The sequence below is a fragment of the Eptesicus fuscus genome, chromosome 16, assembly GCF_027574615.1.
Source record: "Eptesicus fuscus isolate TK198812 chromosome 16, DD_ASM_mEF_20220401, whole genome shotgun sequence".
Lineage (NCBI taxonomy): Eukaryota > Metazoa > Chordata > Mammalia > Chiroptera > Vespertilionidae > Eptesicus > Eptesicus fuscus.
The window spans coordinates 41,270,200-41,513,992 of NC_072488.1; the positions used below are offsets into that span (position 1 = coordinate 41,270,200).

Sequence of the window (243,793 nt, forward strand, 5' to 3'; positions counted from 1 at the left end):
TGCTTCCTTCATAGCCCCACTGGGGATCGAGCCAGCAATCCAGGCATGTGCCCTGACCAGGAATCAACTGTGACCTCCTGGTTCATAGCTTGACACTCAACCACTGAGCCATGACGGCTGGGCTCATGTATTTCATTTTAAGGGCCATGTAATAAACCACTTTGTTAATGATCCAAAAATGTTTAAATCATTCTCCTAATATTAGGCATTATTTTATATTTTAATTATAACTGTGTATACATTTATGTATGTATATATGTACATGAATATTAAACAGAGCATGTAGTAATTTACAAACATTGAAGACAACACTAAAAATCACATATATGTAATATACTTTGTGTATACATATGTGTAGATATGATTTTTGGTGTTTCTTTCAATATTTATAAATTACTCTGTGCTTTGTTTATTTTTCAACCTTTTTTATTTTTAGCCTTATTTTATAAATATCTCCATGTATTGATATCTAGCCCATGTGATTGTTACTTTTAAAGACAACATGGCATACCTTTGTGCTAATAGCCCAATATAATAAAACAAACTTTGAAGAATTCCTCAGCAGAATTTTTAGCAAAATATGAAGCCTCTTATTTTAAAAAATATTACAAATTTATATTCAAAATAATAAAAGCACATAGTTTAAAAATCAAACTGTCTAAAAGTCTTATAACAAAACTAGAGGCCCGGTGCACAAAATTTGTGCACAGGGGGGGTCCCCTCAGCCCAGCCTGCACTGTCTCTAATCTGGGACCCCTTGGGGGATGTCTGACTGCCTGTTTAGGCCCGATCCTGCGGATCGGGCCTAAACTGGCAGTCGAACATCCCTCTCACAATCCGGGACCACTGGCTCCTAACTGCTCACCTGCCTGCCTGCCTGATCACCCCTAACTGCCCCCTCTGCTGGCCTGGTCACTCCCAACTGCCCCCTGTGCCAGCCTAATCACCCCCAACTGCCCCTCCCTGTCGGCCTGATTGCCCCTAACTACCCCCCTGCTGGCCTGGTCGCCCCTTACTGCCTCACCTGCTGGCCTGGTCACCCCCACTTCCCCACTCTGCCAGCCTGGTCTCCCCTCACTGCCCCCCCCCACCGGCCTGGTTGCCCCCAACTGCCCCCCCTGTGGGCCTGGTCACCCCACACAGCCTGCTGTTCAGTCGTTTCATCACTCCTCACTTAAACCCCCTGCCGGCCTGGTTGCCCCATGCAGCCTGTTTGGTTGTCCGTTGGGTTGTGATGGTCGCTTAGACATATATATATATATTCGCATTTCTTGCCCCACCATTCACCACAGCTCCTAGTCCCCACCCCTTTTAACTACTTTAGGTAATTCTCCTGACATTTATACATTTCCATGTTTCTAAATGATATGCACATTGCTCTATTTTGGTTCATCAAGCTCAGACATTATCCATTGACTTTCTAGTTTAAAGGTGAGATTTAACTCTCCTGTGTCAATCACATTGAGGTAGCTATCAATTCTCTTTCCCCAGTGGCAGAATCCTTCTAGGAGACCTTTGTTCTCCCACCTGGATTGGCTGCACTCTAGGCCATCTCCATACCTGTTATCCTAGAACATCACTTTGCTGCCATCCTAAGAATTCTCTTTGCCTCTATCCTGAGCTGGTGCATTAGTCAGAGTTCTCCAGAGAAATAGTACCAAAAGGATGCATAGAAAGAGAGAGCAAAAGAGAGGAATTTATTGACTCACACAATTGTAGAGGTTGGTAAGTCCAAAATGTGCCGAGCAGGACAGCAGGCTGGAGACCCAGGGAAGAGTTAATATTGCACTCTTGAGTCCCAAGGTGGTTTGGAGGCAGATTTTTTTCTGGGTACCTCAATCTTTTCTCTTATGACCTTTAACTATGTGAATGAGGCCTACCCATGTTATGGAAGGTAATCTGCTTTACTCAAAGTCTACTGATTTCAATGTTGATCACATTTAAAAAATATCTTCACAGCAACATCTATGACTACATGACTAAACACTAAGGCTTAGCCATGTTGGCATGTAAAATTAACCATCATAGATGAGTTCCTTTTTTCCTTGGTATCATGTCTTCATTTTTGGGGGGTTACTTTCTCATTTTTGGTGAAGTTCCTCCAGCACCATCTTGAGAACATATTTGTGGCAAGTAAATTTCTTGGGATCATGCATGTCTGAACATGTCCTAATCTATCCTGGCACTTCATTGATAGTTGGGCTGTGTATAAAATTCTGGGTTGCAAATTGTTTTTCTTGGGAAGTTTGAAGGCTCCATTACCTACTAAACTCAATATTGTTGTTGAGGAATCCAAGGCCATTCTGTTCCTTTATGTTGACCTCATTTTTCCCTGTAGAGTCTCATGAAATCTGCTGTGTCCCAAATGCTCTGAAATTTAATAAGGGAATTGCTGGAGATCTATTTTTAGGTCTTGTTTCAGATAATCAGAGCTCTTTTCAAACTAGAAATTCTTGACCTTCATTCTAGGAAATTTTCTTTGTGATTTTTTCTCCCTATGGTCTATTTCTTCTCCCTCACTTTCTGTAATTTGTTATTCAGATATTGGACCTCCTGCACTTGTCCATTATTTAGCATATGTTTTCCCCCCTCACCTTTTTCTTATCTTTTTACTCCCTGAAAACAGTGTTTTCAATCTTATTTTTTATTTATTTGGTTGAATTTTTTCAATTTTACTATTGGTGCTTCAATTTTTTAAACTCAAATATTTTTAAATTTTTAAGAAATATTTTCAATTACAATAGACATACAATATTATATTAGTTTTAGGTGTACAACATAGTAATTACAAATATATATTACTTATGAAGTGATCACCCAATAAGTCTAGTACCCATCTGACACCATATTAGTTATTACAATATTATTGACTATATTCCCTGTGCTGTGCTTACATCCCCATGGCTGTTTTTATAACTGGCAGTTTGTACATCTTAATCATTTTCCCCCTTTTCACCCAAACCCCAATCCATGTACTTTAATTTCTAAGAGTTCTTTTCTTTTCTGTGATAATACTTTTTTTCTAGAATCATTTCCATTAAGCTCCTTTTATAAAGGTCACCACAAAACTTCTAGTTGATAAATCTAATTTCAGTTCTGTTATCCTTACTGTCTCCACCCCAATTGATACTCATGACAATTTCTTTCTAGAAATGTCTTATTTCCCTTCTTGATTCCTCTTTCTCTATCAAACTGTATAAAAATACTGATGTTCTCCTGGACTCCATCCTTAACCCTCATTTCTTATCACTGTATTCACTTAGCCCAGCATGCTATGCAAGCACATTCATAGTTTCAATTTATATGCTCATGACTTCCAGAGCTCTTCAGACTACTCATTGTTCCTGAGTGTAAGATTAACATATGTAAATGTCTTCTGGATTCTAATTTCCCAATTCAATATGAAACACCAATATCAAATATGGAACAACCAGTTTGGTTTAGTAGAGTGTCAGCCCAGGGACTGAAGGGTCCCAGGTTCAATTCAGGTCAAGGGCATATACCTCATTTGCAGGCTCGATCTCTGGCCCTGGTCGGGGTGCATGTGGGAGGTAACCAGTCCATGTGTCTCTCTCACATTGATGTTTCTCTCTGTGTGTTTCTTCCCCTCCCTTACACTCTCTCTAAAAATCAATGGAAAGTCTGACCAGTGTGGTTCAGTGGTTGAGCATAGACCTATGAACCAGAGGTCATAGTTTGATTCCTGATCAGGGCACATGCGTGGGTTGGGGGCTTGATCCCCAGTGGGGGGGTATACAGGAGGCAGTCAATCAATGATTCTCTCTCATCATTGATGTTTCTCTTTCTCCCTCTTCCTTCCTCTCTGAAATTAATAAAAATATATTTTAAAAATATATATTAAAAAATCAATGGTAAAATATCCTTGGATGAGGATTAACAACAACAACAAAAAAGAGACTGAAGAAGAATATATTGGAAATTTTGAAGAAAAGATATAGAGACATCTCAGAGAGAAAGAAAGTAATCCAACTAAAGATACATAGTAGGACCTTCAGTATATACCTGAACTGTAACAACAATGAAGACTAGAAAATTATGCTTCTTGTTTTTTAATTTCATATTAGGAGAACATGATTAATGGGGAATTATCCATATGTGGAATAAATATTTGAAAAATGCTATCACATATGCATAGAGTTTGCTGAATTTATATGTTTTTCTTTCTTTGTCTTTCTCTTTCCCAGAGTTCCTGAATGACTGCATGATTAAGAATTGTATTTTAGGTCGATCCCATTACTTACTAAGTTGATGAACTCTCTCCATACTTCAGTTTTATAGTTTCTGTTTTCAGACACAAAATTCTAAAGCCTTCTTACCTATCACCTGAGGTTTTTCATCTGTCTCTGAGCAAATTTTATTTCTAAAAGACAGTGTTTTGGGCATGTCTTTATTTCTTCCTTGTTGACTCTTAGATTTGTAATAATTTCACTGGGTTTTTCCTCCATTTCCACTCAAGATGAAAATTCCCCTATGCCATAGGGGCCCTTGTTGTCTTTATGTACTTATTGATTGACTCCACTATTTTCTATGTGTTAAACTCACACTTTAAGTGCCTAAATTTATGATTGTGATGAAGATTTCCTACCAAGTCAGTCCTCAACCCTGAATGGGAATATCATAGAGAGGAAAACAAAGCCTGGGTAGCAGCACCATCCTCACTTGAGCTCTGCCAGTTTTTAAAGGCATCTGCTCTAGCTTCAAGAATCAATTCTGTCTCAGGAGACATAGAGGCCCCTTCATAATGAATGACAAATGACTTTATCAGTGTTACTTTGGCCACTGTATGGGAAAATGCTGTTATATTTGAGATTCCAGGGTGAGCCTGCTTCTTAGACATCCATTTTGGACACATGCTCAATGGAGCCTGAAAATCTATTACAAAAAACTCACCCAGATCTAACTGCTGCTCAAGCAGTTCTCTAAAGAGTCAGCACTCAGAGGCAAACGTATCAGGTAGATGCATACCTTGTTGCTAACTATAGCTCAGCCCCCAAGCCCTTCAGTGCCCTGATGATTCATGGTGGTTTATGAGTAGGGACAAGGATCCTGGGAATTCCTTTCACCCAGACTGGAGGCAGTTTAAGTAGTCCATATCTTGATCTCTTTGCCATGTGCTCCCTCCTGATCACTTTTGGATCTTCTTAGAGAAGGAGTATCTCGTTAATAGTAGGAAGAGGCATTTGTCATGTCTTAACTCATTCACATTCTGGGACAAGCCATCCCAAAGAGTTATGTTCCAACTGCATATCACTGAGGATTCCCTTATGTCAGATCTACTTCTCCTTGGAATTAGCATGATGGGGTAGAGGGGACATGTCGAGTTTCCTCTAGAAGATAAGTTAACCACACTGTTGTCCCAATACCTGCTTATGCATTTGTGTCTCCCAACTAAACTCTCAAGCTCTGTGTTGTATTCCTTTATTTTATCTTCAGTGTAAGCTCAAGGCCTACTCTATATTATATATCAAAAAACTATTTTTAATTAATTAATTAATTAATAAACCTAACAAATAATAAGATTTTAATGGATTATTATATCTCAAAATTGTTAGATTATAATATTAGATTTTGAGGGGGAAAAAAACAGTGTCAGAAAGAAGCATCTCTGAATATAACCATTTTCTCAGACATTTCGTTAGAGTTTAGCTATCTAGCATTCTTGGCTTGCAGAAGAAGCAATGCTGCCAATAGATTATTGATAGTCCCAAAGCATGTTTTCTATTTGTTTTTTGCATGCATCCTAGGAAACCATCAACTCCCAGAAGTTCTAGGATGAGCTTGAATCTTCATCTTTGCATTTCTCAAAGTTAACAATATGAATGTCTATGGTACAGAAACAGTCTTATTTCATTGTTATTAGAAAAGCCAAACAATCTGAAAGTTGTTCTTTTAAATTTATTATTTTCATCTCTAGAAGAAATTCACATGCAATTTCCCACAATTCCCCAATAACAATGAAAGCTAACACACATTGTTTGTTTCCTCAGGGCCATACATGACATACCTTATCTCACTGAAACCACATGACAACACTTTGAGATAGGTAATATTATTATCCCCGTTTTGTAGATAAGAAGGTGTGTTACGGGCAGGTCATGTCATTTGTACAGTCACCCAGTTAGTAATGGCGGAGCTGTGCTTTGCCCCAAATGGCCTGATGTGTGATCACTCTATAATTAGTCTGTTGTCCTGCCTAGTAATCAAAGAGTTTATGGAAATTACCGTTAATACTGTTAACTTAAATAGAGCTGATCAGAGAAGAGGAGTGTATGAGGCATGAGGGAAAGAAACTGGCCACTGTAAGGCTGTGTTAAACTACACATGTTCCTGGAAACTCAGCATCTATTCCTGGTTGCTACAAATATATGTATCTTGAAAAAGCTCCATTGGTTATTCCAGAGTGAGTAAACCTCATTTCCATCACCTTCTCAGTGCCTCTTCCACACATCCCATCACACACTCTGAGAACCACTGCTCTTTCTGGCTTTGGATTTGGACACAATAGCCAAAGTGTTGAAGGAGTTATGGGTTTGGTGGGTCTAAGTAGATTTTCTTCTGGTATCTTAAGTTGTACTGGTCGGAGGTCTCTGAGAAAGATCCTGGTCTTAGATATACTTAAATATCCCAGGGTTGAGCAGGACAGGACAGAAAGGGGATGAATTGATCTTGGACTTAGCTTTGTGCTAGTCTTGAGTTGTCTGATATAGTCTTCCATTAGGTGTTTGTAAACCCTGGGTTTGTCAGTTCCCTGCACTGTCCATTTCATTCCTTGTCTGTGCTCTGGATTGAATTGGCCTGGTCTCTGTTTTAGATGAAATGAACATTTTGTTATCAAGGCTTTTCCTTCGTAGGATCTGGAATGTATTTTTTAGGACATGCTGGTATGAGTTACATATTGTTCTCTTGTCTGAATCTCTGTAGGAATGTGCTCTTCATAAGACTTGCTGTGCTAGGCTTTGAGCTTTGGCTAGATTTTAGCTGGATTGGGCTATAAGGAAATTGGTGATTAAACTTCACATTGTGATGGGTTTGGTTTAGGACAGACTGAGATGGTTTGTGGGTATAGCTGAGCTGGGTTTCGAACCAGATGAAACAGAATTTGTCTTTGGGCTGACATCGACTTATCTATGAAATTGGCTCATTTTTTTTCCGGATTAATCAGAGTTGGGTTGTGGCTGTGTTAAGTGAGCCTTATCTCTGCGTTTGGGTTAATAGGGCTTTGGGTGGGATTTTAAATGCCCTAATTGAATCAAGGAATGTGTTGGACTACATTTATTTTATAGCCAGACTGGGCTGTGCTCTGGATAAGGTTATTAATGGGATGTTGGGTTCAACCAGGCTCTGGGCTAAAGTTGTGAATGACCTGGGCTCTCAGATGCCATTAAGGTATCTTTCTCTAGACCATGGTTCTGCCTCTGGGCTTAAAGTTATTACCAGTACCTCTGCTTTTTCTATGGCCAAAAGCCATTATTGAACTGATTCAGATTCTTTAGAAACTCTGTTTTTCCAGATGATAAATTGTTTCTGGGAATGCTCTCTTGACTTCTTGCAAATGGTGGTTCTATGAAGGACAAGCATGAAGGAAATCTAATAACAATGAAAAGAGACTATTTTTACTAAATAATGGTTTGCCTTAAAAGGTACCACCAAGGACTCAAGTATCAGTGGGAATTCCAAGAACTTGGCAAACACTGGACCTATTTGATTGACACAGATTTGGTGGGGAGTGTCAGATCTGTTCATATTGTGGACAAATATTTCTATGTAAAACTTTCCCCTCGTTTTTGCCCTAGCTGGTTTGGCTCAGGGGATAGAGTATCAGATTGACGACTGAAGGGTCCTGGGTTCGATTCCGGTCAAGGGCACATGCCTGGGTTGTGGGCTCAATCCCCAGTAAGGGGCATGCAGGAGGCAGCCAATCAATGATTCTCATCATTGATGTTTCTATTCTTCTTGACCTCTCCCTTCCTCTCTGAAATTGATAAAAATATATTTAATAAATTTTTAAAAGTTCATTAGAGCAATTTCCTTAACCAGTGAACTAAAGGAAAGCTTTTAAAAAAATTTCCCCCCCAAGTTTTCTTGGATAGTCTGTGTTATCTGGAGCATTTTCTGAACTTTTACCAAGAACCCAGATAAATGGTGCTTTAGTACCCAATGAGATTCTTGGAAAAATAGATGTCCTGACAACAGCAAACTTTGTTTTAGACAGTTTTACAAAAGGGGCTCAGTCACATCTGTTGGAGAGTGGGGGGAAAGTAAGGGAGAGTGAGTCATTGGTGGCCGGTATACAGGCAGGTCATATTTAACAAATTTTATCTCAAAAAAGGAAGTCTGGCAAATTCAGGTAGAACAGTAATTAGGGTGCAAGACTAAAGTTTTAACATGATCAGTCTAATAAAATAAAACAACTCTCTAATCTTTTGTAAGGCAAGGAACTTGAAATTCCTGGCATCTTTAGATATCTTGGGGTCCTTCCTGGTAGCATATAAAACATTTAAAAGTTACCCCCTCTCTCTTCTTGAAAGAGAAGTTCCCCTTCCCAGTAACCCAATGCAATCTAACATCCCCTTGTGCTACTCCACTGTAAGGTTCTTTGGTAACACAATGACACTTGTGTCATATCAGTGGAATGTTCTCAGGGCTTATCTTCTTCACATCCTACTGTTGACAAGTAGGCACTGTTGACTACTTCTCCTTCCAAGAATCTCTTCCCTGCCTTGACTTTCAGGTTATCGTTCAAACAGTTCCACACGCGTATTAAATTTGCCTTTGTGCTTCTCCAGCCTCAAAAATATCAATCCATTGCCCCAACATCACCATTTATATTGTTCTTCTGCTGACTTGAGTTTGAGAGACAGAGGAGTTTCTTACAAAACTCATGTATCTATCTCTGTGGACCTTGGGAAGGCCAATTAATCTCCTCCAGAAACACTGGGGTCCTTGGAAAGGGTTAGAGAACCAGACACCCTCAGTCCAATCAGAGCATCAGGGGGTCCCTTGAGAAGATGGTAAGATTTGCATAAGGAGATTTTGATACTTGGATATCTCTGAGCTGTAAAATTAATCTGGGAAATGCAAGCAGGAATCCATTGAAGACTCTTCCCCAGCCCTCCTCCAACTTTAAGTGACATCTACCTCTCACCTTTTTCCCTACATGCACTAATCTATATACTATATATAAAAGCCTTAGTGACTGTTACGAGCAGTTGACCGAACAACTGGTCGCTATGGTGACACACTGACCACCAGGGGACAGATGCTCAATGCAGGAGCTTCCCTCTGGTGATCAGTGCACTCCCACAGCCAACCTCCTGCAGCTGGCCAACCTCCTATGGTCCCTTCCCCCAGCCGGCGGCCCTGAGATGAGCCCCAATGGCTGGCCAGGCCAAGGGACCCCATCCATGCACAAATTCGTGCACCAGGCCTCTAGTTAATTATAAGGCTGCTATATCCCACAAACAGAGAAAAATGTTTCCAATTCAAAGAACCTGATAATATCTCCTCTTGCAGACCTGCTGAGCCACCACGTTGAGATCATACTAGGGGCTTCATTTACCTGTTATAAACTCTAGATATCTTTGTTTTGCTTCAACCTTTTATATCCGTAGCTCAATGTCAAATTCACTTCATGAGCATATTTGGATGATACCTCCCCATAGTGAGTGAGGCTGACACAATTAGAAGAAGTGCCTGGAATGTATTTCTCTGAACTAAAGGGAAAGGAAGGTAGAGCAGATTTAAGATCTATGAAATGGTTATCATGTATTAATAGGCCTCTTTCTAGAATATTGGAGGAAGGTGGACATTCAAATGTCTAAATCCCTCTAACTATCCCTCTGCCTGATAAAGCATCATCTTTGTCCCAGGGGAGCCTCTTCCACTCTCTCCCATTCCCCACAACTTTGCTTTATATTGAATTTCCTTCCCCCTTGGAGAGCTGTGCTCCCACCTCTCTTTAATAATGGTGTCTTTACAGTGATGTAAACACTCATTATTGCATAATTTCTGTGGGTCAGGAAGCTGGGAATGGCTTAGCGAATGGTCTGGCTTGGGGTTTCTCGTGAGGTTGTAGTCAAGATGTTGGCCAGGGCTGCAGTCATCTGAAAGCTTGACTGGGGCTGGAGAATCCACTTCCAAGATGAATCACTCACATGGATGGAAAATTGATGCTGACTGTCAGAGGGGAATCTCAGTTTCTTGCTACATGGACTTTTCCATAGGGCTGCTTGGGTGACCTCCTGACATCGCAGTGGAGCCCTCTCCTCCTGAGCAAGTGACCCAAGAGAGCAAGAAGGAAACCACAATGACCTAACCTCAGAACTTACACACCTTCATTTCTGCCATATATTATAAATTACACACAGATCAGTCCTATTCAGTTTGGGTGGTGGTGGTGAGTTTCTTATTAGGCAATAAGAAACATTTTGGAGGAAGGCTAGTGCAATGCATTACAATCTTCAAAACTTGTGACAACAAAATTATTGTTTAATGGATTATTCCAAGACAGTAGGATTCCATGATACATAAGGTGGGGGAAACCACCATGGATGGCCCCATCAGGGGAGTGAGGGTCTTAGAGGGTCATAAGTGAGGGGTCGATGTGTGTCTGGAGAGATCATCCTGAAAAAGGAGTATGCATTGAGGACTCCCAGACTGAAAGACATATGAAGCCAAAACTGAGTTCCCGCCTGGAACTGGGGCTCGGGGGCCACTCTAAAGATCTCTCACTTTAGAAAGGCTACACAAGACGTCCCTGCCAGTCCCAAACTGGTTGAAAGGTCCATACCCTTGTAAGCTGTTTATTTCCTCTGTCCTACATCAAAGATAGGGTGGGGGAAAAGGTCAAAGTTCATAGGCTGAAAGAATTATCACAGAATCTCTAAAATCTGGAGATGGAGATAAGGTAGAATGCTCAGTCTTTCCCTGCCAGGAGGGAGCAGGCTTCTTTGTGGGACTGTTCGTGCTGTTCTCAGCCACGTGACTGGACCCCAGCAGTCTCTTTTATGATCTGCGCTAAGAGTACAGTAAAGGCACTTGGGCGATGCAGATCACAAAGGCCCCGTTCTTCTCTGCTTAATTTGCACAGTGACTTGTTCGCAAAGGCCCCAGCCTGGGGTTGGAGGAAATAAGTTCTCATCCAATGTTTACAGGGATTATCAGAAGACCCAGCAAAGGAGATGAAAGGGCAAGCGGGGGAAAGGCTAGAGAATGAGAACGAATTTAAAATAGGGGAGAAGCAAGGGGGGAAGGGACGGGGAGGGAAGGGAAGGTGCGTGAGAAAAAGAAAACCTGCTCTCACGAACGCCGAAGAGCGCTTTCATCATCTTGGGCCACAAGGGGGCACCCTTTGGACTCTCTTCCCCCATCAAAATAAGAAACGGGGTGGAGAGGAGGGAGTAAAGGCAAAGCACTCCCCCAACCAAGAACAATTTGAAAACCCACCCCATAATATTTAAAATCTGGGACAAAGAACCGTCTGGACGGAACTGCTTCCATTGCAAAACCTCAGCGCAGCCTCGGGAGCGCCCCGGCGGGCCGGAGTCAGAGCAGCCCCTTTAAAAAAAAGCGGAGTACAGTATTGGGATTCTTGAAACCTGAAACCTAGAAACCGAATCGAAGCGGAAACCAGAAGGAAAACCTTGAACTCCTCCAGACAATTGCTTCCGGGGAGTTCCAGGAGAGCGTGGGGGAATAAAGGGCCCGAGAGGAGGGCCCCTCGGATGGCGCGTCCCTGAGGGTCCCGGCGAGTTCGAGGAGCGTGGGAAGGAGAGGACCCTACCCTCTCCCTGGGCTGCAGGTCATGGCCACCGTGGAGCCGAAAGCCCTCGGCATTGGCTTCAAGTGGCTCTCTTTAGCCACTTTTGTGCTCCTCTGCGCCGGGCACGGGGGACGCAGGGAGGAAGGGGGTCCAGCCTGCTACGGGGGATTTGACCTGTACTTCATTTTGGACAAGTAAGTGCCCTAAGTTGTTCCACGCGGGGCTGAGCTGAGGATGCTTCCTCCCCGGGCTGGGCTTGTGGGCAGGGTGGCTTTGGGACCGGCGCGCCTGCCCAGGGACCAAGAGGGGACCCAGCGCTGCGCCTTTGTCAAGGGAGCGCGCCTCCCATCCTCTGCCGCCGGCGTCCGCGGGAGACGAACTTCTTTTCTGCCTTGCTTTCTGTGACCGAGGAGTGTGCAAGGGAGTGTGAGGATGCTGTTGACCTACTACGTTTCTGTCGATCCTTCTCATTTGCTGCAGAAACCTTAGTGAAAAAAAGCTTGCTTTAGGAGAGGCAGAGCTTTGGGGCAGCTCTAACACAAGGCGTGGGCTGTTCAAAGTCTACCGGCTCCTTTTAAAAAACGCTGCCCTACTTAGTGCATTACCTTTGTTCCTGATAACATAATGCATGCTGACTGGGCAGTTAGTGGAAATATAGGTCGATTTCTCAATCTCCCCATTCTGGAGCTTCAGGCTGGGAAATTCTTTGTTGTGGGGCGGTCTTGTGCATTGTAGGGTGTTTATCAGCATCCCCGGTCTCTACCCACTGCTGCCAAGTGAGGATGCCAGGACCACCCCTCCTTCCTCCTCCCTCCTCCCGCTTTCCCACTCTCTCCCTCCTCCCCCCGCCCCCAGTCCCAAAGTGGAGACAACCAAAAATGTCTCCAGACATTGCCAAAAGTCCCTTGCGGGTAATAAACAGCCCGGGACTTGAGAACCACTGATGCAGGCGAATTCAAGTTCTTGGCGATTTGACTGGTGGGCTACCAGGGAGGTGCAGGAGCCCTGGTTTCCTTACGAGAATGGATACTGGTTAGGCATCTGGATTGTGCTCAAGGGAGAGCTGAACTCCGATCGATTAAAAACACTTTCCAAATCCCCTTAGATTTGCCAAGCAGCAGGCATTCAAGGAATCTCCGTGCTACCTACTAATAAACAACTTCAACAATAAAAAGGCCCCCAGAGAAGATCCGAGCTCCTGAGAAACTGAGCTCCTGAGCGCCAGGAGAGGCGCTTCGATGTTACAGTGGTGGGGAGATGAATTTCACAGACTGGAAAGTATTTGGGAATTGGAAAAAAGAGTCCTGCAGAATAAGCTGGCCAGCTAGAAACCAAATGTGCTTTGCAGTTGCCCCTAGAGTTTGATTTTTTCCGTAAAGGCTGTTTTGAACTCCAGATTCTTTGGATGAAAAGTGAGATCTTTCTTGCAGATTTATGAGAAGGTGGATACTGAAAATATACTCCAATGCTAAGAAATGGAATTTCTTTTGTTACTTCTAGTGGCTGGGAGCACCAGCTCACAGGTTCAGAGACTGTCTGAAATCAGTCAGAGGTCCATCAATGAGCTTTAAAAAAAAAAGTTTTTTGTTTTTTTTTAAGCCAGTTGAGAAGGATATACAAGGAACCTTGAAAAAATGGGCAGAATCACCATGTCCCTAAATGGTACTGTAGAGATACTGTACTCCAGTCCATACTGTAGAGATAATAAATTCTCCCCAAATCAATTTATAAATTGAATTCGAGTTTTCAATCAAAGTTCTGAATGAATTTATTTTGGTGGTGAGAGGACTTTAACACAATAAGTCTAGGTTTATCTTGGGGGGGGGAAGGCAAAAGAGCTAAAACATTTTTGAGTAAAAGAATAATGAAGAAATGCTTATACCTCTGAATATTGAAATGTATTATAAAGCAAATTAATAAAACAGGAATGGTAAAAGCCGAAAAATAGGTGGACAGAGTAGAAAATCAAGACATAGTTCCAAGGATATGTAAGCATTTAGAGAAAGTTCAAATCAGTGCGAATTAATTTGTTGTTTTAAAATAAATGATTCTTGAACAATGGTTGATGACATGGGAAAAGAAAAGGCTATATTTATTTATACTCCACACATCAAAACGAATTCCAGGATTGGAAATTTAAATGTTTAAAATAAAGTGATGAAAGAACTAGACTAAATTTTAGATGAATATTACTATAATCTTAGTTTTAGAGTTTTTAAAACAGGGCAGAAACAACAGAGAAAACTATAAAAAGATTTAAGTATATTAAAATTTTAAGTCTCTATAAGTGAAAAAATGCCATAAATAAAAGATACTAACCAGTTGCAAAAACTTTTGCAATGCAAGTTACTCTTTAAATATATATAAAAAGCAGTTTTTAAAAGATCATCCCAATGGAAAATAGGATTACTATATAAATAATTCATAAAAATATGTATCAAAGGCAAATAAATTTAAAAGTTCAACTTTATTAGCAAGCAAAGAAATGAAAAATCAAGATATAATTTGTATTAAGTTGGCAAATTTTTAAAAAAAGAATAACAATATTTAGTGTTGGCCAACTTGTAAGAGTAGGCACTGCCATATTTTACTAGGGAAAATATAAATTTGTACAGTCTTTCTAGATTTGTGCTGTGCAATGGAACTTTCTGTAATGCTGGAAATGTTCTTTATCTGTGCTGTCCAATATGGTAGCTACTAACCATATATGGCTGTTGAACACTTGAAATGTAATTAGTGTGATTGAGAAAGCGAACTTCTAATTTTATTTAAGTTTAATTAATTTAACTTTAAATAGCCCACATATGGTTACCATATTGGATAGTGAAGACAAGAAGATAATTTAGCAACATGTATCAGATACTTTTTAAAAATAGGTTTCTTCTTTTCCATCTCACAAATCCATGTCCTAAAGAAAAAAAACCAAGAGTCACATAGAAGTGCCTATGTGTGTGTTCATGGTGGTGCTATTTGTAAATAAAGCTGAACATTAACTAAATATTCAACAGGAGATTATTAAGTAAGGCATGATAAATGCCTACTATGCATATTTGTGAGATGTTTTAGGAAAAATATTTAATGCTCATAATATACTCTTAGGTGAAAATGCAATTACCAAACATTATATACATTATGGTTCTACCTTTGAAAAAAAGCTTAACAAATGCCTATATTTACCCAATATGTAAATAGTATTTCTCTCTAGAATAGTTTTGAATTCTGTTTTTATGCTTTTCTGAATTTTCAAAAGTAACAGTGAATATGTTACTTTTATATTCAACAACAATAAGCTATTACTTTGAGTTTTTAAAAAATCATTTCAAGTGTGAGGAGGATTTCTAACTAGTGTGCTGAGCTCTGAGCCTCTCACCATTGTAGAGGATGCTGCTTATTGCACATAAAATCCTGGAATAAACTTCTAAATGCACCATGTCATTATGGACCCAAAATGCTTCGGGAAACAAACTGTGGGGAAACCTTTACAGGTACCTACTTTACATTTGCCTGGACCCCTCTGACTTCCTTTAGTTGTCCTATTGCCCGCCCGAAGTGAGGGATATGGTGGTGCTGAATGAAAAGCTTGCTAGGACAGCTACCTTTTGGTAGCTAGGGCAAGCGCTGCTGTCCATAACTTCCAGATGAGACAACTGTTCAAGCTTTGTCAAGTCACTGGATGAAGTGACCTACCCAAGAACCTAGGATTAGATCATGACAGAGCTGGGACGATGTCTACTCTTGATTCCCAGCCCAGATCTAGCTTGCCATCTGGATCCAGGCGAATTTCCCCAATTGTGGAGCCCAGAGCCAGAAGATAGGCCAAAAGGTAGTGATAGCTAACAGGCCCCTGGGTGAGCCCTGAAGACATGGTCTTCTCTTCACAGATAAGAACTTCCTCAATTAGTGCTGTCCAGCACCCAACCACAGCAGAGCAGAAAGAGCAAGAATGCTAACTTGTTTTTCCCTTGGGCATTTAAGGTCCTTTGTCCAGCAAGACATTGTCTTCAGGCTGAAACCAGTGGGTCACAGGGCCCTGAATTCACCATTCTTCTCCCCACCCTTCAAGTCCTTTTTTCCCAGTGGATGGTTCTCTTCTTTTTTATAACATTGAATCTCAGCTCATTTCAGCTTTAAGCAGGATGCATCTCTGGCCTGGAAGGAACCCAGATTATACATTTAATGGAACGTCATGTTTTCTCAACCAGGAGCAAAAGACTTTATAATGATAACCTAGGCTACCACAGTAACACAATAGGGCATTATTAGCGGCTTTGGCGATGGGGTTGGTGGACTGAGCTTCACAAGGCTTTATACCGATGGAATTTCATGTTCATTTAAACATGCTTTTCTGGTTACAGTCAGGAAAAGTAGATTGCTGGAAATTCAATCAGGGATTTGAAAAGGCAGAGTTGAAAGGCCTTTATCCAGAGAAAAACAGTCAAGGAGCTTCCTTTAAGTCTTCCAGGGGGTCCGCTAAGATTAATGCACTCCGTTGACCAATACACAGACATGACTGTACCTCTCCTCCCTCTCACAGGGCTCTTCTGCTACCTCACTGTGTATTTATGTATCATATATTGGTCTGTTTTATAGAGAGCTATTCATCATTTAAATGGAAAAAGGGGGAGTCTTCATTGTGGGACTTAGGAAAGTGCTGGCTATATTCATGTGTGCCCTAAAAACTTTAAAACTAGAATGGTGGCATGGAGAGTAGAAGGAATGGAGGAGACAGTGAACTGGAGGGAGACAGTGAGCACTGAATAGCTTTATTTATAGGACTTGCTAAAGCCACAGCCTGTCACCCAATAAATCCCTACATTTGTAAAGGCCCCCCACAGGCTTACCAGGTGCTCCTTCGTCATTAGAGCCTCTGTACCCCTCCCTCTGCCACTTCCTTTTTATCCAGCACCAATTTTCTCTCTCCCTTAACCCCACACAAGGGGACCTTGTCTTGCCACTCAGAGTTCCAAGCCCGGACCCACCACTGAATGATCCCCTGGCGGTAATGAGCGATCATTACCATGCGTTATACTTCAGGACCATGGTCATTAAACAGATTTTTATAACATTCGGCTGGGAATCTCACCACCAGGTATACTATTGTTTTTCTGGGAAAATACCTTCTGGATTCCCAACTGCTAACTTACAAAAGAAATCTTTCGAGTCAGAACTAAAGTTTCCCAATACGTATGCCATCTCCCAGATGTGCCAAAGACAATATTGTTTGGTAGCTAGGACAAGCACTACCGTCCTTAACGTACAGATGAGAAAACTGTCAACCTTTGTCAATTCACTGGGTGAAGTGACCTACCCAAGGATCTAGGATTAGATCATGACAGCTGAGACGATGTCTGCTCCCAACTCCCAGTCCAGCTCTTTCCACTCATCACTGTGCAGTTGGGTCATAATGGGAAGCACATGTCAATACAACGAGAGGTACTGGGTGAATTCCTGGAATTAAAAATCCCTGCATCAGAGTTCCAGTAAATGGTGGTGTATAAGGCAATTAATATGCTTAGTTGAAGAACTACCACTCTGCTCTTAAGTCAGCTGTCTTTGGTTGAAAGCTTTAGGACTCGAATCCCCTGCCCTCCACCCTCCCAGCCCCCCACCCCCTACTCACAAAGATGCTTCCAAGATCTGGAGGGATGGATTGGATTATTATGATGCACTTAAAGGTCAAATAAAGTAGTAATTTGTTCAGATTGAACCTGATGGAGAAGGGCAATTCAACTCTGTCGATGTATAAAAACACACCGATGTTGCTTGTTTTCAGGTATGCTTTGGAAGAGAACTTTGAGTAGTGAAAATGTGACCTTGGCTCTGAATAAGGAAAACAGAGTTCATTAGAAGGCACCTTTAAAATGCTACAATAATGATTGTAAGGAAAAAAAGTGTTCTGGGGCCAGGAATATGTGTGTGTGTGTGTGTGTGTGTGTGTGTGTGTGTGTGTGTGTGTTAGAACTGCCTACAGGTTGGAAGGTTTGGCATATGGGTCAAAAATAAATAAGGCAAAGTGTTTTTGTTTTGTTTTGTGTTTCTGTCTGGGTCAGTCAAGTAATTAGCTCCAGTTTCCTTAGCTGTGGAGACCTGGTAACACTCAGTGTCGAGCTGAGAATAGAATCCAGGAGTGTTGGAGGAAGGCACCCGTCCTAAGATAACCCGTAATTATCTCCAAATGCTAAAGGACTCCCAGTGGTCTAGGAACAAACTCTGGCATCCCTTAGTGAGACTTGGCTGTCACATAAATGCAAATTTGCTTTATGCTAATTTAGAATGGTTTGTCTTTTTTATGTGTGACCAAGTGACTAGATTTCACCTCTCCCAGCCATTACTCGCCAACAAAAGACCAAGTGAATATTTGAACATTTCTGACATGTTTCTCAGACATGCCAGGTTCATAATGAAAAAAAAGTAATTAGATTTCTTCAATTTGGTTGAGCATATTCTTTCACTCATTTGTCATAAATATCTTCTCAATTCCAATAACAAATATGCAATCTATTAAAGGCATGGGTAACACTATGCCTACTGCAAGCAATGCCCTGTTCTGGGAGCCTCAAGGGATGTAAAAAAAAAAAAAAAGGCAGGAAGCAGTGCCAGACTTCTTACTTTTTAGGCAGAAGGACATTCGAAGGACTCCAGGCAGCCAAAGCTAAAGGCAACAATGGGGATTTGGGTGAGGGGCCTGGCAGAGAAAAGTTTTGATCAACACCAACAAGAAATAATAAGTAACATTTACTGAGCCCTGGTTAGCTTCCAGGCACTGTGGTAAGTGCTTTGCCTGTATGATCCCATTTCCTCTTTGCAACCACATAAGGTCAGTATAGTCATCATTTGACACATGAAGACACTGAGTTTTAGAAAAGTTACCCAAGGTCACTCTAAGTGATGAAACTCAACCTCAAACCCAAGTCTGACTTGTGATCTATGCACAAAGAGAAAAAGAATCTTAACTTGCAAAAGAACATTGAGTCAATCAGGGTAGGTAAGGTTATGCTGTGGTAACAAACAATCCCCCAAATCTCAATGACACAAAACAACCAAGTTATCAACTTTGCCTAGTTCTTTGTGATGAGGGTCAGCAGGGGACTGCTCGTTAGTTGTTCGGGGAGTCAAGCTGGTGGAGGAAAACAGAGTTCATTAGAAGGCACCTTTAAAATGCTACAATAATGATTGTAAGGAAAAAAAGTGTTCTGGGGCCAGGAGTGTGTGTGTGTGTGTGTGTGTGTGTGTGTGTGTGTGTGTGTGTCTGTTAGAACTGCCTACAGGTTGGATGAGGGTCAGCATGGGACTGCTCATTAGTTGTTCATGGAGTCAAGCTCTGAATAAGGAAAACAGAGTTCATTAGGCCAGTGGTCGGCAAACCGTGGCTCACAAGCCACATGCGGCTCTTTGGCCCCTTGAGTGTTCTAACGCCACTTCTTCAAAATAGACTCGCCCAGGCTGAAAACCGACTTCTGCACATGGGCCACGAAGTTTCAATCGCACTGTACGTGCGCACCCGCACGTGGTATTTTGTGGAAGAGCCACACTCAGGGGCCAAAGAGCCGCATGTGGCTCGAGAGCCTTGGTTTGCCGACCACTGCCCTAGGCTGGAAGGGAAGAAAATGCCAGAGGGTCTCTGGCTGGCAATGAAATGCTCCAGCCAGAAGTGACATGCCTCCTGCCACTCACAGCCCATTGGTCAGAACTAGTCACATGGAAAGAAGATGAAAATAATGTCATCCTTCCATGTATGTAAATGGAGAGGAAAGCCAGACATGGGTGGGCATCAAAAGCCTCTACTGCAAGCATGTAATTATTCACTGCTTTGGCCTGAGTGAGCAAGAAGGGAATAGTCATGAGAGGGTCAAGAGATAAGAGTCTTCTAGAAAAGAGTCCATTTGGAGCTATACGTCTTAGATATCCTTATCAAGGTGGAATTACTATTAGACATGACAGTTCAAATCCACCCAAGAGGCAGTGAGGGCTCCTGTTCTTTTCCTCCCTTCCTCATTGCTCCCATACTTTAGGTGAAACATTCAATGCAGTGGGCAAAGGTTTAATTAGATGAAATGGGAGGTAGAAATGGAGATCAGACATGCTTCCCTGCTACCTGTACGTTACAGGAATGTATTGGAAAGCTAAGAATCTCTTTGCACATAGTCTGTGGCATATGAGGGAATTTGAAAGGCTGGGAAGGGAGAGCAGCCCCTGGAACTGCAGCAGCTGAGCCGAGAGGATGCCTGGATATTGCAGAGGCTGATTCAGACGGAGTTTGAGAATCTGGGCTGCAACTAAATGTATTTCTGAATGGGAGTGCTGTAGGCATTTTTGGTGGGATGATTTTTCCGTGCGGGATGCTTAATCTTTCTGATATCTGCTTTGTTCTTAGCCTTCTTGGTCAATGAGATAACCAATAAATAAATATTGCCTATACATTTGTTTTTAAATACCCTGCCATGAGATGGTACCACCCCAATTGAGAACCCCTAACTGAGAGACTGCAAGGCAAGCCAATGATGCTGATTCCTAGCATCCCAGGACTACATCTGAGCAGGAGGAAGAAGGAAGCTTTAGTGATAATTAGGCCAGTAGAAATTGTAGACCTTGGAAAGGAATATGCTAAACCAGTGAATGACATCACCATGAATCCAGCCACTTAAGCAGAAGATCTGGGAGTAATCCTTTCTCATACTGCCTGATCCTATCTGCTCCCACATTTCTCCTGTGTCTACCCCATTCTCTGCCTCGTCATTGCCTTAGTTCTTAGCTCAGGCCATTTCTCACCCAGTTCACTGAAACATTCTCTAAATTGGTCTCTTTATGTCTTTTCTTAGCCACCCCCCTCATACCAAAATTGACCTTTTTAGAACACAAATTTAATCTTCACATTATTTCCCCTAACCCTTTAATCTTGAAACACCGCCAAAGCTCTTTAATTTTTTTCAACTACAAGAGTTTACTATTGATTAGGAAAGCCTTCCAAGTCTTTGGAAGAACCTTCACATCTTTAACATTACAATGTATTTAACAATGGTTCTTTTATTGCCTCAAAGGTTGTTTCTTAGCAAGGTACTCAAGAACCTTATTGCACAAGCCACTGTATATTCCCTAGCTTTATCTCTTTCCACACTCTGTGGTTTCCAATAAAGCCACACTATGAACTAACCCATATCCTCTCTTGCCTTTAGCTATAATACCCTCCATGACTCCTCCTGTCTTTACATAATTGTCCTCTTACCCTTTGAGATGATTACTAATACTTAGTGCTCTCTCATCACTAGTTGTGGGCTGCCTGAGGTAATAAAAATTAAAAATAATCACCTCTTGCCCTGGCTGGTGTTGCTAAGTGGTTAGAGCATTGACTCGTGCACTGAAGGGTCATGGGTCCTATTCCCAGTCAAGAGCACATACCTGGGTTGCAATTTTGATCCCCGGCCCCAGTGGGGGTGGGAAACAACCAATCAATGTGTCTCTCTCACATTGATATTTCTCTCTTCCTCTCTTCCCTCCCCCCTTCCTCCCTTCCACTCTTTCTGAAAATCAATGGGAAAAATATCCTTGGGTGAGGTTTCACACACACACAAGGAATTATCACCTCTCTACATCACATCATTCAAAATTCATTCTCTTTTCAGACTCTCTCATCCCATATCTCCAGATAAGCAGTAGATTGTCCATTATCAAGAAATGGAGAGGAATAACTTCTGGTGTTGTTGTCCTTGGGTCATATTTAGTGACCTTAGCATCTTTTCCTCAAACTCGGATGCTCAACCATATGCAGTTTCAATTAAAAGTAGCTGTAGGAACCACCTGGCACAGGACTTTCCCAATATCTTGGTGGCAAAAGGATTGTGATCAGAATCAGAGTCTTCCTGCTATCATTCCCTACATAAAAGATAATACAGATATCAGGTTTAAGGAAATTATATAGCCAATAAAAGTGAAGCATTCTAACTGTAACTGTACACCAGTCACAGTAATAATGTACGGCCAAGGGATTACAAGATACTATTGGACAGCCATAATCTAACCATAAATAGACAAATGTATGAGTCAGGACATTCCTGGTCTATGCTTTTTGTCCCAGTATAGCTATTAGTTGCTTCCTAGTTTATTCTTGAAAGTATCTCAGTTTAGATTTTAAATTATATGGTCATCTTGATTATTAACTGCCATAAAAGACTATCAAATGAACAAAAAGTGTGAGGATTGAAGGCCAAACAGGTGAAGTCCTTGTAAGCCTTATTCCATTAAAATAAGCAATCAGCTCAGCAATCCTGATTCCTATTAAGTGCCTCAATTTTAAGCTTTTCCTGGTATCCCTGCTCCCAAATTCCCATAATCGTGGAAAATCTCTAGTCCTTCTCACTATCTTAGCACCCATCACTATGAATTATATACATTTCAATACCCTCCATGGGGAGGCAGTGTTGCATAGGTGTTAAGAGCCCAGGCTTAAACAGCAGAAAGGAGACTATGAGTTTAGTGTTTGGACTAAGAACATGGACAGTAGGGCCAGACCACCAGCATTCAAGTCCCACCCCTACCACTTACTAGTTGTGTGTCCTTGAGCAAGTTACTTCATCTCTTTGTGAACTCGGTTTCCTCATCTATAAAGGGGAGCTAATCGAATTATAATATAGGGTTGTTGTGCTCAGAACAGAGTCTGATGTACTCATCGAGTGCTAGCAATTATTATTAAATGGAAATGAATATGAAATGCTCAGCACAATGCCTGATGCTTAGTAGGTACTCAATAAATGTTGAGTTATAATTTTTAATCTTTATAGATTCTAAAGAACCTACCAGGCATTCAAAAAATCAGTTTGCTGAATCATTAAATATTATGTTATATTTGAACCTACTATAAATAGATCCAGCAGGAAAGAACAGAGAGGGGCCATATGCTTTGGCAAAAATAAAGGCATTGCTGACTTTTGGAAGTGCTGTGTCTTCAGGGAATCATAAATGCAGAAACTGAAATTGAATGAGTTAAAGGGCTTTCTGGGAGATGAGAAAGAAAATTTGTTTCTGACTTCTGAAAAAAAAACAACAAAAAACTAAAAGCTGAACATAGACAGTTAGCTTCTCCTTCACTGCCTCCCTCACTGTCATCTAAAACTGATCCCCTTCGAAGACTATACTTTCAGGGATCATTTCTATAGTTTGCTAAAACTGCTCCCCTCCCCCAAAACAGAAAGTTTTAAGGAGGTGACTGGGGGAATCCTGATTCAGGTCTAAAGACAAAGGACAGGACACTGACCTGTAACACACTTGTGAGAAATTCCACCAGAAACAAAGCAGATGGATTGAATTTGAAGGAGGTCAGCCAAGGTCTACTTTCAACTCTGCTTCCAAGTTGTAAAAAAAAAACATGTAGAGGAAGATTCTAGAAGAGTCCCAAGAATAATCCCAAATCTGGAAGTGAGTTTGCAGTTCTGAGTGGGAGGAAGAGGGATGAGAACCATCCCCTTGTGCCCTGCCGCCGTGTGCCTCAGCATCATGCAGAGGCAGCTGCACTGGGCAGTTGAAGGGGCAGTTTCACCACAAAAGAGTGAGTCCATGAACACCAGGCATCTTTCTGGTTTTGCCCTCCCCCAGTTCAGTCCAGACACATGAAGAAGGACTAGTTTGCTCTTGTGAGTATGCCCTTTGGTTTTAGACCAGGTGGTTTCATGGAAAGTTGTAGCACATCTTCAAGGAACAGAAAATTTCAGTCTTAGTTAAACTCTTCCAGAAAATAGAAAGAGTTGAAGTTTCCCAATTTGTTTTAGGAAGCTAGCATATGTCTGATCTCAATATCTACCAAAGATAACACATTCAGATGCAAAACTTCTGACCAAATTGGTATAAAAACTTAAATCTGAATCAAATATAATCAAAGCAAAACTAACAGTGTACTAAGGAATAATACATCAAGGCCATCTAAAATGTTTCCTAGGAATGCAAGAGTGCTTCAGTATTTAGGAAACATATTACAGTAACTCACATCTACTTTGCATGCTGAAGATGAAACCAAGTTATTTCCTCAGCAGAATCTGAAAAAAACATCTCTCCAAATACTTAAATGTTCAAAGGATACAGAGGATATGAATAATAATTAATGAGGTTGATTTAATAAATATATTTTGAATCCTATACCCCACAGAGAATAAACTTTCCTTTCAAATGCCCATGAAATATTTATTAGGTCACAAAGAATGCCTCCCTATATATCCCAAGGCACAATTTTTCCAGTCTATACTCTCAGCAATAAATAACAGGAAATGAATAGCCAAAGTACACTAACCCTCAGCTACTAGGAAAAAAATTTTTAGATTTTTATATTATCTTGTCATGAGGAGGACTGAAAGAAAGTGACTCTCTAGGACGTAGGACGGCAAACTATGGCTGGCAGACTGTTTTGGTAAATAAAATTTTATTGTAGCACCACCACACCCATTTTGTTCAGCTACTATCAATGGCTACTTTTGTGTTACAACAGCAGAGTTGAGTAGTTGCCGTGGCAACCACATAGCCCTCAGAGCCTACACTATTTACTGTCTGGCCCTCCACAAAAAAAGTTTGCTGACTTCTGGATTAAGAAAACATTTGCACCCCAATAGAAAATGGGCAGAGAATGTTGGGACCAAGGTCAGCCATTGCCCAGGGACCTGCACTCAGTTTAATGCTCTGCGTACACCATCTTTAAATTCTTAATAATTTTTGTACAGGAAGGCCCTGAGTTTTCATTTTGCACTGGGTTCTACTAATCATGTAGCTGCTCTTAACTGATACTCAATGTTTTTAAAACAAAGAAAATCAAATGAACAATAGATATGAAAAAAATCAGTGGCTTATCCTATCTAATAAAGAGGGAATATGCTAATTGACCATTATGCCATCCCAAGATGGCGGGGCCCACAGCCAATAAAGAGGGAATATGCTAATTGACTGCTCACGCCCTCACAAGATGGCAGTACCCACAGCCACAAGATGGCGGCCCCCAATCCCCTCAGTCCCACCTCATCCAGCCTCAGTCCCCCCTCATCCATCCTTAGTCCCCCAGTCCCCTCAGCCCCACAGGGGAAGGCAGTTGGGGGCAATGGGGCTGGCAGGGGAGGGAAGTTGGAGGCGATTGGGCCAGCAGGGGAGGGCAGTTGGGGATGATTATGCCAGCAGGGGAGTAGTTAGTCATCAATCAGGCCAGAAGGGGAGCGGTTAGGGGGCTATCAGGCTGGCATGCAGAGTGGTTAGGGGCAATCAGGCAGGCAGACAGGCGAGTGGTTAGGAGCCAGCAGTCTGGATTGTGAGAGGGATGTCTGACTGCCGGTTTAGGGATTGGGCCTAAACCCCTGAGGGATCCCAGATTGGAGAGGGTGTAGGCTAGGCTAAGGGACACCACCCCCCATGCATGAATTTCGTGCACTGGGCCTCTAGTAATAAATAAAATGCATCCACATAAAAACTATAATGAAAATCTATATTCACTTAGTAAATGTACAGATATTTCAGCAGGAGCTAATCCTGAGTGTGGGTGAAGGGTAAGAAAATGAGTCTTTCCAATCTTATTCCTGAGGGTTTAATAGTCATGAGGGTGGGAAGTGAGTTCCAGCAGCTACCAAGTCCCGCACTGAGGTCACTGTGTTCCAAGCAGGATGTTTGTCACCTTATAAACATTAGATTTAATCCTCAAAACGATCTTTAGCAAATAGGTACTATTACCTCCATTGCATAATGGAGGAGGCTGAAGTTTTAAAAGTGAAACATCTTGTTCAGATGTCACTCTAGAAGTGGGAGAATAGGAGTTTGAGCTCACATCGGCCAGCCAGTTGGTGCTCATAACTGCTGGTCTGGGAAGTCTCAAGGGTACATTGTCCCACATTGCTGGGAGAGTTTGGTCATAGCTACCCAAGACTCTGAGAATTTGTATAAACTTTAACCCAGAATTTTTTAAATCCAGTATGGAGAAATAGAGTTATCAAAAATACAAATGTCTCAAGGTAGAAAAACTTATTCCCACTGTACTAAAATTTATAGAAAATAAGTTAAAGCTGCTTAGCTTATCCTCGAAAGACTTTCCTGCTGGGTGCCAGTGTGGTGAGGAGAGGGAGCAACTTTCTTCCGAACTGGAACTCTTAGTCCAATGCAAGAATTTAAACACCCAGTGAATTTGTCTTTTTAAGTTTTGCTCCTACCCCCTTCTCTCGCTCATACAGATGCGTGTTTGGGGGGAGGCTTATTGTGTCCTTGGGCATTCACGTGAAGGGGGCCTCTGACTTCCCTTGTCTGGTCGTGGTCTCCTGGTGGTCATCCATAGATCACACTGGTGGCTTTGGCTAGTGACCCGTGGGTCTCATTTATCACATCTTGGTGTACATTGCAGTTATGAGAAATACCTTTGGGCAGCTAACCAGTTTTCTGTGTGTTTTTTAACAACAATGATAACAATTTTGTGTTGCATTTGCACGAGAGTACCAATAGATATCAGAAAATATTTTCAGACTTTCTTGGTGTGTGTGTGTGTGTGTGTGTGTGTGTGTGTGTGTGTGTGTGTTGAAAAAGGGGAATTAGTGGAGGTGAAAGGAGACCGTATTTTGCTAGAATATCCTCTTGATCTTGAAAAAATACAGTTTACATCTTGACACAGTATATATACATTACTTACACATAATTGGCCAAAAATTTCACATAGTATACTTTCTGTATGCAATGTATCCTGATATTTCTAGTGTATTCTTTTTTTTTTTTTTTTTTCAAAATGTTGGCAACATCCCACCAAACTGCTTTCTCCAATCACTAATAGTTTGCATTCTATAGTCATTCTTTCCATAGCCATCTGTTGGATTGACTGAAAGGGAGATTCCTCACAAGTCAGTAGGGTGGGCAGGGCACCCTGGGCTGGGGTCTGCCTGGCACTGGCAGGAGCAGGGTGAGTAGCCTCAAACTCAAAGTACAGTGCTTCGTGGCTTGGTTTGGGTCTGGACTGGTATCTGAAGAAGTCGGAGTGGAAGCAAGAGTTGAGGTCAAGCTTTTTGAGCAGGAAGGAGGCTTGGCCATGACCCCAGACAGTAATAGGAGGGTTAGGGCTGAAGGCCTGGGCTGGGTTTAGGGTTCCAGCCAGTTAGCGTGCAGTGTGAGGTTAGGAGGAAGGAAGAAAGACCAAGAAAGAAACCGGGGAGTGGAGGGAGGGGGCAAATGGACTTGGGGTCGGTCTTTCATGGCAGAACTAATTGCTGGTCCCCTTAGTGGTGCCCGAGGCTGCCATACCCTTCAGGATTAGCTGGGGACCTGGGAGGGTTATTGAGGACATCAGTGCCTTCAGCGGGGTGGGGCTAAGGAAAAGCGGGGTCTGACAGTTTTATAATTTCCTCCCTTAAAGCAATTCTGCCCTTCCAGATTTATAAGATTCCTGGGTGAGGGTTCCAACTATGGGCTCTCTTTTTTCCCTTTCGTTTTATTCTAACCCATGTGCAAAAGAAGGGGAAACAGTTTAAACTCAATTAGGCCCACTTGATTTTGACTCTGGTTGTGTGTGTGGCTAATGGAAAGAGCCTGTGTTTCTAAGGAGCTTAACCACAGGGAGGTTTGGAAACTCACATAAACACAAAAGTATGTATTTCAGAAAACAAATCAGAATGAGACTCAGAGATCTTATTTTTCTTCTACTCTTTGTATATTAGACCCTTGGAAGTAATTGAATGGCAATCTGAAGGAAATGCAAAAATCCCTCACTGGGAACACACAGTGAATGCAATGAAACAAAAATTTGTTGACTTATTTTTTTAATATTTTACTTATTGTTCCACTTAGTCGTGCATTCATTGGTTGTTCCACTTAGTCGTGCATTCATTGGTTGCTTCTTGTATGTGCCCTGACCAGGGAACCAAACCTGCAATCTTGGCATATCAGGATGATGCTATAACCAACTGAGCTTCCTGGCTTGGGCTGTTGACTTCTTACCATGTTCCAAACACTAGAGAGAGCATCTAAAAACAAAAAGATGTAAGAAATGCTGGGGCTTCCCCCAGCAGTGACCTTCTTGAGGGCTGATGGCTTTGCCTCCCTATGATCCGAGAAGTCCTCAAAGCCAAGATAGAAGGTGTGGGAAGGTGTTGACTCTGATCTTGAATAGACCCAGGTATACTGAATGAATCTTCCAGCACAGAACTCTGTACACTGTGTTCAAGCAGAATTCCTGGGAGGTTACATGCATTCCAAGTTTTGTTGAGATTTATATTTGTGGACACAAAATGCCAAGAAGGGACCTGAATCCTCTACACCAGTGGTCGGCAAACTCATTAGTCAACAGAGCCAAATATCAACAGTACAACGATTGAAATTTCTTTTGAGAGCCAAATTTTTTAAACTTAAACTTCTTCTAACGCCACTTCTTCAAAATAGACTCGCCCAGGTCGTGGTATTTTGTGGAAGAGCCACACTCAAGGGGCCAAAGAGCTGCATGTGGCTTGGGAGCCGCAGTTTGCCGACCACTGCTCTACACCATCCTGCTACCCAGCTGGCCCATTGGGCTAGAATTATATTTGAGGTAGGATTTAATTGAGTCAAATATCAGGGACCTTTCACATCCACTGATTTCTAAAATGAGCATTTCAACTTTCTGTGGCTATAGTTTGCTCAGCTATAGTGTGTTAAAACAAATTATAAAAAAACCAATCCACAACAGAGTCCAATGAAACATTTCCTAGTACCACTTATATTTGGGTTATGAAAGAGTTTTTATTTTTTCCTTGGAGCTTCATTCACAATGGCTGGGAGAGCCATTACTACCTGAAGAGAACATCAGGATTCCTTAGCTGGGCTTTTAAGATCATTAACTCTTAAACTGGTTGGCAGATAAATGAGGTATTTTACACATTGTAGGGTGGAGAGATGCTGGAATTGGATCCATTCTCTGCACTTCCCCAACCAACACCCTACTTCTGGCTGTGACCAGGAGTCCACTTAGGTCCTCGGGGTTGAGAGGAAGCCAAGGGTCTGAACATGGACACACTACCCTGGATCGATTGTTCTGGGAGTAGCTACTAGGGCAGATTTCAAACCAGAAAAATCAGTTTACAAGGCAGAGTGCAGATGATGCACGTGTGTTTTAACATAAAGTCCAAACAGAGTCCAAGGCCCAGCATATCCACCCCTGTGGGAGAAGGGAAGGAGGCTGATTGAGGTGCCAGTGGGCAGGTGCCAGAGGCCCGGGGGATGAGGTAATTAGAGTTCAGGGTGGTGGTAAGGCAGAGGAGAGGACTGTGGCACCAGGCAGGCAAGCAAGCCTCTTGCTCCTGGGGATTTGGGTAAAAGAAATATAAGCAGCATCCCCATCAGGGCTCTTTCCTTTTCCATGGGGTGATTTGATCTTGGGGGAGACAGAGCATGGGTTAAGACGGCTCAGTAATCAGGACTAGAAGAAGTCCAAGGTGCAGATCTAGATAACCCTATACTCTGCCCCTTTAGTAGCTGAGGCCCCTTGGGATCTCATGGTAACCCAGAGAACACAAAGCCAGTTTGGTTCCCAGAATCTTAGGAGATTATATTTACCCTCAATGCTTGAGGGAACAGGCTATGTACATCTCAAGTGTGTCCCAGAGGGGTTATATTTTGGTCGAGGCTTACATAATTGTGTAAAGAGTGATCATGAAACAAACCTCAACAGTAATAGGGCAAGTATGATCAGAGTGAAACAAGCTGGGCAATACCTCCTCGCCTGTAGTTTTGTCTTGGAGGCCTCATTTCATTTTCTTCTTGAGAAACTACCTACCCATTAACGAGAAAGATTTCCGGATAGATCTAAACTTTTCTCAACACCCCAGTGTATTTCTTGACTCTTCCCTATATCTAGCACCAGCAAATTAGATGGATACCAAAATTGTATAAATTTTACATGTTATTCAAAAGAATAGTGAAAATGAAATGTTTTAAGACGAAAGAAAGTGAATGATTATGGGGTGATCCTTTTTAATAAATAAAGGAATGCAAGTTGATTTGTGGCTGTGAAATAGAGCTAGTCCTTGAAACAAAGAAGTAGTAAACCAAGAAAAGATTGACTCCAAACACTTGCTCCTTAAGCTGAGAGTCAAGAAAATCTCTCCATTCGAGTTCAAGTCCCCATTTCACCAGCACTTTGCCTCCCCTCCCAGTATAATCCCCTCAATGCACAACTTCTCTACTGATCGAACTCAGGATTGGGGAGGTATGGGGATTTTTCTCAAATCAAAAGGCATCTTACAGTCCCTCTCAGTAACCAAACTTTCAGGTAGTACTTATCCTGGTCATATGGACCAAAGCACAACGTTGCACTTCAGAAGTGGACCCAGATGACCAGTGTCCAAGGAAATCTCTTGATTCCAATGGAAAGGAGTTACAGAATTCTGGATTGGATCATGGCTTATAGTCAGTCATCTGTTGCCTTTTCTGAGGCACTTTCACAGCATTGGGCCATATCCACGAGACTCTAACCAGACCCTCGGAACCAGAGCATCTCTACCCGATTGCTGAAGAAGAGCAGCCGGGACCAGTTTTCGAGATTTAAAGTATATAACTGAATGCTTTCCAGGATTATGGCTGAGATTCTAATGAATGAGGATTTCCAAAACATTAAAAGCCCAAGGGTAATATATGCAGTTTTATTAAGCTCTTAGGAGACTTTCAGCTGCCATGAAGCTCAGAGGTCTATCACTGATGATTAAGTAGGCGCATTTGCCAAGGAGCTGTGCTCTAGAATCATTGGCCCAGCTGTGAAGGCTCCTCAGGTTCACATAGGGTCATGGGAATTGGCTGAAGTCATCTGAGCCCAAACCCAGAGTATTTAACCAAACTCTGGGAGGGAGGAAGAGGTGATGTCCAGCTGGCCAAAGATCAGGACCTTCCATGAGCAATAGAGGTTTCTCCTCTCCATGCTCTTCTTTCATCCACTCAACAAACAGATAGATGCTAGAGAGGTAAATATCCCTAAGACCCCCACAAGGGAAGCTTGACAAAAAAAGTGATTGCAACCTAATATCAAAGGTTGAGCCGAAACCGGTTTGGCTCAGTGGATAGAGCGTCGGTCTGCGGACTGAAAGGTCCCAGGTTCGATTCCGGTCAGGGGCATGTACATTGGTTGCGGGCACATCCCCGGTAGGAGGTGTGCAGGAGGCAGCTGGTCGATGTTTCTCTCTCATCGATGTTTCTAGCTCTCTATCCCTCTCCCTTCCTCTCTGTAAAAAATCAATAAAATATATTTAAAAAACAAACACACAAACAAAAAAACAAAGGTTGATGACTGAGAGACATACACTGTGCTCTGAACGCAGGAGGCAGGGACAATGAGCCCACCTTTGTTGTCAAAGGCATCAGACAGAGCCTGAGTTGTGTCTTGAAGAATGAGTAGGAGTTTGCCAGTGTGGACATTGAGTGTCCCAAGCAGAGGGAATATGTATAAAAGCTTAGAGACTGGAATGGAAAAGATTTACTGGAAAGGTTTATTTTTGACAGGAGTGGCCCTATCCCTCTCTCCACACTGACCTCTTTCCCCATCTCCCAACTTCTCACCCCCTACTCTATGGGCTGCTGCCACATGAAACTGCTGGCTCTTCCCTAAACAAGTATTTAAATACAGGGTTGGGGGAAAAGTAGGTTTACAGTTGTAATACAAATAAATAGTACAATAATTAAATAATAGCACAAGAATGAACTCTGTTTCACGTATAACTGTAGACCTACTTTTGCCCTTTCTCTATGCATTTCTATATGTACTTTTCTAGAAGAGTTGAATGATTTTTCAAATACTGATTTACCATCCATCAGGGGATTGCCTGATCTGATCCTTTGTCTATTTTTCTATTTGCCTTTGAAATGTTTACTTGTACCAATTATTTACTAGTACATATCCTGAACTTGAAACTTTTGCCTTTTATATGTGTTGCAGACCAATCTTCCCTCATTCTTTTCTTGTCTTTGAACTTGTTTATGGTATATTTTGTAATTCAGGATTTTTGATACTTCTGGAGTCAAAATATCCTTTTCTTAAAAAGTAATTCCTACTTCCTGCATCTGGGTGAAGAAACCCTTCACTAACCTGATGACATAAAAATCTATAATCTGCTAAGTGGTATTAAAGGTTTGTCATTCCTATTAGGCTTTCATACATCCAGGGTTACATTTGGTATGAAATTGTGATCCATTAGTTTTTTCCAATTAGAAATACATTGTCATAGCATCATTTATTAAAAGGCTTATTCTTCCTCCTCAATTTGAATCACCTCTTTCACTATATAGCAAGACCTCACACAGGTTGAGGATTAGGATCTCTGTTCTATCCCATTGGCTCTGCTGTTATGTCATGTATTCTACATATGGGGTCATTATAGCCAATAGGGCAAGCTTTCTAATCTTGCTCTTCATTTTCACAATTGCCCTGATGACATTTAGACCTTTAATCTTCCTTTCATTTTTAAAGTCAGTTTTCTAGTTTCATAAAACATCCTATCAATTTTTTTTCCTAGAATTGAACTTATAGATTGACTTGGGTAAAGTGAGATATCCTTATGATATGGAGTCTTTCACTGTAGAATTGTAACGTACTTTATCGTTTGTGTTCAAGTCAGACAGACATATCTATCTAGATGAGGGGCAGAGGAAAATAAATTCTCCTCATAGAGCTGGAATACATTCAATGAGAATTCTTAGGGATTTTGTACCGTGAAGAGGAAAGCATAAGATCTACTTTGCACAGATTCATCTTAAATAGTCTGAAACAAAGGAAAATGGTCATAAATAACTCTCTAGAAGTTAAAATTAAGGTAAATGAAATTAATCTGAAACCAGTGGAAAATGTTTGCAGTAGAAAATGCCAGACTAAAAGGAACAAACTCTAACCTCAACAGTTATTAGAATGATAGGCAGAAATGCAGAGCTCAGCTGAAATAGATCCTTAAGTGGAGAGAGAGACATCATAGCTTCAGAAAACAGTGGGTTAGAAAAGAAAAATATACTATGAAGCCATTGCAACAAATTGAGTACATGCACTATGAAAATAATTATAAGCTAAATTGAAGCTATAATAAATAGTAGTAAAACAGAAGTCAACCTTGAGAAATAAAGAAGCCCCTGCCAGATTTAAAATTCTATAATTTAATGTGCCCTAGAGAATAGTTCCCTCTTTGTCCAGTAAGGGGTTTCCTTTTTATTTATTTTATTTTTTTTAATTTCTTTATTGATTAAGGTGTCACATATTTGTCCTCATCCCCCCATTCCCATCCCACCCCCCTCCCCACGGATGCCCCAACCCCCTGTTGAACTTAGCTATTGGTTAGGCTCATATGCATGCACACAAGTCCTTTGGTTGATCTCTCCCCCCTCCCCCCACCCTCCCCTATCCTCCCTCTGAGGCCCGATAGTCTGATCGATGCCTCCTTGTTTCTGGTTCTGTTCTTGTTCATCAGTCTATGTTGTTCATCATTTCCCCTAGATGAGCGAGATCATGTGTCACTAGAGATATACTTATAAGAACTGAATGTGAGACGAGCAATAATAGTTATGCTGACAGGCAAATGAATCAGTCTGTAGTGAGTTTCTTTCTGGACCAACAGTTCTTTTGAGACCCAATTTCAATGTCCACCAGTTCCTTATGTGTACATGTCGGCACTGACCCCTCAGCTCCGGATGGTGGACAAATGGTGGTAATGCATGTCCAACTCCCTCTGGTTTGGTCTCGGCCGGACCCAGGGGCACAGCTTCACCTGGACTCAGGGGCACGTGGCCTCACCTGGACCCAGGGGGCGCGTGGCCTCACCTGGACCCAGGGGCGCGAGGCCTCACCCGGAAGGGGTTTCCTTTTTAATAAATAAAAGGATGTGTAGTTGTTTTTTTTTTATTTATTAGAATGACTTTAGACTTCCTTACATATCGAACTGTCAATACATTCCTGAAATAAACTTTGCCAATTAATCAATTATTATTCTTTTGGATTCCTGTGGATTCATTTTGTTAACATTTTCTTTGAAAAATTTGCATATATATATATATATATATATATATATATATGAAATTGGACTGTTTTTTGAGGAGGGGGATTTGTTTACCTCTGTGTCCACTGGGGCATCTAATTTGTGCTAATCTCATTCAACTGAATTGCTGTTGTTTTCTTTCCCTTATCAAAGGAGTAATTTAAATAACACACAAAAATAACAGTTTCTTAAAGATTTGAAACTAACCTATAAGTCTGATTGAGCCCCGGGTTTGTTTGTTTTAGTGAATGAGTGTGTAGCATGGGAATGGGAAGGAGTGGGAAGTGCAGTGAAGGAGTTCTTTAACAAAAATTTTAAGAACTCTAACATTAACTCTAAACACCATTTCAGATAATTTCCAAACTCACAGAAGTTTCAGAGAATGAACCCAGTTAATAGATAGGTCCAGTATCAATTAATAGAATATGAAGAGAAATGATGAAAGGTAAAGACAAATGAATACCTGATTAAGTAATGTCTGCTTTTGTTTTCCTAGATCAGGAAGTGTGATGCACCACTGGAATGAGATCTATTACTTTGTGGAACAGTTGGCTCATAAGTTCATCAGGTGAGAAACACATGCATAGTTCTTTGCCATGAGCAAAACCAGCCTGTATTTGCTATTCTACCAATTACTACTTCAGGGATGCTTTTTGGCAAAGGTAGATCCTCAGATCTTGGATGAGACTTTGTTTTTATCTTTGCCACATATTAGACTATTAGCTTCATGTTTTCAAGAGGATCCCAATTTAATTGAAAAACCAACATTTTAACCTTGTCCCTCTCTTGCTGAAGAATATATTCTTCTAGAAGGATATATTGCACTGTGTATCAAGCTGGAGCCATTGGCTCATTGTAGGAGGGATTATAGGTATATGTAAAGTGACCAAGTCATCCCAGTTTGCCCAGAACTTTTCCAGTTTTAGCACTGAAAGTCTCACATTCTTGGAACTCCCTCGTTCCTGGGCAAACTAGCTACGGGCCCTATCAGGTAGGATTCTCTGAGCATTCTCAACACTGCTTTCCAAGAGAGGACAATGCAGTTTTGAACATCATCACTCTAAACATTGTAGGGACCTTGGAGGTCCCACTTTCCAATAAGTATAGACACCCACCAGTAAAGGAAAGGAGGCCATTTCAACCTCCTTGGGATAAACAACTGTAATAGTTTTCATTGAAGCCAGCTGTCAAGGTCTTTGGTAAAATTGTTTCCAATTGTAAATTCTAAAACAGCTCCTCTCATCCTGGCCAAAGTGGCTCTGTTAGTTGGTTGGGCATCGTCCTATGCACCAAATGTTGTGGGTTCCATTCCCAGTCAGCTTCATCCCTGGTAGGGGGGTATGCAGGAGGCAGCCAATTGATGTTTCACTCTCACACTGATGTTTCTCTCTCTCTCTCTCTCTCTCTCTCTCTCTCTCTCTCTCTCTCTCTCTCTCTCTCTCTCCCCCTCCCTCCCTCCTTTCCTCTCTCTCTAAAAATAACTTTAAAAAAATAAAAAAATAATAATAAAGCAGCTCCTCTCCTGCTGATGGCCTCTGTAAAGTCTTCCAGCCAATATGAGTAACCATACACTTTTTGAATGAAGTTCTTTATCTCTGGAAGACAGTTCTTCTCTGAGATCAGGGTGATGACAAACATGTTCCCTCCAAATTCAGTTAACAATCTCAACATGTACCTGCCTGCCAGTTTGGAGGGAGATGTCCTCTCTGTGATACCAAAAATTGGAAGCTGCAGCAGGAAGCAGCTACACCCCGATGAATGAGAAAAACAGATGCTGAGAGGAGAGAGGTGAATGGGGGGAAGTCGAGAGAAAGGAAAGAAGCAGATACATAGGTGGCATTAAATGCAAAATATTTAAGAGACTTCTAGAAGCCTAGAATTGAAAGGAACAACCTACCAACTTATCTATTCCAAGAGGCATTCCCTCTCAACTTTAATAGCTCTGGTGAGAAACTGCTGCCCGTTGGACAATTCCAGTTTCCAGAAAGGTCTTTTTGTCATTGAGCCAAAATATCCTTTCCTGCACTTTTATCCATTGATCCTGTGGAGTGATAGAAAACAAATCGCCTCCAGACACTCGACAGTATCTGCTGTCTCTGCCCTTCTGGCCTTCTGTTCCCCCAGAAGCAGAGGAGTCTACTGGGAAAAGCTTTGAAGTTAGGCAGATGTAGATTTGAATCTAAGCTCCATTGTGCAACCCTAGTAATTAACTCGGCTGAACCCTAGTTTGCATGTAAAAATTATGGGAGAAAACATGTGCAAACCAACTAGCCCAGCACCCAATTTAGAGTGGGTGCTAGACACTTCTCTTTGCCAGTTCCTTCAGCAATTCCAGACACTTCAGTATCTTAGAATCAAAGGAAGTTAGAGGGAGGGGTTAGGGGAGCTATGAGACCACTTAATCCAATCCTCTCATTTTATAGATAAAGAAACTGAGGAGCATTGACGTGACCTAACCCAGACCTCGAGGCCCTTTCCTCTGGTTATCTCCACTGTCCTCCCTGGCTATGGGCCCCATCCAAGTGTGGCACCAAGACATTACTGTCATGCCAACTCCAAGCAGGAGAGACTATTTCATTGATAGCTGCAGCCCACGTGCCCCTAACAGTGCCTGACACATTGTATGTGATCAGTCAATAATTTTGAGTAAGTGAATACATTTTGAAAAGGGATAACTGGTTTTTATTTATTATTGTAATAAATAGTCTAGGAAGCTGATACTGCAGAGGGGAAGTTTATTCAATAACAGTGATTGATAACGGTATAAATATGTATATCATTTCTCATTTCAGTGAGATCCTTGAAATTTCAAGTCCTATTATTTGTCTTTATTCCAACCCCCTCCCGTTGTCCTAATAGTGAGTCTTAACTTCACCATTTTCTTTAAGCCTCCAAGCTACACCTCACACCCATCACTCTCAGCAAGGAGCCTCACTTCCTATTTCACCAGGAACCTGGAGAATAGCAAACAACTGATTATCTCAAGTTCCATGCATTATCACAAGATGCATGCATGTCCTTCCCACCGTCTCTGAGATTCAAGTACCCCACTGTTTCAGGCCAGTTCCTGCATTGTAGTCCATTTTATCCCACTGTTTCCAATCTCCTCCAGGTCTTTATTTCTTTTTTATGTTTTCTCTACATCCCCCCTGCCTCCATTTCCACTGTTAATAGACACAAACTAATCTCTAATAGACACAAACTAATCTCTACTGCCCCTCGTCTAAAAAGGAGAAGCAACAAATCTCTTGGTCATGTGTTCCTGTCAATACTGACATATCTTACTGGTGTTCTCACTCAAATATCCTTAAAGACTCGCTCTGTCTCCATATTCTTCTTTTTTTTAATTTATCCTTATTATTGAAAGTATTACAGATGTCCCCTTTTCTTCTCCCATTAACCCCCTCTACCTACTCCTGCCTCCTCCACAGGCCTTCCTTATATAGCATATAAGTTCTTTAGTGATCCCCCCACCCCCACCCTCTGAAATAGTCTTTTGCATGCTTCTATGACTCTGGACCTATTTTGTCAGTTTATTTGGTTCATTAGATTCCACATACAAGTGAGATCATGTGATACTTGCCTTTCTCTGACTGGCTTATTTCACTTAGCTTCTTATTCATCCCTTGACTCACTGCCAACTGGCTGCTATAGCCACCTCCAGCTGCTGGTTCTCGCCAAGGCACTACATGGTGCCCTAGAGGACAGAGCCAGTGAGCGCCTTGCAGCTTCTTCAGCTGGATAGAGGAGCCCCATTTGAGTCAGGTTTATCTTTTCTTGAAATTCTCTCTTCCTCTGGCTTCCAGTTCTCCTTTCATCTCACTGACCAGAGCCAGGCCTGTAAATGCTGATGTTGGTTTTCAATTTGGCTCACATTCCTCCTTGCTGTTGACACTCTCTTTGAACAGTTTTACTCACATGCTGAGTATGCTGAGAACTCCAAAATTATGTCTCTAAGCCCAGACTCATATACCAACGGCCTCTTGGAGACCTACGTTTCCCACATCTACACTGTATTCTTTCCAAGAGCTGAGCTCTCTATAAGGGAGGCAGTGTCCTACAGCGCTTAAGAGCCCAAGTTCTAGAATGAGAATGTTTGGTTTCAAGCCCCAAATCCACCGTTCTCCCACTGTGTGACCTTTATCTTCCAGGGTCTCAATTTTCTGTTGTGAAAAGTAAGAACAATAACAGTACTGACCTCACAAAGTTGTTCTAAATTTAATGAGACAATACTGGCAGATCACTTAACATAGTGTCGGGCACAGAGTAAGCACTTGATAAGTTTGGCTATAATTAGTATGATCATTATTATTGTTATTTAGGACATGGTATCCTGCTGGGCCAACACCGGTGAGGTAGTAACAGGTAGCATGGTGTCATGCACAGAGAACCTAAGTCTATTTCACGAAACCGATATTCAGTACACCAGGTATTGCTTGGGCTCCTACCAAGCGTTAAATACCGTGCTAACGGTTTCCAAAGATGCTTCAAACATATGGTGGGTAATGAATGTAGACTTCATCCTGGAAGCAATAGGAGCCATTAGAGGTTTTATTGCAAATGATTGACAACATCTGATTTATATTTTTGGAAAATAATTCTGGGGGCAGGGAAACAAGGAATGATGATAGATAAGGGGTCATCCCTAGGCAATAACTGCAGTGGTCAGATAACTGAGGTCAAGTTCTTAAGCTAAGAGATGGAAAAAAAAAAAAAAGAGGGACATTTAGGAAGTGAGAGCTATAATAGTTGGGGCCAGATCAGGTTTGGGAGGTTATTGCATTGTGAAGAAATAGGTTGGTGCTATTGGATGAACCAGTTGGCCACCCAGCGACAGCCCTGCAGTCTGACAGTCCATCCTGCAGACAGAAGCATATTTGGTCCTTAGCTGAGAGGTTGTTCTGACTCCCAGAACAGGTAAAATTTGTCAGTTGTACATTGACAAAGCTTCTAAGTACTGCTGTATAAAAATCATGCCAATATATTAATTACTAATGAGAAATATAACTATCAACTGGAATAGATATGCTTGTGGCCCATCAGCACATTCTCTCCTTATCAGATAACCTCCTTGGGAAGCCAAGTAGAAATCAAAAGCTGATGGTGATCCTACTTTCAGAGCAGAAGGAGCTCACATGTGATCTTAATGGCTGATGGGAACTAGCTGCAACTATCTGAGACACTCTCTTCCTTATAGGGTACACCAGATGACTGTGGAGACGCTCTCAAATTCTGTCTATTGAGATCCCCTTTTTGTAGACACCATGCAGACCAGTCCTCTCCTACGGACACACTTCTTCAGACACAGCACAGGCCATGATGAATTTTAGCTTTCTTCCTTATAATCCGCACTCACTGAGTGGTGGTGTTGAATCAGAAGCAGTCTCCAGGCAGACAACACGGGTCTTCTCTTTGGTCCATAGCTTCAAGTCTGCTGCTGGCTAAATGCTTACACCAACGATGGAAGCCCCTTGGGTTGTAGGTCCTCAGTTTGGGCAGCCTTAATATAAAGGGCAGGGCAGGGAGGAAGCCTGGACGAGAATGGCATTCCACAGTCTTTCTATTGGCCCTAATAGAATTTCTTTTCCTTTCCAGCCCACAGCTAAGAATGTCCTTTATTGTCTTCTCTACTCAAGGAACAACCCTAATGAAGCTAACAGAAGATAGGTAAGCATGCCCCTCCCTGTCATAAAAATGCTCATCTTTCCTTGAGTAGTTCTCCTATTTCTGCCCTACTGCCAACCTTGACCTGTCGATCATTTTAATCTAATAGTTCTCTATTTTCACTTAAGCCTTGAACTTTGCATGTTGATCCATCTGCTAGTTTACTCTGTGATGATTTTGATAGAATTTCCTGATGTTGGTGAAATTTTATAAATGACTAAATCACATTAAGGTAAATCTTACATTTGATTGGTGACTCGGTCTGTTAACTTGGAGCAAAATGTTAGCAAAACCATTTCTTTGGGGACTATATTTTCTTTTCTTTTAATTAGATTTATTTTGTGGGTTAAGGTTTCAGACATATAATAAGCACACTGTGAGAGAGGGAAGAACTTGAAATATTGTCATACATAATTACTAAGGCAGGAAAGAGAAAGGGAGGGTTTATAATACCACAAAATAAAAGGAAATTTGAATCAAGTGTGGGAAAATGCTGTTGACATAAAAGGATTTGTTATACCTAGCTTAACAAAAATATTATTTTGGATTTTACCACCTGTAGATGAATACTAGTGCTTACAGAGATGTTATCATTCATTCATAGTTAGCATGGTATATAGAGAGTAGAGATGACAGTTTTGAGTTAATGAAACTTTGTCTACTTTTTAAAAATTAATGTGGTCCCCATGAGAGACGCACCATTGGGTTGGGGTGGGGGGAACATGTGGGACTTATGAACAGACATATTGGAAAAAGGGAAGGAGGAAGGGTAAGTCTAGGGAGGGCAGGAAGAGTTTATTCTATAACATTCTTCTAAAACTAACAGGACAGAGTAAGGTGTTCTGGATTTTGCAATGACACAGCAAATCGGAGCTAGTCCCCATTTTTCTCCATATCTTTGTTTCCTATCTGTAACAAAAGGAGTACTTCATACCATCTAGATGCTTTCAACCCCTATTTCTCTTTCATCAGTATCTATTACCAGAGGCCCGGTGCATGAAAATTCATGCACTCGGGGGGGGGGGGGGGGAGTCCCTCAGCCCGGCCTATGTCCTCTTGCTGTCTGAGACCCCTCGGGGGATGTCCACCTGCCAGCTTAGGTCCACTCCCCAGGGTATAGGGCCTAAGCTGGCAGTCAGACATCCCTCTGGCACCCTGGGAGCCCTCGGGGGATGTCCGATTGCAGCTTAGGTCCGCTCCCTGGCTTAAGCTGCAGTCAGACATCTTTAGCGCTGCCAAGGAGGCAGGAGAGGCTCCTGCCACCACTGCTATGCTCGCAGCCCTCAGCCCAGCTTCTGGCTGAGCGGAGCTCCCCCTGTGGGAGCACATGACCACCAGGGGGCAGCTCCTGTGTTGAGTGTCTGCCCCCTGGTGGTCAGTGCACATCATAGCGAGACCAGTCATTCCTGGTCATTCTGCCGTTAGGGTCAATTTGCATATTACCCTTTTATTATATAGGATATGCATATATGCATTTGAGATTAACAGAAACCTATTTTAAAAACAGGAGTTTCTGCCCTGTCTGGGTGGCTTATTTGGTTGGAGCATCATTCCGTGCACCAAAAGGTTGTGGGTTTGATTCCCAGTCAGGGCACACACCTAGGTTGTGGGTTTGGGGTGCATATGGGAGGCAACCGATATTTCTCTCTCACTTCAATGTTTCCCTCTGTCTCTCTCTTCCCCTCTCTCTCTAAAATCAATAAAAAACATATCCTCAGATGAGGGTTTAAAAAACCTCACACAGGAGTTTCTTATTCCTTATTAATAAAAGGAGAAACTGAAGCTATTATCAGTGAAAGTGGAGGATTACTTTCCCCACTTGGTGCTGGGGGTCGGATCCTTAACAATATCTTGAGAAAAAGAATTTTCTGAGACTCACACAGGAGGATGAATAATTTTTATTTGCATGGAATTATATCTCTTGGTTTCCAAAGTTCCATTTCCCTTAATCCAGTCCTGGAAGATGTGCAGCTGGGAAATCAGCAAAGCCAGTGTCCCAAGTTTTCCTTCCATGGTGAAGCGGGTTCCAGGTTAGCATTAGGCTAGTTGCAGTCTATCAGTCCTGTGTGTGTGGGCCATGTGGGTGAATGCAAGGGAGCCGAGAGAACTTACTGCCTGCAACAAGAGTCCCAAAAACACAAAAGCGCATGAACATGAACCAGGAGAGCAAACTCCTTTGTTTAGGAGATTCAATATCTTATATCTTCCCACGCTTGTAGTGGCTGTGCCTACTCTGGCCAATGACCAGTTCCCAGGTGTGACTGACAGACAAGTACCTTCCCTATTTCACCCTGAATTTATTGGGCATGCATCTAAACTGCAGCTTCCTGGTGAAGCTGCATAAATGGCTATAATGTTTGGCCTTCCCTTTGCCCGTGTGCATTTATTAATATGTATTTTCCGGCGTATAAGACGACTTTTTAACCCAGGAAAATCTCAAAAGTCGGGGGTCTTATACGCCAGAAAATACGGTATTTGGGTTTTAAGCAATGTGATAAACATTGTCAGAGATTTTTCTAACCTACCGTATTTTCTGGCGTATAAGACCCCCTACTTTTGAGAAGATTTTCCTGGGTTAAAAAGTCATCTTATACGCCGGAAAGTACGGTAACTAGGCTAAACTACAACGGTATCAAAGCCATATCTTGTTCCTAAGGATAGCAAGCAGAACCCACACTGGTCGCAGGCTCCACATTTTCCCACTCTATTTTGCTGCCTTACATTAATAAACAGAGAATCACAAAGCCCAAGAAACCTATGACCTTTTTAAAAAATATTGGCCAAGGATTTTAAAAAGCTCTGAAAAAGTGTCTCTCATCCGTGGGGTCTCTATTCAAGACTCCTAATCTTTCTCAGTCTTTGAATCTTTCTCAGGCATTGTTTTGTGGAGATGTCTTTTATTCAGAGAAAATTTCCCTTTCATCCATTCTTCACATTTTCCTACAGCCCGGGGCTGCCTACTGCTGCTTCTTGGTGATGATTCCACCCACTCCATGACTAAGAGTTTGGCCAAGAGACCAATTCACACATCACATCCCTTGAGGATATTTTGTGTGCTACTGCTCACGACCTTTGGGAAGTTGGGGAGGGCAGAGGGAAGGTCACAGATTTATAAACACTCATGGAACACCAGGTTTTGAGATCCATTTTGGTTCTGCTAGTTCAAAGTACTCATCTGAATCCTACTTTCAATCTAATTTTTTGTGCCTTCACTTCACTACCCCTAGTTTCCTGTGCGAAGGAGAAGACAGAGGTTAGAATGTGCTGTTTGCTAGAAGCAGGATTTAATAATTAAGGGCTGATAATGTAGTAAACAACAGCCAGAAATGCTTTCCTAAAGGCTGTAAGGGTTTCATGTGGTGACTGCTTAGCCTAACCTGTGAGTCAACTAACAAAGCATGACATGGTTTCCTGACACATCCCCAACCTTATCAACCTCGGTGAAAATGGGGGCAAGCCATCTCTCTCTAAAATACTTTCTCATACGAGTGGCTACAAGAATTAGGCTCTCAGAACTTCTAAGCTGGTACTATTTCTGAAATATATGACTTTCAGTGTTTTAGTTGGTCACAGAAATTTGTATATTTTTTCTATATCTCATTTGATCTTCACAATATCCCTATAAGACAGTTTAAAATGCATTATTATATGTAGTGATTGAGGAAACATACAGAGTTTTTAAAACTTGTTTAAGAATAAGACATGAATTAGCAGAGATTCTCATTTCAACAATAACAAAAGATTTGGGGTAAATAGAAATAATATCAAAGGTATATTTGCATCCACTTCTTGGGATCAAATCACATAGGGGGAACCATGAGAAGGTTGAAGAAATAGAGTGAAAAATAAATGTGAGGTGCCAAAATGTAGATTTACTATGAGAATCAATATCATTTGTGTCTTTTATATGCTAAGTGCTTTATGTATTATTTCTTATCTTATCCCTATATAGCCATTATTACTTCAATTTCTAATGCAGTCTCTGTGGTCATTTGATTCACTGTTTTATATCTAATATGCCATTTTTCACTTACTGTTTTTAATATTTTATTTTTATCTTTAATTCTCAGCAGTGTGATCATGATGTGTCTAGGCATGATTTTCTTTGAGTTTACTCTATTTTGGCTTTGATGAGCTTCTCAAATCTATAAACTATGTCTTTCACCAAATTTGGGGAATTTGTAGCAATTTTTTCTGCACTTGTCATTTTCTCCTCTTTTTCTGGGACTCCAGTGGCACAAAAGTTAGACCTTTTGATATTATTCCACATGCCTCTATTTGGTTCTTCTTCAATCTTTCTGTTCTTCAGATTACATCATTACCATTGATCTAGCTTCATGTTCACTGACTCTCACCTCTGTCATCTCTATTCTGCCATTGAGCTCATCTATTTAATTTTTTTTACTGCAGATACTGTGTTTTTTAGTCCTAAAGTGTCTATTTGGTTCTTTTAAAAATTTTTATTTCTTGCTGAGAACTTTTATCTTTCTATTTACTTCACGTGTTTATCTTTACCTCATGCAACATAGTTATTAACTGTTAATAACAACATAGTTAATAACTGTTTTAAGTTGTTTGTTAATTCCAACAGCTCAGAATTGCCATCTTAATTGTCTTCTCCCTTAAGAATTGGTCACATTTCTAGGTACTCAGTATGTCGAGTAATTTTATATTATATCCTAGAAGTTTGTGATATTATGTTGTTTAGACTCTTAGTCATATTCAAATCCTCTGGAGAAATTTTTTTTCTTTGTTTGCTTGGTAAGAAATCACCCTGGCTAGGTTCAGACCACAAGTTCTTTCAATTCTTCTGTGGGTGGTTGTTTTTATCTTTGCCCCATTTTCAAAGGCTTTGCTAAGCTGCACTGGGTCTATCCTCTACATGTGTAGTTCAAGATGAACCTGGGACTTACATAACTTCATACACAGAATTAAAGGTACCCCCTTCTCCAGCTCTCTCCTCTCCAGCATTCTTCAGTACTATCTTACCCACTGAGGCCCCTCTTTCCAAGTCATCTTCTAGCAAGAAAAATGGGGTTTCTCCTGGCATTTTGGCCATCACATTGCTTCATACAGTTCTCTACTTGGGCCACCCTTGGAGCAAAGCCAGGAGTAATAAAATAGAAATAAAAATGGAGAGTTCCTCTGCATTCTTTTAGCCACAAGGTGCCCTTTCACCAGAGGCCAGAAATATGGGGACTTTCTAGACCTTTTAGGTAACATCCCAGGCCACTGCCATGTACTGAGACCACACTCAGATTAAAGGCATGAGAAAAAAGAGGAAAACAAATTGGGGTTCATGTTTGTGTGCATTATTCCTCCAGGTTTTAACTGCTTTCCTCAGTCCACCTGCTTTGTTTACTTTGCAGAGCCCTGGTGTGTTTGCTTTTTAATCCTTTTCAGAGTTTTGTTATACTAGTAATCAGCAGGAGTGATAGGCAGGGGCAAGTTTGCTCCATCTTACCTGCTGTTACTTTAATTTTACTGGTAATGACACTGAGATTTAGAGAGTAGATAACTTGCTAAGGTCAAATAATAAAAATGGCAGAACTAGTATTTTGATTCTGGATTCTGGATTTGGTCCAACTCATGTGCTTTGCTCTTCCAAGATTTCTTAGCTTCATCAGTTTGCAAAGCAATAAACAAACTGTAACAAAATTTTTAGGCTTCTTCATTAGCATAATAAAGGATAGAATGTTAATTTAAGTACTATTAGAATTGATTATTTTAGTGTTAATTACTGCATATAATTTCCTAAAAACTCCCTGGAATGTCTTTTCCTGATCTTCATTGAAATACTTTAAATGTTTCATTTGGAAATGAGATCACATCAAGGAAGTCCAACTTTTACTTTAAAAGAAATCAGGAATAGATATTAAATATAATCAAATGCATTTTTGGCATCTATTGAGATGATCATATTTTTCTTTGACCTACTAATACAGTGAAATGCATTAATAATATTTTTTAATATTGGATCATTCTTGCATTTATGGTTATACTTGGTTGTAATATATTATTATTATAATGTAGAGCTGAATTCTATTTCTGTGTTTTATTCAGAAATTTAGCACCATAATTGTGATTGGGCTGTTATTGTCCTTTTATGACTCTCTTTACTTACAGTATTTTCTGTAATTTTTTTACATTTAGATCTTTACCTCTTCTAGAATTTATTCTGATGTACAGTGTAACACCAAGATGAATCATATTTTCTCCAAGTGTTTAGACAGTTTTTCCAATACCATTTTGCTGAATAATCATTTGCTACCAATGTGAAAAGTTAAACCCTTCCATAAACTTGGCTCCATTGCTATGTTTTCTATTCTGATGTACCGCATTTCTGTCTGTTCCCATGTTAGAACAAAATTACATATTTTAATTAGTTTTAACATCTGGAAGACTAGTCATTCCTCACTTCTAATGTTGGGTGAAAATTTCCCTGGTGTTTAGTATTTTGTTCTGTCTGTTGTTTTTTACAATGTGTATTTTAAATAATTTTTATTATGTTCCAAAATATTCTGGCGACTTTTCATTTGAATTGTATGAAAAAATATAGAATAATGTTAGCAAAATGGCATTGCATTTTACTATATCTAGCTTATTTAAGGATATGTCACTGCTCGTTTATGTCCCTCAGTAAGGTTTTGATATTTTCTTTAGATCAGTCTCATACAATGTTTCCTACGTTTATTTCTAGGCACTTTAAAGATTTTTCCCCCCACTGTGAATAATTTATTTTCTGTTGTATTTTTTAAATTACCACTTACTATAGAGCAATTAACCTATAATTTTGGAGTCCATGGGCTTTTATTGAGCTCCGTGAAATTATTTTTTAAAATTTGCAAGTCAGAGAGATTATAGTTTGTATCAGAAAAGGCTTATGATCCCAAAATTGTTAAGAAAAACTGGTTTGGGGAAAAACTATTGGTTTTATACATTTATTTCTCACTCCATATTTTTAAAATGTTTAAATTTTTTTATTGATTTCAGAGAGAGGAAGAGGGAGGGAGAGATAGAAACATCAATGATGACAGAGAATCATTGATAGGCTGGCTGCCTCCTTCACTCCCTCTACTGGGAATCAAGCCAGTATCCCAGGCATGTGCCCTGACCGAGAATTGAACCATTGACCTCCTGGTTCATGGGTCCATGCTCAACCACACTGGCCAGGCTTCCATCATTTTAATGAAACATTTTATGGGTTCCAATACTTTCCAGTTAATTTTGGAGTGGTTTTTAGGTAAAATAGTTGAACTATTTGTAATTAATAATAACTTCTATTCTCTTTTCCAATATTTATAGCTGTTATATCTTCTTGTGTGTCTTATTACAAATAAAATTTTCAAATTTTAATGGGGATGACTTATATTTCATAATTATGTACTTCATTGGATATTGAGTTCATAGAGATATTTCATTTACTATATTTAGGAATTATTCTCCCAATTTTATTTAATTTTTTTGTATTAAATAAATGTTGTTTTATTAAATACTTTTTGGTCATATCAAGATAATTATAGCTTTCTTCTTTTATTATCTTTGTCCTTCCTCTCCATTTGAAAAATTCAAATCAAATGATTTCCTGGTGAAAAATTACATTCATGGAATAAATTTTATTTTTCATGGTTTATTTTTTCATTATATTTCTGGATTTGATTTACTATAAGCCTGAAGATGTTGCTTATCAACATTTAATACTAAGAGTGTTCAGGAGTTTTATTTTATACTATCTTTGTCAGCCTAGGGGTAAAAGGATTATGTGAGTTCATTAAAATGAATTGGCAGTCTTTTCATATGCTGTGGAATATCTTAACTAATGTAGAAAGTATGTGTTTGTTCAAGGTTTGATACTACTCAGAGGAAAACAATCTAAGCCTAGATCATTATTAAAGAAGCTCTTTGACAGTTATCTTAAATTCTTATATGACTTATGTTACCATATTTTTCACCTTGAGAAGTGGTAGAAAGTACCAATGTATTGATATTTTAAGTTTATAACACACTTTTTTAGTTTTCAAAATCTCTTATGTACCTGTGGTTATATTCCTTTTCCTACATTCATGTAAAGGTATTTATTTTCTCTTATTTCCCCATTCAAATTACTCAATAGTTTGTCTCTTAAACTTACTCATCAGTTCTCTTATGTATTTGTTTTGTTTTATGATTCATTATTTTATTCTTTTACTTCTATTAACTCCTGTCTTCTGCTTCTTATTTTTTATTTCATCTGTTTTTCTGGCTCCTTGAATTGGAAATTTATTTATTATATTATTTCTTATTTAATAATAAATGTTATTATTAATATAAATTATATTCTAAATCTCATTCTTGTTGAATATCACATACTCTGACATGTACTGTTCTCATTATGTTCTAAATAGTTTGCATTTATAATTTTATATTTGATTTAATATGATTTACAAAGTATTTCACAATTTCCACATAATTTTAAAAATATTTTTCTCAATTTCAAGAGTCATTGCATTTTATTAGAAAATGTGGTTTATATAATTTCTGCTTTTAAAATTTATTAATTTTGTTGGTGGACTAGTTTATGATTAAGTTTTGTTTATCATCCATGAATGTTAGAAAATATGCATACTTTGATGAATAAGAAGTTTTATGTAAAATCGTATTAAATTTATCAAATTTTTTTTGTTTACTTGATCTGTGAAGACAGAAATAATTTTAAACTTTCCACTATGTTTCACTTGAATATCCAACACATTGTTTTATAATTTATATTAAATTATTTAGCTTACATGTATTATCATTATGGAATATATTTCCAATCAACATAAAATAACCTGTTTGTCCCTTTAATGCTTTCTGTTTTGTGTTATTTTCTCCTCCTGGATGCTTGTAAAAATTATTTTTCTTTATCTTTGGAATTTTTAAAAAGTCTAGAGAATATGTCTAGGTGTGGGTTCTCTTATCAATTTTGTGTAATACTTTGTGTAGGACTTGAGCTATTTCCTCTGACAATTTAATAAGCTTCTTCAGCTTACAAAATTTTTCTATTATTCCTTTTATTATTACTTTTTCTTGTCTGTGCATTATAGTCTTGAATTTATCCAATAACTCTTTTATATTCTACTATAATTTTTAATCTCTATCATTTTTCTTTGCATTCTTGGCAAATGATTCACTCTGGTCCTGTAATTCTCCAGTTTAAGTTTTGTTTTGTTTTTGCAGTATTCCACTTACTGTTCATGGCTTCCATTGCATTTTTTTATTGTGGTAAAATTCATGTATCATAAAACTTACTATCTTAACTACTTTTAAGCGTGCAATTCAGTGGTATTAAGTTGTGCGATTATCCATCTCCAGAACTTTTCCATCATCTTAAACTGAAACTCCCACCAGCCCCTGGCAATTTCTATTCTACTTTTTATGTCTATGGATTGCCTATTCTAGATTCCTCATATAAGAGGAGTCATATAATATTTGTCCTTTTGTGTCTGGTTTATTTCACTTAGCATATTTTCAAGTTTCATCCATATTGTGGCAGGTATTAGAATTTCATTCATTTTTAAGGCAGAATAATATTCCATTGTTTGTGTATACCACATTGTGTTTATCCATTCATCTGTCAATGGGCATTTGGGTTGTTTCCACCTTTTGTCTGTTGTGAATAATTTTGCTATGAACATTGGCATGTAAATATCTGTTCAGGTTTCTGTTTTCAGTTCTTTTGGGATTATATGTAGAAATGAATTGCTGTTTGATTTTTTTTTTTTTTTTTGAGAAACTGCCATCCTGTTTTTCACAGTGGCAGCAACATTTTACATTTTACCAATAATCTACAAGGAATACCGCAACATCTTTTCTGACACTTGTTATTTTCTGGGTTTGTTTGTTTTTTATAACAGCCATCCTAATGGGTGTGAAATGGTCTCTCATTATGGTTTTGATTTGTATTTCCCTAGTAATTAGTGATGTTGAATGCCTTTTCATGTGATTATTGGTACATTTGTATATCTTCTTTGGAAAAATGTTTATTCAAGTCTTTTGTCCATTTTTTATTGGGTTCTCTTTGTCATTGAGTTCTAAGAGTTCTTTATATAGTCTGGATATTAATCCCTTATCTAATATGTTACTTGCAAATATTTTCTCTCATCCAACAGGTTATCTTTTCACTCTGTTGATAGTGTCCTTTGATGCACAAAAAAATTTGCTTGTACTTGATGTCATATCCCAAGAAATCACTGCAAAATTCAGTGTCATAAAACTCTTGCCCTATGTTTTTTTCCTAAGAGTTTTATAGTTGTGTCTCTTACATTTAGGTTCTTGATTCATTGTGAGTTATTTTTGTATGTGGTTTAAAATAAGAGTCCAATTTTATTTTGTTGCAAATGCATATTTAATTTTCCCAGCACCACTTGTTGGAGAGCTTGCCTTTTCCCCATTGGATGGTTGACACTTTGTCAAAAATGACTTGACCAGATATGCAAAGTTTTATTTCTGGGTTCTCTATTCTATTCCATTGGTCTATTTTGTCTCTCCTTATGCTGGTACCACACTGCGTTGAGTACTGTGGATTTGTAGTAAGTCTTGAAATGAGAAAGTGTGAGTCTTTCAACTTTTTTACTTTATCAAAATTGTTTTGGCTATTTGGGATCCCTTAGGATTTTATATGAATTTTAGGATAATTTTTTCTATTTCTGTAAAATGCCATTGGAATTTTGATAAGGATTGCATTAAATCTATAGATCACTTTGGATCCTATTATCATCCTGATAGTATTAAGTCTTCTGATCCATAACACAGGCTGTCTTTTCACTTATTTATGCCTTTAATTTCTTTCATCAATGTTTTATATTTTTCATTTCAAATATTTTAAGTGACAAATGTCTTTCAACCCTATGAATATTTTCCTGATTCTGAATTTTTTCTTTGTGTGTCCCTGATATTGTGTAGAGATGGAATAACTTCATCATGAGTATGAATTAGAAATGTTGTATGTTTCTTACAATAGTTTATTTCAAAGGGGAAATTTTCTCAAATTCCTCAAATTGGTCCTCTTCTTCCCAACTTCTGAGACATTTCCTTGGTATAGTGACTCAAAAGAGAAACAACTATGTTTTTCAGTACTGGGTTTTGGGGTAAGTCTGTCCGACATCATGTAAATCTTTGTTGAAAATATGAAGATCCCAGGCTAAAAGAAGACAGGAACATTTAGATGTACATAATGTAGCTTTTTTTTTTCCTGGAAAGTCTGAAGACCCAGTAGTATATCCAAGGTAGGGAAGAAACTGAAGCCAACGGAAGATGATCAGGTGTAGATGTTGGATCCCTATGTTAAGAACCTATCCCATCACCAATCTCAGGCTTTTCTTCTCATGTCCGGGAATTCCAGGCTGGTAGCTCCTTCCTTCACCGTGATGTCAGCCACTCCAGTTTTGCAGGAATTCTTCCAAGTGTCTGGCACATATATGGCATCCTTACCTATTTTCCAGCAATGACAAACATTTTCTCCTATTATGTTAGGTTAGCTGTTTCTACATCATTTTGGACAGAAAGGGGGGAGTTAAAATGTGTAGACATAGAACACTATCTTTAACTGAAAATTTCACCTTTCTTATAAACTTTGCAAGATTATAAAACAAAGCATAACAAAACAACAAGTCAAGCAATTATTATGTCTTATCCAACCCACTGGCCTCATTTTGCTAAGGAAAATCATTCTCAGAGAGATGGAATTATTTGCCCCAATTCATATTAAGTAGTCAGTGGCAGTAGAATTTTTTTTATACTCACAAAATTAAAATATTTAAATTTAGTGATTGTTTCCCCCTACTCCATTAAATAATGTACCCAATTCACTGCACATGTATGCATGCTGCTATCTTGTTCCTTATCTGTGGAATACTTAAATGGAAGCAATCGCTATGTATATGTGCAAATGCATAATGCATATGCATTTTTAGTCTATATACAATCTTTTATTAATGGCTTCTTATGTACCAATATCTTAAAATATTTTTCTCAGCTATAATAAAAAAAATGATAATACCTACCCTGTGAGGTTGTTATGGAAACTATATTATTTATTATATAGGTGGGGATACTGAGTCAGAGAAGGCCACTCTGCTGTAAAAGTGTAGAAACCTAGACTTTAACCCAGGCATCATGACCTCATCCCCACCCCTCAACCACTATACTATAGGTTTCCCATAATTTTACTCTTATGTATGGTTTTAAGTTTTAAAAAATCCAATTCACAATTCACTACCCTAAACCCCGAAAAGAGCAGTTCCCCGAGAACATATGCCCTCTACACATTTTATCTTCGTGGCCTCTTAACAGCTTCAGCTTGGAAATACTCCTCACAAAGAGAGAGGTAAGGAGGTAGCATCAGCATTTCGCAGATGGGGTGAAGAGGTTAAGTGTCTTGCTTACTGCTTAAGAAGTTGCAGTGAGAGCCAAGAACGCTTGGCTCAAACTGCTGAGTGGAAACCAAGAGACCACACTTCTCTATCCCTCTCAGTCATCTTCTGGTTTGGTTGGGAGTGTGGTTTTGCCATTAGTGTCACAGGGGAAAATGACATATTCTGAACACACCGCTTGATTCCTGGAGCAGAATGATTATAGGCTGTTGTTACCAAGAGACAGTTCTAAAAGCCTTTTCTAAATATAAAATAAGAGAGAAAAAGTCTTCAGATACTTTGTGCTTGAAAAACCTGGGATTCGTTCCATTTTGAGAAATTATTCACTTACATACAAGAAGCTTTGATGACAAAATTAAGAGAAATAGAGCAGAGCATTTATTCTCCAGTCTGTTGATTAAAGGATCATATCATGGGGTCTGAGTTAGTTGCCTTCAGCCTTCTCTGACTCTGTGTCTTTGTTTCTTATCTGTAAAATCAATGTAATGGCCCAGCCAATGTGGCTCAGTGGTTGAGTATTAACCTATGACCCAGGAGGTCACAGTTCGATTTCTAGTCAAGGCACATGCCTGGGTTGCTGGCTCGATCCCAGTAGGGGGCATGCAGGAGGCAGCTGATTGATGATTCACTCTCATCATTGATGTTTCTATCTCTCTCTCTCCCTTCTTCTCTCTGAAATCAATAAAAATCATATTTCTTTAAAAAATGAATATAATGATAGTCCCTATCTCATAGAACTGTTAGAAGAATTAACAATGCCAGGCATATAATAACAAGTGTCCTTGTTATTATTGTGGTTGTTGCTGGGGTTATGACAAACAGCTAAGGAATTACCCCAAATCCTCCTGGATACACCCCCACTCAAATCACCCACATATCCAACAGTAATTCAAAGAGTGTGTCCCCAGCTCTGCCTGGCCTACCTCCTTCGCTGAAGCTTTTGGCTGTCCTGTCACTTTATAGAGGCATATAGGTAGAACATTCTGCTCCAGCATGAGGCCACGTAAAAGTTAGTGTTTCCTTTGTCTGATGGTTCTAAAGAGGCCTCTCCTACATAGGAGCGCCCAGGCAATACTATCTCTGGAAGCAATTGTTTAAGGAGGGGTGAGGAACCTTTTTACTGCCAAGGGCCATTTGGATATTTATAACATCATTCGTTTAATATAATTCACTTAATATAAATTTATGTTACTATGAAAAAAGCTTCTAGATTTATTGAATTTTGAGTCCCGTCTGCGGTTGCCTTGGCAGGGCCAGACCAAATGATTTTGTGGGCCTTATACTGCCTGCAGGCCAAATGTTCCCACCCCTGGACCCAAAGGGCTACTCATACTGAGTCTCAACGATGGTAAAGAGACCCCACCGTGAAGCAGTTGAGCAGGTCGGGGAACAGACCGATTTGTGAGAGAAGAGTGGGCCAGTGTTTCTCACGCTCTTCCTCTAGAGTACCCCCTGCTAGTAAAAGAAAGTAAAAGTGGACCTCTCAGGTATAGTTTAAAGTGGTTTATCAAAAGCAAGAAAATTCTTCAACATCCTTTCACCTTAACAATGTATGTGCATTTGTAGTCTAGTCTACAATGTTTGATTTTATATGAAAATCATGTTGAGTTCTTTCTCAAATTTTGGAGTACAATTTATACTCCAGAAAATAGATAGATGATAGATAGATGATAGATAGAGATAGATAGATAGATAGATAGATAGATAGATAGATAGATAGATAGATAGATGTCTATGTATATTAGGTAGGTTTCCTGTATCTTTGGGTATAGCACAGTGTCCTATGCCTACTTTGGACACCACAGATGTAATAGAAACCATGCAGGGTTTGTGCCAGGACCAGTCTGGGTTCCAGTCTGGGCTCCACGTTACTGCACTCCCCTGAAACTGTTTTCTCATTTGTACAGCCAAGATAGTAATGCCCACCATATAGTGGTGTTGGGACACTTTTGTGAATTACTGCATAAAAAGTGCCCAGCAGAGACCCTGGCACAGCATAGAGACTCCGAAAATGTTGCCTCCCTTCCTCACCTACTATCTCTCATGTGGGAAATACATTTAAAGGATAAAAATTGACAAAGCAGGGTTCAAAAATAGTCTTGTCTGGATGAAGCCAGCAAGGCAAACTGCAGAAGTAGCCAACAGAACCAAAAAATGGTAGGTAGAGTTCTGAAGCTACACAGCCAAAACTACTAGATTTTCTGTGACCCAACAAAATCGTTTCCACAATTGGTCAACATCAGGCAGGTTCACAACTATCCCTCACCTAATTCAACCCCAAGGTGTTAGATTTAGCACTGCCTCCTCGTGAACTGCAGGTTTAGCCTTTGCTTCTCATCCTCAACAAATTTGTTAATTATTAATTATTTGTGTGCAACAGAAGTGTACAAAGGATAGTGAACAGTCATTATGCACCACAATGCTAATGAAATAAAATTTGCAGGTATTAACCTGCCTTGTGTATACTCCCCTTTCTCTTTTCTCATCAGAGACAATCACTATCGTGAATTTGGAGTTTATCATTTTAATGGATGTTGGATATTTTTATACAACTGTGACCAGTATATGATATATTTTTCATATTAAATTTTATAATTAATGGTCATATTGTATTTTTCTTGAACTTGCTTTTTTTATGCTTAACATTATGTTTCTGAGACTTTTTCTACATAGATACATGCTTCATTTACACTGTTGTGCATTGGGTTTTCTATTATAATAATGTACCATCATATACTTATTTGTTCTCTTATTCATAGACAGTTAGTTTGCTTCTAATTTCTTTGCTGTTATAAACAAGGCTACAATGAACATTCTTGTACCTGTATCCTGGGAGAGTAAGAAGCAAGAATTTCTTTATGATATACAATTGGGGATTGATTTGCTAGGTCTTATAATATGTGAATATGTAACTTCATTGGGCATGATTTAGTTATTCTCCAAAGGGGCTGCACCAATTTGTACTCCCACTAGTGGTTTATCAGAGTTGTCATTGCCTGACATTCTCCCAATGTCTTATATGATCCCCCAACTCTTCTTCTCAGACTGTGTCCACATATGACATGTGGGTTGGATTATCTGGTATGGAACAGTGTACATCTACCTGCTCCCACCTGCAGCCCGATATTGCTCCAAAGGGTGGTAGGGAAGTCCTTTGGCGAGGACTGCAGCCTCTGCCAGCGTATGCTAAAAAGGTGTGATCTGACCAAAACAGATCATCTGCCCTAGGGCTGTGCACTTTCTGCTTCCATCCAAGACGGTGGGTTCCACAGTCTCTGTTCACAGGACTTGGCAGAGTGTCACTCTATCCTATGCTCATTGTGGTCAGTAATACTGAGCTCAACTATACGAACCTGAACATTTTATATGTTGCCAGCACCAGAAGAAACCCAGTCCCTATTGAACTAAGAAGAGCATGAAACTGAAGGTTCTCATGGGGGGGAAAAAGCTACAGATTTGGGCAACCCTGGGTATAGAGTCCATTTCCATCTCCTGCAAAATATGGTTCAACTGGGGGGAAAAATGTTAGTGATGGGGAATGTCTTACAGGGATTTATTTCAGAAGCCAAGTGATGCCATAGGAAATGCATGGTGAAAACCACTGTGCAAATGAATAACCAACCAAAATAGAGTTGTATGAAGAGGAGTTTGTACAAATTCATCATGTTGTCCTGTGATTAAACTATCACTCCTGTCCTTTATGCTAGCTTAGGCTGCAACCTTTGGAAATTATTGATGGGTTCCTCTCCATGAACTTCAGTTAGTGGTCTGCACTTGACCCCATGTCCTATCTGCCAAGTATGGCCTCTCCACTTCCCAGCCGATGTCCAGGTTCTGTTTCTACTTATCCTTTGGTCCCTATATAAAATCTGATGCACCATTCTGAGCTGAAAAGGAGCTGGTAGATCTTAACAGTTCCACACCTTCACTTTATATTTGAGAACTCTGAAGTTGAAATGCCTAGGAAGTGGCAAAACTAGGATTAAATTCCAAGTCTCTCTTCTTCCAAAGTCCGTGCGACATTGAATGGCACTGAAGTCTTGGAAATAATGAATTTACCTTAAACCTGTAGGTATGAAGATAGGGAGATCTGGTTGAATTCTGGGGCACTCCAATTTTTAGAGTTCTAGAAGAGAAGGAAAAGCTTGCACAGAAATGGGAGAAAGAACCACAGATGAGAATATCCTGTAATGGAAATCAAGAGAAGAAAGCATTTTAAATTGAGGGAAAGGTTAACTGCGTCTGTTGCTGTAAGGCTTTGAGTAATGAGTCCAGAGAAGTGACTATGGATTAACAATGGGGAAATCACTGGTGACCTTGACAAAAGCAGATTCAGCAGAGTTGTGGAGACAAAAAGGCAGAGCAGAATGGGTTAAAAGGTGAGGGATTTCAATTTTAAAATAAGGGGAAGAGACATTTTTGGTTATTTGTCTCACAAAAAGCACCCCGAACCAGAAGACTATGAAACAAAACCACAATGCCCATCATTGAGGACACTAAGAAATAGTTCAACCATAAAAACACTGTATGGAGACTAGAAGAAGACACAGGAGCGGGAAATAATGTAAGCAGTGTGGAGAGAAGTCAGATATAGTCTTGCAGAAGAAGATAAGAGGAACAGGCCTTGAAGCCTTCCAGAACCCCGGAAAGCTAAAAAACTGGAGGTATTAGATACTATAAAAGTCAAGGAAGGGCTATATGAGGAAAACTGGAATATTGTTTACAAGTTTATCTGAGGAAGGTATTCAACCTTCAGAATTACCCACCTCCACTATGTTCTGAAAACTACCCTTTCTGTAGCTCCACCAGAGAATTATATTCTCTGGCAAAATTAAACAAGAATGGTTTTACAGTCAGACACTAGATGTGGGAGATTATGGAGACATCTGCATAACAAACATTGTGACTTTCAGCTCTCATCCTTGCCAATTTCAGACAGAACACCCAAGGAAAGAGTTTGAAAACTAGTTATCTACAGAAATAAATACCTCTGAGAGGGAAAAAATTATATACGCTCCACACAAAAAAGCCTGTGGACAAAAGCTGGTCATCGACCAATTGGCATGTCCCAACATGCATTTCAGAGCTTCTAGCAAATCTTATAATCTCGCTCATTCACTATGAAAAATAGCCAAAGGTCACTCCACATTTGAAGAACGTCTCCACCATGAAAGACAGAAGAGTGCAAAAGTGAGTACTCTTTCAAGAAGTTGTGTAATGAAGAGGAATGCAAATAAATTGGTCAATAGCTGGAGGGAGATGTGGGGTCAGAGAGGATTAATTTTTTTAAGATGAGAGATACTTGAGTATATTTATATGCCAGTAATCAGTCAGTAGCATTTTTCTTCCTGATTTGAGACAAATGTGTAGTTACAAACATTTAGAAAACGACTGTACAGTATGCCTGCTTCTAGTTAGGATGTGAACAACCTTCATTTCCATGGTCAACCAAAAAGGTCCAGACAAAATAGAATGCATATGTTTCTATGGGGCCAGTAGAGAGAGGAAGCACTGATGAACTGAATTACAGAGAAACGAGCCCTTTAGAGCTGAGCAGAGATTTCAGAAGCTTCCATTCTTGGGGTGGATGCCTGGTCTGGGTATGGGCAGTTGGAAAAGTAGGTCAGCCTCCAATAGAGACTCTGCAGAGAGGAGGAAAAGCCAACTGAACCTAGGACAACAATGTGTGCCAGAGGGATTGATTATGTGAAAGATCCCCAAATGAAGAAAGAAATCTATCATCCTTGCAATTCTTCTGCCTCACCCATACCTCTTTTCTGCATTGTTCCAAGAAATTAACACGGGAGAAGTGGCTGAAAAGTAGAGAGAAATTGCATAATCTTGTGAATTCTTGTGTTGCTTGGATTCTGGATTCCTACCAAGGTTAAATCTAAAGGTCAAGCAAAAATCTATGAAGCTGCACCTAACCGCCTCCCAGCTCAAACACTGAACAGACCATAAAGGGCTGGACAGGCAAACGGCTGGGAGTTGGGTTAATAACAGGAAACACACTCTAATTATAGCTGTGGCCCAGTCCAAGCTCAACCTAACTTAAAGAGGATCTAAATAATCAGTCCTTCATGATAAAAAGCTTACACTCTGCAGTAAGTAAATAAAACAAATCAATATTACACCTAAGTCTTCATTGCTTTGTTTCCTACATAATGTCTGAAATACAAATTAAGTGATTATAAACATTGGAAAAGGCAGGAAAATGTGACTCATAATCAAGAAAAACACGGCAATGGAAGCAAACCATGGATGACTCAATTATTGGAAGTAGCAGACAGAGAGTTTAAACCAACTATTATAGACATTTTAAGGAATTTAACAAAAAAGGTGAATATAATGTAGGAAGACATGGGAAATCATAAAAAATCTCAAAGAACCAAGTGAAAACTGTGGAACTGAAAAATACAATATCAGCAGAAAAGAGATCAATGAACTTAAAAACAAGTTAATATAAATTATCTAAACTGAAAGAGAGAAATGGAAAAGACCGGGAGGTGGGGAGTATGAACCAGTTCTATAATTTGTGAGATAATATCAAGTGGTCAAATGTATGTGTAATTGGAATATCAAACATGGTGTTCCACACAGAGATCCAAGAAGCTCAAAGAATCCCAAGCAGGACAAACACAATGAAAATATCATCTAAGTACATCTTAGTAAAATTTCTGAAAAGCAGAATAAAGAGATAATCTTAAAACCAGTCAGATGGGAAGGAGAAAAGGTATATTACAAACAGAGGAACAACAATGAATATCACTTATTTTTCACCAGAAAAACAAAACAAAACAAAACATGCAGACTAGAAGATAAAAGATTAATATCTTTGGGAAATAAAGTCAACTTAGAACTTTATATCCAGTGAAAATATCCTTAAAACTGAGGGCAAGATTAAAACATTTTCAGAGAGTGGGGAGAAAACCCCTAAGAGAATCATCACCAACAAGTCTGCACTACAAGAAAATAAATGTTAAAGGAATTCCTCAGGCTGAAGGAAAATGATACCAGGTCTAAACTAGATCTATAAAAAAATAAATAAATAAAAATAAAGGAAGAGTAACAGAAATGATAGATATTTTCTGATTCTCATAAAAAGACAAATAACACTGTTTTGGAGTTTATTACATAAATGGAAGTAAAATATATGGCAGTCATAGCACAAAGGATGAGAAGGGATTATGTGGAAATATAATATTAAAACTTTCTTCCATTATATGAGAAGTGTTATATTAAAGTAAATCCTTGATTTTGCAGACTGTGATTTAACGCACTTCAAATTTAACGGACAAAATTTCTGGTCTGTATGCCATATGTGAAAATTAACATGCTGTTAATTTTAAAATGCTTTTAACCAAGATTTGCTTATAATTAAATTAGCAGGTTATTTTTTGTTGTTGTTATTAATTCACTGTTATTTTTAGCAACTTTTAGCAAATAGGCCATATGTTGGAAAAAACACTGCAGTAATTTTGTCACCACAAATAAATATTACATATCTACAACTATAGTCTACATATTTAAATCCAAGAATCATCACTCAGAAACAATGTTTGGCAAATGATTAGCACATGATCACACCACATCGCGCCAGGTAATTGGTTTTGTTTTCCTTTGTCATGACTTTCTGCAGCAGTTTTAACAGTGTGCTAAGCCACACCCAAGTTGTGTGCATTTGTTACTTGTGGTGATGGGTGAATGTATGCATTTACTAAACCTATTCAGTATAAATTTAACATTCCTCTAATATACCTAGAAAACTTTTCTGTGAAATTAAACTTTTCATGCATACTTAATTGTAATTACACAAATGTGTCTGAATAAGTAAAAACAGGTAAATTAATTTGTCAATTTTTTAACATACGCATTTAGAAAACCTACTTTATTATGTAACAGACCTTTGTCTCTAACGAATTAGTCCATTATAGTGAGGTTTTACTGTATTAACTTATGGTAGACTATCCTACCTAATAATAGACAAATATGCAAATTGACTGTACCTTCGCTATGCCCACGATTGGCCAGGAGGCGCGGGGGGGCGGGACTCGGGGTGGCCAGGGTGGCTGATTGGGCTGGCGGGACACTGAGCTCACGTCGCCAGCGGCGGCGCGAGTTCAGCGTCTGCGCCATGGCTGTGCTGCGGAACAGAAGGGGCCTCTGGGGCAGCGAGCCCACGTCCCGCCGCGGACCATCAAAAGTGTGGGAGCTGGGTGCCTGTCTGCTCCGGCACCAGGCCTTTCAGAAGCCTCCGCCTCACCAGAGGCTTCTGAAAGGCCTGGTGCACCAGCGGACAAACACCCAGCTCCCCCGCGATTGAAAGCGAAAGCATGGGAGCTGGGTGCCTGTCTGCTCCGGCACCAGGCCTTTCAGAAGCCTCCGGCGCAGCGGAGGCTTCTGAAAGGCCTGGTGCACCAGCAGACAGGCACCCAGCTCCTCCGCGATCGAAAGCGGGGAGCTGTGTGTCCGCTCCGGCACCAGCGGACCCCCTGCCATCAAAAGTGGGGAGCAGGCTGCTAGCAGTGTCCGCGGAGCGTGCTAGGCTTTGCGGGGCAGTGGATATGGCCCGGATGGCAGGTTAGGCCTAGGGGACCCTACACATGCATGATTTAATAATGCACTGGGCCTCTAGTGATGAAATAAGAATGAATATTGTAATCCATAAAAGAATCACTAATATGGAACCAAAGAGAGGATGTTACTATAGATCCTACAGTTAAAATATCATAAAGGGATATTATGAATAACTTTATAGAAATAAATTTAACAATTACAAAGGAAATGAATAAATATATTTGCATGTTACTGTATGTAAATTATACCTCACTTAAAAATACATAGAGCCCTGGATGGGTGGCTGAGTTGGTTGGAGCATCATTCCATACACCAAAAAGTTGCAAGGTTGATTTCCAGTCTTGGCACATACCGAGGTTTGGGGTTCAACCACTGGTTGGGGCACTTATGGGAGGCAACCGCTCAATGTTTCTCTCTCACATCAATGTTTCACTCTCTCTCTTTTCCTCTCTTTCTAAAATTAATAAACATATTCTCAGGTGAGGATACAAACATATTTTCAGGTGAGGATATATAAACAGTATATCTATATTATAATAACCCAGTGGTTCAAACGCCGGAACGACCAAAGACTGGTCACCAGGAGGCTGCGTGCACCGTGAGGCGCACATGGGTGGGCGGGGCTACGTGCATGGTGAGGCCTACGCGGGTGAGCAGGGACTGGACTCTGGGTCTTGCAGCATGATAGGACTCAGGGGAGTCTTGCAGCACGGTGGAGTATGGGGTCCCAGGTCTCCCGCGATTTCCTGTGGGTCTGGGTCTGGGTCTGGGTCTGGGTCTGGGTCTCGCGCGATTTTGCACGCTGGGTCACTAGTATATATATATATATATATATATATATATATATATATATATATAGAGAGAGAGAGAGAGAGAGAGAGAGAGAGAGAGAGAGAGAAAATTCTCATTGATTCAATATATACCTTCATGCATTAACCATGTTGGCCTATTCTTAGGGAAAAGCCCAAGGAGGCTGATTTACATACATTATAAACAAATGACTACGGCCGGTTGTGGAATTTCATGACTCCAAAAGTAGCAGCAGCATGACTTTAATCAATCTATGTTTTTGTTTGGTTCACTTCATGTTTTGTGGAGGCAACACTAGAGTGCTAGGCCATCTGGAAATGCGAATGTAGCATTAGTGGTAATAAGCAGTGTTGTGTGTTTATGTATAAGTTGAGGCTGCAAAGGCTACAACTGCAGGGCATTTGAGGGAAGTCCAACTCCACAGGAGCTCTTTTATGGGAGGCAAGAAGTCAGCAATGCAAAGCTGATGTTGGGTTATTTGAGGGGGGTGGTTTTTATAGACTGAAAATGGGGTGGACATTGCATAACCCCAAGGAGGATTTTGCAGTAGGAGCATCACTGAGATACTTGGGATAAATGATTATTGAAGTGCTTCTTGATGTGCTTATGTGTGTCTGTCCTTTCATCAGCAAATATGAAAATGTTGCAAGACAGCTGGAATCCCAAAAAGTAATCTTCATGAAGTGTAAAAAACCTCCCAGGGCCAACGAAAAGTCCAGCAGACACCATCCCACTTCTCCGAACCCCCCATTCCTACAAACCAGACTAATGCTGAGTGCATGATGCATGATCAATAAATAGTTGTGGAAATGAATGAATGGATTAATGAATGTGCCCAAACCAGGATCATTCATTCAACAACATACAACCTACTCTAGGCCCATACTTAAGTGCTGCAGGAGTTGCAAAAGGAACACAAGCCATATGGCCTGAGAACCCTTAACTTCTAAGTAAGAACACTGGCAGACATGTGAAACCACCAAGGAAAAAACAGGAGACTCTTAATAGCAGCCTGTCTTCCTAGATTCCCGGCCTCTCTCATTTCCCAGGAAGATAACATTTCATTTGGTAATAACCAAGTCTTCAGAGAGGTTCTTATCGTCCCCTTTAACAGATCTCTCTCCCAATTTCTTTCATTTCTAAGAGAGCATTAAAAAATGGGCCTTTATTAATAGTTTTATTGTCCCAGAATTTAAATGGACCCACCATTCCCATGAAAACATCTGTTTCATTTGCTTCGATGTTGTGGGTGCTTAGAGAAAGGGCAGGGGTCAGGGAAGTGGGGCATAAGTCATTTGGTCTTTGGAGAAGTAAGGGTGGTATCTGGGAGGTTGTGATCACTGTTTGGGATACTGAATTATAGCTTGCCAGACACAAAGCATCAAGGATAAGGACAGTTTCCAAACCAGCCTTTGCTTGTTCTGGTACCAAAAATATAGAAAGCTCAAGAAAATACTTGTAAAGAAAAGGAAATAGGCTTAGAGGAAACACCCCAGTTCCCAGACTTTATTTGGCAGGGAAAGAATACAGTGAAGCCAAGGAACCTTTTCCATTCCCCTAATATGCCTTTTTTAACCTCTCTTTCAAGCTTCAGTCTTAACACACTATTCCAATTTTAGTGTTACCCATATAGCCCAGATCTCACTAGTCCATGATCAAAGAGTAAGACCACAATACTTTTTTTTTCACATTTACCTTTAATGTCCAATCTCCTACCCCTTAAGTGTGAGAAACTAGCTCCCCCTCCCCCAGAGTGTCCCCCAGTTATTCTGAAGGTTCCATGATACCACGTCTGTGTGCTCAGGAGCAAACTCTGATTTTCCTATCGCAGCCTCACCCTCATCCTACCTGGTCCTTGCCATTACCCTCATGAAATTGCCAGCCTTTTAGGACAAAGCTGCTCTCTGCCAGATGGCTGACAGGGCCTCCCTCTGTCCTCCCAATGGTGGCCTTGGTGGAGGACACTGCTCTCATCTTTACCCTTCCTTCCAAACCACAGAGACATGCCTTTTTTCATTACTCAACAATAGGGTTGACATTAAACTATGCCTTTTGGTGGGGGTAATGTAAAGGAGTACAACATAGAGAATGGTTTATAACCACCACAAAGGGCACACACCTAAAGTCCATTACCAGGTCAGTTCCTGCCTGGCCTTCCTCCACATGCCAAGTGAAGCTAATCCCTGCCCCCAGGGTTGACCTCTTCACAGGATGATTAAAGTGGAGACATCTGTTCCCTCCTCTCACCTCTTCAGTAAATACTTGTTGACTATCTAGAATGTTCCAGGAACTGTAGTAGACATAGAAGATACAGTGGAGACCAAACCAGACATGGCTCAGCTCTCATGGGGTTTAAAGCCCAAAACTGGGGCGGTGAGGGGGGGGAGCCTTACAAATAATTACACAATCAAGTGTTATAAAATGTTGCAAGTGCTATGAAGCAAAAGTTGTGGGGTTCCAGGAGCAAATTTAGTTGAGGGAGCTCATTTGAACTGGGGAAGTCTAACAAGGCTACTTTGAGCAATTGAAGTTGGGACTGAAAGCTGGGTAAGAATTCGCCCAGTGCCGAGCTAGGCAAAACGTCTCCCCAGTCCATGGACAGCGGTGATTGCAGGCGGGCAGTCTGTTGGAGAAGGAGCTTAGGAAAGCCCCCGGGGCTCCAGCGCAGAGAGTGGGGCGGAGTGGTGCCCATGCCGCTGTCCGGGAGGCACAGGAGTCATCATGGAGGCACTCGAAGGCCAGGGCAAGGATTTTGGGATTTATCCCAAGTATCATTGTCTGCTATTGAAGGGTTTTGAGCAGGGGAGTGAGTGGCATGTTTTGATCAATATTTTAGAAACATTCCGGCAGCCGTGTGGAGAGTGAATGGAAAAAGGGAAAGAGGGCAGCGGAAAGATAGCCAGTGACTTTCCCAGGGGTCTAAGCCAGAGGTGATAGTGGCTCAGACCATGGCATTGGCAGAGGAGATAGAGAGGTCTCATGATATGTTTAGAGTAGAACTAATGGAATTTGATGATAGATTATGTAGGGGAGTGTAAAGAGAGCGGAGAGCCAAGGTAGAGGGTCAAGGAAGGGTTCCAGTTTTGATTTGTGCAACTGAGCATGTGGTCTGATATTTGGGCACTGATGGGACAATGAAACAATAGTCAGTACATTTCCCAGAGTCTGAGTTACCTGGACTTCACTATTCCACCTGCGAAACATCAGTAGCCTAGGCCAGGGGCGAGCTCAGGTGAACCCCTTTTCAGTTTGTCTTTTAAACCCTCCAACAGCCTGCAGATCCAGCCTCATCCATGGCTACGCCATTATATCAGTTTTAACAAAAGGTTAATTTTGCATTAGACTTTCTCCCAAGCAATTGCCAGAATAGACCAGCAATAAATGTCATTCATTCATTCAAAAGAGAGACAGCTATCATGGTTATTGAGAACAGGGTCTCTAAGTTCTAATCCTACCTCTGTCATTTAGTACTTACAGGGCTTTGGGAAAGTTCCTTAGCCTCTCTGTGACTCAGTTTCCTTCTGTGTGAAATGGAAATAACAGTGTTATTTATTAAAAAGAGCTATATTTTATAAGGCATCAGTGAATTATTGTGTGTGGTGGTTGTATTTCGAACAGAGCTTGGCACACTTTAAGTACTCAGATGGTGTTAGAAATTGCTATTGCTCTTCACTAATTCAAGTGTTACTGAAAACTTCCCGCTTCTCCAGCACTGCTGTGTGCTAGCAGGCTGCTTGGCAGAACAGAACGCCTTTTTAAGTCAGACAGATTTGAATTCAAGTCTCTGATCTTCTACCTAATCTCAAAACCCAAATGGTCTCACCTATCATATGTGGTCAATATTACCCACTTTGCATGGTTAGTGTGAGGATGAAAACAAACCTTTGAGTAGGACCTTATACATAGCAGATGCCTAATAAATGTTGGGTTCTTTGCCTACTCAAAAGAAGCTTCCCTTCCTCATGTAAATAGTGCACCCCCACCCTCTGTCACTAAAGAGACCCCAGTGAGAAGAAGGTAATTTCAAACTTTCCATAGGCTTACAGTTTATGAATCAGGCTAATGTTTTTTCAGAAATTACACTTTCGTGCCCTTTCGTTACAGTGGGGGGCTATTTAAAAGACAGGAACCTATCTTACATCCCAGAGAGATGGTCCACAAAGATTCCATTTGGTCCCCAGACCATTCATGTTTCCCACTTTCAGTCAGACCCTTTCCTAATGCCGTAACCCACTTCCTCTTCCCGCCCCAGGGCCACCTCGAGCAAACCAGAGTAAGAAAACACAGGCATCAGCCACAGAAAACACTCGCTGTTGTCCTGGAAAGCATAGCTTGCCTAGACTTTTGTTTTCAAAGCTGACTACACGGTTTCCTTTGGCACAGCTCTGCGGGTGGCAGAGTCCACGCCGGACGCGTGCCCCTCCCACCCGTGGTCCTTGTGGTGGCCTTGCCCTGGTTTCTTGGTACTCGCCTCTTTCTGGTTCACAAGAGCCATTTGCATCTTGACATAAAGGTGCTGAAGTTGCTGTGTGTCCCCGCAGGAGCAGTTGCCTTTTAAGGCTCATTTCCAGTGTAGAATGAAAACTTTGTCCTGTTAGAGAGATGGAAGCCCTTCCTGGGGAGCTCAGTTGGGTAGAGTGTCGTCCCCATAGCCAAGGTTGCAGGTTTGATCCCCGGTCCAGACACATTCAGGAACCAACCAGTAAATGCATAAATAGGGGAAACGACCGAACAACAAATCAATGTTTCTTTCTCTCTCTCTCTCTCTCTCTCTCTCTCTCTCTCTCTCTCTCTCTCTCTCTCCCTCTCTCCCTCTCTCCATTCCTCTCTCTTTAAATTTAATAATAATTAAAAAAAGAAATGGAAGACTTTCATGAGCAGATGGAGATTCCTGAAGAAGGGGCTTTAAAATCTCGCTCATCCTATGCTATGGCTGAATGGCTGACCCTGCATGGGTGATGTACTACAAAGACTTTCCCCTGACAGGCTTTTGAGGGACCATTGGGGCAGTATAGACTACCCACAGAGATAAGGAAAAGACTAATGCACATGTACACAGCACAATTAAAAAAAAATGCTCTAATATGACTAATCGGGTGTCTTTGGATTTCAGGGAACAGATTCGTCAAGGCCTTGAGGAACTCCAGAAGGTCCTGCCAGGAGGAGATACTTACATGCATGAAGGATTTCAGAGGGTAATTTTATAACAGTTTTCAACTCCAAACATAAAGTGTGACACGGAAACATCAACCTAAGGATGGCTGATGGTGAGGCACATGCATTGAGGGAACTGAATGACACCCAATGGCAAGAGAGTAAGAAAATTTCCCCATAAACTTATACGCTGATAACGCTATCCAAAAGAACTGGGGAGATTTCCTTGCTCCTTCCCTGACACTGGTGAAAGGTTTGTGGGCTAATGCTTGGCTGACAGGAGTCATGCCACATGCATGTGCTCCCCATTCCCACGGTCACCATTTCTACATGTTGCTTCAGTGACTGAGACAGAAATTCAGTGACTTCAATCTTGAAGAGAACAAGTCCCAGTCTATGAGAAGTAAGACATCAATCCATGTTCACAAGTATATTGGTTAAATGTCAAAGTAACTTTAGATGAAGGTGATCCATTGATATCTGTGTGAAGCGTGGGTGGATTCCATGAAGAATCAAGACTGAGCGATGGCTGTGTACCCAACACCAGAGCCCACTGCCCAGTATTGGATTTGGAGTAGCCAACAGTGGCTGTCTGTCTAATGGCTCTTTCATGTGTTTTCCAGGCCAGCGAGCAGATTTATTATGAAAACAGTCAAGGTGAGACTATCTTATGAACTACCATGATGAACTAGTTCACTTTTTTCTGTGTTTACTTCTGAAAAAGTGCCTCAGTAATTTGTTTCAAAGACATATTTGATATTGCCTAGAATCCTTGGACACACACTTCATCACGAAGAAGGAAGGCTTAGAAAGATGACACGTACCAGGCCTAATGCTACTATCCTGTTGATGTCAAGAAAAGTGATATGAAAGTAATTAGATCCCATTATGGGCCCCAGTCTGCAATGTCCGGGAATAGTTTTGCATCTTGAATTCATTAAATTAGTAAATACTTGGATGGGTTAGTAAAGTCTTGGATTTTTATGTCAACTGTAATTTTCATGTCTTCTCTGGGCTCCAAGCCCCTTCACCCCTTCATTACTGTGATTGGATATGGTGTTAAGATTAATATACCAGTTCAGTTTGAAATTTCCTTTATTTAATTTTTTTTAATAAAAGCAAAAATTTTACTTAATAGAGTGCCTAGCACATAGAACTAATATTTATTATTATTATTATTTTGGCTATTATTATAATTACTATAGTGTCTTTTATGAATAGCCTTTCTTTATCTGAGGCAAATCTCTTTTAAAAGATTCAATATTGCATTGGGGATTTTTCTCCTAGGCCTGTAGAGATGTCCACTTCTGATTTCACTCTAAACTACAACAAATAAAACAGATCCAACATCAACACCAACACTTGTTAATATATTTCAACCATCAGCACTGTTACTAGATGCCTAACAATTACTGGAAAAACTCTAGTAGGTTTTGCCAACTGCTGTGATTCAGTCAGCTTGTAAATCACGACGACTAGGACTCTTTGCCCAGCTCTTCAAGGGCTGGTGCATGTGGTCAGCTACAGCCTGTGAGAAGGACTCCTGAACAGCCCAGGTGGTAGAGTTTGTTCCCAGAAATAAGAGTCACTGGAGTTATTCCTAGCTCAGTCCAGAAACCATTTCACCAGGTTTAGCCATTGGTTTAAGATAAGACTGAGAAACCCAGAAACAAAGCCCCTAGAGTCTGTCTCAGCACTTTTCATGCTGGAATTGCTTCCAGTCCCAAAAGAGAAGTTGCTGATTCTCCAGATATTGACCTCGGGTGGTTGAGCTTAGAAGAGACAGCCTCTCAGGGCTGAGAGAGGGTTCCCTTGGTGTGGCAGGATGGACTGAGCGGGTCTGTGTTGTGTTGAGCAGGATACAGGACGGCCAGCGTCATCATTGCTCTGACTGATGGAGAACTCCATGAAGATCTCTTTTACTATTCAGAGAGGGAGGTAAGCGACGGTCCGGCCTGTGTCTGTCTAAACAGACATGGAAAAGGGCTTCTTCCTTCTGAGATGGGCTGCAATCTTTCTACTTGGCCAAAATGATAGTTACTCTTGATAAAAAACACACACACACACAAACAAACAAAAAAAAACCTCCTAGATAAAGTAGTGTCTTATACATTTAAAAAATAATAATTTATTTTTTAAAGTGAATCTTCATGTCTTATACATGGTAGATATTTTTCCTCTTTAAAATATTTCTATATTACTCTATGTTTGGGGGGGTAAAATATATCTAGCATACTTTTATTGGAAGAACTATATTGATTTAGCAGTTTTGAAACACTATCCTTTTTAAGCAAAAACTTTTTTTTACTGAAATTTTCCTCATATCTTCTACTAAAAACAGGAGGGGAAAGAATTACTTGACATATGTAAGAGCCAATCTTGGCAGAATGGATTAGTCAGTGAGATTCTCACTCGAAGAACCAAAGTTGAATATTAATTGGAGGCAAAGTAAATTGTAATTTCTCCTTTGATAATTTCTTTTTTCCTTTTCTGTGTGTTCTCATAAAATACTCCTCAAAGCAAGTAAACGGATGCTCTTTAAATGAAACTTTCAGTTTGCATAAAGAGATTCAGAAAAGGGAATTTATTCAAAACTTAAAAAATTGTCATTTATATTTAAGAAAGCCTTTCCTTTCAAGTTGTAGATGTGAGAGCTATATGTGTAAGTGGACCAAGGAAACCAGTTAACCGTGGGAATGTATTAAAGCCTCATTGGTGACAAAGCCTTATTCAGGCCAAGTTAGAAAGAAACACAATTAGGCAGTGAGGGAGGGACTTTCTGGCTCCCAGGGAGGAGTTAATGAGAACATTACACTTACCTCAAGCTCTTGACTACTATTTAATTTAAATTTATCTTCCTTAGCAAGCAAGAAGTATATATTAATCCATTCATTCATTCATTCCTTCATTCACTCAGTGATAAGTGAGACAGTAGCTGCCCTCATGGGCCTTACCATGTAATCATGTTCAGCTTGTTGAAGCCTCTGCTGGCAAAGGGCAATGATCAGATTATGTAGGTGAGCACATTACTCACCTGCAATGGGAAACACAACGGGATAGTTCACAATGGGAAACACACAGTAAGTATGACAGGCACTCCCTGAGCATTTGGGAATAGATATCATTTCTATTCTCTAAAGTCGACACTATGTAACGGGAATGCAGGATGTCTTATCTGGGTGCCAAACAACAGTCACATGAAGTAAAAGCCCTAATAAGGAAATATCTGAATATAAAATAAATGATAGTTGTCAGATGAGTAAAATAGGGGTTAGTAGAAAAGAATTTTAGGTATGGCACATACAAACTTGGAAAAATAGTTGGAGTGCCAATACTAATAGAAAGGGGGTTTCTGAAAAAGAAAGATAAAACTCAAGATATATAACGCAAATGAGCCTTTCCATTTTTGATAATTCTATATTAAGTCCAACTGGAGGAAAAGGGTCACAGAAGTTGTTGCAGATAAGACTGGGGCTAGACTGTGTCTAAAAGCTTGTTTTATCCTGAAAGCCTCAAGAAATATTTCTAACATGAAGGAAAAAATATGTGTTTCTGTGCCTTCTAAAATTCAATATTAGTCACAAGTGGGTTTGCATACTAACAGAGTGGGGGAAAGAACACAATTCACATCAATATGCACATATTGAGCACCTAATATATCTTTACTATCGATTATTTATTAAGCACCTACTGTCTATACCAAGGGTTTCCAATTATTGTTTTCTGTTCTGAAACGCAGAAGAACTTTGAAATCTGTTATCAGAGCCTTTCACAAATCAAATATTAAAACCAAGCCAAAACCTGGATGTTGTTTTTTATGTTGCCTTCTTGATACTTAATTGTTAAAAAAAAAAAAAGTCATGTGTTCACCTACTCAAATTTGGACCATAATTCCCATACCATGAAACCAATGTGTTCTGTGGCAATGAAAATGGCTTTATTTCTAAAGGGGACTGACATTTATGAGCACCTGCATCCTCCTACACCTTGAGTGAGGAGCTCTGCACTTATTATCTCATTTAATCCCCATCACACTTTCTAGAGCAAAGCCAAGTGTCAATCCCAGGTATATCAGGTTCCAAAGACCACATCCTTTCTATTACACCATGCTGCCATCACAGAGGAAGAAAAAGTACGCCAAAAAAAACTCATCAGAGAAATAGAAAAGATAATCATTTCCCCAGGTTATTTCATACGACTTACCCTAGCCTACAGTTTCCTTTTCCTCTCCTTGTCTTTCAAAGACTCTATTTATGTGGCTCTTTCTCATCACTTCCCATTAGACTAATCACTTCCCTCATGCCCACAATGCATTAGGTTAGAGTGGGACGTTCACTGGGGTATAAGCTCTTTGAGGACAGGGATTACCTTCTCCATTGTGGTATCTGACATATAGTAAGTAGGTGCTCAGTAAATGCCTGCTCATTGCAGTTAGTCTGGCTAATCCAAAAGGAGTATGTTTGCCTCTGCTTCTCTCTCTAACGTCTTTCCTCTCATTGCCCCAGGCTAACAGATCCCGAGACCTTGGTGCAATTGTTTACTGTGTCGGGGTAAAGGATTTCAACGAAACACAGGTATGCTCTTGGTTTTCCTCCAGTTTGGGAGCGTACCAAGTTTGTGAATGATTCAGTGCAGAGGGTGCAGCAGAGCATAAACAGCTCTTAGATGGAGTATTTTTCCAGAAATGCTAATAAGCAAGAAGGGAATTGTTGGACGAGTAAGGAATGGAAAGCCATTTGCTGATGCACGTGGGGGCCTTTAACACAGACCATCCAGGCAGCATCTTTCTTGGTAGATGCTAAACAGCCAAGGTGTCAAAATAGATCTGAATTAACTTGGAAAACTTGTTGTTGCTGTTTTTATTTAATGTGATGAATCTTTTTTTTTTTTTTTAATGGCAAACATCCCTTTCTTCCATTAAATATGCAGTGTATTTTCAATGCAAAAAAAAAAAAAAGGAAATAATTAGCAAGTGGGCAAAAAAGTATATATACAAGTATATATAAGCAAATGGTGAAAATTTGCTAACAACCTAAATGAACGTTACTCAGTGTAGTTTGTAATTTCTTTTTGTTTTAATAACATGGGACAGTGCTCATGATATGTAGTTAAGTAAATAAATTAGGATTACAGAATATGGGGAATAGCATGAGTCCAGCGTTTAAGTAAATATGTGTATATTGCCTAGAAAAACTATGAAAGACAATGTATGTCAAATGAACAAAAATAGAAATGTGATGGATGGAGGGATAAGTGGATGAATACATGGACGATAAGTAACTTTTTATAAATGTATTTTAACTATCCTGGGTTTTCTGAAATTTCCCAATGACACTGAGGTGCTTGTGCAATCAGTAAACACCCTGGCACCGGCTGTGACCGCGGCAATTGTAGAAATGTGCGGAGATGGGGCGGGGGTAGTAAAGCTCACAGAGCGGCTTTTCCTTCCTCCGGTCCTCGGCTCCTTAAAGCAGGAGCAGCCACACCACGGCCAGGGTCCTTTCCTCACTGAGCAGGTTGCGTGAAGATAAGGGCCCCCGTTCGCTGGCCTTCCCCAACACCAAAGCTTGAATTTATTTTTAAAGTTGCTCGGAAAGGAAACGAGTTTGTTTGGTTCGAAAACAGTTGCCAACAGAAATTGGGGTGGAATGGGAGAAAAATGAGCCAACGGCCTGCCCCCAAATCCATAAATACACCAACCCAGGCCAAATGTTCATCTAGCTGGGCAATGTTACCTCTGCTCCCAAGGAAAGAAGTATTACAACAAATGTAAGAGCTGGCGCCAACCCCCCGGGCTCACTCCAGGGAGGCCGCTGGTAAACTCATTATTACTGAGGGCTTTTCAGTGAGGCCCCTGAGCCCAGTCAAAGCCTCAGGTTCCTCTGGTTCTAAAAGGAGATGGAGTCCCCTAAGCCCAGTGGCTTTCCTGCGTTCTCCATATGTGTTTGTGTTTGTTCTCAGCTGGCCCGGATTGCGGACAGCAAGGATCACGTATTTCCCGTAAATGACGGCTTTCAGGCTCTGCAAGGCATCATCAACTCAGTGAGTAGAGCCTCCTTTGAGACTGGGCGTTCGAGCCCCTTCTGCTCCTGATCTGTTGTAAATACCCCAACCCCATCCTTCCGAGGCTGGCGTTTTCCTGCTTGAGAGAACATTCCTTTGCAGATCTTCGTATCTGTCCTATCCCACTTCTGCCTCCTGCCTTTCACACCTGTTTCTTTCTTCATTCTCTGTGCCAGTTCTACCCTACAATGGGAAATTCGACATGGAAGGGAACCCTGCTCTGGCAGTCGGGGACCGAGGCTGACCCCAGACTGTGGCTAAGGGTGCGCAGTTACAGGCCTCGGTTTCCCCAGCCACAACTGAGCACAAGCTTGTCTTCAGAGAATTTGCAGGTTCAACTGGTCGCACTTGGCCATGGGAGGCACTTTCAACCAGTGGTTCTCTACCTTCGCTGACCATTGAAATCACCTAGAGCAGCATTTTTTTAAGATCTTCCCAGGTGATTTTAATAGAACCACTGCTTGAAACCTATAATCCCCAAATATTAAAGCTTCAATGTTCTCCAGGGTTTGTACAATCACCACCTTTCCATCCCAACCTGGATTTTCACCACCCTTTCCTGTCAGTAAACAGGAAACACTGGCTTCTAGAGCCTCTCCTTTCCACCTTCCATACACAGGCCAGGCCCTCGGTCTACCTGGCATATTGGCTGACACTGGTCTTTAAAGCCTCAGCCAGAAGGTCAGTCAGTGTGTGTGCTGCACCTGTAATGAAGTCCAGCCTGTGCCTTTAAGTTTGAGGACCAGGTAGACAGCCAGTGGTTTCTCCAAGTGGATCTCACCAGGCTCCAGCCTCAGGGTTTAGGATGTAAATTCAGAGCTCAGAGAATCACTGTCCTCTTAGATGTCAAGGAAGTCTTGACACAGAGGTTATCAGCCACAGTGTCAGGACTTGCCCAGCTCCCCCAGACTGACCTAGGAAACCTCCAGCATGGATGTGTCTTCATGCTTCCTCTCCTTCCCTCCTCCAGCAGAGTGAGAAGTGAGAACTTTGGAGCTGGTCAGCCCAGAGTTTAAATGCTGGCCCAGCAAGTCACCCTTATAGATCCTTAGATGAGTTATTTCACTTATTTTCTTATTTGTTTAAGGGATTGATGATAAGACATATCATAGACTTGTTGAAAGATTGCAGAAGCTAACACTGATGAAAATACTTAACAATTGGTTCTCAAGGTGTATGAATTATTTCCTCTTCCATTTCCCTTCACCATCATATGAGAGACATTAATGTCAGATTCCCCCATTCCTCTAGATTTTCTTGAATAAATATATATGTAAACTAGAGGCCCAGTGCATGGTATTCGTACACTGGCGGAGGGCATGGCCTGCAGGGAGCAGCCTCTCATTTCAGTCAGCCAACCGGCTGTGGACCTGCCGTCTGAGTGGCTGCTCCCGCTATGGGAGCTCCACTCATCCCAGTCAGCTGAGCAGCGCTCCCACTGTGGGCATGCACTGACCACCAGGGAGCAGCTCCTGCATTGAGCATCTGCCCCCTGGTGGTCAGTGCGCAACATAGCGACTGGCCAAGCAGTCATTCTGGTTGTTCCACCATTCAGTCGCTAGGCTTTTATAGGATCACCTGAGAATCTTGTTTCTAATACTCACTCCCAGGCCCCATTCTAAGGGGCTTCTTTTGTAGTCAGTATAGGATGGAGCCTGGAATCTGCATCTTTTGAATCTGCACTTTTTAATAAATGCATCAGGTGTACTTTCAGAACATTGATACATGAGACCTTAAGTTTTCAGATTTGTGAAAAATAATCTCTCCTCTGGCTGGGCATTCCTATCTTAAGCATGCACATATGACAGCCATCTTCTTCCAGATGTGTTTGTTTGCAAGGAACAAAAACTCACTCAAACTCCCTTGACCAGAAAGTGGAAATAATTGAAAGAATAAAAAAGTATCAGTTACAATTATGGATCCCCAGGTGAGGGGCCGCTGCTGTAAATAATATCTGGGGTCAGGGTGGTATCCTTGACAATATAAACAATAAGAACTGCAATAATATCTGGGGTCAGGGTGGCATGAGTTATCCATATCCCCTTTAGATAACAAATAAATAAACACCATAAAGAAGAAGAAAAATCAATAGGATTTGTTGAGCATCTTCAAATAAAACAACATCCAAATGGTGCAAGACAGGATTAACAGCGGGATTGGGTCTGACCATGAATCCTTTGGAAGCTCAGAGGTGGATGATACTGGGCTGGAGCCTTCATGAGAAAGTGGGGCAGACTTGAGCCCCTGAACCACCAAGGTGGGGTGATGGGTAGCACCAGAGAAGAGATGACATGACGTCAGCCCAGAGCAACGCATTTTCCAAGGACAATAATAATGCCTGTCTGTCTGGTGGGAGAGTTTGAGTAAAGGAGTCAGGAGTAATGGGACATAAGCCGAGACACTGGGTTGAAACTAGATTGACAAGAGCCTTGAAGAGGCTTTAACTTCAACTTAGAGGATGTAAGCACTGAAACATTTTGAATGTCTAACAAGTGATGTTTAAGAAGAGAATCTGATGGCGGTGTGTATCTAGATGGGAGACTGGGGACAGCCAGGGGCAGGAGCTCTAGCATGAGGCTACTGCAGAAGTCCTGCCCCCAGATGACTGGGTTCTGAACAGGGACATGTGCCTACCTCACTCAAGAGTTGGTTCATCCCCAAGTACTTTGGACTATTTTTATTACATAATAAAAATTATAATTTTCATTTGCATAAGTCACTGTTGTCCTTAAATATTTCAACCTAACAACTCACCCAAGCTCAGCTTGAGCCAGGATGTTTATAAAGCTCTCCTCGCCCCCAAATGGAAATGACGCCAAAGATGTTTAAGAACTTTTAGCAAAATATGTCTCCCAAAAAGGGAAAGAGAATAATAATTTGAGACTCCAAACTTTTAGCTGAATGATAGCATTCTTAGGGGCTTTTATCTGGGAGTTATGCTAGTGGTTTCGATCCTTCCAGTACGTGAACCCTGTATTTATGGTAGTTGTTAATGTGTTTGCTTGGACAGGGAAACAGGGACAAGCGCAGCAGGGCGCATCTTTCTCAAGTCAGACAGAAATAATTATGGCCTAAAAGTTGGCTATTTTTAAGAATTAGGTTCATTTATCCTTGTGGGTACTGAAAAGAAAGTTCTCGTTTTTCCCCCCATCTAAAGCTTCTAATGCAGCTTGTGCCCATGGATGTTGCGTGGTGGCTGCTTGTTTTCTCATAATAAAATAGGAATGGGCTTAATTATCCAAAATAAGAGTGCAGGGCAGCTTGCAATAAGCTCAAGTGGTTTATAAAGGTCTCTGCCCATAATGACCTTATTTTTAAGAAGCAGGGGCTAGTATTTATTTACTCATCAAGTGCTTATTGAAAACCTCTTAGGGTGGACTCTGGCCATTCAATTACAAGCAAAGCAGACAGAGAGACTCTAGTCTAGTGGAGTTTATCATCTAGAGGGAAGGACACATAAAAACAAGCAAATCAATATGTATAATTAAAATTGTGATATGTGGTATAAAAGAAAGAACATACTACAGTTCTGAGATTAAGAGTGAAGGGGGTGGCAAAGAATCCAGGCTCTTTTGAAGAGATGACCTGAAGGATGAAATGGAACTATTCATTGAAGAGCACGGGTAGAATATTCTTGGCAGAGCGAAGCCCTAAGATGACGCATAGCAGAATTCAATTTCATGACCCAAGAGTCTATGCCCTCTCCCAACTCATTTCCTTAGGAAGGTGAAAATAAGAAATGCCACCATTTTTTTTTAATTCTCCTGTGCTAGATACCATGCAAATCATTTTACACTATCATCAAATTCTCATGACCACGATTTAATGTAGATATTATTACTCCCTCTACAGAAGCAGATAGTCTAAAGCACAGAGAGATTAGCTAACTTGTCCAAGGCCACACTTCCGTGGGCTGTGATCTGCATCAGACTCAAGTCTGTCTCTATGGCCATGAGGAGAATGACCACAGGACACTACTGATAATGTGGCCAGGCCGGGAAGCAGCTCCACGTCAGAGAAGGAGGCACTGACAAGCAAAATTGTGAAATGGCTTGATGCAGTTCGCCCAGTTACAGCGGCGGCAAGACCAGAATGTACGTGTCTGACAGTGCGCCAGCGTGGGCGGGAGAGCCCCTTGCCTTTCACTGCTCGGTGGAGAGCATCTCTGAAAATCCCAGGTTCTGTTCGGCGGATGAATTTCCATCATCCTGAGAAGCTGGAAGCCTGACACGGGCTGGAAGGAACGTCTTTCTCTCACACTTGATCAGGATTCTACCTGTGAGGACCGTATTCCTACTTGCTTTTGCAGAATCTGGTTGATAAAATTACAAGACAAAATTTGGTTGGTTGGAAGATCGCAGCCCTTTAAGCCAGTAAAACGGGGAAGGAAGAAGCTATTCCTGTTACTGTGGCTTCTTCAGGGACATTCCAGGGACCACAACTGGTAAATGCAGCGCCAGCCCTCGAGTTAAAGTATGTCTAACCAGGCTCCAGGTCTTGGTTTGCTTTATCAAAAGTGCTGCAGGCAGGGAAACGGGAACCTGCCTGAAAGCTGGGCTCAGATAACACTGAAATGGTCTGCAGTTTTGAATCCCGGCACTTGGCCTTTACTGAGAGGCCAGCTTCTGCTCCCAGCTGTCCCCACTTAGCGTGCAATTGAGGGCAGTGCCTGGAACCACGCGCGCTGTCTATGAGAAGAAAAAAACCAGCTCCTGGCACCAAGCCACCTCCATCTAGGAGCATTTCCCTGGAATAAATATTTGAGCTTGCATCAGGCTTCCTATTAGTGAGAGGGTGAGTCAGTGTTCAGAGCTTCCTGCGTGTTTGATCAAGTATTGAGCAAACAACTGTATTTGCAAGAATTTCTTGCAAGTTTTGGCATGAACATCCTTGTTAACGAAGAAGCTGTAAGATCAGCAAAATTGAGGAGCAAATCTATTCCATGGCGTATATGTATTTATTTTACTTATAAAACCATACCCTGTGCTGACCTCCACCTTCCGCACACGGGGATGTGAAAGAAGTGTAGCCCCTAATATGGTCCAGGTCCTAGCAAAGCTATGACAAAAGGCAAAGCCCATCTTCAGGCCTTCCCTCCCACTTACTCTTCCAAGATCCCACTAAGAACTGCTCCGGGCTTCCCTCCAATCACAGTTTAGCACATTCACACAGTCCTGGAAAGTACCTGTCTTTACAGAACTAAGCCTCTTTCCAGAGCTCACTGGGGGGGGGGGGGGGGGGGAGGGGGGGCTGGGGGAGGGGAGGGAGGCAGGGGAGACCACTTCTGCAGCAGCCACCCTCCTTTTAAGTCGGGCTTATTTGATTGGAGGAAGCTGCTTCCTCTCCTTTGCCACATCTGAATGCTGTCTCAAGTCCCTGCTTCCGTCTTCTCCATGGAGCCTGCCCTGGTGGCTCCTCCACCATGAACCCTTCCTGCCTCCAGCAGCACCAGTTGGAACCACTTGCCTGGCTCTTGGGTCCTTTTCGTGCTCAGTGCTGCTCCTCCGGGTCAGTGGTAAATTGTGTGATGACAGAGACTGCCCCATTTGTCGTATTTCCCATGGTGTCCAAGGTCGTGCTGTGCTTATTTATTCATTGTACAGCAGCCTAGAGGGTTGCATGCCCTACACTGCATGATGAGGCGGCATGTTTGTGGCTCTGTGTCATATAAAATCCTCCGTCCTTCCCCCATCCTCTCTTCCAAGGCCATATCTATAAAAGATGGCATTTTGGACTCTGTGCACATTTGCCTGGACACAGAAATAGAATCAATTATAGTTTCTATAGTGAGCAGAATATCTGTTTTAAAAAGTATTTGCCCCAGAAGTCATTAATTAGGCTCAGACTTTGCAGGCATTCAGGCCGGTCATTTCAACTAAGCTATTATTTCTGTTTGGCTTATTAATGAATCCAACTGTAATAAAAATAATAGCAGGAAGAGGCTACAAAGATCGCAGAGAGCCATGCTCAGTTAACCCTCAGCAACCAACCCCACCAACTCCCCCAGCTCCTCCTCCTGTATCGAGGAATCTGTTAAGATCTATTACAAAAGCAACAGCAGAATTTAGAACAAAATCCAGTGAAACACTCCCTACAGGGGTCAGTTCTCAAGGAGAACCACTGCCTTCGCCAATATTCAGGTCAACAAGCTCATCTTACTAAATAAACTACGTTTTGAAGTTCACAGTTATCTGAGCGTTCCTTCTGAAAACAAGAGAGGAAAGTGATTTCCTGGAAAAAAATAAAAGGATTTCCTCTGTTTCAGAACCTTGTTTGTCCTATACTCCTTCAGAGTGAAATTAACCAAGAGAAGAGGAGCATTTATTTCAGTGAGCTGGGTGCTCCCACCCAGACAGAAACTTTTGCTTTACTGTCCAAAATTCAGTAAAACTTTCAAAATGTTTCTTGCATGTTAGAGTGTTTAGTTGGTATAATGTAAGAGTATATATAAAGTCATATATGAATCCCAGAAAGATGTGTGCATAATAGTACATTTTTATTTTATTAATAGTAACTCAGATTCTGTAGAAAAGACATGGATCTGGGATAATGTCCATAGTTGATAATAAGTGTGATGATTGGTTTAAATTATGGAGTGGAATTTAGTTAGGAAAGGTGATTTCTTTTTTCTTTTTTTCTTTTTTCATTTTACTAGAAATCAGATACAGTAAGTCCTCAATATTGTAAATAGGTTCTTAGAACTGCAGTGAAATGACATTACTGAAACCAATTTTACCATAGCTTAGCTGATATAAACAAGAGTTTTTACAGCATTGCAAGCATAATGAAATGACGTTAAATGAATCGATGTTATTAGAGGATCTGCTGTAGTTTCAAAATTCATGGGGGAAACATTGACAGTCCTGAAGGCTTGGAGGAGCTGGTTGTGTATCCCAAGGTGCCTGGCCTTCTAAACTAAAAGCAATGGTCCTCAGGCCTATCCAATGTGCATTCTGCCATCAGCTGTAATAGTGCATATGGTCTTTCTGTGGGAGCCTGAGCCTTGCCCTCTACACACAGACCTCTACATGTTTTTCCAAGTAAAGGCATCAAGGGCTTTTACAAAGCAGGCCAATCTAGATCTTAGACATGGACGTACGATAAACCCACAGTGTTAAAATAGGTACCCCGAGAAAATGGTCCCCAAAGATGGTGGTGTGTGATAAGAAGGAGGAGGTGTTAAAAGATGAGGAATAAGACCCTAAGATTCTAACTGCAGGGAAGAAGGAAGACCAATACATCATATGCTAGAATGCCAGTCATGCAGAAATTGTCCCAGTTATTCAATAAATATTTACTTTTTTGAAAGTGCCTGCTATGTGCCAGGTTAGGCATTGTGGATATAGTGGTGGGTAAAAATAAGTCCAATCCTTGCCCTCATAGAGTCTATAGTCTAAAGAGGAAGATAGACAATGAACAAACAATCCAAAAATAATTAGATAATTACAAACCAAGACAAGTCCTCTGAAGGATGGTAATGTATACTAAAATGTTGGTGGATGCAGAAATATTTCACTGGTAAAATCATTAGGACTTAGGTGGCAAAATCCACATTGGACAGAGAGAGTAAAATTAAGGAAAATTGCTAGGTTTTATCTTAGAGAACTAGACAGATGGGTTTGGTCAATAGTTAACCACCTGTGGACTAGCCTGTCCCAAGCCCCAGATATCTTAAAAGCAGATCACATTGTGCCCTTAACACCAAATAAGACACTAAGGAACATGCTCTGAAAGATGTGTGGCAGCAATGAATGAATAAAAGAGCCTGGTCTTTTATACACACACACACACACACACACACACACACACACACACACACACACACACACACCCTCTATCAGAAAATGGCCAAGTAAATGAAAATTGCTTGGATATTGGGGAAGGAGACAGAGCAATTAGGAAAAAATTTAGGTGTGCCTATGGCAAAGGAGGTGTTCCTAATACTCCATGCAACATTTATAATCCTTTAAGGATTCTTGCAAAATCTCTGTATAAACTGAGAATTTTATGAAAAAGGACCTTGGGTTTTAGAGTCCAAAAAATAAACTCTTATATACAACCTGCACTGGTCCACAATGGATTTCACTTTAAATATACTGAGTAGCTTTTATTATTTGGCAAAGCTCTGCTGCCTCTCTCACTCTGCCAACATATAATGAGATGTGCAAAAGTAACTATACCAGTAGCAACACGTCAGTTATATAGTTCTTTATGGATTTTAAACATGTTTCCCCATATAGCTCCTTTTTGAAATCTTTCCAAAAGTTTACAGGAAAGTATTATTAGCCATCCTTGGTTTTTTTTTTTTTTTTGTGTGTGTGTGTGTTGTTTTTTTTTTCAGGAAATTAAGCCTGAGGCCAGTGTTGGGTGATGGGATGTAATCATCTATGAGCTACCATCTTGGCCCAACAGTAATAGCAGTAGTGGTAGTGATCAGAAAAGTAATAATTACAGCTATCATTGTTTGAGGACCAAATATATGGGGTGGGCAAAAGGTGATTTTCAGTTGTTTGTATGGAAAATAATAAAATAATTAAGAAATAATAATATAAGAATAAACTCTGTTTCACACACTCACAACTGTAAACCTGCTTTTATTTGTCAGACATTCTCCTAAGTGCTTTACTATTAAGGATGTTCTGAAGACATTTCTTGGTGAATTTTTTTCATGAAGGGTACATTATGGCTGGTGGCCCAAGTCTTGTGAATAGCTATATATTAACCAATCACATCTGTTTGTTCTGTCCTCAAACAAAATCCTTGTCAGATTTCCTTGAATTTCACTCTCTTCCTCACCCTCCAATCCAATATGAGTTTTGTCACCTAAGTCCAACTGACTTTACAAACTAAATATCTCTCCTTTCATGCTGTTACCATTTTGCCATCATACAGCCCATTCAGGTCAGTGTTTTTCTTATCCCCATTTTATAGCAGAGGAAACTGAGGTTCAAAGTTTTAATAACTTTTCCAAGTCCACAGGCCAGTACAGGGTGGAGCTTGGGGCCCAATAATAAGAGCTACCATTAGTTGAGGACTTACTTATCTGAGTTCAGGCTCTGTGCTATGGGCTTTATCTATGTTATCTCATTCAATCTTGCTAACTCTACACACTTGTGCAATAGGTACTGTTCTTATCCCACTTCTACAATTGAGGAACCAGAGACTCAGAGAGGTTATGCAACTTGCCCAAGGCCACACTGCTCATGAATGAGCTGCCCAAGCAATTTGATTTCAGATTCTAAGCTGTTACTCAGTACGTGAAATTGCTCCCCAAAATTGGGGTTCAGGAAAGTTTAAAGGGTTTGTCAAGGACCATAGGAAGGGTAAGTCCAGGACCAGGGCCAGGACCTAACTCCTCACATGGATTATATTTGAGGCATGTAGTGGTCTTAACCAGTCTCCATCACAGGCCAATTATACTGTCAGCTCTGACATCACCACGACTCTATGTGAGGCCCTCCCACTCCATCTAGTGATTTCACTCCAGCGATTCCCCAGTGCTGTGTCCACACCTCTTCCATGGCTACTACTGTGCTGACGGGGGACAGATCCTTTGCCTTTCCATCCTCATCTAGTCTCCAACCCCTATGCTGATTTGCTGTGTGGGGGAAGTTCAGGCAGAGTGTTTACCGTGCAGTCTGGGCTGCTAATAAACAAGGAAACCCCCCAAATCTACCCAATGCTATTGTGACTTCCTACCTTTTGAAACCAGACATTTCACATTAATAGAAGCCACAGTGCCAGACAAATCCTGCCCATCCCCCCTCACTGATAAATTTTACTCTGTTGGCGGCAATGCATTCCTTCCAGATGGTTTAGGTTAAGATTGGGAAAGTTGTGTTTTTACTGGATTGAATCACAGCACTTGGCTGACATTTTTTGGCCCTTCTTACACTCCTTAGATTTATCAGCTAATTGCAGACACTTTGGGAGAATAATGCAGCATGTGTTTATGATGACAAACCCTGCTAGTGTGTCTTTGTGCTCAAAGATTCACGGGTGTTGCCTTTACTGACCCCTGGTTAAGTATTAGAGTTGGATCAAAAACATTGGTTCAAAGTCAAGAACTTACATGGGTGAAAATATTTCATTTATGTGTTTTGGTGGAGTTGGGGATGGAGACAAAGTAGATCCAATAGCTTGATCTTTATTCTTAAACTGTTTTGGATATCTTTTGTTGTGGATGATAAAATGATTTATTAAGGGATGTCAGATGCCTTAGGAATTTTATTTAACACATCAAAAAATAGCTACATGGTTGTTCTAATGCCACTATTTAGTAAGTTTCTCCATGTGGGTGAATTGTTTCTTCCATTGTGGCCGGTTTGAAGACTTGCCTGCGGACATGTTGAAGGGGGTGGCTCCATCATAGCAACCACTGGCTGAGGTGGCCCTTCCGGCAGGAAGACCAAGGATAGCAAATGGGGGAAGAGGTTGAACAATCAGCACCATTCAAGTCAGACAGCTGTCACCTGGGATTTGAGTCCCTACACATCAAGATTTTGGTAAGCCTTGATCCTAGGACATCACTGCACACATAAGAGACCTAGAGGACCAACCCTAGGAAAGGGAAGGACGGGGAAGCCAACAGGGAAACATGGATGCCCTGGATCTATCCTTGGGGTGCCTGGTCCCAAGTCAGAGGGACAATGAAGGACACTCAGGCGCTAGTGGTGATTCCAGGTCCCCAGAGCCAGCTGGGTAAGGACCACTGACTCTCACGAAGGTGGGCACTGGATTGTGGGGGTTGGGGGCACACGAATCATTCTCCAATTGGAACAGGTTTAGGCATTAGCAAGAACTGAGGCTGATCCTGTGTTTGGGGTGGGGGCAGAGGTGGCTGGGGAAGCCAGAGGCCCAGGAAAGAAGGCAAAAGCTGACAGAAAGACAAATTGATTCCTACTGTGAAATCAGGGCGAAACTGAACACAAATAGCAGAATCAAAGTGTGAAAATGCCTTTAAATTGTACAAGAGTGGGAAGGAATGTCAGGAAAAGTAGCTGGAAATCTGAATTTCAGAACTGTCAAAAAAAAAAAGACATTCTGTTTTTTATGACTTTCAGGTATATATTACCTAAAATACATGGTGGTGAGGGAACCTGTTTCAGGGGATACATTTTAATGTTTTGTCATCTGCACATGAGATTTCTGAAGCGTGTTGTTCGTTTCCTTTCACAATGCTTCTCTATGCGGACGCCCAGCTTTCTCTCTGGAATGGGTAAATATTATCTCTTCAGAGAAACTAGCTTGTTTTCATTCTACAGCTTGAGAATCTCATAAATATTGTCTGTCCTCATTTGCTACTGGAAAGCTTAGAACTAAATCCATGAGCCATTCTTAGCAAGGAAATAAACTCTGCACAGTATATTTTTCCTGTGATGTTCTCACTCCTTATTTCATCTCCCTCTTATTTTCCCTTTAATCCATTTCCTCCCCTTTTGCAATTTGTGTATCTTTTATTTTACTGTAACCTGTGATGTATGTTTTAGTTAAGCTGGAACAAAGTAGCACATGCAAATAAATACATCAACACAAGAGTGTTTCCCAATGCAAAAAGATGCTTTTCCTTTTACTGACTTAGTGTTATAATTTCACTGTCAATTCCTCTAACAAATGCCCCTTTCATAAATAGAAAAATGACTTCCTTCAGCCCTCTGAACCATCTCTATTTCCAAATTAAGGCCCAAATAAAGATAGTGCATTTGCTTGGTAAATCAATTCAGTATCCTATACTTGTTTAAAATGCCTAGTTGAAATTTTAAGAAACATGACTTAGAAATGGTGGAGAGAAGCTTAAATCCTACCAGTCAGATAGATACCCGGCTTTGGCCAGAAGAAGCCTTCTTTACTGACTCCCTAAGCGGTCATGGGGTTCCTCTATAACTCCCCCAACCTTACAGGACTCTTATTTGGGAGAAGACTACATATCCACTGAAGTAAGGCATAGGGGGTCCTGCTGAAGAGGGGGGCACAACAAAGCAGCCCTCAAAACCTTCTTCCTCAACTTCTTGCTGGACTTTTCTAACAAAAAGGGAACTGCATACAGTCATGTGAAAATGATCCTCTAGGGTTGGCCATCTCCATCCTACTCTCCAGCTTTATCTATTATCACTCTTTCTTTTGTCGATTTTTCAAGCTCCTTATGTTCCAGCTAACGAGATTTATGTATTTCTACTTTCTCACCTTTGTTAATGCCATTCCCTGCCTGGACCCCAACCTTCCCCTAACTCATTTCACTCCACTTGATTGAGTCCTACCCTCAGCACCCATGGCTTCCATGAAGTCCTTCCCAATGTACCAGACCTCAGTGATCTCTCCCCATTCTCCCACCCCCGTGAACTCCGTAGCTCCCTCTGTTTGCCCCTTCACACTGGCACCTACCACATATGACCAGCCATTGTTATTTATCTTTTAAATTATAAGTTCTATTTCCCCAACCTCTCTCCATAGCTAGGTCTGGCATATCATAGACTCAGTAAATATCTGCTGAAAGAACCAATGAATGATTCCTATGACTTTTGGAAAAGCATCTAACACAATATTGGCTCATTGCATGTTTGATATTAAGGGTACTAGTAAAGCACTCCCCAACCAACCAACTGTTGCAACATAATGTCCTTGACTCTTCCTATCTTGGTAACTAAAAGCAAACCTTACTTCTCTCTTTGAACAAAATAAGCTGTGCTTTGACTGTTTTATTTCCTCTCCTTCTAGATTTTGAAGAAGTCCTGCATTGAAATTCTAGCAGCTGAACCATCCACCATATGTGCAGGAGGTAAATTGAGATTAAGTGCTAATTGCTCTCATACAAATGATATTTTGAGCTCAAATCACATATTAGCTTCATTAGTGGGAGAGAAGGGAAGAAAGCAGGAAGAGGGAGGGTAGAGAGAGGAGTAAAAAATTGCTAAATACATTTGCTTTTAGGAAAAAAAAAAAAGAAAGAAGCAACATGTCAATTGTTTGAAACTTTGAAAAAGTCTGTCCAAACTCTTTTCATGGGATTAATTATTCGCACACATCACCAACAACAACCCTGCTTTGGATAGAAGTGGAGTCTAACCCTTCATGCTCAGGGCAGTCCTACAGGTACCAGATGATCAGGGTGATCACAGGCCACCCCCGAATGCTAATCTATTTAATTATTTAATTAGTGCTGGCCTCTCTCCATAGTTAATATATTGATATTAATTAATTGCTCAATCTTCCAGTCCTCATAAAATAGTGTCAGCAACTCCAGTTGTCTTAGTAAAAGACCATTATAATTTTGTCCTTTATACAGGAAGTCTCTGCTTATACAAAGGACCAGCCTTTTAGGAATCACAATATTTTCTCTAACTGATCCAAATTGGGGTCTCATTCTTGTCTTGTATTGTAACAGACTGCAAACTTCAGCTATGCTGGCTCTTTTTGTGTAATTGCTGACAGGTTTCCCCTCACTCTTATTTAAGTACCTACTGAATGTCAGGCACTGTCCTGGGTGCTGAAGATACAAAAGGGTAAACCCTCTCCATGAAGGCTGGTACTCCAGGAGCTTGAGTCTTTCACCCTTTAGAGGTCACTGTCAGTGTCACCTTTCTAGTCTCCCAAATACCAGTGTCAGTTATTATTTATCACAGAAAATGTATTATATGATCCTATAAGCATTGAAGAACACCTTTCAGGCTTTGTCAAATACTGTACATTTTGATTCTTTATGACATTGTACTGGTATAAATGAAATAATTCCTTAAAGATTTCATCCCAGTTTGTTGGCTATGTTTTAGAATAGCTGAACAACTTTCAAGGAATTAGAGGCCCTGAATAATATTTGCCAACAACAAAACATTAAACATATATGTAAACATATAAAGTTGGTAACAATATACAGAGATATGTGTACATTTCCTAAAGAAAAGCAATCAATAAAGATTATCTACTGACCTTTAAATAAATTGCTACCTGGTAGGACAGCCAGCAGGGACAATTGTGGTTGCCACAGGGCCAGATCCAGGAGAACCTCTTTAAGAAAAGGAATTGAGGCCCTGGCCAGGTAGCTCAGTTGGTTAGAGTATCATCCTCATATGTCAAGGTTGCAGGTTTGACCCCCAGTTAGGGCACATACGACAATCAACTAATGAATACATAAATAAGTAGAACAACAAATCGAACTTTCCCCTTCTCTCTCTTTCCCTCTCTCTCTAAAAAGAAAGGAAGAAAAGGAATTGAAAAATCTTACCTTTGCAAATTTGATAAAAGCATATGACCACGGAACCCAGTGCCAGAGCCTTGAAATGGGTCTGTGCAGTAAGGAGCCCCCAGCAGGGTTCATTAGCATCAAGGTAAACCCACCTCCACAGTTTCTATAGTTCCTTCTTTTAAAAATGATGGGGAAATAGGGGAGTTCCTCAATTGTACAATTATCCCATTCATGAGGAAAACCCAGACTTGTAGTTCTGCCATCCTACTGAATGTGTTCCAACCTTGTAATGAATCAGAGAGTCTAACAACAATGAATACACTTCTATTAATTCACCAGCATAATCAAGTCCCCTCCTGCAGGGTTCTTGAGGACAAGTAAGGAAATTTATTTCTCTCCACTTCCTAATGGAGTAAACAACACTTAACAATCCTATCTAATAATAGAGTAACATGTAAATTACCATCACTCCGCTACGCCCATGATTGGGCTGCGGGAGGCTGGGGGGCGGGACCCAGGGTGGCCTATCCGGCCATTGAGAGGCATGGATCCGCTGCCACTGAGGGGGGCTACCCTGCTGTTGAGAGGCCAGATCCACGGCCGCTGAGGGGGCCTGCCTCGGACACCCAGCTGCGCCTCTCAACAGCAGGGTAGCCAGGTGTCCGCAGCAGGCCCCCTCAGCGCCTCTCAACAGCAGGGTAGCCCCCTCAGCGGCCGCGGACCATCAAAAGTGGGGGAGTTGGGTGCCTGTCTGCTCCGGCACTGAGAGGAGGCTTCTGAAAGGCCTGGTGCACCAGTGGACAGGCACCCAGCTTTACCGCGAAAAGCGAAAGCGTGTAGGGGACCCTACATGTGCATGATTCAATCATGCACTGGGCCTCTAGTTAGTCAATAAATCTTGACTGAATGTCTTGATTCCTATGTTCCTTCAACAAACAATGCTCTGATTTTTGCCTATTTGACCCTTATTAACCCCTTTCACTTCACCTTAAGAAATTATCATATCTTTGAACTATCTTAATTAAAATGAACAAAGATTGGAAAATAATAGCCAAAGACAGAAAGAACAAGGACAAAATAAAATTTCAACTTGGATGATAGAAAAGTATCTTCCTAAATAATACTGGAATCAAAGATTGGGAAATCAAAATCTCCTTTACACACCATTGAGATATTCGAGACAATAAAAAAAGACCACACGTGTAAAATGAATATGGCACAGAAATATCAGGGTCCACAAGAACTGATGCTAGCTAATTCATTGAGTTCATTATATTATTAAATGGCAAAGAAAAGTAAATTAGTAAAATATATTTTTAAAGTCAAAGAAAATATTAAAATGCATTAATAAAGTTAAACAAGTTAAAGCAATTCAATTGGTAACTTTTCCAAGAGCTGTTTCTTTGGTAGAATCAATAAAGTAGACAAATCTCTGGCAAATCCAATCCAAGGAACCTTACTGTAGACATTGTTTTGAATCTCTGGCTTATGTGCAGAATGACATATTTTATAGACAAACCATCGTTCCCTACGTGGGAGTAAACTATCCAATTCTATTTCCTTTATTTCTTATAAAGAAAAAATTAAACAAGACACAGAGATGGAAGCTAGCCCTGGGTTTTGAAGAGCCAAGCTCCCATCTCTCTTGAATTAGAATCAAAATGGCTAAAACACGCCGGTTAGAGAATAACTTCACTAGGAAGACAATGAACCTTTCAAAGGAAATCCTTACACCAAAAGTTCTTCCATGGATTTCTTTCAAGGTCTGTTGCTGATCATCCTCTGGAGACTATTTGATTGTTCATGACTAGGAACTCCTGTCAAGTAGACCCATGCAGACCCTCTGTGTTTTCTTTAGGCTACTGCCAGGACTCAGGGTTTGGAGGCTATGAGTTTATAACCTCTGATAGGGCTTTGAAAAGCATACACTGTTATACAAAACAAGGAGGCATTATTATCATCACTATCACTTTAAGGCAGATTAAAGGTCAATGTAAGAATCTTAATGTTGATAACATTACACCTACGTGAGAAAAACATGCTATAGAAAAAAATATTGGGGAGGACTTTTTGAGTTCAGAGTACCTACAAAAGGATTAACTCGTGTGCGAGAAGAGAAAGTAAACAAGGAAATAACTGATTGTTCATATGTCTGAGTCCAATGGGGAACCAGGCCCTAGACAGATTTGTGGAAAAAAAGGTAGAATTTGCTTTCGTTAAAAACCTTTTCTCTTAGCCCCCTCCCCTCTCTGTGAATAACTTCCCTTCCTTGGCCCCCAGAGCAGCCCCTGCTGCAGCCTCACTCAGGCTTGTCCACTCAGGACACTCATGCTGACTATTGCATTCCCCCAAGACCGTGGTCGGCAAACTGCAGCTCTCGAGCCACATGTGGCTCTTTGGCCTCTTGAGTGTGGCTCTTCCACAAAATACCACGGCCTGGGCAAGTCTATTTTGAAGAAGTGGCATTAGAAGAAGTTTAAGTTTTAAAAATGTGGCTCTCAAAAGAAATTTCAATCGTTGTACTGTTGATATTTGGCTCTGTTGACTAATGAGTTTGCCGACCACTGCCCCAAGACAATAATCTCAGCTCCTTAACCAACAACTCAACCACAGCCATAGTTCTGACAGAAAACAGCTCTGAGAGAGGCAGAGAGATAATGCACTGGATGGACAACAAAACTGAGACCCAATGCAGATCTTTATTATGTTGGGCTGCAAATAACAGGGTGACATTCAATGGAGCAAATATAAAATGTTGAACTTGGGTTCAAATAGCCAGTTTCACAATCCAGCAGGTATAGGGAAACCTGACTTAGTTATTCAATATGAGGGAAAAGAACAAAATAAGAAGAATCATAGCTATCTTGATATCCAACCAGTTTGATTCTGACAACAACCAAAAAAAGGCTGATGTAGTCTTAGGGTGAATCAATAGTCATCCAGTGTCCAGGTCAAGAGAGCTAACTCCATGGCCTACTCTTCCAGGTTCAGACTATGGTTCCAAGCCCATGTTTTTAGAATGGCATGACAAAGGCATGTCCCTACGAGAAGAGGCGATCTGGAAACCATTGCCAGAGGTTATAAACTAGCAGCCTACAAACCCTGTCTGGTCTACACATATGTTCTTTTTTTTTTTTTTTAAGAAACTTTAAAATTTATTGCTAACATTTTAAAATCTGATTTTACCTAAAAATTCAGATTTTCATCTAGTCTTGAAAAATAAGATCTAGCAACATTGGGCCTGTATTTATTGCAAGATAATAATTACTGAATAACTTCGTTTAAAAGAAGTATGGACGCTTCTCAGTTCACCATACTCCTCACCACTCCCTACTGTCACCTAATACTCAGGCCAAGCATATGGTCACCATTTAGCATGGTGCTTCTGTCAATGTTTTACAGTCCCTGTTCTAAAACATGTCGGAAGCCATCTGCTGTGTGGAGAGCCTTTATAGCACCTTTCAGAGTACCTGCTTCCCTTCTCATACAGACTCATTTTTAGAGCTCCTAGTTAAATATTTTTGCAGATGAGTCTCTGTATAATTAGAAGAATTGACCCATTGTTGGATTGGCCCTGCCTAGCTTAGCTCCTCTGTAGGAAATGCACCCTTTTGCCTAAGCACAATTTTCCTCAGGCCCCACTCAGTTGGCCGTAAACTTGGACACTTCACAGTGTACTATGTCAGCAAGTAGTTCAGGAAGGAACTAATTGGAATCAAGTGTGCAACCTGCCAACTGCTCCACATTTAAGTTTTTGTTCTCCAGAAATGGAAGGAGGTTGTAATTAGCTCCTCATATTGTCATTTCAGAAGCAGTTGTATTATTCCTGCTGTGTTGTTTCCCACAGTTTGTAATAAAACTGGGTGGGGTAGCAGGAAAGGAAGGTAGTTTTAGGCTTCACGTTTACCCTTTGGAAATTAGATGCTTAAAAACAGACACATTTAAACAACATCAGTGGTTTCATTTCTTTCATTTTTCTTTTTTTTTTAATGTATATTTTATTGATTTCAGAGAGGAAGGGAGAGGGAGAGAGAGATAGAAACATCAATGATGAGAGAGAATCATTGATCAGCTGCCTCCTCCACGCCCCCTAAAGGGGGTTGAGCATGCAACACAGGTATGTGCCCTTGACCGAAATCGAACCCTGGACCTTTCAGTTCACAAGCCAATGCTCTATCCACTGAGCCAAACCAGCTAGGGCTTCATTGTTTTTCAAAACACTCACGCCAGGCCCTTAGGCACCTCTCTGGATGGATTGATTAATTCTCTGTTCCATCTTTCTTTTCATTTAAAGATATTTCTATCTGGAGGAGGGATTTTCATGTACTGTTGGTGGGAATGTAAAATGACAAAATAATTTTGGAAAACAGTTTTGACAGTTTATTAAAAACTTAAACACATACCTCCCATATGGCTTGGTCATTCTAGTCCTAGGTATTCACCCAGGAGAAAAGGAATTCTATATCGAGACACATACATGCATGCAAATGTTGAAAACAGTTCTATTTTAATAGCCAAAACTGTAAACAACTCAAATGTTTATTAGCAGGTAAATGGATATACAAATTGTGGTTTATAATATACATTATATATATATATATATAGATATATGATATATAGATATATATATATATAGATATATATATATATAGATATATATAAAAGGCTAATATGCAAAGTATCCCCTTGGGAGTTCAACCAGGAGGCTGGGAGTTTGATCACTCACTATGACGTACGCTGACCACTAGGAGGCGGTGCGGAACAAAGGAAGGCCCAATCGGCCCTGATTGCCAGCCAGGCCTAGGGACCCTACCCATGCACGAATTTCATGCACTGGCCTCTAGTGTCCATATAATAAACAATAGTCACCAATAAATAGGGCTAGATTATGCATAAATATCAAAATAATTACAAATACGTCTTAAGATAATTATGCCAAGTAAAAAGAAGTTAGACAAAAAAAAAAATAGTTCCTGTATGAGCTCATTTACATAAAATTCTAGAAAAATGCAGACAAATCTATGATAGAGATCTGATCAGTGGTTGCTTGGGAGTGGTGGTGGGGAGGAGCAGGAGGGAGAGCTTACAAAGGGCACCTGGAAACGTTTGAGGTAATGGGTGTGGTCACTACTTTGACTGTGGAATTGTCCCATGATTGTGTACATATGTCAAAATTTTTCAAGTTGTATACCTTACATGCGAGTTATTATGTCAGTGGCACCTCACCAAAGCTGTTATAAATAAATAAATAGCTATAGCATTTTAAGAGTTCTAGAACAATTTAGTCACTATGTTATATTTTAGATGTCACATTGAGCATCGAATAGGAGAACAAATGCAAACTGACTCACAAGATGACATATGACTAACAACAATTTCGTAGGAAAGTCTTGGGAGACCAACACAAATGGAGAATATAGAAGTGTCTCATTTTCAGATACAGTGAATGAAAGTCAGTCTTTATTAAGGTCATTTCAAATTTATGTGTTCCACATTTCACAGAAAGAAAATATACAAAAGGCCAGAATGGAATAAGTTTATCAAACTATTCACTGACCTTAATTTTTTTTTAAGTTGAGCTAAGATTCACATACCATAAAATTCACCCCTGTAAAAAGTACAATTCAATGGTTTTTAATATATTCACAAAGGTGTACAAGTATAACTACTAATTCCAGAATATTTCCATCACCCCAAAAAGAAACCCAAAGTAGTCACTACCTGTTCCTCCCTTCCTCCAGCGTTGGTAACGCCAATCTATTTTATGTCTCTATGGATTTGCTAATCTGGATTTTTTATAAGTGGAATAATACAATATATGGCCTTTTGTGTCTGGCTTCTTTCATTTAGCCTAATGTTTTCAAGAGTCGTCCATGTCTTAACATGTCTTGAAACTTCATGGGTGAATAATATTCCCTTGTAAGAATAGTGTCGTCAGTCAGTTGATGAATATTTGGATTCTTTCCATTTTTGGCTATTATGAATAATGTGAACATGTACAAGTTTTTGTGTAGACATACATTTCAGTTCTCTTGGATATATATACCTAGGGGTGGAATTTCTGGGTCATGAGGTAACTCTATGTTTAATTTTTTGAGGAGCTACCAAACTATTTTACAAAGCACATACACCATGGAATGTAAGAGGTTTCTAATTTCTTCACCAACACTTGTTGTTGTCCATCTCTTTTATTATAGCCATTCTAGTGAGTATGGAGTGATATTTCCTTGTGGTTTTGATTTGCATTTCCCTAACAACTAATGATGTCTTCATTCATTGATCTTATAAATCCTCAGAAAATAAAACAGGATTAGACCTGGCTGGTACCCGAATAAAGGACCACCTTGTCTTTCCTCTTTATTCCCTTTCTAAACCAAGATGTCATTTATTATTCATTCAATAAGTTTATACTGAGACTGACTCAGCCCTGAGTTAGATGCAGTCAAAACTTCTGAAGAAATAGAAATGATGGCCTCTCCCATCACGAAACTTAAACAATTATAATTAAGAATGACAAAAATCATAATGAACATATGTCTTAAAGATACCTTAAAAATCTGTATCTTAAAAGATTAGATCAAAGATCATTTTCAAGTGGAAATTCCTTCCTAAAGCCCTACAATCCCTAAGCACTTCTTAAGAGCTGTAACCCAATGTGCACATTGCCCGAAAGCACTTAGCTGTACATATTTTGAAGGGTAGGCTCAGGGCTGTGTGGCTAAATGGAGTTAAATCGCTATGCCCTGGTGCTCACTTGCTGGCGCGTTCATTTGACAGGGTTTTGTTACATAACTTGTGTGTGTGAAGAGCTGACATTCTAGTCGGGCTGCTGAGTCAGATGTTTGGGCTCTTCTGGAAACCACATGTGCGCACTAACACAGAACCTGCACCGGCAGGGTGGGAGCTCGCCTCTCTCCTTCTGTGCTTCCCGGAGCATCACTTCCTCCATCTCCTCAGGCCCAGGGGGTTAAATAGTTGGGTTTCCACCATGGCCACGTCATGGATTGCCGTTGTCTTTCTTCCTAAACACCGTGAGGTCGGGCCAAGCAGACGTGTGGGCAGCCGCTTCCACAGAGGACTCGGCCGCGGAGCTGGTAATGCTAGAACATGTGATGTTGTTAGAGAGGAGACGTCGGCGTGCAGCCTGCGATGCCAGGGTCTCCTTTCTCTCCTGATCTTGGAGGAAACCAGAGAAGGGGGCACAGAAATGAGGCAGAAAACCTGTTGAATCAACAAAAGCGTTCCGTGGCAGATTTCTGGAAGGCTAGCATTCAAACTAAAACCAGAAATAGGTTTCTATAGGTTTAATTTGAGTAACTAAGATACAAAAAGGTTCTTCCACAATGTTGTTGAACCAACGGCATCGTAAGTCATGTGCCAGGCAGACATCTCAAGAAAACTGTTAAATCCATCCTTCCAAACTTAGCAAGTGTGTATGTGCACTAACATGCATGTGTCAATACTTCATAGTCATAGGACTTAGGGTTCTGGAAAACCATGTGCCCATGACCTTAATTAATATCATTTCAAACTAAGGCAGTGAACACTTGGATACAAGTCCCAGTTTGGCTGCTTACTAATTACATGACCTTGGGCAAGTCATTTAAAATGTCAGAAGATCAAGTTCCTTATTGTCATGGTTCATGATTCCTGTAAAAGGCATTCTGTTCTGATTTGTGCTCTTTGTGGCACACGCAGTGCCTCTGACTTCAGTTTTGGTTTCTTGCTTCCCATCCAGGCCAGCTCCACTTTCCTGCAAAATGGGCAAGCCTGCCTAAAATAAGCTTTTAAAAAATCACAACGTCAATCTCTATCTTAGTCATATGTCACAAGACAATGAGGATGCAGTTTCGCCGAGTGGTAAAGAGCATAGTGGCGGAGTTCTGAGGACATGGCGTTGGATTCCGGTTCTGATTCTGACAACTACTAGCTGTGTGACCTTGGACGGGTGACTTACCCTCACCAACCTCAGTTTTCTCACTTGCACCTCCCTGGGCTGTGGGGAGGTTTAAATGACCTCAGACACATACAATGCTGAGCACAGGGCCTGGCACATACGGAGGGAGCAGTTACGTCCGTGATTATTCTCTTGGCAAACATCACCCATCTCTAAATTAGTTTCCTAGGAATTAAAGTGACATACACTCATAACATTTATTAAAGTTTGGAACAGTCCCACATGCTAGTCTTCTAATTCCATTCTTCCTCCAACAAAAATCGCTACTTGGAGAGCAATTTACAGTTTAAGATCCACTTTCGCAAATATTGCATTTTTTTCCTATGACTTTTAGTTGAGTTCTTTTTTAATATGCCACGCAGCATTAGCCCAAGCCCCAATTTTTTACACACAGTAGGATGACAAGAATAAAGTGGAGCATTGACTATTAGCTACTATCAAACTTAAGCAACTATTCCTAAACATTTAAATGAATTAATTTGCAAGAGCTGTTTCCTCCCTCCATCACCCACAGCAAGACTATTGTAAAAGGATCATTATTTTTACTTCATAAGGATTTTTTACCATGAATTGATTCAACATGCATTATTCACATGTGAAGTTAATGTGTAGGGCCGGAGACCTGTGACATGTATTCTCTATTCTGTTCAGAGAGAAGTGAGTACTAATTACAGTAAGGGGCCAGCGTCAATTCAAACAGGTAATGCTAGACAACTGGTCACCTATAAGCAAGTCTTTGATGTTTTGCTAACTATAATTACCACGACACACCACGAGGCATCAGTACTGTGTGCCCAGCAGAGGCAGGAGGGCCAACGCAGTATCAAACAATTCTCCACCAAAAGGCATGTATTTCTAGTTGTGGAAGAAAAGGCAAAAGAACAACGCCAGAGAGCACATAATCACATGCTACATTGTTCAGGACAGACTGGGCATGCCAATGCCATACGTCAGTGGTTTCCAAAAAATGTTCGGCACCTTGAGCTCTAAAGAAATCCTTTCGCCGAAACCGGTTTGGCTCAGTGGACAGAGCGTCAGCCTGCAGACTGAAAGGTCCCAGGTTCGATTCCGGTCAAGGGCATGTACCGATTGGAGCGCCTCCCACCAGCGTGATCGGCCACCTCGAGTTCCTCCAGCACCAGTTTTCCTCTGGCCACCCTCTGATTGGAGCGCCTCCCACCGTGGCTGGCAGGAGGCACTCCGATCGGTAGGTGGCCAGAGGAAAACTGGTGCTGGCGGAAAACTGGTGCCGGTAGCCATGCAATTGGGCACATCCCAGTAGGGGGTGTGCAGGAGGCAGCTGATCGATGTTTCTTTCTCATCAATGTTTCTAACTCTCTATCCCTCTCCCTTCCTCTCTGTAAAAAAATCAATAAAATATATTTTTTTTAAAAAGAAATCCTTTCAGGGGCATCCAGTGTGTAAAAGAGACATGAGAATAAGAGTTGATGAAATGGAGAGCCCATTCTTCCCCTGTGGCCCTCAGCTGCTGAGATCACAGTTTTCAAAGTTGCAGGGACTTGAGGAATGGGGAAGATTTGAATGACAGAGACGGGAGGAGGGCATTGCAGGTAGAAGGAACAAGAGCGAAGGCAAGAAGGGGAGAATTCAAAATAAGAAGTCTTCCTTGTGGACGCCTTATAAGTGATAAAAGGCACCTACAAGGTCACTTTTGGTTTCCAACCTGAACCAATTTTTCAAATATTTGAAGCCTGGTGAAATCGTTAACCAACACCCTAAATCAGAGAAGATGGGAAGCCCAAAGTTAATGGCCTGCAGTCAAATAACGTGCCTTGTCGTTACTCTTGATTTCAGAATCATTTCAAGTGGTCGTAAGAGGAAACGGCTTTCGACACGCTCGCAACGTGGACCGGGTCCTCTGCAGCTTCAAGATCAACGAGTCGGTCACGCTCAGTAAGTCCTTGGGAGTTGGTGGGTTTCTTCAGCCTCTCGGGGAAGGGAATGCCAGCCCCACCTTCCAGCAAGGCCTCACTCGGGAAACCGTGCAGAGAAGGGTCTTCCCTGCAGGAAGCGCATGGCAAGCCCCTACCACACCCTGGTTCTCACTGAGTTACCCCTTCCCGGTTGTCCGTGGTGGCGCTGATTGGTGAGGGGACATGAAGCTTGACAGTCCTTAACCAAGTATTAGGGCCTCTCAAGCATAAGAGTGAAAAACAGAGAGTCTAAACTTATTAATTCAGAATGAACCAAAAGCCAAACTGTAAGGCTTGCATGTGTAGATGCTGGAATTTTTTTTCAGTCTGGATGATTCTTGCTTGGAGTTGCCAAGAAACTCATCATGGTGAATATCTGACATGAAATACAGGAATATGAAAGCAAAACTAAGTGCATTGCATGCGAAAAAAAAGGAATTATCATAACATTGGCACTCTCACAAGACATTTGTAGCAGGCAAGTTCTTAATTTAAAGACTGACTGTGGGAGGACAGATGTCCAGGAAGCCTGGTTATTATTTGCACCTGGCATCCATCCCACAGTTAATTATTGATTCAGCATCTGCAGTGATGAACAGTAAAAATAGATTGCCTTTTCCACAGTGCCATGTCCTTTTAAATGTTTCACATCTTTTCACCACAACAGCCCTGGGAGGTAGAAAGAGAATGGGGGGGGGGGGCGGGGGGGAGGGCCAGGGACACATCCACACAATTCTGTCCTCCTGTTCGCCTTATTGAGTAGGCACTGTCCTGTTTTTAAAAAGGAAGAATTGAAAGGTATGCCTTGTTTTTTCTCCTTACCATCTTAAAACCCGCTTGAATATTTAAACAGATATGCAATGGCTTCCTTACAAACATCTGGAATTCCTGGCCTTGGAATAATTCCAAACATTTGAAACATTCAGTGAGTTTTCTTCAGACGTGGAAATACTTTCCCATCTCCAAAAAATATTTGCTATTAGACAACGTTTTGAAATATCCCTGAGCAGCCACAGTGTGAAAGTTGGATGTGCGCCCCCTACAGAGTTCTTCCTTTTTCTCCCTTTCCATGGTGATGTCGCTCAAGTCTGCCTTCCCTCTCTCCTTAACCAAAATCTCAAACCCAAGACATCAGCGCCTTCCAGACTTCCCAGATGCACGAGAGCCTTTGCACCAACCCCTCTCTGAAGATGACTGGAAATGGGGATAGTGTTGCCTTTGCTTGAAAGGTGACACAGGGGAGCTGCATTAGGATAACACGAAAAGCAAATTCACTATGGATTTGCAGAGTGACGTTTTGAAAGCCTGTTTTCCAGTTTCTCCATGGAATTTTATTTCTTGGGAAATCAGCTTATCCCTTTTCTCCCTCTTCCTTTCCTAACACCTGCATAGCCCTCCACCTCATTCATATAAAAAAAATAAATTAAATAAAGGCTGTTGGGATAGGGATTTGGCTTAAACCACAAAGCTAACCGTGCTTCCAGCACAGTGCTGAAAGTTTGGAGAAGAGGAAGGCAGTGACTCAATTACATTATATGCTGCATGCAACACTCCTAAACTCAGACATATGGTTATTTAAAATAACTAAGGGAGAAGTATTGGAATTTGAAAAAATACCTGTCCTTTATTTATTAACTAGAAGCCTGTTGCATGAAGTTTCGTGCAATAGACCTTCCTTTACCTGGCTGCCGGCACCAGTTTTCCTCTGGCCACCCTCTGATCGGAGCGCCTCCCACCGTGGCTGGCAGGAGGCACTCCGATCGGTGGATGGCCAGAGGAAAACTGGTGCTGGCGGAAAACTGGTGCCGGCAGCCATGCAATTGGCCACCCCGAGTCCTGCCACCAGGCGCCTTCTGCCGGCCCCATGGGTCCTCCCGCAGTGCCGGCCCTTGGGGCCAGCTGGAGGAACAGCTCCTCCCGCCAGCCCAATCAGCCACCCCGAGTCCCGCCCCCAGCCTCTCACTGGCCCAATCATGGGCGAAGCGGAGTGATGGTTATTTGCATAGTTCCCTTTTATTAGGTAGGATTGGCCCATTCCTTAATAATGTGAGCAAGAAACTATGAAGGACAGAAAAAGTAAATAAGTTTTTAAATGCAGCATATTCAATCTACATTTTTCTATCAACCTTACAAATGTAAGTCTGTTGAGTTGTCACTGTAAAATAAATTTATGTTCCTTTACTTTTCCCATTCCCCTTTTCTACTTCTATATCCCAAGTTTTAAAGTTTTATCTATTTTCATTTTTATAGTATATATTTCCTCTTTCTAGATTTTCTCCTAAATGCTGCATTGTTTTATAATAATAATATGTTATTAATCAGAAAAAGACTAATTAAAGGCTCAATGATGGAGGTAAGGCTTCTGTGGCTCTCTAGCCTGTTCAAACATGATACAGGCCTCAGAGTTGTCAACAAATAATACAGTAGCAGATTCTAAGAAGCAAAACTGTTAAACATAAAAGAACAAGTTGAAAAATAATATTTATAGTGGGAGATATTATTGTGACTTTCTGAGTATTTAAATGGGTAATAAAAAATGAAAGATACACATACCTTTTTAAAAGGCTATGAACATCCTTAAACATTTATTATACTAAGACACAAATAAAATGCCAACATATTAATGCCAAAAATTTTAAATATATTCTTAGATGGTAAATATAAACAAAATAAAAACCATAGGATAATACCTACTTCTCCCCACTTTCCTTGCCTTTTCATAAAAATAAAATCAATGAATCAACCACTTAGAAATCTAAAACAATTTCTGGACTTGTGATTGATATAATAGGTCCAGAAATTCTGGATAAAATATCGTTTTAAAAATTGTAACATGTGGCCTTGTTCAAAGGAATGAGGAGGAAACCCTCATGTATAGAAAACAAAAAATGGAATGCAAAATCTAAGCAGAAAGCTAAGCTGTGTGGGCTCCAGGCTTGGGGCTCTGCAGGTCATTCTCCTGATACTGATCCAAACACAGAACCACAGCCTATGCCTGGCAGTGGGCAAGAGCAGGGCCCCCTACAGAAATTAGGCTCCAAAGACCTGCAGCACACATTAAATGGGGGCTGGAAAAGCTGCTCGGTGACTCAAGGCAAGAGAATAAAGGTAAGATATTATACCACCCAAAATGTGTCCATGACCATCCTGATCCCTGTGGCCCTGGCAGAGGCAATGAACATTCAACCCAACCTACAGCATTCCTGTAGTTAACAACCTCCTCTGAAGATGGGTTCACGGTACTGAGTGGCAAACAATATGAAGATGGATGAAAGAAACAGGAGAGTAAGCAAGGAAAGAGAACCAGAGAACAATTTGAAGGAGAATAGATAATAAGCACAATTAAAGTGTGTAAAGAGATCAAACATACCGAAGGGGAAGAATGTTCAACAAAGGCAGATTTGCAGAAGAGCATAGTGTAAATTCTAGGACTGGAAAAGTTTAATCACTGGAATAAAACTTCAGGGATGAATTAAGCAGAGTGATTAGACACAGATGAAGATGAAATGCGTGAACTGGAAGAGAGATATGAGGAAATCCTACCCCACCCCCACCCCCAACCAAAGCACCAGACCCAGACTTTTTTCACCCATGTTTTACCAGACATTAAGGGACAGATGGTCAGTATCTGATATGGGTCCAGGTATTTTAGCCATAAGCATCTTTGTCATAAATATCTTGACCACAAGCATTTTCAACTGCAAACATCTTTGCTGCACAACTAATTGGCAGTTAGGCAATTTTGCTGTAAAAGATAAAAGAGCTGGCTGATAGTTTGATGTGCATCTGGCAGACTTAATGTGTTTAAGCTACTTGTCACTTAGTTTCATTTGTCCATTGGTGACGTTCTTGCAGTTACTCCCACTGTTATATTATGTCTAAATCTTAGCCCTCATAAAGGTCTATCCAGTGACGAGTAGACCTGGTCTTAAAATAATGAACAATAACAACTACTATGAAGCCAGATTGCATAGTATTCTAGAAAATGATCACACATCAGTTTGGAAATACTTTGGGGAGCACAGTCATCCCTCCCATCCATCAAAATCAAAAGTTTGCCAAGCTACGGCAAATATAAAAGAGGCGGCTACTAATTCACAGTCTTCAAGATGTTAAAATCAACTATTTCATTGGAAACTCATACCTTTCTTAATGAAGTAAGAAATTGCAGCAAAAAAAAGAAAAATGCTATACCAAACAAGAAGACAAAGCAACAAACAAAAAATGAATAACATTGTGAACAAAAGACTTCAAAGACAATGTATTTTTATTTTTCACAGTAAAATCTTTTTTATTTTGTTATTAATTTTTTATTATGTCTTTTTTTAATTTTTCATTATTTTATCTTTTCTGGTGAAATTGCCATAGGTCAATTAATGTTTGCAACAAAGATGTCTACAGCACACATGCTTATGGCAAAAATACCAGACACGAGTATAAACACTGGAACCAAAACAACTAGGAAAAGAATCCTAGCTCTGTCTTAAAGCTGTGTGATCATGGTATGTAATTGAACATCCTCATGCCTTAATTTCTCTAATAATATGGAAATAATAGCAACTCTATCGTGTATTGTTAAGAGGTTTAATGTGGGAAGTGGGGCATAGAACAGGACCTGATACACAGCAAACTGTCTATCAATGTTGGCTACTGGTATTAATTTATTATTATCATTATCACTATTATTAAATGGAGCAGCAGCTATTATAAAAACATCAATTGTCTTCAAATTAATATTTACTTTTAATACAATCCAATGGGATTGTATTGAAAGTCAACAAAATAATTCTAAAGTTTATATGTAAGAATAAACATATAAGAATAGCCAAGAAAAATATGGAAACTTGCCCTAGCCAATTTTAAAATGTATACAAAAGCCCTGGCCAATTTTAAGATGTATACAAAGTAATTGAAACAATGCATGGCTGGTGCCACAAAAGGCAAATTAAGCATTGGAACAGGAAAAGCAAAGTCCATAAACAGAGCCAAACACTTATGTTAGTTTAGCATAAAATAAAGCAATCTTTCTAATCAGGGAGTGGCGGGGGGGGGGGGGGGGACGGGGAGGGGTGGGTAGTGTATTATTCAAACAATGATGTTGAGACAACTGGCTAAGCACTTGGAAAAACAATTAAGTTCATTTTTATCTCACACCTTAAATCTAAACAAATTCCAGATGAAAAAGTATAATGTGAAGATGAAACTATAAAAATTCTAGAAGGAAACAAAAATATTTACATAGTTTACCAGTGGAGAAAGACTTTTTAAGCATAACACTGAAGGGAGATACTATAAAGGAAAAATTTGAAAGTTTGAGTACATATTTTTAAAATTTTTCTGGTTACCCTCCCTACAAAATCTAAAGGGAAGCAGAATACTGGCAAAATATTTATAAGACATGTAATAAAGAAAGAGCCAATAACCTTCATACATAGACAGCTCTTAAAAGTCAGTAAAAATAAAAGTGACCACGTGAATGGGTAAAAGATATGAAAAGAGAATTTACAAGAAAAATAATGGTCAATAAGCATATAAAAAAATGCTACCATAACCAAGGAAAGGCAAATTGAAATAATCTATCAAACTAACAAAGATTAACAAAACTACAGTGCCCCGTATAGGCAAAGATAGAAGGGAAACAAGTATTTTTATTCATCATTAGTGAGAGACCATTAAATCTTTTGAAAGTCAATTCTTTTTTAAAATATATTTTATTGATTTTTTACAGAGAGAAAGGGAGAGGGATAGAGAGTGAGAAACATCAATGAGAGAGAAAAATCGATCAGCTGCCTCCTGCATACCTCCTACTAGGGATGTGCCTGCAACCAAGGTACATGCCCTTGACTGGAATCGAACCTGGGACCTTTCAGTCTGCAGGCTGACGCTCTATCCACTGAGCCAAACCAGTTAGGGCAAAAGTCAATTCTTAAAAAGAATCAACTGCTTTTATACATTTTTTACCCAGAATTTCAACTTCATCAAAAGGAAATGAATGGGAATGTTTACAAAGACTTGGCTATAAAATCATCATAATACTGCTTATGATAGCAAAAGGAGAGAAGAGTGAAAGAGAGGAAGGTAGGAAAGAAGGAAGGTAGGAGGGAGGGAGGGAAGAAGGGAGGGAGGGAGGGAGAGAGGGGGGGAGAGAGAGAGAGAGAGAGAGAGAGAGAGAGAGAGAGAGAGAGAGAGAGACAACCAAAACATTGAAAGAGTAACAAAAAATGTTTAATAGATAATTTGTCATAAAAATTATACTTTATTCCTAAACAGTTAAATAGTATTGTGTGAAAGAAGAATTACTGATGTGGGAAGATGTTAATGATGTAGCTTCATGTGTTAATAAGTTACAAAGGGTATTTGGAGCTATTTCTGTTTCATACACAGACATTTGTATGCAGAGAGACTGAAAGACACACATGGAAATGTTAACATGAGTAACCTCTGACTGAGACCACTCTTCATTTTTGCTTTCTTCTTTCTATCTGTATTTTCTAAGCTTTCTACAATCACATGCCCTTGTGTAATAAGAAAAAGCCCCACAACAGTTATTTAAAATTTAATTTTAAATTTTTGTTAATGACTTAGGCCTAGTACACATCTTAAGTTGGCATTTGGTTGGTTCTCCAATGACCAGGCTGCTCTCACTCCTGGCCAAGAAAATATCTTGGAAATCTTCACACAAACTTTATTTATTCTGGCTGCACTTTTCCTACTCCAGTATTCAGTGTATTGTGCCAAGAAAAGATCCACTTTCAATTGGAAATCCATTTGCGAAGAGATTAGAATACTAAAAAGGAGACACGGGTATGAGCTGAGAAATGATCCATTTTGATGAACAGTAAATTTTCAAAAATTGACTTTTTTTACTAACACAATAATGAAAAACATGCTAGATTATCCCCAGCCCTGGTGTTGTGTGGAGACGTCTGAGATATGGCCATAAACCAAAGAAACTGGTTTTTAACAAACTCACTAATGTTCAATTCATAAGCCATGTGAGAAATCAGATGCCTGGATTTATAGGCACACTTCTTTTTTTGATGCAACATTTTATTTCCCAGCTTGATCTCCAACAGTATTCACTAGGCATGGCTCTGGTTTACTTTTTGTTCACTCTCAAAGGATGAAACTTGGCCCCCTTTGAAGATCATTTTTCAAACTGAACATTAATCATGAAGGCAATTCTAGGCGTTCCAAAGAGCAGCTCAAGCTCCCAGGAGGATGAGAGACATTGCTCACTCACATGTAGAATTCCCAGTATGTTTGTTTTTAAAAATCTATACTTTATTATCCAGAAACTATACTTTATCTTAGAAAACATCTGAGCCTGGGCTGCTGTGGGCACCCTCAGGAGATCACTGAAGTGCACGGCAGATGGGCAGAGAGAAGGAGAACACAAAACTTACCACACAAAAGCCTGTTGTTTCCTTTCTCCCTGGTTAGAGTGTTGCATCTGTTGGTCAAAGGTACGCAGTGCAATTTGGATGCATACCTGGGCGTCTAAAGTCAAATGAAGATGATGGAATGTCACTGTGCAATTTAGAATGAAGAGATACAGGGGACCACCTCATCTGGTGGTTCTTAATCGGGCTGCACATCAGAATCACCAGGGAGCTTTGTCCCAGTGAGAGTAGCCCCTGATTGAGGAGCACCTACCATGTGCCCTCGCCAACCTATCCATTCCATCCCTGCAGCAGCCCAGTGAAGGAGGACTTCATTGTAGCCCCGTTTTGCTGACATGGGAACTGAAACTCAGAGAGATGAAGTGCCCAAGGTCACCCAGATGGCCGGAGGTGGAAGTCATTTGGATCCCAAATGGTCTACTTACCCAAGCTTTTGACCTCTTCTCTACATTGCTTCCAAAACACAAATCCCCACGGAGCCTTTGGTCCCCTGACCCCCAAACACCCATGTCACTCTGAGCACTGGTCCCTCACCAGCCCCCCTTATTTTGCAGACAGGAACCTCAGCTCCCAAAAAGAGCTTCTTCCTGAGGGGAGGGGGGCAAGTTTGCACAGTCCAAAGTTAACTCAGCAGCAGACGGCCACCCTCTACGTTGCCGCTGCTCTATCAAGTATGCAGTTGCCTCCAAGTGCAAATTTTAAGCTGCATGTGGACTCAGGCAAGCAATGGCTGGGGGAAAGATTTGCTTGTGAACTTCCTTAAAACTTATTTTCCCCAGCCCTGCTGTCCTGATAGGGAAAGCTGGGCCCCACCCCCACCCCCACCCCTACTTCTGCACCACCTGGCTGGACTTTCAGGGACTGTCCCTTCCTCGTGTAACACTGCTTCTCTATCACTTCGATGGGATGAAGGAGGAGAAAGTGATTAACACAGAGGTGGGCCAGACTTGTGGGAACTCCAGGCAAGAGAAGTTAATAATCGATGCCCCCTTATAACTGCCATTCTTTAAATATTCGATCAACATTCATTTAGAAGAAAAGTTGGGTACTGCTGAAGGAGCAGAAGAAAAAGAGTGCTATCTGTGGTTTTTCTCCTCCATGCAATTCAGCTCTGGCCCCCAACGTGCATACCACAGCAGCTTAGTACCATCCACTGATACTCCAGTGTGTACATGGGGTCTCCATCCCAGCTCTCCTCTTAGTTTCTGTGTAGGTTTGGGTTCTTTAAGAGCAGTCAGTGTTTGCTCAATTCATGGCCCTGATTGTGTGGAAGGTTTTAGCCATCTTTGTAGACTTGCTCCTCAATCCCAATTCCAAGGTAAAATCCTTCCAAACCTAATTGTGCACAGCTGCAAGAGTTTGAGTGTCAGGAGACACATACCTTGTGCATGAATCCTGAATTCACTTCAACCGAGCAAAAACAAAGCTTTAAAAAGTATATTTACTCTTAGTCAATTGCAGCTGTCTTGAGTGCACCACTTATTCGGACCTCAAGCTGACAAAATTTTTAAAGGTTGATATTTTGCTTAGAAGATAATTCGTAAGTTTTATAAATGTCAACAGTCAAGAATTTTCTGGTGTAGATTTATTGAGAGGATCAAGTATTTTGCAAGAGCCCTGAGCCCCATTATCTTCATTTAGTTTCCTTGCAATACTTAAAACTGTCCCATTAATTTCAGATAGCGATGAATGCCATTTACCATGACATTTTGTATAATGTGATTCAAATTATGTAAAAAAGTAATATGCATGGAAAAATTCTGAATAGTGTACCCCAAAGCATTAACAATGTTTATCACTGGAAGTTAGGATTGCCAAGGATTTTTGTTTCTTTTGGTATACTTCTCTGTATTTCTGATTTCTCACACTAAACGTGTATTACTTTTATAATTAATAAAGCCTTAGCTGGTTTTTCTCAGTTGATAGTGTCAGCCTGTGGACTGAAGGGTCCTACGTTCAATTCCTGTCAAGGGCACAGACCTGGGTTGTGGGCTCAATCCCCAGTAGGGGGTGTGTGGGAGGCAGCCAATCAATGATTCTCTCTCTTCATTGATGTTTCTATCTCTCTCTCCCTCTCCCTTCCTCTATGAAAAAAAAAAAAAAAATCAATAAATAACACTAAGTAGGAGAAGCCAGGTTAGCTGTACTGAGGACCAGTTCTAAAAGCTGGTTTGCCCAGAACAGGGGGGATCACAACCTTGTGGGGGACCAGGGAATGTGTAAACCAGAAAAAGACAATCCAGAGACCGGCAGGGCTGCTGGATCCCCTCCCTGAGCTCCTCTGGGAATGGACTTATGGTCCTAAACCTTTTACTTTCTCTCCTGGGGTCACCATGTAAGCTTGACCCTCACAGACACGGTGACCAAAATAACCCACTTTGTTTTATTGTAAGGCTGTGCTCAGCTTAGAAGAGTGCTATATTGCTATTTATAGATACGGTATTCTGACTCGACAGCCTTCCCACCCACCGCAGCTTAGAACTCAGCAGCAATCTACGCCCCACTTCTGGAGTACACGACTTCAGTTATAAAGCAGAGTGGCTCAGGTGCTATGCCACTAGGCAAACCGGGACCCATCGAAACCCACATACAGGAATTTACCAACATCTCTTTCTTACTCCAACCAGGTGTCTTCCAGTGGCCAGAGCTGTTACACCCTGAACAGCTACCCACCATCCTATAACACCTCTGAACTTTCCTGAACATTCTACCAGTACCGTGGGGGCTGTGAACCACCCCATAGTATCTGTAAGACCCTCTCTAAGGCGCAAAAGAAAGATATAAAGCCATGGTAGACATTATACCGGAATTTCAAACCTTAACATTTTGGGCCAGATAACTGTTTGTTGGGGAGAGAGGGATGCCCTGTGCATTGAAGGGTATTTAACACTATCCCTGGTCTCTACTTATTAAATGCCAATAACACTCCTTCCCCAGCTTGACAATCAAAACTGTCTCAGCCATTGTCAATTGTCCCCTGAGGAATAAAATCACCCCCTTTGAAGAACCACTGCACTATCTACATGTCCACAGATCCTTTCTGGATAGATGACTTTCTTCTTGTCACATCTATACCATGTAACCCTGACACAACCCAGTTGATAAGTTGCAAGGCCTACTCAGTTTGCACACACATTCACATCTTGTGTTTTATAGGTGCCTCAGACAATGAGCCCAGCAGGGCCCTGGTTTAGTAATAACAGTGACATGTGTCAAGTGCTTGTTAAGTGTTGAGCATTTAATCATTATCACCTCATTAAAATTTACAACCACCTATGAAATTAGTATTGTCCCCATCTTATAGGTGAGAGCTTTGGGTTATGGCCAGGGTTATATAGCCTATGGGTGGCAGCGTTGTGATGGGACTCCAGAGTCCTGCTCTTAATGTACTCATTGTTTTTCATTTCTCCAACCTGCCCCAAAGAACAGGAAGGGAAACCAAAAGCCATATCCCCAGTATCTATAATAAGCAGGAACTGGTGATATAGTTAGGTATAGGCCAGGGAACTTCCCTGGAACCCGCTAGCCAAGCTCATCACCTAATCTCATGGTCACTAGCCAGTGACAACTTCCAGTGAAACCTGGCAACAACGTCAGGCCAGGAAAGGAGTGGGTAGGTGTGGATCGTGTCTGTGGAAACAGATGGTGGCCAGCTTGGTTCTGCCATGTTATAGGCATCCCTCTGGCTTCAGCTGGGCAATGGAGGACACTGCAATGGCTATGCTATGTTCTAAGGATTGTTCCCAACTTGGCTTCACCCACCTGCACTTCACTACCATCTCTCCCCATTCTGTTTTGACTCTTGCTTCTCATTGCTCCAAACTCAGAACCACTATTTAGCCTTTCCAAGAAGTCACTCACTCCACTTTCATAATCTCAGTTTTGTCCCTTGGTGTAGAGTTTAATGTCTTATAACAACAACAAACATCCATAGGCTTATTATCTCACCATCTATGAAAACTTTCCAGCCCACGGCCTGACACGTAGTACATGCCCAATAAATGTTAATTTCTTTCTACTCTAAGCAACGGATCCCCTCTAGCTTTGCAGTAGATAACCTCCCCCATCTCCTCACGTTTGTGAATTGTCATTGCAGGAGCCCCAGTAGGGCAATCAACCATCTCTGTTCTGGCTGGGATTCCAGAAAGCTCAACCCAGATGCTTTGAATTTCAATATCATTTTATTTCAGGTTTTTGTATAATATTTGAGAAGCCTGACATTTTTTTAAGCTGCCTACTTTTGAAGTCAGTGAAAAGGTAGAAACATCCAGCCTAACTTCAGCCTGTCTGTTCTCATTCAGGGACACATTCCCAAACCAGCTGATAATTTAGTGCCGAACAGTTATACTTGGCGCAGGGATGCCATAAAAATGCTCCTTCGACCCAGGGGAGATTGAGAGAAAGAGCAGGGTGAGCTCATTTAGTCCCCAACCTCCACTATTTTGTTCACAGTAGGAATGTAAACTCTACTTTGGAGCTTACATCAGCTTTTGGAGAGTTTCAGCAAGCTCCCCCAGATAAAACTAAGGGTTATTTTTCTTTTTCCGTTTGGTCAGAAATAAATATTTATATCAAGAAAAGATTGCCAAGACTTGGAAAGTATTTGAATTATTTAACCAGCCCTATAAAAGGATTCACTGTGATTGGTGTTTGAATTGGCTAATGAATTTTAATCCTTGTTTTTATCCCACATCCATTCGATAGTCACCAACTGCAGTGAAGCATTCTGGGAACTTCTTTGCCAGTCTGAAAAGAATTGCATTGATCCAAGGTCAAAACCTGGGAATGGACACATTTGACTGTATGGTTCTGGAACATAAGTTCATTATAGTAGATCAGGGCCTGGACCTCATCACAGAGCTTTTCAACCCTGGTCCCTTTTCATGGTAGATATACCTTCTACTACTCTAATCCCACTTTAACCTTGGAGAGTCTTGACCATTTGCTTCCAACGTGGTCAGGTATAAATAGACTCAGCTCTAGGGTGCTTCAGGCTACATCATAAAACAAGCTGTGCAATTATGACAATATAAAATGCTGACTAATTTAAATTACATCTGTAGAAAAATTAGCTTTGTTGACCTTGGCAAGTTGTTTCAATAAAACCTGAGTCTGAATTCCAGCTCTGACATTTACTACTGATTCATTAACTAACCTCTCAGAGCCTGAGTTTCCCAAATTGTAAATAATAAAAAAGTAATAATGTCAAATGAGACCATGGGTATATAGTGTTAGACAAAATCGGTCTAGATATAGATCAGTGATTTTCAACTTTTTTCACCTCATGGCACATATAAATTAATTACTAAAATTCTGTGGCAAACCAAAAAATATATGTTTTTACTATCTGACAAAAAAAATAGATATAATTTTGATTCATTCACATTGGACAGCTATTGTGTTGGCTGTTGTAATTTTTTTTTTATTTGACAATCTAAGGGAAAAGAGGTCAGTGACCTAGACTAAGTAGTCAGGTATTGTATATTTTTTAAATTCTTATAGCACACCAGTTGAAAATCACTGATATAGATGATGTAGATATAGATAGATAGAGATATAGTTATAGATGATATAAATATAGATATATATACTAGTAGATTAGATATAGATAGATATAGTATAGTATAGGTATAGATATATATAGATATATAATGTATGGATATGGATGGATGTGTGTATGTGTATATATATATGTGTGTGTGTATATGTGTGTATACATATAGGTACACACATGTTCACTAACACTTTTTATTTCCTAAGAATTCATAATGCCTAAAAAGATATTAGTTTTGATAGAACAATGTAATTAAGCAATCAGAGATTTTGGAAATTTTAATTCCTCTTATTTTAAAGCACACATTCATATAGGCTATTGTAAAGGTGTGGATGTTTGTGTAATAATGTGGAATAACATTTACTGAATGGTTATTAAGTGCCAAGTAACATGGTTTGCACTTTCATGCACTCTTATTTACTCCCTACATAGCCCCATGTAATGATGTCATCATCACTGTTTACAGATGAACAACTTGCCCCCAGTCACCCACGAGTAAGAAGACCTGGGATTTGAACTCTGATCTGCACTGCCCCATTCTATGCCTTCTGCATTCATCCTCAGGGATACCCAGCTCTCAAGCTTGGGTTGTTTGGCAGTTTAGCATAAAGACATTCATAGTTCCCCAAATCCTTATTTAAATCAAGCTTCTTTTTTATTATCAGACTCTTATAAACAAATGCTTTAGGTCAGTGGTCCGCAAACTCATTAGTCAACAGAGCCAAACATCAACAGTACAACGATTGAAATTTCTTTTGAGAGCCAAATTTTTAAACTTAAACTTCTTCTAACGCCCCTTCTTCAAAATAGACTCGCCCAGGCCGTGGTATTTTGTGGAAGAGCCACACTCAAGGGGCCAAAGAGCCGCATGTGGCTTGCGAGCCGCAGTTTGCCGACCACGGCTTTAGGTTAACCTGTCATATGTATGCACTGAATTCTGAATACCTTTGGTAAAAGGCAAAGAACTTAACTTCTGGTTTCCAACGCCTGCCCCTCCCCAATTTTCTCCCAGTTGCAAACAAGCCAGCACTGGTCTTAGCTCCCGTCCCGTTTGCCCAGCCCACTCGGTGCTAATGCAGTGAAATGGCTGCTGCCCGGTGGACAGGGGAGCTCGGGGGGCCACAGTCGTCCTCGGAGCGGATCATGGCCCCGTAAACATCACAGCACCACTGGCTTTGGCAGAGGTGGCAGCGAGGTTGGCCTGGCACCTGAACCAAGCGCGGCCCAGCCCTGGAGGAAGGCTTTATGCCCTGCTTCCCAAGTGGACGTTCCAGGAAGGAGTCAGATGATCTGAGTTATGGAAACCAAATGGCCCTCCTTTGTTTAGAGAGAGAGGGGGAAAAAGTCACTCATTTTTGTGGTGAAGTGAAAACAGGCTCCAAACCAAACAATCCCTCTCCGAGCAGAAAATGCCAGCTCCCCAGAGCGGGCCCACAGCTCGGAGGCTGATAAACTGATGCAAGGCTGCGTCAGGCCCATCCTGCAGCCTCGGCAAAGCCCTCAGTCCTCCCAGCCAGCTTTTCCTCTGCTTCGCTCCAGAAATATTTGGACTCCCAGGCAGGAAAGGAAAAGGAAAGGAGGGAGAAAGAGAAATGTCTGCTTGGCTAGGTCAGTCTCGTCTTTTCCCTCCTTTCTGGGATGGAGAAAGGGAGAGGAGCAGAGCAGAGAACGCCCCAGAGTGAGTGTGGGCACTAACAGCACGTGGACATGCCGGGCCCTGGCATCTCCTGGGCATGTCACTGCAGGGCGCCAACTCGGAAGCCTCCTCAGAGTGACCCAGCTCTTCCCACAGAATGCAGCCAGGAGTCACGAGGCCTGCTGTGGCCGCTCTGTGGCTGCTCCGTGACTCTGTGGGCAGGCTCCGTGGGCAGCAATCTGCACTCCCAGGTATTAGCAGTGCATGCACAGTAGGGTAAGCCATGGCCAAAAGAAAATAAATGTAGGTGCTAGTCAGCCACGCCTGTCCCGATTTCAGTTTATTCTCTAATACAAGCCTTCCTGGGATGGAGAGCCTCTTGGCAAGGAAAAACCATGGAGAATTCAGTTCTAGTCCTGGTGTTGCCTCTGACTTGCTGTGCTTCCCTGGGATGGGGTTGCCTCTCTGAGCCTCCATTTTGCATCTGGAAAATGAGCCTAATGAACCCTGTCTTAGTTCACAAGGTCACTGTGCAGGAGATAAAGCAGGGCTCTTATCAAGGGGTGGCAATGGGACTGCCTGGATATGGATCCCAGCTCTCCTTTGTAACATTGGGCATGTTTCTTCTATGTCAGTTTCCTGCCTTTAAAATGAAGGGACTAACATTCTCCCTGATAGCACTCCAGGTTAAATTTGGTTATGTGATGTATGTGAAGCACTTAGAGAGCATGTACACACAGCCTGCCCAGGGAGTATCACTGTCATTATTGACATCATAGATGAGAAAACATCCTATATAATAAAGAGGTAATATGCAAATTGACCCTCACACCCTCACAAGATGGCTGCATACAACCAGGCAGGCCGTGGGGTTAGTGAGGGATGACCAAACGACTGAACAGCAGGCTGTGTGGGGTGACCAGGCTGGCAGGGGTGGGGGCAGTTAGGGGTGATCAGGCAGGCATGCAGAGACAGTGAGGGGCGATCAGGCCAGTGGGAGGGGGCAGTTAGGGGCAACCAGGCAGGCAGGCAGGTGAGTGATTAGGAGCCAGCGGTCCAGGATCAGGCCTAAACTGGCAGTCAGACATCCCCCAAGGGGTCCCAGATTGGAGAGGGTACAGGCTGGGCTGAGAGGACCCCCCCCCACCCCATGCACGAATTTTGTGCACCAAGCCTCTAGTCCTATATAATAAAAGCCTAATATGCTAAGTGTCTGACCATTCGACCAGTCTTTATGATGCACACTGACCACTAGGGGCCAGACTTTCTGACCGGTAGGTTAGCTTGCTGCTGGGGTCCACCGATCAGGACTGGGTGAGATGGGCTGGACACACACTGGAGCCAACCTCCCTCAGTCCCTCCCTGGCCTCTAAAATATTTCGTCTAATTAATTTCCTTTCAATGTGCATAAATACATGCACCGGGCTTCTAGTCTTAAAAATAATAATGCTCAGTTCAGGCACTGGGTGACCTGCTGTCATAAGATTCATAATTTCATTCAACACATCCTCACTATTCCGGCAACATTCTGAATCTGCCAATGCTAATTCCACATTGGAGGGAACCTCCAAGAGCTTCCTGTTGCTCATATGAAAAATCCCCAAAGCCCCACCCTGCCCTACAAGGCCTCGGTCATTTGGTCCTGCTGCCTTTTCTAGCCTCATGTTGAGCCATCATCTCACTCCAATGCAACAGCCTTGTTGGCCCTCTTTCAGCTCTCCAGAGTCCTGGGCTCCTTCCTGCCCAGGATCTCTGCAGTGCCACCTCTCTCCCACTCCATCTACTCTCCCCACTACCTCCAGCCTCTACAGCCTTTCCTCAGGGAGGCAGCTCCTGACCTTCCAGATGAGAGCCGGCCCCCTCCTTCTCCTTCTTTGGTATCACCACAGTTATAATTAAACTAAAGGCCCAGTGCATTCGTGCACCAGTGGGGTCCCTCAGCCTGGCCTGCAGGGATTGGGCCAAAGCCGGCTCTCTGACATCCGCCGAGGGGTCCTGGATTGCGAGAGGGGAGGGCAGTTCTCGGGTGACGCACCTTGGAATCGGGGTCCCTCCTCTGTGCTTCTGGGTGCATCACCCAAGAACCGCAGTTGCCAAGTCACTGCAGCTCGGCAGCTCCTGCGTTGAATGTCTGCCCCCTGGTGGTCATTGCGCATCATAGCTACTGGTCAGACAGTCAAACGGTCAGATGGTCACTTAGGCTTTTATATATAGAGAGAGTAATTTGTGTAATTACCAGCAGGTCAGCTCCTTGAGTGAGGTGCTTCATCTCTTTTGTTCAGTGTGAGGCCTAGCACAGTGTCTGGCTCATGGTAGATATTCAAAAGAATATCTATATAATAAAAGGCCTGCGGCCATAATGCTGTGATGCCATAATGACCAAAGACCGGTCACCAGGAGGTTCATGGAGCACCTCTTGGTCCCGCGGCCCATAGGCTCAGATCGCAGCAAGGCGGGCAGTGGGCGGGCGGGGCTGCACAGCGAAGAGAGCGCAGGGGATGGGTGCCAGGCAGGCAGGGGTGGGAAGCATGGCGCAGGTCCCCAGGTGGTGAGCGGAGGTGCTCCCGCCACGGGGGGGAGGAGTGGGGCGCATGTGGCCAGGGTGGGGGGAGGCAGCGCGTGGGGAAGGGCGCAAGGTGGGAGAGGAATTGAGGCAGAAAGTAAAGCTGTTACTAAGGGAAAGAGCCAAACAGTTCAGAGCAGCCAACTGTTCAGACACTCAACACTGGGGAGAGAGGAATGAGGACCAACCAGGCACAAACGAGCTGGAGAGGTCTGCAGTTGTGGAGGTGGAGTCTGGGGTCCCACACTCTCCCCACCCCTATCTCCCAACCCCCCCAGGGCGCCCACAGTGTCAGCAGAGCATCGCGGGGCACCAGCAGCATCTGCAGAGCGTGGGAGGTGTCACAGGGCGGCGGACACAGCCCTGATGGCAGACTAGGGGACCCCACATGCACACGATTTAATCGTGCACTGGGCCTCTAGTTTTTTAATAAAAATGAATGTGTTTAATAACTATCTCCCCTGCAACTCCTATAAAGTCCATGACAACAGAGGCCAGATTCTCTCCTTGCATTTCTAGCACACAGTAGTCCTTCAATAAATATTTGCTGGATGGATGGATGGATGGATGGATGGATGGATGGATGGATAGACGAGTAAATGACATGGAATAACTTCCCTAGCTTTTCATACTGATAATTTCCCTAGACATCAGGGGATACTGTAATTGACCATTCTCTTCCTCTTCCTTCCATGAGGACATAGTGCTTAGCACTCAGACATGTCCTCTAACTCCCATCCCAGGTGTGTCTGCTCCTCAAATCCAGGCATAGAAGGCATGGGGCTTACTAATCTCCACTCGGGCAAGTGTTTAGTGTCAGCCACATTCAAATGTCATTAAGAGACTTCAATTTCACAACAAATGCCAATAGTAGAGTATTGTCTTGCAATTAAACCTATGTCCAAATCCCTGTCTAACTCAACTTGGACCAAACTTCTTCCTATACAGATCTTTTAAAATCCTATTTATGTCCTACCCTTGAACAACTTTTCATTTTGTTCTGTTTTTGCTCATGTCATTCCTCCCACCAGAAATGCCTCCTCCCCATCTCTCCCTGGAACACAGCTCAAGTTTTGTGTTCCCTGTGACCTCACCACGTCACCCACTAAATGGAGCTCTCTGTCTTCTGAAGCCAAATGCTATTCTGGCCTTGCCACTTTTTGTTTGTCAGTGTACTTTCTCCATAAATATGGCTTTCCTCTCAAACTAGACTTCGACCCAAAGCTCCCTTAGGACCAGTCTAATATTTTCTTATTTCTTCTCAGTTATGCCTGGTCTATGGTAAGAACTTGGTCTCTATTTGTTCATTGATTGACTCGACTGGTCATACAGGGTCAGAGACTAATATTTAGGCAGGAGACCTTGAGTTCACTCTAGTGAATTTTACAGCTCAAGATGAATTTCTGTTTCATAGAGTCATTGCTTTTCTAGTGTCTCTCAGGACTTGGATAACAGTCCTTGGGAGACACTGAATTTGAAGTTATAAACTTGCCTCACTCCTCTTAATCCAGTGACTTCCCTTTTACAGATGAGAAGCCCTTTGCTGTGGAAGATACTTATTTGCTGTGCCCAGCACCCATCCTAAAAGAAGTTGGCATGTAAGTTTCCACCAGCAACTAAACCTCAGAGAGGAGCAAGGAGATAGAGGGGACAAAGGGAAAACAAAGAAATATCTATCTTCATTGTCATAATGGGGCCTTTCTCTAGACTCCTCCAAGAAATGATGATGAATGATAATTCCAGTGAGCCAGGCTTCAGGGTAAATGTTTTACAAAGGCTGTCTCACTCCATCTTCCCAAGTTCCTGACAAGATACTTGTCATCTTGAAGATACTCACATCTTCCCAGTTTTACAGATGTGGAATCAGTGGCTGAGAGAATTTAATTCATCTGAATTCTGCCTTCAATCATTTGTTCAAACTGTAAGCCTCCAACCCTGGTTGCCTAACATTGGCCTGTGATTCATTCATTCTGTTGACTCCACAAATACCCCTGTGCCCATCCTGCAAAACGCAAGCTCCTGATTCAGTGAATCTCATATAGATGAGGAGGTAGAAGGCAAATTAGTTCACCTATTACTGTACTTTGTTCACTGGATAGTAACAAAGCCGCCTCCACCAGAATCAAATCTCTGAGAATCCAGATAACAACAACACAACATTAGGTTTACGAGTGCATTCAGCCCCTCTTGGGACCATTTTTTAAGAATCCTGCATCTTACTACAATGTGACAAGTAAAGTAAATGGCAGCAGGCTTTGACCATTCAATGCAATTTGCTGCAATGCAAGAGGGGCTGAATGCACTGCCTTGATATGGCAGCCAAGTGTATCCTGACATCTCCCTGGAGTTTCAGAGGTAGGAACGGCCCTAGAGACCATGCTGTTTTGCAAAGGAGACAGCTTAGGCCCCAGGGGAAGAGACTACAGTCCAAAGAGTAGTTGCGAGCAGAGCCCATAGGGGACCAACCTGTCCAGTTCTCGGTCCCTTGCACCCCATGCTGAGTGTCTCTGGTTCCCTTGCTGTCTTTGCAGGAAAGCCGCACTCCAGGTCAGCATGAACGATGGCCTGTCTTTCATCTCCAGTTCTGTCATCATCACCACCACACACTGTGTAAGTCATCACCTGTCCTTTTACCAAAGGCTTCATTGTCATTCTCATGTCCCTGGAAAGTTGTCTGGTTTGCATTCTGTTCTCTGAGTTTTCATCCCGACACTGCTAGGCCAGCTATGGGCTGGGTGAGGGGTGTGCTGCCCCCCAGAGTGTGTCAGGAATCCCTATGTCCGGCTTCTCCAGGCTCCCTATTTCTGTGACTGTGGGTGAGACCTGAAGGCACTGGCATGACCAGATGGCAAGACAGGCCAGTGTCTGTGGAGTAGTGAGGGGGGATGTCTGGATGGAGTAGGTTTAGGAGAAAATGCACAGAAAGAAATTGGACAGCATATACAGAAAGCTTGTCTGAAGGAGTTTTTCACTAAAAGGGAACAGGAAAATGGGGCAGTAACTGAAGAAAGATGTATAAAGAGCATAAAGAGAGTCTTATATTTAGAATGGGAGAAATTGCAGCTTGTTTATATGGCTATGGAAACAATCCAGGAGAAAATGGAAAATTGATGAAGCAGGAAAGAGCGAGGAAGGGGCCCTATGCCACAGGGATTGGGAGGCAGCAATAGGGACTGCGTCCTCCCTGCCAGCTCCTCCAATGCCCCTTCTCTGGATCCTGCTGTCAGGTAGCTTTGGTTTCTGGCTACACACAAAATCACCTGGAGAGCGTTTAAAAAACATTGCTGCCCTGGCCTCATGCCAGAACCATCGAAACAGTCTCGGGCTGGGCCTGTGTAGTTGCTCCCACCCACTGTCAGCGTCTGAAGAGTTCAGCCCGTCAGAGGGCAATCTGGGCGTGATCAGCTTGAATACAGATCTCAGCCCCTGACATGAGCATTTCCAAAATGACCTTTGTCTGAATATTCAGATTCTGCAGCCAAATGTGCTTTTTCTTTTAGATCATTTTAGAGACGAATGAGTTTGACCTGATGGTCAGCTTGGGCAAATGCTATGATCAATTCCTGGCCGGCCTTTGAAGGACATATTTGAACCCCCTCAATAACTGGGGTTCGTGTCCTTAACACCATTACAGATAGAGGAGAGAGAGCAGGCAAGGTTAATGAGCAGGAAGCCAGGCCTTGTGACAGACAGCACTCCCTCCCAACTCCTGCCTCCCCACCCGTCCCACACATACTTTTCATCTGTGTTAGGAGCAAACCAGTTTTCCTGAAAGCAGTGTAAGCCAGTGTAATGGGTACACACAACAGAAAAGTTTTACTTGACCAAAGCAACTAGAGTTGTCACAAAGAAGTGTCTGAGAAATGTCTGCATCTCCAGAATCTGTCAGTGGAACATCAAATCTGGAGACCAAATATGAAAACTGTGTGCACAAGCAGTAAAATTTCTAGAAGTGTGCCCTGCCTGATTCTTTTAGAAACTGACCCTTTTGGAACCTGCCAACTTGCAGGAAATGATTAAAATACCCCAAATCTAACAACTTCATTCCAGATTCCTCCCTGCTCTGAATGATCCAACAATGTGGGCCTGTATTTCTCATTTTGTCTGATCATACCAGAGAAACAGCCATGACCTTGAGGCCGCGTGGGCAGGGAAATGAGAAGGGGAAACATCTCAACCAAACCTGTAGTATGGTAAATATAAATCTGATTTAAGTCCTGGGCCTCTAAGCCAAGAAGAAAGGGTGTCCTTACTAATGTACTGCAAAATGAAAAGAACTCCCAGTAAAGTCCCTCTGTACCTTCCTGACTCACTCCAGCGTATACTTACACCTTACATCTTCATCTGGGTGCATATCTCTAAGTTTTCTGATCAACACCACCTCATAACACCTCTGCATTATTCCTCTTTTCATTTGATAATGCTGTATGTCTGCAACAAAGTTATAGCCACCCTACAATTTGAGATCCAGGTCCATTTGTTCATTTACTCAACAAATTTTCATTGATCATGCACAATATGCTGGGCACTGCCCTGGGTGCTTGGGATACATCAGAGAACACAACAGACAGAAACCTCGTGGAGAGGGCACAAGAAAGAAGGCAGATAATAAATAAGAAACATAATAAATGAGTCACACACTATGTTAAAAGATAATATGTTCTATTTAAAAAAATAGAGCAGAGTAAGAGGATTTGGTACTTCTTGAGTGAGTAGAATGTAAATAGAGATATATTGAGAAGGTGGCATTTGAGTAGAGACTTTGAAGTTGGCTGTGAGACTACTGAGGGAAGAACATACCAATTAGAAAGCCACAGTGCTTAGATCCCCAAGACCAGACACCTGGTGTGTTCTAGGAAGAGCAAGAAGGCTGGTGGTCAGTCGTTGGAAGAGAGCAAGCGAGGAGAGCAGTGACATGGAGGTAAAAGGGATGGAGAGTGGAAGGTGTGGTGAGAACTTTGGCTTTTGTACAGAGGTACAACATGATCAGATTTATATTTGAAAGATCACTCTGGCTGCTGGACCAGCCTGTGGGAAGACAAGGATGGAAGGACTGTCACTAGTTAGGAGGGTTATGGCAATATTTCAGGCCAAAGATGACGCTGGCTTGATTTAGGAGGAAGCAATGGAGATGAGAGAAGAGGTCAGCATCAGATATATTGTTAAGGTAAAGCTAATGGATTTCCCAAAGCATTGGATGTAGGGCTTAAGAGGAGAAGAATCAAGAATGGCCCCAAAGTGAATTTTACCAAACATTCAAAGAAGAACTAACACCTATCCTTTTCGAACTATTCCAAAAAATTCAAGAGGAGGGAAGACTCCCAAGCTCATTTTATGAGGCCAGCATTATCCTAATTCCAAAACTAGATGAAGACATTACAAAGAAAGAAAATTATAGTCCAATATCCCTAAGGAACATAGATGCTAAAATTTTCAACAAAATGTTAGCAAACCAGATCCAGCAATACATTTAAAATATCATACACTGTGCCAAAACCGATTTGGCTCAGTGGATAGAGCTTCAGCCTGTGGACTGAAAGGTCCCAGGTTCGATTCCAGTCAAGGGCATGTACCTTGGTTGCGGGCACATCCCCAGTAGGGGGTGTGCAAGAGGCAGCTGATCGATGATTCTCTCTCATCGATGTTTCTAACTCTCTATCCCTCTCTCTTCCTCTCTGTAAAAAAATCAATAAAATATATTTTTTTTAAATAAAAATAAATAAAAATAAAAGATCATACACCGTGACCAAGTGGGATTTATTCCACAGTTACAAGGTTGATACAATAGTCACAAATCAATAAACATGGTATATCACATAAGCAAAATGAAGGATAAAAATCACATGACCCTATCAATAGATGCAGAAAAAGCATTTAATAAAATCCAGCACCCATCTATACTAATAAAAGCCTAGGTGGCATCTCACCCTTGTGTCATCACAAGATGGCTGCCCCCATGTCATCACAAGATGGCCACCACAAGATGGCTAGCAGGGGAGGGCAGTTGGGGGGGGACCAGGCCTGCAAGGGAGGACAGTAAAGGGCAACCAGGTTGGCAGGGGAGGGCAGTTAGGGGCAACCAGGCCATCAGGGGAGGGCAGTTGGGGGCAATCGGGCTTGCAGGGGAGCAGTTAGGCGTCAATCAGGCCAGTAGGGGAGCAGTTAGGGGGTGATCAGGCTGGCAGGCAGAAGTGGTTAGGAGCGATCAGGCAGGCAGACAGGCGAGTGGTTAGGAGCCAGTACTCCCAGATTGTGAGAGGGATGTCCGAGGGGTCCCAGATTGGAGAGGGTGCAGGCTGGGCTGAGGGACACACACACACACATACACACACACACACACACACACACACACACACACACACACCCTATGCACGGATTTCATGCACTGGGCCTCTAGTATATGATAAAAGCTCTCAGCAAAGTGTAACTAGAGGGGTCATACCTCAACGTACAGCCAACATCATACTCAAGGAGCAAAAACTAAAAGTGTTTCCCTTAAGAACAGGAACAAGACAAAGATTTCTGACTTCACCATTTTTATTCAGCATAAGGAATAAAGGGAAACAAAGGAAAAAATAAACAAGTGGGACTATATCAAACTAAAAAGCCTCTGCACAGCAAAAGAAACCATCAACAAAATGAAAATATGGCAGAACATATTTGCCAATGATACATCTGATAAAGGGTTAATTTCCAAAATATATAAAGAACTTATACAACTCAACAAAAGGAAGACAAACAATCCAATTGAAAAATGGACAAAAGATCTCAATAGACACTTCTCCAAAGAGGACATACAAATGCCATGAGTCATGAAAAAATGCTCAAAGTCACTAAGCATCAGAGAGATGCAAATTAAAACCACAATGAGATATCACTTCACACCTGTCAGAATGGCTATCATCAATAAAGCAACAAACAACAGTTCTGGCAAGGTTGTAGAGAAAAGGGAACCCTCATGAACTGTTGGTGGGAATGCAGACTGGTGCAGGCATTGTGGGTAACGGTATTGAGTTTCTTCAAAACAATTAAAAATGGAACTCTATTTTGACCCAATGATTCCACTTCCAGGAATATATCCAAAGAAACCTGAAACACTAATTTGAAAGAATATATGCACCCCTATGTTCATTGTAGTGGTATTTACAATAGCCAAGATCTAGAAACAGCCCAAGTTCCCATCAGTAGATGAGTAGATAAGAAAGCCACAGTACGTTTACACAATGTATTCCATTACACAATGGAATACTACCTTTATTTGGTGCCCATTTAGACAACCATGTCATAAGTTTTTAAAAAAGAATAAAATTCTACTTTTTGCAACAGCATGGATGGACCTGGAGAATTTATTCTAAGTGAAATAAGCCAGTCAGAGAAAGATAAATACCATATGATCTCACTTATATGTGGAATTTAATGAATGAAATAATTTAACAAACAAAATAAAAACAAAAGCATAGATATATAGAACAGACTGACAGCTATCAGAGGGGAGGAGAGTTGAGAAGTTGGGGGGAAAAAAAGGTTAATGGATTAAGCAAAAAAAATAGACAGATAGATAGACAGTAGATAGATGATAGATAGATAGATAGATAGATAGATAGATAGATAGATAGATAGATACACAGAGAGAGATGGTGATAATTATAGGGAAAAGAGGGTGGGGAGTGGTAGAAGAGGCAAAGGGGGATAAATGAGGACAGAACGAGACTTTACTGCAGGCAATGGGCGCAGGATGCAGCGTGCAGAGGATGTTTTGTTGAGTTGTACACTTGAAATCTGTATGGTTTTGTTAACCAATGTCACCCCAATAAACTCAATAAATAAATTAATTAAAATTTTAAAATTAATTAGCACAAAGCTTTGTACCGTACACCAAAAGAGTTGCAAGTTCAATTCCTAGTCAGGGCACATAACTAGATTGCAGGTTCAGTCCCCAGTCAGGGTGCATACAGGAGGCAACTGATCTGTGTTTCTCTCACATCGATGTTTCTCACTCTTTCCCTTTCTCTCTAAAAAAAAAAAAAAAAAAAAAAAAAATCAATAAAAGCATATTCTTGGTTGAGGATTAAGTAAAAAGAGAATGGCCCCCAAGGGTTTTGGCGTAAGTAACTGAAAGGATGGAATTGCCCTCAGCTGACAGGAGGAAGATTGAAGGAGAAGATTTGGGGTCGAGGGGGAAAATCAGGAGATCGGTTTTGCTGTTGACTAGTTGCGTGGCCTTGACCAAGTTGTGTTAGCCCCTTTGTGCCTCAATGTTCTAATCTGTAAAATTTGAATAATAATACTCTACATCTCTTAAGCAGTGCTCTCAATATGAAATGAAATAGCATGTGTAAAGTGCTTGGCAGAAGGCCTGGCAGGTAGTAAGTGCTCAATAAATATTAGCTGCTGTTATAGTGGAAGCTTAGTCAAAATTACTGAACTAGTTGGAGATCCTTCCCAAAGAATTAGCTCCTCACTTCAGAGCCCTAAAAAAACAAAGGAACTCTTCTGAGACAAGATGTATCCTTAGGAGTACATGTTTGTCACTCAACCAACCCCAGGTGACTAAAGGGGAAAGACACAATGTCCAAATTCACCCAGACAGAGGGACCTATATTCAAACATAAAGCTCCAGTCCCCAGCAGGGCCCTGCACAGAAGCTCAAATTAAAAAGACTGAAGCCACCCTAACCGGTTTGGCTCAGTGGATAGAGCATGGGCCTGTGGACTGAAAGGTCCCAGGTTCGATTCCGGTCAAGGGCATGTACCTTGGTTGCGGGCATATCCCCAGTTGCGGGGTGGGGGTCGGGGGGTTGCAGGAGGCAGCTGATCAATGTTTCTCTCTCATCGATGTTTCTAGCTCTCTATCCCTCTCCCTTCCTCTCTGTAAAAAATCAATAAAATATATTTTTTTAAAAAAAGACTGAAGCCATCGCTGGGCTAAACAGAGAAGCAGGTGGGATGTGTGGTCATCCAGAATGTGAAGCGAGGTCTTGGACTTGCGCTTGGTTCTTAGGCAGCAGCTGGTTTGGAGGACAAGGTTTTTAGATCAAAAAAGATCCCCTGGGCCTGAGTAAAGGGTTAGTCTTGTCAATGTCAGTTGCAGCCTGCCCATTCCATCAACTGGAACCAAAGGTAATTTTAAAATATGTAGTCGAGCCTTTTCTTTCCTCACTTTATTTGGTGCCCATTTGGACAACCATGTCATAAGTTTTCAAGATTCAGAACGAATAACTGTTGCCCCTGCCAGGAGCAGAAATTCCGTGAAGTTTTACAGGAAAAAAGATTTTTCCATCCAAGAGCTAAAAGATTCCTATGCAAATGGTAAACTGTGTTGAGCTCCATGACTATAGAAAGTGGTCAAACAGCCAAAGTCCTCTCTTACCAGCATATTTAAATGCCTCCCATCTCCCTAGTCTTTTCTTCTTTTTTTTTTTTGTAATCCTCACTCAAGGATTTTTTCCCATTGATTTTTAGAGAGAGTGGAAGGGAGGGGGAGAAACAGAGAGAAACATCAATGTGATAGAAACACATTGATTGGTTGCCTCAAGCATGCGCCCTTGCAACCCAGGTTTCTGCCCTTGACTGGAATCGAACTGGGGACCCTTCAGTCCTCAGGCCAACACTCTATCCACTGAGCCAAACCGGCTCTCTCCGTGGTCTTAACTGGCCTCCTGTTCTTCCCAGCCTCTAGCAATTGGTGAGAAAGATCATTAATATGGTGCCATTTTAAGGGCAATATCAAAAAGAAGATTTTCCTTTTAAGAACAAAGCAAGCAAACTTAGTGCTTTAAAGAATTTTTCATGAAAGGTTGCCTTCTTTTAGATAAAAACTTTAAATTCTATCATTTCCCACCCAAAGTGTACAAAAAATTAGGGAATCATTCAACAAGGATTTCTCAAACTCCTACTGTGTATCCAGTGCTCTATTTACTACATTTTATAAGTCACTGTCCTTAAGGAGCTTAAAATCCAGTTGGAGAAGAGAGTCCAACAATCCTATTAAAAAAAAAAACAAAAAAAAAAACATAAAGCACAGGCCTGTGCGACCCAGATGTAAATGCGATAGCATTTCAGAGAAGGGAAAGAGGAGTGAATCCAGGAAGTCACAGGGCTTCCTGGAGGAGATAAAACCCAAGTGGTGATCTGAATAATAGTAATTACAGGTGAAGAAGCAGGAAGAGGCCCGCCCCTGAAGAGAAACCAACCTGAGCAAGGACTGGATGTGTTCATGAGCATCCCTTCCAGGGTCCAGGGGTCCTTTCTCCTTTTCCTCTCGTGTGGCACCAACCTCTGGTGCCTTCTCATCTGGGACCATTTCTCAGGTTAACAACCACTCTCCTAAGATGTACACATCACATCCTTGATCACCCTCCATATGTAACAATGAGGCCCAGCTGATGCACCTCCCTGTTAACTGTGATCAGGGTTTCATGTGTATTGGTTTCCAGGTTTGGCAACCACCATCTTTGAAGAAAGGAAAGAAATCTAAAGTTAATCATGAGGGCCTAAAATCAACAATAAATCAGTGAGGAAACTTCTCTTTCTCCCCTAACTTATATGCAAGACAGCCTGGCTACAAGCAGTAACAAGGTCCAATAAATTTGAATGAACCCATGTAAAGTCACTATTCATAGAAACTCTTTTTAAATGAAAATAAAAATGTAACAATCTCAGCCCCGAGCACCAAAACAAGAACTGCCCTATAATGATAGCATAAGGAAGGAATTAAGAAAATAGGATATTGAGTCAAATATTCTAATTTCAAATGCTAGCCCCTCCTCTTTTCAGGGTGATCTTGGGCAAGTTAACCTGAGTCTATCTCAGAGCCTGTCCTGTATGATCTTTGCAAAGATGAAAGGTAAAGTATAGAAGGGACTGGAGCTACATGGTAGTCTTTCGAAGAATGATAGCTATTCACTAGTATATCAACATTCTCTTTTCTTGCCAAGTAAAAGTCGAATGGCCTGTCTCATGAAAAGGTTTGCTATTTATGAACAGTAGATTATAAACAGGCAGTGTTTCCCTGATTGAGAGGTAAGCTTCCTTTTGAGTCCATGATAAGGCTAGGAACAGCCTGAGGGAAACTTTGAACATGTTGCCTGCAGGATAGCGAAGGAAAATAACACCAACAACTTAGGTCTGGTGATAAGCCAACTGGGATTAGATAGCAGTTTCTTTACTATTTTTTTTCCAGTATATTGAACTTGAAGTTCAATATTACAATAGTTTCAGGTGTGTAGCATAGTGGTTAGACACTTAAAAAGTGACCCCCCCCCCATAAGTCTAGTACCCATGTGGCACCATACATAGTTATTACAATACTAGAGGCCCAGTGCATGATTGAATCATGCACGTGTAGGGTCCCCTACACGCTTTTGCTTTTCGCGGTGGGGCTGGGTGCCTGTCTGCTGGTGCACCAGGCCGTTCGGAAGTCTCCGGCTAGGCGGAGGCTTCTGAAAGGCCTGGTGCCGGAGCAGACAGGCACCCAGCTCCCACGCTTTTGATGGTCCACAGCCGCTGAGGGGGGCTACCCTACTGTTGAGAGGTGCAGGGCCCTTGCGCCTCTCAACAGCAGGGTAGCCCCCCTCAGTGGCAGCAGATCCGTGCCTCTCAATGGCCGGATAGGCCACCCTGAGTCCCGCCCCCTAGCCTCCCGCCGCCCAATCATGGGCGTAGCGGAGTGATGGTAATTTACATGTTACTCTATTATTAGATAGGATTACTGACTATATTCCCTATGCTGAACTGTACATCCCCATGACTATTTGTAACTGCTAGTCGGTACTTCTAATCTCTTCACCTCTCTCGCCCAGTCCCCCAACCCACCTCCTCTTCACTGTTTTGAAAAATGTTTTTCTCAGTAAATGAATTAAGTAAAGAGCAACATAAGGAGAATAGTTAGACTATTAATATGAATGAATTAAAACAAGTGCTTACTAAAGTTGATGCATTAATACCACATGGAAAATTTCTGTTGTTATTTAAAGTATTATATCATGCCCAGAACGTTTGTGGGCATTTTATCAGAGGAGGAACCGTGTCAGGCAGATGGGAACACAGCCTCAGAGAAGAGAGTCCTCTGTTGTGCCCTGAAGGAGCCACAACTCACTGTGGTTTGGGAGTATGATTTGATTTCTATGGGGTTGAACATGGTGCCAATTTGTTTACCAAGGATTTTTTAACAATTTTATCCTTCAAGTTTTTGTGAATTTAGACTATTCTTTTCCTGAACTAGTGGTATTTTTCTATAGATTTTTGAGAGAGAAAGAGAGAAAACATACAATGTACAAGAAAGAATCCCACACACACACATTACAAAGAATTATCTAGACCAAAATGTCAATAGTACCAAGATTGCAAAACCCAAACGAATCGGAATTTTTTGGGTAGGGAGCCCAGGATTTTGCTCTGTAGTAAGTTTGCCAAGTAAATCATAAACATTCATATCTCTTATCATTCTACTTACCTGACTCTAATTACCCTCCAAAGTTTAGAAAAAAATTATTAAAATCTATTTAAGAAAAATGATTTTTCTCTCTTGATTTATTCCCAATTCCATTCATTTAAGAATTCCAAGATTTTAAAATCAGAAACTTCTCTTTTATATTCTTTCTTTTGGATCATATTTTCTGCTATAAAAATAGGAATTTGCCTAAAAGAATAATTTTGGCCCATATGTCCAGTCTAGGGACCTTCCCTTTTTGTGTTGCCAAACAAAGACTGCAAAACTTTCTCTCCAAATGCCTCGCTTCCATAGTCCAAGTCGTTCCTTCTCTTCTTTCACTCACTGTTTCAGGAAGAGAGAGCCCGATTATCATCTGTATTGTTTTTAAGGCGTCATAGTTCCCAATGTCTCACAAGAACATTAGCTGCCATACAGAGGTAGGTTATGAGTTTGGAAACAGCTGGAGACGGCGTAAAGAAAGCACAGACAATGGAAAGATCAATTGCGTCTCATGTACAGTGTAGCCCATATGCTTCTGGAGGAAAAACAAAGGCTGTGTCGTGTTCACTATTGCAGCGCAGCACCTGGCACAATGCCAGTGCATAGTAGCTAGTAGATAGCTGCTGACTGAGTGAATGAAGGAATAGACTTATTCAAGGATCATACTGAGACCATGATGGCACTTGCTGGTAGGAGGAGAAGAAAGCCAGAATGAGGTAGGATTAAACCACACTGAGCTGGTTGAAGTAGAGGCTTCCAGAGAAGATGGGCAATAATCCAATATGCACATCCAAGAAGCACGGGGAGCTTGAGCATAATTTTAAGAAGAAAAAAATCTGCCAATTGGGAAATGACAGCCAGTGATCCCAGGCAGGGCAGTAGTCAGAGACCTCTGCAGAGCAGCACCAGCTCCTGCAGCAGCATACTCTTGTCAGGGAGGCATCCCCGGAGAAGGGGGTCTGCAAAAAGCCCACTCAACTGGGTCAAGATTCAGGGAGGCCCCTTGTATATGAAAATCTACAGCACAAGGCCGGATACTAGGTAGAACCATAGAAACTGATACAGAATCTAAGTTACTCATTTTGCTAAGTCCAAGGAACACAAAAATATAAATACATGGGAAACAAAGAAGTACTCCAAATATTTGTAAGTGCTTTAATAGAGAGATGAACAATGCCCAGCCCAGTGATTCCAGGAAGTGGAGTGTCTGGGGCAGGTGTCCTCAAACTACGGCCCGCGGGCCACATGCGGGTGTTTTTGCCGTTTTGTTTTTTTACTTCAAAATAAGATATGTGCGCCGAAACCGGTTTGGCTCAGTGGATAGAGCGTCGGCCTGCGGACTCAAGGGTCCCAGGTTCGATTCCGGTCAAGGGCATGTACCTTGGTTGCGGGCACATCCCCAGTAGGGGGTGTGCAAGAGGCAGCTGATCGATGTTTCTCTCTCATCGATGTTTCTAACTCTCTATCCCTCTCTCTTCCTCTCTGTAAAAAATCAATAAAATAATTAAAAATAAGATATGTGCAGTGTGCATAGGAATTTGTTCATAATTTTTTTTAAACTATAGTCCAGCCCTCCAAAGGTCTGAGGGACAGTGAACTGGACCCCTGTTTAAAAAGTTTGAGGACCCCTGGTCTGGGGAATCAAAGAAGGGTTCACAAAGGAAATGATAAGTGAACTGGGTCATGGAGAAAGGACTGGGATTGGCTAAGGGTGTGGCCTGGGTAAAGGCATGCTTAGGGCCACTTTGGCTGTAATTGGTTGGATTTGGCAACAGCAGAGATCAAAGACAAAACAATTGGGACCAGTTGGAAAAGCCTTCTCTTTCTACCATGTTTTGGAATTTCTTTAATATTTAATGTAAACATAGTACATAATGCAGTTTTGATGTTAACTTACAATTTCTCCTCATTCAGGAAATAAACATCTTTTGTCTTTAAGAAAAAAAAAAAAAAAGAATCTAGGTAACTACAGAAAAGCTTGGGGAACAATGTCATGGCCTGAGCTCACCCTGGAATACCGGAAACTTAGGCTATGGAAGTTCTGCTACTGTGGCCGGCCAAGGCTGAGGGTGCATGAACTGCTTTGATCAGGGCTGGCTCAGGAGGGGGTGTTCTGGAGCCCAGAGAGGGAGGCTACCGTGGCTGCAGCTGAGACAGATTGCAAAGGGAGGGCAGGGACCACATCCCAGAACTGGCTGCAAACTTCTGTCCTAGGCAACTTCCTGGGTCTGTTTTGTAAGTCAGTTAAATTTTGTTACTACTTGTTTTGAAATAAACCTAGAAAAGTACAAACCCAGCCCAGTGTTGTAGTCATGAGGCTATCTAGGTAAACAGAGAGTTGGCATGTCTGCCCTTGCCAAAATTTCTTTAATTTCACCAGCCTGGTAGGGAATGAATCCAGTCGCCTGTGCTGAGTGGTGGCAATCTTGCCTTCCAACATAATAAAAAATTATTGCATGCTCTTCAGAAAACGTAGAAATCAGAGAAGACATTTTTCTTCTATTTCTTTTCCAAGGTCAGCAAAACAGTCTATCAATCAAAATAGGTAGCTATCTTTGGGATGGATAATTCATGTCAACAGCTATAAGCATGTGGGTCTCTTCATTTAGGAAAGAAGTATAGGAAGAGGTTGCTGCTAGCAAATAGGGCCAAAGAGCAAGACCAACATGTATTTAAATAGGGCTATGAGCAAAGTGTTAGGAACTCAAAAAATAGCTAGGCCTTGACCTCCAGAATCCTACAGCATAGCTTACAAGGCAGGATGTATACTCCAAGAGGTAAATATTATACCCTTTGGGGTATAAAAGACAAATATCACACAGGCATCCAGAAATTCCCCATCTGTTCCATATTCACAAGTCTTTGGATAAGTAAATTGGCACAAGCAAGTGCATTATCAGGACTGTCCCTTTAATGGATCCAGTGGATTACTTCCCAGTTATTCAAGAAGGTGTTCATCTTCTTGCAAGGGGAGCTGGACTAATCATTCTGGACATTCAGGAATAACATGAGCAGCTCACGATTTGCTCAGCCCAAAAAGTCTTCCCCAAAAAGACCCTCCCTCGACTGTTATTACAATTCTAAAAAACGACCCTTGGAGAAGACAAGCCCCTTCCCAACAACCAATCTAGGAGGACAGAACCAGGGCCCACACCTTGACTTTCCCCTATAGATTCCTTCACCCTAACATTATCCCACTTCCTGTCCAACTTGCTCCCACGCCCACCTGTCCCTTTTTCACGCGGCCTGGAAGCGTAAGGGGAGACTGGAATGGAGGGGAAATAGGAGGCTGACCTTGCAGAGGATTTGAATGACAGAAGATGGAGTTTGGGTGATGGGAAGCCATTCAAAGAAAGCACAAAGCAAAATTTTAGGAAGATGAACCTGGCACTTGTATGTTCCAAGTATATTAACAAACTAGCATTAATTTGGATGCCACTGATTTATAAATTTGGTCACGGAAGGCGAGTAGGCTCCAGTGTACTTTTACATTTGGGGGGCTGAAGGGAACTTTGCACCAAATGTGACCAATCCACAACCCTAGGGCTACAAGCGACTCATCAATGTTTCCTATTCAGCCCTCAAAAAAGGATGACCTTTATTATTGCTATAATTATAGGTGATATGTCCTTTGAAAGATGTAGCTTAGCAAAGCACAGGGGAAAGACTTAGTTGGAGAAGGAAAGTGGGAACAAGCATGAGCTTTGGGATCAGATCAATGTGGCTAAAATCCTGGTCTTTAAATAGTTGGCACAGGGCCTGGTACATAGCAAGTACTCAGTGTGAGTCTCCTTGCATGGATGGTGTGGGCTCTGTAAGAATCAGTTCAGTAATGTGTCTCCCAAAGAGACTCGGACTTCTGGTTGAATTAACAGCAGTATGGTGTCTCAGTCTAAAGAAGTCATGGAACCTCCCACCTTGAAATATCCACTCAACTATTGTATTAAATAAAAGAACACATCAGAGAGAGCCGAGAGAAACTGAATAATTAAAAAATAATGCCAAATATGATAGATTATATAGAATATGATATAGAAGTGGAAGTCTAGCCTGGAGGCATGAAGAATGACTTAGTGACCATTTTCAATATTTGAAAGGCTATTCCGAAACTTATACATCTGCTTTTACTGTATAGATCCAAGGAGTAGAATAGGCCAATAGACACAGCTTGTGGCTCAGATTTTAGTCTTTCTAAATGGTTCCCGGAGGGAGGGAGCTCCCTGGTATGGTTGTATTCAAGCACAGGCAACTTGACAACTTGGCAGAATTATGTAAACATCATTCATGCATCAGATAGGCACTTGAACTAGAAAAGCTTTCAGACTCCTTCCTATGCTGAGAGTCTGTAATTCTAGAACAAAAAGTATGCTAGTGAAGGAGTAAGGCAAACACCATGCGTCCTATGGAGTGTAACAAATGAGTTTGCCTTCGATATTTTGAAAATAAATATGAGAACCTTTTGTTGGTAACACTGGAGATGGCTTCTCTTAGTGAGATTCAGATTGGCCAACCTCCACCTAATACAAAGGAGATGATATTTCAGACCAGAGGGTGCTTAAAACTCCTCCTGAGAACAATTTGTTGTCAAGTAACCTCAAAGCACACCCTTCCGTTTACAAACAATTGTTATACTACTCACAAATCATTCTCGCCTATTTATTGGCTGATCTCAGTAGAGCCATCCAAATTCAAGGTCTTTTTACAATGTTCTAGTATTTTTTTATTAATATTATTTTAACAAGATGACCTGTGGTTTTTTGTACTGTCATTAGAAAAAGCAAAAGACCAAGGGAATATCAAAATGCAAAACTCAGCTCTCAGATGTTGTTTATGAACTGAAATATCAATAGTTTGCCAACATCTCTATTTTGATAACCCTTGTATGCATAAAAATATCTTTTCAAATATGTTTTGGAGGATTCGTGCTGATTTGTTTTTCTTGGATGTTTGAGCAATTGACTTTCAGTATTTTAATCTCTAAGTATTTTAAAGAATGTTTGCCCTAAGTTTGAAATTTCCTTGTTTTGAGAGTAAGTGAGAAGAAAAACAAAAACAATTTTTCTGAATCTATGCCTCAGAAAACGCTGTGATAAGCACATAGTGAGATGGTAATATTTATTTTTAGAAATAAAAGTTAAATCCAAACAATCCATAACCAAGATAAATGTAATGGACCAAACTCAGCAGTTCAAAAACACAGACTAACAAATTCTGTTTTAAAAAACAACAGCCACTATATGCTATTTACAATAAAACATACATTCAAAAATATAAAGACATAGAAAGGTTGAAAATAAAAGTATGAGAAAAATTATATCAGGCAAATACCAAAATAAAACTAGGGTAGCTATATTAATATCAGGTAAAATATACTTTGTGGTCAAACAAAACCATTATTGGTATAAAGAAGACCATTACACAATGTTAAAAGGAACAGTTAACCTAGAAGTTATAATTCTAGTCTGCATTTAATGACATATCCTCAGCATATAGGAAGCAAATATTGCCAAAACCGTGAAGAACAATTGATGAATCCACCATTACAGAAGATTTAAGTACAGTTTTCTCAGTAATTAATAGATCAAGCAGCCAAAAATTTAATAAAATATAAACTATTTGGATAATGTAATTGCACATGATCTAGTGGCCATACAATAAGGCTACAGCAAAATGTTCTAGGTAGGGTCCAGAATTTTTGTTTGAATTAAATTAGGGTTATGCAATTATAAGATTAATGAAAAAAACTCTATTATTTCGTCAATCTAAGACACACTTTTTTCACATTTTAACCACTGAAATATATGTTTCATATCATCAATAATGTATCATAATTTAATTGACAGTTTTTGTTCCTAGTGGCTCATAATGGATGAGCCACTACAATGGATGCATCTTAAATTCAGTGAAATCTTTCCCATCATTCTGTACTGTACCAAAAGTAAAGTAATGAAATGCATGCTGAACATCACATATCAGTCACTTCCTCTCCACTTCCCACCCCTATCCACAATAGAAAATAAGAACTCTGGCTTTTCTCCTTTGGATTGTGGGGGACAGGGCAGGAACTGATCACCAACCACATTACAGCCGCCTTTGTGAGATGGCCCGGAGTGCTATGCAGGGCTTACCGTCTACAGGAAACCTGCATCTTGAGAGAATGCCTATTTCTTTTTAAGCACACTTTGAATATTTATAAAAAGTAGCTATGTATTAGACCTTAAGTCAAAGTCTCAACAAATCCAAAAAATTCATGTAATATGGACCAAAAAGGTCCACTAAAAATTGATTGCAAATCAATATTGAAAATCTCATGTGTTTGGAAATTTCAAACACACATCTGAATCTTTTATAAGCCAAAGTAACATTATACTGGGAATTGGGAAATACTGAAAACTAGTCAGTTATGAAGATGCCACATAAAATTTGTGGAATGCGGCTAAAGTGGTCTGAGAGGGAAATTTGTAGCCTTAAATGTTTATATTAAAAAAGAAGAAAAGTTAGCAAAACATGGACGACCTCAAGATGGTAGAGAAGAGCAACAGAGTAAACCCCTCCAAAAAAATAAGACAAAAATAATTTTTTAAAAAAAGACAGAATAGAAAAAAAGATAGGTAAAGAAAACTATTAGGTGGGGCAGGAGTGGAGAAAAAGAGGAATAGACATGTATCTAAAGGACTGTGTTTTCACTAGTCAGCTCTGGATGGGAGAAGGGACCAACTTGTTGTCTCAGGTTCGGGTGGCTGGAGTGAGATCATGAACCTAGGGAACCAGGAAAACGCCTGCAAATTGAGTTCATTCCCACCCACTCCTAGGTCTTTCTCGCTATGGAAACCTTTTCACTCAAAATGGATGTCATGAAATATTATACAATGTTTACATTTTACTCTCTGCCATTGTTATCATGAACTAAAATTTGGCAAAATACTATGAAACCCTCCATTTTTGAGGCTGTTTGTTCCTAGAGTGGCCTTCTGATGTGATCACTATGTGTTTTTTGTTTTGTTTTGTTTTCTTTATTGATTAAGTTATTACATATGTGTCCTTATCCCCCCATTGCTCCCCCACCCCACGCCCGTTCATGCCCTCACCCTCCTGGGGTCTGTGTCCATTGGTTAGGCTTATATGCATGCATACAAGTCCTTTGGTTGATTTCTTCCCCTTACCGCCACCCTCCCCTACCTTCCCTCTGAGGTTTGACGGTCTGATCAATGCTTCTCTGTCTCTGGATCCGTTTTTGTTCATCAGTTTATGTTGTTCATTATATTCCACAAATGAGTGAGATCACGTGATATTTATCTTTCTCTGACTGGCTTATCTCACTTAGCATAATGCTCTCCAGTTCCATCCATGCTGTTGCAAATGATAGGAGTTCCTTCCTTTTTACAGTAGCTTAGTATTCCATTGTGTAGATGTACCAGTTTTTCAATCCACTCATCTGCAGATGGGCACTTAGGCTGTTTCCAAATCTTAGCAATTGTACATTCTGCTGCTATGAACATAGGGGTGCATATATCCTTTCTGATTGGTGTTTCTAGTTCCTTGTGATATATTCCTAGAAGTGGGATCACTGGGTCAAATGGGAGTTCCATTTTTAGTTATTTTGAGGAAACTCCATACTGTTCTCCACAGTGGCTGCACCAGTCTGCATTCCCACCAGCAGTGCACAAGGGTTCCTTTTTCTCCACATCCTTGCCATCGCTTGTCGTTTGTTGATTTGTTGATGATAGCCATTCTGACAGGTGTGAGATGGTACCCCATTGTTGTTTTGATTTGCATGTCTCAGGTGATTAGTGACTTTGAGCATATTTTCATATGTCTCTTGGCCTTCCTTATGTCCTCTTTTGAAAAGTATCTATTTAGGTCCGGTGCCCATTTTTTGACTGGGTTGTTTATCTTCCTTTTGTTGAGTTGTATGAGTTCCCTTTAAGTTTATGGTTCTGTTTCTCCTGGCCTCTTGCTTCTTGGTATCATACAGGTGTCTTCCATTTGAGTTGCACCCTCCCTTTCTCATTTGATAGTTTACACTTCTGGGAGCTCAGATATCAGATAACCAGTCAATCTTGTCTCAAGTTCTTACTCAGAGACAAGAATTCTTCTTTTATCCTACATAATAAAAGGCTAATATGCAAATAGACCGAACGGCGGAACAATCCAAACAACCAGTTGCTGTGATGTGCGCTGACCACCAGAGGGCACGCACAGAACATGGCAGGTGTTGGCGGCAGGTGGCAGAGCGTGAAACATGGTGGGTGTCGGCTGCGGCGGGATGGTGGAGCAGGTGAGTGGGGGCGCCAGGCCAAAGCAGGGCTCCAGTCGCTGTCATCAGGACGAGCCGCTGGTGGTTACTGAAAATTCTTTGCTCCTGCACACCGTGGTCCCGCCCGGTGCTCACACCTGCTGCCAGCGCCAGAGCCGCCTTTCACACCTGCTGCTGGCAACGGCCCCACTCACACCCGCTGCTGGCGCCCAGCTCCAGTCCTGATCGCAGCTGCAAGCCAGGCTGGCACTGTCAGCACATGGGAGCAGGGCCAGCGCCATCAGTGCATGGGAGCAGCAGCAGCAGGAGCCGGGCTGCCGGCAGACAGGGGACCGGGGGCTGCGGCAGGAGGGGCCGGGCGGGGGCGCAAAGAATGGGCCGAGACCCACTTCTGTGCCCACTGCAGCCTCACGGCCCACAGTTCCTTTCAAGGTGCATGAATTCTTGCACTGGGCCTCTAGTATATTTAGGAGCAGGGGGAGGTGGAGAAGCCTTCAGGGGCGATCAGGGCCAGCAGCTACCACTCGCACCCGCTGATGGCGCCAAATGATCGCAGGCACCAGCAGCAGGTGTGAGCGGGGCCAGCGCTGGCCCTGATCGCCCCTGAGGGCCGACGCTAGTAGTGGGTGCGAGCAGCAGCTCCGGCGCCGGCAGCAGGTGCGAGTGCCAGCCAGGACTGCGGCATGCGGGAGCAAAGAATTTTCAGTAACCACCAGAGGCTCGCCCCAATGATAGCGACCAGCACCCCACCTTGGTCTAGCACCCCTGCTCACCTGCTCCACCATCCTGCCATGGCCAGTGCCCGCCATATTCCACACACGCCCCCTGGCGGTTAGAGCACATCATAGTGACTGTTTGTTCGGTTGTTCAGTTGTTCCACCATTCGGTCTATTTGCATATTAGCCTTTTATTATCTAATCTAATAATAGACAAATATGCAAATTGACCATACCTCCGACACACCCATAAGCCACGCCCACAAGCCACGCCCACCATCCAATCAGAGCGAGTATGCAAATTAACCCAAACCAAGATGGCTGCAGCCACAGAGAGCAAGGTTTCCTAGGTAACAGAGGAAGCCAAGCTTTCTGCCAGCCGTTGCAGGCCTAAGCCTCCACTCAAGCTACAAAGTTTCAATTATAGAAGGTAAACAAATTCAAACAAATGGCAGCAGAATGGAGCTTGAGAGAGCAGGCCAGGGTTGCCGCCGGCAACAGGGGAAGCAAAGCTTTCCGCACACCCTGGCCGGGCCCACCCACTTAAGGCAACAAAGTTTCAATTATAACCCCAACACAAATGGCTGTGGGCCTTGGAGGGAATCCCAGGCTTGGCTCTGCTCCAGGCTACAAAGTTTCAATTGTAGAAGGAAAATAAATTCCAGATACCAGGGCCTCTGCTTGGGTTGCCAGGGGGCGTGGCCAGCCTGCAAACCACCACAGGCCCCTCACTCAGGCCGCCCCACGCCCCAAGGGAACCCCACTCTGATCAGGGACACCCTTCAGGGCAAACCAGCTGGCCCCCACCCCTGTACCAGACCACTATCCTATCTAATAAAAGAGTAATATGCAGATTGATCATCACTGCAACACACAATATAGCTGCCCCATGTGGTCAAAGATCCTGCCCCCATGTGGACACAAGATGGCCACCACAAGATGGCCAGCAGGAGAGGGCAGTTGGGAGGCACCCGGCCTGCAAGGGAGGGCAGTTGGAGGTGATCAACCCTGCAGGAGAGGGCAGTTAGGGGTAACCAGGCCAGCAGAGGAGGGAAGTTGGGGGCAAACAGGCTGGCAGCAGAGTGGTTAGGGGGTGATCAAGCTGGCAGGCAGAAGCGGTTAGGGGCAATCAGGAAGGCAGGCAGGCAAGCAGTTGGGAGCCAGCAGTCCTGGATTGTGAGAGGGATGTCCGACTGCCCGTTTAGGCCCGATCCCTGGGATCGGGCCTAAACGGGCAGTCGGACATCCCTTAAGGGGTCCCAGATTGGAGAGGGTACAGGCTGGGCTGAGGGACAACCCCCCCCCATGCACAAATTTCGTGCACCGGGCCTCTAGTCCTATATAATAAAAGGCTAATATGCAAATCAACCAAATGGTGGAACGACCACTTGCTATGATGCACACTGACCACCAGGGGGCAGATGCTCAATGTGTTGGTCAGTGTGCTCCCACAGGGGGACCGTAGCTCAGCCAGAAGCCGGGCTCACTGCTGGTGAGTGCAGTAGCAGTGGTGGGAGCCTGTCCTGCCACTGCAGCGGCGCTAAGGATGTCTGACTGATGGCCTAAGCCATCAGTCGGACATTCCCTGAGGGCGCCTGGACTGCGAGAGGGTGCAGGCCGGGCTGAGGGACCCCCTGAGTGCATGAATTTCATGCACCGGGCCTCTAGTATAGGATAAATATATGCCCTGAGTACACAAGTTTTAGTGAACGACCAATGTGTCCATTTATGCCTACTCCTGGGTTATTGGGCTGTTTCAAACAGCTGAATCTTTTGAGTTGAGCATTCTGGATTAGTGAATTCCGTTGAAAGAGAAACAATTGTAGGAAGAAGTGCACAATTTAAAGAGACTCCAAAAAGTGGGTGGGGAGGGGAGACTGAGAGAGGGTGGGAGGTGGGGGGATGGGAAGAGAGAAGAGATGAACAGTTTGGGAAACAGGACCATAAAGCAGAAAGCCTGAGAGGATCTGCTTTCTGCCAACACTAAAATAATTGCCAGCTCTTTAAATGGTCAAAAATCAGTGGACTAGGCTGTCACAGAACTGGGGGTGACAGCAGCCCGCCTCAGACCATATTGTCTTAGTTGGCACTTTATAATCACATTGCACCAAAACACAGCCTGCCCCGGGGTCATTACATGTACCTTGTAATCAGGATATTATTTGGGATCGGCATAATTTGTATTGCTTGCATTCCCAAAAGAGGCCAACTTCCCTCTGCTCCTTATAGAATGACAAAGTCACATGAAAGTATATAAACATTGTTCCTTTTGCAAAGCAACCAGCTTCTCACCTATTCATTAGAGCGCCAAGGAAATTCGAAGATTAGTATTTAATTTATATATTCCCAAAAGAAGATTCTGTGCCACAAGCAATACATAACTAGCACTCTTTGTCATTGCTGTGGTTGCTAAAACAGGTGTTAGTTTAGTCAGTGCCCAAAGCCGAGAGCTTAATGTTTTGTTCCTGTGTGTTTTTTATTAAAAAGCACTTGTAATAATTGACAACTAAAATATTTCTGTGTCTCTTTTACACACAACCAAGCATCAGGAAAACTGCTTCATTTGTAGGCCAAGGAAATATGAAAGACAATTTTATTTTCCCTGCGTGGCTGAAATTCATGGTCTTCGCAAAGGTATCTATAAAGCTTGAGATTGTTTGTATATAAAAGGAACAAATGCAACCAAAATAAATATCTAACAAATGCTGCATGATAAAGTCCAACCCGGCAGCCTCAGTTGACCCTGAATTGCCGGCCTTAAAGTTCGTGAACTTACTGAGCCCAATAAATAAAAATCTTTGCTGATGATCCAACATTTTCATTTTATATGTCCTCACCCTAAATAAAATTATGTTCATTCCTACCTCCGTGCCTTTGATCACACTTTCCTTTCCTTCTGGCACGCCCTTTCATCTTCTCCCCACCTCCCCATATCTCACCATGGCTTCAAGGCCAGCCAAGTGCTTCCTGGACCTGTCCCAGGATGCCTCACTGACCTTGGCTAGCCTCCTGCACTCCCTGTGCTCTGAGCTCAAGCACTGTGGGTTGTAGCATCACTTAGAGTTTGACAACACCGTTCTGTGCTGCCTCTAAAGGAGCAGCACTGTGAGTCAGCCCTCACTTCCTAACTGGACTGTGCTAACACCTTCCAGAATTGGAGGATGACTTTTTCATCTTTCTGTGTCTCCTGTTGCTAAGCGTGTGTTAGAAACGCAATAGAAAATGATTTGTTGGTTTCCTGATACCCTATTACGCAGTTTGGAGATATTGCTTTAAGGCATCGTTCATCATGTAATCACTGGTAGAATCTGTCTCCAAGAGGCACCACCCAACGGCATGAACCTTCTTGAGTTCATAATCTAAAGCAAGAGCCAACAGTATGCAGTAGGCATGCTTATGTAGTGAAAACAAGGAACAACAATGCTGACTAATATGAAAGGGATGATCAATAAGACCAATTGAGCATATACATTAAATAAATAGCTACACTACAGGCAAGTAGGCAAATCCCTGTACCTAATGGCACAAAAAAATGAAAACAAGAAGTTAGCCTTTCTCTTCTAGTATCAGTGTTTGAAATTACTAAATAACTTTTCTTGGTAATCCTATTTCAGCAACCTACTCACAGGAAATACTGTAAGGCATTGTAAGTACTAATGAGCTACATCTTGTCTGCATTATTTTCTAAAAACTGGTTTTGATTAACAAGCCCTATGCATTTTATGGAGAGAAAAAGAAGTACTGACTGAATCCAAGATTTACTTATGACCACTCTCACCATTATGAACAACATGAAATGTCTCTAATAAGTCAGGGTGACAACAGGACCGAGATGATGCTGGACAACCTTGATGTAGAGGACCTCAAAGCTGGCATTTGTAGGAGTGTGACATCAATCTTCCCCTTAATCACATACGAATGGTGGCTTATCTATGTCCTTCTGGTAATGAGATTTGTAGTGAACTAGAATTTATATCCAAGTTATTGCAACTCCTTCAAAATATTTACCTTGGAAGGTCATGCCCTTTCTCCAACAACACTGTCACTATTACAACTACCTTCTGAACTCCTGCTCTGAAATGGCCATAATGTTGAAGGCACAGTATTTGAATATCCTGTTTAGGGCAATAGGAGAACATGCTCATCATTTGATTTCAAAACAACCTAGAAGTTGTAGGCATAATGAATGATGAATGGTGGGTTATCGATCTGGGAACCTCCTTGGTGAAAAACAAAGCATGACTCAAGAAGTTGCAAGATTTTCTTTTTGTGGTCTATAAAGTGGTTTCAAAAACAGTTCCACGGGAGGTGTTTCAGAATGCTTTGAGCAATGGCGACATCATTGGAGAGTCTCCAGCATCCAAAGCCACTGGTTTGGAATTAGGTTCATGTGGATGCGGGAGTTCTGCCATGTGCACTACATGGACAGCCTCACTGCTTTAGCCATGCTTTTCAAACAGAGTTCCACAAACGCATAGGTAATTCTCACCTCGTAGTTTTTCTGTATGGCTTACTTTATGGATTAAGGAATCCAATATCTATCAATTTCTCACCCAGATTACCTCTCAGGTAGCAAGAATGAATCATAATGTTTGGTTATGTTTCACTCTCATTAATGTTTGATCAACTTTAATGAGGGATATTAAGTTTAGCATTGGAAAATCCACTTGGTTTTCCCTTTCCATGACACTGTGATGGCAACCTGAGGGCCTGTGGTTTCCCAAATATGTAACCTGGTATCACCCATCAACACCATAGCTCCAGTCAGAATCAGCATGATGTTTATAAGAATCTAAGTCATTTATATAGGCCAAGCCTTGGCACATCAGGATCATGGCCTGGGCAGGGGAGAATGGAAAGGGAAGTCACATTTATTGAAGGATGGCCATGTTCCAGGACCGTTACGCATAGAAGTAAATATCAAATTAATCCTGGAAATAGAAATATCTCAATTTCATATATGTAGAGAAAAGGAAGGTTAAGAGAAGTTGGGTAACTTACCCAAAGTCTACATATTAATAAATGGAAAAATTCAGATTTAGATAATTTTTTCCTGACTCCAAAGCCCAAACTCTTTGTAGTGAGGGTGGTGAGCTGTGTCTAGTGATGGGGCCATGGAGGGGGAAGTGAGCAGCCTCAGGCAACATTGGCTCCAGTGCCATTTCTGCCCCCCACTAGCTGTAGAAGGTGATAACCTGCTAAATTCTCATTTCCCTCAATTTAATAAATAAGTTGAGTGACTATTGAGTCCTATATTGAAAATACTTTACTACATCTCAAAGTTACAAAGATGAGTAAAGTCAGATATATGTCCTCTAGGGGCATATGCCAGTGAGACAGACAAGCACATAATAATATAATCCTATATAATAAAAGTCTAATGTGCAAATCGACTGAACTGGCAGAACAACTGGTCGCTATGATTCACACTGACCACCAGGGGCCACACGCTCAATGCAGGAACTGCCTCCTGGTGGTCAGTGCACTCCCACAGGGGGAGCTCCACTCAGCCAGAAGCTGGGCTCATGGCTGGTGAGTACAGCGGCAGTGGCAGGGAGCGGGCCTAAGCTGGCAGTTGGACATCCCCTGAGGGCTCCTGGACTGCAAGAGAGCACAGGCTGGGCTGAGAGACCCCCTGAGTGCATGAATTGCATGCGCTGGGCCTCTAGTTTCTATAATATACAATAGAAGCTAAGATAGAAACATAATAAAAAATGGGAGCACAAACTCAGAGTTGAGTGGTGGTATTTACTTGTCTGTGTTCCCTACTCAACTATAACATTGGTGACTGGAGAGACCATGTCCATCTTCCCCCCTCCCCCCCCAGAGGAACATAGTTTTAATTTAAAAGCAAAACATCTTTTAATGTTTGAAATATATAATATTCAATGCATGCAATGACTCATATAAGTTGCCTCTCATTGGTGGTGCTCACCCAGAGGTTTCTCCAGGGCATGAGATTAAGCTTCTTGACAATTAAACCCAGTTCTAACATGGGTGGGGAAGGAGCTTATCTGATGTTAGCTCCTCCCCACCCAGGAGTAGTTAGAGGATAACTAATTTGTTGACAGTATGACATAAAGTATTGGAAAAACACCATTCTCCTCTGAGTGTTTCTGAGTGTTATTTTTACATGACTTTCTCTAAGGCTTTTTTCCCATGTCCATCTTTAATGTTAGTGCTACAGAAGACCTAACCCATAATAGGTTTTCAATAAATATGTAAGGTATGAATAAGTCAGGTAGTGCCTGATCGAAGACTTGAATGATGAGAAACAGTTAACCAAGCAATAAAAAGAAGAAAGGGTGTTTCAGGGAGAAGAACATGAGAACAGCAAGGTGTATACAGGGAACTATATGCAGTTTGGTTTAGTCAAAGCACAAAGTATAAGGAAGGAAGTGGTGGGAGAGGAGGTTGGAGAAATAAGAGAGGTTTGGTTGTGAAGGACCTTGTGTGGCCTAAGGACTCTTGTACCCAGAGGTCCATAAATGGATTCTGGGGATTTGATGAATCCCAACCCCCTGAAATTGTTATTGAAGTTTGTAAGCTTATGTGTAAATGTAAATGTGTACTCTCTGAGGGAGGAGTGTATCACTTTAATCAAATTCTCAAATGTGAAGAACTCATACAGACAATGAAGAGCTGTTAAGGAGTTCCTGGGTAGGCAGAACTGTCAGAATAACATTCTAGATAGATGACTGTAGATTTACAGAGGATGGAAGTCAGGGCAGCAAGAATGGTGGTGGAGAAACCAGTGAAGAGATAACTGCAACTATTCAGGAAAGAAATCTTAGGGTTCAACACCTAATCAATGGTGTTGGAGATGGAGTAGACAGGGGTAGATTCAAGAAGGTGGGGTTTGGGGGTTGTGGAGAGATTAACTAAAGAACTTACATACATACTAGAGGCCCGCACGCACCAGTGGGGTCCCTCGGCCTGTCCTGCGCCCTCTCAAAATCTGGAATCCCTCGGGGGATGTTGGAGAGCCAGTTTTGGCCCAATCCCCACAGGCCAGGCCGAGGGACCCCACCAGTGCACAAATCCATGCACCCGGCCTCTAGTATGCATATAAGATCTTTGGTTAATCTCTTCCCGCCCACCCCCCTCTTCCCTCTTCCCTCTGAGATTCATCAGTCTGTTCCATGTTTCCATGCCTGTGGTTTCCACTCCTGCATTGAGTGTCTACCCCCTGGTGGTCAGTACACATCACAGCTACTAGCCGGTCTGCCAGTCAGCCGGTCACTTAGGCTTTTATATATAGAGATATGCATAACTCATGGACACGTTTGAGGTAGCAATAGGACTTACCAGACAGTTGAATGACCCTAACTCTGACCCTGAAGCATGAGGAGAGATCAAGGCTAGAGATAAAGATTTAAGTCATCAATATCTAGATGCGAGTTTAAACTATGAAAGGAAATGAAAGCCCATGGAAAGTTTTAGAAAGAAAAGGCAGGATGGACCAAGATTGCGTCCATGACTTGTACAACACCATAAATATACTAAATGCCACTGAATTGTACACTTAAAAGTGGTTAAAAAGGCAAATTATATACATTTCTTACACTTTTTAAAGTGTAAGAAAGTAGATAAACACTTCAGGCAAAGTAAATGGTATATAGTTTTTAAAAAATGGATCCATGGGGCATGCCAACATTTGAGGAACTATATACAAAGAGAAGCCCACGGGAAAGGTGGACAAGGAATAATCAGAGATAGGAGGAAGGGGGCTTAAGAGAATGCTGTTACAGATGCCAGGGGAACAGAATTCCAATAAAATACAGGATGGGGTGTGCAGAGAAGTTAGAATCACTAAAGCTACTTCCAGAAATAACAGTCAGAATATATGAGCTCTGGGAGAGAGAGAGAATTCTGGTCTCTGGACTTGCCCATCCAGAACTTCTCAGCAGCAGTCAAATGACTTAAATTTCATCTTTCAAAATAAAACTTGCCCGTGCTCTGCCAGTTTTGTCTGGGCAGGAAGCAGAGCTCAGACCAGCTGCTGAGGATGGTTCTAAATTCCACTTCAGAGCCCTGGAATGTGATGCCTCCGGAGTGCCAGCCTCTGCCCTGGGAGGGAGGGAAGCAGCCTGAAGCAGAGGGAGGCACAGTGGGGCCCTCCAACCTCCCTCCTCCCAGCGCTGACACTCCTCTGACTGCTCACAGGGTCTCCCGTCTGAGCAGGACAAGTCAGGACTTTCCTCGTTCCTCATCCCTTTATCTCTGCATATTTCCCTCTCACCAGGATGGCTCCTTTGGTATTTAGACCAAGCAGGTTGCTATGAAATCACAAGGTCATTGACGGGAGCTGCCTCTGGCTAAAGGGTCTCTTTCCCTTGAGGACTTCAAAGACAATATCATCCAATACCAGAGAGGGGGGGACAGCCACAGGGACAGGCACAGGAGGGAGGAAGAGGGACCCCTGGGCAGCGTCTCCCCATAGCAAACCCGCTTGGGTCATCCTGGGGTGCTATGTACCATCATCATTTACTAGCTGAATCCAGGAAAACAGTATTGCCAGCTTTATGAAGCTCTAATGGATCATCAGCTAATCTCCTGTCATAATTTTGGCAGAGTTTGTCTAATATTCCTTCAATGTGGCAAGATAAGCCTGCTAACTCATTCTTTCACGTTAAATGTTTAAAAGATAGTCTAATATCTTTTAAAAAGTGAAAAACTCTGAGTATCTTCAGAAATTCAGAGTTAATACTCAGAATCTGCCAAACTGAGCATGGAACTACGACAAACCCACCACCAACAGTGAGGGCTCTCGTAACACCTTTGCTAATAATTTGTGTATCCTCTGTTGTCAAAGGGTAATTGTTACAATTATCAGGACCCATCCTGGGGTAAGTTAAACTAAGAGATATTGGGGCTTACTGTAGTGGGGGGGCAAGAAAGCATGTGACAAACAGAAACAGTAGATGAAAGCCACAATATTGCCTTTATTATTGTGGGCTGGAGACTATGCTGAGTGTGGCAGCAAGTGGGCTGGAAACCGAAGCCCAAAATTAAGTAGATTTCCCAGCCCCGTCGTGGGCATGGGGCCTGTCTGGGGAAAACTTACAACCAGGGGCACTGTTCCCAAGAGGCTGGGGAAGCTTAGCGTCAGGGATCCCCATTTGAAAGGGTTCCTTCTAGACTCCTCTAAGGGCCAGGGAGGAGCCCTTAGTATTTTACTTTTGTGTTTTTATGTTCTCTTTCTTTAAAAGGCCCCCCAAATTGTATAAGCATCAAGTCCCCCCAAAATCTGCGTGCATGGGACAGAAGAGGACAGTCCTGCTCCTTGGGGCAGCATGCTTGGCAGACTCCAGCCTTTCACGGAATAAGTAGAGGGGAAGAGAAAGTCCTGGGGATACACGGGGTGCCCCGACATGGAAGGAGACGTGGGAGTGGGGAGGAGAGTCCCCCGGGCCGGACAGCAGACCCTGGGTTGGCTCTGTGATGGCCCCGTGCCTGGCATCAGGCAGAGTTTCCCTCCAGGCTTTGAGATGGAGGATTTCACAAAGTTGCTTTCAGCTGACCTTCCCCCAGTCTCCCACTAATTCCTCTCCATTGCATGCTCCTCCCTGGACCATGGCAACCCACAACCCAACCCGAAAGCAGCAGCAGTGCTTGGTGCTCTGGTGTCCAGAGGCCGCCTGTCTCTAGCCCACCGCAGGCAGGCCCAGGCCGCTGTCTCCCGCCAGGCCATGTGTCAGAAGTCCAAAATGACCTAGAAACCTCCCAAGTAAAGATGCTTTCATTATTCAAGTTTCCAAATCCGAACCCTTCAACACAGTGCCTCCTTGTCTTAGAAGACATGTCCTTGTTTGGTGAGCTAGGGACAGGCTTTGAAGAAAGCCAGGATGCAGAGATTTGGCCTTTCAAGCCAGACAGCCTTGATGGAATGCCCTCCTACCACAAACGCCCCGGAAGGAGCAGCGCCCGGGAGCCCTGCCCTCATATTCAGTGTTACATGTCTGCATGCCCACAGCAGGCCTCTGTGAGAGCATCTCACCTGGCAGCGTTTGCCAGGGGAAAAGGCATAAAACGGTGATCCCTGCCCCCACCAGAAGGTGCACCACCTGAGGCTGCTTGTGTACCACATGCTTCCTGTCGGCTCCAGTCACACACCCCAGAGCCCCCCACCTCTTGCCAAAATGATTTTTTTAATTAAAGGGCTATGCTGATTTTTTTAACTTTGTTTTTACTTTTTTATTTATTTTATTTTTTTAAATAAACTTTTTATTATTGATAGTATTGCAGATATCTTCCCTTCCCCCACCTCTTTACCCCCATCCTCCCAGCCCCTACCCACTCCCCCGTGTCTTCACTACTCTAGTGCCCCTGTCTATGGTGTTTTTACTTTTTTAAATAAAGTAAGAATTTAACTTGTGCTGACATTTAGGCTGTTGGGGAAATGACAATGGTAGGAATCAATCTTGGGCTATTCATTTGCAGCTTCTTTCTCCCTCAGAAATCTTTTTCGAAGGTTTCTGGAGAATGGCATGCAGGCCTGCCCAGCCCCGCGGGTGTCAGGCTGAGAGTTTGCTGGGCAAGTCAGCTTCTGTTCTCGCTCTGTGTCCTAAAATCAGGCGGGTGCAGGTCCCAGCCGCAGGCCCCTCCTCCAGAGCCAGGGGTCCGTTTCCAGGCCTGTGGGCAGGCTCAGGAAGGACGGGCAGGCGGGCAGAGGATAGAAGAGAGCTCTCGGAGCCACCTCGCCCCTGCCCGCTAGTCACCTGAGACCAGGACTGAGCAATTCCATGAGGGACCACTGACCTCCATGGCTCCACTCAGCCTGTGGTGACCATGTGGCCCAGGGGTCTCTCCAGTCCTGGCTCGCCTTTGCCCTGGGAAAGGGGGACATCAGAGGCCGAGCCACACACGGGTCATGAGTTGGGCTGAGAGCAGCAGGGAGCCCATAACCCTCCTGGGCTCTGACCCAAGAAGCAGCTTTTGGGACCGGGCGGCAGGGAGCTCAGGGTGTGCCAATACACAGTGAGCTGGGACACGGGAGGGCCGTCAGAGGCCCGAGGCCGAGGAGCCCAGGCCGTGTGCACCAGAGCAGGGAACAGGGCCCAGAGCGGAGCCGGGTTCTGGGGTGCCAGGCCGTGCTGCGTGGGCTGGGGAACACTCCACATGCCTTCCGCGACTGGCAAAGCCTACTTCTCAGAACCCGAGGGAGGGGGTCTTCACCTTGGAACTTGGAGAAGATGCGAAGGGACCGATTTAGAATAACTGCACTGTGTTCCTGAATGAAGCAAATACCGTTTACTAAACTGTGCAGAGGTGTATGTGTTCCCACACTGCCTGCTGATGTATGTTCAAGGGGTCACACAGAGTCCCCCTCACGTGCGTTGTCAGTGCCTTTTCATTAGGTTACTGGATGAAACTCTAAGCTGAGCTTATGTTTAAGGGGAAAGCAGGCTCTGCTGTGGTCTCTGCCCCTTCCCAACTTCGCTCTGCCGTCCGCTCTCTCCCGTGGGACCCCTGACCCACACTGGGCCACGTGGGTGACCTTCCTTCCATCAGAGAGGAGGCAGCAATTACAAACTCAGTCTCAATCTCTCATGCAGCTGATCAAAGCTTTGTCTTTAAAGTACAGACGATTTCTGAAGTGCATTTTTATAAATCTGACATAATAGTGTAACAGTTAAATGGGAGGGAGGCAAGGTTCCAACATCAAACTATAACGGTTCAGTTCCCAGTTTTGCAACATTAAAACTGCAGGCATATAAGTGTGTCCGTACGTGGTGTGTGGTGAGCTACGGACCTTCACTGAGGCTCCGTTTCCCTAAGCCTGCAAAAAGGGGACGACAGACCCCACAGCAAGGCTGCTTTCACGAGGCTCATTTGATTAAATGAGACAATGCGTGAGCAGCACTTAGCATCGTCCCAGGAAGGTGGACACGCACACCAGCAGTCAGCCAGTGTTAGTAAAGTCAGTACTGAACACAGCCAGGACAGATGACCCTGGAAAATGGCATCCGAAAAGAACTGGGCAGAATTGCAGCAGCCCTCTGCCTGGCCTTAGACTCCCAATAGTTCCCTCCTCAGCTCCATACTCTACAGTCTCAACAGCTGCTTCCCGAGAAACAAATCCCATTACAGTGCCCTGAGTTAAATCCATCAACGATCCCCCGGGCTCAGGATGGAAGCCATGCTGTTCGGCTTGGCTCGCACGGCCTCTCACAGCGGAGACCCCACCTCCCTTTCACCCCGTGCCATGCACTTGGTGTTTGCCTTTCTGTGCAGGAATGCCAACCCCTCCTTGGTCCTGCAGGCGAGCTCCAGTGTCACCTCCTCTATGGAGTGCTAGTTCCCTAGCACTTGCTAATTGCAGTAGTCTGCTGGTTAAAACTGTGAGTTGTGGAACCAAACTGCCCAGGTTTAAAGTCCAGGTTCTGCCTGTGACCTTGGGCAAGTTCCTTCATCTGTCCTTGCCTCGGTATTTTTATCTGTAAGATCCAATATTGTTGAATCTATAAATTTATTAAAGAGAATTAAATGAGCTAATATATAGGAAGCATGTTAGTGCATAGGAAGAATAGTCCCTGACACATAGTAAGTGCTCAATAAATATTAACTACTAGAGGCCCAGTGCGCGATTGAAATTGTGGGAGGAGGCACCCCGCCTCCTGCTGTGCAAGGAGGCACCCCGCGGGGGGCCAGGACCTGCGCCTGACTTGCAGTGTCCCCCGGCCACCCTACCTGTGTCCACGCCGGCTCAGACAGGCCCCCCTGTCTCTGTCTCCATCTCTGCTCCGGGCCTCACCTGCACATGCAACCTCCTCCTGTCCGGTCGTGACCCGTTACTGCATCTTGGCCTAATTTGTATATTACCTCTTTATATATATAGATACTAGTAACAGTTATTACTATCCTCATTATCATTATTGCTATTCCACCAAAACAGAAGCTCCCTGAGTGGCTATTTTGTTCACTGCCTGGCACATAAGAGGTGCTGGGTATACAGCGGCTGAATAACTCACAGCCCCTTGCCTGTGGCTACTTGTTTATACATCCCCCTCAGCAGGCTGTGAGCACCTCAGTTCTTCTAATCAATCCTGTGTCCCAGAGGACTGCTCAGTGGGCACAGAACAGAAGCTCAGTAAACGTTTGCTGAATGAATGCATGAACAAACCTCGGAGGTTGTGTGCACATGTTATCTCCTAGTAACACATTAGCCTCAGGTCTAAGTTTATAAAACAAAGTGTGTCCTTTGTTTGATGGTGCTCTTTTGCAGTTCGTGTGTGATGGTGGCTAGAAGGTCTTGAGTACCAGGCCGTGCATTTGGGGGCTGTATGGGGTGGGGGTGGGGGTGGGGGCTGTCTGTAGAGCAGGAGGGAGTTCTTCCAGAAGCTCCTGCCCCTGGGCACTTCCACGCCCTAGTGCCCCTCGCTGCATCCGCCCCTTCTGAGTCGCACGTGTCCTCCAACGACACAACCAAAGAGAACTGTGGCTCATAAGGGGCAGATCAAATCTGGACGGAGAAAGGCCAAAGGTATCTTTATCCAAATCCAGGATGTCTTCCTCCTCTCTCTTCTTGTGAGCCAGGTCCTTCACCCTCCCTTCACAAGAAACCTTCTCCTTCTTCCAGAAGGAAATGTAAATATTTCCCCACAATCCATCAGCCTTTCTGCTTCTCTCTCTAAGGGGAAATATAAAATCAGGGGAGCGGAGAGGAGTATATAATGTGAATAAATGCAGTCTATGGTCTTCACTTAATTATAAGTCAACACTTCAAAGACCACTGTTTATAAGCCTCTTAGTAACCACAACTTCTTATTTCAAGTGCAAACAGATTTATGACCCAGAATACCCACCATGTTTTCTGTCGTGGGGACATAGAGGCGGGGGAGGTGGGGGTGAGCTCGATGTTTGGACATGATAGCTTTCATCCCAATTGCCCAGCCATGGCTGCTTCCATCTCACAGCTCATTTATCCTCACGTCAGTGCAGTAAGGCAGGTGAGGTTTACTGGTAGCACCTCCATTGTGTGGGCATGGAACATAGAAACTGAGCCATCTAGAGGAAGGTCCTTAGCTAACAACAAGCTTGGGAAACACGTGTGATTGTGTCATCCCTGAGAGCACCGCTCTCTGCCGTGGCTCATGCATAAACGCTGTGGGTCCAGAGCATCCTCTCTACCACGGCACGTCCATTGCTGGCCCCTGCGCTCTCTCCCCGCCCACTGCCCAGCCCTGCACCTGCACCTGCACCTGTAAGGCTGCAGCTCCCTCCGGGCAGTCTGGCATTCCCAGGTCTTGGCTGGGGGCTGGGGTGTTTAGTTCCCTGGCCTTTTGGTCAAAGACATTCCAGGGAGTAGGAGCTGCCTTTAAACAGCTTCCAGTCGCCCCCGCTGAGCACTCAGAGTGGTAGTGAGCCGTGCTCCGGCTCTGCCATTACCGGGCTGTGTTACCCTGCACAGGCCAACCCCCTCCTCCGTCAACGGGGCCGAGGGGCGGCTTTGAGAACCTGACCGTGCTGTGAGTGGCCTCCCCTGAAGACGCATGCACCAAAAATGTTGGGGGTCATTTCAGTAGGGTCACAGCCTTCTGTCAGTTTGAGCCCATTTGGATACCGCATTGGTCCACTGACCCTGGGTAAGAACCAGAGAGGAACCCTAAATGCAGATTTTTAAAGTAATTTATTTCAATGGTTTTTCCCCTCATGATATTTTTTTAAAAAGAAAGGATGGATTGAAAAAAAGAAAGAAGAAAAATACCATAAAAACATTACCAGCAAAACTATTAATATTTTAGTAAATATTCCTCAATCTTTCTCATCTAAAAATTCATTAATTATATCAGGAATGTTTCTCATGTCATTTAAATAATACCTGAAAGCAAAATGTGTGCATGGTAATTGACTGCATGGTAGTTCTATAGTGCATAATTAGCCATTCCCTGATTGTTAAACATTTAGGTTTTCCCTTTATTATTATTATCTGCACAGACATTCCTGATTGTTTTCTTGGACTAATTGTGGAATTGCCAGCTTTGCTTAGAAGGAGTACCTATAACAATTAATACCTCCCTAAGGGTAAGCCCCTTGCCACCTCCCCTCCCGAAAGTTGCACCCATTTCCACTCCCAGTAGCCAGGTGGGAGGCAGGGTGGAGGAGACTTACATCTGCTTCTTGAGCCAGCAACCCCAGAATCCCAACACTGAGTAGGACCTCTGTTTACTAAAAGTTACCGACTATCTCAGGCCACAACAATCGTGTCTCTTTTCAGGGCTGGCCTAGGCACGTTTTGAAGTGGATGGAATTCGCCTTGGGTGCCTGCCTCACTCCCTGGCCCTCAGCCCTCACATAACCTTGGCAGCGTTGACTCAGCCACCACACCCTCCCCTCCCAGGTTCAGCAGCAGCTGTTCCACCCTCCGCTCCCTGCAATCCCTCTGCCCTTTATTGCTTTCTATCAGCAGCCCCAGATTTTCCATTCACAGCCTCGGGAAGATCCAGGATGTGGGAGGCCGTCACTGGGCAGAGAGTGATGGCCCAAGTGATGGATAGTGGTAGGCCACCTCAACGCCAGGTGCCTGGGCCGCCACCTGCTCTGCCTCTTGCAGGGTTGGTCCTTCAGTATGTTGCTCAAAGAGAAGAGCAGGGCCTCATTGAAAAAAAAAAAAACACGAATATTTTTCTCATGAGAATTGGCTACATAGAGTGAGTGGTTGCCCAGAATGACGGGCAGTTTCAACAATTTGCTTGATAAACCGTGCTCTTCTCTGGGCCTTAAATCTGCATATTGGTGATGGGAGGGGGAGAGCACAGGTGTTGCCTTGCCCCACCCTAGCTCGTATGCTGGTTGCACACATGGCCTGCCCATGGCTGACCACCCTTTCTCTTGGCCCCGCAGTCCGATGGCTCCATCCTGGCGATCGCCCTGCTCATCCTGTTCCTGCTCCTGGCCCTGGCTCTCCTCTGGTGGTTCTGGCCCCTCTGCTGCACCGTGGTAAGTGCCCAAAGCTCCTCCTCCTTCCTCAGGCCTCGGGCCACTCAAAGCAAAGGGTGACACAAAGTTAACAGGACCATGAGTAGGACAGGGTGGCAAAACCCTGCAAATATTGAGGACAAGTCTTGCATTGCTTATACAATTTATACAAAACCGATGAACATAGCATTGTTCAATGGAACCAGGAGTCACGAGGAGTCCATATGGGTTGAGGAAGTGGGAAATCCAATGGACACATCCTTTAGGTAGGCAGCTGAGGTGGCTGCTCTGGCTCCGTGCTTAGGAAGGATCCACAGAAGACTGTAAATGATGAGTGGTATTTGACATGTCATACACATATATGCATGTGTATGCATGGTGCGCACACACTCACACATACACACACACACACACACACACACACACACACACTTGTTGAGTTGCCCTCGCTGATACTCTCCCAAGGCCACCTGGTCTTAGCAGCCAGTCAGCCCATCTGAAAGAACGCCTCAGGCTCTTTATTTTTAACAACAAAGAGTGGCGCCTACCTTTATTTCTTTCCTTGTAGCTAACACTTACAGGACACACCTACTGTATGCCCTGCACTGGTCTAAGCACTTTGGCTACAAGGTCAATAAGAACCTGCCTCCACATCTGGAGCCACCGCATAGCTCTGACCAGTGTCTCCATGAATAGCTTAGGGACTGGAAAAAAGCCGCCTTCACCTGCCACGCCCAAATGATATTGCCTCTTTATCCATTTCTATTCCCTGGCCCTTAGACTAGGAAAAGCCCAAACAAAGTAATAGCCAAATGGAAAAAAAAAAAAAAAAAGGTGGGCTCGAAGCGAGTGCTGCCCAGCTGCCTTGGCACCTTCCATTTCCTGTGTCTTAGTTCTTCCCAGGAGGGTCCTGCGGGGGAATCCACAGTGAGCCTTTCTAGCCAAGAACTTGTCATGTTATCTCTGAAACGCCAGCACTCAGCACACAGTGCAAGGGGACTCACATCTGTATGGAGAACTGAGCTGAACCAAGACCATAACCTCGGAGTGCTAGATGTGAAGAGGAGGGGAAGGACCTTGGAGTGACAGTTTAAAGAAGGGGAATGAAGGAGATGAGACACTCAGCCAAAAGGTGCATCCTTGTGGCAGGAACTTGTGGAAAGGAAGGGGCTCTTGCATCAACAGAAGCCCCTGGGTGTTGCGGGAAAGAGATGACTTACAGCAGACAAGAGCGGGTGTGTGCAGGGTGGGGTTCAGGACCTGTGGGAGTCTCGGGTCAACTAATGTAATCCAGAAGGGCCTGATCTCACCAACATGTTAAACTGATTCCTACCATAGTAGCCCCAAGAGTTAGGTGTTGTTTTAAATACCTGTGGCTGCACAGCCATTTTAGTTGGGGGAACGGGGGTGGGGGGAATCATGAGTGGGCCAGAGTGCTTTCTATAGTGATTCAAAAAAATTTAAAAAGGCACATTTTCAGGTCTGGAATTGGGGAGGGAGAACTTTGCAGTGAGCTCTTAAAGAAGTGGGTAGCCGGGGTTCCTGATGCTGGCAGCAGGCAGTGAAACCAGGGCTCATGTTGTAGTAGGCATCACTCTTGTTCACCTTGTCCCTTTGATTATTAAAAACAGTTACCTCTGGGCAAGGACGACTAGAAACAATAAAACAGCCAAGCAAGGCTTTGCCACTTAACTAGCTGTGTGATCATTGACAAGTTACTTGACCTCTCTGTGCCCCAGTTTCCTCATTTGTATAGTAAGGACAATAAGAACACCAACCTTACAGGTAGACGATGCAGAGTTTTTATTTATATATATATATATATATATATATATATATATATATATCCTCTCTAATAAAATGGTAATATGCAAATTAACCATCACTCTGCTACATAAGCCACACCCACCAGCCAAGCCACGCCCACCATCCAATCAGGGAGAGTATGCAAATTAACCCCAGCCAAGATGGCTACAGCCACAGAGAGCAAGGTTTCCCAGGTAACAGAGCAAGCCAAGCTTCCCGATAGCCATTGCAGGCCTAAGCCTCCACTCAAGCTACAAAGTTTCAATTATAGAAGGTAAACAAATTCAAACAGAAATGGGGGCAGAATGGAGCTTGAGAGAGCAGGCCAGGGTTGCCGGCGGCAACAGGGGAAGCAAAGCTTTCCGCACACCCTGGCCGGGCTCACCCGCTTAAGGCTACAAAGTTTCAATTGTAGAAGGTGAATTAACTGCAACAGAAATGGCTGCCACCCTGGAGGGAGCAGCAGGCTTGGCTCCGCTCCAGGCTGCAAAGTTTCAATTGTAGAAGGAAAATAAATTCCAGATACCAGGGCCTCCGCTTGGGTTGCCAGGGGGCGTGGCCGGCCTGCAAACCACCACAGGCCCCTCTCTCAGGCCACCCCACGCCCCAAGGGAACCCCACCCTGATCCGGGACACCCTTCAGGGCAAACCAGTTGGCCCCCACCCGTGCACCAGGTCTCTATCCTATCTAATAAAAGAGTAATACGCAGATTGACCATCACTCCAACACACAATATGTCTGCCCCATGTGGTCAAAGATCCAGCACCCATGTGGACACAAGATGGCCACTACAAGATGGCCAGCAGGAGAGGGCAGTTGGGAGGCACCTGGCCTGCAAGGGAGGGCAGTTGAGAGGGACCAGGCCTGCAAGGGAGGGCAGTTGAGAGGGACCAGGCTTGCAAGGGAGGGCAGTTGGAGGTGATCAACCCTGCAGGAGAGGGCAGTTAGGGGTGACCAGGCCGGCAGAGGAGGGAAGTTGGGGGCAAACAGGCTGGTAGGAGAGCAGTTAAGCATCAACCAGGCTGGCAGCAGAGTGGTTAGGGGGTGATCAGGCTGGCAGGCAGAAGCGGTTAGGGGCAATCAGGAAGGCAGGCAGGCAAGCAGTTGGGAGCCAGCAGTCCTGGATTGTGTGAGGGATGTCCGACTGTCCGTTTAGGCCCAATCCCACCAGGATCGGGCCTAAACGGGCAGTCGGACATCCCTCCAGGAGTCCCAGATTGGAGAGGGTACAGGCTGGGCTGAGGGACAACCCCCCTCCATGCACGAATTTCATGCACCGGGCTTCTAGTATACACACACACACACACACACACACACACACACACACACATATATGTAATTATATCTCATATATATATATACCAGAGGCCCAATGCACGAAATTCGTGCAAGAGTAGGCCTTCGCAGCCCCAGCTGCCTCAGCCACCCTCGCAGCCCTGACTTCATCCAGAAGGTCATCCGTATGGTCATTCTGCTGTTTAGCCATTCAGGTTAATTTTTATATTACACTTTTATTATTATAGACTAGAGGCCCAGTGCACGAATTTGTGCACCAGTGGGGTCCCTCGGCCTGACCTGTGGGATTGGGCCGAACCAGCTCTCCAACATCCCCCAAGGGGTCCCGGATTGTGAGAGGGCTCAGGCCAGGCCAAGAGACCCCACTGGTGAGCAATCGGGGCCCGGGAGGGACGCAGCAGGTTGGCCAGCCTGGGAGGGACCGTAGAGGGCTCCAGGGCGTGTCCAACCTGTCTCGCTCAGTCCCATCAGCCGGACCTCAGCAGTAAGCTAGCATACTGGTCGGAACGTCTGCCCCCTGGTGGTCAGTGCATGTCATAGTGAGCGGTTGAGTGACCTTAGCATATCATTAGCATATTACTCTTTGATTGGTAGAACAGTTCACCGGACACTTAGCATATTAGGCTTTTATTATATAGGATATACACACATATATTTATATATATATATGTATATTTTTATATATAAATATATACATATATATTTATATATATAAATATATATAGTGTGTGTGTATGTATACGTATGTATTACTTAGAAACAGCACCTTGCACATACAGTAGTTAAGTGCTATGTACTACCATTAATACTTAAAAATATTTACTATAATAGGAATATTTTACTGTATTGTGTGTCATTCAATTTATATTAGTGGGAAATCTTTTTTCCGGTTTTGTTCAGATATAATTGACATATAACATTGTATAAGTTGTACAACATAACATAATGATATATGTTATATTGCAAAATGATCACCAAAGTTTAATTAACAGCCATCACCTCAGTTACAAATTTATTCCCTTGTGATGAAAACTTTTAAAATCTACTCTCAGCAACTGCCAAATAAACAATACAGTATATTAACTAAAGTCATCATGTTGTGCATTACATCCCCAGAACTTATTTATAATGGAAGTTCATATCTTTTGATCACCTTCACCCAGTACCCACACCTTCCATCCTCCTGCCTCTGGCAACCACAAACCTGGTCTCTGTTCCTATGACTTCATTCATTTTTTTTTTTTTGATTCACATATAAGTGAGATCATACAGTATTTGTACAGTATTTGTCTTTCTCTGCCTGACTTATTTCACTTAACATAATGCCCTCGGGGTCTATCCATGTTGTTGCAAATGGCTGGATTTTTTTATTTGTTTGTTTTTATGGTTAAGTAGTATGATATTGTGTATATATATATATTACATATAGGCAATATAGATAGTAGTGTTACATTGTTAATCAATAATGTTATATATAAATCACATCTCCTTTATCCAGTCATCTGTCCAACACTTAGGTTGTTTTCCTGTCTTGAGTAATGCTGCAATTATCTCTTTAGGATAGTGATTTTATTGCTTTTGGATGAAAACCCAGAAGTGGAAATGCTGGGTCATATGGCAGTTCTATTTTTAATTTTTTGAGGACCCTCCTTACTGTTTTCCATAGTGGCTGCACCAATTTACGTTCCCTCCAACAGTGCACAAGGGTTCCCTTTCTTCCACATCCTCACCAGCACTTGTTACCTCTTGTCTTTGCAACGAGGTGATATCTCATTACAGTTTTTATTTGCATGGAAATGTCTCTAAATTCATGTCTTTCATTATTGGAAGCAGTGTCATCCAAGGCCATATTATTTTGCAATATTCAAAATATTTTTCAATGAACGTATCTGGTTAAGTCCATGTTGCTTTGGAAGGCAGCCAGAATGTCTTCATGTCTGATTTTGTAAATCCTGAAAGATTTCTTTCCAAGGAAAGATCCTAGAGATTAATTTTCCTGCTTATGATGTCTATAAAAACTGTCTTCACCCTTACTTCTGATGCTTGATGTGACCCCAAACCAAATTTATCACTCTCTTCCTTGATGAGTAATGATGCTCTGAAGGGGACAGGATACAGCCATGTGTTTTCTAGAGAGAGTATGCAGGGAAGAGGCCAAATATAGCTCCCACTCTCACCCACTCCTCACCACAATGGTGGTACTAGTCAAAGGTGTCCTTGTAAATGGTGGTCTGAAACCTTCCTCTGTCACCGTCCCCACCCTGCCCCAAGTGTGGGAAATGCCCCATGACCTGGCACCATAGCTGCCTCTCAAGGATGGGAATGAGCCAGAGAGTAGAAAGGGCCTACAAAATGTGGGGTACAGGAGGTTCGTCTCCGCTGAGCCCCTTCCTTCGGTTTCTGCAAATTTCTCTCCGGGAGTGATATTCAAATTATTTAACAACCCCAGTGGCAAGGCCTCCAACTCCAATCCCACCTGAGCCAAATATTACCCTTTTAATAGCTGTATGATGAGATACGAAGGGCAGGGTTGTCCAAGAAGCCCCAGCGGGTGGCCGGAGTAGAAGGGCAGGTACTCAGGTCCCTGTTTACTAAACATAAAGAGCATTTTTACATGTAATGACCAGACCAGGCGTAGTGGTTACTGGCAGGCCTGCCCTCTGCCTCAGCATCCTCTGGCTCTGTCTGGAAGAAGAAATCTGATGGGTGAGAGCAACTGCTGCTATCCATTGCCTTTCCTAAAGAACCCCACCCCACCTAGGTTCTTTTCTTCCAGAGAGAGAGAGAGAGAGAGAGAGAGAGAGAGAGAGAGAGAGAGAGAGAATGGCCAGATTCTGGTTCAAAACCTTTTGGTGATTTCCACCTTGGCCCTTGGTGTCCTTGGGTAAACCTTTGGCTTCTAAGATTCCAGCACTTATTCATTGGCACAAAAGCGCCCACATTGAAAGGGAGAGAGGCACTAGACTATGCCCCCTGGGCTTATTTGCATTTTCAATAAGGGAATTAATATTTTGCCTAAACAAATAAATAAATAAAGCCCTGCCTCAGCTCCACAAGGGGCCTGGCTGGACCCTCTAAGTCACGCCATGGCCACTCCATCTTCTCGTAAGTTTGGTCCAATATGACTGAAATCTCTAAAGTGAACTTTAAAAAGAGGAAGACTAGGAAATCTGAATGAGAAGAGGACCCTGAAAAAAGAGTTGGAATGTATTAGGAGAGTAAATGTACGAATGGCTTGAATGTAGAGAGAAAAAACAACAACAATGAATCAGTGATGTTAGAGCACTAAACTGTTCCAGAAAATTCAGGCAGCCCTGAGGGTGTAGACCAGTGGTCGGCAAACTCATTAGTCAACAGAGCCAAATATCAACAGTACGATGATTGAAATTTCTTTTGAGAGCCAAATGTTTTAAACTTAAACTTCTTCTAACACCACTTCTTCAAAATAGACTCGCCCAGGCCGTGGTATTTTGTGGAAGAGCCACACTCAAGGGGCCAAAGAGCCGCATGTGGCTCGCGAGCCGCAGTGTGCCGACCACTGGTGTAGACCATCCCAGCCAAGAGGCGGTGCCTGCTGTGAGCCTGCAGCCCAGCTAGGCCGGTAGCTTTATGTGGACAACAAAGACCATCACATCTGCCTAAATTTTAGCAGGTAGCAAGACACTGATAGAGTCTGATGGACAGTGGGGACTGGCTCCTCCAAATCAAAAATCTGGGGGATGGACTAAATGCCTCCTGCATGGTCTTTCAATCTGCCAGATGCTCTCACGAACACCCTCAACTCCCTAACTCCCACCTCACTTGCCCTGCCCACCCCTACACCTAGATCTAGCAATGGTATGTAGTCTCCTCTTCGCTCCCAGGGTGCTGATCACATCTGGAGAGAACTGCCAACCAAGCATGCTGATGGGGCCACTGCACACTCATGAGGCCTTCAGCATGCTTAGTCAATTTTATCTCATCTTTCTGGAGCCTCAGATTTCATCCTCACACCACCTCTCCCAAACGCTTGCCACTGTCCCAGAGATCCCGTCCTACCTCTGGCTCTTCTGTTGTCCATAGGCAATTGCTCCTCTGTCTCAGTGAAAAAGCAGAAGCTGTCCTGTGAGAAACCTTTCCACTTCGGGTAGCACGTACGCTGATGTCCTCCTCCAACACCCTCTCTCAGAAGCAGTTGCCCCTTCTCCCTCTCTTTCCACTGTGTTCTTCCTTTGGTGTCCCCTCTCACTTCATCCCTGCCTCTGGTACGGTTCCTTGCCATGGTCTTCCTCCCCTCTGCCTACAAAAGTGTGCCAGCCTCCTTCAACCTTCAAGCTACTCGCTTCTCTCTCCCTTCCTTTCATCTGCAAACTTCTTTGCAGACACTCCACAGTTCCTCCCATTCACTTCAGCCTGCTGCCCCCTGGCCTCCAACCCCATGATTTCTCCAGTCCATCTCTTGCAAGTGAATTGCCTGGGCAGTGGTCTCTGCTCATTCCTCATTCTATAACAGGTGTAGGCACTGCTGACTCCTCTCTCCCCCAACACTACTAGACTATATACTTAAAAATGATGGAGATGATAAATTTTGTTATGTGCTTTTTCCACAAGTAAAAGGGGAGGGGGAGATCTTGCAGCAAAGTTGCAAATTCTCTGCAATCCCACTAATAAATCACACTAAGTCAAATCAAATCATCACATTCCTGTTCAAATAATGGCAACTATTTTTATTCGGTTCACTGGGCCAGGATAGTGTGCGTGCCTTCACAAGTTCTCCCCATATAAGCAGAGTTCTATTCTTTGTTTTGTTTGTAATGGCCTTGTAGGTCTCTTATGAACAGTTCGTTTTTAAAGAATTTATGTAGAAGATCGTGTTTAACTCACTATTGAATTTTAAGGATAGTTCAACATGTAAGCCTGTTGGACATCTCCAATGACAAATTACAAAGGGCAAAAATGAATCAAGAAGTTGATGTGCCTTAAATGAAATAAAAATGAAGTCTTCAGGTAATGTTCTCCACACCTTTAAGCATAACATTTAATTTTCAGGGCCAGACAACCAAGCCTACCATCACCAAAGGGATTTACTGACAGTTTGTTTAATAGCAACCTGACTAGTACAAGCAGCTCCTTAGCCTAGACCTGTCATGCTCCCTGGAGTCCTTTCCAGCCTCCACCCTTTCCCACTTGGACACTCCTCACCCTGCAGCTGACAAGCCTATTTCTCACTAACACACTGAGCTCTGCCATGGCCTGCCCTCACCTCTGGAGTTCCGCAGCCCACGCCCCACACACCAGTCTGTGCTCACGTTCACCTTGCCCTCATGGCTTCCCTCATTCCCACCCAGCTGGCCTCACAGCTTGCCTTATAACCCACCCACCACATCCTCACCTCTGCTGGTGAACTGGAAAGGTGTGAGCTATCATTAAAGACAAATGGGTTCCACCTTAGCTGGTTTTGCTCAATGGTTAGAGCACCTACCTGCAGACTGAAGGGTCTCAGGTTCAATTCCTGGTCAAGGCCACGTACCTCGGTTGCAGGCTCAATCTCCAGCCCAGGTCAGGGCATGTGTGGGAGGCAACCGACCGATGTGTCTCTCTCACATCGATGTTTCTCTCTCTTTCTCTTCCCCTTCTCCCTCCCTTCCACTTTCTGTCTCTTAAAAAAAAAAATCAATAGAAATATATACTCGGGTGAGGATTAAAAAGAATAATAATTAAAAATAAAGATAAGTGGGTTCCCATGGAGATCTTTTTCTTATCAATTCAAGGTAAATCCTTTGAACCTTAATTTTTTTAGGTGAAAAATTAGGAAATTGGGATCATATTGTCTCTAAGGTTACCTTATATTCATACCTTCTATAAGTGAGTCTGCTCTTTCCTTTCCAGACCAAGATTCCCTGGTCTGTAATTCTTAAACCTGGTTACACATCAAAACCACAAAGGGGTTAGACAATAAGTTTGGAAGAGACCATTAAACTCAATCTTCACTGTAGAACTTCTCAGAGCCTTTAGTAGGATAATTTGCATTGTCAATCTCTAAACTTATTTTGACCTTGGAACCCTTCCTTGGACTATCCCTACCCCCACCCACTGACATACAGACATCTGAAAGGACATTCATATTCTGCCCAAAACTGTGTAGAAAATATAACCCTAGAGAATGTTAAAGCAGCTGATTCCCGAGTTCTGAGGTGCAACATTTTCCCTGCCCTCCTCAAAGCCTGCGTCATTGCCAACAAGCTTGAACATACAGTGAACAGTACCAACACATCCTGTTCCCTGTGTGCACTGCTCAGGTCCCACAGGCACTGCCAGTGGCTGGCATCACCTTACCTATAACACAGGCGGATCAGACCCTCCTCCTCTGAGCCTCAGGGAATCTGAATTCATGGTTGTTGTTGTTTTTCACTGTCTCACTTAGAGTTTTGCAGTGACTCTGACATACATATTATCTAATGGAGACTATGCATAGCTATTATTTTAAATTACTATGCAAATCACTTAGGCTTTATAAACAAACTAGAAGCCTGATGCACGAAGATTTCGTGCAAGAATGGGCCTTCCTTCCCCTGGCTTCCAGCACCACCTTCAGTCGGGCCAGAGCCACCTGTTCGCTCCAGCCTGGAGCCGCCTTTCTGCCTTCCCACACTGCCCAAAGGCCCGGAGCAGCTGGGGCAGTGCAGAACACCTGCGTCATCACCATGGTGACGACACAAGCGTCCCACCCCGCCCCCGGCCGCTCAGCACCTGCGTACACAAATTAACCTGCCATCTTTGTTGGGTTAATTTGCATACTCACTCCTGATTGGCTGGTGGGTGTCACAAAGGTATGGTCAATTTGCATCTTACTCTTTTATTCGTGTAGATGAGGAAATTCCTGCCACTACTCTCATTTTATTTATTAGTGAATATGGCCTTTTAAACAATCCCAGTCTTAAGAAAGATGAGATGAGAAGCCAAAAATTATTTCAAGTTTGAGTTCCAAATGTCAAAAAAAAAAAAAGTGAGCTCATTTCTTTGAAAATTTCTTGTACTGTGTTCTAGATCAATACTTAGCATTAGCCTTTGATAAACTTATATAGTGTAACACCACTGCATTCAGGCAGCATGTGGCCAGCATTAACCCACTCTAATCAGCTGGGAGGTTTTTATTATATTTATACCATTTCTATAGTAGTAAGAGTCCTTTGTCTGACATTAGCTAGCATCTCATACTTTATAGGCACTTTCCATATCCAGTCACCTATTTTTTCCTTGGTTTCTTGATTTTAATTAGAAGTGTATTTATTATAAGGACTGGGAAATCTAGAATGTAAAAGCATGAGAGCAAGTATTCCCTTCTATCTGAGACAGGAAAGCCTTCTTTAGATGGCCTTTTAGATCTTGATTGGCCTTCCTTCTGTACACAGTTCTGTTCTGGGGGCTCCTCCTCCCACAGAACCTTTGAGGCCAGGGAAGCAGCAGAGGAGGTGGTGTTAAGAGTTAGCTTAGAAGTCCCAGGGTATGCAGTGTTTTCAATCAAAGGCTCCAAATATCTTTAGCCATCTAAATACACTTATTTGAGCTAACCTCTCTGAGCATGCAAGAGGTAACCATTTGTGAAAAATCAATTACACTTAATTGGTGATACAGGGGACTGTGTAACAAAACAAAACAAAAATGGAAAAAATATAATAACCAGTGTTTTAAATGCATAGCCAGGCTCACAAGAAAATAGGGGACATTTCCAGGGCTAAAAATAAAGACAGATCTGGAAATATGATGGTTAGCTGACCTTAAAGCAATAGCGGTCCTAGGAGAGATATTCTGATCTTAATTACCCAGACATTTGGTCTAATAGCCTTACATAGATAGGCCCACAAAAGTTTGAGAGTTGGAATTGAGTCTTCGGCTTAAAATTGGGACCTTAAGTGAAAGAATGGGCTATGTGTTTGTGTGTGTGTGTGTGTGTGTGTGTGTGTGTGTGTGTGTGTGTGTGTGTGTGTGTCTAAGAATTCAGAACCATAACTTCTCACTTTTAAAGTTCAAATATGTACATACTACTTGGAGTTCTGTAAATTACAAGCTGAGAAGGTCCCAGTGTGGAAGTGTTTAGGAATCTGCAGAAGGAAACTTGAGTCCTCTCTGGCAGGTTGATCCCGCAACCCAGTCCTCATAGGATTCCCATAGGTAAATGCAAACTACACATGAGCTCATAATCCAAAATTACCAAAAGCCCAAGGAGTATGATTACTCAGGCTCCTTGGGGTTTTACTAAACATGGAACGTACAAAAGACCAGAAATCAGATGAGGAACTCAGGCCCAGCCAACAGTCTCTCCTTTCTGTCTCCAAAGTTAACAATAGTTGTTAAGTAGCAGATGCACCAAAAGTTCTTTAGATACCATCATTTTTCCTATAAAATGAAAGTTGTTCCTAAAAATATCACTGCATATGGAATTTCAGCCTCATGAAAAGAACTGGACTAGTGGGGAGGGGGGAGGTTCAGAGCAGATCATTCAAAACTGTGCAATCTTATAAAATAATACCCTTATAAAAATTAAAAATAATATAAAAAATCTCACCATTTGAAGCATCTTATATTTTTAATTAAAATAACGCTGCAGTGAAATGTAGCACTTTTCCTTGATTTTTAAAAAATAAACACATGAACTCTCCTGGTGGATGAGTGTGATGTAGCACTGTGGCTTTGAGTTACGGAGACAGGACAGAAGGAAGGACATTCTTAGATCGAAGTGTCACGACAGAGGTGGATGGCTGTGACTCATTGTCTTGTTATTCCTCTAGCACCGGCTTAAAATAGAAATCCAGCCTTTGTTGTTTTGCCAAGTTTCTCTTTTCATAACAAAAAAGAAAAAAAGCTATTTGTGTGGTTCCAAATAAGACCAAGTGCCAGGAAAGTACTGTTCTGCTGTTGTCAGCAGTATAGCCTTTTCTTTAACCCACGGTGCGTGCTTCTGATGCAGCATGTTGCCCGCACTCGTGACTTTAAATGCAACATCTAGTGAGCCAGGATGGCTATCACCTGGGAGGAGGAAGAGGGTAGACTGTGTTCTATATTCCATTGCCCAGGACTGTAGCAGCAGAGTTACAGCAAGAACGAATCAAGTGGCCAGGATCAAATCATACAATCTAGGAGCTGAACTTGGATACTTCTGGAGAAAAAGAAATAAGCGTAATAAACTCACCATGTGCTTAATTTCACCTTCACATTTTATAAAGTAAATTTTAAGAAAGAGCTTTATGGAGACCTAAACGGTTGAACTTGACTCATAAAGCCAGAATAAGTTCCCAGGTGTCAAGCAGGACCTGAGCATGTGTGATCTTTCTACTGTATTTATGCCAACCTAACGATATCTCCACATCTCCCCTCATGACTATTTCCAGCAGCCAAACTAAGAGGCGTACATGAAAACTTGATTTTGTTCTGACTTACAGTTGCCAGTAAGATTTCAATTTAATAAGATTCTACCTGGTCTTTTCTGGCTCTCTTTCCTTAACTCATAGAACATTCATTGTCAAATCTGACCCCATCTCATGTCTACCTAAACAAAGATGGCTAAAATCAGGGCTAAATGTGGGGAGAGGAGGCATATCTCCCAATGCACAGCAGAGACAGTTTTAAGAAATTCTCAGGTAGCAAAGAAACATTACTAGAATTCAGAAGTTCCATATCCCGCCTCATTTTCCTTACCTCCATTTACTTCACCAGTCCACCCATTAATGCCAAAAGGACTCTAGGGCAGCTACTCCAAGGAGGCAAATGGGCACTTTCTGCCCATCCACAATACATAAGCTGAAGATGGCAGTAAGTGGTGGGGTGGGGTGGGCCTCAGGAGGAGAAATACGAAAAATGTCCCCAGATTCACCCCCCCACACTGCCATTTGGTTCTACCATGTTGTGTTTATAGATATGTTGGTTGAGGAATTTTCTTTTAAAACATTTCATTAAGGATCCTTTCAAGCTTATCTATCTTTAATTTGTTCCTTCTAATGAGAAAGGAGCCGATGAGCCCACTCCCAACCAAGAGGAAGCTCCCAGAACCTTCTGAGAAGGGAGTGGGCCAAATCGAGCCTAAGCTTGGTAGTGCTCAGTGGAATCTAGTTTGCATGCTTGTTGGAAATACTTTCTAGTCATACTACTTGGAAGCAAAGAATTATGCAATTAACCTTTAAATTACCATTGAAAGTGCTATTAAAAAAACACACAAAAATAAAACACACCGGGTTACCTGAGACCCCATGAACAGGACCTTGCCTGTTCTGTGAGGTCACAGACTTCCCAGGGAGGTGTACTTACTGGTGATCTGCTGAATGAATAGGTGGTAACAGGGGTATGTACAGGTGTGCGATAAAGCAGGAAGGGATAGCAAGCATTTAGGCAGAAGACAGATGCTGCAAGTGAGAATCAGCAGGGTGCATGGAAGGAACAAGAAGGTGACCCAGGGGCTGAAGTGCAGGGGAGAGTGGAGAGGAGTGAGGTAGACAGGTGGTAGAGCCACCTCACGCAGACCTGGGGGGGAGGGGGCAGTTAGCATTTTATCCTGTGAGCCCTGGGCCACTGCACAGCAAGGAGGCAGTGGTACTGAATTCAAGAGCTGCACACCTGCTCCTCCAGGCGACGTGCACTCTGGACGGGGAGGGTGGGGGGGAAGGTGGAGAAGGCTGACGTGTCCCTGTGCTTAGGTCACTTCTTTGGGTGGCCCGTATGCTGGTCTTGGCAGGAGGGTTTGGCTCATTTGCAGACAGTCTATCCAATTTCAATGCTTGGAAAAATCATCTCATGACTTCAACTTAGCCTGTCTAGATCACACTTTGAAACACTCCCCTGCCATCCTATGGGCGAGCTGCTCCCTGAGCCCGGTGGAAGACTGGTGATGGGGGGAGATGGTAGCGGGGAGGGGGATGCTTTGAAGCATTAGGAAATTAGGAAGACTTCTTCCTCATTCCTGCTGAATATAGTCAGACACCCAACCAATGAGACCAGATTAGAGGTGCCTAAATCCTGTTAACCTGAACATGGTGGCATTTTTCCAGAAGCTCAAGTGCCCAATGTACAGCGTGTCAGCGTGAAATCTGGATTATAAATTAGTCCACCTTTGATTAATACTAAATTGAGTATTCTGGCACTGTCTTTTGGTTTCCCCTTGGGACATTGCTTGAATGGCAACCCATAGATGGGTTGGTTGGGGTGGTGGGCCACTTGCTGCGGCCCTTCCTCGCTGATGGCATGTGCCCACACATATGTGGTGAAACATGCTGTTGCTGACCTCCTGTAGCCCCTGGCCACTGTCTGAACACCAGCCTCCTGTCACTCATTTATGAAGCTCTGGCCTCTAAGCTGCTCCATCTGGAAATGACCATACATAGCCTTTTAGTTCACACAGAGGTTAAGTGAAACCTTTGTTAAAGATGCAATAAAGACAAGACACAGAGACGGCAAGAAAGGAAAAGGAGAAGAATAATAACAGTCTGCGCCATCAATTGAGCACCCACTGTATACCAGGTGTTTTACAAATGTGATTGCTCATCGTGACTCAATTCCTGCAAGGAATTGACAGATGAGGACAGATGAGGACAGTGGAGCTCAGGGAGGTTCAAGGACTTGTCAAATCCTCACAGTAAGAGAAGGGCAGGTCTGGGGTTGCTCTGACATCTCCATTGTGCTGCCATGCATTGAGGGAGGAAGCTGGTGGCCCCGTCAAGACAGAAGCTCAACTGCTCTGCACCGAACCTCCAGATACCCACGGTCCTTCCCATGCACCCCTGTCATTATCTGTCTGTCTTCCCAAATACCCTGCCCCTTCTCCCTACCCTCCCTAACCCTGCCCAAAGAGAAGAGACACATTCTAGATGGCTGTCCCCAGCCTCCCACCCTCCCTCCCATTCCCAGGCATTTCCTGTTTTTAAATCATCAGTGCCTCTGGGATGATGGGAAATCAGCTCTGGGCAGGAATGGCCCTCCCCAGAGATTTTCTTAAGAAATTCGGAGCCAGTGTTGAGTGGGTGAGCAAAATCATGGCTTCATGCTTTCCAGAGACCTTCAGCAGGCTTCCCACAATGGCCAGGAAGTGGAGGCAGATGAAATGATAGTTTGAAACCCCTGGAGGCCTTAACCTCTGTTGTCCTTAATTAATTGAATGCTGTCCTTTTAGATGAGTGGAGTCTCAATCCCCAGGCTGGTGTTAATAGAGCCTCAAGCCAGTAGCCTGTCTCAACATACAGAGATGGCATGACAGATAGTGGTAGCCTGGATGATAACTGGGAATCAGAGCCCAAATGAGACCCTAGAATACTCACTAAGTCAAAGGAGATGTGTGCTTAGTAGGCAAGAGCTTGATGCCTAGTATGCAGTCTGCTCTGCAGCTAGGAGAGCTCTCCAACTAGATCAAGGAACTGGTCCGGTGGGCAGTGCCCAAGCACCCATCCACAAGTGGTCCACACCAGCCCTGGCACTAAAACATCAAAAGATATACACTGAGTTGCCAGATTATTATGATCTCTGAACACATAATAATCGGGCCACTCAGTATATATATATATATGAGGCCCGGTGCATGAATTCATGCATGGCTGGGGTCCAGCCAGCCTGGCCAGGGGGAAGGGACATGGGTGGTTGGCCTGCCTGCCTGCTGGTTGAGGGGACAATTAGCATGTTAGCCTTTTATTATATAGGATATACACTGAGTGGCCAGATTATTATGCGTTCAGAGATCATAATAATCTGGCCACTGCAGTGTATAATGAGCTTTGTATTTACCTGAATTCCTTAAGGAAAAGGACTGTCTTGTATGTAGCTGGCCCAACATTCCATTAATAAGCTTGAGATGAGAAGAGGGAGCTACCAAAGGACATGGTAGAGTCACCGTGATAACCAAACTGCCTTGTAAAAGACTCTAATTAACTGCAAGGGCTTTCCTTTTGTGAAGCGGGTGTGCAAGTTGGGGACACGAGTAAGGAGAGGCCGCTTACTGCCACCCAGCTGTCCTCCTTCCCTGTCCTTCTCCCATGTGTCACTCATCCTCTCATTGGATGGAAGGGGCCCCCAACTGCTGTCTGCCCAGAGTGTCCACATGTCTCTCTTCAGCCCCAATGACAGGGCAACTGCAAAATACAATCTTATAATGTTGCTATATAAACCTTTGTACTCCTTTAAGTTCAGGGCCCTGAACAAAAAGCCATGGCTACCCCTTCTTTGCTGTCCACTGTTGAGAATCTATCTGCCTGACATTCACACCCTACACCCTCCCTAGATGGGTACTGCTTGGGACCAGTGACAGTTAACAGAACTACCAACAGCTCGTGGGGTCCGTACCTGACTCCTCTCTGCAGCACCATCTTAACCTCTGTTGTGTACGTTTGTTTGTTAAATATGTAGCTGGTTGAATGGATGGGTAAAGGACTTCATGAATGAATAACTGGATGAATTAATGAGTGGATAAATTTGCATGATAGCTACCTGGGATAAGAGATGAAACTGTTATCTATGAAGCATTTTTTCCTTTATGAATGGAACAAACACCATTATGAATGGAACCCTCAGCCTGGACCATACTTTAACTAACTGAGCTACTCTGCCCACAAAAACACATCATGGCATTGATTAAGCCTGCCTTGCTTGGGCCTGTTTCAATGGCAATTATGGCCACACTACCCAGACAACTCTTGAGAGCAGGCCTCTTGAAAAGCAGGTGGCTGAAGATTTCCACTGACTTGTTCTTTATTTTTTCTTTTCAGATTATCAAGGAGATGCCTCCACCTCCTGCTGAGGAAAGTGAGGTGAGTGACCAGAGCCGGGAGCAGCCAGAGGGGCAGGGTGTTGGAGTGGGGTGGAGAGCTGGGTGGGCTGGGCTGAGACTCGGGCCCCTGCAAAGCAGAGCTAAGTTGGGCCCAGGCTCCCAGTGCATGTGAAGCAGCAGGCAGGGAGGTCTTCGGCTCTTTCCCAACCAACGATGAACAGGAATGAACTAAACTGGCAGTCACAGGCAGAGGCTTGGGAAGGTTTTCTTTGCACAGATAAAATTTGAGATGCAAACAGAAACGTTTTTATCACTACAATTATTTTTCCTCTAAAAGAGACACTTGAGGGATCTCTTCTCCCTGCAGAGACTTATGCTTTATGTGTCCAGATCAGGGAAAACCCGTGACTCTAGGAACCGCCTGTTCTTTAATGTAAAACAATGTTACCTAAAGATTTGCCAGGAAGTAATGAAAATATATTGGAAGGGGATATGCTAATATCCTGGCCGTGCTCTCAAATCCTCATCATTTGAAGGAAGAAAAATATCTTAGACTCCACCATAAGTTGGCCAGTGAGCAGTTTGCCTGGGGTAGATTAGAGTGGAGGCATTGAAGGCTGATGGTGAGAAGGATTATATTGGGGGAGAGGGGACAGGAGTGCCCGGCCAGTGGCTTTTCTTGTCCTCTGATCACTTCCGGGAGAGCTGGCCACCCTGGATGCAATGCTCACCAATTTATAAACCTGGGTACAGGTCTGAAAACCCAGTGGGACCAAAGGCTATAATGATGAGGTTTCTAGTTCATGGTCCTTAATCCCTAAGGTCTGTTGTGTGCAAACCGAGCACCACCCCCTCACCATTCCTCCTCCCAATGTCTTTGTCAAGTTTCCTACATACAGAAAGAATCATGATTACATTTAAAATTCCATGTGGCTCTTATATCCTGAACCATATGCATGTAAGCCAAGGGATTTAATAGCTGCCATCAATTAAAGCACATCTTGTTGGAATGCTAACTTCCTGCCCAGAAATCAGGGGAGGAAATTACATTGCCGTGCAAAGAGGAGGGAGGGGAAAAATAACACCCTCTTTACATCCACAAAAGCCTTTTGCTAATCCTTCAAGAGAAAGCACCGTGGTTAGTTCCCGCAGGTTCCACTTTGGCAGTGCTTCTGCTGCGTGCAGCTGTCTCTTGTTCTTCCAAAGAAAAATAGGTCAAGACACTCTCTTGATGAGGTTGGTCTGTTTGCCCTGTTCCCTCCCCTCATTCTTTTCAATTAGAGGAGTTGTTGCCCTTCCCTCTGGTGCTGGCTCTACGTTTGTCTTTGGAAGGTGACGTGGCAGCTACTGTGGCCAAAATATGCCAGGAGACTTAGGTGTAAGACTGTGGAGTATGGCTTACCCCAGACTCCAGCATCTAGCACAGGACTGCACACACAGAACAGGTTAATAAGTATGTGTAGAATGAACTACCACTTTGGAGGGGAAGTGGGACTCGAACCCAAAAAATACCAAGAAAGAGTAGCTGAAAGCAAGAGAAGTAATTGAGGTTTTCCAGTTTCATCTAATATTCTTAGAGAAGTCTCACCTGAAGAAGGCAGACCTGGTTTCTGACACAGAAAGACAACCTCGGGATGCTTGAGATTTAAAGGGCTGTGCTAGACCTAAACGAGTTTCTGTGCTGGCGAGCGGGCTGCAGGCGGTGCTGATTACCTTAGCATGCACCTTGGCCATGAGAGTCCCTTGGCCCTGGGGGTTAAGCAGCCCTAATCTCCCACCTAATGTGTTTTGGCAGAAAAAATAATAATAATAAAGAAATCCCACACAAAAAAACAGATAATATAACTTAGCCCACACAGAGTATTTTACACAATGCCCTGAAAATCATAGTCGGAATCCAGACAGCCTTCTCCACTCCAGCTCCCTGTGTTCAAATCCCACCAGCCCTTCAAGCACAGCTCATGTGCTGCTAACTCTGAAATCACACTTTCATTCCTTCCATCACAACTCATTTCTCCCTTTTCTGCATTCCTAGGATGTTTCATTGACTTTTCCTTCTGTGTCAATGTTTAAGATCATTAGCTAGTTAAAGATCAAGATCTATATCTAATTAATCCTTGATTTATCCCCAGAGAGCTTAACATGTTGTCTAACACTCAATTTCTAGCTATATGAAGTCACTCTCTGCCATCCATATATAAGCAAGTCAAGGACCTGTTATTCCAACTTTCATCAGATCTACTAGCATCGTATCCCAAGAGACAAACATCTATTTAAATAATGAAACTTTAAGAATGAACACAACTTTATAATGCGTTCCACAGTGATCCTCTTTAATAGGGAGTATCAGTATGCACAACATAAAAAGCCATGACTTTTTGAGATTCCATGCAACCAACAGTAATACTTCTGGATAAAGGGGGGTCAAAGAAAAATTAATTTAAATGTAAAGATCTCAGCAAAAGCAAGGAAACTAATTTTAACAACTGAGAGGGGCATTTCTTCTCTAATTGGCAGCAGAGTGAGGTTTCCTCACTGAGTTTCTAGTTATTCCCAATAACTGGTAGCTTATGGGAGAAGCCAGTAATGGGCCACTTCAGCTGCTGGTTCCATGGACTTTCTGACTCTGTGTGAGAGGGAGAGGGATGTGTATTGAATGCATCCAGTTAACAATAAGCACCTCCCTTTGAATGATGAACTTATTTTTAGGTTTATTGTCATGCTCACTGATCCTAACAAGTTTTCTAGGACCAACCAGCAGTCCTGAGATCCCTCATAGCTATGTCTACACAGACAGCCAGAGTAGCCTCCCCCTCTGGAGGGGTGAAGGGCCAACCTACCGCCAGTGGACATCAACTGCACACTGATACACACTCACACATGCACACACATGTGTACATGCCAAACAGGGGTACTAGAACAGGCCCAGAATTCAGTATTCAATATTTCAGTAGTTAAAAAAAGACACATTGCTTCTAAAAAAAAAAATGAATACACTGTTCTTTATTGAACAATGCAAGAAAATGGTTGCATCATCCTTAGTCATGGTGTGTATGTGAAGGGTATGTTGGTGTCATGACATGTTCTACAGCTCAGAACAAGGAAATCTTAGGTCATTTGGAAATTTTATATTTACAAACAAAGGGGTTGCTGGATTTTTCAGTTTACTCCTAGGAATTAATCTCCAAGACTGACATTGAGGATGACTTCTCTGGCTTATCCCCAAAGATGTCAGATGACACAAGCAGCCAGTTCTACTTTAGGGTCAGCCCTTCAGAGCCTCCTGGGCCTGGAGTTTCTGTGGCCTTTGCCCTTTACTTACTTCATGTCATCACCCTCACCAAACTTACTCCTCTATAAATATGAACAATCGTGTTGACAGCTATATCCTCCTTATTTTTCTCAAAATATCACACTGCACTGGCTCAGGGGGCCCAGCCACAGTGCCAAGTGAGTGAAAGATGGAATGGACAAATAGAAGGTTCTTATTGGGAACTATCAGGGCTTATCACAAGGATTTAAGGTGGGTTATGGTTCATCAAAATGTTAAATGGATTCAGAGGCTGATTTAAAACTATTTCCTTGGGCTCAATTTTGTTTCAGTTACATTCTCCTTTCCATAGATAGTTCCCTCTAGCACCTGCTTTGTTTGAGAGCCTGTTTGGGTCAAGCTGGCCATCTGGATATCAGAGAAGCAGGAATGTTAACGAACTTGTAGCTTGAGTCTAAGAGGGCAACCATCTATATGCACAACTCCAGGGGGAGCTGTTCACATCAAGACTATGGTGTTGTCCAGGGCATGGAGTGGTACAAAAGCCTGACATGATTGGAAAGATGGAAAAGTTCAGTGTCTGAGGGCAGCACGGGACTAAGTCAATTTGGGGCTAACCCAGTGAGTGCATCGGACCTCAGAGTCTACAGCTATTTCTTTCTAGAGCAGGACTGTGACCGAGGACACGCCCAGGTCTACCTGAGGACAAGCAGGTCAGATGGTCCTCTACCATCTGAGAAATGTGACCCAAACATCAGCCAACTGGACATCTGGGGCCGCCACATCCTTTAAGATTTAAACATAACTTCCCCTGATGGAAAACCAGCACTCCTCCCCAAGTTCTGCGGCTTCTCCAGGCACCACTAACTCCTACTTCTTGCTTCCCCTCTGATAACTGCCCTTCTTCGTTTGCTGGACACCATCTAACAAACTCGATTCCCACACTCCCCCAAAGGCACCGCTGGCACAAGGCCATCTGTACAGGGACTTTTGCTGAAGGATTAAAAGTATGTGGTTGCAACACAGTGCAGCCAATGAATAACTGCTAACAGAATATTAAGCAGCCTCTTCTGCAGCATCACTGTCATTCCCGATGCTGGGAGGGTCTCAGCCATCTCCTCAGGTGGGTACTGGTAGCTCAGTTCCACTCTTTCCTGCTCATCTTCTGCCAACTGCCCACCAACCCCTGATTCCTATTGCTTTGCTCACACAAAGCAAGTCAGCTTATCCATCTGTCATCCAATAATCATCAGAGTATTTCTACATTGGCGGTTCCCCTCCCTGCTACATCCTTGAAGAGCAGTGTGAGGACAACTTGCCAAGAGCCCTTGTACTTCATTAGATGTGAGGGTCACCTCGGGTGCTGCCGGTTTTCTTAGTGGAATTGCTGGGGACTGTGATTTTAATCCACCAATTTTTGGCCAAAGACACATCAAAGATTCCCTTCTCATCCGAAGATTGCAAAACCCTCCGGTCTCTAGAATGTGTAAACAGAGCCATGGTAACTGCAGGGAAATTCCAACTCTCTCATTGGTCAAAGCTTGGGCCTTTGTGTTGTCTTCTGCTGTTGTTTGAGTTTGGCAGGCAAGCTCGGGTCAGGGGATTAAATGGCAGGCTTGGTGGATCAGGAGCACGTGGAGCTGATTTAAGTGTTGGCATTTCCTGTTGTGGAAACACACGCGTCCCTGCACATGCGCAGGAGGCTGGCCCCGCCTCCTTTCTCCGGCACAGCCCAGAAATAGAGGTGGCAGCAAGTCCTGGGCAAGGAGGGAAGAGATGAGTGTGAAGGCAGCTGGCTGTGCAAGTGTGGGGGGGAGATCCTGGGACAAGGCATCAGGAAACCTGTCTAGAACTTCAGTTCCATTGATGTCTTCCTATCTCTGAATCTGACTGTCCTCTTCTGGGCGATGGGAAGGCTCAATGAGATGGCCTCTCCTGGTTGTCCTCCTGTCATTCAAAAACGCAGGAGACTCATCAAGCCATTTCCGTTTCCTAGTGAATAAAGCAGCTTTATTCTTGGAGTTTCTTGTGTTCTTGGTGCTGCTGTGTTCAGTTTTGGATGATATAATTTTAGGTATCTCCTTTGGAAAATGATACTAGGCCAGGGGTGCCCAGGCTTTTTGAAGCCCTATTTCATAGGTCACACACACACACACACACACACACACACACACACACACACACATATCCGCCTCCAGCTGTAAAGTTTAACCATGTATGTAAGAAAGATGCCTGGTTTGACATCACAAGCCTTCTGAAACTATATCATGGGGGGAAAATACTGTGAATTATTTTGTTATTGGAGGTTTCTGCTTTTATTTTATCATTTCACCCAGACAGTCTCCTTTTGTCCATGTTGCCACAGTGGACACATACCTACAGCATGGTGCTTTGCCGCCTCCTGTTGTGGAGTTGATGCGAGTGAATGACCACTGGAGCCCAGGCCAAATTAAAATTTAGGGAGCCTTTATTAGCCCGGCGGCCGGGCGACCCAGCGACTGCTCTGCCATTCTCCACGCAGGGAGACCAGAGAGCAGCAGCGACCCTTTGTGTAGGACCGCTTTTAAGCACATTAACCACATCCGGTTTTTGCAGAACAAGTAACCCAAGACAAAACAGTTTTTCCCAAGCAACGTCAGGATCATGCCAATGACGACCATGTTATTCACAGGGTCATCCTGTTCTTCAGAAAGCTGACAGTGTTCTATGAAAGAAGGCCTACGTGCTGGGAAGGGGCCATGAGACCGTATCTCAAGGCCTGGCCTGGTGTCAGCACTGACACCTCTATCTGGGGCATAGTCCACGGCCTCTCTGGAAGCATGCTCAAAAATTCCCCCTCTCCAACACTTCATGTCCACACTCTCTCTGCAGGAGGAAGATGATGATGGTCTCCCTAAGAAAAAGTGGCCTACGGTGGATGCCTCTTATTATGGTGGGCGAGGTGTTGGAGGCATTAAAAGGATGGAGGTAAGCCCTGGCCGGTGTTGCTAAGTGATTAGAGCGTTGCCTGGGTACGAGAGGGTCTAGGGTTTGATTCCTGATCAAGGGTGCTTATCTGGGTTACAGGTTGATCTCTGGCCCCAGTCAGGGCAGGTGAAGGAGGCAACCAATCTCTCTCACATATTTCTCTCTCTCTCTCTCTCTCTCTCTCTCTCTCTCTCTTTCTCTCCCTCTTTCTTTCTCTCTCTCTCTCCTTCCCCCTCCCTCCTTCCCACTCTCTAAAAATCAATGGGAAAAATATCCTCGGGTGAGGATTAATTAAAAAAAAAAAAAGATGGAGGTAAGAGAACAGCTTAATGTATAGTAGTCCCTTCTCCCCTTACCTATGGTTTCACTTTCCACAATTTCAGTTACCTGCAGTCAACCATGGTCCAAAAATTCCAGAAATAAACAGTTCTTAAGTTTTAAGTTACACGCTATTCTGAGTAGCATGACGAAATCTCGAACTGTCCCGCTCCATCCCTCCTAGGACGTGAATCACCCCTTTATCACATGTATCCACACTGTAGGTGCTCCTCGTCCCCGGTTAGTCAGTTAGTAGCCCTCTTAGTTACCAGAAAATCTGGCGAGGCAGTGCAGTGCCGGTGTTCAGGTAACCGGTTTTACTTCACAGTAGCCCCAAAGCCCAAGAGCAGTGATGCTGGCAGTTTGCACATGCCGAAGAGAAGCCATAAAATCTTACTTTTGAGTAAAAAGGTGAAAATTCTCGACTTACTAAGAAAGAAAAAAAATCATACGCTGAGGCTGCTAAGATCTAGAATGAGAACAAAACTTCAATCCATGAAATTTGTGAAGAAGGAAAAAGAAATTCATGCTAGTTTCCTGAGAAAGATAACTTTTATAATGGTATATTGTTCTATTGTTGTATTTTATTATTGGTTATCATTGTTAATCTCTTCCTGTGCCTAATTTCTAAATTAAACTCTATCATAGGTATGTGTGTATAGGAAAGTAGGTAGTATACATAGGGTTCGGTACTATTCGTAGTTTCAGGCATCCACTTGGAACGCATCCCCCAGGGATAAGGGAGGACTGCTGTCCTCATATCTATGTGCTGACTACTCACTGATGGAAAACCCAAGCAAACTGATGAAAACTCATACCTGGGATCTGGTAGGGATGTTAATTGTGAGGCATTAGATGGAGAAATGGAAGGCACAGCCTTTTAACTGTACACCCCCATATCTTGCCCACCATGAGTTGAAGCAGTTCGCTCCTCTGCTCAAACCCCCAGTGGTTTCTTCTCTCCCTGGAACAAAATCCAAGTTCTTACCGGTGCCTGCAAAGCCTTTGCATCTGCTGTCCCCACGGCCTGGACAGTCCACCCCCAAATATCCATCCACATGGTTTGCTCTCTGCTCCTTCAGCCCTCGCCCTTCCCTTTTCCACACCTCCCTCTTCCCTGGCCCTCAAAGCCCAGAGGAATTGAGGCATGGGGAGCACCTGCACTGCCTATCACATATGTGTTTATGATCCCCATTCTCTGGGGACATCATACTTTATTTTGTCATTTGGGTTTTTTTGTATGTTATTTAATTTAGGTCCGTTGGGGAGAAAAGGGCTCCACAGAAGAAGGTGCTAAGTTGGAAAAGGCAAAGAATGCGAGAGTCAAGATGCCAGAGCAGGAGTACGAGTTCCCTGAGCCTCGAAATCTCAACAACAACATGCGGCGTCCCTCCTCCCCACCGAAGTGGTACTCTCCGATCAAGGTGGGTCTCTTTCTACTCAAAAATCTATCCTCACTCCTGATCAAGCACTTTTAGTAAGAATCAGACTCTTTGACATGATGAAATAGCAAACCAAATTCCAGATCATCACAGTGGAACAAATTTCTCAGCTCGTGGACGTAAAAGTGCAGGTACTCACTTTTTCTCAATTTCCGTGTTATCAGGGCTGAGAACTAGGCTTTTTTGAACCATCCTCGAAAATTAGTGGAATGAAGGTGGACTTGGATAGTAACCCCAGAGGATCTTTATAAATTGTATAACATCTCATTTCATTGGTAAGCAGTTACTCTTGCCGTAACATAAGCCCATTCCCCTCCCGCCAGTGTATAAGCACACACTGGTGGATTGCATTGGCCATCAATCTAGGACTCACTCTCTCTGGCTTCGATCAAAACCCCTTTTTTCTCTGCCATCTCTCTTCCCCCCACAGCTTTAAATCTTAAAATCTCTCTGGCTTACTAGGAAGCTTAAACCACAGGAGGCAGTTCATGCTTCCTGAAGGCCTATTTTCTCTTGCTCTGGGGTACAAATGCCTTGGAATATACGTGATTCATTCAATACCCTTGCTCTTCAGGCTTGCCCATTAGCAGCTGCACTGTGCCAATTGTCAAAGAGCATGAGAAAATGATAGCTTTAAAGACTCTGAGAGAATCTGTCCCCATTCCTTCATTTCAGAAAACTCCTTCAGAAAACTGAGGTAAGTAAAGTCCTTGCTCTACCCAGATCCGGAGCCCAAGACCCCCAACTCCGGTCTATAGCCTCTACTTCTGTGCTCCAAACAGAACTGGACCAACTCCAAGGCCTCAAGTGAAAGATTTAGTAAAAGAGCCTGCTCTCATCACAAACACTCACACACACACACACACACACACACACACACACAGCCTTACCCCTCTTCCAATGACAGTAAAAATAACATTCATTATTCTCTGAGTTATTTGCTCAGAATATCCCATCTCTTATGAAATCAAAGGAATAACCATTTTAAACAGCAAGTGACACTTTATTGGTAATTGTCTTTTCCCAGCCGAGCCAGCTTATGCCCACACTAATTGCAAGGTATTTACATTTTGGCTTGCCCGTGTTTAAAGCAGTGAGATTCTTTTTTAAGATAAAACCCCTGGGGCAGTGGGTTGAACTCTAGAAAGATGTGGGCGAAATGTAGCTGCTTGACTAACAGCTGTTTGCTTGTAGTTGTTTTCTAATGTGGAACGCGCAGTGGCGTGCATGCGTGCACAGACAGGAAGGAGCCGCAGAGGATCTCAGAGATGAAGACGAAAGGGGTTTTTCTCTGATGTCGTTTGCAGCCATCTATACCTTCAGACTAACACAACATATTTGGTTACAGCCAGGTTTTTATTTATGTATTCTTAGACATTGAGAGAATATGAATTCTGTTTGAAGAATCTAAGTTGTGCTTAACAGCACATTATTCCTTTATTAACTGGGGGTTTAGGACTGAGTTTTATGAAATACATAAGGATATGGACAACTAGGTTTAGGAATCTAAAAGCATCCCAACACCCGCTTGGAATTAGTATCAATTCATTGAGTGTTTGTTGTGCATCGACTGTGTGCCAGGCACTGCCGGATACTGAGCGTACAGAAGTTCTCAAACCTCGCTGAGTATCAGAAGCACCTGGGAAAGCTCTACAAATACAGATTCCCAGGCCCAACGTCTCAAACCTAGTGACTCGGAGTCTCACAAAAGGCCTTCAGAGATATACCGCCCATCACAACTTGCTCACTTACTTTCATTAAATAAAATTCTTTTTCCCCCCAATGCTTCCCTTTTCAAATGTCACATCTAAACTCCCCAAGTGATACCTTCTGTTGCCCCAGTTACTGCTCCCTCCACAGTCCCTGTTCTTGAGCCTCCTCCTTGGTCATTGTGTTAAGTCATTGGTTCTCACAGTGGCCCCTGGACCAGTAGCATCAGCATCCCCCAGGAATTGTTATAAATGCACATTCTCAGGCCCCAACCTAGATCCACTGAATCAACAACATAGGGTATGGGACCCCAGCAACCTGGGTTTTAACAAGCCCAATTAAGAAATTGTCACAGAAGGTCCCAGCCAGCCTTCCAATGGAGGTTCCCTGAGGTGTCTGGCAAAGAGCCCCTGATCATAGCTCGTTGGTTTGTCAGGAGTCTCAATAAGGAGACCCACATTGGATTTCACAGTCAATTTTACCACAAACACAACTATTAGATTCATACCAAGTGGCTAGGAATCTGAGTCTCAAAGTATCACCCAAACAGCCAGGTGGGAAAGACCTCACCGGGACTAAGCGCCTCACCGGGACTCCCTCGTCAGGAGCTGAGAAAGGGTGACCGCCCTCTTGCTGGCGGAACAGCTCATGACCGCGCTTCTCAGCTCACATCACTAGGTGGGAGATATACAGTTGCCCTGATGTGACTGCCCATGTTTATGAGTCTTCTCTCCACCAGATTTGACCCCTGGAAGGCACCAATTGTGCTTGCCTGACCTTTGACCTGGCAGTGAACAGCACTGTACCTGGCACAGAGTAGGGTCTCCACCTTCTGATGTTACAGAGCTGAGGCACAGGATGTAATTATGAAACCATTCCCAGAGCTTCGTGCCGGTGAGACTCTCCTGGAGTACACGGATCGCTTTGGTACCCTCCGCTCCAAGAAGGTGACACTGTTCTTGCTATCTCTTCGAGGGAAGGAGAGAAAAAGAGAGGTCATCTTATGTGTATCTGGGCCAAGTGGGGTGAGGAACGGGCCGGGACAAGGAAGTTTGAAAATAGAAGCACAGAAAGGAATTCAAAAGTCAAAATGTATACTGCTTGTCCAGAAGAAGGGCAGACTTCCTCCCAGAAAGTCAGTGTTGATCCTATTGAACATGCTGCATGCTCCAGGATGAGCCCCACTCTAGCCACAGTGCCTAGGGACATCGCTGGGCCTTGGACATAACATTTAGCCTCAGGAAGTACCGTAAACTCTGCTTCCCTTTCCTGAACCATCTGGCTGGATTTGTCACACTCCTGGCAGGAAAAGAAGGCACACTCAAAAGGGTTAAACAGCACAGGTGTGGGCAGGGCTAAGGGAGGGACCTGAGCTGTTACACCCCTAGGCCTGAGGGCAAGGAAGAGAGATGGGGTCACTGGAGCCAGTTTTCTAGAGCTGAAGCCACCCAATGGGAACTGTGGCCATAGAGAGGAATCAGCAGTGTAAGCCTGGCCTGCCACCTGCTTTTATATGGCCCACAGGCTAAGAATGGTTTCTATATTTTTAAATGGCTGTATAAGTGCCTACATAATATCCTTGGGTTTGCCTGTTGACCCACAAAACCTAAAATATTTACTCTATGGCCCTTCTCAGAAAGTAAATAAGGACCATATGCTTTCACTCATATATGGAATTTAATGAGCAAACTGAACTACCAAGCAAAATAGAGACAGACTCATAGATAGAGAGCAGGCAGATAGCTCTGGTTGGGGGGACGGGGGGTCGGGGGGGAGGGGAATTGGGGGAGGTTGGGAGCATTGAACAAAAAAGAAAAAAAGAGAGAGAACTCATGGACATGGACAACAGTGTGGTGATTGCGGGGGCGCAGCTGGAAGCGAGCATAGAGGGGATAAATGGGGGAAAAAAGGAAAAAAATGTTTGCAGAGCCCTGCCTTATAAGAATGCAGCCACTGTTGGAGCCAGGGGGTCAGGGAAGGAATAGAAGGGATAAATACCCCAGCCTCTCCCTAATCTTGCCCTCTCATCTCCTTCTGGTGCCTCCTATTGGCCAAACCGAAGGGAAGCCAGATGATGCCATCTGAAAGGGTCAGGTTTCCAAGGCACAGAGCCAGGAAGGCAGAGGAACACAGGGAGTGGAGGGGGGCAGGCAGCTCATGGAGACAAACCAGTCTCCTCTGCCCCTACTATACACAGGGAGAACACCCCCACCCAGTGCAAAACTTTCAGGGGGTCCTGGGGAGACTCTTAGCTCCCCAGTGAAAGTGATCAGAATCATATACATCTTTTAATGCATTGCATTTGACTCACTTTTTTCATGCATTTCATAAAATAGATTTGAGAAGCAGGTGAGCACATTTGCTAAGCAAACCCAGTGGGAATTCACCAAGCGAAGGAGTCCACAGTGGGCTTCTCTCCACCATCCCCCGTCTAATTTAAGGCGCTGACCACACTGACCACACTTCACCCTTTCCTCATTCCAGGCCCATGACTCTTTGGCCGGAGTTTTCCTTTGCTTGGTTTCCACCCCCTGGATTTACAGCACCCCATGTTTCTCATTAAATTGGGACTGACCATTTCAGACAAGTTAAGTCATGCCCAGATATATGGCCACCAGATAGATTAAAACCAGGACTGTGTTCAGGTTCGCTGGAAGGCTTGCAGCCTTCAGAGAAACCATTTCTCTCGTTTTCCAGTAGCTCCTCCACATGACTGGAAATGACAGAAATGACAGCCGAAGGACAAAAGCCAGACCCTGGCGGGCCAGGCAGCCTGGCTGTTCCCTGCAAGAGACAGAGCGGCCTGTGCTGCTTGCAGGGCCTGGGAGGGGGCAGTGTTCTGTTCATTTTCTGTTCGGCCCACCTGTTGGCCTTGGCCTTGAGCCCCTTGACCTTGTAATCAAGCAGCTTTCAGTCATGAAACTGTCGGGAATGAAGCTGTATGTAGCTCAGTAAAACACCCTGGAGCTTTAAATATTGTCAGATGTGCGGTTGACATTGAACAGACTTCTATTGTCCCTCTTCAGCTACTTTTCAGAAAAGGTTCCCAACTTTTTTTTTAACAAAGACCAAGAAGGAGCAAACAGAAATTACCGTGTGTATATATAAGCATGTGTGGGGTGAGTGTGTATATGTGGAGAGGGAGGATGTAGGAAAAGTTTCCAACTTTATGCATTAATTTATTTCATTTGAAGGGAAGCATGGGCCACGATATTTACCATATATTTGAAGGTGCAAAAATTCCAGTGTTAGTCTATAACGGCCCTATAAGTCCAACCACTCTCAGAATTCTCAGCCTCTGACTAACTTCCGCTAAGGCAGACAAGCCAGCAAAGAAGACACAGCTGCTGCTCGCCAAAATAGATAAATAAAGAAAAAGGGAAGAAAAACCCAGCCACACATGCCATGCACCACGTGCTTTGAGTGGCAGTGGCTTAGGCCTTCCCGGCGCAATCTTACCGTTTAGGAAGAAACAAAGCTCGAGTTGACATTGGACCTCTGCTTTGTCTCACTTTGTGGATCAGAAGTTTTTGTCCGAGGCTGAGGAGATGCGTTGGGAGCCTGGAATGGTAAATTTCTCACTTTATAGTCAACGCGCCTCAAATGGAAGAAAGCTATTTTTAGACGTCAGCTAATACAGTCTGGCGGAGGCCCCCAGGGGGTTGGGGAAATCTCTTAGCTCACAGAAGCGGCGGGGCATTTCTCCTGGGGAGTGAGGACCAGCATCTTGAATGTGTCCCGTGGAGAAGCCTGCGCGTGGTGGACACTCAAAGCTAGACTAAGTGGCGGGGTCAACCCGAAGGGTCCTCCCGAGGCTTGGGACGAGGCCCAGGGACTGGTTGAAAGAACCCCCTGAGGCTCTTCTGGCCCCCAGGGGATGCTATTAATAAGCACATTAGCTACCGTCTTGAATGACAGGCTTCTGCCTACATTCAGAAATCAAGGCTCCACGAGCCTTTGCTAGGCATTTCTCTTTGACTTTACAGAGTTATTCTTTATTCTCTTCTTGGTTATAATACTTATTCTAAAGCTCCCTTCAGCTCTTGCATAAAAAGCTACCTGCTATAGGCATAGAAAGAGGTATTGATTAACAAGATTGTTTTCGATGCCGAAGAATGGGGACTTTAGGGTCATGTGTGGGACAGTCAGACTTCGGCATACTGAGGATATAACTAGAGCTAGCTCGTCTCACCTGGGTCAGGAGAGTCCAGCAACAGCCACTCACCTGGGTGAAGCACTCGCCTGGAGGAAGCCTGTACCATAAAGCAGGCCCAGATCCGGGGCCTTCCATGCACTCACTCCTTTATTTCTCATAGCAGCCCTTCACAATAAAAACGAATACGACTCCCATTGTACAAATGGGAAGACCAAGGCACAGAGAGGTTTGGTAACTTGCCCAATTTCATACCTTTAGTAAGATGTTTCTTGCTTTATTTTATTAACTGCAAGGCATTCATTTAAACTAGCAATGAAAGCTGTTATTACTCAAGTAGGAGAGAAGACAGGGAGCCTGAAAGTAAAAGACCAATCAGGAAACTATTATCAGAGTGAGTGACGAGGGAAGAGCACCCTGGAGACAGTGGGTCAGGAGCGGCCAGGAGGAGGCGGCTGGAAAGCTGTTACAGAGAGAACATCCCCGCGGTGTGGTGGGATTTGGACGTGAAGAGGTGGGGCGGCGGGGAGGTGGGTTCAGCTTGCCATCTGGATGGATGGTGGTGCCGTGAACCAAGGCAGGGTTTGCAAAAGGAGGAGCACGTTAGGAGAAAGAAAGTTCAATGTGTGGTGTTTGGTTTTCAATACCTGTGCTGTGTCTAGGTCAGTGATGGCGAACCTATGACACGCGTGTCAGCATTGACACGCGTAGCCATTTCTGATGACATGCGGCCACATGCCGAGGATGAAACATTTGCTGCTCCTGAGGATGAAACATTTGCGACTAGAGTCTTGGAGTTAGTTTTTCCTCAAAGTGACACACTACCCGAGTGATGCTCAGTTTTTTTGCGAAGTTCGACACACCAAGCTCAAAAGGTTGCCCATCACTGGTAGGTTATAACTGAGATTTGTTAAGTCATTGGCTACCCAGATCGAGAGCTGAAGAGTACACAAAGCTGAGGATAGGATTTGTGAGGCAGCAGCAGAAAAGGGGGAAGTTCGGCCTCTGAGACTGGCTGAGAGTAGTCAGGGTGAGCCTCAGCCTGGGGGTGAGACTAGAGGAAGACCCAGGGGAACAGCAGAGTGTAGGCTGAGGGGAGGAGCAAAAGAGGCTGAAAAGGACTCACCTGAGAGAGAGGGGCGGGGGGAGCAGGCAGAGGCTGATGGCACAAGAGCCCAGGGCCAGTGTGCAAAGGGAGAGGCCCGCATGTCAGATCTCTCAGAAGAATCGAGTAAAAGAGGCACAAAGGTGGCCGAGACATTTGGCCCTCGGGCTGCCAAGGGTGGCCTTAGCAAGAGCAGCTTCGGTGGAGTGTTGGGGCCACTGAGCACTGTCATGCTGAAGAAGAAGTGTGGCTCGAGGGAAAGGGGAAAAGGGGTTGAAAAAGCACAGAAGAGAGGATCCAAATTATTGGATCCTTACACTCTGCATTACATTCTTTTCTGTCTTTCTACAGAGGCTCCCAAATGGTCATCGTAATGGCGTTACCATGATCGTAGATAACATGTAATGAATACTTTCTATGAGACAAGTGCCTGTCTAATTGTATGCCTCATACCACGTCTATGGGACAGACAGTATTATTACCGTCATTTTAAAGATGAGAACAGTAAGCATTAGGGAGATGAAACAACTTGTCCGAGGCCGCAGAGCCAGGGAGGGATAGTCCCAGAGTACAAACTCAGGCAGTTTGAATTCCGTCATTTTGTGCTTAAATATCATACTATGATCTGTTGACACAAAGAAAAACATAATTTACGACCCGTTTGTTTTTCTGGTGTTATACATCTAGGTGGCTTCTGCTCTTTTGCTCTGCATGTAGCTTTAAATGTCTGCTGCGTTAATTAATATGCTTCAACAGCCAAATTTTCTTTCAGCCTTACCTCATTGCCCCTCGTCTGTCAAGAAGTTGAGTGACTAGCACCCAGAGTGCTGTGGGTGGGCTGATTTACAAAACCGAATACTGTTAGTCACCCAAAAAAAAGGAACGAAAAAGAGGCATTCTTCCAGGAAATCCACCTGGTTATATATTGAAATATAAATGCTTATCCCAAAGAACCCTAAAAGAAAACATGCACCTAATGATTGAGACGGGTTGAATGCAGAAAACCATGCTGAACACAGCATTCTAAAGTCATTTCAAAATATTTTCAGAGGCTTTCGTAAATACTTTGCCAAAAGAGATGAGAAACACTGCACTTAGCGAGGCAAAGTTAACCCACAAGAACTTGAGCAACAGTTGATAAAGGTTCAAGAGCATACTTTTGGTATCTGAATATAACCCACCAGAAAATCATTTCAGAACATGAAGTCTTCGGTGTGATATTCTCAAGTTAACATTGCCACTGTGAAAGCTTTGTGTCACAGAACTTGAACTCTCTAGACACCCCAGCCTTCCCAGCACTATCCTTCAGAGACTCTTCCAGACCCGTGTTCTCCAGCATGCCTGACTGAGACCCAAGTGGGAAATACATTTTGGCCCAGTATTTGCCTATGCGTGTACATTTGTGCACACATGTACACTCATACATACCCACACCCACACACATTTATCTGAAACACATTTTTCACAAAATAATACTTATCCTCATCATGTGCAATTACCTCTAATCTTTTCTTTTCGATCCTATTTTATTTCTTAAAAATTCTGTTCCTAACATACAAAACTGTTTCATGAGCACTTAAAGAGTTGCAACCTACAGTTTAGAAACTCTGTTCTAAAGGATCTAAATTCAGGTGCTCCGGCCAGAATTGTCCGAGGAAGAAGCTGCCATCGGTATAGTAGAAAGTATATGGGCTTTAGAATTAGACAGACATGGGGTCCAATCGCACCTCTCCAGTGAACAAGCTGGGCAGGTTAATTGATCTCTCTGATCGACTATTTCCTCTCCATAAGCCTTTGGGGCTGCTGGGAGAATGAAATGAGAGGACACAGGTAAAAGCAGTTAGCCCAGCACCTAGTAGCACTGAATACATTCATTCACCCAACAAATATTTATTGAGCATTAGATGCTGTCCTCAGGGCTAGGCACACAGCAGTTCACAAAACCAGTGATTACCTCTGCTTTCATGGAGCTGGCATTCCAGTTAGCAAAGACAGATGATAAGCAAATAAACATAGACTATGTCAGGGAGTGATAAGGGCTGTAGCGTTTCCCATTGCTGCTGTAACAAATCACCATAAACTTAGTGACTTAACACAACACAAATTTATTATCTTATAGTTCTGGAGGTCAGAAACCTAAAATGGGTCTCGCTGAGCTAAAATCAAGGTGAGGCCAGGGCTGCATTTCTTTTTGGAAGCTTTAGAAGAAAAATTTGTCTCCTTGTCTTTTCCAGATTCTAGAGGCAGATCCACTCACATAGCCCCCTCCCAACTAACCTGCCCAAAGGCACACGGCTTGTTCACTGGAGAGGTGGGATTGGACCCCATGTCTGTCTAATTCTAAGCCAGCCACAGTGGATTGAGTCTTGTCCCTTGGAGCACTCTGTGCCTCAGCGGGCACATCTCCTCTGACTCTGACACTCCTCCCCCTCTTTTAAGGACCCAGGTGGTTAGATGGAGGCCACTCAGCTAACTCAGAATAATCTCCCCACCTCAAGATCCTTAATTTAATCACATCTACAAAGTTCTTTTTGCCATGGAAGGCAACATGTTCACAGGTTCCAGATAATAGGATGCCATCAGTAAAGGTGGAAGGAGGGGATTTTTCCGCCTCCCACAAGGGCAATGACAAAAAATGAGGCAAAGTAAAGGGGACTGCTGCCTGTTGATGGAGTCACCAACCAGGGGTAACACTAAGAACAAAGCTACATAAATGTCTTTTTGTTTGTTTGGTATTTGCAATGGCAGAAACCAGCTTCCATAAAGTGTGTCTCAGGCACTAGAACGGCCAGAGGCATGAGACTGCCTTCATCATATACTGGGGAGACACTCTTCTCAGATTCAACCAATTACACACAGCTACAAAGAGGTTGTGATTTGAGGTCATCTGTGATTTTTGGTAATATATCCCTTGAGCCATGGATTCCTGAAAGAGTCGTTCCTGCCGAGTGAGGCTAGGGGACAGCCAGGTATCTGTACCCAAGGGCCTTTCATTGGTCTTGCCCCTAGATACTTCTGTTTAGTAATTTTCCTGTATCTATCATCACTGTTTTCATTTATGAACTCTGGGTACTAAGGGAGGGGGAAAAACTCTAATGAAAACTGAAAAGACAGACTTGTGTTAGGATATGCCCAGGAATGTGAAAGGGCAAAAGCCAGCAGCCTGGATGAACTCTGTGTTTGTAAACTTGGGGCTGCACTGAAATCTCAAGTGTATCCTGCATGAGCATCAGGGTCCTCTGTAGGTGTCTCTTCTCCTTCGCTTCTGAATTCAGGGACTAAAGAGTCCCTTACCCTGTCACAGCCACGTTGCCAGTGCTGTGTTCTCACAGGACTGAAGGAGCATGGAAACTCCACAGGTCTGTGCTGGCCACTGGTCTGCTTTCATATGTAATCTTGGTGCATTTTTTTTTTATTTCAGGGAAAACTCGATGCCTTGTGGGTCCTGCTAAGGAAAGGATATGACCGCGTGTCCGTGATGCGTCCACAGCCAGGAGACACGGTAGGACTCAGAAATGGTGTCACACACACAGTCATTGTCTGTCTCCCTCTGTGTTTGTAGAGCTAGAATAACTCCAGGTAAACAAATCCAGCTATTATCTCATCCGGTGACAAATCAGATACTAGTTTGTCAAATTATGGGTTTTACAAGACGTTGACTTTTGACTTGCTTTTCTGAAAAGGATTTTGTCAGAACTAGGTTGGGTTAGCTTCCTAGGACCCGAACTTAAGTTATAGGTACGGTAAGTGAATAAAGAGGGGCTGGGTCTGACGTTGGGCCATCGCAGGAGAGAGGCCTGCTGCTCCTCACCACCCTGGGCAGTGGCGACAAACAGGATGCCAGAGCCACAAGATGGGGCAAGGGAACAGGGACCACAGAAGAGTCCCCCCATCTTCTAGCAGCAGGTGTTGGGCCCAAATGGTCCAGAATCATAGGAGTACTTTCTGTCCTGGTAAGAATTTGTCCCAAAATTGTCCAGACCAAGCTTAGAGCATCTCCAACTAAGAGGAGTTAGAAAGGGAGGAGCCAGCAGAGACCTGAGAAACCATCTGCCCGTGTCTTGGTTTCGTAAAGGAGGGAACTGAGGAGCTGAATCACTTGCCCTGTTCAGATCGTAGCAACACTGGAAACAACCTCAGTTCTGCTGAAAACTCATCATTGCCGTGTCTTCTTGTAAGAGATGGTCTCTCCTCCATAAGTTTTTTGTTTTTTTTTATATTTTATTGATTTTCCACAGAGAGGAAGGGAGAGGGATAGAGAGCTAGAAACATCGATGAGAGAGAAACATCGACCAGCTGCCTCCTGCACACCCCCCACCGGGGATGTGCCCGCAACCAATGTACATGCCCTTGACCGGAATCGAACCTGGAACCCTTCAGTCCGCAGACCGACGCTCTATCCACTGAGCCAAACCGGTTTTGGCTCTCCTCCATAAGTTTAACAGAGAAAAAGCTTGGGACCAAATTCTCCCTCAACTATCAGCAGCCTGCATCTTTTATTTCTTCTCAAGGAATCAGGCACATTCACCCAAAAGCACAATGAAGTGTCTGACTCAGCGCTCCCTTCAAATCAGGTGGAGCTGGACTTGAATCTCTCTTCCTTTCTGGCTGGAAGTTAACTCCAGGCAAGTCACTTAACCTCTCTGAACTTCATCATTACAATGTAGATGATGATAACTACTTCATAGTGCGATTGGTTGGAGAAGGTAATGTTTGTCAAGCATTTGGCCAACACTGAACACATAGTCATTTATTATAATTATTTACTTTATGTTTTTCTACTATCTGTGGATAGTTGGTGCAGAAATTCAAACCAAATCGCAACCAATGTGTATCTAATATGCCCTTATATTTGCCATGTCCACGCGTCAGCATGACACAACTCATAAAAGGTGAGAGCAGAACCTGTTAGGCAGATTCCTCTCCTTCGCACCTGGTGACAATGGGTGGTGTGTGGCTGAGGGGATATGGTCTAAACTAACGGGTCATAGTCTGGGCAAGCTACTGCCCAATTAGCTCTTCCTGCTCTAGGTTGTGGCTGGGATGGCAGGCAAGTGTGGCATGAAAGAAACCGAGTCATAGAAATACTTGGCCACCTTGGCCCTTATGGCATATGAAATATGTATTTTGTCTATGAAGGTCAACAAAAACACACTGCTAGAGCAAACTTTACAGTATGAGCCTAGGCCATAAACTTGACACTCAGGGTGGTATTTGGCCTTATAAGCTATACATCTGGTTTCTGTGAAAAATCAAAAAATCTTTAGCATACATGAGACTCATCTAACAGATTAAGAAAAAAACAGTAAGCAACCTACATTCAGGGTCAGAAGTACTATCTTTTGTGACAGAACATGCTGGTACAAGCCCATTTCAGAGCAACTGAAAAACATCTCCACTGAGCAGTCTGGCCAAAACAAATTCATAAACTGGGTCAACCTGAGAAGTGGGAGGGTTTGGAAAACGGAGGGATGGAAAGATATATTATCATATGTAAGATATAAGAACCAACTTGGGGGGCAGGGAGAGGCTGATGGACTAAATCCAGCAACAATGACTTTTCTCTAATGCATCATACCTAAATTGAATCACTTATTTACTACTTTTGAATGAAAGTTTGTATTAACATGTGAAGATATTCTGTGTGCTTTTAAGAAACACAATACCACCGAAACCGGTTTGGCTCAGTGGATAGAGCGTCGGCCTGTGGACTGAAGGGTCCCAGGTTCGATTCCGGTCAAGGGCATGTACCTTGGTTGCGGGCACATCCCCAGTAGTGGGTGTGCAGGAGGCAGCTGATCAATGTTTCTAACTCTCTATCTCTTTCCCTTCCTCTCTGTAAAAAATTAATAAAATATATTTTAAAAATAAATAAATAAATAAATAAATAAATAATTAAAAATAAAAAAAGAAACACAATACCACCTTGAATTTTCATTATCCAATCACATGAAACAATAGATTTGAAGTCCAGGAGGTCAAAGAATTAGGACACGGTTGACCCAGGTCTGCCACGAAATTATTATGGTTGTCCAACCTACTTTCAGGTGGGCTTTCTTTATAGCACCCGTGCTAAAATTTTAAGACACACAGGAGAAATACATGCAGAGAATTGTGTCCCTATAGTAATGACAATGGCCACAAACATATTGATGTACATGCAGAGTTACACAAGATAGGTCACAGATTAGTTACAAATAAGAATTCAAAGTTGACCTGTGGCAACTCAGAGGCGAATTCCAGGGAAGGGAGCACTGTATCGTAGCTCTGTCTATATGCTTTTTTAGTTTTGTTTTGCTTTACCTTAAGAAACTCTCAACAAACCTACATTACTTACATGGTGATGACTCTTGAGAATTCCTCAGCACTGATTTATGGGACTGACCACATTTTCCATAAACTCAAAATGACTGCATCCAGGCATGTGCTCATGAACAAGAGTCACAGGTTCTGGATTTAAAACAAAAACAAAAACAAAAATCACCTAATTACATTCTCAGTTTATTTCTAAATTCTTTCAAATGCACATAGACCTCACAGAAACCTGGCAATTCTTCCTTTCTCAGTTCCTGTCTCCCCCTCTCCCCCCACTAACCCACCCCAACCCCACAGATGCAGACTCCGTTTGCCCAACAAAGCTTTGAGGCTGCTGAAAGGGCTGAGCACCTACAGGACCCACCGCAGAGCAGATGGCTGGGGGAGGCCTGAGCAGAGCCACACCCTTTCCTGGGATGGGTGCCCACCTCCTCAGAGCTGTCCAAACCCCAGGTCAGGGAAAACATGAATGGGACCACAGCGGGAGACCTGAATGTTTTCTGTCCACCACCACCCATCTTGCTCTTTCTGCCTGGGGTGGGCTCACAATCCTGTTTCTCCTTAGAGCCCATCAGGAAGTCCTGGGCCAACATACAAGTAAAAGAGGAAGTGCCAGAAGAAACCACTTAACTAGCAAACCAGCAACACATCTGATCCTAAAATTCAAAGAGCGCACTAAGCATATGGTATCCTTTGCTTAAACCATCCCTCACAACATGCCTCCAGTTCTTCACCACCGCTGTGCTCTTTCTACAACACAGATCTCAACATGCCATTCCAAGGCTTCAGATTTGCAAAGATGAGGAAAAAAGCACAGAATCCTTAGCTTGAGTTAGAAAGGCCTCCCTTTCCGTTTCATCTGCTACTTACCCCAGGTTCCCTCATCACTCCATATCGGCCCTGGTCTCCTGGAATTGCTCACCATTCCCTAAACATGCTTCTGAGTCTCTGTGCCTTTACATATTCTCATTTCTCTGCTGGAAACGCCTTTCCCATCATCTCTGCCCAATAAACCATCACCTTGGCAATACTCTCATTGTCCCCTGTAAACACAAAGAGTTGCTGTTCAGACCCAGGCTGTACAGGGGCATTGCCAACGCAGAGTGCATTTGAAGACGAAGCAAAGTGTGGAAATTAGAGCCGGTGGACTGTGAGCATTTTCCAGGATGGTCCCCAAGCCTTCCTACACACCTGGGCTACTCTTCAGATTCAGAAGATGTGCTCACCTTTCAAGGACAAATGACAGCAGGGGTTGAGAATGTTTATCTGAGAAAGACTGAAAGGCACCCTCAGAGCTTTTAACTTGGTCATTTCTTAGTCATCACATTATGTGTCCCATTTGGTAACCCTGTTTTTTAAATCACTTAACCATATTCAAGGAATTATCTTTCCTTGTCACCACATATTCTGGTAAAATATCATTTTCATGACCATGTCATTTTCTGTTGTCTATCTGTGACATAATAATTCAGCCTGTCTTCTCTTTTTTGGACATTTATTTCTAAATGTTTATTGTATAAATGAAGCTCTAATCAGTAACCTTGTTGTCAAGTAATGTGCACATTCATGAACGTTTCCTTAGAATAAGTGTCCAAAACAAGACAGCACGCAGAACTGTAAAGCTTTGATAATATTGCCAGGTTGCCCTCCTGAAACATGGGTTAACCCTCATGTCCACATCTATCAAATGCCCATCTCCCCAGATGTTCACCAATATTATTAAATTTAGCTATTTGATAGGTGCTAATTTAATTTGCACCTAATTTATCATTGAGGTGGAACAATTCTTTAAATGTTTATTTTCTCTTTTGTCAATTGAATATACATACCCTTGGCCCATTTTTTATTAGATATTTTAGAATTGATTTTTATATGTTCATTCGCTTAACCCATCTTTGCACATATATTACTCAACTAGAGGCCCAGTGCATAAATTCATGCATGGGTGGGGTCCCTTGCCCTGGCCAGTGATTGGGGCTGACAGGGCCGGCCAGCTGGGGGAAGGGACTGCAGGAAGTTGGCTGGCCTTGGGAGGTTGGCTGTGGGAGTTCACTGACCACCAGGGGGCAGTTCTTGCATTGAGTGTCTGCCCCATGGTGGTCAGTGCACATCATAGCTACTGGCCAGTCATCTGGTTGTCCAGTCATAACGATCGCTTAGGCTTTTATATATATAGAATGTTTTGAGAACTTACTATGTGTCAGACCTTGTACCATACATTAAGTATACGGTGCTTACCTTATGAAAGTTAAAATCTAACATTATATAGAAAGCCAATTTTTCCTAGTTTGTCATTTACATTTTAACTTTCAAAAAATATTTTTAAGTTATCTATAATTTCATAGTCTAATCTATTGACACGATTGGGGAATAACTGGCCTAACTTAAATCTAAATATTAAGCCCCAACCAGTTGCAGAGACATCCTTTCAACTGCAGACAGTTCGGTTCCTGGGTTACTAATTACAAATGCAGAAACATAAGGAACTTTCCAACCCGTGGAATCCAGTGATTCTCCACCAGGTTGCAGGGTGTGGTCACCTGGGAGCTTTAAAGCACTGATGCCAGGGCCCCACCCCAAAAGTTCTATTAAATTGTCTGAAATGCTGTCTGGACATTGGGGGTTTTAAAACCTTCCCAGGTGATTCTAATGGGCAGCCAGGGGTGGGAAACAATGATCTGGTCCAATTCCTTGTTTTTCATCCAGGGCAGCATCTTCTCTTCTGGAAATAATTTGAAGGCAACTCCCCATACTCTTTAGAAACCCTATGCTTCCCAAGCAGAAGGGAAATGGGTGATTACAATCTCCATGTACTTTCAAGTCCCTCTCCTATCAAGAAGGTGGTTAACATAGCTTCTGGCGGCTGTATTATTGCTGCTCCCTGGGTAAAGAGGATGGAAATGAGAACATATAACTCTGTCTTGTAGGTCTTTTCAGTCAATATATCGACCAGTTCAAACCCTCTCCGAGCATTTTTACCCCAACTCAAACCCCACTTCCCATCATGAGCTCTGGGAGAAAGCCACTGGGGTTGGATGTCTTCTTTGTTTTCCGCTCCTGGGTCTCTCCCAGATCTGGAACCGGGAGACTGGTACATTCCATCACTATCAGCACAAACAAAATCCTAAGGCACACTGAGCTTGTTTTGCAAGGCTGGGCCTCCTTGCAATCAGAAGAGACCCAGGAAACACACACATGAGTGAACGTAAACAATGTTTGAAGCTCGTCTGAAGCACAGAGGTTGTGAAATCCTCTCCCAGAGCTCAGCCCCAGGGCTACTGCCTTCTGCGCAGCTGCTTCCAATAAGGGAGCTTCCAGTCACATGAGTACCAAGTCCTCCTACTGTCGCAGAAGTGATCTGGGCAAATTATCTCCAGGAGGAGAGAGAATCCTCAGCCTGGTCCTTCGAAAGCAGATGAGACTTCTGTCACATAATAAGTGGACTCAGAGAAAGAGTCCTCTGTTTCTCTCTTTCTCTTTTCTTCCTCCACATTCTCTACATTACCCCTTTCTCCTTCCTCCTCGACTTTGGATGCCTTCCCTCAGACAACTTACATCAAACATCTATTGTGCTCCCACTAAGAGCCCATCACTGGGCCGGGCACTAGGGACACCAATGAGAATAGGACTTAATTTTGGCTTCCTGGAGCTTGGTGTATGATCTGGAAGAGAAGCAGGTTGTTATAAAAGCACAAACCCACTCACAATAACTTTGAGAATAACTATGACCTCCATTGTACAGAGCAGACACTGAGGCTCAAGGGAGGTTACTAACATTCTCAAGGACACACACTGGTAAGGGGTGAAGCTGAGGCTTGAATTCAGGACTCTCAGACTTGAAAGTGCACACTAGAGATTCCTTAAGTCCTTCATGTATTCAATAAATAACGTGTTGAGCATTTTACTATGAGCCTAGCACCCTGTTGATACTGGATACTCACCGATTAATTAGCTGTGGCCCTGCCCTTGAGAAGCAGGAACAAATGGGCAAGTCCCCAAGCACAACCTCGTGTGAAAAGCCGCAGTGGAGCTGAGTATGTGAGATGTTGGGGATATGCCCAGGAAGGGCATGTCACCAGCCTTGGCTTCTAGAAGTGACGCTGAAACCAGAAGAGTTGTGGAAGGAGGATATTCTAGTGAGAGGGAAGCTTGAGCAAGGATCCAGAGTGGGCCTGTGAGAGGAGGGAGTGTGGAGAGGAGGCAGCATGGGGAGCTGGTCACAGGAGCCACTCTAGGACAGTGGAGAATTACTGCAGGTGCTTTAAGTAGGAGTGTGTCAGATGTGTGTTTTAGAAAAGTCACTCTGACTGCAGTGTGGAGATCGTGGCAACAAGAGATGGTGGCAGCCTGAACGGAAGCAGTGGTGGGCAAGGAAGAAAGAGTCTGGATTCAAGAGATGTTGAGGAGACAGAATGAGTGGATGTGGAGGATGAGTGAGAGGGAAGTGTTGAAGAGGAGCTCCAGGGTTTGGCCTAAGGAACTGACCTGGCTGTGACACTATTCACCAAGATGAGGGCACAGGAAGAAGACAGCTCTGGGAGGGAAGATGAGGAAGTAGCTTTTTAACTTAGCAAATTTGAGGTAGCTATGGGGCATCTAAGTGGAGATGGCCAGGAGCAGGGCTAGGCTGAGGCAAGGGAGGCATCTAAGGCACACACTTGGAGGAGGCCCTCTCTCTCAGGATCATGCACATGCAGGGTGGGCACCTGCAGGCACCTGAGAGTGAGGGCCTCCTTAGAGGCAGGTGAGAGTCCCGAGTTAGAGGAAGATTTGGGAGTCATTACCATGGCAGGCAAGACCACTGTGACTAGATGGGAAACCAGAGAGAGTGAGTACAGAAAGAAGAGAAATAAGCTAAGTGCTGAACCCCCAGGTCACATCCTCTAAGTTAGGGTGGGGAAAGAAAAAGAGAAACAAGGAGAAAACATAGGAGGAACAGCCTGAGAAAGAGATGTGACAGGAGAGTCTGGAGTCCTGGAAACCGAGAGAGGATGACACATCACGGAGGAGGTGGGGTCAACAGTGTCAACTGATGGAAAATTTAGCTGCAAGCTGACACCGGTCCTTTATTAGACTAGTAGTTAGAAGGTCATGGCAACCTTGGTGACCAAGGTTCACCAAGTGGAATGATGGGGGCAGGAGAGAAGCTTAGAAGAGAATGGGAGGTAGTGGAGTTGAAAAGGGCTCTTTGTTTTTTAAAATAGGGACTTGAGCATGATCAAGCACTCATGATAGAGGCCCAGGAGAGGAAGAGGAAGAGAATGCTCATTGATGGAGTGCAGGAGCCCTGCAGAGAAGGGCTTAGAGGACCTAGAAGCCAAAAGTGTCACTCTTCCTTAGTGGCATGGGTGTCAGAACCCAAAATGGGCTCTCAGGTATGGGTGAGAGGGCAGGAAGCTGGGAAATCTATTTCTGTCTTCCCCGTAATGAGGCTGGCGGAGTGGGGCAGATGGGAGTAGAGCTCCGAAGGAGAGAGGATGAGGAGGAGACCAGTCACATCTTTGGAATCCCATGGCTCCTCTGTGTCAGCATTTTCTTTAGGTTTAGGTGGATGTCTCTGTTTCATGCAAGAAATATGGGTAATTCAGGATGCAATATTATAAGCAGTTCACTTCAAAATTCCACCACAAAGAGAACCCCCTATCAGGTTCCTTGAATATATTGCTACTAGAGGCCTAGTGCATGGATTCGTGCACTGGTGGGGTCCCTCGGCCTGGTTTGCAGGGATCAGGCTGAAACCAGCAGTCCAACATCCCCCGAGGGGTCCCAGATTGCAAGAGAGCACAGGCCAGACTGAGGGACACCATCAGTGCACGAATCTGTGCACTGGGCCTCTAGTATGCATATAAGATCTTTGGTTAATCTCTTCCCACCCACCCCCCTCCCTGCTTCCCTCTGAGATTCATCAGTCTGTTCTATGTTTCGGTGCCTGTGCGTTGAGCGTCTGCCCCCTAGTGGCATTCTACCTAGGAGAGGGGTGCCTTTTCCTGGTTCGCACAAAGGTACCACATGGGTTAGCAATGGTCTCATCATTTAAAAACGGAAAGCAGCTCCCCCCAAGGATTGCTTTAGATACGTTTGAAAATACTGCTCAATCAGTCCAAAGAGTTCTCTCAATTTTATCATCCCTGTAACAATTTTCTCACCATTTCTTATAGTCACCAAGAAAGCATTTTCTTAGTTAATGGAGTTTTTATCTTTATTACCTTTTTTCTTTACCCAGTTTTGATCATACTGCATATCACTTACTGTCTAATTCTTTCATTTAATTTAATAGTATAAACATAAGGAGGAAATAATTTTTAAGTCACTTTTTGTTTACTAGGCAATTAAAATAATTAAAACCAGTTGTGTGTGTGTGTGTGTGTGTGTGTGTGTGTGTGTGTGTGTAAGAAATGAACATTCACATTTGAACTGCTCATTTGTGAAACAACATCCACCTGTTCTAAGTACTAGCACGTCAGCTTCCCAACACCACCAAACAATGTGGTGCCAAGTGATCATTTGAGCATCCAGAATACATGAAGCTGGTTGACATTCCATAGGAACTAGACCCACCAGAGATAAGAATTCAGGAAGCACATTTTGCCCTGGCCAGTGTGACTCAATCGGGTAAGCATCGTCCTGTGCACTGAGAGGTTGCCAGTTCGATTCCGAGCAGGGCACATGCCCGGGTTGTGGGCTCCATCCCCAGTAAGGGGCATGCACGAGGCAGCTCATCAATGTTTCTATCTCCTTCTCCCTTCCTCTCTCTCTAAAAAAAATAAAAATAAAAATCAATAAAAACATATTTAAATCAGTGGTGACTAAAAGAACCAAGTTATCCACAAATTGAAGTCTTTATGTGAAGATCAGTCTTTCCTTCCACAATAGACAGTAAGCTTTATATTGACTTTTTACATTGAGGAAACAGAAATCTTCAAAGTGTCTATTAGTATCTGATACCAGATTATAATTCCCCAAAAAATCTAGAGAGAAAGTCTAATTTGCTGGCCACTGTCTCCTGACCTTTTATAAATGTTTGTCAGAGTAGGTCATATTTTTAAGGGGGGAAAAAAGCAAATTATAGGAAATGTTCCTAGAGGGTGTGATGTATTTTGGCACAGCACCTTCTTGGATGTTTGAATTCCCAGTAGAATTTATTTGGTTCTCACCCTTGGAAACCTTTCCTCCACTATCTCATTGGAGAGTGAAATGAGTTTTTAGAATTCTTGGCTTATTTTCTTGAACTCAAAAAAAAAAAACCAAAAAGTTTAAGGCATCCTCTGTTCACAGCAAAAACCAAACTGTACCCAAAACCTGCCAAGTTAATTTTCTTCAGAGAAGCCAAATCTAAAGTTGGTAATGCAAAATATACCATCTTAAGATTTTTTATTGCACCAACTTCTTTCCCCCTCAGTAGGAGGTCTCTTTAAATGAATAAATGTGGAGGCAATTGATGTGGTTGAGGGCTCTCCCTCTTCCTTCCCTCCCTCTGCCTTCGAATCCTTCACACGCATACACATTCACACACTCATCATTATCTTCATCATCATCGTTGTCATTTTATAGTCGTCGTCATTTTATAGTTTTTCTTTGGACTTACACCTTTGAATTTCTTCATCTCTCAAACAGCTGCAGCAACAGAAGGTCAAATCTTAGTACCAAACTGCAAATAGCAAACAGAGGAGAAATAGAGGCTGAATGAGACAGAGTTGGGTAATAAAGACACCCCTGTTCAGATTCACTTACCTCATTTTTTCCTCCCAAACAGAATCAGGATTGAAGTAGGCTTGGTTCTAGGGTAAAATTCACCCAAGTGCATAACATATTGGGAAGTTTGCTACTTTGTTCAAATGTGGTGTTTATGTCTAGCCACTTGGCTGCAGTGGGCCTGTCCTCCAGCTGAGAGCATTGAGAAAGATCATCTCTAGGGACAGTCCATGATTCTGGGATAGGACTCAATTGAGAATCACCCTTCCCCAGGCTGGCAGGAAGTTCTTTTCTGGCCTGAAAGTGTTTGGTTGAATCATAGATAGCAAAATCTGACCTAGGAAATAGCCTTCCAGAATTCACAGTGTGGAAAAGAGCCAGCCTGCTATAGACCATCTATATGTCCCCCTATCTTCCCTCAGCATCTCCATGACCATCCCACCTCAACCTGACATTCAGTGTCAGGAATGGATTGGTATTTCCACATAATTCCAGTCCCTTCATTTTACAGGTAAGGAAATTGAAGTCTAGAAAGGTGATGGGGAGACTTGTAAGTACTTCCTACTACATTTTCTCCTTTGTTCCCCATCACCACCTTATACTCTTTTTGCATGTTAGGAATACAAGACTAAAATAATAAGGTCCCTGTTTTGTTCAAGGTCACAAAGGAAATTAGTAGAACTGGCAAGACCAAAACCCACCAGCCCTACACTGCCTGGCTCTCCTTGAGTCCTATCCCCAGGCCAGGAGAAGAGGGTGGGCATTGTGAAGGGGCTTGATCTCTCAAGGAGAAGGTAGGACCATACCCAACTTTGGAAGGAAGAGTTAGCTCCTGTCACCCAACCACCTCCGTTTCTGTCCTCCTACCTGCTTGTACCTCCCAGCATCTTTGCATTTTCATACCCTGCCCAAGATGACATCACCCTCCCACTCTGGCCTGGCCTCCTGCACAGTGTGCTGTGCTCTCAAATTACCTCATGTGTTTTTTATCTCCCTGATTCCACTTTTCCCTGCCTTCCCCTTAATTGCCAACAATGTGTCTAGGACAAGGTATACCCTAACTTTCAAAAAATAGGTTTTAGCTCCTACTCTACAGCAGGCACCAGCTAGGCAGGCAGTAGGGGTTTAGCATGAATGAGGCAAGGTCCTGGACCTTGTGGACGTACATTGGAGCACTCAGAAAGGTGCTAAATTGCAACTCGATGTGATGAGTGGCATGGGGGGGGAGGAACTTGGGGTTCCCTGGGTACATAGAGCAAGATTTAACCCAGACTAGGGGATCAGGGAAGACTTCCAAAAAGAAGAGATCTATTTGGCTGAGACCTGGAAAATGAGCTCTGGGGGTGAAGTGAGGAAAGGCCTTCTGGTGGGAAGGAAGGGCAGGTGTGAGGGCCCAGATGGGAGAGGAAGTGAAGCAGAAGGCCCAGGCGGACAGTGGAGAGAGGGAGGGGAGCGCATCGACACACCACCTTCTCACTCTGCCTTCTCCAATCTTTTGTCTACTCACAGCCTTCATCCTTCCCTTACTCCGAAGTCCCACTTCCTCCTAGGCCCTCCCCTAAGCCCTGCTCACCATCCAGCCCCTCCTTCTTTCTGTGCTTACCGCCATTGCCACAAAGTTTAGCACCATTTTAGTTTAGAGTCAATACAGACTTTTCACTCCATGAACAAGCTGTAAGTGACTTGAAGAAAGGGACCATCCCTCATACTTTCTTACCTTCACTCACAGCACTGAAGACATGGCTTCATTTGTTTCCTTGTCCCAGGAATTATCACTTCTTCTGCAACTCCCAGGTGGTCTCATCTGCTTGTGAACTTTTATAACGTTCCCTTCATTGGCAGCACATGTTAGTAGTGGGCAAAGATGTCTCAATAAACCTGCCTCTTAGTAACAAGAGAACGCGCAAAGTCTTCCAGAGGCATCTCTAGGTAAAATGAGGCTGATTAAGAGTTATCAACGTGCTAAACATTTATTTCAATTGCTATTTATACTTTTATCTTTGCCATTTATTAATAACTTTGACTTTTTTTAAAAAAAATTGTTTGAAAATAGAAAGTGAAATAGAAAAACAACTGTCTGAGACTTTACTAGTCTCACTTTACAAATTCATTCTTACAGCATTTGTTTAATATTTTAGTGTTTTTCCATCTTTTCTTTTTGGCTAATAGCATCAAGAGCAAAGTGCTCAGAACCCACAGTGATGGCAGAGTTAGCTTTGGGCGTGTTCACTCCTCTAGCCTTCAACACCTCTGCATTCCTGTGTTTCCCCCCAACATCTGGATTGAGTTGAATGGTGTGGCCCTAACAGCTGGAACATCTAGGCATTGGCCTCCACCCGTGGCATAGCGACTTTTCAAGGACTCTATGGCTCTGACTTGAATACAAGCTCTAAATGGGAGTAAATCTTGTGTGAGCTTTTCCATATTCAGTACTGCTCACTAAAGGTGATTTGTAATGGGAAACTCTTAAATGTCACAGAGCCTGGAAAATTGTACATCATAACAGACATCCATTCCCCTTAGTGGTATAACTAATAACAATGGACCCACTTCAAAGTCCACCGTGGAAGCATCCCTCTGGTGTGCGAGACAAACAGTGTTCCCCTTTTTTCTCTTCCTAGGAAGGGAAGGAGTTTTGACCAAGCAAGGTTGGGTGTCTTAGGCATGGAGGTAGAGAGAAAATGGAAGGAGAGTGTTTTTCCTTTGGTGGTGGGAGCAAGCTTACCAGAGGTCATGAGGCCATTGCCTCAAGGCCCCACCACATTTACAGGCCTACAAGATGCCATGTGGTCCTCCAGATATGGCCAAGGTAACTTGTGCTTATAGACAATAAGCACCTCTCCAAACCAAGAATAAGTGCACGGGAACTCCCCATAGCCTATGGGCCCCACAGCAGCCCATCAGCTGCCTGCTTGTTCGGCACTAGATCCAACCTTGGCCTAAGGTTGCAAATATGCTTGCTAATGGGTCAAAACAGAATCACCTGGCATCAAGCCAACAACCCGCATGTCTACATCCACACTAGGCCACTCATAAGCAACATGGAGGGACACTTCCAAAGATTTCCCCTACCTTTGTGAAAACTCCAGTGTCATTCAGCCGCCATGCCATGCCTTCAAATTGCTCTAGACTCTCATGCTGGAATGAATGTTCTGCCCCTGAGTGTCATCCACAGGCAGGCTCTGATGTCTGCCCTTTATAAAACTCATCCAATTCATGCTCAAAACCTCCCAGACTAGGTAATATATTTATGTGCCCAAAAAAAGAACAATAATTTTGGGGTAAATTGACTCTGTAATAATTTTTCTGCTCTCTCTGGATAACGTGTTTAGTACTAGTCCATTTTCAAGTTTGATTTTTATGTTATGGCAACAAATTTATCATTGAAATTCTCTGGCTTTGTAAACCATGGAACAAACTGTCCCTCCCTAAAGAAACACAGATTCCTGTAAATCTTCCCTCGAAACAGCAGGGATAGAGAAGGTCCTATCCTCTGTTCCTACTTTCCCCTCACTTTGCCCAGTCAAAACATCATCATGGTGATTTTAAATGCATAATCTCCCTATCACTTCCAGAAAATAGATAGATGATAGATGATAGATAGATAGATAGATAGATAGATAGATAGATAGATAGATAGATAGATGATAGAAGCAATTTCAAATAGTTTTACATGTCCTTGAAAGTCCATGAGATGAAAAAAGTACTTTTGTGATAGGAGTTTAAATTAAAGTCTTAAAAGAACTTCCTCTTAGCCCTAACCGGTTTGACTCAGTGGATAGAGCGTCGGCCTGCAGACTGAAGGGTCCCAGGTTTGATTTCGGTCAAGGGCATGTACCTTGGTTGCGGACACATCCCCGGTGTAGGGGGTGTGCAGGAGGCAGCTGATTGATGTTTCTCTCTCACCAATGTTTCTGACTCTTTATCCCTCTCCCTTCCTCTCTGAAAAAAATCAATAAATATATATTTTTAAAAAAGAACTTTCTCTTGGGCTCTTCAGTGGCCAATAGAAGAGTCAACCAGGGCTTTCCTCCATGTATAGAATAACAAACTCTAGGCAAGTTGGTGGGATTACAGATGGAGTCACATTTTTAAAAATTACTTTTGGCCTCTTCTTTTTTTACTCTCAAAAGTACCAAAAGATGATTTTATATGTTGAACACCTCAAAAGTAAAGCCTACACTTTCCAGTAACGCAGCCACTAGCCACAGGTGAGTCTGGAGCATTTGAAATGTGCTGGCTAGAAATGTCATGTGCTGTAAGTACAAAATACACTGTGGGTTTTCAAACATGTAGTATGAAGGAACAGATGTGAAATATCTTTTTAGTAATGTTTATATTAGGTACATGTTGAAATATTGTGGATACATTGGGTTAAATTAGACATATGATTAAAATTAATTTCACCCATTTCTTTTTACATTTACAAATGTGGCTACTAGAAAACTGAAAATCACCCAGGTGGTTACATTTCTATTAGACTGTGCTGGTCTAGAGTACTGGCCACTGTGGGAAGAGGGACAGTATGATTTTATTCAGGCCCTGAGTCCTCCAACAATTTTTATTTTGTGGACACAATGAAAATTTCAGAAATTATGGGTCTCTGTACTCTTTTCTGGTTTTCTATTAGGTCAGCTATGACTTTGCCTTTCTGGGTCAATTCTGATCAGAAACTTTGTGTTCTTAGCCAGAAGTCGTGCATGCTATAGGTGATTATTAAAAGTTAGAGAGTGGCCCTGGCCATTTTTCTCAGTGGTTAGAGCTTTGGCCCATGGAACGAAGTGTTGCAGGTTTGTCCCTGCCAAAGGCATGTACCTTGGTTGCAGGTTCAATCCCCGGCCCCTGTTGGGACACTTTCGGGAAACAATCAATCAATGTGTCTGTGTCTCTCTCATATCAATGTTTCTCTCTCTCTCTCTCTCTCTCTCTCTCTCTCTACCTCTCTCTCTCTTTCTCTCATTCTCTCTCTCTCTCTCTCTCTCTCTTCCCCACCCCTCCTCCTTCCCTTTCACTCTCTCTAAAATTCAATGGAAAAAATATCCTCAGGTAAGGATTAAAAAAAAGTTAGGGAATGGATGCCAATTCAGTTTAAGGAGCAAATTACTTAGAAGACTCTGCACCAGCCTTCCTTGCTGGTTTACTGTTTTTCTAATCCTGCCGATTATATTATGGTTTGCTTCACCTACTTACACACCGTGCCTCCAGGAGAGCAGAAAATATCACAATTTTTGAGCCTCCAGAAGATTATGCTAATCAGGCAATCAGAAAAGAAATATTGTCAGATGGATCTCTTAACTCTCTATGACCTGTTTACTGACCCCCACCCAGGGGTACTGATTGCTCCTTTTTCTGAACCCATACGGTTTCATAGACAGCACACAATTTAGTGATGACCACTAAGTTTCTTTCTTTCCTCCGAGATAACTTTCCTCCAAAATATCTGGCAGTAAATCAGAGATAGACCACTTGGCCCAGTCTTTTCAGTTTCTGCTTCCCCAAATCCATTATGCTCCCAGAAGTTATGTGGGGGGTAAGGGTGCATGCTTCTTTTTATAAAAGATTGCTTTATTCATGAACCTAGTTTCTTTCAGAAATCCCAAATCAATCAAAATAGCCCAACACTGAATAGTCAGGGACATACTTTATTGTTATCTAAACCTGTAGCAAGGTCTTTTTTAATCTAAGCCTCTAATTTAAATGGTTCTTGTTGACTCATCTAAGTTGTAAACAATTCAAGAGTGGAGAAAGCAAAGGCCAGAGCCAGCCCACAAATGTTACTTGCTTGGTTGACTCAAACAGGTTTCAAAATTCTATTAAATATAATCATATTGCTCAACATCTTTTGGGTCGCAATCTAGCAACACAAGTCTATTAATGGTCTATTGTTACTTTGTTATGGCCATTCATCTTTTTCACATGTCTAATGATTCTAGTCTACCTTCCCCTTCTCGCATTAGGAAGATTATCCTGCTGAGTTGTTGTTTTTGAAAAGGAGAGAATTTTGTGATTTGAAAAATAGGACATTTTTATCAGAGTTTCTGGTGTTGTAAGAGCTATAGTTAATGAACAGGCAGTAGAAATCAATGATTAGTGTGCACTAGTCTTGGGCAGGTGTTGAAATGTTAGCTAGTATTTCAAGTTGCATTATTTATTGATTGGGAGCTGCCTCAAGACTGAAACGTAATGTTTGCTACCAGATTTCTAGAAATCACAATATATAAAACCATGTTCAGAGTCACTACAATATCTGTGGTCTGGTTAGAAGCAGAAAGGGAACCCAAAGAAAAATAAGGAAGGTAGGAATTTGGATTGAGTCCATGACCAATTTAAAATATACAAGCCTACCTCTGGAGATAGTGAAATCCTCAGCATCATATTGAAAATATGTTCAGAATGTTTCATAATACAAGGTAAATGAAAGTCTAATTTTAAGTGGACTTAAAAAGCAGGAGTACATTGCAGAGTGGAGACTGCCAGACTTTAGAATTTATGGATCAGTAAATTAAAGATAATAAATAATTGAATAACTGATTTTTTAAAATATGCATGTCAGGGCTTTATTTTTTTTTTTTTTTTTTTTTTTTTTAGCTAATAAGCATTTAAAGAAGTCTCTACTGCTTCTTCCTTCCACTGTCATCAGACTTGTAGGATTTTAAACTTTGTTCTAAATTTTTGCACATTTATTGGATTATCTACTCTACTTTATCTTTGAAAAATTCCTGGAAAACATATATTATCCCCATTTTACCAAAAAGGAAACTGACTTCACTTGAGCAATACTAACTAGTATTTGCCAAGAATCTTGTAATTTGCAACTATTTTTACAACGTTTCCTCCAATAACCCTTGCATGTAGGTGTTCTCATTTCCATTTTACAGATGAGGAGGTTCTCTTTTCAGAGGTCTCAAGATAAATGGGAAAACTGTCATTTATTCATTCAAGACATGTATTTATTGTGCTAAGCACTGGTGAGCCCGGAGGCCATGTCCATTCATGAAGCTTGCACTGTAGGGCTCCCGGCACCCAAGTGCTAAGTGCTATGCTGAGAAATCAATAGGGTGGGGGGATAGAAAGAGAAAGGATGATTAGCCTGTGAGGTCAGAAACCCTCTCTTCGGAGCGGTTGACATTGAAGAGTTGACATGGAAGGTGAGATCCGAATGACAAGAAAGGACTGGCCACCTCAGGATCAGAGGACAAACAACTAGTGCAAGTCCCACAAGGCTGAGTGGAGGAAGTCAGAAGCCAGCGCAGGGCAAGCACAGTGGGAGATAGGAGGGCTGTGGGGCCAGAGAGAAAGGCAGTGGTCATGGCAGGCAGGGCTCTAACCCAGGGATCGAATTTTACTCTCAGCGTAACATAAAGGATTCATGGAGAGGGGTTAGAGGAGGAGCGTGATCTAACTGGCACTCTACAAAGACTGCCCTTGGTGCGGTGGAAGAATCAACTGTAGGGAGGCCAGAGTGGAAGCCAGATCGGTGAGGTGGTCATTGCAACAGTCCTGGGTGGCCCCGCGAGGACAGAGCAGAAATGGCGAGGCATGGGTAGGTTCTGGAATGTTGTGGAGCTAGAGCCCTTGAGACTGGCTGAGGGAGGCCTTAGCCCTCCTTTGGCCTGATTGTCCCTCCAGCCCCGTCCACCTCCTGCAGTGTCCTTCCCAACACACTCTGCCCTGGGAAGTCTGAGCCCTCTGAATAATGCCCAGAAAGAAGGATGAGAGTGGCAGATGGCCACTGTTTGTTGCCCCATTGTTTTGCCTTGTTAATTCATCGCCTGCCCAGCTGTTAGCCTCTTGATTGTCCATGCTGACCCTTTGGAAGACATCATGATGAATGACGAGCCTCTAGCCTCGCTGTCCTCCAGAATCACTGCAGTGGAAAGAAAAGTGAACTGTCTATTCTTTCTATGTCATTTGGGGGCTGGCAGAATGATGAGTCCGTTGCATATTCATTTGCCCTGAAAAGCAGAAGAATGTAATGTCATATATGCCAGAAATCAGCATGTGCACCATGCACCCTGGGGCACGGCATGGGACAGGCACTCCTGAGTAGGGGACAAGGAGATGGGGAAGGAAAATTGTATTTAAGAACCAGATGGTGTGTCATAAAGTGCTGGTTTGCTGCTGACAGTAAGATGAAGAAGAGAGAGATCATGGGTGGAGGGGGCCAGTCGGAGGCCAGGATTGGTCCACATAGACTGGGAGAGGAGACATGACTTAAGCTTTTCCTTAGAGGATGCTCAGGCTTTGTCTAAACAAAGAGAAGGAGGGAGGATATAAGATCCGAAAGGGTTGCCAGTCAGCAAAAGTTTACATGTGCATGCATATGGATACGCAACTCCTTCTCCGGCCAGGGAAAACATTTTCTTGGCCTGTGCGCTGAGCTTTCGCTAATACCCAAGGGCCATAAATGCTCTCAGTGCTCAGGAATGAGAACGCGCCCTTCTTCACCTACCAACACAGCCAGTCTCTTCCCAGGAAAACAGAGGGGGATCAACCTCGGAGCAGGTGTTTGGCACGTCAGCACACACGCTCCACGCCCACCTCTCAGACATGAGGTGGATTTTTCTTCTCCACAGCAATGAACTCTGCCCCCTCAGAATCCTTCACTGCCTCCCACTGCCTGCCCACACAAGGTGTGTTTTACTGAATACTCATTCCACAGCTGCTCATAGGCATCATACGTTTGGAAAATACCACGTTTTCCAATGTTAAACAGGTGTTTTTTTTCTCTCTGTGGGACTTCCAGGATGCGTTAATGAGCTGGTGGACCTTTGGAGAAAGGGGGATTTATTATACAGCATTTCCCAAACCTGGAAATGACTCATCTGTTTATATAGAGCATCACTGGGCACTGGGGCTCTATGAAGGCATCGGGAAATGCTGGGCTAAGCAGGACTTCTCCCACCGCCATGCACAGTCCACCAGACCCTGCCTGGCTCTCCGTGAGTCCCGCACGAAGCAGCCTGCCCTCTGAGGCACTGTTTCAGCAGGTGTGCCTTTTGTATTCCTGCCTCTAGACCTCCGCTCACGCCATGCTCTTGCCCAAATTATCCCGGCCTCTCCTCTCCTCTCGCTGTAATCCAACCCAAGTCCTATCCTCTCTGGAAGCTCTGGAGATACCTCTGCCTCGGAACCATCATCACATGCCTCTTGTCCCACTCGTTGAGCGTTTCAGCGCTGGCTTCTACCCCTTCCGCCTCTTAATGCCTCGCACGTGGCAGGTATTAAAGGCGAGGAGAGGCAGGAAGGAGATAAAGGAGGAGGATGGGAAGGAGGAGGGAGAGGAAGAGGAGAGAGAGCGTGGAGGTGACAAAGGGAAGGAGAACCCCCGGGATCTGCGACATGGTGCTCTGGTTGGATGTGGATGGGTGGCCAAGCCCGGGGAAAGCCCCTGGGTCTCCTTGTGGGAAACAATGCATGAGGTTCTCCTTCCGTGACCCGCTGAGGTGACCCTGGGTCTGGCCCACTGTGCTGAAGGCCAGCGCCCATTTGTGGGCCATCAGTTTCAACTGGAGGTGCCATGCCTGAGCATGGGCAGCCGCTGCGACCCCTCGACCTCAGCTGGTTTAGTAACATAATCATTATTATAATAATTACACTACTAAGAAAACAGCATATGCATCTAATTCTTTGTTGTTTTTGTAGGACAAAATAAAGTACAAATTTAATTAATTAATTAATTAACCCTGAGCTAGTGCTGTAAGAGGCCTGTGCCTGCCTTTTCCCTGGGAGGGACCTGAAACCACCCACCAGCTAGGCGGTTCTAAGCGCTGCCTCTCGTGGCCAGGCGGTCTGTGATCGCTCCATCAGCCAGATGGCCAACTGCCTGAGATGGAGACACAAGAAACATTCCCACGTCTGCCTCATGCTTCCCACTCACACAGAAATGGCCCCCTGTTAAAAAAAAAACCTGCTTCCTAAAGGGACCAGACCTTCTTTCTTTCCCTGTGCATTTTAAAAATGGCAAACATGTGGCATATGTTGTCAACAAGGTTAAACACACATCTTCCCAACGAGCTAGCTCGTCCTTTGTAAAACGTCGGTCCGTTTCCATGGACGCAGTCCCCTTTGGCAGAGGCCAGTGGCCCCGCCGGCGTTCCACCCTGGAAAAGCTCATCCTATGGAAACCCAGCTTGGCAGGCTCGCAGACCCCACCTCTGAGACTCTGTTAAATGCCCAGATGTACTTCGTTCGTGTTGTGCATAAATTCCATGTCAGAGTGTCAGGGCAACACCTCACTCAGGCTCCCGAATGCGGTTCATGGAAGGAGCCTGCATGCCAAGAGGCTGGGTTCCCGTCAGCATGTCCTCGGGCTTTTACAAGGTACCAACAGATGACGATGCCCCAGGTGCCAGCAGCCTTGGGATGTGGGTGGGGGCACTGAACACTGGGCATAATGGGCCGATGTGGGTGTGGGAGAGAGGGTGGCCCTGCTTCTCCAGTCTCAGAGCACCCATGGTCTGGGGGGTGAGGCCTAGGTAAGGCTGAGGCCGGAGCGAGAGCCATCTGCGCACTAAGTCACGGCCAGCCCCATAGGAGAAAAAGAGCTGAGTGTGGGTAAGACCTGAGGATCTGCAATAGCCAAGCCCAGGCAGATTCCCGAGGCCTGAGGGGAGGAGGAAGAGAAAATGATACTGGCGTTCCCACACTCAGGGCGACCTCTTTCTCCCCTTCTGAGCTCTGGCACCTGGTATGTGGAACAAGATGACTTGTGACATGATCGAAGTAAAACTTTGGTTTGTATTTCCCTTTCCTCCTGCCACCAGATACAAACCGGTTAGGCCGGGTTAATGTTTGTCCCTCTCTTAGGTTTTAGGCAGGTTCGCAATCAAAATCACACTCAAATTCAGAAGTTAGGAAGTCCAATATAAGAGAAGACTTAAAACCTCAAACCTGATCCAGTTCAGTCTCCCTCCTCCCAGAGCTGGGCTGCACCCCGTGGAAAGGAGGGGTGTGGCTGTCTCTCCTCTATTCCGCCACTTCACTCTTCTCCCTCCCACCCCCCATCTCAGCTTCTCAGCCAGTTTCTTATGCCTCCTTGGCAGGGACAAGTGACAGGAGTAGGAGAAAAGGTAGATCTTCCTTGAGCTGTGACCATTAAGCTGGCTTTATGCTCTGTGGGCCCGGCATGGGTTTAATGCTGACTTTTTTTCCCCGTGGGGCGTTCTTTGGAGTTTCTTTGTGGATCCTCTCTCCTGCCATTTCCTTGACATGGGCCATGTCTCCTTTTCCATTGCTTTCTCTTCCATTGGCGGGGGAGCGGCGGAGAGGAGCATCGATGTGAGAGATACATCAGTTGCTTGCCTCCTGTAATCACCCCGACCGGGGCCGGGAACAAACTTGCAACCCATGACCCTTCAGTGCGAGGTCCGACACTCTAACCACTGAGCACACCAGCCAGGGAACTACTTACTTTTTAGAGCTAGAAGGTATCTTAGATATCACCAGGGTCTGTGGTTTTCAAATAATTTTGAGCTAGAAAGAGAACTCCTTTAAATACCATCTTACCAGAAGCCCAATATGCAGAACAGATAAGTGAAGCTGATCTGGTTGTAGATGGGCAGTGGACCAGGAGGCCAGCCACACACACAGTTTCCCCACAGTAGTCTCTGAACCTCCCACTCAGAATTCCTAAGTGCTTATGAACCACAGTGTGTCCAAACACCAGAAAGACCCGTGGTTGTCCTCAATCAACACCATGGCTGAGGGCTGGGCTCCAACGGTCAAAAGAAAATGGACAGAATTAGACCCTCCCCACCCTCCCCTCCATCGGGGATCCGACCTTGTTCCCTCCACTTCCCAAACGCCTCATCTATTCTGTAAATGTTTGCTAAATCAAAGAAAGAGCCCTTTCATGGGGCCACTAAAGACTTCCCATGAGTTTAAGACGACCAACAAATATTTACTAAATGCCTGCCATATCCTTGACCCTGTTGTCATTGCTACATTAATCAGCACTCTTTGGATGCTGTTTGTTCAGCCTTCTCTGAACCATCTAAATTGCAACTGAACAACCCACCCACACCCACATATGTCCATCTTTTCTCTAAATGTGCTATGAGCCACTGTGTGAAGTGATTTGCTGAAATGCAGATAAACTACATCTGTCAGCCCCCATCTATGAATCTAGTAAGACTTGCAGAAAAAATGAGGTTTGGCACAGCTCGTTCCCTGCAAACCTTTGCTCACAAGGGTGACCACTGTTTCCTGTCTTTGGAACTTACAAGCCATCTGTTTAATAATCTGCTCGAGCATCCTGCCAAGGACTGAGTTCCATCGCGCCAGTCAGCAGTTCCCACCAAAAGTGCTGCGGGCCTCCCGCCCCTGCTGCTGGCCAATGTTCAGGACACGGAAATGGCTCCTTTGTCCCTAATCTCTCCAGGTTTTCTCAGAGAGGATGGGCCACTGGCGTGTTACAAGAGCACGATGTGGATAATGGAGAGATCAATTTAGTGTAGTTATTCCTGTATCAGCAATACCAATTCAGGGCTCAGGATGGCTTTGCTGTGAGTGTAAGAACAGAGACTTTACAATGAAGCACAGCGAGGTTTGGAACTCAGCTCACCACACACTGTGTGGGATGTTGGTTAATTACCCTCTCTGAGCCTGCACCATGAGAAGGTTGTGAGGGTTCAACGCAATATTGTACCCGAAGCGCTCAGCACAGGGGCTGGCATGTACCATCATTATTGTTATTAAAAGAAAATAACCTTATTGATCAACTGCTGCAGGTCAGGAGTAGGGACAGGGCAAGAAGGGCCTATGTGAGGGGCATACTTATAGGTTCACAATTTACTTATTTTTCTAGGCATTGTGAGGTATTCAGAAAGACCCTCTTCCCTCTGAAGTTTGGATTCTTCTAGAGAAGAAATCATGAGAAAATATCTGTCCCCTTTTAGTCACATGCTTGTGAACTTGCTGTCCTCGGGTCAGACTGAGGTCAAGAGGACTGACTCCAGGCCAGTTCCTACAGCTACTTTTCAAAGGCCACACAGGTTATCTTATGGGCAAGTTCTTCAGGGCGACTTTTAACGTGGAGCAACGGAGCAACGCCGTCTCTGAGCACTCTGAAGGAGACAAAGAGGAACCGGGTGGGAGGTCCCTCAAAAGAACCATGTCAAGCCCGGAGGCAAAGGTTATTACAGTCTATGCACCCAGCCCTCATGGGAAAACTGCAGAAAGGTCACCCCGTGGCTTTGTTGATTAAAATTAAGCTAACAGGATTCAGCTCCAGTGCATTTTAGAAGTCCTGGGTCACTTTCTTTTTTTTTTTTTTTTTTTTTTTTTTTTTTTTAAATTTCTTTATTGATTAAGGTGTCACATATTTGTCCTCATCCCCCCATTCCCATCCCACCCCTCTCCCCACGCATGCCCCAATCCCCTGTTGAACTTAACCGTTGGATAGGCTTATATGCATGCATACAGGTCTTTGGTTGAACTCTCCCCCTCCCCCCCACCCTCCCCCTACCCTCCCCTATCCTCCCTCTGAGGCCCGATAGTCCGATCGATGCCTCCTTGCTTCTGGTTCTGTTCTTGTTCCTCAGTCTATGTTGTTCATCATTTCCCCTAGATGAGCGAGATCATATGTCACTAGATATATACTAATAAGAACTGAATGTGAGACGAGCAATAATAGTTATGCTGACAGGCAAATGAATCAATCTGTAGCGAGCTTCCCCCTGGACCAACAGTTCTTTTGAGACCCAATTTCAATGTCCAGTAGTTCCTTATGTGTACATGTCAGCACTGACCCCTCAGTTCTGGATGGTGGACAAATGGTGGTAATGGAGGTCCGACTCCCTCTGGTTTGGTCTCGGCCGAACCCAGGGGCACGGCGTCACCCGGACTAAGGGGCACGTGGCCTCACCCATACCCAAGGGGCACGTGGTCTCACCCGGGCCTGGGACCCAGCCTCACCCGGATGGATCCAGGGGCGCACGGCCTCACCCGGACCCAGGATCTGGCTTCACCCGTACCCAGGGACGCTTGGCCTCTCCCAGACCCAGGGGCACGTGGCCTCACCCGGGCCTAGGTGCACGAGGCCTCATCCGGATCCAGGGACACATGGTCGCACCCGGACCCAGGGACGCTTGGCCTCTCCCAGACCCAGGGCCACTTGGGCTCACCCGGGCCTAGGTGTACGAGGCCTCACCCGGATCCAGGGACACATGGTCTCACCTGGACCCAGGGACGCTTGGCCTCTCCCAGACCCAGGGCCACTTGGGCTCACCCGGGCCTAGGTGCACGAGGCCTCACCCGGATCCAGGGACACATGGTCGCACCCGGATACCCAGGGACGCTTGGCCTCTCCCAGACCCAGGGCCACTTGGGCTCACCCGGGCCTAGGTGCACGCGGCCTCACTGGGTCAATTTCTAAAGCTAATTTATTTTAATAGTCCTTGAGCTAAAAGCAATAGTAATAAATGACAACTGGGAATTTTAACTTTTATTTTCAGCTCTGAAAAAAATAAGGGGGTTGGGCATCCTTTCATTATTTTTAAACTATTTTTTTAATTGCTTGTCTTTTGAAGAAAGAGGAAGGGAGAAGGATAGAGAGGCAAAAACATCCATGAGAGAGAAACATCAGTTGGCTGCCTCCTGCACGCCCGCTACAGGGGATCGAGCCCATAATCAGGGTGCCCCAACCAGACATCGAACCATGACCTCCAGGTGCATGGGTCAACGCTCAACCACTGAGCCACTCCAGCCGGGCTTGGGTGTCCTTTCATATTTTCATATACGTCAATAGGGTAAGTCAATAGGAAGATTTAATTGTCAGTTCAATGTGCCATAGTCGTGGATTCAAACTGCTTAGGAAAGTCAGGATAATTTAGCCCTGCCCACTGGATAACAGGAAATGGGTAGGTTAAGGCCCTAGGAGAGGGAAATGGTGCCTCCAGGTTGCTTTTTCATAAAGCACCTACTCCAGCCTGTCTGGGGAGCCTGCAGCTCTTCTAGGAGGGGTGGTACTTCCAGCCTTGACTTTGACTAACTTTGATCAGGAGTCAGAAACCATAGCGAGTACAAAACCACAACGGCCAGGCCCCCAGCACCAGAAGGTGAAACCCAGCAGAGAGCCTCTGACCACTGTTACTTGCAGCAATAATAAAAGACTAAGAAAAAACCAAAGGCCTATTAAATATCCCAGCCCCACCTGGACTCACCACTTAATTGGGGTGTGGGCCCTGAAGGCAGAAGGAATATAGATGGTTCCAAAGGTTGGAGAGAGAGGGTCTGAACGGCCCAGGTCCAATTAAAACAAGCCAGAGCCTTAATAACTACCTGATTTTGGCATCAGGAAACCCATTCTTAGTTCTGCTAATGGCTATGATATTATTATTTTCTTTATTTGATGGGCTTAATTAATGCTTGAAAGAATTAAAGCAATAAGACCCCAGACCAGAACTTCCTCAGCCAGCACAAATGGGCTACTTTTCCCAGAGCCCGCCTCTTTAGGGGAGAAGTCCCCACATTCCTTATTAGGATTCTGGTGGCCCTATTATTAGATTTGTGGCTTAGTCAGAGCATACTTGAGCACATGGCCCATAGGCTCCTGCTGTGATTAGAACACTTCTCTGTGCATATGCATATCCCCAACCTACCTGCCAGAAATTCTTCAAAAGGAGAAAGGTTCATCTCTTTGTTTTAAGGACCTTGAACCTAATTAACATCCCAATGTCTACTAGCACACACACACCATGGATGAAAATTAGGGTATCAGCCTCCCTTTACCAACTCGCTAAAGTAGATCGTGTTCTTTTATTGAATCACCATATATTTTTATTTCTAATCATTGGATCCTTTACCATGAGAAAGGCACTATGCTTAATAAATTCATTATCTTCATGTATCACAAAACTTTCTGATTGCAACTACTTTCAGAGTGTGTTTGAAAAGGTCAGACTCCCTTGGTAATACTGACGCAGTACATCGAGGGCAGGATTTTGGCGCCCGTGTTTTTAACAAGGGGCCCAGATGATGCTTGGGATCAAGTAGTTCTCCTGGGAGGCTTCCCAGTTTGCCCAAAGCCCTCTCGGACTGAGGCGCTCCCGATTTCTTAGCAGGTGTGATTCATCACCGCAGAGCACAATGGAGGAGGCAGTTACCTGAGGGGTGCTGACCTCCCCGTGTGGCCTGAGAATCCATTCGCTTTCCTTGGGCAGTCACGCAGCTGCCTCGTGTGGGCCAGACAGTCTGAAACACCCCCGATGCTCCTCACCAGACAGTGACGGGGCCAGGGGTCCTCTGTGCCAGAATTGATTTTCTCCGCTTGAGTGCTAGACCTGGCTTTTAATTATAAACACTGTCTTGTTGAATGTAGCCTATTGCTCCAGCATGTCCAGTTCTCTCCCATCCTCCCAGGCCGCAGGCACCCTTCCCAGCCAGGGTCATCAGCATATGTGGTGGAAAGTGCCCGTGTACCCTGTTCATCTGAGGCAGGAGCTGCCCCAGACCAGCAGCTCTGAACTTGGCCACAGCCTCCTCCACCATCCAGAAGTTCCCTGCCCTGTTTGATGAGCCCTTCCAGAAGCATCTCTATGCTTCTGTGTAGTTTTTAAATAGGCTTGAAGCTATTGAAAACCAATACACTGTAAGGGATTTTTATTGGAGAGAAACCATTTGTTAAATTCTCAGAGCTAGAGCCATGATGTAAAGAAATGGGAGGCTAACTAACTTGGAGTCTATTTTAGTTAACATTTACCTTATCGATGGTTTCACCTATTGGACAGGCAAAAATATGTAACAGAAATAGCCACATAGGAAGCCAGGAAGTCTCATGGCTGCCGAGCCACCTTGGAGCTGTGCCCTGACCTCCCTCTCTCTGGCTCAGTTTTTCCAGCCATATTAGGCATGATGATTCCTGCCGCCTCCTCCACACAAACCTACAGAGGGACCCCTAGACAACGCTGTCTGGGCTTGGGTTTCCAGAGAAAATCTAACAGTTGCAGTCGAATATCATCCTCTGAAACTAGGTTTCCTCACCCACCACTAATCCCACTAGTGCCTGGAATGATGAGAAATGCTTACATAGAGGTGAATAGACAATTCACTGAGCGTTTTCCCATGTGTTGTTGATGGAGCAACAAGTCATTGCTTTGAAACCTCTGGGTCTGTGACACGAGGAAAATTACAGCTTGTGTATATCACACGCAAGGCCTCTCTGTACTACATAATTATAAATTCTAATAATTGCTCTTACAGCAGGTGTGTGTATTTTCTTTATTTCTTTAAAAACATCTTCTCAAAACACACATTCCATGTCTTAGCTTCAGTTGAATGTACTTCTTAGGAAGGATGTATGGGACAAGTGGTTGGCTCTCTGTGGATTGTAAAGACCGGATCCATTGTCATATCATGAGCAGAGTTGGCCGGGGGCGGATCCTCACTAACCATGAAACTAAAGAATGGAGCCTTTGAGCCCTGGAGGCCCCTGCTTGCGCTCCAATGATTCCTCTTCCCTGTATCAAAATTTGTTTTGAGACTCGAGGTGATTATTGCCTCAAACACAAAGGGCGATTTTATTTGGTATGTCCCATGTGAACCGTTGTAATAAAATGAAGGTCTGTTAAATCAAATGTCATTTACAGAACAGAGGAGATGGAAACATCTAAGCAATCTTGCTTTCTACACTGAGAAGTGGGGACATACAGGAAGATGCTTTGTTTTTGTTGCACTAGTGTGGGGCTTTTGAATCACACTCTACATTTATAGCAGCTGCTTGCTGGCCAGGAGCTATAAAGGGACCCTCCAATTACAGAGGCCCGGAACCCAGCGGCACTCTTCCCCAGAATAGTCATGTCCATTGAAGCCCACTTAAAGACACCTTTCAAAAAGAACCTGCATAACTTTATGTGCCTAAAACACAAATGATATTAGAGTTTGGGGGTTTTATTTGCTCTTATATCAATATGACAGGCTATTTCTTTTCAATTCTCCAGATAAAGCTCCATCTTGTCCCTGTATCATAATTCAACTTTAAAGTGAGTGAGAGTAAAAGGGATCTAAAAGTAAAGTAAAAGGCGTTCTGTGGGGTGTCAGTTCTAATCATGGAATAGCGCCTCTAAGACAGACTATCAGTGCATCCATTAAAGTTTACCTGGGCTGTTTTCCCATCTAGAAAAAAAAAAATCTGGTTCTATTGCTTCACCTGAAAAGGCGATCCATTAAGATGTAAAATGGTGCCGAAACCGGTTTGGCTCAGTGGATAGAGTGTCGGCCTGCAGACTCAAGGGTCCCAGGTTCGATTCCGGTCAAGGGCATGTACCTTGGTTGCGGGCACATCCCCAGTAGGGGGTGTGCAAGAGACAGCTGATCGATGTTTCTAACTTCTCTATCCCTCTCTCTTCCTCTCTGTAAAAAATCAATAAAATATATTTAAAAAAAAAAAAAAAGATGTAAAATGGTAAAATGTGGAAGTAAACAAATAGGTCCCAAATATTTTAAGAGTGCTCATGTTGGGATAGTGAGCCTCAGGGGATTTTCTTTCTCTTTTTTTCTATAAAGTTTTTAATGCCCTTAATTGCTTTTATTTAATGAAACAAATGGTAATTGAAGAAAAGAGAGAGAAGGAAGCAGATGTGAGCTTTATGGGATGGCTGTAGAACGGAATCTGTGATGTCTGAGCTGGACTCCCTGGTGGGTAGAAGAATGTCCCAGCCCATTGCATCAAAGCCCCGGTGTGGAGCCGTGAGTGGCTGATCACACTGGCCACCTCTGCGTGGCCACCTCTGCTTCCATCACACCCAGCACCACCTTCGTTCTATGGCCCGGTTCTCCCAGACGCTCATTGGCAAGAGTGCCATCCTTACAAATCATTCTCTGCTCTTCTTGTCATTCTGTTTGTCTAATGATCCCCCAAGGTTTTGAACTCAGAGCTTTGGTATGAAATTCAATCTTCATTTAGTTCACAGTTTTTGTGTTACCCAATGACGAAGTATGATGAGGTAATGTTTTCTGGCTGCCTGGACCGATTTGAACTCTTAAAAATGAAAAACATTGAGAACTCAAAAAGCCAGCGTTCAGTATTCTAACAATGGTCTTAAGTGGACAATGCTGTTTTCCTAGTGTTAATTCCAGAGTGACAATACATCACTGTCCCCACTGCAAAATTATAATTAGTCATTCTCTGTAGCAGTAGTAATGAACTCTAGCAATTTTTTAAAAAAAGAAAAAGAAAACGGTCTTTTCCATCAGAGACTACTTGGTGGGCTAAGTAGTCTCTGTATCAGTCAGAGCAACAGCAGGCCGGAGGGGGTGGAAATGACCCCGAATCACTGGCTGGAGAGGAAGGGGCTGGAGAGTGAAAAGTGCTGGAGGAAGAGGCATCCTTATCTAGGTTTCCGTAGACTAAGGCAGGACAGGACCAGGGTCCCAGCACCAACATATCCAAATAAACTTTTCAAAGGATTCTTCTCATTCACAGGAAGAGCTGTGTTCCAAAGCAGTGGGAGACTGACATGTCTGGCCTATAAATCATGCCTGACACAGAACCTTCTCAAAGTTTATCTTGCATTAATTTTCTCTTTCTAAAACTGCTCCTTTTTGAACTATTTAAGGCACTTTCAGATATAAATGTAAAGAATGCATACATTTGTGATTTGCCTTCAGAAAGAGTCCCTTCATATCATCATATTCCACACTTTGGGGGTTCCTGGGGGTCCCAGAGAAGCAAGGAAAGGAAGGGCTCTCTTCCAGCCCAGAGCAGCTCTGAGCAGACCTCAGGTCACCTCAGCTCAGAAGCCCCAGAGGCTGTGCTGATGGGACCATGGTCCACAGGGGAGATCGCTTCAGGCTGCAGGAATAGGGAAAAAAGTTGGACAGACAAGAGGGATTCAGGGCCAACAACCTGGACATTTACAGGCCAGAGGCAGCGCCATGCCCTACTCAGCCAGCTCCTTTCATAGGAGAGGTTACAAGCAACCTCCTATGTCACTCTCAGGCAAATAGTATCTGTGACTCTTCAGCTGGTATGTGACTGATTTCCCTTTCTAAGTCCCCGACACTTTTCCTTCCCATTGTTTTCTGTCTTTGGTGCATTAAGTTTTCCCTCCTACTAATTCAGCAACCTGGAGAGAGGAAGATTCTGAGTTTTCTCACACAGTGGAATTATAAGGAGAGCTATCTACATGATCAAAATAACTCGAGATTGTCTCCTTTAGCTCCTCGAAGGCTGAATCAAACTCCCAGGTCATCGTTGAAACTCAGTTCAGACAAGGGCCAACACTTGGGAAACATCATCACCATCATCGTGACCAAAATGACCCCAAAAAAGTTTTAATTTTTTAGAAAGTTTGCCTAGAGTAAAAAATAAATACTTTCATTGAGTGTTGGCTCTGTCAGTGTAATCAAATCAAATGGAGGTGTCAAAAGAAAGAATATCTGAAAATCAAGCAAGACCATGCCTAGGGAAACCAATATGAAGTCCCTAAAGGAGGAAATGGCTTAAAAGTATCGTATTCCAGATAATTTGTGTAATCTCAAATGTAGATGTAGACCCAATTTTTAGTTAGCCATTGAGCTACTGAATGTCCACAAAAACCACACCTCAACCGGTGCCTTTTGAGATGTAAACTCTGGTGCATAAACTATGTTCATATCCCCACCTGGTCCTGCCAACAGCCAGGCCGGGTGCCGTCCACTGTAACAGTATGGCCGGAGCCCCCGCCTCTGGAGCAGCATTTACAGTAATAGAAAAGCAACTACTGTGTCAGTGGCCTTCGAAAGATGACTTACGTCAATACAAATTCCAGATTAGCTCTGGCATGAGCAAGTCAAAAAAACAAGTAGGATCCTCTTTTTCAAGGCATGAAATTTGGGGACTTCGCTTTTAATTCCTCTAAGAGATATCAGCCTTCTGGCCAGGTTGTGTATGATAATTTGTCAGAAGCTTAAAGAAGAGGTCAGGTTTCCATGACTGACAACTTCCTTGAAAGCAGCAGGATTGACATCACTGTTGGTTTTCATTGACTGAAGATTGTGTCGATTCTCTCTGAAAATGGGCTGAAGTGACCCAGAGAGGAATCGGCCTCTGATTTAGGCTACAGCTTCTCCTAGAATTGCTCTGTTCCTGCGAAGAAGTCCTGGGTCCCTTTGCGGCTCTTCACTTTAGCTCCACCACCTTTTTCCTCCCTGTTCCTCTCTCTCCTGCCCTCAAATCCCCACCTAGGCCAGTAAATGCCTGACTTCAAAGTTTCAGAAAATGGGCTTGCATTCCATTCTTTCAGGAAGTGCCTAGCAAGCCCCACCCTTAGCTCAGGCACCCTCTTCACAAGAACATAAAAGATTGTCCGACATCCTGGTGCAGTCCTGCATAGCAGTCCTCAGACAAGAGCAGAGGAGTTCAAGCCGCTCCCTTTTGTGAAAATATTCCTAAAATAGAACAACCCTGTGACTAGGCCACATCATAACCAGGTGACTAGCATAGGAAAGAAATCTCCTTGGAGGTTAAACCATCTCTCCTGGGTTCCTGGCTCACATTTGGGAAGGGAAGCACTAGTTCAGAGACCCATGGACATATCTGTGGTGTTGCCTTCCCTCCCTTTTCTGTGGTTCCCCCAGCCGAGGGGAATGAGCTCATGTGCTAACATACCGGCCAGCGGCCAGCCGCTCGCATCCTTTCTCTTCAGCGCTCTGCACACTTTTATCCTTTTGCCTCCCCGACTCCCACCAAAATTTGGCCTTCCTGTGTCCCTTTCTCCAGACCACCAGCACCCCAGACTTAACAATCCTGAGTGCCCTCTCCGTGGCCTCAAAAGGCTAGATGATTGTGCTGATAAATCCACATGTTGCCGTGTGCCAATGCCCAGGGAATTTCCCTCCCGGTAACAGTTGGGCATTTTAAGAGGGATCTCTGTGAGATGCCCACAGAGGACTCTTAAGGTTGAGAATATCAGACCCAGCGGTAGGCTGGACATGCCTGGGGTGTAGGGGTGGGAAGAGGATGTCTCAGGCAAAGCAGTTTTGGAGTTCTACTCAGTTCACCCCACAGGCACTAACATCTTGGGATGGGAGGAAGCAAAGGAGATAGGATGGAGGAGACCATTGAGCTGAGAAAGGAGAACGAAGCTCAGAGACTGACATTGCCCGCTCCGCAGCTCCCTCTCCAGCAATGTGACCCTTCAACCCCTTTCCGAAGCTCATTGATTGAAATACTAAGTGTCTAATGCTCTTCCTGAAGCTAGTTTTAGACCAAGTAATATGACAAAGTCCCTGCCCTCAAAGAAAGAAGGCTAGAAAACATGGAAGGACCCGGTGGAAATTGTGATGGCCAGAAAGAGGGCAAAAAGTATTGCTACTCCCATTGGGTTTCTTCCTTATTCATGATTATGCCGCTTCACAGCGGAAGCTCCCAGAGAAACAGAGGGAGCCGTTCAGAATCGGGGTGCGTCCCCACACAGCCTCGCCACTGCATTCCTCTGCCCCATCCCAACCACATCTCTCAGCCTCAAGAATCCTCCTCCTCAGTGAACTGGGAGCGGGTTGGTGGCTGTGGCACTAGAAAGGGGAATGGGCCAAACCACTAGCACTCCCCCCTCCCCCATTGCAGGTCTTCAGACAAAGAGCAAAGACTGCTCTTACTAACCATGAGGTCACCTTTCTGTACCCTGGATTCACAGTGTTTATTTGGGTTCTGCGGCCGAATTCACTCCAGAGGACCCAGCTGGGAGAGGCCCCTCCAGGCTTCCACCAACCCCCTCAGCCTCTAATACCTGGAGGCTGGAGGAATCCTGCAGAACCCCGTTCAAAGGCAACAGCCTTGAAGGAAAAGCTCATCAGCCTCAAAGTCAGAGCAAACTAGGTTTGAATCCTGACCCTGCCACTTCCTATTTGTATGGCCCTGGAGAATGGTCCTAGCCTTTAGGAGCCTCCAGTTCTTTATCTGTAATAGGGATAGTAATACCTACTTTACACGGTGGTGGTGAGATTTTAGAATAACAAACGTAGGGCTTGCATCACTCCTGGCTATTACAGTTATAACACGATGACCACCCGTGCCCATTAGATGGGCTTTTAAGCTTATTCACATGAGACAAATAGTATCATAATGTTTGCAGGGCTTAATGTGGTATTTGACAAATGTTTTACCATCTTCCTAGAAAGCAGGGTCTGCTTCTTCATTCTTTTATTTTATAAATACTGTGGCAGCCCTCTGTGTGCCAGCTCTGTGTGGGGAAAGGAATACAATGGGCAACAAAGAGCAGTGACAGACAGTTAATGACAAAGTTTGATAAGGAAAGAGGCAGGAAACCATGAAAGAAATTAGCAGGTGGGCCTCATTGAGATTGGGTACCAGCAGGGAAAACCTCTCTGACAGGTGACTTTGAGCTGAGACATGAGATGTGAACAGAATTTAGCCAAGCAAGGGTGGGGGGAAAGAATGTTTCAGGAAAGACACATACAAAGGTCATGAAATAGAGATGACCACGGAGTTGAAAGGAGGCGTGGCGCTGGCAGGTGGGGAGAAGGAGGAGCTGGCAGGAGGTGAAGCTGATCATGTGGGGCCTTATTGGCCACGTCGATATTTGTGATCTTAGTCGTATGGAAACTGGGGAGGGGATCTAGGATGTGGCATGATCCTGAGATGTTAGGCTCATGTGGCTGCCTTGTGGATGTATTGGAAAGGGGCACCCGGTTTCAGAGACTAGTTAGGAGGCAGGAGGCGGTGGCAGACTGCACCACCTGGAGGAAGATCTTTGCCCTTGGTTCAGTGTGGACCAGAGCCCCTTAGAAAAACGTGCCTTCCTCATACTCCTTAGAGGTAAAGATCTTGGTGTGGTGTACAAAAGCAGCACCTTAGAGGCCTTCACATCCATGCCTCTTATGGAGTCAGAGAAACCAATTAGGAGGTGAAGGCTTTTTGTATGTTGTCCTGTTTCCTGTGGTCCAGGCAGCTTCCCAGCCCCATGCTCTCAGACCTCCCAAATGAGGTGAGCAGGACAAAGACTTTTTTCCAAAAATCAACTTACATTCCCAAACTGCCATTGATAAGCCAGCAAATAGAGCTACAGTTCATTTGTCCCTAGGTGTCTGTAGGGGATTAGTTCCCGAACCCCAAGCAGATACCAAAATATGAGGATGCCTAAGTCCCTTATATAAAACTAGAGGCCCGGTACACGAAATTTGTGCATGGGGGGAGGGGAGGGTCCCTCAGCCTAGTCTGCACCCTCTCCAATCTGGGATCCCTCTCACAATCCAGGACTGCTGGCTCCCAACCGTTCACCTGCCTGCCTGCCTGATTGCCCCTAACCGCTTTTGCCTGCCAGCCTGATCACCCCCTTAACCACTCCCTGTCAGCCTGATAGACACCTAACTGCTCCCCTGCCGGCCCAATTGCCCCTAACTGCCCTCCCCTGCAGGCCTGTTCACCCCTAACTGCCCTCCCCTGCCAGCCTGGTCGCTTCTAACTGCCCTCCCCTACAGGCCTGGTTGCCCCTAACTGCCCTCCCCTGCTGGCCTGGTTGACCCCAACTGCCCCCCAATCCCAACCTGGTCGCCCCCAACTGCCCTCCCCTGCAGGCCTGGTCATCCCTAACTGTCCTCCCCTGCAAGCCTGGTCACCCCCAACTGCCCTCCCCTGCAGGCCTGGTCACCCCTAACTGCCCTCCCCTGCTGGCCTGATTGACTCCAACTGCCCTCCCTTGCAGGCCTGGTCCCCTCCCACCCCCTGCAACTACCCTCCTCTGCAGGCCTGGTTCCCCCCAACTGCCCTCCCCTGAAGGCCTGGTCCCCCCCAACTACCCTCCCCTGACAGCCATCTTGTGGCAGACATCTTGTGTCCACATGGGGGCAGCCATCTTTGACCACATGGGGGCGGCCATCTTGTGTGTTGGAGTGATGGTCAATTTGCATATTACTCTTTTATTAGATAGGATAGGATGGTATGCCATTTGCATATAGCCTACACACATCCTCCTGTATACTTTAAAAATCATCTCTAGAGTACTTGTAATACCCAATACAGTGGAAATGTTATATAAATAATTTTTATACTGTATTGTATTGGGAATCAGGACAAAATGGGTCTGTACATATTTAGTACAGACACAACCATCACAGGCCTAACTACACAGTACACGTCAGCAACAACGTAACTCTTTTTCTAATTTTATAATCCGCTGTTTTTGAATCTGCAGGCGGGGGGCTCACTGATGTGGAGGGCCAACTGTATAGCCTTCTGAGTTAGATTTAAATGGTAGTAAGGGGAGAGGAAGCATCAGGCAAATCAGTAAAAAGCCTGTCTGTTTCAGTATTGTTCTGTATCACTATAGTGGCTTAAAACAACAATTGGCTACTTTCTCTCACGGTTCTCTGGGTTGACCTGCTTGGCTGTGAATTCTCTCATACAGTTGCAGTCAGATAGTGGCTAGAGCTGGAGTCATCCCATGGTTGATTGGACGGGTCGTCCAAGAGGGCTTGGTCATCCAAGCTGCTAGGTGTCCTCAGTCTCCTCGGCATGGCCTCTCCCCACAGTGAAGTGGCCTAGACTTCTCCCATGGAGGCTTGGGGCACAAAAAACAGGGAGCAGAAACTTCCAGGACTCTTATCAGACACAGCATCACTTCCATCCTATTCCATTATTCAAAACTATCACAGACTGCTCCTGACCATGAGGGAGGCCCCATGCATGCGGGAAGGAAGGAATGGATGCAGCCACCTTTCAGCCCAGCTACAGCCAGGCAGGGAGAGAGAATTGTTTGGAACCAAAGAGATCCTCTCTGCCCAGACTGCTGAGAAAGGCCCCCTCCCTGCTGCTCTTGGGTGGCCCGATTACCAAAGCAGCAAAGTCAAATTTGAGTAGATATCATTTGAAATATTTGAGCAAATATCATTATTTGAATAAGGGTGGAAACCCATACCACTCTTAGACTCAATAGATCAAGCAGTTGAAAAATAAATAAATATATAGAAAAAGGCTTTAACTAATCTACTAAAAATGATTAGTGGATAGTAATTTAACAGTGCATCCATAAAATAGAAAAATTCATATTATTTTTTAAATTAGTAAAAACTGACTATAACTTGGGCAACAAAGAAAACCTGGGGGAAAAAAGACGGTATTTTTACAGGCCACATTTTCCCACCACACACACACTCAAAAATCTGGAATTTAGCAATAAGGGATTAAACTTTTTTTCTAAATAAAAGCACTTACGAGTTTTAAAACATGCTCATAAATTACTGTTCAGTTGAAGAGAAATTAAAACTACAATTACTGGGATTCTGGAAAAGTGCTAATTGGAATGCCACAATAAAAACTTATGGGGTTTGGAAAAATCATAGAATTAAATTTTATTATTAATAAGAAAAAAATGAAAACAAATGAGCTACATAGGCATTTAGTTAAAACTTAGAAAAGAATCTAAAACAATCTCCAGAAAACAGAAACAAGGACTCTAATAATATAAGAGCAAATTAATGCCCTGGCCAGTTTGGCTCAGTGGATAGAGCATCGGCCTGCAGACTGAAGGGTCCCAGCTTCGATTCTGGTCAAGGGTACATACCCCAGTTGTGGGCTTGATCCCCAGTGTGGGGCGTGCAGGAGGCAGCCAATCAATGACTCTCTCTCATTGATGTTTCTATCTCTCTCTCCCTCTCCCTTCCTCTCTGAAATCAATAAAAATATTTTAAAAGAAAATATTAAAGAAGAACAAAGCAAAATCAATAGAACTGAAAAATAAATCTTAAAAATTTGCATTGGCAATGCCAATTTTATTGACAAATGTTTGAAAGTCAAAAAAGAGTCATAACATATAAATATGTATAATAATAATACTATTCTAATATTGATAATATAAGCAATATTGCCATAAGTAGATTTCACTGTAAGAATTTTCTGTGTATGAAGTACACATCTGTAAAAATGCTTTTTAAAATCTTGATGAAATTGAATGATTTTCTAACAAAGGATAAATTTGGAAATGGATTCAAGAAAAGGTACAAAATCTGCGGTACAAAACATTTTAAATTATCAAAGATCTGTACTCTAGAAAAACAGCATGTTCAGAAGGATTTTGAGAAAATTTTCTGTTTTTGATGAACTAATTATTTCATGCTATTTCAGAAATATAGAGCACATAAAAAATGAAAACCTTCCCAATTTCCCTTGTGAAGTTAACATAACCTTGATGACAAAAGAGTAAACAACAAAAGAAAAATGGTCAATCTCCCATATGAAATTGGATGCAAAAATCCTAAGTCAAAGATTAATAATTGATTCTAGAACTTTTCAGAAGTTTATTTTAGAAATGTAGTGATAATTAGAAGTTAGATGGACTCTTAATGCCCAATAAAAAATTTAATAACTGAATTTGTGATAGAAGATTATGCAACCATTGAAAATGTCAGGGGAGAAATGGCCACAGCATGTTATTTTAAAATATTTGTATAGGACAATTCCATTATTGTAAATATATGCACCACTGTGTGTGTGTGTGTGTGTGTGTGTGTCTGTGTGTGTCTGTGTGTGTGTGTGTGTGTGTGTAAAAAGAGCGAGATCTGCAAGAATAAACACAAACTACTAACTCTCTGAGTATTATAACTTAAAACTCTAATCTTTTTCTTCCTTCTTTTGTGCATTTTACAAATTTTCCACAAAGAAAGTGTAAAACTTTGTAATCAGATAGGGAAAAAAAGTGAGTGTTATTGTTAAACAAGCCTTATCTCAATAGTAATCCTTAACAAACCCTATGTTTGCACATGTCCCACTAAAGATGTACCATTTTTATTTCTACCCTTCCATTTTTCTTGTTTCCTCTTGTTACCAAATATTTCCTTTGTGCTTTCATCTAACACTCAGTTTGGCATCTGAAGAAGTTATTAAACGGAGCGTGCCAGCATGTGTGTCAGCAAAATGAATCAACTGAAAGAATTGACCTTGGCTCCTTTTCCGTGAGCAGCACATAAAAGGCAGTCTATTATGTGAAACTTATAGACAGGGCAAGTTCAAGGTGGAGAGAAGGGAACCCAGAAGGATCCTGGCCTCACCACTCACAACACACCCTTCTTTTTGCCCCCAGCTCAGGCCTTGATAAAGAAGAAAAAGCAAGACAGGTTCTCTGTGCCACTTTGTCCCTGTGATAGCATTGGGCCTATGAATGAAAGCTTTTAAATAAAAAGCCAGAGTATGGTGGCTTCATTTCAAATGATGGGCCAAAGCTGGAGTGTAGGAAAGGAAAGGGGTGGGATGGCAGAAAGAAATGCAAAGGGGGCAGGACCAGGGGCCAGTTCCTGCTCAAGAACTTGGATATTTTCCCTTAGAAGGTGGGGAGGCACTGAAGAGTTTAAGCAAGAAGGCAATGTAGAATGTGTGTCTATGTGTATGTATATATTTATATGTGTAAATACATAAGATTTTATGTATATAGGCATATATACATCTTGTATATACATCTTGTATATATACATGTGCATATGTGTGTGTGTGTGTGTATGTGCATAAACACTTTTATTTGTATATGTGTGTGTATATAAATTGCATATGGAAACCAAAATATCACTGGAAAAGAGAAAGGCTGAAGGCAGGAAGATTGGTTTACTTAGTGGGCCGTTATAGAAGATGAGCAATAGTGAGGGTGGGGAGGAATGCATGGGTGTGAAGGATTTTTAAGAGATAGCATCAGAACTCTGCTTCTCCCTGAATGTGGCAGAAGAGGGCCACCCCCCAGTTCCCACTCCCTCTATGCAAGGGATCAACCGTAACTGACTGATTGCCTATTAACTCAAGAAGAGAGAATCTGATTGGCCTAGCTCAGAGTAGGTGTCCACCTCTGGTTCCATGGACTATGACCAAGAAGGCCAGTGTCACAGAGCACAAATACGATTGCTTGTGGGGTCACTCGACTGCTGCCTCTCTCCACCTGTGGACAGTGTTCTTCATGAGGGCAGAGGCTGCTTTTGGTTGCTCAACACTGTCAGCAAGATGTCCAGGACAGAGTGAGCACTCAAAAACCATTTGTCAAAAGGATGAATGCACAAAGGACTTAACAAATGAAGAGAATCTTGGGATAGAAAACACTGTGAAGTCATCCCATCCAGCCCTCCATCCATTCACTGCTCATGTGTCTCTTGTATCGTTAGAACACCGACTTCAGCAGGATTACATCAATTGCCTTCAATAGGCCAATGAGCTTTTGTGGTCTAGCCTGAGAACCGATCTCCATTTACAAGAGTGACTTAAGTTAGAAATTATGCTCCTAATTCTAAACAAATGACTTAAAACAAATTTTGGAAACCCAATCCATTTGTAACTTGAGAAATACCTACAGCCCTCCAAACGAGATAATTAATGAACTAGGCCAGAGAGAAAAGGTATTTGTCAGAAGAAACTTGGCATACATGTTATACTTTTTCCATCTGATTATTTTCGTATTCTTCCTGTGAAACCCAATTTCCTTAAGTGACCTCTGTTCATAGGGAACTATTTTGTTTAATCTGTGGGAGCGTTGCATATTTTTAATGATCTCCAAAGGCCAGCTCCCTCCGCAATGATCGTGCCTGATACCTAAATAAATGTTTTATAACACTCAGCACACATGAGATCACCACTGGCAAGTCATTTGCACACAATCAGCCCACAATTCTTCTCACATTCCCCTTCATCCGCAAATTCAAATTCAGAACTCACAGTCAACCTTGAGTCTTTTTTTTTTTTAATATGTTTTTATTGATTTTAGAGAAAGAGGGAGAGAAAGATAGAAACATCGATGAGAGAGAAACATTCATCGGCTGCCTCCTACATGCATCCTACTGGGGAGCAAGCCTGCAACCCGGACATGTGCCCTGGATGGGAACTGAACCAGTGATCTCTCCATGTTTGGGACGATGCTCAACCAACTGAGCCACACAATCCAGGGTCAAGCTTGAATCTTTACCATGATAACAAAAGAGCAGACAATGAAGAGCCTAATTTTGAAATTCAATTTATTAATATTTTATAAATCTGACTAGAGGCTCGATGCACAAAGATTTGTGCAAGAATGGGCCTTCCTTCCCCTGGCTGTGGGCACCGCCTTCACTCCAGCCAGAGCCGTCATTTTGCTCCGGCCCACAGCCGCCTTTCTGCCTTCCCACGCTGCCCAGAGGTCCAGAGTGGCTGGGGCAGTGTGGAATGCCTGCATCGTCGCAAGCTCAGTGCCTGCATATGCAAGTTAACCTGCCATCTTTGTTGAGTTAATTTGCATGCTCACTCCTGATTGGCTGGTGGGTGTCGTGAAGGTACAGTCAATTTGCATCTTACTCTTTTATTAGTGTAGATAACCAACTGGAAAACATGCAATACAAAGTGTTAGCCAAACTAAATAGTATAAAAAAATGTGCAAACTGCCCCAAAAGAATTCAGATTAAAATATTCGAGTAAAGGGCTCCAAAACAACTGGAATGTTGATTTAATCATAAAACATTAGGGCTTAAAGACCCTTGGTGTCATCTAGCTAGCACAGCTCTGTTTTACAGATGAAGAAGCCGAGGCCCATAGAGAGAAAGTGACTTCACAGTGAGTGCCTGAGGGGCAGAACTGCCTCCCAGGCCTGGCCCACAAGGGAGACAACAGCCCACACCTCCAGCTTCCTGTCTCTGTTCTCCTTGGACCATTCGTGTCTGCCATTCAAAACTGGGGAAAAAACAGAACCTGGTCCACACGACCTGTCTACGCCATGATTGTTTCAGTGTGTGTCATCTCCAATTTAAGTAAAGGGTTTTGTCAAGGGACAATTTTCTTTGATAAATCAATTAAAAGTAACTATTTGTGAAGGCAACATGTTAGCATGACTAGTGTGGTGGAAATAAAGGGGAGCACATAGGATGCTTGCCAACCTTCCCCCAAGAGCCTAGATGTCCAGAGACCATGAGAGAGTGACCAAGGAGACTTAGATGCACAGCCATGAGTTCATGGACCTTTGATCCTCTGAGAACCTAAACTTGCAGGGAAAATCTGAGCTTTCAACAAAGGCTCACTCCACCTCAGAAACCCTCAGGGGTATGAGCAGTATTTGTTGAGTGCCAACTTGAACTTGAACCATGTGCTACTTTAAAGATCTCAAGAAGAACACCCAGATGCTGCCTCAGAGACGCTCACCCACCAGCTAGGGAGGGATGTTCATACTGAGAAGAGTACCAAGTGGCATAGTATATCTTTTCATGGAACAAATATTTGTGGAAGGCTTGGGACAGACCAGCCTGGACACCCTGCAATAAAAGAGCAAGAAATTAATTGAAAGATGTAAGTCAGGACCCTCCCCCCTTTAAAAAAATAAATCACTGACAAGTGTGGAAAAAATAAAAAGAAAGATGGAAATCAGGACCAGATCACAAAAGGGCTGAAATGCTATCAGAGGGGTTTGAATTTTATTCTCATGATGATGGAGAGCCATTGAAGGATCTTGAGCTGGGAAGTGAATTGGCCAGACTCGTATTCTGGAAAGATCTCTACATAGCTATGTCAAGAGCAGATGGATGGTGGCCAAGGGCTACTTTCTGTTATACCATCTACAAGGGCTTCAAGAGGTTCTTTGTGCTTTCAGTCTATCTTCAGGATAATACAATGAAAAGAGGAGCAGTGCCTACAGCAAGCAGAACTGGTTCAATGCAACTTTTATCAGTCCCTGGCTGTGTAATCTTGGGCACATTATTTACATAAAGCTAAGCTCTCCATCTTTTTTTCTATACAGTGAAGCTAATAACATTTAGCCCATAGGGTTTTGATAATAAAGAAGGTGACATGACGTGCCTGGACATTTCCAACAATCCTCCCAACACCATGAGATTCAGTCAGATAAACGTGGCATTTCCCAGCCTAGGAGGGACGCCACCTAGCATCCTGCCAAGCTGCCACTTAGCAGGAGATATTGTTGCATTTTCTTCTTGGAATTTATCTAGAGCATTTTGTTGCTAATGTGTGAAAATAATGGCCATTCATTCTTGTCAGTGAGCCGCCCCGAGGTAAACTGAGATCAAAGCTCAATCTTAGATCTGAATCAAACCACCCAAAAACAATCCTGCAGAGAATTAAACTGGGTTACACAGACCAGTGCGGGAACTGAGTGCTCCGATCGTCCTAGCAACACTTTAAGCAAACACTGGTGCAGATTTGCTGGCGTACACGACACTGAGAACATCTGGCCTTTCTATTATCCTCTCGCAAGCAAAAAATGATGTCGTGTAAACTGATCTTCAGGCCAATTATATGGTCTAAGTGTTACAGTGTTTGTATTGGCTGCTCAGGCTCCAGGTTTTAAGGACTTAATTTTAGCCACACCCCTCCCTGAAGCCCTAACTGCGTCTTACTGTAACTGGCCCCAGGGATTTGTTTGTGCGGAATCTGCACCTTTTTTTTTCAGGATGGTCAGTATGTGTAAATGCATCATCAGTCAACTGGGTGTGCAAAGCACTGTGGGAGGTCCTATACGAATAAGTTACAGGAGTTACGTGGCAATGAGACGATAGAAGGGGGTGCAGAAGAGGGCGGGCTCTGGGGGCTGCTCTGGTCACACGTCCAACGCTACATTTTGGCCCTGTGTGCCAGTTTTATCATAGAGGCCAGGTGTGGCGTGCAGAGGCTCGTGCCTGCAGCTCACTTCGAAGGCACTAAACTAGAAGTCAGCCAACCTGATACTTACTACCTCCAGCTTGCCTTTCCACAGTACATAAGGGCATTATTGTGTCTGTATTTCCCCATCTAAGACTCATTTTCCAAACACCATGTGCCAGGCATCACCAGCATTGATTAGGTTAATCCTCATAATGACTGTCAGTGGCAGGTGGTACTGTTATCCCCACCATGTCTCACAGTGGGGTGTCATGCAGCAGGGCACGGCAGAGAGGTGAGCTTACCCCTCCCCTCTGGCTGCTTAAGGAATGCTCTGGGCTTTCTGTCAGCTCTAACGGACTAGGGGCTCTAAGGAACCACAGCCCAGTCCTCTGGAGCAGGAGACAGTGAGTGCAGTCCTGGGGCCCCACGGGAAGGGGGCTTCTTGCCCTCCCCACCTCAGCCCTCCCTAGTGGCCTGCAGCTATAGCCAGGAGGTCATGATGGCTGCTGCAGGGACTGACTAGGGAGGTCTTTCTCTCCTACCCCCACCCCTACCTCTGGATTAATGGGCCTCCTCTCATCCCCAGCCCATCCACCATTGCTGATCCCCAGAGGAAGGGAGAAGCCACACAGGGACCTGACCCCAGGCACCAGCAGCTCCTTCCCCAGGACTGGAATTTCACCAAGGAAATGAGTCTCTCGTCCCTGGGTCTGACTTGGCATGTCTAGGAACGAAGGGCAGAATGCATAGCACAGTAAATCCCAACTCTGACTTGTCCGTTACAGGAATTTATCACAGATGGTAACCATTAGGGCTCTAACGTCTTGAAGGAAAGAGCTTTATCCAGAATCATAAATAAACTGTAACCAAGGCTTAGGTTTATAAACCTGTAAAAGACGACTTCGTGCCCCACTGGGAATTTACAGCACTGGGTTACACCGTCAGCTTAAGCCTGAGCTTGCTCTGGGAGTTCTGGGCGATGCAGTGAGAAGGTGGTAATTTATTTCTGCAGTTCGTGGACCCCCAATCTGAACCTAACAAAGTCAGGCCCTGATTTCATCTCATGAAATGGAAGCTCAGAGAAGATGGGATGCTGGCATCTAAATATGGCATTGTAATTCCTAAGCCAATCGTGTAGCAGCAAAGTATAAAACAAGGCCACTCCCTTCAGAAGTTTTCATCTGATCTGGTCAGGAAGGCAAGGCACTTACAGATCAAACGATTTTAGTATGTAGGCTTCGGTGTGCGGCCTTGATTATAACTAGAGAAGAATTTGAGGCGGGGGGGGGGGGGGGGGGGGGGGAGGGCGTGGCTAAGGCTGAACGGAGGCTGGAGTCATCGGGGAAAGCTGTGTGGAGGAAAAGGGACTTGGCTTAACGACTGGATGGATGAGCAGACATGGGCACCTGTGAGCACAGGTTTGCTCACCCCACATCTCCCACCAACATGCATTGTGTCCCTGCGGTGACTCTCCTCCCAAGCCAAGTCTCAGATCACACACTTGTATATCCTGCAGCAGTGGTTGGCAAACCGAGGCTCGTGAGCCACATGCGGCTCTTTGGCCCCTTGAGTATGGCTCTTCCACAAAATACCATTTTATACACGTACAGTGCGATTGAAACTTCGTGGCCCATGCGCAGAAGTCGGCTTTCGGCTCTCAAAAGAAATTTCAATCGTTGCACTGTTGATATTTGGCTCTGTTGACTAATGAGTTTGCCGACCACTGTCCTTCAGGTAACTATCCTGAAGGTAATTGTTCCTCAAATTCCACCAACCCCACCTCTTCCTAGTTGTGTGGCCTTGGGAAAGTGACAACTTTTCTGAGCCTGAGTTTCCTCATCTGTGAAATGCAAATGGATAATAATGCCTGGCTGACAAGGCTGTTGAGATTAAAACCGGTGACCTCTGGACGTGGCTTGACCCTATGCATCAGTTAAGGTCAGGCCCCTTCTCCTCCTGGAGAGACAAACTGCAGAGAAAGTGCACGTGAACAAATAATTTGCAGGCTTGGGAAAAGGAGACAGTAGGCTGTGGTATGCCAGCAGAGTGTTGTCACAGACACTGGTCTGCTTTGGACAGATTTCTCTCAGGCTGCCCACCACACCTCCCACCTGTCCTGTTGGAAGGTCCTAGCTTCAGCTCACATCTCCTTCTCTCTGATCTCTTCCAGGGGCGCTGTATCAACTTTACCAGAGTCAAGAACAACCAGCCCGCCAAGTACCCCCTCAACAACGCCTACCACACCAACTCGCCGCCTCCTGCCCCCATCTACACCCCCCCACCTCCTGCTCCCCACTGCCCTCCCCCACCCCCCAGTGCTCCCACTCCTCCAATTCCATCCCCACCTTCCACCCTTCCCCCTCCCCCTCAGGCTCCACCTCCCAACAGGGCACCACCCCCCTCCCGGCCTCCTCCTAGGCCTTCCGTCTAGAACCCAAAGTTCATGCTCTGGGCTCTCTCAGAAACTTTAGGGAGGAGGCTCCTCTGTGGTGTTAGAACGAGTCTTTCCAGTTAAAGGAGGCTTCTGCTTTGGAAATGAGTGGTGACAAAGCCCACTAACGTTCACACATTTTAAAAACTGGTTTATAATGCCAATGTGCCGACAATTGTGATCAGCGGAAAGAAATCGAAATGTTGAAATGCCTGAAAACAAATGACAAGGCAACTGCAGTCACAATTATAGCCAGCCAGCCATCACCTCTAGAGGGTTCCAGAGACAGTGAAACTGCTGAGATGCTCCAAATGGGATTGTGTCTCATGGAGACCAATAAGAAATCATTTCTCTGAGGGTGAGATGCGAAGTCGGATAAGAAATAACATTGCTGAGTTTCTAAATGCTGCTTTCTCGCCTCCACTCCAACTCCATCATTTAACCTTGGACCCTTGGACCCTTGGCCCAGGCACCAAGGAATCCTCACCCCTGTGCACCACCCAGGAAGGTGGAAACCCTTTGCCTACTCATTTAGGGGAAGCTTGGAGTAGCCACTGTGGCAAGAAACTCAACCTCAGACAGATATCCAAAAGTATGTCTTACTGGGATTTTCAGAGGAGTAAAAACACACCATGTTTTCCTTCCAAATTCTCCCAGTTTCCAAGTGAGGAAGAGAGCAGGTGTTCACTGATGGAAAAAGGTATGTTGCCATGTTGCTGTGTAAGTGAGTCAGGTGTGTGCATTGATAAGGGGCACACTGATGGGAGCATCAGACAGTTTCTAAAACCCACAGCCATCAGCAGCTGGGCGTGGCTGGCTTTGGCCTACATCGTCCCCTAAATCATAGACAATACATTGTCAATGAGCAACCTGCTAATGATGCATGTTAAAAATATAGATTGGCTTTGGTTTAAATCACTTGAGATATGAAGAAGTGATTGATGCCATTTTCCAGAGATAAACGTGAGTTGATCTTCCCAAAATGGCACCACTAGCACCTACCACACAATTTCACTGATTTGATTCTTCTTTCTTGGGAAAGTTATGCACTAGAGACTTCTAGATAGAGCTTTGAGACAATGGTCCTGACATAATAAGGAAACTATCACCCGGTTATTTGATTAACCCCAAAAAGGCACATATGTGGATGGAAATAGATTTCTCCTTGGCTTTTCAACATGCTCACAATTTATTATCAGCTATTGACCCAGAGGAAATACACCAGAAATGCTCTGCCTGAAATTTCCACCCTGCCTGGGGCTCACTCCATTGCTCCAAGTCGTTCTACATCTGTTGTGAGCAGAAGCCCTGCAAACACTTTCTAAACATTGGGTCTCATCACCCAGTGGAGAAAACAGGGCCATTGTTGAGGGCCTCCTGCACCAACCTGTTCAAAATTATCTCCTCCTCCAACTTTCCACAGTTCTTAAAATTCCTCTCCCAAGCTCCTTAAATCTTTCCAGGAACAAAGTAGAATATAAATATAAACATAGTGCTTTGGGCTCTGGTCTCCAAAGATCCTCCAAGAACCCATCAAGCCAGACTCGTTGTTTCACTTTACTTAGAACAGAGACATAAGGATCTGGCATGCATTCCATAAACACCGATTCTTCTAGCCATGACAGACATTGCTAATCAATCACAGCACTATTTCCCATGCAGCCCAATGACTTCTTCCACAGTCCTCAAATTACAACTCTAAAGAACCACCACTCACCTATTAGAATTGAGAAAAAGACAGAGACAGAGAAAGAGACAGAGAGACAGAGACGAGCTCTATTGGCCAACCCTATTTAGAAAACAAAAACAAACAAGGGGGAATGGGAAACCCTTAGGCAAAAAAGGTACAGTCAGGGGAAAATAGATCTAGGCACAGTGCCTAGACTATAGGCACTAAATGTGCAGTGTCAATGCCAAACTGACACTTCTCCAAGTGTACCTCAGACCCAGCCCTTCTCCCAGCCTGCCACTCCCAGAGAATCCCCCAGCCTTCTCATAGAGCTAAAATCAGAGATGGTGTCCAGGACTTATGAAAGCAACCTCCCTCCCCCAACCCTCAACCTGGCCTGTATTGTCTGTTTTTAGAATACTAGGCTTCTTCTTTAGTATAGTCCTTCATGAAGTCGGGGCCAGAATGTCTCAGCCACTTGCAAGGACATTGCTGAGCCCCAGAAAACCATTCCATAGAAGAATGGGACCCCAGGCTCACAGTGTAGGGATGTTGAGCCCATGACAACTGTTTTGACTGCTGGCAGTACAAAACAGTCCACCCCACACCACTGCCGCATGACTCACTGCGGCCTTAAGAAAATTCAAGCCGAGATGCTGACATTGTGAAAAAAATCGGGTGCGAATGCAACATTCGGGAACTCAACAGCACATCAATCAGAAGCTCTGTGCAGTTTCTGAGATGTTGTTTCGTGCACATTTTGATGAAATAGGGAGCTGCAAATATATGATGATTTTGAAGAGGATTCGCAGGGTTTGTCCTTAAAACGGACTCATTGTGTCATCCGTAGTCATTTAGAATTACAGTTGAGAAGGAAAAACACCTAAACACCTATGAACAAGGCAATATTTTAAGAGTAGGCTATTACAGGCAGGAAAATTCTTTAACTGGTTTATAAAATCTATCAGTACTTGTATCATTCCCTGTAAAAGGCAGCAGACATATGATTGTGATCAGGAAACTGCACAAAATTATTTTTTAAGCCCCCCATGTTGTTGTCTTTGTGAAGTTTTTTTTTTATAATAAAACCCAACATTTTGTTGTATATATTCGTATTCCATGTGTTAGATGGAAGCATTTCCTATCCAGTGTGAATAAAAAGAACAGTTGTAGTAAATTATTATAAAGCCAATGATATTTCATGGCAGGTTATTCTACCAAGCTGTGCTTGTTGGTTTTTCCCATGACTGTATTGCTTTTATAAATGTACAAACAGTTACTGAAATGACGAGACCCTTGTTTGCACAGCATTAATAAGAACTTTGAGGGGTCCCCTCTGTTAATGATCAGTCCACAAACAGTTTCTGGCCTGAAGCTTGGCACATATTCCAGTGAGACACCAGGTCTCTCTTTTCCCAAGGTCAAGAACAGAGCTGGAGGACAAATTAAAGAATAGTCTTGGATATCTGGCCATGGGGAACCTCACTGTAAATATCACTAGAATGGGCAGAGATGTTCGCAAACTTTCATGTAACTAAAGTCCAAACACTGTCAGATGAGGGAAACCATCAAAACATCAGAAAAAAATAATAATAATAATTGTGAGATAATGAGCAACGGTTTCAGCCTGATGCGAACTTAATAAAAATAATTAATGCTGTGTGAAATGGGTTGAATTAGTTTGCAAACCTTATAAAGATGTACGCAGTAAAATGCCTGTTAATGCACACCAGGTGGGAATGGGGTGTTCTGGTCAGTTGCCTTTTCTAGTTATCTGAGCTCTACTATATTATCATACTTGGATAACCAACTTAAAAGAACTAGAATATGATTTTTAAATACACTTAACATTAAACTCTTCTTCTAAGTCTTTTTTTTTTCTTTCTGTGATAATTCAGAAGGCAGTTATGGATCTCCAGTGCCTCTGAGTCATTATTAAAAAAAATTACTAATCGCTCTACCATGCTGTAGGAGACCAGGCTAAGACTGTACAATGACGAACTCTGGAAGTTGCTTTTTATAAAAAAAAATAATAAATTCCTAAAATCAACTCTTTTACTGGTTGTCTCTTTGTTATAAAAATAAACGTAGGTTGCTCAAGAGTTTAACATCCTGGTCATAATAAAATAGCTGCCCTCTGCAACTGAAATTATGTTTCACAAATTATGTTGTGCCCTCCGCTAAACTCCTTACTGCCTTAATTACTCTTTCTTCTTTAGCTTCCCAGCATTCAAAATATTATTTGTTTCCAGTAATCGTATTAAGTTTTAAAAAGTAATCAATGCTAAGTGAAAATGAAAAATGGAGACAAAGAACACAGAAGAAATATGTTGTCTCATTTAGGATTATGTGCCTGCAACAAAAAGTGGCTATGATTGATTTGACTTACAGAGCAAGTATTCCAGAGGTTTCTGGCTGCTCAAGAAACCCAGCAGTATTATAGATAGTGCTGCAGTAAATACCCTTTTATCTACTTACACTTCAAAATATATTTATTATTGCCCGGCCGGCGTGGCTCAGTGGTTGAGCATCGACCTCTGAACCAGGAGATCAAGGTTGGATTCCCAGTCAGGGCACATGCCCGGATTGTAAGCTCAATCCCCAATGTGGGGCATACGGGAGGCAGCTGATCAATGATTCTCTCTCATCATTGACATTTCTATCTCTCTCCCTTCCTCTCTGAAATATATATATTCAGGAACAAATAAGAGACACTTTTACCTACAAAAAAAACTAAGTGAAAGAGCTGAATTGAAGCTTCTAAGAAGAATAAAGTGGTTTGTATCAGAAATAATAAACATTTTAAAGATATTTTTATTGATTTCAGAGAGAGAGAGAAAGAAACATCAATGATGAGAGAGAATCATTGATCAGCTGCTTCCCCCATGCCCCACACTGGGGATTGAACCCACAACCTGAGCATGTCCTCTGACCCTGGAATCGAACCATGACCTGGTTCATAGGTTGACGCTCAACCACAGAGCCAGGCCAGTGGGGCTGAATTTTTTTCTTTGCAAGTCCTCATTAAGTCTTGAATTTATCTTAATTGGAATAAAACACATCTGCAAACAGAAAATCATGGCACAATTTATTTCCAAGATTTCATTAGTATTTCATTTTCATAGCATTGGGCACATAGACATTTTTTAAATTATATTCTTAAACATTGAATCGTTTTGAGATAACCGGCTAGCAATTTGGAAGGAGGTGGGGGCGGGGGGGAGTTAGAGTCCTACCTCCCTCCTTACACCAAAATAAATTCCAGCTGAATTTAAGTGTAATAAATAAAACCAGAAACATATTAGAAGTAGGAAAAATGCTTACTGTATGGTATGAAGAATTTTTAAATCCTGCATATTGTTTGCATTACCGACCAGCTTTCTGATGAAATCACTTCAACTACCCTGAATAGTGAGTGCTCCAATGTATTACATTGACTAAGCGAAGGAACCATTAGGGACAGGAATAGATCACTGATCAGGTGCTGACCATGAACTTGAGCGGGAGATCCACAATCATTCATCACTAAATCCAGTTTTTTGTCTTCAGAAAAATATGCCTTTCTCTGGAGTCTCACAGGTTATCACAATCATTATAACACTTTGTCCCTCTAGATATATAGTAAACAAATATTGCTTATAATTATCAAACATTTGGTAGAAGGCTATGGAGTTGGCATATGCAAAACACATGGATTTTATTCTTTTTTTTTTTAATATACTTTATTGACTTTTTACAGAGAGGAAGGGAGAGGGATAGAAAGCTAGAAACATCGATGAGAGAGAAACATCGACCAGCTGCCTCCTGCACACCCCCTACCGGGGATGTGCCTGCAACCAAGGTACATGCCCTTGACCGGAATCGAACCCAGGACCTTTCAGTCCGCAGGCCGACGCTCTATCCACTGAGCCAAACCAGTTTTGGCGACATGGATTTTATTCTGATTACAGTTATATTGTGTTGACTTGGAGTTATCATACCTAAACCATTTAGAAGCCTCATAATTCCATTAGGAATAATATTTTATTCCTCTCCTTTTTACTGAACATTCAAATGGTCACTTAGTCATATAAATTTTCCCTGAAAATCAATAAATAAAAATAAATAAATAAGCAAATAAATAAATAAAATAAAGGGCTATCTAATTGGGGGGGCGGAAATAAGGTGAAATTTCTATCTCTGCTGCATAAAAACATTTCACATGGATTAAAGAAAAGAGAATGAAAGAAAGTTTTCTTGTTTGTAATTATTAATAACTGTGTCCACTGATAGCACTGTCCTAAATGGATGAGTCTTATAATCTTACCAATCAGGTCTCAACTCCCAGGGAAAAGCAAGAAAGAATGGAAAGAAGAATGGAAGGGCAGGAAGAAGTTATACTCTCTATAGTCAAGGCAAAAATAAACATAGAAAAGAAAAAGGCTCTTTTCACTGCCTCCCCCACCCCAAACACACACTCTGATACCTTAGTAGAGCATGTATTAGTGTAGTCTCCCCACCCACAAATCTATGCATAAGGTGCCTGTCACATAATAGGAGTTCACCAATGTTAGTTGAGTGAATAAACATAAATGAAGAATTTCAGCGTCTGAATGTTTAAGCAGATCAACAATAGAAATGGAAGCTCTATCTGAGACCATGTTTTCTTTCAAGAACCAGAGGTAATAAACAAGTTCTCATTTTCTCACTGCCTTTGAGCAAATATTCCAAGTGTGGACTCTCACTGGGTGGTACTGAATGAATTATTATGAAAATTTATTAACTTTGTCAGCTGACTGGATTACTTTTCAATGCATACACATTCTTCCACATTCTGGGTCAACTGAGGTCAAGTCCTTTTTTCAGTTGGCCTGGGAGGAAAAATAAGAGTAGATGCCAGAACTTAGGGTAGGTGCCAGAAGGAAAAAAAAAACGGCGCCAGCACTGGCAGTCCCCAGAAGAATCAGCTCCAATTTGCCTCGTTTGTTTATCAAGTGTCCTGTCACAGGCCCAGATTCCCTGCCATTCCATGAATTCATAGAGCAAGACTCAACGGTTGTGTCATGGTTCATTGAGGAAACAGCAAGAATCCTGAATCAGGAGTCAAGCTGTTGTGATTCCCATTAACAAAGCAGCTATACACAAAGCAGCTGTTTATTTGTAGATTTATGTTCTAATATTTCACAGCGGCCTGAAAGGGCTTTGTTCAGTCCTTAATAAAGAGGCCTCTTCGCCTCAGTTTGCTGAGCCTGTTCTGTCTCAACTACTGCTAAATTTGTTGCCTTTTGTAGATTACAGAAGCCGAGGCTCACTTTTTTCTTTTTCAATAGACTTTATATTTTGGAAAAGTTTTAGATTTACAGAAAAATTGAACAGATAGTGTAGAGAAGTCCCATATAACCCCACTTCTATGCACACAGCTTTCCTTATTATTAACATCTTGCATTAGTGTGGTACATTTTTACAATTGATAAATCAATACTAAAGCCCATAGTTTACATCAGCATTCACTCTTTGCAATATACAGACCTAATAGAATTTAACAAATGCACACGTGTCCACCATGTTTTCATACAGAATCCTACAGAATAATTCCACCATTCTTCATCCTTCCTCCTCTCTTCCCTTGAGCCCCTGGAAACTTCTGATATTTTTACTGTCTCCATAGTCTTGTCTTTTCCAAAATACAATAAAGCTGGAATCATATAGTGTATACCCTTTTCAGATTGTCTTCTTTCACTTAGCAATATGCATATAAGGTTCTTTCATGTCTTTTTGTTGCTTGATTGATCTTTTTTTTTTTATTGCTGAGTAACATTCCATTGTATGGATGAACTACAGCTTGTTAATCCATTCACCTATTGGACACTGATGTTAGCTTTCTGACCAATTTGAACAGTTCATAGAGAGGAATCAGTGGAATGTTTTTATGTGTTCTATAAACTATTCTAAGGTTTTCTGTATGTGTTTACAAGCTATAGGTTGGAGAGAAAAGAAAAGTTATCCATTATTCCAACACCAAGACAAAACCTTTTAAATATTTTCATTTATTTTCTTTCAGTCATTTTTGTTTTTATATGCCCATTTAAAAATATTGAAATCATACTATAAATACAATTTTCTACCTTGTGTTTCTTTACTTAATATCATGAAAATTTGTAGAGAATAGAATAGCGCTCTGCCCAGATGCACTCTTCAAGGCTAATAGAAGGCATACCCACCCCAGCTGCTGGGAATATCATCTGCTCCCGCTAGTCTTTGTATTTCTCAGTTTCACCACTATCAGTCTAAGCAAAAATTTGTTTATATCGCTATACATTCATTGGGCTTCATGAATCTGAACTATGCATGTATTTTCATCAAGTCTAAATTTTTTTTAGTCGTTATCTCTTCAAATATTTCCTCTCCTCTATTCTCTCTCCTTTCCTTCTAGTACTCCAAGTAGACATATGTTAGACCTTCTCACCCTGTTCTCCATGCCTCTTAACCTGTTTTTCTTATTTTCTCTTTGTCTCTGTATTATACATTCTGGATAATTTCTTCAGACCTATTTTCCTGCTCATAGATTTATCACCTATATCTACTTCTTTCTTTAAACCATCATTTGAGTTTTTATTTGAATTTTTATATATGACTTTTATAAAAATTCTATTTGGTTGTTTTGCAAATGTGCCTGTTCACCTTTCATAATCACTTGTACCTTAAATGTTTAGTCACCACTTTTCTTTCTTTAAATATATAAAACATGCTTAATTTATATTTTGTAATCAATAATTCCCACATCTAAAATCTTTGCTGGTGATTCTGTGGCTTGTTGTTCCTGCTGGCTTTTGCTCATAGTGCCTTGTCTCCTTAAATGCTTTTTTATTTTGCCTCTGAGCTCATATTCCTCAAAACTTTATTCATGAAAAACTTGCAGGTTTGTTTTGTGATTGCATTTCTGCAAAGAGGACTTATATTTGCTTCTGAAATCATTACCAATCCAGAACTATTTTAAAATAAATTCTGACCAAAATTTATTTAGAATCATGCAAATAGTGTAGATTTGGATTACAAACTTGCATGAATGCCAGCTTGTGCTTAAGAATTCTCATGAGAAAATGTTCTCCTTTAACCTAACATTAATAAGCCAGATTCCTTCATATTTTTATCTTTGAGGCAGAGTATTTTTCTAGTTCATTCATACACTGATTATGTTGACTTTTAGGGTCCTAGTTCCTTTCCTTGGCTTTTGTCTTTTGGTATAGTATATGTAATCAAAATATAAACATGTGCATGGTAATAATAAACACCAATTTCAAAGAGTGGTTACCTCTAAGGAGAGAGGGAGAGGGAAAACATCAAGAAAGGCGACATAGAGCGTTTCAACGATGATGTTAATATTTGCTTTTTAAAAGTATGATTCAGGGATGGCTTAATGTTAGAGTCTCATAGAGCTATGAGTAGGTCCAGAAGGTATCAGATATGTTATTCTTGGAATGTTTCTGTTTGTTTGAAGTATTTAATAACAAAAAATAGTTTAATAAAAATAAATTCTACTTCTCCCACTTAGTATTTGTGTGATCTTGAGCTTCCTTTTTTTTTTTTTTTTTTTTTTTTTGGTTGCAAATAAGACTAATATAATGCCTACTAGATGGGCTGTTGAGAGAAGTCAGGACACGGTCAGAAACCAGCCAAGACATCTGTGTGGCGTCTAGAAGGAGACCTCAGGAGCGGGCAGGCACTGGGATGGGTTGTGGTTCAGACCAGCCAATCGGACATGTGGCATGCCATCATCACACTCTCTTCTAAAATGCGAGGCCAGAGATGGCCAATTCTCCCTTGGACTAGAATGGTTTGGAGGAATGAACCTGGGTCCTGATGTTCCAGTTGAAACAGAAAAGCGGTTTGGGTTTGTAAAACTCTCTGCTTCCTCTGGCTGGCCAAGCTCACTATTTCCACATCTGTCCGCAGGTCAGCGGAAGCCAAATATGTGAATGTAAACATACACAGTGATTCTTGCACAAGAGCACTTCAGGAACCCAGATTCAACCCAGCAGATCTGTAAGGGCTGACACCACCTGTAGCAACAGGCAGCCACCTGAGCAGACTAGACACAGAAAATAGCTGAGAGAAGACAGGCCAATTAGAAATGGCTCCCATCCTTCCCTCATCTACCCTCTGTGGTGCTCTCACTCACTCAACTCAGAGTCAAGCATCTTCTCTCCACCTCCAACACTTATGACTGCTATCCTTCCTGCCACCTCTCTCCTCTGTTCCCCCTAGAATCCTCATTTCTAGAGAAACTCTCTCCATCATTGCTTCACCACTGGCCTCCTGCCCTTCAGAGTCCTGGCTCTCCCTTACAGCACTTGGCCCCACATATCACAGGGCCCAGAGGCAGTACTGGAGTCTTCCTCACTACTCCCACCACCCACACCCCTCCACCTGTTCTCAAGGATGTCATCTACCAACTTGTCAGGAACATCCTCAGAAATTCTGATGCTTCCCAGAACTCTGACCTTGGCTGTCTTCAAACCACATATTGTCTTCATATCCATGCCTATGATTTTAATTTTTCTCATGAGCCTGGGACTCCCAAATCTATACCACCAACAGAGATGTATCCCCAGCATTCCAGACCCATCTTTCCAACCACTTCTGGATGTGACTACCTGAGCATTGTATAGTTGCCTCAATCGCCCTATGTTCAATGTTGACTCGTTCTCTTTTTCTCCCCTCTCCCAAGCTTGCTACCTTGTACTCCCAAATATAACAAACAACCACCGTGGCTCAGTCATGGAATCTGTCATCTTCTCCTAACTACCACATCTAGCCAGTGACCAAGTTCTGTTGAGTCTGCCTCTCAAGTAACTTTCCTAATAGCCTCTTCTATTGCAGCCCCAGTTCCTGTCTAAATTCAGGTGCCATCATCCATTGCCTGGTACCTGGTGCGGTCATTCCCTAATTCGCACCCTGACTCTTGCCTAACATGTTTCCCAATGGTGGCTCCAGAGTCATGTCTCTAACACACAACACTGATCTTGTCACTCCTGTACCTTAAAACCTGTTTTTAGAAACAAGTCCAAACTCCTTGGTCATCTAACCCATTGAACAACAACAAAAAAAACAGTTATAAAGCTGTTCTGCCAGAGATCCACTCCCAGCTCCCCCACTTATTAACTGAGGGACTCACAGGGTCATGTGAGTCTGTGCCTCAGTTTCCTCGTTGTAAATGTGCATAGTAATTGTGCATATGAGGCATGTTAGCTGCCATTGTTAACTTTCTAGTCTCACTCCTCATCATTCCCCCACAAGCACCTATGTTCTGTCCAGGTAAATAGAATGATTACCTATTCCCTGAAAGCACCAAGCTCTCCATGCTTAAGTACTGCTCACTCCTCTGCCTGGAATGCCTTCCCTCTCCCCTGTCCACCTGAAGAGCTCTTATTTAAGCTTGAATATTACTTCCTCTGTGAAACCTTCCATGATTTTCCCTTCCTCTAGTCTGACACATCGCCTGTTACATATCTATCACAGCACTCACCGTCAAATCCCATTCTTTTGTCTCTATCCAACCCCTACCCCACTACGTGACTATTTCATCTTTGTTTCTCCAGCATTTAACACAAACCACATACAAGGGAGATCCTCATTAATTTCATGAGTGACTTAAAAGTGAGGAACCTGAGCTTCATAAAGATGAATTATTTGGCCCACTCTTCTCAGTGCTTCTCTAATCTTCCACATAGCGCCAGTGCCACAGCTATAAGGGATGAGGGGCCGCATTGACCTGTATAACTAGAACCCAGAGCTGTCAACAAACCCAACATCTCTCTACTACACTTGTCGAAACTCGTTCTAAAGTTGATTGTGGGGTGGTTGCACAACTCTGTGAATATACTAAAGCTGTCGAATTGTACACTTCAACTGGGTGAATTTTATGGTATATGAATTATATTTTAAAATTAGATTTTAAAACAGGAGAATGGGAGATTATAAAATAGCAACAAAATTTAAGGAGGAGGGCAGCAGATGGATGAGTGATAAATAACCTAGGGATTCCCCTCAAAAAAATGAATTGTATTTTTCTGAGACTGAATTCTGGAGCCATCATCCATTGCCTGGTGCATGGTGCAGTCACCCCCTAATTTGCACCCTGACTCTTGCCTAACGTGTTTCCAACTGGTGACTCCAGAGTAATGTCTCTAACACACGCCCCAGTAGGGGGCGTGCAGCAGACAGACTTTCTCCCACGGAGGAGAAAGTCTCAATTAAAAGAGTTGCACTATGGATGCGTCCAAAGATTTGGGGATCAACCATCCCAGGTATCTCTGGGAGAGGCAGCCAGGGGGGGAGGGGGGCAGAAACTGAGGTTGAAAAATTAAGAATCAGTTAAATCTGGGAAGCCTTCCTCCATGCCACACACCTGGGCAGCTGCCAATGGAGTTGTACT

At 43.1% G+C, this 243,793-nt stretch overlaps 1 protein-coding gene across 2 annotated transcripts; it reads left to right on the forward strand.

Annotated features, from left to right (window-relative positions):
• Nucleotides 1-11,622: 11,622 nt before the first annotated feature.
• On the forward strand, nt 11,623-235,429 carry ANTXR1 (ANTXR cell adhesion molecule 1). Of its 2 annotated transcripts, XM_054728105.1 has the most exons (19): nt 11,623-11,976; nt 34,244-34,315; nt 39,343-39,414; nt 66,304-66,385; nt 66,968-67,001; nt 68,203-68,282; nt 70,850-70,918; nt 72,306-72,386; nt 85,122-85,182; nt 96,359-96,457; nt 115,162-115,231; nt 116,165-116,243; nt 150,885-150,980; nt 167,781-167,822; nt 173,925-174,020; nt 175,595-175,762; nt 186,170-186,250; nt 231,450-232,410; nt 235,278-235,429. In XM_054728105.1, exons 1-18 carry the CDS (start codon nt 11,825-11,827, stop codon nt 231,708-231,710), a joined length of 1,695 nt encoding a protein of 564 aa, XP_054584080.1. In that variant the 5' UTR covers nt 11,623-11,824; the 3' UTR covers nt 231,711-232,410; nt 235,278-235,429. The 2 variants fall into 2 exon arrangements, with proteins under 2 accessions (XP_054584080.1, XP_054584082.1); XM_054728107.1 differs by lacking the exons at nt 150,885-150,980; nt 167,781-167,822; nt 173,925-174,020; ... (2 more) ...; nt 231,450-232,410; nt 235,278-235,429 and adding an exon at nt 117,684-117,725.
• Nucleotides 235,430-243,793: the final 8,364 nt, after the last annotated feature.

Bases quoted from the DNA above. Each gene is read 5' to 3' on its own strand.
- ANTXR1 (XM_054728105.1), top strand. From the start codon at position 11,825: ATGGCCACCGTGGAGCCGAAAGCCCTCGGCATTGGCTTCAAGTGGCTC. The intron at 68,283-70,849 runs GTAAGCGACGGT...TCATTGCCCCAG, and splicing joins TTTACTATTCAGAGAGGGAG to GCTAACAGATCCCGAGACCT. The intron at 116,244-150,884 runs GTAAGTCATCAC...TTGGCCCCGCAG, and splicing joins TCATCACCACCACACACTGT to TCCGATGGCTCCATCCTGGC.